Source organism: Falco punctatus, assembly GCF_963210335.1.
Source record: "Falco punctatus genome assembly, chromosome: 1".
In the NCBI taxonomy this organism is placed as follows: domain Eukaryota; kingdom Metazoa; phylum Chordata; class Aves; order Falconiformes; family Falconidae; genus Falco; species Falco punctatus.
In genome coordinates this window covers 46,967,489-47,255,846 of record NC_137580.1, presented here as the reverse complement: position 1 = coordinate 47,255,846, position 288,358 = coordinate 46,967,489, and the positions used below count along the sequence as shown (strand labels likewise).

The window sequence follows — 288,358 nt, the reverse complement described above, 5'->3', positions numbered from 1 at the left end:
AACTCCTATGGTGACCAATTTTATAGCCTCTAATTACTGCATTTTTGAGTTTGTTTCAAGACAGGACATCAGCCTTGCTTGGAGAGCAAAGTAGGAAAACCTTGCCCAGCTGTACTCTTGAGAGGAGGTTTTCTCCATCACATTAGCTCCTCACATTCTGCTTTCTACTTTTTCTCTCACTTTTTTTCTCTTTAAAGGAATAAATTTGGAGTTAAGACTAAAGTGTCAGGGAAAATACTTCCATGTTTCTTTCCTGTAGGCAGCATTTGAAACGTGGCTGGTTTTCTGTGTCTGTCCGTCTCAAACTCATGTTACGAAAAGTGAAGGTTTTAGATGCAGTCTTGCTTTCAAATGCTGCCTCCTTGTAACTTTTGTCTTACACTGGAACAAGAACAAAGTAGTTTCTGCAGTAAAGAAAACAAAAATCAGGCTGGTGTAAAGTGTTGAAGGTTTAAGGTGTTCTTGGGAAGCAACTTTTTGGGAGTGCTTACTAAAAATAAAAGTAGAGAGCTAGCCTCAGTCACTGAAAGGAGGATCCCACAGGTGCAGCTCTGTGGTGGGGACCCAGGATCTGGCTCAGCAGGAGCAGCTGAGCCCTGGCCAGGCTGAAGGGAGAAGCTGAGGAGGAGCCAGCCCAAGGGATACAGCCCGAAGGGGTTGGTTTTTTTTCCCCCACTGTTTTGCTAAAATCAAATGCCAGGGGGAACATGAGGTCTTGTCTTTACCTTCTATATTGAGGGTATTTTCAAGCAGCTTGGAGAAAAATCCAGTCAAGCACATTGGGTGTGTTAACTTCTATGTTGCCACCCAGTGTTAACAGAAGTCCTAGTTCTTGGCAGGTGGAGGGAGACAGAAAGAGGCTGTTGTCTTTTTGCTATTGATTGTCTTTTTAATCTATTTTCTGCGTGCTTGCTGTAGTAAGAAAAAGTGTTCACTTTTTAAAATCTCAAATTCCCATTCATACAACAAATAATTTTCATAATATGGTCTAATTGCATAGTGTGAATAAATGCCCTATCATTAAATAATATTAGTTTGGTTTTAAACAGAAGAATCGTTAACCCTAAATCAAGGCATTACAAAAGCGCTTCCTCTGAGTACCAACAGCTCAGAAGCCATTGAGAATACCAGCGCGGTCTGATAAAACCCTCTCTGCCTGGCATGCCACTCCTGGAGGCTTTCCAGTGCCCTCCCAAGCTTCAGATGTTGTCACGGCGTTAGCTGCCAGAGGAAATTGCATCTTGCCAAATCGTATCTTCATTGCTGCTCTGTGTGCTGCTGGGGTTCAGCACTGATGGTCTCTGAGCCTCTGCAGGGTTGCTTTTATTTGTGATCTTTATAAAATGGTTTAAGCACCTGGCAAAAAGGAAGATGTAGCTGAATGAGGGAAGGTGTTGAGCTAGCATACTGCTAAACCCAACGTTTCTGTGTATTTTGCTCTGAGGGAAAAGCTGTGGAAAGGACTAAGGGACTGGAATCTTCAGCATTGTAATCTATTGAATGTATCAAAGAGAAGACTAATTGCCCACACAGTTGACTACCCTGTAAATGCCTACACCGGGTGCACAAATCTGATAAGCAGGGCTCCTCTGCCTAGCTGGCGGGTGTCTAATGGGAACCAGCGGCCAAAAACTGAGCCAACTTGAACAAATCCACCTCAGAAAGAAGATGCCAGTTCTCATGTGGGTAATGAGCTGTTGAAAGAGAGAACTAACAGTTGTGGTTACTTATGATAATTTTTAACATTACATCAGGGCCATCCTACAGGCACAGCAGTGTGGCCACCTGTGTTGGTACTAAGGCAGAAATGAATGCTCAGTGGGGCTGCCCTGTGCCAGAGGTCAGGGGCGGTGCTGGTCATGGTGGTCTCAAGTTTCTAAATCAATTCAGGAATTACCAAGAAGAGGGATTTTTCATGGGCTGACATGCGGGAGAGATGCAGCAGCCCAGGCAAAGCCACTTGGCACTCCCCGTCTCCCCATTTCACTCTGGAGTTAATACTGTGTTGGGGCTGGAGTCATACTGGCATGGGACCGTTATAAGCAGTAGGGAAAGAAAGGTAATGGGTCAAACACAAGGAAGAAGGAAGCAGGGGGAAATACATTGCCATTTGGGAGCCCAGCATCAAAACGAGAGGAAGGAAAATCCTCAACCACAAAAATCTCCCTATGTGCAATTCACAATCAGCTAAATAACTGAAATCCTCAGTTTGCCAGCAGCAGTTCTGCCCTTGTGAGCTGGCTGTGATTTCCTGCAGTGCTCATCAATGCTGCTGTGATGCTGAAAGCATCACCCCTGCAGAAGACCAAGCTGGGCTGTGGGTGCCGTCAGCATGCGATGCGTGGGAACCAAGTAGGGTTGGGTGTATAAAATCGCTGCTCTCCCAGACCCAGACTACAGTTAAAGAAGAAATAATCCTTCCACTTCGTTTTTCTTTAAAACTGCTGAGTGCAACTCCGCTGCTCAGCTGAGCCAGCCCTTGTAGCTGGGCCTTGGGTGATGGAGGCAGCAAGCTGGGATTTGAGGAGCTGGTGAGTTGTGTTCCTGCTCCTCGTGAACTTTAGGTTGGTCATTTTGGGGTACAGGTACAGTCTTTGCAGCCCCTTCTAGGAGTGCTGCATCAGACTTCAAAATCCTATCTGTGCCTTGGTTCCTGTGCCACAGGGCAAGAAGCTTGTTTGCCTTGAGGAGCTGGGCATGGAACACGGTGGCCAGCCCTGCACAGACATTGATTGCGGTGAGGTACAACAGAAGATGTAATTAAGCGTCCTACTCTAAAGGGATTTATTCACTTTCTAGAGATGTGTCTGGTGGGAAGGGAAAAGCTTGTGGGAAATGTCTATGCTGCTGTACAAGAAGGGTGTTATGCCATGTAAATTGAGGCGTGTGGTGGCTCTGAGCTCTAGCTCAAAAATCACAGCTCCTCCTGGTTCTGTGGCAGTGATCAGTCTGTGTAAGTTCCCTTTGCCTTTGGCAGGCTGCTTTTATTTTAAAAGTGATCTCTGGCTTTCATTTGGCTTGATAAAACTTCCCAGGTCTCCTGGACACATCAAGCATAGGCACCAGTGGTCAAGGTGGACCTCTGAAGGCTAAATTTTGCTGTTGTCTGTAGAGGAATGAAGGCAGTGGGGTGATTAACATTGATAACATGCAGCAGTGGCCTTGCCTCCAGGGCAGTGGGGTGATTGACATGGATGATGTGCAGCTGTGACTGGTTCCTGCTAAGTAGTTAAATAGCTCTAAGGGGTATGAAAGAGGAGCTCCGGATGAAGAGAGACCCAGAAGAAGCAGAGGGAGGGGAGAGAGTGCCCTGGATGTAGGAGAGATGAGGAGAGGCCCGGGAGAAGCAGGGAGTAGAAGGGGGCCCAGATGAGGAGAGGCTGGCTGGAAGAGGAGCCTGGAGAAGAGAGAATACTGATGCAGCAGAGAGAAGGAGCAGGGTGGACTGACCTGAAGAGGCTGAAGAAACAGCACGGACAGTAGATAAACTTCTGAAACCTTGTGGGGGATTGGTGGCTGTGCTGTGGCAAGGTGTGGGAACTACTTATTGAAGTTAACCTGGTATGGGATGGTAAAAACCTTGTTGTAGCCGGCTAGTTTTGACAGTGCTGTGACACTAGTCTCCATCGCTCCCATCTGGGTCTACAGCTCCAACTCGGCAGGTATTTACTGACATCGTGGGGTGGCTCAGCTCATGAGGGTGCTGAGCACTGGCTCACTGGTGAGGTGTCAGAATGCCCGAAAGAGCAGAGGACACCTAAAATCTGCTCCCAGGGACTGGCTGGGGAGCTGAGCCACCATGCTGGGCTGGAAGGTGTGGGTCACAGCTGCAGCCTTGATGACAATATTTGTGTCTGGACATCAGTTTCTTCTCTGGGTAAATTTGCAGAGATTAATTTGTTTTGCTGAGATGGTAATGAAGCAGTTAATTGCACTTAGTAATAGCTGGCTCTGCCTGGCTGCTCAAAGCATCTTACAGGCTTGCTGCACAGATCCTGGGCTGTGTAAGCACATCCAGGCTATCTCCCGCTTCCCAGGCTGCCTGGATTTCCTGGATGCCTTGTTGGCTTGTTTTATTCATTCCAAACACACATTTTATCTCCACGTTTCGCCAGCTCTTAGTGCTAAATGTTGCTTGCACTGATTCGCAGCATAAGAGGTGTCTGTGCCAGCACAAGCTCCTCCTGAGGATGCCCAGGCACTGGAGCTGCTGGCACAGCACCACTGGGGTGGCCCCGGACCCGCAGGAGCTGGTGGTTGCGCTGCCAAGTCAGCGTGTTATTGCTGCTGCGTATGTTTCTTGCTGCAGCTTCTCGCTCTCCTCCAGTGTTTTGGGTGCGCGGAGCCCCTGCCTTGTGATGCAGTCTGCCATGTGCTGGAACATTTCCCTTCCTTTCCAACCCCACCGATAACTCATTGTCCCCCTGTTCTGCTGGGGTGTGACCTGCTGCTCTGGCATTGAATCACACAGCTACAAGGCTGGGGTTTGATTGTTTTGGTTTTTTGGTTGTTTTGGTGGGTTTTTTTTTTTTTTTTTGGGGGGGGGGGGGAGGGGCGATGCAAGGTAGTTTCTCCACTGGGGCCTTTGAACTTTTTTTAAGGTTTGGCCTGGTGTCCTAAAGTCATCTTCCCACCAAAAAAAAAACAACCCTGTTGCATATTCAAAATGCAGCAGAGCTATTTTTTCCAAGTCTTCCTGCCAAATCATAATTTCTCCTCTAATGGCCCAGTAGCTCGGGGTGGGGAGAAGACAGTGCTCTCACCTACAAGCCTGCTTTACCTCCTGTCCCAGCGCTGGGCTTTGGCTGGGCTGGGTCAATCATACTTCTAGGTCAAGGGCTGGAGCTGTGTGGGAGCTGATTTGCAGGGGGTGAGTACCGGGTCCTTCCCTTCTCTGCTTAACTTCTGTGTGGTAAAGCTGGTGCTGGGCCAGGTGCACGTGCTTCCAGCTGCCGGGGAAGCTGCAGCCCCGCGGGGCCCTGCTCACTGCTCGAGTGTGAAGTTCAAGCCCTTTTTCAATGCTCTGTGAGCCCAGCGGGGACCACCAGCTGCAGTGTGAAGCTGCTGAGCCTTCTATGGAGGGAGCCACTTCCACGGGTGGGATGAAAGCAGCAATTCAGGTTTTTACTTCTAGCTTCCGTGGGCCAAAATGCAGCTGACACTGCCCTTGCCACCACATGGCTCTGGCCCGGGGCTCTGTCTGTCAGCCCCGGGGACGGAGGTGGCAGGTTTGGCCCTGTAAAGAGCTGCCTCTGGTGCTGCGGGCAGGCAGGCAGTGGGTAGGAGGCAGCAGGAGCTGGCAGCAGCCCGGGTCGGGCAGGGGGACGGGAAGCGGGCAGGGGCTGGCAGAGACAGATCGGCGGCGGGCAGGGGCGGGCAGGCGCAGGCTCGGTGTGACACCGTGCGGCCGCCGGGCGCAGTGCCGGGGCGCGGGCCGCCGGCTGCGGGAGGGCCGTGCTTCTGCCCGCGGGGGGCAGGGTGCCGTTCCTGCAATACTACAGCTTCCAGGCTTTTACAGTCCCGTTAACCTCCAGTCTTATTTTAAAAAAAAAAAAAAAAAAAAAATATATATATATATATATATATATCCATTTTTGCTGCCAGGCGTGTTCAGCCACCCGGGCTGTGCCGGCGTCCCCTCCTGCCGGCGGCTGGCTCGGCGGCTCGTCGCTCCAGGCGACAGCGCGGGGCGGCGGGACGGGCCTGAGGCCGCTCCGCTCCCCTCCCGCGGGCCGGCCGGCCTTCCGCGGCCCCGCCCGGCGGGCAGAAGGGCCTGCGCTTCGCTCGCCCGGCCACGAGCACTTGGTCTCGGCCTTTTCCCTTCACCGTTCTCTCTCCGCGCTTGCCGGCTGCCTGCCTTGGCCCTTCGGGGAGCGGGCCCACGAGCAGCAGGGGAAGGCCTTGGGCATGGCGCCGACCCCTGCCCATGCACAGAGCCCCGCATGCCGGTGGCACCAGGAGCTGAAAGGCTGGCACTCCTCAGAAGATAACGGTGTTTTAAGGCTTCCTCCTTTGTTCATTTACGCCAACGAGTATTTACCAAAACACCCAGGTCCCCAGCCCGGGGCGCCCTGCTGTGCCAGGTGGCACCGGGCTCCTGTCCCCACAGTGCCCGTGGGGCTGCGGCGCTGGCAGCAAAGCCCTGGTGCGGGCAGAGGCGGCGAAGCAGGGCCAGGCTGCAGGGCTGCCGCTCCCACCGGCCACCACCGCAGCTCTTCCTTCTCCTCCGCTTGCAAAGCGCACCGTTAACTTGGCTTAAGACCTCCCTGCCGGTTTGCAAACTTGGAGAAATATTGTTTTCTTGCAGAGATGAGTTCTCCTTGCCAAGAAGGTTTTAATAACTCACCGTGAAATTTATAGCGTTTAAATTTAAACCACACGTGGGAAAGTAGAGTTGTAACAGTTTAATCCAATTTAACCTTGAGCGATCTGTTCTGTGGTGCTCAGGCAGACAGTTCACACCACAAGTGAAATTCCTCTGTGGGGTGGCAGACAGCAGCTCTCTCATCGGGTCTGTGTCCTTTCCGAAGCGCAGAGGACCAGGGTTGGCCAACTATGTCCCTTTGGTCAGACTGGTTTGTCTTTCTGCTGGTCTCTTCCTGTGAAATAGCCAAAGTCTGGTGCAGCTTGGAGCATACCCCTAGGAGTCTTGCTCTAGCTGTCGTATGTCCCAGTTGCATGTTGCCTCCTTTCCTGTCCTATCACAAGAGGCAGGCACCTTTCATGGGTGATCACAGAAACGTATCTCTCTGGGGAGGCAATCTCCTGGGGATCTCCCCGATAACCTCCGAGGAGATGAGGGAGTAAGGTCACAATGCCAAGTAAATGCTATGGATCATTAAAAACCAAAGGGAAAAACAAACACTACACTACAGCACAAAGAAAAGAGTGGGGTTGCTTATGAGCAGTGTTAAAGACTGAACGATGTTTAACGAGTTGTTCAAGTGTCCCTCAGCAGCCAGCAAGCCAGTGTCATTGGTGAGGCAAAACAACACAAGCTAAGAAGCTCTGACCTGCAGGGTACCATCACATCTATGAATAAACGATCCCTTGATCGTGGTAGGGACTGTGGTAGGACTATGGAGCTCACTGTAGCCAGTGGTGGTGGAAAACTGTGTTATAAAACTCAGATGCTGCCTTATGGCGAGTGTATACTTGTGAGTGCAAAGCTCAGGAGACCACTGCCACTGGTATCTCTAGAATAACAGAGCATTAAAGTTTTACACCCTTTGGCTCTGCAGCCATCCACGGTTGGGGAGAGTCAGCTGCATCGCCGTTCCCAAGCAGCTCTGCCACTGAATGGTTCAATGTAGTGATGCTGAGCTGAGGAGCCTCCAGGTCTTGAGATCCCCTGCCTTTCAGGGTTTTGTCAGCTTGCTTGTATGCTTTGGTGCTCACCTAGGCAGCTCTGTTGGACAATCAGAAGCTCCTGTACTGTGGAAATGGTGACTTGCTATTGTGTCTCAAAGAAATTAAGGCAACAGTTGTTCTGATGGGCTGCTCTCCTCTCCAAAGCACCTAGGTCATACCCCTTGGTTCACGGAAATGCAATGGTTACAAATCACGATTAGCATGCATTCAACAGCTAAATGTTGAAAGTTTTATTTCCATTGACCTGTTTTGTTTTTTGTAGTAAAGTCAGGTTGGGATCAACACTGTTCAAGTGCAGAGACCTGAAAGACCAAACATACTTTCATAGCACAAGTGAGACACAGAATTGGCAAAAGCTTGTTGAGTGGGGATGTAAAATGGTTGCTGATGTGTGGATCCTCCCCCTGGGGAGGATGCACTGACTGCATACAGAGGTGTGTTGGTGGCCTAAACCTGGGAAGGTTGAAGTTCTTGCATGGTGTCCAGCTAAGGCAAGGAAATTCAAGGGTAAGTACTCATGGTTGTAAAACACATTTACATGTTGCATCCATCCACAGCGGTTATGGTTCTTCTAGTAACAAGAACTATCTTGCTTAGCTGTCCATAGCAAGCTATGTCTGTTGGAAATGGGCAGATCTGATGATTTTCCGGGTTGGCCAGGTGGAGAATAGAAATGTAGGCTAGATCTGTCATGGCTGATTTTGAGGTTGGAGGAACTGTGTGAATGGTAATGCTGTTTCTGATCCAGCTGAACCAGCTGTGTTTGATGTGTTTCTGCACAGCTATCCTTGGTGCTGCTCTTTTTGGAGGTACCCCAGCGAAAAACAGGTAACAGCAAATTCTACTTTTTAGATGTTTTTTCCTTTCCCTGGGGCTTGTGCATTTAACAGAAGATCATCACATAACTGGCTTTGGTGAGATTTGCTTGTTTGCTTTTTATGGAGTAAGTGAACTTAGTAGCCAAATATTCTTTAGACGTGTTGGATGTGACATGGTGAGACCAGAAATGGGTTTCATCTTGCATTCCCTGCCAGGCAGTTTCCCAGGGAGGCTGACTGCTGCCTGTGCAGCTTAGGTCGGAAACTTTGGGGTGGTGGGAAAAAAAATAATCCCCAAACCGGATTCCCTTCCAGCTTGCCAGGTGTGCCAGGCGCCTCAGCTGACTCACCAAGGCGGAGGTTTCCAGAATGACTAATGACTGAGCAGGCATTGATTTTTGCCCGTCTGATGGGATGTGTCTTACAAAGTCTCCAGTTTCCAGACTGGGTGGGGTGCTTGCCCTTTGAAAATCAGATCCATGTATTGTGTATTGAGTTGGCTGCCCCAAAAAAGAAACTGTAACCTTGAGATCAGGTAAGTGTGTCAGTAGTAGGCTTCAGGCTGCCAACAGGAAGGTGCTGAGGCAGCTACTAAAGCTGCCCTCGCGTGCTCCCATGCTTCACCGTTGACGTGAGTAGGGCCTGAATTACAAACTAGATTTTTTAAAGCCTCATGTTCTGATGTAAAGGGTTAATATACTCTTTAAAATGGAGTTTGTTTCCTCCCATCCCCCGCCAAGGGTAATATTTGTTCTCCTTTTGCCACCTTTCTGCTCTTGAAGAACACGTAAAATTGCCTCATGCTTAGGCCTGGCCGCTCAATGAGGCTTGAAGTTGTTCTTGATCAGTAGCTCCATGTCAGCTCCACAGGAGACTGGAGCAGACCCTAAGGCTATTGTGAAAACAAGAGCATTGCAACATTATGTTATTTCTCATCATGGCTGTGACTGTTTACTCCTGAACTAGTGTCACAGAAGAAATACAGAAGTTAATTGGATGTCTTCTGATGCAGAATGCGCTGTTGAGCACCCACCTGGTTGACAGGAGTGGCATCATACCTGATCCAAGATGAGGTCTTCAACTGGTGTAGGATTGGGGAAAGCCCAGGTCTGGCTTGTAAATCTGCTAAGCAAATCTGCTGCCCTGCATGATGATCTCCCCTAAGGAGCACACACTGGGCGTGAGGAGAGGCGGCTTTGCATTATTTTTGGCCTTTCTTATATTCTGCTTCGTTATTCTCTGAAATTGATTGTATGCCACAGTGTGCGTGTAGTTTCCCTGCTCTTTGGTGGCAGCCATCAGCAAAGAGGCATCACGCCATCCCTGTTCTCTGCCGTTTCACAGGGCATGGCAGTGCTGGGCTGCCGTGGACCTGGTGGATGCTGTCCTAGGAGATGCGCCGGGAGGCAGGTGGTTTTCCAGCCCCATCTGGGGATGTGTGTCCTGCTTGTGAGGTGGGTCAGTGGGGCTGGGTGCTGCTCCTCGTTTAACCCTCCTTGGGGCATCCAGGAGCAGCTTCTTGGCCCTAAAACATGGGACTGTCTCCCTGTGGAGAAGAAACAGGGCCTGCTACTGTAGCCCAAGAAAAGGGTCTTTCCACTCCTCTGGACTCATAGTCACCCTGTAACCAGCTGTCCATTGGATTCCAGGGTCAAGTCCTTTTTGAGTGTTTTAAGACTAATTTTTCCTGGGTAGGGACAGCAGGGAGAGTTTGGCACAGTCACTGTGGACTGATGATACCAAAGGCATCTAAGTAGCCTCGATAAATATAACCGTGATCAAACCAAGCAGTGTTTTGTGGTCTGTGCCCTACACCGGCTACAAACACATTGCTCATCAAGCTCACTTTTTCCTAGGAATAAAACTCCAGTCTCAGGCAACGGAGGATGGAGAGAGCATTAGGCTTTTAAGAAGCAGACTTCAGACACTGCATCCTCAATTTTTCTGCCATTTAGAATGTTTCCCTAAGGTTTTACCACACATAAATGAAATGATAATTACAGTATTTTAATCCAATTAGCTCCCTTCATGATCTGGCAGGTGCAAATTGGAGATGGATCAAACTTCTTCTTACTGTGGATTATGCCTAGAGCCTCCTTAAAGCTGTTGTCTGGCCCTGTGTGTACATGCTGTACAACGTGTGTTACGGGGGAGACTGCAGCGAGGTCCTAAATTATGTATAGCATATGAATTATTGCTGAAATGCATCACTAAGACTTCACTCATCGAACGTTTCCAGATCCATGTGAGCAGCATGGGAAAAGCAAAGAATTTGCTTGCAGCATGGGCAAGGTTTTCATTTGCATGGATTTAAATGGTGTGTGTCACTGACAGAGTCACAGGTCACCCAGAGTTAACTTAATACATGCCCTTATATCTTGGAGGGAATGTATTTTTCAAGCTTTCATCTGATTAGCATGGAAATTACACTGGGACGTCTCTTTAAAATGGGTGCAGAGTTGAAAAAAGAGATAATCTTGATGTGCTATTTAAAAAAAAAAAAAAAAAAAGAGTCTTTGAAGGCCAGTGCAGCTGCCCTTCCACAGGCAAATCTCCAGCTCACATCTGGGAGAGCATCCCCTCTTCCTCCCACCCACTGAAACCAAGCAGCGAGCCCACCCTCTGCAAGGACAACATGAGGGGGCCACCTCTGCAGCCAGAAGAATGAAGGTGGAGGTGGCCTAAGCCAGCAGCATCCTATGGAGGACAGTTTCACGCTGCTTTGCCTAACACCTGTGGATATGGCTAAGCCACAAATGGTGGGAAACTGCCTGTTAAACCCCCAGCTCCAGACAGTGTGCATAACAGTAGGGTTTTCCTCTCCCAGTGCTGTCCTGATGTGGCCGTACTGCCTCAGGGACCCCCACAGCCCATGGAAAGGATGAAGAAATTGTCTCTTGACAAAACCCGTGTGACAAAACTCAATGGGGCCATTTTGACAATGTTATATCACCCATCTCTCAACCTGAGGCAGGAACAAAATGACACCTTTTCTTTTACTGTTTTGTTTTCATTTATTTTATGGAAGAGACTTTTGATGAGGAATGACTAAACCTCCAAATCAGCCAAGTTATATGGTTCAACTGTCCCTTGAACATATGGGTCTGTACTGGCCGGGCACCCACCTTTTACCACATGGATGCAATAAAGGATAACTTTGTTATCTTTGGCCTATTTTGAGTGGAGAAATATTTGTTTTGCCATTTAGCTTCTGATTTCCCCTTGGAGAACTGCTGTCAGCCTGCACCAAAAGAAAGCTCGTATGGCATTTGGAAATCTTCACTTCTTTGAAAAGGACTCAGTAAATATATGTCAGAATGAGGTTTCTTTCGATAGTTGCTGTTCAAATCCCTGCATGCTGACTGTATTACACACCCTTTATGTTGCTGTACAGCCATAATCTCCCATCTTCAGGACAGGTGGAAAGGGAATTTCAAGCTGCGTCTCCTTCAGTGTTAGCACTGAGACCCTGACTGCAAAGGCACCGCTTGCCCGTGAAGGAGGAGGAACCAGTCCCAGTGAGATTCTGAAGCTGAGCTGTGAGGGGTGAGCCACAAATCACATGAAATAATAATAAAAAAAAGGTACTAAATATTTTAAAACAAACTGGAGAAAGTGTTGTTTGCACATTAACAGTCTGTGAACATAAGGTGGTAAAATCCTGCCGGCAGTGGTTTAATCTGCTGTCAGGTGTAGAGACGCAGCTGCTTGGTGTGAGAGGGACTGCAGCGGCGTGGAGGCGAGCGGGGAAGAGGTGTGTGTTTGAACAAGAGCTGTACCATTAACATGAGCAGTGGAAATGCTGCAGAAACCCTGGGACAGACAGGAAGGACTGTGCCTTAAAGGCTCTATATAAGTTTATTGCTCAGCAGAACTGTGCACGTAGGAATGTATATTGAGGGGGGAGCGAAGTACCAGCTGGAAAAGATGTTCTGGGGGGCAAAGTGCACCCTTTCATGCTCTGTGGTGCAATATGGTTCTACCTTTTATTTCCAGGGGATGGAGGAATGCTGTCACCTCGAGTCGGGACTGAGACGGGGGTAGTCTGTTATCTGGTTTGACCTTGTGACTTGACGTCCTCTGCTTCAGCTGAAGTTCCCCTGTCTAATGTGGGGGTCAGACTGGCCACTGCTCTGACCATCCAGAGATGAGGTGCAAAGTGGGGATGTCAAGAAGCAATTGTGGCTGAGAAGGTCTTTGCTTCTGCGGGAAGAGTTGCGGTGGTGAATGATCAGATAAAGATTTAGGTTTGCAGTCCTAAACCACCCCATGAGGTTGGTCGGTTTGAGTTCAGCTCCTTATCTCCACGTGAATTTTTTATCACAAAAGCACAGACCACAAGCAGCAGAATCCTTGGCAAACTGAGGAAACCCATCCAGGAGAGAAGGAAAATTTCCCATGGTTGGTGAAACCAGAGTCAACAGAAAACTAGGAGCAAGGCAAGGGGCAAGGGAGATGAAAGGTAAGATTGCCTCTAGGTAAGGCCAGTAAAATAGTCAGATTTGAGTCCCATAACCAGTTTAGTGAATTTTTACTTGATGGCTGCCTAAAAACTCATGTCCTTCCTAATTTTAATTTGAAAATGAAAATGAGGCAGATCTGGAAAAAGCTCTTTTTTTTTTTTTTTTTTCCTCTCTGTTTATCACAGTGGTCTATCCCAGGCCTCCTGCTGGGAGGGCCTCCTACCTTCCTGCTGTGCCAGGCTATGAGGAGGTGGATTAAAAAAGCCTCTCCTTTGGGAATAGGTCCTTGTCGAGTCATGCCAGCTGTGAGGTTTGAGGGAAACCTTTTACTCATCCAATGTTTTGAGAGTGTGGAATAAATCTGTTCTTTGGGCAAAGAGAGAAAGAAGTGGCTGCTCCTTTGTTTGCCAGGCGATGGCTTGCAATGGCTCTGCTCATTTGGGGCATCTCCTTACAGACAGTGGCTGAAATGTCACTTGTGGAGTAAGGCACAGCACGTAAGGTGTGACTGTATCGGGGTCCATCTTCCCCATGTTGCACCTGAAACAGAAGTGGATGCCAAAATGGTGGTGTTTCCAGGGACCATGGAGATCCCACAGTCACGCTTGCCTTTTCCCCACATCAGTTACTTAGGAAAGAAAAATAAACCCTCGGAGCCATTTCTGTGGGAGCAGCCCTTTGATAGAGGCAGCTGCACAGGGGGCATCTCCCAGTGATGCCCTCTGAACACGAGAGGCTGGTGGTGACTGTTGGCACGTGAACATTTGAAGGGCTTCTCATTCCTGTCACAGACCTGTGTTCTCCTGGGAGGCTGCTCCTTTCCTTGCCCCTCCTTACTGCTGCTGAACTGTGCTTCCAGGTATCACAGAAGGACCAGGACACGGCTGTGGTCACAGAGGTGGAGAAAACACCCCAGCCACTACACCAGGTGAGGTGGCAGGAGTAGTAAGCCCCACGACAACTCCCTTCCGCCTTCTTGCTCTGCTACTTTGCTACCCTGAACATCATGCAACAAGCCAGAGCTGCTCTGTGTATGGTAAAACTAATCCTCCCCCAGGCTGGGCAGAGAGCGCTACCTCTGTGCTGACGGGGCAAATTTCTTGGTCGCATCTTTCGTTTCTGCCTCGTCTCTGAGTTCTCGGGAAATCTGAGCAGATCGGTGTTTGTGAGGCCGCTTCCTGCGGCGCGCCCCGCCTGACGTTGGCCAGCGTGGGCTCTGACGCAGCCCCGGCAGCCCTCTCGCAACCCCTGGCACCGCAGGCTGATGCCAAGACTTCTGCAAGGCTCACGCTGAAAAAAGAAACCAGACTCTGGTACCGACCAGAGAAAAGTCGGTTAAGGATGAGGGGTTTTGTGAGGTGCCTGTGGTCACTGGATGGGGAAGGTGGAAGTGCTCTAGGTCCTTGTTCATTTAACAGTGTCACGTTAGTGGGGAGAGGGGGGTTAGGGTCCCACCTGGACCTGGGCCTTGGAAAGAAAAGTCCTGAGAATGCTTTGGCTGAGTTTGGGCAGCAAGTAACCAACGTGCTCCCTGACTAAAGCCTTAAACCCAGAGGGGCCTCTGGCACAGGGCTTCTGCTTAACTGGGCTGCCAGAATTGCCATCTCCTGACTGCGTGACATGGCTGCACAAATGTCCTGCGTGACCGGTCAGACATCTCTGGAGCCCGCAGTCCATCTCACCTCGCAGGCGCTTCCTTCCCTCCACTGTGTAGGGAAACTGGGGTGCCTCCAGGTGGCAGCCCTGTCCACTCAAAAAGAGGGGTTTGGTTTTCCCTTGAGATGACAAGGAGACATCGGTAGTGGAATTAACTTGGGATTTAGTCCACCTTAGCAGCATGTTGGTGTGATGATGCTGTATGTGCTAGTAGTGATACTCCCTGCTTTCATACAATGGTCCAGCACCTGTAGGACTTGTACCAAACCAGAAGATGTGGGGTCTGCCAGCCCACGGACAGGGTGGGCAGACTGACCCCCCAGCCTCTGCGGCAGCCTTGGTCCTGCCCGGGACCTGCTGGCAAGAATCATGGGGGCGGAAGAACGAGCATGAAACCAAGCACAGGCTTTAGTGATTGTAGCAATTCATTGACTGGTTACAGACAGGAACCTGGAAATATAATGTAAAAATATATGTAACTAAAAAAAAACAACAACAAACCATTGAGAAGTAAAAACTGTGGTGGTCTATAGAAGCGATCGCTGCCACTGGCAAACAGCCTTCTGGACCTGGCTGGTAAGGTCAAAGTCTTCTGTGCTTGGGGCATACCTAGCAGCTATTGGGGAGAGAGGTGGAAAGCTCAGGCTTCAGCCAGCTCTGCACCACCAGGATTTAGGTGGTTGGGCACCACAAGCAGGTTCTTGGTGAGAAGTCAGATATCTACGGGTAGCAGCTGAGAGGCTCTTTGCAAAACCTGAGCTTGATCCCCTTGATCCAATCAATAACACCTTGAAGGACTTCTTAAAGGAGTTTAAAATAGCAATAAGTTGACAGCAGTAATGAAATTTGGGTGTTCCCAATATTTACAGCTCAGTTTCTAGTCCCCAAAAAAGGATCAAAATCCAAATGTTTTAAGGATCTATCTAGCTCATTGCTCACAGGTGCTTTATGGTATTGAAACATGCCCTGTTTTCTGACCAGAAAGAAGACTTGTAGGTTGATCATGCAGAATTTGAAGTTTTGCTTTAATGCAGTGAAAAAGCAACACAAAGAGCTGGTGTCTGAATTCTGGTTAGTCTAATGATAGAAGTCCCTTTTATTCATGCTTTTAATTAAGGATGAGGTTTTGTTTCTGAATTAAAGATGAGGTTTTGTTTCTGTCACAATGCACAGAATTATTTCTAAATTGTATTTGAGGCTTCTAGCAGAAGAGGTTAACTAACACTGTGAACTCATCCACCCAGGGGAGCTCTGAATTAATATGGTGTTTGAGTGGGGAGATCAAAGCACTGATACCAGATGAAATGCTATTAACAGTTTTGCACAAGCAAAAATCTTCCAGAAATTTCAGTGCAAGACATTGGAACTGAGCAATGGCTGTGGATGGGGGAAAGGTGGCTCCATCCCAGTGCTAGCTTTATTTGATGGTCAAAGCAAAGGCTGACGGGAACAAACCATTCACCGGTTGTGGATGTATTGGCCATGGTCAAGTATGTAATGTATCATCGGAGAAGTTGCACGGCAGGAGCAGAGGCAGCATGCTGTGCTGTCTTCTCCCAGATTCCCTGATGAAGACAAATGCTGAAATGTGTTGCTGTAGTTTGGATGTTTCAGCTTCCCAGCTTGTACTACAAGCCTCCTGCTTATTTTCCCACATTGTATCCCACTAAACAGTTCAGGAAGCTGCTCTACCCAGTGGTCGTTGGTGGAGTTTTTTCCCCTCTTTCTAACTAGAAAGCCACCCATCTGGCAATGTTCCCTTCCGTTTGACAGTTCTGCTGTTGATAGTAAAAGTCAAATTCTTTAAATAAGCTGAATTTGATTGCCATCCTTTCATCCCTTGTTGCTTTGCTAAAAAAAAAAAAAAAAAAAAAAAAGAAGTGTTCCAGATAGAGACTCTGCATTTTTTTCAAAGCCTGCATATCTATCTTACGCCAATATTTTCCTAACTCCACAACTGAGATCAAATCAACAATTTATAAAGGTAGGCTTAGGCCAGTAATTAAGCAAGAACTCTAGGAAAGAATTAAGTGGGATCTACAGCATTGACCTGTCCTTTTTCAAATGCCAAGTTTATATACGTGACCATGCATTTCAAATGGGTCAAGAGAGCTTGGTTGTAAGTACCCAACACATTGTTGTGAATTAATATTTAATCAAATGTACAACATAGGGCCGAATATTAAAGCTTATCTTTGATTTTTACTTTAATGATTTTCTTGGGTTTCTAAAACCCTCTGAAAATACTTCAGAGTATTTTCATATTTTATGTTATGTAATTATATAATATTTTAAAGAAACTAGATTTCATAAGTTTTACTCATATGATATGTTTCTTAGCTGTGATTAAAGCTACTGAGAATGTAAATCTACAAAGGGAAATCTAAGCATGACCTCATCAGCATAAAGTATGTGGGAGACTAATTTAGTTACATCCCTATTAGTAATGACAAATCAAATTGTTCCTCCTGTTAAATCACTAATATAGCAAGGTTTTGCAACTCAGCACATAGCACGCACAATAAATCAGTTCAGGCTGTACACAAATACTGATGACTGCTTTATATCTGGGTTAGTTTCTGGTTCCAAACTACTTCAGTGCAGTTCAGTTGAGCCATCCTAGTTCCCTTAATACCTGGAAAGAAAAAAACCAAAGTTAATCTCTACTCCCATGTACCGTTTATTAAGCTCTCAACATCTATAAGCCTGTAGCTGATTGCTTAGCAACCTCTTTGGGAGGCCCGGCTCACCTGATGCGCTATCGGCCGCTCTGCCGTTGCAGGGGAAGGGGGTGGACGAAATGAGGTCAGGCAGTGTAAGCTTACCCCGCGCCGAGGGCGTTCGCTCCGCTCCATAATGAAATTAATCAAGGTCGTTTAATTTGATCCTGTTTTATTGTTATAACATGAACCTATAATTTGAGGTAGCTCAGAGAGGCACAGTCTTATCTGTAATTATACCTTTATAATTACATTTATATTTTAAAGTAAACATTTTCATGTATTGCCGTAAATAGACTGTGTATGATAAAGAATAATGTTCTCTCATGCTGCTTTTCAGCCAGAGCTGCCTTACTGAAAACACGGGCTGTAAATGGGATGGGGGAGCGATTGAATTCAGTCCGTTGTGTGCTGTTTGGTTGGGTTTCATGAGAGTGTTTTATGTATCTTACGTCTTAAGGATAAAACTGAGCTTAAACCCCTATGCAGGCCCATAATCAAAGGCTAGGACAATTGAAAGAGACAAAGAACAACTGCTGTTTAGTCACGTTAACTTTTAAAAATTGCAAAGCCAAGGCAAAGAGCTTGTCTTCAGCTGGCAAAGCTCTAGGAGTTCGTGGCGGCTGAAAAACCACGTGCTGGAGACACCTCCAGACAGATGGCTGTGACAGCGGCGAGCAAGCAGCGAGGGACCAGCCCTGCCGATCCTGCAGGTGATGGTGAGGAAAAATTGCATTGCTTGTTCTGTGTTTAGCATCTCACTTGGTGAGACCACGATGCGGGTATGAAAGCACCTTTTGTCTGCACAGCCAATTTGGCTGCCTCCATTCCCCCCTGGGCTCTGCTCACCAGCTGTCTCTGCGGCATGCATATGAGCTCCCTCCTGTCTCCGCTCTGGAGCAAACCAACTGGTTTATCCCAAGAAGAAACCTTGACATAACTGACGGTGCTTTTTTCCAGGGCTGCCCAGACAGAAGAACCTGTGAGGAGCTGGACCAGACTTTACTCTGGACAGTCCTCCAACCATCCCAGGAGATCTCATGCCCACCAACCTCCATGCTCTGCTGCAGAACCCAAAACACCTTCAAATCCTGCTGCAAAAACATGATGCTGGCAGGCTGCCACCCAATCCTTTCATTGTTTGGAGAATTTCTAACTTAAAAAAAAAAAAAAGGAAAAAGAAAAAAAAAAAAAAAAGGTCCTTGATAAAATAATTATTGACCAAGGGTCCGTGGGGCTCTGTAGGGAGCTCAGAGGAGACCCAGGCCAAGTGCTACACAGCATGAAGGTAACCATTGCCCTTCAGAGAGTGCTGGTCCTTAGCGGTGTGGACACATGCCAGCCCATAGCAATGAGTTAATGGTGCCTCCCAGGCATTTTCCTAAGCGGCAGCGAACAGCAGCCTTTGCCAAGTAGCCAGCACTCAGCATTTCCTTTCTTCTCCCTGAGATATTTCTGGACTTTGCAAACCTCTTCTTCCCTGTGGCTCGGTGCTCCAGCAGAAGAGCGGTGAGGACTCTGGAGCTGTACAAGTGGGTGCCGCAGAGGCAGGTGATGCAGCAGGTCCACGAGGACAGGTCTGCAGAGGCAGAACAAGGGCACCAAGCGTGGGGAGCCCGGAAGGAGGGAAACAACAAGCCTGTGCAGGAACCAGAAAAATACAGTGACGTTACTGGAAGAAAACAGCTCGGACATGAATCCCAACCCTACTCCATTTTGAAGGGAATCTCCTGAAACGTAAGAAAACTAGAATTTATGCTGAACAGTTGAAAAGAAAAAGTTGAAATGTTTTTAGCGTGGTAAAAACTGAATTCAGAGATTTAGTGAGAAAGGGGGAGTGAAAGGGTCCTGAGTTCTTTACTTACCAATAACCTTAATGCAGCTACCAGCAATATCTTGAATATATGTCCCTCTCCGCAAACTAGTGCCAAAACTGGGCGCTAAACTCTGAAGGGCACAGTTGACACCGCCCTCAGGTACCTCTGGCTTAGCTCTCAGCAAATAGACATTTTCCATTTCTCATCTATATTTACTTCATATTATATATATAATATATTTGTAACTAAGCATCTGTCTATACTTGGCTTGTTCCCCTCTCTATTTAAACATGTACCTGAGAAGACTCATGAACAATTTGCAGTGAAGCCAATCATCTGTCACCAGCAATAAAAGCATTGATAGAAAATGTTCCAGTACATCCCTGCAAAATGAATATGTGAACACAGATTTGTAAAAGACGGACTAGAATTGAATGACAAAGGACCCGACAGGTGCTGCATGAACAAGCCACACAAGAACCTCAAGGCCCAGCCATCAGGTCAGTGTGCCTTCTTTTAGCTTGCCACAGCATTTAGAAGTGACACGGTATTTTTGCAACTTTTATTTTTCAGTTTCTCATTTGTGATGGTTTTATATGAGACCACTGCTATAAAAATACTTGCTCACCTCCAGATAAGAAAAGAAATTGGCTTCTCAAGATGTTTCAATTTGAGCACCCAAAACCAATGGTCATGCCTGAAAATTTTGTCTCCTTCACTTTCTGTGTTGTCCCAGGATCCTTCAGAGCAGATATCCCCCCTCCAAAAAGTTGTGTAAACACATACAGCCAAGTGATGGGTAACTGGACTCAATCAGAAGAAACTGGAAGGGCTGGAAAAGCTTTTTGTGCCTTGTTTCATACAAAGTCTGGGCTGGTTGGGGTGATATCAGTGGCTTCACTGGCACCACCTCCCAAACTGAAACCCATGGTTTCCTGGTCACTCTTACTCTTCTTCAGCACCTCTGGTAACAACGCATCAGCAGCAACCTTGGCTGTTTGAACAGAAGTCTCCTGTCTGCAGTCTGTTATTAAATTCTCTTATGTCTTTATTAGATATCAGATGTGATGAAAGAAGGTGATGTCTCCAGTGAAATCTTGCATGAGGTGTGGAGATGGGATGCTAATGGACTGGGGAAGACAGAAAGTCTATGAGTATAATGATCTACTAACACCCCTGTGAGAGTATTAAGATCCAGATCTCTTTTTTGGTTGTTGGTTTTTTTCCTCCCCAGTGGAAAAGGCACTTGGGCAGTATATAGAACAAAGTACTTATCTCTTCCCCACTCAGTAGTGCTCCTTCCTCTTTTAAGGATGTTTTGGTGTCTTTGCTTTTTATTATTTTGCCATTCTGCGATCTCGATTCCTTTTATGTCACCTATTGGTACAACCGATGAGTCCTTCTTTCCATGTGACAGCTTCATTTCTGAGAAAAATGGCAAAATGACTGCAGAATCAGCATTTTAAGAAATAGTTGATTAAACAGGAGAGGGAAAGAAGGATCCAGACTGCAGGACTAAACCCTGAGGAGCTGGTGCCAGGCAACACCATGGGGGCCTGCCCGAGGCAGGAGGAGGCAAACCCAGGGTAAAGAAATAAATAGGTTACAACATTGCACTGCATTGCATTTGTATGCCTTAATTTTAAAAATGTTAAAACAGAGGTAGGGTTGAAAGAATGTTTTTTTGAATTATTTAAGGGCATGTGCTTAAAAGCTCAGAAAATGCAGAGATATGGTTAAATCTATATGGTCAGGAATGTTGTGTCTACATTAACCTCAGCCCCTATCCCTCCTGGCATGTCCTGGATGCATGCACACGTCCTGCTCCTTCCTCCTTCCCAACAGGCTTCTTGTGAAGGTCTGCAGATGTATTTATGATACCAGTAGTGTTCATAAAGGCCAGTTTTCATGCCAGAAACTCTCCTTTCTTTCACCATGGCCACAGGCTCCCCCCATGCCATTGGAGCTCACACCAGGTAGGTCCTGCCCCCCCCCCCCCCCTTTGCTCTGGGGCTGCTGAGGCCAAGTCCCAGGAACACCACGGCTGTGCTTGGGAGCACAGGGTGAGAGCAGCCGCCTGGGAGAAGGGCCATTCACGTGGGCTTCTCCTTAATGAACCCTTGCAGTTTGCAGTATGGCCCGAAAGATGCCTTTTCAATTGGGATGAACATTAGGCAATGTCCCTCATTCTTAGAAGTCTGGGATGTATTTGAGGATTAAAGTGAATTAAAACACCCTGGAAGTTTAAACTGGGTTTTTCTTTTATTAAATAGCCAGGGAACCAAAGGGGAAGAAAAAAAAAAAAAAAAAAGACTTCTTAAAGATCTCTTTAAACTCATTTTTAGCTGTAAATGGAAATTTGTGGCTTTTTCTAACCCGGAATGCATTCTGCACTGCAATGCTGCAGCCCAGGGAAGGATGTGCTCTGCTCTGTGTTCTATATATGATAGAAAAAGGATCTTCCCCTTCAGTGCAAATCCCAGCCAAAGCTACATGGGACGAGGACAACTGGTTCTGCAAGAGAAGTCCATGTACTCCAGGATCGTGGCTCACACCCATCTTGTCACACTTTCAGGTCTGGCTCCAGTTTGCTCTCCATAAGCAGCTTTCCCCTGCGTCTCTCTGGGTGGATGCACACGCTCACAGTGCCGTTGGATGCTGCGCACACACCCCCCCCTCCCCCTCTTTGGGAAAGCAAACTGAAGTGCAGTTTGCTCTCAGAATACATCTACATTGCAGCTGTTATTAGCTGGCGCTCGGGCTCTTCTGAGCTCAGCGGTCAGAGGCAGCTGCTCGTTAACTGCACAGAAACCTGTGCCTTTACGAGGAAGGTGTGTTGTCGTTGGCCGGGTGGGCTGTGTTTCTTGGATTGCCTCAAAACTAGTTTTCTGCTTTAACAGACTTGAGTGGCTGGTGATCTTAACATTTTCTCTAATTGCTGTTTAACTTCAGAGCTCTTTTAATGTGTGTAGCAGTAGTACTTAAAAATAAAATATTATACCAGAATTTAAATAATTAAAAAAAAAAAAATGATCCCAAGCCTTTACACATATAGGGAGAGACTTTAACAGGTGCGGAGGTTTTTAGGCACTGGGTTTAAAACAGCATAAGCACAGAAACAACAAAATTGGCCATAAGGGCAAGAAAGGTGGTGTCCTGCGACCCAGAAAGCAAGCAGTCTGTGCAAATTTCTTTTTAATGGATTTCTTAAGGTGTTGAAGGAGACTTGTTGGTTAATCTAACCTAAATCTAAGTTTAATTCCTGGTTTGCTACAGCTTATGATGATGATCAGGAGCTGATGTAGGATTGCTGGAAATGGATAAAGTGCTAGTAAACCCCATGACGATTTAGCTTTGATTTGCCTAAGCGCAGGATCAGTGCGTTGACTGCTGAGCTGCAATTAGGACCTGGCTCTCTTCTTGCTGGAACCGGCGTCAGGGTAAATCTCTGATTCAGCACAGTATTTTGGCACAAGCCGAGCACTAAATGCACAGGCAGGACAGTAAAGCCTCTTACTCCTTTGTAGCCCACTCTCGCTGCCCGGAGCTCTGTGCACACCTCTCCACAGCTGTCCCTTATGTATGAGGCTTTGCTCTCCTGCCTTCAGACCTATGAAGAGCTGGGAGATGCAGGAGGGGTGGCAGACCTGCGGAAAGCCCGGTCCTCCCTCCTGTCCCAAAAACGAGAGGGAGCACCTCCAATGGAGATGACTGATGTTATAACCCCACAGCAGAACCGCAGGCAGGCACCTTTTCATAGCCTGCCCAGGCTGCAGGTAAGACAATGACCAAAATTGTCCAGATAACATCCAACTGGAAATGTAAGGTTTTGGCTTAAAGAAACTGTACGCCCAGAAAGTCTGCTGGGGAACAAAAAAGCCCAAGAAACTACAAAAAAAACGTAGGCGCTCCACAGTGACATAATTGTGTGACTTAGCAACACGGCTCCCATGGGGAATAAGTAACGCATCCAAGCAAACCAGTCATTTATTGCTGCAAACCCTGGCATGGGCACAGAGAGACCTGCACTCCTGCAAACAACCCCTCAGCAGGGGCAGCTCTGCAAATCTTGTCATCTTCTAGGAAATCAGTCTTGTGTCACGTTCAAAAACCCTTCCTTATTCCTGATGCCACAAGTCAGTGGAGGCCAGAGGATGAATGGGGCATTGCATCCCCAGGGGTCTGTGTCTGCTGGGGCTAAGCTGAGCTGTGATCCTGCCCTTCGGGGAAGCGGAGGAGCTCGGATCCGTCTCAGCCTGGCTTACATCTTTTTGCACTACCAAATACATGTATTCAAATTTTCCGTGCTCAGATGTCTACAAAATAATACAACACCCCTCCTCTGCTCGGGTTGTCTTTTATAAGCACTCAAGAACAGCGTAAACAACTACCCCATGCTTACCATGAATCATGCCACAACCGTTCCCCTGCAGCAATACAGATAAGCGCTCCTGCTGCAAGCCCTGAACACAAATTTATCAGCCAAGTTTCTCTCCGTTGGCACGACCCTTTTGTGATATCACACATGAGCCAAATTAGTATTCTTGGGATGGCAGGAAGTGCTTTTTTCTCCAAGTATTTCCGCGAGCAGCCAGGCTCTGGTGGTGCGACCGACCCCACAGAGCCCTGAGCACAAGGAACAGCTTTTCCTGATCTCCTTCATCTGTGGCTTGGCTGAAGGCTGGGGTGGGCAATTGCAGGCATGCTATGCCTTTTTTTTTTTTTTTTTTTTTTTCTCTCTTTTTTTTTTTTTTTTTCTCTGGAAGAGTTGATTTGGGATCTTGCTTCTGTGTTTCAGGGTCTCCACACGCCCTTCCCTTTCTGGCCATCAGCTGCCAGCAGGGCTGCAGGAGCTGTCTGAGACACGGACTCCTTCAACAATGGAGCAAAATGATTTTTTCGTAAGTGAAGGCCTACCATATAAAGTGAGACTTACCTCAGCTGCTGAGTTCCCTTGTGTTTTGGCTGGCTTTTAAATGTCTTGGGATGTGTATCTTTATTTGCAAATAATTTTCACTGAGAAATGACTGAGGGCCTCTGGATACAGCTGTTCTCTAAAATCAATGACACTTTTGAGCCATCAACGCCTCCATCCCAACTGTAACTCAGCTGTCCTGTAGCAGTTAAATGTAACCAGGAATTAAAATACTGGGTTTGGGGGGTTTTGTGTGTTTTGGCTTCTTTTGGGTTGTGGTTTTTTTTTTTTAAATTCTCACTGTGAAGCACTGAGATTTTATGTCTTTCTATCTTTGAGTTCAAACTAATGCCAAGGGAATCATTCAGTGAATGCTACTAAATATTTGTTCAGGATGGGAACCTCCAGCACTGCTTCAACTGAAAGATTTTCTTCTGTGCAGTCTTGACTGACAGAGTTGTCCTCTCCTTTTGTAAAAAGCATATTTTCATGCTGTTGTTTCAACAAGACTTGAAGGTTTTGCATGCCTGGGGCCATTGTGTAGCTGCTGGAGCTCTGCTCTACTGGCAAACTTTCTTCGCTTACAGGTTATTAATACTTTCTTCATTAGCATTTTAACATTGCAAAATGAAAACCGCATACATCAGTGATGGACATTGGAGATAAGTTTGTTAATGTAAAGCATCATCAGTCATGACAATGAGCAGGTAGCAAATGTCTGCTCTCTGCTCCACCCCCAAGCAGTTGCAGGTGGTCCAGCTGTTCGTCAGCCTGGTTTGTAAAGTACCAGGTAGTGGTATCAGCCCAAAAAGTCTTTCATCGTAACATTTAAGATCCTTTCTCAGGTGTGTCTACTCTTTGTCACCCAACACCCTCCCCTGATTTGTGTGTGTCTGTAAAAGTGTTAATAAGGCAGCTCATACGAAGATGCCCACAGCTTTAAACATATTTAACTGCCCTTGAGATGCTAGCCTCATTCTAGGGGGGAATCACCTTCTTTTCCGCTTTCTCTTGTCTGTATTTACTCTGTGTGGGCTCACCAAAACCTGTTAGCAGGAGCCATCATCTCAGGAACAAGGGCATGGGAGTGGACACATACCTACAGCTGAACATCTGGCAGAACCTCTGGTGCCAGCTGTGCTGGCTCCCAGGTCCTTCCACCACTGGCCAAGCCTTACACCGCCAGTCCCGTTGTGCAAGGGATGCGGGAACTTGAAGGGGAACAAACTGGAGGTAAACGCCTTGCAGATGTGAAGCAGAGCAATCGGAGCAAATCTTCATGGGGCTGCATCTGTTGGTACCACAGGCCAGCATGAGCAAGTGTTTCCATTTCTCTGCTGGTGTGTCTGATGTTCAGATCTATCTTATGCAGCGCAATGTCTGCGGCACTGGAGCAAGTATCCACACCTTTCAGCAGAGGGTGTCTAATTAAGCTCGTGAACACTAATTGCTTAGGCTGAGCGTGGATGGTAAGACACCCTTTTGCTTGGGAACCATAGAAAAGTTACACGCTAGGGCTGTGCAAGCTGAGAAATGTGTAAATAGAACAGATAAATTATCCTCTAAGTTACAAATGGGCTCAGAAGTAGAGCTCCGGCCAACCTTTGCATTAGATGGGAACAGCTGCATACACCAAAGCCTCCAGATTTCCATAGAAACTTGGATCAGCCATAGATTATCTTCATTTTGTAAATGTTTTAATTATTATACTATGATACTGTTCTGTAGGGATTGCAATGCTGAAGCCAAGGCTCCGTGGAAGCCACATTTTAAAAGCAGTTTCCCTAGACCATATTTTAAGGAAAGCAATGCTGCTTTAGGATTAAGACTTATGGTTTCTGATAGATTTTCTTTTTTTTTTTTTTTTTCCATGCTACTGCATGCACTCTTTTAAATAAATAAACTCCCACTGAGCTTGTTACTCCAGTGGGACTGGATTGAACTTCCCAGGCATGCATGAATTATAAAGTCAGATATATGTTCCTGCGGAGAGGAGAATTACTTGCAGAAACCATCTACTGATGCACGTAGCCTGCCTCAGTCACTTGAAAAATAAAACCCTGGGTGCGTGCGGGTGCAAAGAGCCAGTGCTGCACCCGGACGGGAACCAGCCCTGCATTGCCCCACAGAGATGTGTCACTCCCCGGGTGTTGCAACCCCTCCGCGTTGCGGCCGGGGAGATGGCCCTGCAGATTGCGAAGGGGTTGACAGGATGTGGCTTCTGCCTGCGCGGCAGCTGCACCGGCGCCGATGTTTGTAAGATCAGGTACCGCCGTGGAAGCGGAGTCCGGCAGGCGGCCCCGGGAGATCTGGTTAGATCAAAGGCTTTCCCACGGTGAGGGCTCCCGGCACGGTGGCAGCGGTGAGCGTGTCACCGGTTCCTCCCCTCCGCCCTGGGGTCTGTGCGCACCCCAGCACCAGTGGGCTGGAGAGGTCGTCTTCGCCTTAGCTTTTGCAACAGCAGCCTGAGGATCCAAGCTGCAGGCGTTGCCGTTGCTTGATGCCGTAAGGTGTATGCGGGTCGTCCCGGTGTGGTGCAGACACAGGTGTGAAGGTGCCCGTGCGGCTGGGAGCATGCCCCCAGTCTGCCCTGCCTGCGGAGAGGGGCTGGTTGGCTCCAGCAGTGGGTGCCACCACCAGCACTGCCCTGCTGGTGCTCTGCCCCTGCCGGGCTCCTCTCCTTGCCCTTTCCCTGCCTATCTCCCAGGGATGCAAGGTCCTGAGAATCAAACCTACCCCTGTGCTAGAGAATATGCCCCTTAAATAACATATCTGCCTGGGACAGAGTCAGTCCAGTCTCTCAGACAAGGTGAAGCTTCCCCCGCGCCCCCCCCCCCCCCCCCCCCCCCATGGGGGATAATTTTGCTTGCCTTTCCCTGCGGAGCAGGTGGGCAAGGGGGACCTGAGCACCAAACGCCCAAGCCTGCTGCTTCTGACAGGTTTTGAGCCAACCACAAGTCTGTGGTTCTTCGTGTGCTTTCTCTATAAAATGTTGTGTTTTGCTGTCCTGCGTTATAAGGAGCAGAGATGCTGGCAGGTGGGGGATGGTGCAGCCAAGTGGTCACATCCATATTTCTGCAAGAAGGTATTTGCCCAAGCTCAGCAAACTGTGAATCAGAGTACAGCTCCTAACAAAACAGAAATCCTCCTAGCCCGTGCTTTGTTAGTCATTGATTGAGGCAGTGTGATGAAATACTTGGCCCTTCTCGCTCTGATAAGCGCTTTATTTTTAGACTACCTTTTAGCATCGCTTCAGCAGCTGGTCCTGCAGGCTGGGCTGTCGCCTCCGGCTCTCAATGCACACGCAGACCCTGCTGTCGGCACGTGCTGGACTGTTGCTGAGCCCTTCCAGCTCCTAATTTACACTCTGGGAGAAGATGTCGCTGTAAAACATTTGCTTTGTCTTGCCTTTGTCTCCCTCTCACCTTTTGCTGCCGTGCTGTATCTTGCCATGACTTTTTGCAGAAACAATTTTCTGGTCAGCTCCCCAAAAAGCATCCTACATCTTCGCTTTTCTCCAGTTCCTTCCACCAAACTGAGTATTTTAGGGGCACTTGAGGGTAATTTGTTAAGACAAGAAAATGCCTGGCAGGATACTGTTCTGTGCAGAGGCAGCCGCGTGTGCAGCACCCTACGGCTCTGCCTGCGATGACAGAAACCAGCCGGCTGCGTGTGCCTGCTGACAGGGCTCTGGGTGAATGCTTAGGTGTCCACTCTGGGTATCCCAGGCGATCCCAGTGTGTCCCAGCCGAAGCCCACGTCAGCATACGGGGGCCGACCGTTCCTGAAAGCTGCCACCAGCACGAGCAGCTGCAGATCCTTAGCTTCTCCAGCTTGGGATGCTTTGGAGCTTTTCTGGTGGCAGCGCAGTAACAGCACCAGGGATGGGAAAATTTGGGACTGGTATTTTTCTGCTTGGACATGCCGATGTGTTGAGAAATTAACTCTCTTGTAGAAATGGTTTGAATTGGACAAAATTACATTTAAATAGGAAAAACTGGTAACAAGCAATTTCAGTTTCTATTTTGGAATGGCTTGATTCAATGTCTTTCAGTCTTATAGAAAAAGATAGCATATGATTTTAAAGGCCTATATCAGATTTCATAGGCACCAAACACTTTGATGTACCTGAAGTTAAACAATTTTGGAATTGCATTCCATGGCAAATTCATTACCTGCTTTTGAGTGGAAAACAAATTCCAAACCGGCAGATTTTTCCCATAAAACAAAAAAAACTTACACCTGTCTCCTTTCCAGCTCTCCATTCAGAACAAAATATGTAGCTCTGTTCCCTGCAGGAACACAGAGCTACATTTATGACCAGGTTCGTCCTTTTTGCCCTACGTCTCAGGCTGCTGGATTTACATGTGGGATTTCTCAGACATGCCAGGTTGACCAGCCACGTGCTGGGCAGATGCGTTTCACTGGGGCGGTAAATCAGAGGGGTCCAGGACCCAGCAGATTTCCTGAGCCTGTTCCCATCTCCCACCCTTTCCCAGTGGCACAGCAGTCCCTGTACCTTTGCTGCCTCGTGATTTCTGCTGGCAGTTTGGAGTGTTTCAAGGTCTGCACCAGCCTGTGAAAGCCCCTTGGCAGCAGAAAAGGTCCTTAAAGTCCAGCCAGACAAACTTTCCCAACAGAAAAAAAGAAGTTTCCCTGGGGCGATAACTTAAAGGCATTCAGGCACAGCAACTTCATTAAGCACAGGTGAGGAGAGTAAGTCTACCTTGTACAACACTCACGTTTTCTCCCAAGAGCTTTTCTGTCTTCCCCTGCTATAGCTGGTCTTCCTCCACCCTCTTCTTCACCAGTAATTAGATGTCAGACTACAAAGGTGCTCGTGGAAGGACTCTCAGCTGCCTCGCTGCATCCCGCATGCACTGGGGATCATGCTCATCATCATTATTATTGTTATTATTAGTACAGTAGCATCTAGAGAGCTCAGGCATTGTGGCAGGCATTGTGCAGACGTGTAGGAAAATGTCAGTCCCTATGGATATGCAATCGAAAGCAAGATTCAACAAGAGGGAGGCAAAATTAGAAGGAAGGGTTGGTGCAAGGGATGGGCAGCCAAACCGACCACTGCTGCTCGCTCTTTGAAGCGTTGGATAAGGTCGATAAATGGAAATGGTGCTCCATAAAAAGTCATTAAATGTTTTAAAATTTTAGGCTAGTTATAGCCTTTATTTATTTACTTTTCTCAGCGGTACAATTTTGAAAGGCTTTGAAGTCTGGTTTTCTGAAATCGCTTGGGCAACCAAAGTCCCAGAGACTTTCAGGGCGATGGGAACTCCTGGATCCCTTTGCTGCTGTAAGAAGCATCACAGTGTTTCCTCCTTTACATAAAGATTTCTGAATACTGCAGCTGGGGACAAACTTTTAAAATTAAGATATGTATGGGTGGAGAGAATGAGGGTGATGCATCTAAAAAAAATCCCAAAACTTTATCTAAAATTTTCAATTTATATGGCATTTATGACTTTTTTCAAAGGTGATGCTGCTAAGCTCTTTATAGACCAGTAAAATGAGAGTTTATGTGAAAATGATTTTGACACTTTAGATATTCTAACAAAACATTTCAGCCTATATAGGCCTCTGCTTAGTTTGTGTGTTTATAGGTATTTTTTGGGGAAAAAAATAGCTGCTTTTAGCAGTTTGTGAATCTCTAAGGACAATGTTCACTAACACAGCTTCTGTAATCAGCCACGATGGCCCTGCGATCAGCATCATTCTGCAGTGTCGGTGTGCCAGAAATCCCCGTCAGTGTCCAGGAGGGATGACTAGGAGGGGTTACCGCATGTTGAGCTGCAACTGAACAAGAGCTGAGGTATTTCCTCAGCATGATCTGTAATTCTTACAGAAATCAAAGCTAATGTGTGGACAGGTGGAAAAAACCCAAACCCTACATGTCTTTGGAAAAATCACCAGAGTGTTCAGGGCCTGTATTGGAGAGTTGTTTTTCAAGGAGCCTTAATGTGGTCCTTTTTTGACAGCAGGAGATGTTCGTACACATCCTCTTCAAGCGCTGATGTCCGAAATCTGCCCATCAAAGATGCAGTGCTGTCAAATCACAGGAAGCGGCAATAAGTTGATCTCGGTAGGTGGATATTTTCCATGCAACTAAAAGTACGACATAGGAGCTTTGCAGAACTGCAATCCTGAAAAAGCTTGACTGCTCCCATTCAGAGGCAATAAATAAGAAATTTTTATTTTGTCTTTACCACTGATAAAGGGCTCGTGTGCCCCAAGGGAGAAGGAGCAGAGGGAGAAGCACTTGAAAATCTGGCTTCAGTAAATTGTTCCTTAAATTCAGTGAGTCATGATTTTCTTTTGGTGCATGTGGCGCTTTGTGTATAAACTCCAGCCCAGTCAGAAAAATATCTCTCAGTTATTCGTGAGAGCTAGTAATGGTTTCCCAAGGATTAGTTCCTCCTAAAAGATACTGCCTGCATTCCTTTGGAAGATGCCCTCCCACAGGCCCTCTCTTACAGTGCTGCACTAAAAATAGTGCTCAGAGCTTCGTTGCGACAGCTCCATGTTGCAATTTTTATGGTTAGGTAGGTGAAATGACTTGAATTCAGCCAGCTCCATTCACTTAAATTTGCATGATAATGTCGTTAATTATCCATGTATTTCAAACCCAATAATGATTTCACAAAAAGATAAGACAGGGTCCTGTTTTTCTTTCCTTATATTTTAAAAATGCGCATAGAATTTGCATAATTAAAATGCTTTTTTTTTTTTTTCCCCCTCCTCCCCTGGAATGGAGATTCATATCTATTGCAGGTTGAAGTGCAAGCTTGTCTGCGTGCTGGGATGCTGTCCTCCAGCTGCTCGCTCGGCATGTGTGCTCCAGCAGATGTGACTCACCGTATCTTGCTGCCACACTGGTGACTGAAGGAAGCTGCTGGGAATGTAACTCCGATCCAGGTTAATCATCACTGCAAAAGGCTGTGCAAAATGAGCTGCTGCCCGGCTCCTCTGTCACTTTGCTGCAGGGTGGCATTGGTGGTTGGGACGGGCAGCAGATCGCTGCCTGGAGAGCAGATCTTTTTTTTTACCTCTGCGCAGATAAACCAGCTGATGGCAAATGGCGCTTCCTCATGGGCTGCCACTGTCAGCAAATTCGGTCGGTCTTTGTGGCACATTTAGTCCTTACCTTTCCTGTGGTCTGTGTGGATGCAGAGGCTGGGGCAGGCTGGAGCTCCTGGGTGGGAGCAAGTGCCCTCGACAGGGATAGGGCAGGTAGCACTGGGTGTCCCTCAGCCACTGCGGATGTTCAGCCCTTGCCTAACCACACGCCCCTGGAGCAAGGCACTGCCTTAGAGAGCCCCAAAACCCTTCCTGGCCCAAAGGAATAATGAACACTGGGGATATTTTTCCACCCACCTTTTCTTACATCTCTTTTTAGCGCATCAGCCCACAGCTTCAGAAAACGTAAAGCACTCTGTCTTTTCTGGGTGAGAAAAGAAGCACCTTTTTTCCATTTTAAAAATGGCCTTGTGGAAATGGCGTTGTGCCCCTGCTTCTCGGTGGCATGGCTTGGTCTGAAGTGCGCTGCTTGTTCCTGCTCCAAAAACCAGACAAGATGACCAAGGACAGAGGAGCGCTCCCTCTGCCTGTGCAGGAGCAGGCCAGTGCCTAGTCTGGATGCCAGGTAGATGGTTAATGAGATTATGGCACTGGGGAACTGAAACTATTTCCTTTGAAAAGGCAAAAGATCAGCTCTGTTGCTCCCTTTCCACTGTTGACTTTGTTTGTTTTGCATAAATGGTTACTTGGCTGGCATGTGGTTGAGTAAAAAAAAGGTCTCTTGGCCCTTCGAGATGAGGAAAGACATCCAATGTTGAAAGGAGGTTGTGAGGGGATTCAAGAGGTGTCCTCCCCCCGGGAGAGGGAAAGGATGCTCCTGTGGGGACCTGAGTAGTGCCCAGCACTCCTGACGTACCTGAGACAGACAAAGCTGCATGTCTGCTAGTACTTGAACCAATGTTAATTAAAGCATTTTAATGAGGATGTTTTGAGAACTGCATGTTAGTCTGTGCATGCCCTTCGTGAAATATTAAACATCTCTGCCCTTTCAGCAGCGTCCTCCTCCCCAGAAGGTCTTCCTGCAAATGGGGTTTGACACTCCTGATAATTTCACAGCTAAAGAAACCTGGAGAAATAATCTTCTACAAAAATCTTAATGTGATCTTTGATGTTGCAGTCAAAGAAGCACATGCCAGAAAATGTTTTGCTTTCTTCAGTTCATCCTCTGGTAGTGTTTGTTGTTATTTTCCCGTCAGGCATGACAACAAGCAGCTGATTAACTCATTAGCCAAGAGCATCAAAGTGCAGGGTGAGAGCATGAAATCTGCTCCTGTGTCCTCCAGCCGCTCCTTGCAGCTCGGTGGTTTCTGCAAGGCCTGTCTGAGGCACAAAAAGTTCTCTCAGTTACTCACGGGCAGAAGCGTGCCCTGTCTTTCTTGAGTTCCGTCTCCACGCTCAGGGACCATAGCTGTGTCAGAGCATCTCAGCCTCCGTCCAAGAGGACGACCCAAGCTCCAGCCCATGCGTTCATCATCTAGTGGTCAAAGGTAGCCCCACAGAATGCTGCACACCCCCCAACCCGTCCCTGAAAAACATTCTACACCCTATGCCAGGAGCTCATCAGGGCCACATTGCGTGGAGGGTCCCCTATGGAGAACCACAGCCATGGGACAGTGAGGGAAAGTGCCACATGGTGATGCTCCAGGTTAAGAGACCAAACATCACTTGGTGGGCAGGTGATGTAGAGAGCACACATGCAGTTTTTCAAAACTGCTCCTAACTATGCAGCTCTCTGGAGCTGCAGGAGCAACTGGTAATGTTGAGTTTCTCTTGCAGGTCCAGGTCATGCGGAATCATACTCAAGGCAGTAGTTTGCACCTGAGTGCTGCAGCTTTGTGTTGAAAGCCACCACGGTATTTGCTCCCCTAAGTGGTGTGCTCCATCTCAGTGTGGCTATTGCCCTGCCTTAAAAAGACCAGCAATGCCCCAGATCTTGCTGGTGGAGGGTAAGGTGAACTGTCTGTCATCTGTGTACACCTGCAGCCCTTCAGAAGCAAAGGATCAGCAGTTTGCTGCACTCATGGTAAAATCTTGCAGACCCAAGTATGTCTACGCAAGCCCTGCAAGCGTGGCACAGGAGCACAGCGAGCCCATGGCCTCCCAGAGCACTCCTGCACAGCAGACACGGGAGAGATCACCAGCAGGACCCACCAGGTACCTGACGTGTCTTGTTTTCTACCTCCTCTCACTCCCACTCCAAGGTTATGGCCTCCCATCCTCTCTCCTCTTCACTTCCAACGCAAACTTCCTTTTACACCCCACCAGCTTCTGCCTCCTCCTTGCTTGCACACCTTGGCCCAGCACCTGTCCCCCAGATGTTCGGAGCCCAACAGGACCAAGCCAGCTCTGCCCAGGGGCCTCACCACACTCTGCCAAAGCCTTCTTGGCTTTAGGAGCCTCCTAGAACTTCCAGCACCCATTAGGCATGGAGCGTCCACCCCACCCACAACCACCATGGTTTGTCTGGCTTCCTGAACACCTCTTCTGGCAGGAATCACCACAGCCCAGTGGGGCTTGAACGGCGCCCAACACCATCCTGCAGCTGGATGTCTGGGACATGGGAGCCTCCTGAGCTGAAGAACGGCCAGGATTTATTGGCAAGGCTGGGTTCAGGTCCCTTATGTGTGGCACTGTCACAAAGGGAAAGGACCAGATCTTGCAACTGCAGAGCTAAACGGGACTCACAGCTTAGCACCGTGGTTTTCTCCTCGAGCAAAGGTCTTTGCAAGGACAATGCTCACATTGGCAGCGCTGGGGGATGGAAGCTGTTCCTGGAGAACTCATCAGCAAGGTTGATGGGTTGGCAGTGTAACCAAAGGCAAAATGAAAAAGAGGAGCGTGGCAGGATTAAAGCGTTCTTACATGGCTGAATCCCCTGAGTCCCAGCCCTGGCAGCAGTGCCACTGCTGAGCTCCTGGTTCTCCAGTGATGCCCTCGCTCCCGCAGCCTAGCCGTCCTGTGGCTTATTTAGCACCAAGCGAAAAATCCAACACTGAGGCCCTTTATTTTGCAAGTCTGCAACACCAACACGCCTCTTTGCAAAGACCAGTGTGCACTTGCACACCCACCACGGGCTTCATCAGCACCTGAAACCCTTCCCTGACATGGTGCTCCACAGGAGGCATAAGGAGATTTAATCCCACATGAAGTGACGCAAGGAAATTGTTATATTTTTTTCCCCTTTACATAAGGAGCTGCCACAGTGCTCCTGAGAAATAGATATCCAACGGCAAGCCGCAGGCAGTGTCAGATGACAGATACATGTTTAAATAATGTCTTTATTCCAGTTCAGCTGAAAAAATAACTATTCAATTTGGGTCTTAAGCCAAGAAGTACCTTTGTTTCTGAGTGCTCATTGATTGAAACATCTTGTGCTTTCAGCTGGGTTCTAATAAAGACATTGCGTTACCCTTCACACACAGTATTCAAATAATATCTTTATTTGGGAGGACAGAGGAATTTAGAGAGTGACCTTAATGTTTCTTGAGATTTGAAGAATTTCACCCAGCCTAGAGAAACTCCTAAACTCAGGGATTTCTGCTAGAACAGGAAGTTTCTCCCGCATTGTTATCCAGCAAAACGAGGTCTGGATTATATTTAGCCCCATTCATTCAGCACAATGAAAAGTAAGACTCCAGCCAATTTCTTTAAGCAAGTTTATTAATAAGTGGTAGCTGTTTGGTGGCTGGTCATTCTAGGTGGCTGGGGAAGAGGATATATGCCGCACAACCTCCCTCCCTCTGGACGAGGTTCCCCACAGATTGGACCACTTGAAGCACTTTATAACCTCTGTGGGTACCTGTGCACGCCTGGCAGCCTGGACATTGTCCCAGGTACAGCTCCCAGCCCCGTCCCACTCGTTCCTGCTTGCTGGCCCCTGCTTCACTGGAGCTGCAAACAAACCATCAGGGACAGTTTAGCAGCTTTTAAACTGGAGTTAATCTTCCAGGAGCTCCTAACTAGAGCCTCCAGGTGGCTCTGTGTAGGACTATTAACAGTGCAGCTGCTGAGCGAGGAAGCCCCGCTCGCTGCAGGTACTGCAGTAACGGAGAGACCCAGCGAATGGGAGCGCACAAAGGTCAGGAGCTTGGGTCAGTGAGGGCACCTACAGCCTGGCTGTAAATTCTGGCTTCATCCGTTGCTTTCTGTCTATCCAAAGACAAATCGCTTGGGGTACATCTCGGCTGAGGGCTAGAAAACAGAACTTCAGGTAGTTTTATGCACGAGAAACTTCATGACCCCATAACTTCACCTCAAAGTATCTGTAGCATGTTTAGGATGTGCTGAGCTCAAAATATCTCCTGCCTGTGCCCAACTAATTTAGACTATGTCACTTGAAGTTTGGGCTTGCCCTAAAGGGCTGAGGTCCTTACCACCTGCTTCCATTTGTAGTCATCAAGGGGAGAGGTCTGGAGCTGAGTGTCCCTGCAACATCTGCAGCAGTGGGATATACTCCCCTTGAGGCCCCAAACAAAATTCAGGCAATACGATGTCTTGGCTTTGCTTGGACCGGAAAAATTAGTTGCTTTCCTCCTACAGGGAGCGATAGTGGAGGCGACCTCTGTGCTTCTGTGAAAGTACAGCAATATGTGGCTGTCCTCTCTCAATCTAGGAGCCATGGTAGCATGCCTTCACAGGCTATGGGTGCAAGGGAAGAAAGGACCCAGGAAGCAGCGCGTGGCAACCACAAAACAATGCAGCTGGAAGTCAAATGTAGAAGAAGGAGTGGTATCAGTCTAACTTCTCCCTAAAAACCGTAGATGTCCACGTAGAAGAAAGAAAAATTCTCTGGTACTCTGGAAACCAAACACGAGTCCTGGGAAGGTGGTGGTCAGCGTGGTCTTGGGTTCTTTACTGAAACAGCTGGAGCAGTTCGTTCCCTCGGTGCCCACCTCACCTTCTTCAGCACCCATCACATCAGCATCATGGCACTGAGACTTCTCAAAGCTCAGCAGTTTTCACAGTTCAGCCTGAAAACTCAGGCACTGCTGTGAGCCATGTTTCAGCCAGATTTGGAAGATCTCGGCCAAAAATACTGCAAATGGACTTAACTATCTCTAAGGACGGCTGAGACTGTGTGCCATCAGAGCACGGCGTCTTCAAAATGGGTACAAGGTAGATAGGTAAGGCCACCTAAGCCAGCCAAAAGCAAGTTATAAAAGTACTAAAACATTAAGCCACAGAATTTCTTCGAATTCTAGCAATTTTTATGTATGTGTATGGTTGGCGTTGCTCTGTTATTCCTGCCAAGCACTCAATTAGCACTTGAGTTAATAAGATGTTTTAATGGCTGTTAAATTAATCTCTGACAGTAAACCGAAATCTCTGAAATTAAACCCTGACAATGCTTTCCAGTGTTTTCCCAGGGAAAGATATTCTTTCAGCCCAATTCCTATGTTATCTTTGTCACTAATTATTTGTGTTTATTCTCTTTACTACGCTTATTTGATTTCATTTGAACTTAGATGCAGCGATAGGGGATGTAATTTGGCATTTTCCTCTAATGTGCTGAACAGATGAGGATTAGACCTCTGTGGCTATGAGAAAATGAGTCCTCATAAGCATTTGTTCAAACAGAAATCACGGAGACTTTTTGACGACTGTCATACCCCCTTTGATTTGCTATTCATCAGTGCTTTTCTGAGTGTGTTCACAGAAACCTTTGCCAAAATGAAAATATCGCCAAGAGAGGTGAAAACATGGAGCAGCCCAGGAATATCTGGGAAATGTTTGGACTGACCTGCGCCACAGCTGTTTTCTTCTGATGGTCTGACAGTAATCCAGGCAGGAAAAAACCAATATTTTGGGTGTTAGCTCATCAGTCACTCGAAACAGCTAGTGTACTATAAATAGAAGGAAAATGTCAAGTAAAAGCAATATGCAATATGTCCAAAACCCAGGGTTTTAGATTGTTTTGACCTGAAAAAATCAAAAGAACAAAAGAAAACCCGTGATCTGTGGGCAGTTCACAGTTCTCCCCTGGCTGGGGCATGGAGGGTGACGGTCTCCTGCCCAGGCTGGGAGCAGGGTTGGTGCATGGTCGGGTTCTTGTAGGTCTTGGTCTGAGGTATCTCCCTGGCTTCGTTCAAACTGATGCTTCTGCTGTGAGTGGAATAGCCTAGGGCTGGAGCTGTGCTGACAGAAATGAAAAGCTTTCATAAAATTATGTCATGCGCTGAATGTGCCAGCTTGTCGTGTAATAATAGCTAAAACTTTCTGTAATTAAAACAAGTAGCTAGCTATGGTGTCTGACTATGATCAAAGCTCTTTTGTCTGCTTGGACAGTTGGCACGTGAAAGATTTTGGCTTACATGGAAAATACTGTTGCGGTTTTCCTCTTGGTTTGCAATGGCAAGAAACATACCATCTCGGATTATCCCTAAACTGAAAGAAAACAGTAACGGGAAACTGAGAAGCAGAATGTGCATGACGTAAAATGTCTACGATTTCTGGCAGAAGCAGCCCCCGTGCCCAGCCATCATGCCTTCAGAGCGGCTGACCCGCTGCTGCAATGCAAATGGTTGAATCACGCCATTTTACATTGCTGCGGAGATGGGAATAAAGCTCTTCAGAACATTCCCAAATGTCCTGCATTGCCTTTTTAAAATAAGAATTGCTTTCGCATAACAAATATTTGTCTGAATTGCGACCAACCAGTCGTCTCCCCATTAGATTTTTTTCTCATTATTTGGATTGTGATTGTTTTGAGACATTTTATGGAAAAAAGCCACCTTTCTGCTCACAAGAGAAACCTACATTATTTTCCCATATTCATGTCTGGTTTTCCTATTACAAAATAAAGGGCCTGGTGAGTAAATATAAACTGCTTCTGTTCTCAAATTCCTCTTCATCTCAAAAAAAACCTGAACTAATCCAGTATTCTGTTGGCATCTCTGGAAACATCTACTTCTGCTTAGAAGTCTTTGGGAGGATAAATATGAAGAAGTTTTGAAAAAAAATAGATGGGAACTGATTGGCTGAGGAGCATCAGCCAATAATATAACCTTTAAAATATTACATTAGGCAAAAAAAAAAAAAATCATCTGAGGGAAGTGGCCAGCGGTGTATGGCTGAGCATTGGGATTTTTTCATCCCTCCTCCTGAAGTTCTGAGGCATACTGTGGGAAGATTTGCTTCTTCCACATCATGTGTCCAATCATGCCTTTTTTGTGTTTCCTGTAATTTCAAGTTATGTCTTGTGAACTTGGTGGGCACAGGCTGAATATTGCCCCAAACTGTGTTTGGTGTGGGTCATCTTCTGTTCTTGGGCACAGCTGACAAAACGGGTTCTACCTTCAAGTGTCACTCTGCATGCAAGAGTGCCTCCCCTCTGTCGCCTCTGACCAGAGATTTTTCTACCTTTGCAGCTTATCAGAGACAACAGGCAATCTTTTTTCCTCCTGATTTGGATATCTGGCTAATGAACTGATCATCTTGGGCCACCTCTGTGTCAGAGGGCAGAACTTCACTGTGAATGGTCTGAGTCCACCTCTTCAGCCTGTGTGGTCCTTGAAGCAACTCCAACTCCATGGCTGGCGCTTTTGGACCCGGAGCAGATTGCAGAGCATGCAGGACCCACTCACCCCTGGAGGTTTAGCAACATCTACTGGCAAATCCTGCTGATGTCTGTGAGGATCTCCAGCGGTTTGCATCTTGGTGATGCCCCTTGTTAGACTGCACCTTCTCCGCTTGTCATCTTGGTTCCATATAGTACTGTCTATAGAGCAACCCACCCTTATCTCCCCTTGGGCGCGTGACAGTTGCTTTTCTGGTGTATGAGCAGATGCTTCCCAAGCACGGAGACAGCCAACCAGGATGCTAGTAAGATGTGCCCACATGGGCATTTCAGTAGCACAAGATCTTTGGTCATTACAGAAGCAAACCTTCATCTCTAACTTGACAAACCACAGCACCGTGCAGGCTGCAGGCAAAGGTGTCATTAACATATCCAGGGACATGGCCTCCAGGTGACGACAGACAGCATTACCAGCGTCTGCAACAGCAACAAGCAATGTGCTGTGACATTCCCCCATCCCTGGCAGGAAGCTGCTGACCTACGGAGCTTTCCTATTAGATTAATTTACACACAGCTCACCTTCAGCAAGTGCTTTTAATTGACACCCTGACTGATCTGCCTCCCAGGGAAGATGAGCACTGGCATCTCGTAGACTGGTTTCTTGGACTGGAGATATTTGGAAAGAAACACATTTACTGCAGATGGCAGCGCAGAAAAGTCCAGCCTGCCGTCCTCTAAAAGGAAGGTGTCAAAGGCTGTGGCTGGAGCTGTTTCTGCTTCTGCACTTGGTCTGATTGCCTGAAAGTGGCCACCTTGGTCCTGTGACTGGGATTTCCACTGCCTGTTTCAAAGAGCTCTGTGGAATGCCACCTCCCTTTGCTGCTGTCCCTGTGCAGATCTCTGTATCCAAGCTTGTCTGCAGCTGCTTATGGCATTCGCACAAGGCAGCTCTCACCATTAGGACATGCCTGCTCCTCTCTGCAAAGGAACTTTTCACTGCCAGCAGAAAGGGACAAGAAACGTTTACCTGGCACAAAACATTTGACTTTTGGTTGGTGATCTTATATGTTACAGGTGAAAGACTTCAGTCTCTGCTGCAGCTCAGTTAGGGTCTGTATGCAGCCTCGAATAGATGGAGCATTGATGTCTTTACATTCCTCCAACGGAGATCTCACAAATGGTGATGGTTGTTATCCTTCTGTCTCCGGTACAGACAGGAGGGAAGGGTCCCTCACCAAAATCCCCATCATGCTGGTGGTGTTTGTCTACTCACTGTGCTAATGGGCATGTCGACTATACACATACCTCCAACCTTGCCTACCATAACCAGCCTCTCTTTTTGCATATGCAGACTTCTGTTGAGTTCTCTTGAGTCCTCAGGGATTCATTCCACTTAATGAAAACACAAAAGATTTGTGTTACTACTACTGTAGTTTGAAGTGTTTCTCAATATTGTATCATCTCACATCAGGATATGGTTAAGTAGAAGATGGAAGCTGTATTTTGAGCTGGACTGTAACTTGCATGGTTGCACAAGGTACAGGAATCCACTGTGCAGCTTAGCACCTTCTCAAGCTGAGAAACTCTAAAGCAGAAAGGTTCCCTGAAAACCAAAAGCTTAAAAAATGCTGCTATTTTGCACCATTTAAATTCTTAGGTGATGTGAGCGTAGTGCGGTTAGGGTGACGCAGTTCTAGTGGGCAGGACTAGGAAAATGGTATCTTCTGTGATGGTAACTGAATTTTTTCTGATATTGCTTTCTATATTGATTGATGCTTACCTTTCTTCCTGGAATGCAGCACATAGATATTTTTTTTTTCATTCATGCTTGTGTGTATGTATAAATGCAGACATAGACAAGTACATATGCATGTGTTTGTTGCATGTACACACACACATGGCCTGGGGGACCTGCCTATGTCTGCAGAAATTCAATTTGAAATCTCAACTCTGCTTACATTAATTTTAACTTTTAATGCTGATTAATGGATGTTTCACAGCAGAAGAATGATCTCAGCTCCAGCTCAAGGCATCAAGGACCATCAGCACTGTCCTCTGAGCACTTGGCTTTTCATGTGTCTCTTCTGCTTGGAAAAAAAGAACGGAAAATCTCAAAGCTGAGAGAAATAAAGGTATCAGACCCTACTGCAGAGGGGGGCAGACAGCACCCCCAAAATGAAAAAACTTTGTCTACAACCAGAAGACTGCGTGGAGGCAGGTGAGCCACAGCTACATGCCATTTCTTGAAAGACACCGGTCCAAACCCCCAAGGACTCAAGAAGCAGTAAGTACTCCCGGAAAGGGAAAGGCATTCAGGTATTTATTGGTTTTCAGAAATGTTTTTATTATTTGTTGGACTTTATGAGCATAAAGCAAAGGTGACTTTAAGAAGTTCCTCTGCAAAACCTTCATGTACATTGATTCGTCACACAAGAGTTCCTAGAGGGTGAAACTGGAAGAGTCCAGAGGTTTGAAAGCACTGTGGCTCAGGTGGAGCTGCTCGTAACATCCACAGCCTAAGAGTTAGATGGACCTGTTAAAAAGGACCCTGTAAATAAAGATTTCTAAAACGAGTAACATTACTTTTAAAGAAAACCAGATGTATAACATTAGAAGTATATGCATTTTTAAAAAGCTTAATCTTTAAACCTCAAAAGCATACTCCCATGGGAGTCACTAAAGTGATTGCAATATAAAACCCCCAGATAAAATAATAAAAATGAAGAATTCCTGCAGGGAGGGATCCTGAGGTGCTTTGCAACTGTAAAGTGGTACAGAAAAGACTAATAATTATCAGTTTGCTGTGAACCTTGAAACCCCTGCAGTGAGGAATGGGGTAGGTTTCCCAGATGTACATGAATTACTGCTGGTTTGATATTTCCCTCCTCCTGGGTGTGCATAGTTTGATAATCTTCTACCAGCTTTTCCAGCAAATCCTTCCTTTGCTACATATGTAATTCAGTCTCTCCTGCTCCTCAGCTGAACCTGGTCCTACTTGCCTGCAAAATGACTAAGTCCTGCAGGTGGCTCAGAAGGCATTAGCTATGCTTCAAGGGTTTCTTTTTCAAAACTTTTGATTAAAATACATATAGTTTACCCAGATAAAATGATGGGGCGGTGGCATAAGGACCTGTAACAAACATGTCAGCAAATGCTAGGCAGGTGTTGTGGTCCACGTTACCTCCTTATAGAAGAATCGGAGTGAAGGTGACGGGTCATGTCTTTCTACCTCTGACTTCCACAGCCAGCTGTACTGTGGCATCTCTCCAGCTTCTGGCAAAACATCTCCCACCCAGACAATTGTGAATATGTTTCATGTGGTCAGAAAGTACTGGAGAGACAGGCCAGAAATTCACCCTGTTATGCTAAACCCAACAAATAAGAAATTATCTGCATATAAATACAGTTTATGCTTTTCCACTTGAAAGGAAATCCCCTTATCAGCTCAGTCTCAGACGAAAACAACCAGGGACACTGTGAGCCGAGCCAAGTGCCCTTGCTGAGAGGAATCAGTGGCCTTCCCTGGCAACCGAATCCATGCCTCTGTGGCCCTTTGGGGAGGCAGTTTTACCATATTGTGTAAAATAAGTTGCCAGACAGAGCTGTTGAAGGGGAAAGTGGAGTGTGGAGATAGCACATGGCTGGTTTGCTCAGTCAGATACTGGGAACTGATGCAAAAGCAGGGAAGGAGATGTGAGGTTGGAACAGATTTGTTGGGTCAAATGCCATTTTTTTTTTTCCTTTTTAAGTATACTGTAGGCCTGCTGCTACTGAAATCAATGAAAATGTTGCTATTAAATGTCAAGAATATAAGAATCATTGAAAACTTTTCCTCATTGCCTGAATCTTCAAATTGTAGTCCTTCTTCCATTCTCCCTTTCTATGTATTTTCATCTCAAAATGCACTGAGTAAGACTGATGATGTCCTTCTTATACAGGTGAACACTATGCAGGTACAGGTGGGATAAAGCACTTTATTTAAAAAAACAAAACAAAACCAAACCACCCCAAAGTTCCCTGCTGCAGTAACACAAGGCTGTCTTAAAAATGAAAAAAGCAACCCAAACCCAAACATAAAGACCTCCAAAACCAGTTTCAAGGATTAAAAGGATGGCATGAAGCCCTGGTTAAACCCAGTGCTCAGAAATTCAGCACGACCACATACAGAAGTAGCTCTCTGTGTGTTCATCAAGAAGCACAGCCACCCCTTTAAATCATCCTAGGTCACCTCCAGGAAAGACACATTTTTCCATGTTTTCTGATGGCAAAAAAGGTGGTTTTCACCCCGGAAGATCAATGACGTGGCTGATACAGATAGAATTCAGCAACACCCACCAGTGGTCTCTATGCATGTCTCATACAGGGCTTGAAATGTAAATTTTGTCTGCAGCCAGCGTGGTCTGACAGACTCAGTATAAGATCAGAAAGTGGGAGCTGCTCTCCTGGAGCTGTCCTGCACCACTAAGCCACCTCCTTCTCGCCAAGGCTGTGCTCTCTGAGGGCTGAGCAAGCGCAGGCAAAGAACAAGACTTACGCAGATTCCCACTGGCCCCATCAGGACGGTTTTTACAAGCCACCATGGCGAGCTGCTCTGCCCCTCTGGGGTGACTCCCATGCTTCAGAGCGATGCCAAGGACCCTGCGCTGGGAGCCCAGCCCTGCACCGAGAGCTGCTGAGCAGGGAAAGAGCAGCAACTAAACAGGACTGGAAGGAAAAATGCGCTGATAGCATGTTCAAATTTCCCTTGAGCTGCTGCCTACAGCTGAGCTATAAGCAGCATCAATCGAGCACAAACGTGCCTTTCCCAAGCAAGGGGAGCTGGGTGCCAGCTCCCCATGGGACTCCAGTGGGAGCCACGGCCCAGCAGCATCACCCGCCCTGAGCACTGACCTGCCTCCAGGTAAGAACAAGGCTCGCACGGCATTTTCACCATCCCTGGTGCCTGCCAAATCCTCTGGGCTGGCAGAGCATCGCTCTCCCACCCCAATCCTTCCCCAACGACCGGAATTAATTTCCCCCAGTTGCAGGGGCCCGAAGAAACAATTTTTATATCTGGTTTCTGCTGAAACAGAATTGTTTTCCTGATGGCATGAGGTCGGTGAAAGTTCTCCAGCTGTGTCGCAGAGGTTTTTTTCCACAAAAGTGGGGGTGTTAACCGTGGTGGTATGGCACAGCTCCAGCTCAGCGCCCACTGCTCGGCATTCCCCCTGCTCCGGCAGCCGGGCAGAGCATCCCGCACTGTTTGAACAGCTGCCCTTCCATTTGGGAGGGGGCTGCCCTTCAGTCCTGGGAGAAGAGCTCATCTTCGGGATAGTTTGCATAACAATTAGCATTTGTCAGCTGAGATACGCCTGGTGAAAGAACATTATTTATATTTTTGGGGCTGGAATATTTCTTGAACCACAAAAGCTAAGCTGAGGTGGGGACCAAGCCTGAAGGTGGGCTGATTTCATACGGCAGGTTGAGGAGTTGCTTTTGCATTCAGCTCAGAGGTAGACAAGCAGAGCTGCCGTGCAAGGGGGGATTCTTTAGCTCATAGAGATTTAATTCAGTTGTTCCAATGAAATAAATACATCCGCCTTAAACAATTGAAAGAGGTATTTACTGCCTGTGGTTTAACAACTGTATTAAGTCAAAGGGACCAGTCGACTAGAGCCTTATAATTCTTTTCAAAAGAGAGGATGAGAGAAAAGAATGAGACAACAATGCAGTATTTATAATAAAGATGAAATGAGTGGAACTCAGTGGCGCCAGCAGCCCCGGAGCTCCTGCTGCTTGGGTTAATGCATTTTGCATTAGCACGTCTGGATATCTGGCACTGGAAGGTCCCGAAAATGCTTTTACAAAATAGTGGCATTCTTACGGCAGCAGCATTTCTTCCAAGCACCACCGCTGACTGGTGCAGCTGGGCTGGGCAGCCCCTGCAGCTGGGTGAATCACCAGGAAGGTTTCAGGTGACTTGAGACCTATTTTCCGCTTGCCTTCTCACAGCCGGGCTGCTTTTTGCTCTGCTCACCTCTGCATGTTGACAAGTGATTGCACCAAAAGGGCTGATACTCTCACAAGGCACCTGCTCAAGTGTGGGGGGGTATGGGGCGGGGGGGGGGGGGGGGGGGGGCTGGGGGCTTGGCCCACAAAAGCAGCATCCCTGCCTTCTCAGGTTGTACTGGGGGGCTACTGGGCAGCTAGACATCATGGTGAGCACGCAAACACAAAATTACAGCTGTAAGTAGTTTTGCTTTGCATTGGTTAAGTGAATAACATCTCCGTTACAAGAACCCCTAGATCTGTATCCTATACTACTCCGTTACTCCAACAGTTAATCTTATATTTGCTTCGGAAGCAATACAAAATCCTCAAAGGAATTAATAGCCAGCAACTGCATGTCACTAGAACAATTTATTCTTCATTCTTTCCCCCAACAGACTGGACAGATACATGTCTCTCATTTCTTCCTGAAACCTGGATTTGAAAAACTTTGGGTTGCTGCATCTTCCCCTAACCTGGCAGAAGGGCAACATTAGCAGTAATGAGCAAAGCACAGCAGCACCCCAGGACAAACTCAGGGACAGGTGGAAAGACCACCTGGGTGTAGTGTCATCACAAGCAGATGGCAAGTGGTACCTCCTTTTTAATAACTATGATGATAGAAAGGGGAAATTCAACACTTCAGGGTTTTCTTTTGGTTTTGATATATACAAAAATTTCTTGTCCTAAGAAATAAGTGATACCAGAAACTATTTCAATAATTCTTAAAATATGGATCTTGGATTTTTGTTATTCCTTCTGCCTAAGCTTCTCTCACACAAGGTTATCTCTGCACAGAAGCAGCACATTGGTCTGGTGCTAGAGGCTGCCAAAAAGTGTGGGAACAAGTCAATGAGGAGCGAGACGGGGAAAACAAAATAAATTTATGAAGCAGTTTTCCTGATGCTCAAGTACAGCTAAGAACAGGAGTTCTTCCTTCCAAAAATAAAGTTAATCTCAGCCGCTGACCCCCAAGTGCTAGAGCAGCGGGACTGGGGTAGCAGCTACAAGCTCTGGCACCCCAATCCCAGCCCGTACTGAACCTCATTTTCATGGACACATTACTTTTGGCTTGATTTTTCAGCAAACTCTTTTGTTCTCAGTAGGACATGTTGGCACTTCACTCTACAAAATCTACTCTTAGTATCTTGATTTCATATATGGAAAATACTTATTAGCCCCATAGGATGTGGGCAGGGTTGTTTAGTTATCATAGCACAGTGCCTAGAAGCCATTCAGTGGTGGTAAGCCCAAGCCAAGCTGTTTTTCTCTGCTCACCCGCTCACACACTGAAGGAGAATGAGCATGTTGACTTCACCCAAACTGGAAGGTGAAAAGACATTAACACCTGCCTATCTTTTAAGACAACCCTGATGAGACGTGTCTTGCAATGAGTTCCTTAAACAAAGACAGGCAGAAACCTTCTGAGAGAATGACAGCACCACGACAGAAGCCTGGAGATGATAAATTAGTGAAAGTGTCTTCAAATACCACAGGTGGCAATAGCTCAACACCTGGGATATCAAGCAAAAGGGTAAGTGTCCAAAGCGGGCAGAGATCCCAGGTTGTGACACCCCACATTTAGGCTGTTGAGGCTGGTCGGGATACAGCTTGGATCTGGAGGTGAGGTCTGGACTGAGGTTTTGACTTTACTTGCTGCTAGTCAGAAACGTTCCCCAAGGCAAATGTAACTGAGTAACCTCCTGGTCAGGTTTCCAGTTCGTCTTTGAGTCTTGATTGGCGTCTGGCAGGAATGTGAAGTATTTAGCAGCAGGGAGTGTCCTGCTTCCAGGAGGATGTGCCACTGGCCTCGCTCCACGGGTTCCCTGGGGACGGGCTGAGCTTTAACGAAAAGCTGTTCTAAATCCTGCAGACTATTTTAGAGGAAGATTGGACACCCTGGGACTGCAGGAGGTGAACATCAGGGCAAAGTTCTCCACTTCTTCATACAGAACAGCCAAAATGTTGACTCTGAAATTGATGCTAAAGAAAGCAGCTCTTGGAGCCTGTTCTGGGGTCTCAGGAAGCAGGACAGCCCCTCGTGATCCTGCCGTAACACAGCCTCGGCACAGCTTTCTAGTGGGATGCATTTCAATGGTGTTTTCCAGCATCAGTGCTTTTTTGCCATCTCCCCATCTCCTGCGTTACTACTTCTTTGCCTTCTTTCTAGTGCAACCACTGCCTCAGAGAGTCTGAGCTGGGATGGAGAAATGGCCATGGAGGCACACGGTCCGTGACAGGTTATTCTGATTGATGCCACTTGGTGCTGTCACACAGGGCTTTGAAAATAACGCGTCCCAGTGCAGCCACGTTTATTTTGCTGACTGCTGTTCTCTGAAGCCTGGAACAGCTTAAGGCTTGGTACGTAGCCTCCTCCCCTTGGGACAGTGTATCCTGATATTGCTAAAAGGCCTTTCGACAACATGCATTATTATCCTTCCTGTGGGGGATGCTGGCGGCAAATGGTCAGTCACTGGTCCAGGCTGAGTAGATGTGGCAACAGGCTGTGCTGCGGAAGTTTTAGTTTCCCACCTTTGCTGTTCATGGTTACTGGGTGAGCTGGGGGCAGCTGGTTTCCCTTCCAGGCCGTACCAGGAGCAGCAACAACAGATCTGGGAGTGAAAGTTCTGGAGTGTCACTTGCTGTCCCCTCAGCTTGAAGAACAGTAACTCATTCCTTCAGTAAAAAAACAATCGCAAATAGCCCCTTATGATTAAATTGGCCTTGAGATGGGACAGCAGGAAACCCAGTGGTGTGATGGATCTGTCACTGTCCCCAGAAGTGACCCATGTGGATCCCACCAGGGAATGGACATTGTGCAGGAAGGGAAATCTCTGACGTGTAGCTCTCCCTGGAGGTTAGAGAATCGCCCAAGGAAGCGTTTTGAAGAAAGCCTAGAAGAGTAGGAGCAGTGGGAATGCTGCATGGGTGGGATGCTGGGGATGGGGCACAGGGAGTGAAAGGGAAAGGTGCAAGATGGCCTCGTGCAGATGTGTGCTCCTACAAAGGAGACCCAAAACGGGGCTCCTGCCTCCCCCTACTTGCTGCACAACACGACTGTAAACAGCTGTACCCCAGGAGCAGGGCGCTGCCGTGCTCTCAGGGTGTTCCCAGCCAAGCGGCCACTTTGTGAAGCTTTGGCAAGCCAGCAGATCCTGTGTCCTGACTCCTGAGCGGGGAGGCAGGGACTCTGTCCTTCAGAGTGCACTGTACATGGTGTGAACCGACCATCAGAGGACACACACGGTTGTGGGTAGGTGTCGGCTGTGAGGGCAGCCCCAGCTTGGGGTTTCCCTGCTTTGGGATAGGTCACTGCATTGCCTGATTTGTCTCTTTTTATGTTTTTGCACGTATTTTCATCACTATGTGCTTTGCTAATGCAGTCACGTGTAAAAAACAGGCAGGATATACTACATAAAAACAGGAAAGATCTTTAATCTTAGGGTCATGAGAATGGCACTTGCTCTAGCAAAGCTACTTGTCCAGTTGCTTTACTTCTAACATACTTGTTTTCAGTGCTGACAGAGCTTCAAGCCTCTGGATTTCAGCAGTGTCTCCAGCTATGAAGTTTTAGGTGACTGATGGGTCAAAGTAGGTCTTAGGGGACTGCAGTGAACCAACAAATGATGCCATCGCAGAAGAGCTTGGGATGTGCTCTTTCTCTCTTTCCATCCATTTCTCCTTTTGTCTTGAAATATGTTCAAGAGTCCCTTAATCAAATTGGTGTTTTTTGGTTCATTGCTCAATTTTGTTCAGCTAGTGAATATTAATTCCCCTATTGGGTGAAATAATTGGAATAATGCAAATAGATCCAAATAACAGCTGCAAACTAAATGATGCTTTAAGCACTTTATAATAAACAGAGCAAAATAAAATTAATACATTCATTTTAACACCTGAATTCATTGTATAAGCAGAATTAAGAGGCTGAAGACCAGAAGGAATGTTAAAAGTCACAATGATTCTAAATCTTGGGTCATGCAATTTGAACTTTGCTATTGGAAAACTGTTGCACACGTATGCTGTGCTTTAAAAATGACACTGATGACCCCGCAAGAACACTCAATGGATCAACTTCCCAAAATTACCTGGTAAAGTCTGTGATCAAAATATATCACTTCAGGGAGTGACTACAAGGCACAGACATCACTTACGGAAGTCTCCAAACCTCTTTAATGGTGCCTAGCCTTTACAAGTGCTTTTACTTCTAATTTACAGGATAGGAACACACTTGCACAGGGTTGCTTACCCCACTTTGTCCAAGGACCAAGCCAGCTTGCATTTGGCACGAACAGGGAATGGGTGCGGGAGAGGAATAACATCTACACCCTGCTCTGCTGCCTGCTAACTGCCCGCTCTCACCAAACTCCAAGAATGCCACTTTGCAGTGTCAGACCACATGGAGCTTTTCTAAAGTTGCATTGCAGGTGAGGAGCAGAAACCCCTTGTTTCAGACTGCTGCATTATCGGAAAACTTCTAGAGTTTCTCAGGCATTCACTGCGGTCCCACAATCTGTCTGACCAAGGAAGAATGACTCGCAAAGAGATCGGGTTTTATCCAGCGCCAGGTATGCTGATAACCCTCCTGAATCAGTCGCCAATCTCTGCCTGGTAAAAGCACTGCCCGTGGTATTTTTACGAAAGCTATTTTTAAACGACAGTGTGATATTTTGTTTTCTTTCACTCGTTTGTCAACTGGCTGTGCCACGCATCTGCTCTGACAAGAAAATTCCAGTTATTCTTCTCCAGCCCATTCCAGCTGGGATGGAGGCAGGGCTGGAGAAAGCACTGGCTGCAGGCAGGGTGAGCCCAGCAGGGAGCAGTGACCCTGCGAACCTCTGCCTGTCGGGGTCCCCCGTGTCAGGCTGTGGGAAAAGCCTTCCAAGTTTCTGCTGATTCTGGTGTTGATGCCGCTTTGGGCTGGTTTTCACAATTTGGGTTGTGCTATGTTTAGTTGGGCTGCTGCTTGCATGAATGTTTGGATTTTGCTGGTTTCGGGTTTTTTTTTCACCTGAATTGCATTAGATTTTCAAGGAATTACATTTTGAGATCTAGGTTCTGAACAGTCTCAAAGCATGAGCATCTAAAAATTGAAAATTAAACCCTGAAATGTCCAAAAGGTGTCATGCGTGGACAATTCACGTTTCATTTCATCAGTTTTCCCAGATGGAGATGTAACTGATTCCACCCCTTGATTCAAGTGCCTGGAAATTGTTGCATGTTCCATAATGGGCTTTACATTTTGTTTCTCTCAATAATGCATTACAGAGTGACACTGGTCACTTTCCATCCCCTGGGGGTTTCTTCTGGAGAAAGGGTATATAAAATGCCTGCTGGAATTTTGCTGATTCCCAAGCCCTCCACCCATAAGCACTGTTGGATCACAGTTGTCCCACAGTTTTATATCAGGATTGTCTAGCCCATCAAATCCAGACACAAATGGCTCACAGCAGATAAAACCCTACTGAGAAATATGGATTGTCTATGTGTGCACAGTTATTGGATATAAAACATGCCTAATTAAATCCTGGGAAATTGCATCCTCTGGTTTTAAGTCCTCTGTCTGTACATGGGCCCAAGATTTCTGGTTTTACGCCTCTGAGTAATGTCAGGATTCATTCCAACACCTTCTCTTAGATATAGTATGCACAATACTGCCTCCCTGCAGGGCTAATCCCACAGACTACAACAAAATCACTGCTCAGGTAGCTCGGATACCTTTCCATCTCAGAAATGGTGCCAGACCCCGTCTCAGGCGAGGTGCCAGTCTCTGGGGTCAGTCCTAGGAGCAGAACTAGATCTTTACCAAAATTTTCTGCCCTGATCCAGCAGGTCCAGCAGCTGGAGCAAGAGGGGGAATTTCATCCCTGCTTAGCCTGAGCTCTGCCAATTCCCACCAGTTATCAAGGCTGTTCTTTTAATCACAGAATCCAGTAGAACTGGATTGAAACCAACACACTTACTTTCCCATCAAGAATCTGACAGATATTCTAAAATCTCTTAAATTTTCTAGTTTCTAATCCAAAAGCCATTGGGAAGAACAGCTATAGTTTGATGGGGTAGATTTCAAAGACCCTAATAATTTCTTCTGCCTTTGGTTAAGATCCCTGAGGAAATAATAACAGAAGCAGTAAAAATACGTCCTTTATTCATCGTGGCTTTACGTCAGGAGATTACTGCTCTAATCATTAACTAGCCTGCTGCATTATCTATGAAAATTGCTCTGTAATATTTATGAAATGTGACCTTTGTTGATTCAATGTTACAAAGTGTTGGATTCATTCTGTTTGCAAGTGGAACAGACTTCCAAATCACTCTGCAATTAGTACAGTTTGATCTAACCAGCCTATCTCTGCATGGGGTAGCCTTCCACTGAAGCAGCAGGATCGCTGTCAGAAATGAAATGTATTTTCCATACCGCTGAAAGTAAGGCTGTAACACCTGCTTGCACTACATTATCTTTGGCAAAGGTAATTGCTGAATGAATATTCCCAGTAAGGGAAAACAGTAGCCAGACTTAGAAAGCTTTTTTAATGAGAAATATTTCAATTAAAAAAAAAAAAAGTACACGGCCAAAAATGTTTGCTATTTGTAATATTGTAAGAGGAAAGCAAAAGGCAATGGAACGATCTCAGGCCGAAATGGGCGCTGTTAGCCACTCTGCAATAGATACAGGTACAGCAAGTGACAACAGGAAGATTCATGAGCCCAGCGGAGTCGAGATGCTCTGGTGGACAATTCTGTAAGTCACTCCCAACGCCACCATCAGGAGGGGATGGTAAGTCCCTCCCCACCTAAAAACCCCATCTCTGTGATCAACCTCATGCTACCATGAATTTCCAGTTCTCACAGCCATATAGGACAAGCTGTACCACTTCAGTGTATGTGGTATTTTGGAGGAGCAAAGTTTCATTGGAGCGACAAATGTGCCGGACGAGCATCACGCAGTGAAGCCATGTGGCACCACTCAGTGGCAGATCACTAGGACTGTGTAGTATCCCTAGAATTAATATCATATTTTTCCATTCCCTGAGCTCTACATGGTCAGTGTCAGCACTCCATTTTCATCACAGGGTAACTGACACTCAATCCAGCTGGGACTGCCTCACGTGACACACCACATCGTGACACACCACATCGTGACACACCACATCGTGACACACCACATCGTGACACACCACATCGTGACACACCACGTCGTGAGCAAACTGAGCAGCTTCTTGCCCCTGTGTTTAATCCCTGAGCTTGTTCACTAGTGATGGACAAAATTAGCATTTGGTTTGATGAGCCAGGTTAAGCCCTGATGAAACCCCTGCATACACTCGTAAAAGATCCCAGCTTGGCCCCGTGTATATCTGTTTTTTGTCCCTCTAGCATGACATCCAACTGTGTTTTCCTTTGCAGGAAACAAACATCCTCTTGGATCAAGCAGGGACTGGAAAGCCACAGAGGCACCACCCGCACGTTCTGCTCCCTGCGTGGGATGGAGAGGGAGGCTGGGGCCGAGCTGGGACTGGGCAGGCAGCAGGTCCTCATCCAGGACAAACTGGTGCGGCCACCCCGCAGGCAGCACGGCTCTGCCAGGCCAAGGGTACTTCTCAGGAGGAAGGTATTCGGGTCCTCACCATGGTCCTGCCTTTCAAACTGCTATTTTAGCCCTTTTTTCCCCCCACATATGAAATGGAAACCGTACTAACCTACAGGACCCAAGCAGTCTGATGTAATGGCAGCAGCACAGGCAGCAGAGAGAAAGTCCTGCCCATGCTCCGCTGCCAGAATCAGTCTTCCATGGTTTATGATTTTGTCCCCAAATTCAAAGCTGCTTGCAAGCCTGGCCAACAGTGCCTGATGAACCTCTCCTTTCCCCGTGACCTTGACGATGTGCTCGCAAACAAAGGAGCTGCTAAGGAAACGAATGCGGGCTGTGCCTGTGAATGACAAGGGTTTCTTGGCATCTGGCCGAAAATTGTGGCACTTTTTCCCAGAACTCACCAGAATTGGGGAATCCTCCTTCCTCCATGTCACACACATGGGAAAGGTAAAAATACAGACGTTTGAGCAATTAAAGAGCAAAAGAGAAACTAAAGACATGTACAGGCTTTTGTGTTATGGGAATTGGGGAAAAAAGAGGCTCCATAAGCACTGTTACCATGAGCTGCAGCATTGCCTGCTAGCAGCGGTGGGGAGAAGGACCCTGTGACAGGCTCCACTCGCCACCAGCCCACCCCACCCTGCAGGTGTGTTTCTTTGGATGCCTTTTCCATTCCCCAAAATGTGGAAGGGATTATCTGACGTGCTGTGAACCAACTGGCAAGGAGGAGAATATTTGCAAGCAAACATGTGAAACCAGGAGGAAGAGGAAAGAGCAGCTGCTCTGGTGGGATGAGCTCAGCCCCTCCAGGTGTCCCAGGAACACAAACACGTGCCCTGCCAGCCATGGCGAAAGCAGTGGGATGGGCAGTGACTGCTGCACTCAGAAGCAGGGCAGCAACAGCACGGGCATAGCTGCCCTCCAGCTTCTTGCTGAGGGTCAGTTACACACATTTACTGCAGTTGCAAGTGCCTGCACTGGTGCAGACTGGGTGAAGTCTTTGGAGGTCTGGTTATCCCACAGGTCTGAGGCAGGCACAGATCCATGGAAAAAGGAAGGCTGAAAGAGAAGAAGTGGTCTGGGCAAAAACATGTCTAGAAATCCCCTGGCTCTTGCTGGAAAGCAGTGCTGGAGCCAGGTTCCTCTGTGCTGAGCTGAGCAAGTTCCTTTCTGCAGCAGCTCAATACAATGTTTTCTCTTTTCAGGATCATGGATTGCTTCATCAAACAAAAGGTTTTCCCGCTACTGTGTCCTTCCTCAAACATGAGGCTCGCTCTACTGTGTGCTGCTCCCCTCTTCTAGCAAACGCACAGAAAAGTAAGTGTGCTGTGAGAGCACAAAATCACAGAATCACAAAAAGGTCAGGGTTGGAAGGCACCTCTGGAGATCATCTAATCCAACCCTCTGCTAAAGCAGGTTTTCCTACAGCAGGTTGCACAGAGTCATGTCCGGGCGGCTTTTGAATGTTTCCAGAGAAGGAGAATCCACAGCCTCCCTGGGCAGCCTGCTCCAGTGCTCTGTCACCCTTTCAGAGGAAAGACCTTTTTCCTCATACTCAAATGGAACTTCCCCTGTTGCAGTTTGTGCTCATTGCCCCTTGTCCTGTCGCTGGGCACCACTGAAAAGAGCCTGGCCCCAGCCTCTTGACACTCGCCCTTAAGGTATTTGTAGACATCGGTAAGATCCTCTCTCGGTCTCCTCCAGGCTAAACAGCCCCAGCTCCTTCAGCCCTTCCTCATCAGGGAGACGCTCCAGTCCCCTCATCATCTTTGTAGCCTCCACTGGACCCTCTCCAGTAGTTCCCTGTCTGTCTTGAACTGGGAAGCCCAGCACTGGACACAGCACTGCAGAGGCGGCCTCACCAGGGCAGAGTAGATGGAGAGAATCACCTCCCTGGACCTGCTGGCCACATTTCTTCTAATGCCTCCCAGGAAATGCACCCAGTACCATGCATCTTTGTAATGTCTATGAGATCTCAGCATCTGCAGTGTGAAATCCCCATTCAGTTTCAGGTCTTCTCTTTGGCTTTTTTTCCAACCACTTCAGCATTTTTGAGCTTCTGAAGGTTTACAAGTTTCTACTTTTTTGCATAATTAGGAAATTGAGAGCTATTGTTTATCTACTTGTTTCCTATGCAACACAAAGGGACTGAGAGATTGCTGGTGGAGGTGTATGTGTGGGGGGGGTGTGTGGAAGCTGGGGTGGGTGTAGGTAAGGCTGCCCAGAAAGTACAAGGGTGACTGTGCAGTATTACAAGGAGAGATTTCCCTGGGGTCCCGCTGGTGTAAGGAGAAGACCACAGCCACCTTTGTCTATGACTTCTGGAAAGTACCCCTCACACCCAAAGAGGTGTGCTGCACCTTGTTGTCACCGTAGCTCTCGCGCTGTGGTTCCACAGACGTGGCAGCCCTCCTCTCTCTAAAGGGCACTGCAGTGCTTGCTGACCACTTTCTCTTCCTCACCAATGTCAGCAGCATTTTCAAATCCCTTCCTGCATTGCAATGTTTGCCACAGAAGTGTTTTGTTGACTGGGAGGTGTTTTGAACAGCTGTGACAAGGAAGGGGCATGGTAGGTGTGAGTGACAGTGGTGAGTTTGGTGCTCCCCATCAAGGCTGGTCTTTCCCATTCAGCTTCGGTCCTACCTGGGCTGGAACTGCTGAGCTGGGGAAATGGCAAGCAGGTGGAAGGCATGCTGTAATTCAGCAGCGCTCATTTTTGCAACCCTCATTCCAGCTGTCAGAAGGCGGCAAAGTTCCTGTATGAAAATGTTTTCAGTTGAATATATCATAAAAAGTAATAATAGATATTTCAAGATGTAAACAGTAGCTCTTTTCCTCCAGAAAATAAAAACAAAAATCACAATTACAGCCTTTGCGTGTCACGTAGCTGTTTACTAACATGTAACATAACTCTAGGGATCAAAAGTGGGGGAAAGAAATTAGATTAAAGGAAATGTGTTTTGTGGTTTTTTTAACCTAAAGTGTTCTCCATAAAACTATTATGCTGAGAGGATGACTAATGTAAGCAGTGTGTGTATTGAAGTGTGTCACGAACACTTTTTATGCTTTCTGAAAACACAAAGAGAAACCCCAGGAGAGAATTAATTTACAAATCTGATTAAGCATAGTGCCTAAGTGGCAAAAAGCATCATACAATAAATAGTAGACTCCACAGGTAAGCAAAGCTTTTAAAAAATAAACATACTCTACAAAGAGCCCAGATATGTGCATTTTGCATAATTTAATGTGTTTGACTAGATGTCAAAGGTACAGACAATGAAAGCAGAGGTCATGCAGAGGTATTACCTTTGACCTCTTCATTAAGCCATCATACTGCCTGTCAAGTGTAAAGCATCTATCTTAATTTGGGAAGCGAAGGCAAGCCTGTGAACAGAAGAATGAGTCATAAAATAGGGGGGTTCTACCTGATGTCAAGATAGACTTACAGTTTTGTCTTCAGCCAGTCACAGTGGAATGAGTTGGGGTGGACCAAGAACCTGCCATCTCCCGGGAATTTTCTCCCCCACCAGACACAACCGATTCCCCCACTGCTGACCCACACAGTAGGGCCAAAGCACCCCAGTGCCAACACTTTCCCCTTGGGTGCAAGATCTGCTGCTTTGCGCAAGGTCCTGCCCCAGCCTTCTTTGGGCACCGGTCCCAGCTACCCGAGTCTCGACAAAAGCTACCTTTGGTATGGGTTGTGTCAGCCTTCATTCTTTCCTATTTATAGAGTCGTTTCTGATAGCATTTCGGAAGTAAGCAATACTGTTGCTCAGCATTCAGAGTTTACCTGTCTTCAGGGACTTTCTGAGTTCATGGGAGTCCGGATGTTAATTACAATCCCTTCCAGCTGTAGATCAGAGGTGCCTTCAAACTACAGATAGATGTTCATTAGAAGTTAACGCTTTAAGTCTCATCAGTGCACCTCTGAACATTACAGCTGTCTTTTTTATGTACAGAATTATACTTCCACTAATGTCACCCTCCAGGATAACTGCCAATATACGTAACACTTTTAAACAACCCTCATCATTTAATTCAAAAACGGAAAGGTGACAGGGTGACTTGGTATGACTTAGACATTCCCACGTGCACGAGTGAGTGGTGAAATGCCCTGTCCTAGTGCTGTCATGGCAGTCACCTGATATGGGTCTACCTTCCACCATCCTTAACACATCTGAATGGGAAGCAAAAGTGAAAATCATGCTTGTGTTACATTGGTCCCTGTGGGGAGAAGGAGAACCATTTTGTGGTGAAAGCCCTGAAATAGACTCAAGTTACTATAGGTATCTCATTACTTCTGGTAGTGAGATCTGGGATTTCTCTATGTTTCTACTTCCCTCTGGATAGGGAAGATTTAGTCATAACAATTTTCTCATACCTTTGTCTGCTTTTTTCATGTTGACTGTAAGGTCTTCGCATTAAAAAAAAAAAAAAAAAAAAAAAGCTCTCTCCCTGTGTGTAGATCATCTAGACTAGTGGGGTCTCCTATAGATACCAAGAGCCCAGCAACAATGAAGAAGAGATGAAGAGCTGCCAGTGTCCTGACAAGTTAGAAAAAGGGGAATTCATTAAGTAATGCCCTGAAACTTCTTTTCTGTGGGCTGGTAAAACATACACTCACTTACACAATGCAGACATTGTCAGCAAAGCAGGAAGTTTGTGTCCTCAGCACTGAGTCTCTGTGCCGTAACTGCAGGGAGTCCCACACCTTGGACGTGGCTCAGGCAGAGAATCTGTGTCACACGAAAGGAGAGGAATGGAAACAGCATGAAACCATCGGCAACAAAGGAAGGCGAACAAAAACAGGACAGACAGGATCAGAGACACAGAGCCAAGTACAAGGCAAAAAACCAGACCTGTGGAAAGCTGGAAGGAAAACAAATAAACCAAGTCAAATTCTCCATCCCGCCCCCCAGCTTCTTCCACCTCACTTGTACCTTGTTACTGGAATTTTCTCCCAGTGCTAAAATTGGTGCATCAACATGAAGGACGTGGCACCCCACATGACACTTGCATGATAAACATCTGCCTGAGGATGAAGATTGCCCTTTGTAATTTTTGCATTTTGCAGACACCACACTTAGCAGACAACACATTTAGCAAACACGGTGCTGTGTATGTCCCACAAGGCTGGGTCCTAACCACTATGTGCTACAGCATCTTAGATTCTGGTCTCCAGACAGAGCAACCTGAGTGATTTTTTTTTTTTTTTTTTTATATGCAAGGCTGCTTTCAGCAAGTTGTGCCTTTTGACACCATTCCTTTTCCCCTCCAGACCATCACAGAAGTGTTTTGGGGTTCTTGAACAAAGATCTACCCTTTGCTGGAATTCAATGCCTCAAGCAAAGCACCAAAATCAACACTCAGCTTGAAGATTTAGCTGGGAAGTATTAATGGGAAGCACCACACACGATCATTGTCGGCTAGACCTACGCAGCCTCCCACACATGATCCATGAAAAAAGTATTCGCTAAATCAATATCATCCACACAGCGATATCTAGAGTCTGCCAACACTTACATACTCATTAGCATGATTGATTTCCCATTATCTAATTAATTACTGTAGATTTCACATTTTTACTTTACCTCCTTTGCCATTTGTTCAAGAGCAGCAAATGGCCTGTCACCACAAGGTGACGGCACTGAATTTGTCTTTGTCCTGTACCTTGCATCTTCCCCCACATTGGTGCAAAACTCCAATAGGCACTGGCAAGGGAGGTCCGGGAGGTCTCTGGGTACTCCATCCCCTGCCCAAGGCTGAAGCCAACCCTCTCACAGGTTTCTCGTGCTGGAGGTGCCAAAGGCTCCCCAGGTAACACAGCCCAGTCCTCACTGTCAGAATACCAGACGAGGTGATTGTCCCCCTGCACCTGGCACTGGTGAGGCCGCACCTGGAATCCTGGGTTCAGTTTTGGACCCCTCACTGCAAGAGGGACATTGAGGTGCCGGAGCATGTCCAGAGACAGGCAGCGGGGCTGGGGCAGGGGCTGGGGAACCAGGCTGATGGGGGGTGGCTGGGGGAACTGGGCAGGGGAAGGTGTTAGTCCGGAGAGGAGGAGACTTAAGGAGGACCTTATTGCTCTCTACAGCTACCTGGCAGAAGGCTGTAGGCAGGTGGGGGTCGGTCTCTTCTTTGAGATAACAAGCAATAGGACAAGAGGAAATGGCCTCAAATTGCGCCAGGGGAGGTTTAGATTGGATATTGGGACACATTTCTTTGCTGCAAGGGTGGTCAAGCATTGGAACAGGCTGCCCAGGGAGGTGGTGGAGTCACCATCCCTGGAGGTGTTTAAAAAACACATCGATGTGGTGCTTAGGGACATGGTATAGTGGTGGGCTTGGCAGTCCTGCATTAACAGTTGGACTTGATGATCTCAAAGGTCTTTTCCAACCGAAATGATTCTATGGTTCTACGATTCTAACATTTTGCTGATATCTGTCCTCCCTGCTGCAATTAAAATGCGTTGCTTCTTCCTCTCTTGGATGCTGAAAGCCAACAATTTCCTGCTTGCACTAGCTTTTTTTTGCATAAGGAAGAGAGCTTGTTACAGTCATTCTGCCTGATTCTTCACTCGGTTTCCATACTTATACCAGTAAAAGGGAGTGGAAATTGTACTTGCTTTATGTGGAATAACAGACTGTGTAAGACAGTGTGAAATCAAGCCCATAATTTTTTATTCTAAACCATACGTTACAGATACAGTTCCTCTAGAGTGCTCATTTAACATTCAGTTTCATTTCTCCATAGGAGTAATTAGCTTGCAATAAGGAAAATCATTTAATTAGGCCCACAACTGATTAGAGCCTGGTGCATAACCCATCAAAATAAAGAAGATACAAATTGATTTCAACATGTTTTGGGTCAGACCCAATCTTCTGAAGCAAATAGAGAGATAAGACAGCATCTGCTGGCTATTCACCTGCCAAGCCGTTGCGCTGATCTCTAATTTTAGGTCCTGCAGGCAACTGTCCAGGTTATTTACCTCCTGGGCTGTTTTGATCTTCTCTCAAACATGTGTATTGATGTACGAGCTCTCTTATCTCTGCCATGATAATACTGGCCCAACTATACTAGCAGTATGAGGTTCAGGATCAATACTGATTCCTTCCTCATTCAACTGAACAGCATTTTATTTACCTGATTACTAATATCTATTAGTGGCCTGAACTGGCAAATCTTGACTAAGCAGTCTAAAATGCGTGAGTTGGTCATGCTACAGAAATACAGAGTATTATCATTGCTGTACAATATGGGATGCACATATGATCTTCCCGTCACAGATTCACTTGGATCCATCACAGCTAACACGAGTAGAATCCTACGGCTGGTAGTAGATTTGCCTCAGACACATTAGGCATTAATTTTTCCCTACTGAAAACAGAACTCAACAATTTTCTTACATACTTACTGTAGGCCTATAAATGTGTTGTAGATACCCATTTTGATAAACCAAAGTCTATTCTCCCTTATATGTACGCACATAGCTTGGCTTCTAGAGAATGGCTGTATGAAAAGACATCAGGAGTCCACCTCTAATTTCCATCTCATCTCAAAATCTGATTTACAAAATCAGCTTGCAAGTCAGTTGATTTGGATGTCTAAGCACCCGGGTGAGCAATCTTCCATGCTTAAATTTGTAACTATAACTTTCTCTTTCTTGGTTCCTCATCTGTAATAAATATTGTATAAATTAATGGCTGCTAACTACTCCATTGGCCTCTACCATTGGACGCATGAACTTATTCTTCCACATCTAGATGGATTTTCAGACCAAAGAGCAATACAAATTCCTTGGAGCTTCTTCCTATAAACTCAGCAGACACGATTCACAGATACAGAAGAAGGTAAGCTGGGTAAGAAAACGTTAATTTTTTATGTTCAGAGGATAGGTGCCATTGAGACTGTGTTACCACTGACTGATTTTATTCATAAAGCCCCCAGCTGCCTCCCTGTCCTCTTAAAGTGGACATTCTATTTGCCAAAGGCAGACTGGTTTCAATTCCGTTTGCTAGCACGTGTGCACAGCCCTGCTTTGTTTCTCTCTCTGTCCTGGACTGCAATGGTGGTGCTAAGCATCAAAGCAGCTTAGAAGATGATCACAGCAAGATAGAATATGCTTTTAATGCTATATGATGTGCTTATAGCAAAGTTACCCAACAGGAAGACCTGACTGCAAATTTTATTGGACAAAGGAGAAATGTTTAATTTATCAGCTCATTCAAGCAGTGACCCCAGGCAGATGCCTATGCCCCACGAAAGCACGCTAACACAAAGTGGGTCTGAGTCATGGTTTCTTCAAAGCCTCTTTGCACTGCACTACTCTATGTATTTTGTGGAAGCTTAATGCAATACAAATGTACACAAGGTCCCTTTCCTACACCAAGGGAATGTAATGAGGCCATGACATGTCTGAGATTCAGATGAAAAATCTTATAATAAATCCTTCCTCTGCAGTGTATCATAATGACAAACATGCCAGACTGGGGACTGGGACACCTACTTATTCTCCCAGCTCTTCTCCTGCCTTTGCTGAGTGACACTGGTCAGTTGTTTCCCCTAAGTCTCGTTTCTTTTTTGTCTTCTAAAAATGAAAGCAGTGATACCATTGCCTTTTGTAAAGTGCTTTGAGCATGGCAGCATCAGAAAAGATTTTTTGGACGATGCTATCCAAAATTGCCAGGCATACGACAGGTGAAATAGAGTTGAGGCAGAGCAGGATGATGGAGAAAATCAGCGTCTCCCAAGCTTTTCAATCCATGCCTCACTTGAACCAGTTGAGAATAATTTCATGCCTGATCACAGAAATGGCTGCAGGGCCTGGCGGCAGGGTACTGCACGTCTTGCTGATCGGGCAGCGCTGGCGAAGAGGGACATTCAAGATCTCTGCAGCCAAACTCTCAAGGACGTTAAGATACAAATGTCGTCTTTCATAATACAGCAATTAACAAGAAATGAACATTACAAGGGACTGGCATTCGGTTTGGAGTACTATTTTTTTTCAGATTTGACTTTGAAGCAAGTCTGTTCCATAGCATTCCATAAACCCTCACTAAATCCCAAACAAAACCAGGAGAAATTCAATTGATTTTGTGAAAGCCAGTGATTGAAACAGTGCAGTAAACAACTGGTGTGCTAGTATCACATCGAAAGCCCACCAGCCCAAATGTGTGGGTGTCACTCAGGTCCATAGGACCCCACAGTATCTATACCGTTTCTTTGTTGTCATGGTCCTTGGACAAACTACCCTCTGAGCCTACACTGAGGGGCGTGACAGGTTGAGGACCAATCCAGAAGGCACACTGGATGAGGCTACATAGACCTGACTCCTCCACACTAGAGTCCCTCAACATTGTAGCAGCAACTACTTAACCCCAATACTCCATATACCTTCCTGTCACATAATCTCAGCTTCAAGCTCTGAAAGCAGCTCTCTGACAGGCTGCCACACGTCTTCAGGCCCTTGGAACTTAAAAAGCCCACCCCAGCTAAGAGCAAGCTACACATAAAATAAAGTGATGACAAAAAGCCACATATACACCAGTAGCAGGCCAAAGGAGACACAGGGCCAAGCAGCTGCACTGATATCTGCCATCTGAGATCAGGGATGGAGAATGGGTTTTGGTCCTACTTTATTTGGCAGGGCAGATAGAATCAGAGTGTCTGAAACTGGGCTTGGGCACTGACAAAATTGTTACTTCTGAAACTTCTTTCTGTTCAACTTTCAGGTGTTTTGGTTTCTGCATCTAGGAAACAGAGTTAATTATCTGAATCACAGGTGAGATGAGAAATTAAATGGGATTTGAGATGTTGAGACAGAGCTGAAACTCGTCAGTGCCAGCTCTGAGTGCAGATCCCCTCCTATGTGGGAAGACAACTAACTCTTTGCTAATTACCCCAAGCCTTGCAACAACCAAGGAAACAGGGGGGTGGACTCCAAGGAACAGTGAAGAAGGTTATTTCTGGACATAGTGATAAGACACAGTAAGGAATTTTAAAAGATGGAAGAAAGAAACATGTAGTAGCTGCAATGAGCCAAATCTGAAAAGCATGAAAAGCATGGAAGGCCTAATTATTTCTTTAAGGCTGTATGTGGGGAATAGTGAATGAAGTTCCTTGAATTATGGATCCTCAACTTTAGAGCTCTGCCCTCACCACAGCTCAGGGCAGTCAGCAGTTCTGGTCTCACTGATCTCACATGCCATGTCATGCCACAGGAGAGATTTTTGAAAAGAAAGGCGTTTTAACATTTAAAAACGTAAACACTACCAATCACAAAGTGCAGGCAGTGAAGAAACGGCAAACATTTCAGGTTTTGGGGTGTGGCTGCTGATGGTTCTCCCTTCTGCTTCTAAATATAAAGTTTTTCAAATTTTGCGATAAAGTGACAGCTACCCCTTATCACTGAAGGCCAGCTGTTTCTTTAGCACTCAGCTGCTCCTGCTGCTTGCTCATAGAAATAGAAAATAGCTATTTAGAGACACAAATCTGCAAAGCCTTTGAGCACATGTATATCTTAAAGCCTGTCCTTCAGTTCTCAAAGTAATTTGGTTGATCTTCTTTCACACCCATTTTATACCTCTGCACACACGCTGACACCACCAAAGCTAGTCCTCCCGGTTCACTACCATCAATAAACACAGATTTAAAGTTTTTATTGTGCCTCCGGAGAAGGATCCAGTTGAATTCACTCTAGGAGAAATAATCTTGGTAAAACTACTTGGCACTCTCTAACACATCATTGCACACTGTACAGAAAGCTCCTTTGATGCCACTGCAGGTAAATGTGTGTCAGCACTTGTTTGGTGTGAGCCAACCCATATACCTACCTAAATGCATGTGGATTTACTCCAGATTTCATCTGCAGGGGCTCTGTGGGGTTGGGGGGGTGTGGTGTGTGGGGAGGTGCATGTATTTACACACACGCTTATAGTTCAAGAAAATTATTAGTTTATGACTCCTGAGGCTGAAAGCCGCCATGAACAGAATCAGATGGCTTTTTTGATTGCACTGGTCCCTGTTTTGCAGACATTAACAGCGCTGCATGAAACCTACTCACGCACACAGTCCAGCTGGCTTCAGTGGCCCTTGTCTTCCCAAAGTATCCCTTCCATGCAAGGAAGCGTGGAAGCACAGGGCCCTGGAAAGTGACAATATCAATGTGAAAATGTGCTTGATCACCTTAAAACAACTGTCTTCAAAATACTTCTGTCCACATTTAAAAGCAGAAAGAGGAATCACATTGAGTCTGATGGCTTTTACCCCAGGAGTGGTTAGAGGTGCTGGGTTTGGGTCCCAAGGAGTGCAGGGGCGGGTGAGGGCAGCTTCAGCCCAGCAGTCAGATTGGACCCAGAGCCTAGGAGTGTCTGGTGAAGGCAGCACTTGGTGGGGTGCGCAGCACGGGCTACGCACCCTGACAAAGCACTGCCCCTGCACAGCGCTGTGCTTGTTTGGAATCATGTGTTTCTAGAGGCAAACAGTGTGTGTTCATGCTGTGGTGGGGAGGAGTGGAAAAACCTTCAGGCCTTCAGAGCCTCAGTAAATCCATACCTGAAGCCTGGCCTTTCATACAACCATATCCCATTTTCACCCAGGTTCATTTATACACCTAGCACGTTCATCTTCCTTTCTGGACACATGACTGATTCCACAGCGCATGTACAAAATGATTTAAGATACATTTAAACATATATACAAAGAAATGTAGGTGCTCTGAAAAGCTGAGGTACTGCTAGATTGCTGTGGCTACAGTAGAGAGCAACGGTGACTTACTTATCTGCACATCTCTGCATTTTTTTTACTATGTGCCCTATGCATGTGGTCAGGCAAAGGGAACCTTCTTTCCTGTGTGGACAACACAGACCTATGCATATATGGTTGCATGCTATTTCATAACAGAAAGTGATGTCAAAGTGTCTAAACCTACTTCCAGTTAAGTCAACAGCAAAACTGTCATAGATTTCAATGGGTTTACAGTGAAAGCTCTGTTGTCTCACCCACATGCAGCAGAATTTCAACAGTTCAAGCAGCAAGTGGAAAATGTTACAGTAATCTTTTCACTGTTGCAATCTATGCACCAAATTCTCTTCTGCCTTGCAATTCATGGAGTCAGACTTTTTCCAAACCAATACAAAATTCTCTTAAGTTACAATCACAATGCTCCTTTCTTCATAGCCTTGTATTTTGTCTTATCCCTGATGCCTGGACCAAATGGCAGTAAAATGCAATCTGTGTTTCAGCAATGTTCAAGAGCCAGATTACACTTGCGTATCTGAGGCAACAGAATACAGACTAATAAATTATCAGGTGTGACGTATACGTAGTTTTACCACAATCCTCTAAGAAGAGTAAAGCATAATCCTTATTTCAATCTGAACTGCCATTATTCTCTTTAAAGGAAACTGTAGCCGACATCTTTTGCCAAGGAACAAACACACAGGACAATATTCTGCAGCCCTCCTAAACACTGAACAGCTCTTACACAAATAGTTCAATTAAAATCAATGGAACCACTCGTGTGCTTAAGTGCTATTCTGCAGGACTGATTACAGGCTTCAGCATTTTTGGCCTGAAGATGTACCTACCAACGTGTGATCACAGCACAGCTTAAAATGTGCCTATTATAAAAGTACTTGCTCATGTTAAAACCAACCAGTTTTAGGCAACAGCTGTGCAGCAGCTATCTGAGATAAGGATGCGAAGTTAGCAGCACAAATAGGATGGTGCGGACAGGAAAGGTGCTGAGCTTCTTCCTGTTCAGCCTGTATGCCAGGAGCCAGGCTATTCTGGTAGATGGCTTCTGTGTATCCAGATGACGAAAGGCAGCTGAATATGCTGGCAAGGGTTGGGAAGCTGGCAGTAACTCTGACTGCACTTCTGAGAGCTTTCCACCGTTTCTTTTTTCAGCAGGTTTGACTATTGTGTAGAGTTCAGCAATTCTTTTAAATCTCTCCATGTTTTTACAGTACTGCCGTCTTCCTCTCCTGCCTGCACACTCGAAGGGGTCACAGATGTATGTGCCAGACACATTTTTACAGCATCACTGGCATCCCATTTGTATTGCCTTTTTCATTCCGATTCGTGTCTTGCCATACTTTCCACTATGATAGCAGTCGTCTTTCCCTTCAGTTGCAGCCATATGCCAGCATTCCTCTGCCTTACAGCCCTGATGGCAAGGAGAAACGCAACTGAAATCCGCTCGGAACGTGAGCTCGCTGCAGGAAACTCCTCACGCATGGGCGGTGCATGGCGACGCCCAAGGGCCCTTCATTTGGTGACACCCGGGGCGCAGGTGGCATGTTTTGCCCTCAACACCTGCCAGCCCCCCTGGCCAGCGCCACGGAGGCATCTCCTCAGCACCCGCTGCCCCGCTTACTCGCCTGCCTTGCGGCGGGACCTGGGGCTACCAGGGCTCCCCACGGCGCGGAGCGAGCAGCGCGCCCCTGTTTACAGCCCAAGCACTAACTGTGCGAGACCCGCCCGACGCTGAGGGGACAGTGGGCGCTGCGGCGCGGGCCAGCGGCTGGCACGGCTCAAGGCCGCTTCCTCACCAGCGAGGGGGCGGCGGCGACGGCGGCGGAGCCCGGCCGGCACCCCCTCGGCCCGCCGCTGTTCGGTGAAGCAGGCCCGCGACCCCCCGGCCGCCCCCCCCGCCCCCGCGCACATGCGCAGCCGGGCCGGTAGGAGCGGGGCTCCGCCCGCCTTCAGCCCCGGCCGCGGGAGGGACCCTGGGAGGGGGGAGGCACTGCCAGCGGCCCTGCCCGGCGCGGAGAGGCTGCTTGTCTGACCCGGGCCGGCACCGAAGGGCAGGGGCAGCGCCCTGCGGCCGGGGGCACGCCAGGCCGGGCAGCGGCTCGGCGGGGCCCTGGGCGGGCGGCTCCCGCCGCGCCGAGGGGGCGCGGCTACGGCGGCACCGGGTCCCTTCAGAGCTCGGCGCTGCCCGGGCCCGGCTCCGGCCCTGCCGCCTGAGGGACTTCCAAGCCCCCGGTCATAAGGCACTTCGCTCAACCTACATTTGACACACAGGCCCCCCGCCCCCGCCTCTTCCCCCCCCCATTTTTTTTTTTTTTTTTTTCGGGCGTTTCTCCCTGTCCCGCGAGCGGCGCCGCTGGCTGCAGGTTCGTCGCTAACGTCAGCGACACCCCCGGCACCGGCCGCCGCGCCCCCCAGCCCTGCCCGCGTTCGGCGCACGGCGGCGTGTGAGCGCAGGGGCGGGGCCGCGGGGGCGGGGCAGTCCGAGGCCCCGCCCCTCGCCTGCCTCTTCCTCACGGCAACGCCGTGCCTGCTCCCGCCCATTGGCTCCCCCTCCCTGCCTCCTCGCCTCCCGCCTCACGGCACGCGCGTCCGACCCCATTGGCTCCTTCCCCGTCCTCATTTGCATGGCATTCCGCGCACCAATCGATGGCCCCTACCTGCTTAACATGCAAGGAGCCGGCCACTCAGCGAGCTCGGGGGCCGGGCCACCACGTGCTGTTGCTAAGCTTCGGCTTCTAAATTGTTACTATAGTGGCCAGCCAATCGGAGGTCGAGATGGGGATCTGTCAACATTCCCTGCCCCAGCCAGAGGAAAAGGGGGGGTGGTCTGGCTGCCGGTTGGCCCGGCTGCTTCCCTTCGTCCTGCCCCCGCGCCTAATCGACATTTCCTATTGGTGGCGAGGGCTGCCCGTCGCCTGTGTGTCAAATGTAGGTTGAGCGAAGTGCCTTATAACCGGGGGCTTGGAAGTCCCCCGCGCGTGAACTCGGCGCGGTGCGCGACGCGGGGCGACTGGGGGCTCTGGGCACGGCACGGCACGGCACGGCACAGGCAGCCATGGAATTGAACTCTCTGTTAATTCTCCTGGAAGCGGCCGAGTACTTGGAGAGAAGAGACCGAGGTACTGGGCGCAGGCGGGCAGTCAGTCACTCACCCGCAGGCGCTCCCAGCCGCTCTCGGCCTTTGTTGTGTGTCAGCGGCGGGCGGCCCGGGCCGGGGGAACCAGCCCCGGGCCGGGGGACCAGCCCCGGGCCCTCACCTGCCCGGGCGCCGCGGGACTGGCCCGGGCTTCGCCAGAGGCACCGCGCTGGGGGAGGAACAGTGCTCTTCTCTTGGCTTTTAATTTTTCTTGTTTTTTTTTTTTTTTAAAAAAAAAAGGGTTATTTTTTTTGGTGAAGCTCTGGATGGGGCTGGTGCGTGTGCGGCAGCGCTCAGGATCCCTCACACTTTTCTGTGTGTGGCAGTCGTTAATTGTATGGCAGTGCTCCCCTCCCCCCCGCGCAGCGTGACAAGGGTTTGCATGATCCGCCTCGTTTTTAATGTGCACTCCGATAATCCTCCTAATTTCGGCATTTTTTTTTCTTTTTTTGGTTTACCGAGTTGTTCTATTATTTACTTTTTTTTTGTCTCGCTTCTTTAAGAGATGCCAGAATAAAATCCAAACAAATCAACCGGAAAAAATTCTGTTCTTTACCCTAGTGTTCCTGCAAAGGAGGAAAAAAATGCATGGAAAAAATATATTGCCACTAATGCTGACTTTGTCCCTAGAAGCAGAACATGGCTATGCATCAGTGTTACCCTTCGATAGTGACTATTCCAGAAAGAAAACAAAGGCAGGCACCATGGCCAGAAAATCCCAGAATAACAGGTAATAGACGCACCGCTTTTTCAGAATGAATTGGCAGCTTTTCCAATGTGTCTAGTTTATGTGCAGTGCATACATTTATTAAAAATAATAACTAATCCAGTGTCTTAGTTTCCCCCATCCCGGTAGTCGCCATTTTTTCCCTGGATGGGCTTGGCTCTGTTTTGATCTCTCATATAAACACTGCCACGCGTACACCATCTCCTTAGTACTCACTGCACTTCTAAACCATCCGCCCTCATCGCTCCTTCTGCTCCACGCTCACCGGCAGCGGCTTCTACTGCAGATCTTAACACCATAATCGCCACCCAGACTTCTCTTTGCATGGCACTAATTTCCCCCCCTGGCATTTATTTATAAACCACAGGCAGCGAACCGACCGCCTCCCCCATCGCAGCCGGAGCAGATGCAGCCTCCGGTTGCAGCGTGGTGCCGGGCTCTCGGGAGGGGAGTGTGTGCAGGGTGGTGGGGGGAGAGCCACCCGCGCACTAGAACTTATGTAGGTATTGAGTGAGAAGGTGCTGGAGTGAACTTGACCTCGCCAGGGCTTCTGCTGCACCGCCGGGTCTCCAGCCTGCCCACCCGCCTGCCGCATGCGGATCCGTCAAAGTGCATGACTCGGTTGTTATTTATCGCAATTATCGTCTGCCTGTTTGTCACAGTAGTGGTGGTTTTGTTGTTTTCCCCACAGCCGCTACCTGTGCTGCGATGGCATGAGCGGAGGGCTGCTGTGCGCAGGCTCTCTGCAGCTTTGTTTGCTGCTCGGGCAGCGGCTGTGTACGTGCAGGAGGCTGTCTTACAGGGACAGTGCCGGCCCCTGCCTGGGAGCTCCTCCAGTCTGGTGCTGTGCCTGCTCTGCTTTGCTCTTCCAGGGCTGCTCCGGAGGGGACCGAGGACCGTGCCCAGCTGGGCCTGCTTTGCCCTGGGGTGGCAATGCTCTCCCCAGCACAGGCTCCACTTTGCACGGTTGTGCTGGATGGTGTCTCCTGTAGAATAGCCTAAAATGAACTCGGTTCGCACGTGACTTGTTTTCCAAACGAGCAGTGAGTCTCAGCAGGCCCGCTCCGCTTCCACTCCTCCAGCGGGCATCCCGCATGGCAGCGGGCAGCTGGGTCTGCTGGCTCTGGGGAGGTGTGGGGCAGGCAGCCAGCAGCTGCTCGTGGGGCACCGGAGGTGCAAACTGAAATCAAAAGCTGACGAGCTGCCTCCTTGAGAAAAACACAAACTGGTGAGTGCCCTGCTCGCGCCTACCGTGGCCGAGCAGTGTGTCTTGGAAGATTAACTGAGGGGGAGCGACTTGTTCCCCTATGCTCCTGCTCCGAGCAAGGCAACCATTTTTGGGGGTATTAATTGCAGTACTACATTTCTTGTAGTTGAATTCTTTGTCTCATGTTGGAGCATAGAGGAGACGTCAGTTCATTTTAAAAAAGAAAGTCATCAGGAACGGGAGGCGTGTCTTGTTTCCTGAGACACTTTGCTCCTGAAGATTTTTAATTATATTCTTACAAAGTATGCTCGCTGCCTTTAAAGAAAATACACAGTTAACCGAAGCAGGTCTCCTAGGATTTCCAGCTGTAGACTGCTCCTTGAATTGTACAGATTTTTTCTTTTCTGTCTTCTTGCATTCAAGAAATCTGTGTTACTTACAGAGCTATTATTCCATCGTTTCTGTTCTTAGGTCTCTTGTCATCCGCTGCAAAATAGTTACTTGTCTGAACCGTAAGCTGCTTTCAGGAGTTTTTAGGAGGGGATTTGTAATCTATCAAATACAGCAGAATTAAAAGATTTCTGCTTACAGATTTGCTAGCATTATGAAAGCTGAGGCATACATGTCTACTTGCAGTTACTTTCCTGCTTTTTTTTGACCATAGATTTATATTTACCTGTTCAGTCCTTCACTCTGATTCTCCCTCTGTACCAGTGGCAGCCTTCAAAAATGCCATCCTGCGGTATGCAATGTGTGTGTTTACTTACACTTTCTATTCTTCTAGCTGCAGTGATTAGATGAGGGATGGGTCATTTCTGTTACAAGACTGAACAATACTTGTCAAGAAATGGTTTCAAGTGTGGCCACCACCGAGGACGGTGGTTTGCCTGGTTGAGCACAGACACTGGGCTGGCTCACTGGTGTGGCAAACAGGCGCGTTGCTTTAATGCAGCACCCTGTTATTTCAGGGACGGAGGTACGGCAGCAGGGTTGTGTGGGCACCCCTGTACCCACGTCTGGCAATCGCTGCTCAGGTTTGCCAGTGAGCTTAGATTTGAGGGGGAGAAATTATCCTTAGATCTGAACTTAAGCCTAAAATGCAGGAGGTACACTGGCATCACTGTTTTATTATTCTTTGGAGCTTGCAGAGGCTATAGGGCCAGAGCACCAGACTAGAGTCTGAATTTTTGGTAATACAGTTAAATCTTCTAAGCAACTCAAAGATTAACAGAGGGAGACGACTGGCCAAAGTTCAGAGGATCTGGAGTCGTCGTGGGTGATGCGAACCACTGGGCAAAGTGTTTGTATCGTTCCACTTTAACCACGTTCCAGACATGCTGGGTTTGGAGCATTGGATGCAGGCAGGCACAGTTGCGTACATGTCTGTATTTTATGCCTCATTATTGCATTGCGTTTTTTTACATCTAAAAATATATACTTAAGATTGGAAGAGTAGGAAAGGAGCAGGTAATCGCATGTTTCAAAACTGCAGGGGCTTTGTTGTTTTCACTATGTATTTTTGTATCCTGCTGCTTGCAGCATCTGATCAGATTAAAAGATATATGTATGGTTTTTGGGTTTTTTTTCCTGCTTTGTGAGCTATACATATAGAAAAGCATGAAAAACATCTTCCTCCTCATTCCTGGAAAATCAGAAAAGAGGGGAGGAGGAGAAAAGCTGTCAGATGTGAGGAAACCTGGTGTGCTGTACCCTTCTTCTTTGTTCTGCATTTTCTCCCCCATGTTGCCTGCCTGAGGGGAAGGAAGAGCATCCCCTGTGTGGTACAGGTGTGCTGACCACAGCCTGGGGGACCGGGCAGGGATGGCTTACAACTGCCCTGTTGTTCAGCAAGGGCGCTGATGGACACCTCCTTCCTCTGCTGAGGGGGTGGTGGTGGTGTTCACGTAAGACGTTTTATCTTGAGACCTCCATCCTCTCGTTGAGGGCTGGCGAGGCCCAGACCAGCAGGAGAAGAAGGGGAAGGAAGGCTGCCTGCCCTTTGGACAGGATGCTCAGGTCTGGGCTAAAAGTTTGATGTCCTTCCGACTGTGATTGAGAAGTAATTTTGGGTTCATGCAGGGAAAACACCAGCAGAATTGCATTTAATTAACAAAAATCTGTAAGACTACTCTCCACCGCAGGAATTTAACATTTTTGCTTTGTCCAGTGATAGCTTTGGATCAAAATTGGAAGTGGTCATTAGCAGTTTGTTGCTAAACAGTTTTCTCGGGATTATTGGTAGCAATCAGACATGATTTTGAGCCATTTCTTTTTCACTTCTACATTGCAATTACTTGATTTTATGGGGTTTCTTCTCATTCAGTTCCCTGTGATGTGCCTTTTCCCAAAACAAACCACACACAAACCAAACTGCTTTGTTTTCTCTTTCTGGTTTGCCATTCGTACCATGTCCTCAGCTGAGATTCAGACTTGTTCCCTTCCAGTAGTTTGGACTAAAATCCTCCAGCAAATGAAACTGGATTCTTGTTTTGCAAAGAGGACAGGAGATTGGAGAAAGGCACAATATTGTAATTAGGGGGGAGGTAAGCCTAGGTCACATATTGTTACACAAATACATGCCAGGTACTTGACCACAGTGTGGTAAACATCTGTTCACAGAGCACTGGCTCTAGTTCCTAAAGCAGTGCCATGCAGTCTAGTAATTCTTGTTACTGTGTAGTTGGAATTAAAGAAAAGGCATAAAACAAACAGCTGGATTTAGTGCAGTTGTGCCTTGGAGATGTTAATAACAAGTATTCAGAAGTCCCCCTAAATTTACCCTAAGTTTGATCCAAGGAAATGGATAGGTAACGTGTGTGCGATGTGCTGGGGAGGAATACGATGCAGATCTGAAATTTGGTGACGTCTGCACACAAGGCAAGGCACTCTGACAGAAAACCATGCTAGCCTGCAGATAACTGGGCTTGCTTCTGCCCTGCCTGTGATGACGCTCCCCAGGTGTGGGGTGGCTTGAGCTGTGTGTGGGAGTGAGGTTCATGTCCACCCGTGCACGGAGGAGCTCAGGCAGCCGCTGTGCCACAACAGGGTCAGAAATACAGTAAAATGAAAACTAAAATCTCAGTGTGAGATACCAGTCTACTGAGGTCACGGTTAAATTTACTTGCAGAGAAAGGAATTGGACCTCGGTGGTGCAGTGTGTTTGGGCTGTTAATTTAGAGCTGGTTTGTTGAAGGAGGGGGAGCAAAATAAATGCTAGTTTATAAATATATCTTCTGTATCTATTAATTAATATTTTTGCTCATGTGATAAATAGGCTTGTACTTTGTACTGTGTTCTGGTGAAGGGTTATATCTAGAAAAAGATGAAAGCTGCATTTGATGTTTCAAATAAAAACAGAACTTAATGTCTGAATTACTCTATTGATGTTGGCTCATGGTGAGGGTCAACCTGTGACCCTCAGAGTGAGCCCCTTGCTCTCTGCAGATGTTATTCTGTGCGCACACAAAGCAGCTTAGGGATCAGAGTTTGATTTTTATTTTGTTTTTCCTTTTTTATTTTGGGTTTTTGTTGTTGTTGTGTTGGGTTTTGGTGGGAGGCCGAGATTAAAGCCCTGCAAACCAGACTGTACAGACATGGCTCCTCTGCTTTTTTGCCTGGCTTTCTGAATTTGGTAAGATTCCTTTCAGTTTGCTTTCCTAAAGCTGATGGCAGAGGGACAGCAACTGATATCACTGCACTTGTTTTTAAAACTGATGCATTTTAGTCCTGATAGAATAGATCTCACCAACTGGTCTGTCACCCCTGAGGAACTGCAGTAAGTCTGCGATGCCTGGGAGTTGCGGTGCTCGTGCAACTGAGGAAAACAAACCGCCACCGTAATAGAATTGTGTTTGGACCTCACTACTGCAAACGTGTGGCAGTGCAAACTTGAATGAGGTGCTGGAGCCAGAGCTTTGCATCGAGGCTGTGCCAGTATGCCTGGTTCCCAGATCCCATATGAATCTGCAGGGCCGGTTAAATTTTGCTGTGAGGAGAATGCAAAAATAATTTCTAATGGATTAATTCCATACAGGCTCTTTCTTTGACAGGCTGTAAGCGGTGCGTCTGGTTTAAAACAAATGGAAAATACCCCAGTGGCCCAGGAGCAGGGAATACTGGGCAGGATGCGTCCTTATGCTCAGGTTTAGTGTTGCACGACCCCTCATCTCTGGTGATTTGGGTGGTAGGCTGTAATATTTTCAGGTGCATCCCACGGCAGGTTATATATGTCGACAGGGAATTCCCTGGAAGTGAATCGTGATCCTTCCAGCAAAAAGCTGCATAGCAGTCGCATCCAGACAAGGCTGCAGGTGTATCAGTTGCATGCTCTTACATACCAGCACACTTGGGAGTGGGAACTGGATGCAGGCACTTAACGTGTAGCACCTTGTAAAACTTCTTGCTCTGTTTGTTCTTACTCTTCCAGCCTGGACAAAAGTTGAAGTGCAGGCAGCGTAGTTCGCACGTGGCCCTCCAAGTGACATACGACCTGAGGTGGAGTTGTGTCCTCTGCACATGGGTTGTACAGTACCCTGCTGGCCCTGCCTGCACCAGAAAGCCCTGCCGTGGGCAGAGTGCTTGCCACTGTTGTAAGCACTTCGTTGACTAGCCTGCTTTGCTCCCTGTAGCGCTCGGCAGCTGGTAGTGTACTGGGGACTCATGGTCCAGACCTGGCTCCTGTTAGCATCGAGGAAGAAATTTCAGCAGCATCTGAGCTGTCTTATGCCCGTGCTTTTGTCAGGAGCTGTGCGGGTTTCCTGCTGACGAGATGCACCACCTGGTGGGGCAAACAGATGGAGGAGTTGGGGAAGGTGTCTTAATAATGGAACGGGCTGTGCACCATGCATACAGTGAAATCTCAACCCCGTACACCTGTGCGCAGTTCCTGCTGGCTCACCCATTAACTGGTAGAAAGTGGACTTTGAGGGGCTTGTCTTTTCTGTGTTAGTCTTATTATCTCAGTTAGCACCTGTCCTAATTGCTTAGGTGTGTCTGCTGAACGTTGCATCAACCAAATGCTCAAATCCAATAGCTAGAATTCTTGTTTAGGGGAGTGAGGGTGGTGGAACGGTACAGCTCTGGGGATATGCTGTTGGAAGTGCCACAGTTTGCAAGCCAACGTCTGCATTTGCTTGGCTCCTCCCCCTTCTTTCAAATGTTCTTTTGACAATGTATTCACAAGGAAAATTTAACTGCTACTTCATAGCCGGTGAACTTCTCAGCCTTTGCTAAATGGGTATTAGGGCTGTCTCAGGTCAACAATGTGGTCTAAGCAGCAGCGTTCCTGATCTCCTCCTGAATCTATGATTTTGCTCATGTTTTTTTGTTGTTGCCTTTTTTACCTTTATTTTTATCTGAACCTTTTTATTGACACCTTTCCTTCATCACTGCTACCCCCAAACCCCCCACACTTTGCTTGATACAGAACCCAATATAGTGAACTTAAGGAAGACTTCTGGTGTTTAGCTTCTCTTGCAGCTTTTGAAGGGCTCCACAGACTATTTGTCTGAAAACGACTGTTGTACATCTGTCTTTTTTATATAAATATATACATCCATATATCTTCTTAGTCTTGGCCTACATCTTCTCTCTTACTGAAGTAATAAGCCCATTTTGAAACAGAAGTAGTGCTTGGGATACTGGTTTGTGTGTAGGCCAGTTCTTACAGGGTTTTTTCCTCACTTTAGATTGCATGAAGAGCAGAAGGGGATGGATATTCTTGCAATATACTGTGCTGTAGACAGTGAAGGAAAGAATAAACGACAGAGAGAGGTTAATCTCTTCTGAAAACAAACCCAGCAAAAAACCTAACCTAGCATCATGCTTGTAGTAGGGTATTTAACTTGCTTTGTAGATGGAGCAACTGTCAGGTAAATGTCAAAATTCTCGGTTTTGGTTCCTGGATAGGGCTTGATAGTTGAGGCGTTAGTCAGTGTCCCCGCATCTCCTGAAATGTGTGGCGGGTGCCAGTGTTTGCATACTGCAGGTGTCGATGAGGCTTTTGTGTCCCTAAGAGCTCTGCAAAGAGGCACACGTTTACCCCTGCAGCATTTGGTAGCTGGCATAACCGGGGCAGGCATCTGTGCCCCTCCAGAGCTGGTCTGGCAGGACATATCCCAGGCCAACACCAGGGTCACCCTTCATGAACCAGAGGTGCCTCCTAGGTGTGCTGCATGCAGGATGTCCTTCTACACACTGCATCCTCTCTTAACCCAGCAAAATACTCTGTGCAGGCTGAATTTCTTGACCAGTACTTCTGCTGGTGCAGTGGTCACCACGCATGAGCTCCGCTGCAGCAGGCAGCTCGGAACCGGCCAGTTGCAGCGATCCTGTTCATCTTTGGGTATGCTTGCTAAAAACGTCAGGGAGGCCATGCCGTAGGGATGAATCTAGACCAGCCTGTGTTTCCTCTCTCTTCTGGAGTGCCCTGCAAACAGTGTCTTTGTGTCTTTGACAGGCCTGTTGGGCGTGTTTAGGGAGAATCTTTCCCTCCTGAACTTACTTTTTGTGTGTGTTTTTGTAAATGTTGGCGAATTTGGCATAGTGTTTGTCCCTTTTTATGAACGTTGGTGTGGATAAATGTTCGTGGAGAAGAAGTTTGATCTCTTTCTGTGTGTGTAGGAGTAGAAAATAAAAACAGTATCTCCTAATTATGGTCAAATGGCAAAGGCAGTAAATCACAGCAAATCCAGCCCACCCTGACCTATCCATGTAGCACAGAATATGTGTAAAACACTTCCAGTGTTGCTGCATTGGTCAGGAGCACTTACATGGCACTGTAGGAATACATACCTTACCTGATTGTGGCTTACTTAGATTTAACATTTTTTTAAAAAAATAAAGAATTCATAGGCTCTTCAGAAAAAGATACCAGGTAATGCTTGACATAGTTGATGTCTAGGTAACAATGCTGGGATGCTTTCCAGTGAAAGTGGATTAGCATCAGTGCTGAACCTTGTAAGCATCTGAGTTTTCCTCCAGAGGGGCAGTTTGCTTAATTCCTTGTGGGATCAGGAGCTGCATTGTCCTGTAATAAATTGCTTGCGGGTTTGTTCATTGGATATTTCTTTGCATGGAGCTTTGCTTTCTTTTTCCCCTCTCTATGGCTGGAGAGATGCTTTCATCATCAACGCCTAGGTATGCTGCAGCAGCGTGCAGCTGCATGCGCATGTGTGGCAGAGGCAGAGCAGCTTGCCACCAGGCAGGTTGTGCATTTGTGGAAGCCTTTCTCACCGTGTGATGTCTGCTCACTCAACAGACTCTGCACCTGTACCTCCACAAAGCTGTCCTGGTCAGCACATCATGCCCGGATGTGAGCAGGGGTTGCAGCATGTTGTAGAACTGCTTTGACATAATCTGCCAGCCGTAAAACCTGCCACTGCCTTTGTATCTTTTGATCCTTACGGGCTGGACGTGTTTTCAGTGGGACAAAACTGAAAGTCCAGGAAGTTGCTGGTTTTGAAATGGCAACAATAACTTCATTTTAGGAATGTTTTTTATCTGAGCTGTATAAATAAATAAAATCAATATTTCCAGCTGAATCAATTAAAAAAAAATAATCCTCCGAGAAGTTAGGGCTGCCTTCTAATGGCAAAAAGCCTGAGGCATCAGTTGAGGGGAAAAAAAATACCTCGAATCCTAGTAGACTGGAGAGAATAGCATACTGATGTGGTCAGTTCAGGGACTGTGATTTTTTTTTTTAATATTTATTTTTTCTGTTTGTAGACTCAGAAGAATTAGGGGGATTCCTCTTTTTTGCCATTAAGATGCAACAGCAACCGCAGTGGTTAGCTGCTGATTTTTCTTTCTGCTTCTTCGTGGGCTTGAAAGCTGGCTTTTTGGGTGCTTTTTATTCTTACCTTTAGACTTCTTTTTAGATCTTCTAACACTTTCTGCCCCCTCATAATTTTTCTTCACAGATAAAAATCTTGTGGGCTGTTTTTATTACTAACCTGCTCAGTTTTTATGTCCAATTCTGTCTCTGAATCTACTGAACGCTAATAAATGCAAATTTATTATAATTACACCCCCCCAAACTCATGGTTTACTCATGGAAATTAAGTTGATACCTTGAAGTAACTAAGGGATGTAGAAGTGAACCAATTTAACAGTAAAGCTGTTTTATAATCCTTATAAATACATGATTCAGAGAGCTCTTTTGCAACTTATGCAGGTGTTGGGTTTAAAATATTCTAAATGTTGGTTTATTTATGCTTTTCTCTAATATTTCTTTTCTCTTTTTAATAGGTCATCACACAACGAACTAGAAAAACATAGGTAAGTCTTCAGAAAAAAGCAAATCAAAAGATGTATGGCTGACAGAATTATAGTGCTTATTGAAGAATATTTTGTTGAAATTGTTTCGATTCTGCACTGAATAGTTTATTAAGTGGGGGCGTTTATCGACTCTAATATGTATAATATTATTTGACTTGTTTTCTATTGTTTGGTATGCTGTTTTTGAAACACCTCTGATAATTAGCTTTGGACTGATTAATGCTGTAACTGGTTAACCGTACTGTTACTAATAAAGAATCTGATCGCAGCAACTGTTTGCTAGACGTGTTAAATGCTGTAAGTACAGTTAAAGTATTCTGTGATTAAGGTGGATGATTTTGGGGAGCTATATGTCACACAGGGTTATTCTATGGGATTTTTTAAGTATGCCTAAAGTGCAGTTCATTGTCATCATGCATTTAAGTACCTATAGATACCTTTTTCCCCTCCGTCTGCTTCTTGCTGGTACGTGTCCAGAGAGCTGTGTGTGAGCTAGAAATGACCAGCTCCTGAGCTGCGGCTCTGGTTCTGTGTATCCAGTGCTGTGAAAAGCTGTACTTACTTACCAAGGACATTCATTAGACCCTGAAGATCCGATTTTTAAAGAACTCATGTTTGCACAGTTTTGGAGGCAGTGTTTACTACCTATTGTATCTTCTCAGAGTTTGTTTGCAGGTGGGCTTTTTAGCTGTAGGAAGTCTCCTGGGGCACGTGGCTCTGAAGGTGCACAGAGAGAGCTGCTGAGTGCGAAAGGTGCCCGTCTTCGCACTGACTGTTGGTTCCCCAGCTGAGCCGCGCTGTGGCACCCTCACTGCGGGAGGGCTGCCTTTCATTTATCGTTCAGGCAGCAGGATAAACTCTCTTTCGGGTAGTTTTTTGTTCTTTTTCATGCAGCTTGTGGTCTTTTGGGTTTCATGCATCCAGAGAAAGCAAGGGGTGTATGTGTGAATATGACCTAAACCTATTTGCATGCTTCTAAATACATGAAACATGACTGATGGCACAACAAGATTGGACTAACGGTGGGGTGGGGTGGGGGTGGGGGTTCTGTGTTGTTCTGTGGCCACAGTTACGTAGCAGCTAGACCATCACTTCCCTTGCATGCCTACATGCTTTCCTGTAGTTTAATTGTAATATGAGTAAACTATTGCTCTGCCTAATAGCCACGTGGTCATTCTAGAGATGAGAGGAACTGGGGAAGGCTCAAGCTCACAAACACAGGCCTGGCCTGCAGAATGCAGTACATTGGCTAAGGCACTGAAATCAGCTGGCAGAAGTTCTGCTGACAGAGTCTTCAGGAAAATAACTTCATGCAAAATTCTGTCCTTTGGTCACACTTCTTTAAAAGTAAAAAAAAAAAAACATCTTTGGCCCCAACTGTGTTCTTTCTCACTCTCATTTTTTTTCCATCCTCTTTCTAGATACTGTTCCATTTCTTGCTTTTCCCCTGCTCCATCATTACTGACTTGTCATCCAAACTGCATATTTCCCATTTTTTTTTTCTTCCAGTTGTTTTTGTAACATGAGCATGGAGTTGCCTCTTCTTCCCTCTGCTCTGCCTTAAAAGGTTCAAGCACCACAGTAAATGAGGTACAGCAGCATTCACAGCAGATGCAGGGGCAGAAGAAGGATCTATTAGTTGTTCAGTCTGTTCTCACTTTCAGTTCTGTGTTGTATCTTTGTAGTAGCTGGACCATATAGATTTGCCTTGCTACTTTTTCTTTCTCTGCCATCTCAAAGTCAAAATAGGTGAACTGCAAGGTATGTCTTGTGATTATACAGCTAATATTTCTAACTGCTGCTGCTTGTTGTACCTCCTACACTTAGACTATACTTGAAGCCTCATTTCTGTTATTCCTGGTGGGAACCTGTGAATTAGTGCAAGATCCTTGTATGTGCAAATGGGTGTTCACAAAAGCTGATGAGGTGTGTACAATTCTAGCTACCTAATGTATTGGTGCAAAGGACTTTTGTAATTGTAATTTTTTTTAACAGCCTCCTCCTCCAGCATTGTGGGTGTATGAGCTGATAATACCAATCATACTGTTTCACTCTGTTTTCCTAAGATTGCATTAAAATCCCATCGAGCCTCTTGCAGAGTTTAATGGAAGATTCACAGCCGTAGTGTGTCTCTGTAGCATCTGGTACTTGCAGCAGAGCCTGTCCTCTTACCCTGGCGCAGGCCTGCCCTGCCGGCTGTGAAGCACTGGATGTTGATTTTGGAGGTGTATCCTTTTCAGGACCACGCCTTTGACTCACCACTGCCATGATGCTTCTGGCTGAGACACAACTTGGTTATCTCACAGGAGCCTGTCGAGGAGGAAGAGAGGAGATGGCTGCTCATATCATTCTTCTTGCCCAGTCCCTCACGTGGTGTCTGTGGGCTGGACTGAGCGCTGAAGGGCAGGGAAATGGCTTCCTCATTTACAGGGCCTTTGTGTGCTGGGTGAGGGTGGCCAGAGCTGCCACTAACCAGAAAGCCACGGTAGCTGTGTGCTGGTACACAGTGCTGTTCAGGTTCTGCATTGGTGTTGCACGTAAAGAGGTTTTATCTCTGGTTCTGACGTCAGTGAGAATGGCAGTGGCTGATCTCACTGTGTGTGCAGACTTGGCCGTTTGGCACCACTACTTCAGTTTGCATTTTCTACTGCTGGGTCTCTTTTCTGTATGCTCTTGAGAGGATGCTCAGAGGAGGACAAATGGAAGCAGAGACGTAATTCCAACAAAAACTCTCGTTACATGATAGAATTCAGACTACAATTATGGTAAAATGTTTGTCAGCAATTCAGACATAAAATTCCTTTTCCTTTGCTTTAAGTCTCCCTAAAATAGCCTGCTCAGAACTTCAGTGTGTGTTCATTGTAGTGAAACTCTGTAAGGACTCATCCCTCTAACAAGCAGTCCTGTTTTGGTCCTCTGTAATTAAGCTTTGCATATCAGAACCATGAAACAAGAAACCACCTAAATAAAAAGTAGGAAGGCAGGAAATCTATCCTAAGGGCTGATAAGGTTTTAGAAGGTATTTTAATTGCAGACAGGTCAGTCAGAATGGCGCTCAGATGTGAGTAGTTTATAATGGCAAATATATACATGCATATTCACGTATATATTTTTTTGTTATTATATCCAGCCAGACCGTTACATCAGTAGGCTTTTGGAGAGCAATGTAAACAGCGAGTACATTGGTAGTCATGACTTTTTGCAAGGCATTTTTTAAATCAACCTAACCTGACAGCTGTACAGAGGAATTCAACTTCCATAGTGTAAAGAACCCCAAGAATCCATGAGACACTCCAGCTTCTTAAAAGGACACTCAAGCTTCTTAAAAAGCATAATCTAATTTATTTGCATCAATTTATGCTAGTTCTGCATTACAATGTGAAAAACAAGGTATATACCCCATGAAGATTGTACTGAGATCTTCATACTACTCTGTGAAGGCAGTGAGTTGTCTGCCCTCTGCTATTCATGTGTGGACTTGTCCCCCCAGCATGCACAGGACTGTGGGAGGAAGTGACACCTCCCTGCCTTGGTCCATCCTTCCTTGTCGGAAGCAGATGGAGCCCTGACGAGGGATGCTGGCACTGACCTGTCAGGGCTCCTTCGGTAGCAAAGTCATTTCGCTCCTGCCTGGTCGTGTGGAGCTCTGCTGCAGGAGGAGTTCAAGATCTTGTCCTTTCTGTGGCAAAGCCTTTGAAAATAGCTCGTGAAACTTACTGAATTTAAAGAATAGCTTTTAAGAATTAGCGAGGAAATTAATAAAAGCATCCCTCCAAATCGGCGAGCCACGTGCTGCTGTCCCTGAACTGGAACCTCGTGAGCTGAACCAGCTGCCTTGGCTGGGTGACCATGGTACAGCTTGATCTAGATGGACAGTTATCTTCTGCCTCTGTCAAACCATTTGTATTATTCTTTGTGGGGGTTTCCTGGGTTTTTTTCATCAAGAAGGTGGAAGGGGCAGATCAGCAGTGGTGAAAGTTCTCCTGCCTGCATTCCACAGAATAGTAAACTCCTGGCAAGCAGTCCGAGTATAATTAGAATGAGGAAGCTCTTGAATGTCTTCAGGCAGGATGGGCTGGTGATATGGAGCATGGTAGTGCTCAGCACTGCAGCATCTGACTTGCAGGTGTTCTCCTGCTTGGGGGAATTGACAGATCTCATCCAAAGTCCCCAGTCGTAGGTTTGACAAAAGCTGGCGAGCTGAGCCGGGTGGAGTTTAAAGTTTATATAAGCTGTGAGAGACTGCATAGATGGATGTCTTGAAATTCTCTCTGTGGCTCTTCATGTTAGCAAATTGCAGGGTTAATGAAAAGCATGTAATTGCCAGTTGCTGATAAACTTGGAAGTTTTGAAACAGAACTGAAAGGTCATTGAAATAACAGCATACCAAAACAATGCTTAATGTTTATTTTTATTATGGGCTGCCTTTTCAAAATCGCGAATTACCATTGTGGTTAGTACTGTTATGCAGCATAAAAATGCACTGCATTGATCCATCACGTTAAATGGCTACGGTGCCGCCTGTAGCCGAGGAAACCCCAACTGGTGCTGGAGGTAATAGACTTCCAGGGAAGGATCACCCAGTATGTGTCTCGCTGCTGCGCTTCCATCACAAGTCTAACCCAGCCTGGTTGCACACCGCTGCTGCCGGGTCCTGCTTCCTGCAGGTGCAGGAGGGCGGGGAGGGAGAGGCTTGCTTCTGCAGCCAGTTCATTTTCCTGACCCAGCTCACTGTCACAGGCATACCCTAATGCCAGCACAGGGAGAGGGTGGGATTGCTTCTTTGAGTGATGGTATTAATTTACAGTACAGAGCAGTACAGTTCACTTCTTGGTCAGTTTAATGTTTCTCCTAAGCATCCAGTTTTGGCTGCTGTTGTCTGGAGAGTGCTGCGCTGGATGGGTCTTACTGACTTGGTACAGATCTCCTTGTTATAATGGGTCTATAAAAACTGCTGTCATTTCCAGGACTTGTCCAGATTATACATCAACCGTCCACATAAAGTGACTCCTGCATTAGTGATGGGAACCACCTCGTCTTACTAGCGGAATTTAACTGCCATATTATGTCTGTTTCTTCTGGTTTTCCCATCAAGTAAGGAACTTTTTATACCATCTGATTGATGTGGTTTATTGCAATTCCAGTGAATTGCAATAAACACACCTTTGCACTGCTTAAGCAAGGTGATGTCTTTAAGAGTCTGACTTGCCATTTATGAACTGACAGGCACTGTGGTTTAGGCGTCTGCTCCGCCCCGCTAGCTATGACTGCCTCTTTGAGGGTGCCACCTGTAGTGGTCAGGCAAACAGTGTTGCCTTGGCCAGTGCAAGGCTTAGTCTCAAGACAAACCCCCTTTTGCCTGAAATTTAACCTCGGGTTTCTGACAAAGAAGCAAAGTATATGGTGGCATTTGTTTCTTAAATTGGTGTAGTAAGGTTGGGTTTTTTTGTGGAGCTTCTTTAACAAAGTCTGTAAAGAACTGGACCCATAGAACTGAAAATTTAGTCCTGTGCTTTTGTTGATATGTCCTATGTTTCTGAGTCTAATGAACCCGTGGAATTAAAATAATTAGGTTTAAAACTTTGTGCTGAAATGCTATTCTTTCCTCACCTTTTCCCCACCTCTAGGCAGTCAGCAAGTGACCAGACCTGTGGCTTGTCCTGTATTACATGCTGCAATAGCTGCTATAAACGCCCATGCACTGAACTGCTGTCTTTACAGTGCACACAGCAGCTCACCTTATGATGCACTCCCGACAGAAGTGTCTTCCCACCTAGACTGCTGGTTCGGAAAGGAGGGATAGATTAAGCAGACGAAGCTTGGAAGTTAATCTGCTGGGGAAGTTATTTTCCCGGTGTCAGAGATGTACACATCCTTGTGCTTAGGACAAAGCTTTTATTTGGCAATGAAAAATGGACTGAAATACAGTCTTCGACTAGATTTTAATGTCCTTTTTCCTGCTGAAGTCGGCTTTGAACTGTGGAGTCTTAAGTGCAGTCCTGGGTCTGGGCTCCAGAAAGCCGTGTGCTTCCTGGCCAGCCAAACAGGCAGCAGAAAGCAGATGGGCGAGAAACCAAGCGCATGCGTTTTTTCCACTTGAATTTGTTCATCCCTCTCTCCAAACAAAAGTTCATTGTGTGTCGGCCTCTAATGGACTATGTGAAAGGTGGTTTATGTTCTCAGCATCTGCGAATTGACCTGGCCAGTTCTTACCTGCTGTGGTAGAGTGGGCTGGTCTTATACAGAATGCAGATAGATGGGCTTCCAGGTATTTTCAGACTGTATAGACAACAGTTAGAGGCTAATTTGCTGCAAATAGTGGAAGGGATGCCTGATGGTGACAGCTGTCTTGATCAGAGGAGGAAAAGATTTGTTGAATTAGGTATTGAAAAAAAACGATGTTTTCCTTTTAAGCTTGCTTAGCTACATTTAGGCAAGTGAGCTGGAACTTGATTTTTTTGGTTTTTTAAAGGTATTTAGGCAGCTAATGGGCTTCTAAGAAGTTGGCCTATGCAATGAGTTTTATGTAACACAAGGGGAATCCTTGGCTGAATCCCAACCAGTCAAGCCTGTGGAAGCCCACAGACGGAAACTGGGTATACAGAAGTGGTACCCGCCATGGTTTGAAGAGGTGGCAAGTGCACCTGAAAGCCAGCAGTGCAGCTCCAGCTGTTCAAGGCAAGGTTGGCTCTGCACTCAGGATTCCCACAAATCATAGAACCATCTGCAGGAGGCAGGATTATTTTCTCCCAAGTGTGTCATGAGCACAAAATGACCCAGTGTCCCTGGTTGGAGTAGACACTAAGGGATCAACTTAGGCTGGAGGAGATGGCTTTTTCTGTCTTCCTCCTCTCCCTGCCTTCATGCTGTATTGGCATCTCTAGTTCTATTTTCAGCGCTGCTTTCTGTGGGCTGCTAACCCCATTGGAGTATTGGATATACCGTGGCCTGATCCCAAATTCAAAAGGTCTCTTTCTGGATGGAACAATGTGTACTTTCCTGTTACAGCTCATGCTGCTTTCCCCTCGTGGTCTCTGTCAACGGACACTTGTGCTTAGATTTACTACACAGAATTCCTCTGCAGGTCAAGTAATGTTTAATCTGTTTTTTCCCCTCGGTACCTATGGTGGTTTAGCATGTGGCAGGCTGTGGGCACAATTCTGCATCCCGCTCAGGGGATTTCAGTACAAGTTCCACATGCCTACTTGCAAGCTGAACCCCACACCCCATCCGGACAGCTACAGAGGATGCAGTTGAGGTTCCAGAAACTGTACTGAGCATGAACTTTTTTAGCTAGTGGATCATAAATGTGAAAAACCATAATGCTGTTCCTTCACAGCAGTTTAATTTGGGCCTTTTTTGAGAAGAAAGAAAAAAAAAAAACCAACACAAAAAACCCCCAAATAAATAAACTGCAAACGAAAACTCCATGCATGTGATCCAGTTAAAACTGACTTTTCTTGTCCTAAAGAACTGTGCAATTCGCAAGAATGGCTAAGATAGCCGCTGCCCACCGCCCCGATGTTTGGAAGGAGAGGGTTGACTTGGGACTTCCATAGGGTGCTGTGTTTTGGAATGGATACTGAAACGTGTATACTGCATTATGTACCATTCTGCTAGAATAGAGCAGAGTGACAGGACTTGTCAGAGGACACCAAGTGGCTAGTATTTTTAATTCTAGTTTATGTTATGCAATTTTTTTTTAAATACAAATTAGTGCAACTAATTGTGTAGTATGTGGAGGTTGGCATAGCCAACACAAAAGAGGTGTGGGCTTGAATGTATGTATATGAGGTCATCTGTTGCAATGCTCCTAACTTGAAAACTAATAACTACATGCCCTACATTAAGAAAGTCTATGTTGGATTCTACCTTATAGCAAGGAGCAGAAGATTTGAGGAACAAAGACTACATCTGAACATGGTAAAGCATCTCTAAAAGGTTGGAGAGCTACTTGCAAGTCATCTCCTCCTAACTGCCACCTTGGGATTAATGCCTAACAAATTGATCTGCATTTCTTTCATTGAAATTTTAATTCAGGTAACTAAGTGAAGGTACAAGGTGCTAAGTAAGTGGCCTGCCTGGCGTGTAATCGCTGCCAGAACTCAGCAGCTCCTGTTGAAGTTAGGACTAACATCAGTGTTTGCAAATACCGGCTGCACAGACATTCATGTGTCTTACCACATTAGCTGGTATTTACAAAACATAAAGGTAGCAAACCCTGTAATTCCCCCAAGAAAGCTGACTTAATCCCAGTTGGTAAGCACTGTTACGTTGACTGCTGAAATGAACAGCATGGGTGGAGCAAATAATTTCTGCTAGGGAAATTTGGGAGCTTGTTGTGTGTGTTTACAGGCCAGAAGCAGTTACTGGGTCTAACAGGTATTTGAAATAGACTGTCAGGTGTCTTGGTTCCCACTGCCTGGCTTTACATACTCACAGAGCAAGTGGGCCCAAGCTTGTGGCTCTTCCTTCCATTGCCACATAACCTCAGGACACTACACTTAAGAAATCTGGGCTGAGTTTCGTGGGAAGAAAGAAGGAGGAAAGGGGGGAGAATTTTGAAAAGCTGTTCCATACCTCTACCCTCCCAAAATGGATCATTTTCAGGTTCTGCTCGACTGCACCCTGTCTGGCGCAGAGACAACCAGCTTTGTACTCTTCAATGGAAAGGGAAATAGGACGGAAATTAAATTATAAACAAGGCACTATCTGTGCTGTGGCAAGCTAAATCTAAACTTTGAGGCAGGACTGTCAGACAGCTGCAACTCTCCATGGTCCCGTGATGCCAAATTTTGTCACTGTTTGAGCAGGAAATATTACATAAGTGTTGTTCAGCTTTTAATTCATATGAAAGTAAGAGTACCCATTATAGCCTTGGAAAAGACCATCTTTAATTACAGTCAGTGCATTTAATCCTTCCCCTGAACTTGTTTATATATACACCTCATCCTGTCTTTTATATCCACCTCTAATTACAAAGTTTCAGTGATGGAGTTGGAGACGTACAGCAAGGCATTTGGGGATGTGTATTCTTAATTACTTCAGGGTGATTTATTTTATTCTTTCCCTTTGGTGTTCCACTTGGGATCTGAACCAGCCTTTGGTTGGCTGGAACTGGCACTGCTGTTGTCCCAGGACCCCCCAGCTGTCTCATTGGAGGACATCTCGGGTATCTACAGTGGTAAAAGACAGTAACACCCACCACCTCCTTCCCCTAAAAAGCCAATTCACTTAACTTTGTGCTTGCTCAAGCTGCCACCATTAGCTACTCCCTCTTAAGATGGCCACGAAGCTTGGTAGGTACAGGTGCTGAGGAAGTACTAGCAAAAGCAAAACTGCAAGTAAGACATAGCACTGAACAGCCCCTTCCGATACTTAATTTCCCAGTCAGAGCTTAAAACTTCCTACTTCTGAGAATATGAAAGTGATTGTTGAAGCGCTGAACTGGAGATACAGTTGCATTAATTCTGATGAGGTTGTAGAACTGTGGTGTGAATTGCTGCTGTTCTAGTGTCTCGTGCATGTGGGAATGTGGAGTCCCTGCAGCATTTGTCAGGCTAGTTAAATTGGATGCTTCATATTTACTTGGCATTTGGATATAGAGGTACAACAGCGAATGAAACCAGTCTCAGGTATCCAGTACTGCAGATGTTAATGCCTCACACTCTTCATTTAACTTTTTGCAGGAAAAGGCTGCTTAATTCCAGCTGTCTGCTGTCCCAAGGCCTCACATTCAGTGTGTGATGGCAATGCATGTTTTTAATTTAGCTAAAATAATTCAGCTTGACTTGCCTCTCCTTTAATTTGGCATTGTACAGTGGTGAAAAAAAAATAAAATCTTGAACACATTTCTCCCTTTGTTTGACATATGTATAAAATAACTAGGTCTATAGGGAGGTTTAAAATTAGGCAGAAGAAGCTCACTAGGTCTTGTACTGCGCTCCCTTCACTTAGTGCTTTGCTACAGCTCAACATCTCTAGCCTTCTCTAAGCATTGTAGTCTCAACCCCCCTCACCCACCCCCACCCCTCCTTTTTTTTTTAAAGATCCTTCCTGTTGGCAGCTGTCCTGAGACACGATGTTCTTGCATAGCATTTTGATGTGGGGAAACAGTCTGATAATTAAAGCCGGTTTCAAGCCATGAGTTGATTTGTAAGCAGCGACTTGCTCTGGGGTGTTGTCAGTCGATAAATGTGTAGCTTGCATGTGCAGAGCTGCGCTGCACCTTGTGCCTTAAGCACCACGGGAGAGGGACATGTATGCTCCCGGGAGCCACTTGTGGGGGAGACCGACCGCATCCTCTTCATCCACCTTCTGGTGAACAGTTGATTTGTGGAAAAATATAGTCACCATCCTGTTCCTGTCTATGTGTAAACCCAGTGCAAACCTGTTGTTACCCAGCTTTTTCTTGTTTAAATAAATGCAGTTCTCTTAGACCTACACTCTACAGTCCTCGACAAATTATTTGAAAGAGCACCTTGAAAGGTGGCGAATAAAAACACACCTATTGCAGAATTGTAGACGGATGTTGTGGGTTTGGATTTGTTGTGTAAATTTGCTTTGCGGTGGTCCACCGCCAGCAAGGACCAAAGTGTTACCGCACTCATTCTTGGGGTTTCAGTGGGGAGCGTGTGGAAGTAGTGTGTACGGCCATGTAACTTCAAGTGGGAATTAAAACCGCTTGATACTGTAACAGCATGATCTTGCAATGACACTTTTCTTATCTAATTGGGTCTGACACTATTTGGAGGTAACAGACAAACTTAAAATTTTAAGTCTCCCTGCAGTGTAATCTAAGAAACTTGAATGCCAGTAAGACAGATGGGTTTGAAAGGTCTAATTTAGGAGGACTGCTAAGTAGCAATATGTGCATTTTAACATGCGAAACAAATGGGTGGAAGGCTGGATGAAAGAAGTATTAAATAAGTTTATTAAAAGCATGGCTGATTATTTTTTTGCGGATGCTGTTTTCAAGTGTGTGCAATGGTATTTCCATCATTTGTGTGTTTCCCTACAAGGCATTGTTGTTTATGTGCCTATGTTGGGTAGGTACTGTGTGATGCTGAGCTTGGGATAGTAGGTGGTACCTCTCTTGCTATTGCTTAAAAGTATTTGAGAGGTTAAAAGACAATCAGTAGATAACAGGCCTAAAAACAGAAGACACCTGAAACAGAAAATCTTTTTCTGTAGGTGTAAGAATTGTTCGTATTTATCTGACATTAGCTTTGAAGATTTAAAATACAGAAAAATGTTCTTCATAGATGAGCAGAACCTAAAGGCTGAAATGCTAAAATATAGGTTGGAATTTCTTTTTTTTTTTTTTGTGCAGGAGAAAAGAAATCCATACAATGGGAAAAATGTACTGCAGCTGTTTCCATAATGTTTGGTTTCTGTTGCCTCAGATTTTTGCAAAGTTAGAGATTTTATTGCCTCTGGCCAAAGAATGGAGGATCCTATACATGTAAATTTGAGATGGTCACCATCCAGGAAAGACAAATGGTATCCAGCTGCCATTATGTTTGCTTGTGATGCTTCTGGGAATCCCTGTACAGCTTGTAAATTCCTATTGATGTTTCCTGTGAAGCACATCTCAAATTTCTGCGTGTTGCTGTTACTTATGGGCAAGACTCGAGACGATGAAGGACTGTTAAACCTTTTGTGGCTGCTCTTCAAATAAGAGCAGCTTAAGATGGTGGGATGGCTGAAGGCTGGGGAAAGCAGTGAGGACAAGCCTGGCTGCAGGGAGAAGTCTAGAAAAAAATGAGAGGGGATGAGGGTGGTCACGTGGGTCCTGCAGCTCTTAATACTGTGGAGCCAGAGGCTACGTTCCCCAGCAGTTAAAACAGGTACCAGTCAGAGCTGGTGGTGTCCCACCTGCCCCAGAGTCCTCGCTGACACGGTCCTGCCTGTGCATTGCCTTGCGTGAGCACTCCTCTGCGTGCCTGCCACGAGCCCATGAAGGAAAAAACTGGTTGGAAACAGAGCCCTGTATTGTGGTTTAGTCGTCTTGCTGGGTTGGTCTGCAGGCAGCTTAAGGCACATGGATGAGCATGTGGTGGGGTGGCAGTGGCTGTGGGGACACCTGTGTCACACCTCACGTGCCACTCTTGACAGCTCGTGCTCACTCTCTGTGGCAGGAGGAGAACCTGAGTGGGTGAAGGTCAAGGAACAATAAGGCAACAGCCGCTAACTGTGCCATAGGGATTTTGTTTCTTCTGCTGGCCAGTGTCAAATGTTACTCTGGGACCCTCGTCAGTCTGCCTGCTTCTGCTGTCAGATACATGCCTGAAGGGACAGCACGTGGGCAGTCTGGCCAGCCACCAGCCGCTGAGGCTCTGGTCGGGTCTCTCTGTGCTGGTGTTCTCTGGGTCGCTTTACAGGGTCATTCTACCCCAAAGCGAGCCTCAGGAGTTGCTGTCATTTGCCTGTCTTTGCTGCCCCTGGCTTACAGCAGTAAATGGACCACCACAGCTCACCCTCCAGTGGGAACTGGAGTACGAGGAGCATCAGAGTTGGCTTGTAGTCATTTTGAGAGATGAAGAGACATTGATGTAGCCCAGAGCTTGTAATTTAGGACAAACAGCTGTGATCGCACTCAGCAGGGAGCTACTGGAGTGATGGAGAAATGAGGGAGAGGGAAAGAGGGCAACGTGGGCAGCAAGGTCTGCCAGGCATCCTCTCTGAGAGTCAGCAGCTTCCCTCTCACAGACGAGCCAGGTGAATACCTGTCTGCAGCTTGCATCCCAGCTGGCTTTCTGCACGCTGCTGCCAAGAGCTAAAGCTGGCCAAAAATGCATACATTTGTGGCACTTATGTTTACTGAACATGTAGGAATAAGTTCTGGTTTCATGCATATGTTTTAAAATGTGAGCAGGACGCAACTTTTGGAAAGTAAAAAGGTAAAGTGTGAAGTCTTGACTCAGCAAGTGGGCTGAAGTGGTACTAAGTGAAAGTAAATAAAATGCATTGTGAATGCTGGCTGCAGTGTGCGTTAATATGTAGTGAAATAGAGAAATATTTTTCAGAGTGATAAAATGCACAGAACGTTGAAATGGTAAGCTGTGTAACAGGAAGCAGAGTTTTTCCTCTGTCTTACTTGAGCATTAGGACCAGCACCAGGATATTTCTGAGCAGTATTCCCATGAAAAGTTGCAGATGACTAAGTTCATAGCAGCACTGGCTCTTTGAAAGCTAGTGATGGTAAGGTACGCTTGCAGCCGTTGCCTTCGCAGGCAGTTGATATCTTGTGTTTGCATACTTCAGAGGTACACCAAGACTACCAGCTAGCTCCCTGGCTGCTAAAGCTTTCTGGCTGGTTTCAGTTTGGCCAAACAGATGTACAAAAATATTCACACTGAAAATACATATAGAGGATGAAACTCCTAGTTAATTCTAAAATAAATAAAGCAGGCCGTTTGCACTGATTGTAGGGCTGTTGCATTTAATTCACTAACAATCACTGCAGTTAGGCACTCATAGCTTTATCTGCCTGTTAGTTGCCACGGCCTTCCCAGGCTTTGCCGATGAAGACATGTGGAACAACCCTTGGATGAATCTTCACCTGCAGCACAAACTTCAGGCTTTTGTTTTCAATATGGAAGAAAAATAGCATTATTGCAGAACACTGTTTTGCTTATCTTTTCTGGGATAATAAATAGCCAAGAGGTTTGCTGTAAGGGCGCTACTGGATTTTCTGATTTTGACTCTGAGGCACTCAGCTGTGAGCAAGCATTTCACACATCTCATAGCGACTGGCACACTGGGTGCCTTGCTATGGTACAGTGCTTTAATACTAAGAGGTTTTCTTTCCTTTTCAATAAAGCAAATTTGTTGTGTAGTTGAAATAGATTGTGCAGCTCAAGTATGAGCTAGAGCCTCTTTTGGGGAAAAAAAACCCCAAACCTATTTGAGGTATCCTTTGTAGAGCAGAAAGTATTTAAAGTGTTTCTGCCTGAAATAAATATGAAAGAGACAGGATTTTATACTTCAGTGGAGTGTTGTTAGCTTCCATTGTATTTAATATTTTGCTGAAGATGTGCTAAATTTTGTCCAGACCACTAATATATAGGCTTCTTCAGAACCATTTTTAGATGATAGAATTTCTATGGTTTCTTAAGATGGAAGTTTATATATAATCTCCTTAAATGCTTTTATAAACAAATGTGTTTTAATTGGTACAGAATCATCTCTGGTAGCTTATAAAAAGTATTGTAGAGCTGTAAATACATCATTCCTGACAGTTCAAGAAAACTGTTAGCTTTAGGAGGAGTAAGGAGTATGCTTGAGTACCAATTACTACTAAGCAGAGCGAGGTATAGAATTACATGTTTACCTGCATTATATGTATGGCCATGATATCCAGGAATATACCAAATAACATGAACATATTTAATTTTCAGTACCATTAAAGCCATTTGCAGTAAAATTATGTCATCACTCAAGAGTGTGACTGTGCACAAAATAAAAAGAGCTGAAGTCCTTAAGAGATCTTGCCTTGCTGTGTCAGGCTCTGCTAAGAAAGGGTGGATGCTGGAGTCAGAAGGCAGGGAGTGTTCCTCTCTATGATTTTATCTTGGTTGCAGGTGAATCCTGAAGTTGCAATGGGGAAGTTTTTACTGCTGGCCTGCATTTCTTAAAAACTTGGAAATATCGATATGATTATGAATAATGATGCTGTCTGTGTGCATCCTGACCTGTGGATGGCACAAGGGATCCAGAGCTTCTGTGTTTGCTGGTTATCTCGGTCTCAAACTTGAGTGCTGCCTGTACGCAGGTATTTGCATTTCATAAATAAAACTGTGAAGACTCTTCCTGTAAAGACATGCACATCTTACAATTGCAGTTAGCTTACTAGTGTATTTTACACTGAATTTCATGTCTGGTAGGGAGGTGGAATCACCTTTCTCTAGGGAGAAAACACAACCACTAGTTCACTGCAGGGGTCTCTGAGCCAGAGTTGTGGGCTTGGCGTGGACTGCCTTGGTTCACAACGTGCCAGGAGAACAACTGACTCCAGAAATGCATTTTTGGTGCAGAGGTTCTTCTCTGACTCTATCCTATTTACATTATTAAGCCAGATTACACAGTCATTGTGCAACAACGAAAAAATTTGTAATTTCTCTGGATTTAAACCTTTGTGTATTAACTTCATTGCACAGTACCAGGACCAGGACAGGTTTGAATGTGGAAAAACAATGTGAAACATGAGAGAAGGAATCTGAAATCCTTTGGAAATTCTGTGCAGTTTGTAATAATATGTCTTCTAGATTCATTTAAAATAGGTTTATGTTCTTTGAAGTGGGGGGTTGTTTGTATTAAATTTGTACTGAAATGGCCTTGTGATAGGGTCTGAGTCTGTCTTGCTTTTTGAACTGGAATGGTTAATGTACAGAAATGACACATTTTTCATTTTCGCATCTATTTCAAATATATCTGTGGTTCTCACTAGTATGGCTTGTAATGATTGCATTTTCAATGTCATTTGAGTGTTTGATCTATAGTGTCATTTTCTTTTCAGAACATCACCAAGCAAGTATATTTAGCAATTGACTTGAGAGTATGTCAACCTCCTGTACACAGAGCTAGTTTAGTAAACTAAATTTGGGACATCTGAAGTACAGACACATGTTCAGCCATGCAAGCGTTTTGAGCATTAAAGCATCTTGCAGAAAGCACAGTTAGGGCCTTCTTGTGAGGCAAGCACTGTTCCATGCCCTTGCATGCTTCAGTGATGCACTATAGTGTGACAGGTATGTTGGGCTGTGGGTGTTGAAGCAACACCACCCTGTCTAACCCAGCCAACTTATGCTGGAGCCAGGATGAAGGGAAACTCAGAGCATGCAGTATGGGAGTATGGACATTTAGTGGCTTTTTGTCCATTTCCTAGCCTTCCAGATTGTTGCCACCTATCAGCTGGAAATGCTGCAGCTCTAAGATGCCCCCCAGTTAGCGGGGACAGCTCCGTGTCTTAACTGGGCAATATGCTAGCAGGAGGGAGCGGGTGTGGACCAGACAGAGCTGTTCTGGGACTTCCCACAGAATGACAAACTGATGGTAAGAGTTGCTCCTTCCCTTCTACAGCCAGCTGTGGGTCAACAGGGAATGGGTATACGTGAGAGAGTTGTCATTCTAATTTGGGGAGGCTGTGGACTGAGACCTTGAGGACGTGCAAGGTGAACACTTGTCATGAGTTTGACTAGTGAGTGCTATGCTCTTGCCCTTGATTGATGAGGAACGCAAGAGCATGGCCCTTTTGATGCTTTCTCAAGGGGTCTCTGGCAGTCAGCACCACCATGTCAACAGCAGGAACTGTTAAGTTTTCAGGTGCAGCTTCAAGGAAATGCCTACCCCATGCTACCTACCATAAACAGGCTCTAGGCAGCATTGTCTGCATCGGTTGCCCAGCCAGGATGGCAGGATTGACAAGTACATTTATCACATGAACACGATGCTGTCACTCTGTACCGTGAGTGTCTGTGGCCATTTAATTTTGCCAAGGCCTGGCTGAGGCATGCCATGCTGAGAAGGAAGCAGCTTGTTTTGATGTGCGTTTTGCCTTTCCAGCTGACTTTGAGCAGATCAGTGGCCTCCAAATAAAGTCTCTAGATTTATACTTGAATGATTGAGGAAACACACCTTTGCTGCTGTCAAAAACCTGTGCAACTACTGCCTGAACAACTGTCTGCTGTCTGAGTAGCTGCAGGCCATTTCTGTCTGCTGTGCTGGACCTATAAAAGCCCTGGAGAGGCCCTGTGGAAAGACTGCAAGTGTATCGGGTCACTCCACAAGCCTACCAGCACTTTATCAATCAGACTGGTACAGATGTAAGTTGCACGGTTGAGGGTGTTTTCCTGTTAGATGAATGGGAGCAGTCCAGTGAGTTGGATGCTACGGCTTTGCAAGCAATCTTTGATTTATATGTTCATAGAAATGTTGATTGGAGGGGCCTCTGAATGTCTATGGCTTTGTCTGGGTAAGAAAAACCTCTGAGGACTGCACTTCTGCAGCCTTTCTGGGCAACCTATTCTGGTTGTGTACCACTGCCCTAGCAAAAAATTTGTTTCCTAATGTCTACCCTGACCCTCCCAGTGCACAGCCATTGCCTCTCGTTACATTATCTGGCCCTACTGAGAAGTATTTTGTTCCCATTGCAAGCGCCCATCAAGTAGTTGTAGGAATTTCTTGGAATTGTTGCAGTCTCCTTGGAATGAGGATTATCCAGTGTGAACAATAGGCTTTTTTGTTTCTTTTTTCTTTTTTTTTCTTTTTTCTTCTTCTTCTCTGCATCTTAGTATTCCATTTCTTGGTGTGCTAAAATTGATTTGCATTTGGGACTTTATACATACAGGGGAGTATATTGATTGTTATTTAATAAACTCATTTAACACAATTTTGAAATTGGTTAGAGTCAAAGATCTTAATTTACGTTTGCATGGCAGCCTTTTTTTGGGAAGTGGTGAACCATAGCTCTTCTGGCCAGCATTGCTCCTGCCTTTTCATAGCCAAGCACTAGTGCAAACTAGAGTCTGAGGACTGAAGGCAGTAAGTAGTCTTCAAATGGACTTCTGATGGCTGTCCTTGTAGTATGGGGAAATTCTTAACACCACTGTTGTGCTGCTTTGTCCCTCCTAGTTCTGGGGCTCCAGGGTTCATTTTGCTACCAGTCCTGAAATACCCAATATTGCCCATAATGGCTTACATGGATTCAAAACCAGTTCAAGGCAATTCCAGCTGGTACCCATTGCGTTAGTTGTCAGCAGGTTGCTTTGTCCTTTATGTGAACGTGATGAATCACCTGACTGCTCCTAGACATGGCCACTGCTGCGGAACACTGACCAAGTCTGTGGGTTAGTAATTCATTTTTATTAAGCATTAGAAGAGCTATAATGCAGATTTATAGGGCCCTGTTGTGAGCTCACTTATGGAGAAACACTGAAGTCTTGAACATCTGAAACCTTTTTATCATCAGACACAAAGGAAGACGTAAATCAGAAGCAGGTCACCCATGCACCTCTTCCCATGCATGGGGCTGTACCCAAAACAGAGGCTTGAGGATTCAGATTTTTGGATGGCTGTTTTTTTAGATCCTTACTTTCCCTGATAAATTCAGTGCCAGTGATGAGGGTGATATTTCTGTGCATCTGCATGAGGTGAGAAAGGTGTCTGCTTCTGTAGGCAGTGGTGTCCTGGCCTGACACCATGCTTTGTGTGGGCGGAGGTGCAACCGTCGGGTTTTGAAGCTGGAGCAGAGCGTAATTACCCAACTTCAACCGGATTTTATGCAGAGAGATCATTACCCCGTTGCTCTGAGATGAAGCTGCTGCCTCATTTTTTGGTTTGGTTTTTTTTTTAGCTTATTTTTTAGGTAGAATTCAAGGCGTTAGCTGCAAAACAGAAAGCAGCTCCGGCTGTGATTACCTCTGTGAGTGCCTTTCCCTCCTCCAGTGGTCACACTCAGCCGAGGAAAAGTGAAAGCTGTCAGGTCCTTGCAGAAAAAGATAGAAATTAGTGCTGGCAGAGTCTGTACACGACAGCATATCTGCTGTGAAGTTTGAGTCCCTTGTTCCTGCTGGTGTGATCTGTTAACATAACATGCCTGAAATGTTTTCTTACATTCTTTACAGTTTTTTCTAAGATGTGCAAAATGAAAAATGTGGAGATACTTACTCCAATACCACAGGAATTATGGTGGGCAGGTTTTCCTTTTTTTTGCATTCACAATCTATGCCATTGATTACATTGTTGTGTTATAATATATGAATTAGCCACATAAACGTGCCTGCATTTATGTAAAGTTCTACATAAAGCTTATGCTTTAAAATCTGTAATGGGTTCATAGCTGCTGAGTAATTAAATGAAAGAAAAAGTCCCTTTACAAAAATAAAAGGTAATGTTAGAGCAGGTCTTTTAGCAAGTGTTTTATTACTTTTAGTGCTATAAATAGTGCCGAGAATGCCTTAAAGCATATTTTTGTAATATTTAGCTTTTTAAAATTCTTCTCATTGGCCAGTTAAAACAGTCTTCTTGGTTTTAGTCCCATGTTCTTCATGGCATTCTGTAAAGTCCTCCTTTACGTGGCTGGCAGGTAACATAAAAGAATTAGTGCTTTTAAAAGGCATGCAGGTGTGCCCTCTGGATCTTGGTAATATTTCTGTTAACTTCCCAGTTGATGGTAAGGAAATGCACTAAATCCTTGCTTTCTCCCTGTGGTAAGCAGACTTTCTTCAAATAGTAATAAGAGGCAGACAAGTTGAGTACGTAGTCTGGTTTCATTAATGTTTTCCAGGATTACAATTAAGTAGATCTCAGATCAACGGTTATGTATATTCCTTATCAGACTTTTAATAGCTCCAAGAATATTGATTGTTCCATTTCAATGTATTTAATTCTCGATTTACTACTTGGATACTATTCTTGTCCTCTTCCTTGCCTCATCCTCCTTTATCTTCAGTCTCCACTTTCTTGTCAGCTGTCTAAATACAGTTGCATCCAAATTGTGCTGAGTGACGCAGATGACTGCATGTCTGTTTAGAGGCCATTTAAAAAACAAACAAAAACCCCTTTAATGTAGTCCCTGAAGCAAGTTTTTTTTTTATTTTAGACACAAAACCAGCCAAGTAGTTGTTTGACATTACAGACACAGAAATAAAAATTTGCCTGATTAGGATTTCTGTATAAATACCAGTGGTCCCTTATTCTGGTATTTCACTATTTTAAAGATCAATGTCCCAGTTTACACATTTTTAATTTACACATTTACCCAATTACCCAGCCACAGGGGTGCTCTGCGATCTGATGGGGCTATTTCTGTGAACACTTACTCAGTCTTTGTTGCTGCTGTTTAAATAAAACCATTTAGATGGTTTAGAGCCTTGTACTGGAAAACAAACCCCAGGCCTAAACAAAAAATCTGTCATCAGTTTTCTCCTGAGAATCACATTTTCACCAATATTCCTTTTTCCCTACGTGACCTGAAGAAAGAATTAGCAGTTTTATAGAAATACTCTTTGATTTCCTACCTCATATGTTGCTCATTTATAGGCAGCCAGAATGAAATGTGTGAGTGTGTAGTCATTACTGTGCTGTATTTAAACTAGATTTTATTTTGCTTTGGAATTTTTCTCCATTAATTCTTAGGTTTTCACATTGCACTAATCATCCCAATTACACATGTGTAATTTGTCATTTGGTGCATATTAAATTCTCTTCAGCTGCATTTCAAACACTGATGCTGAACTCTGGATCTGAACTGGTTGTTCAAAACTAAGTTCATTCTTGACCTGAAGCGTTAAATTTCCTGCAAAGTTTGTTTCCTTCATGCAGCATCGAGCAGATTTGAAAAAGATGATTATTCATCTCACACTTGTGATCCGCTTCACTTATGGTTAGTCCTTTGTGGGGGATGTTGGCATGCTCCAGGTCATTGCTTTGTTCAATCTCTTAACAGGCTGGCAGGAAGGACAGTATTAGAGCTGTTGCTCATGTAAGTGCTTCTGCATCCATTTCTATCTCATTGCAAAACTGTATGGATTCATGTTCAAGAATTGTGCATTAAACCCAGGAAAAAATGTCTTTTGGATTTAACTGTAGAAACACACGCACACACTGTTCCTTGGTTTGCCACTGCCTGTTTTTTGATAGTTGAAGCAAGTGTTTCCTGGACAGTACTGCCAGCTCCTTTCTCAAAGACAAAGTTTGGAAACAAAGTATCTGTAGAAATACCGCTCTGTTTATCCTCTTTTTGCTGATAGATTTGATTAGTCATTGGCAGAGGAGAGATGGCTGAGAGCAGCAGTAGTGATACTTGAGTAACAGAGAAAGCAGGACCCAATATGGCTGAAGTATTTTCTCTTGTGTGTTTATAATAGAGGTTATGGTGGCTGTACAGTGAGAGGAGGAAGGAATGTCTCCTTCTCGGGGGGCACTGTGGGTCAGTAGGTGGGAGGAGAAGGGGCATCAGAGCCTCCCTGTTGCAATGTATTGATAAAACCACGGCTGGAAGCAGCTCTGAGCTGTGCAGAGCTGCATGAATGCCCTCACCATGTGTAGTAGGAGTGTGTCCTACTGCATCAGGCAGGGATAATGGGGGAGAAGGGAATCAGGGTGTGCAGCCTCCCTGCTCCACCCCCCAAGCTCTGTCTCAGCCTGCAAAAATCAGTGGCTTTCAGTGAAGTCCCAGTTTTTCTTCCTTACCCAGCCATAGATGCAGCCTTGCCTGGATTTCTCAGATCTCTGAGCGCGCTCCCCCTTCGTTAAGATGGGACTAACCAGACTGAGCAAACTGCTTTGAAATATAGGTATGAAACTACCATTTGAATGTGCCAAGCAACATTACTGCATTTCAAGTGACCTTTCGGTCTGAAACTTTGCCAAAGGGAGGGAAAGGAAGCCACCGTTGAATCAAGTTCTGCACAGAGATCCTGCAAACAGATGGTATTTGCATATAGGATATGCTGTGCGGGTGCAACTTTACTACAACGCTGTTTGTTTTTAATAATTTCAGGCGGGCTAAACTCCGGCTATATTTGGAACAGCTAAAACAGCTTGTGCCTCTTGGGCCGGACAGCACCAGACACACCACTCTAAGTCTGTTGAAAAGAGCTAAGATGCATATCAAGGTAAGAACATTTATCCATATTTTTATTTCTTTTAACACAGAATCTTCCAGAATGTCTATCCATAGAGAGGAAACTAATTTTCACACAAAATCCATATCCATATGTACAATCTTCTGGATATATATTGGCCTTTATTAACTGCAAGCATTTCAGCTGCAGTAGCAAGGTTTTATGTTTTTCAATTTACCCTGCAGTCTCAGATACATACAATGGTGATTTTGTGATTTTTGCTTAGTCACTAATGGCTTATATTGTATTTTTAAAAAAATGTGTATCAAAGCTGGTCTTTGTGAATATATTTGTTTTTTAAGGACTGAGGAAAGTAGGATTGTACTTGCATTGATTTCAGTGTAAAAAGCCAGATCCATTAATGAATGAAAAAACTGATGGAGTCAAAGAGATTATAGCTACTAGTAAGCCCCATCCCACATCTTGATAGCCAGATGCTGGAGCATTTGTCAGTCGTTTAAAAGAAACCAAAAAAGAAATGCAGTTTCCTGTTAGTTGCTGCTCCCCTTGCACGTTTCATGGGTGTAACAAATTTAAAACAAAAACCAACCCAATATCTTGCTTGTGATCCAGCAGCAGTGCCAGTTATACGTTTGCACAGGTAATTCAAATGAAATTGTTCCTCGGGCTTCCTCTCTCCTAAGACACCTTCACTCTCATTTTCACTGTCATCGTTTTCAGGGGAACAGGGTTATATGCAGAAATAAGGCAAACAGGTACTGAAATCAGCTGCTGTGTCCAGGACTGTAATTGATGCATCTGGCATTCTTGCAGTGTTATAGGAAAACAGGTCAAGAAGAGAGTCAGGAGGGGTTGGACACTGCCAGCAATCTTGTAGTATTTTGGGTAACAGCCTGCTGTACAGCATTAAGATTGACAGCAGTTGCAGAAGAGGGTGTAATTCATACAGAGAATTAAAGATTAATTTAAGCAAAACCATTCTTGTGAACAAGTTTACTGAGCTATTTCCTCAGCTCTTACAAGCACATTTACCCCAGCTGGGCAACCCCTGTTTTTACCATTTGAGATTTTGGCCTCTTGTTTATAATTCGGGCTAACATGCGTGAAAGGCACTGCATGTGTTTTTTGTCTTGGGCCGCCCCCCTATCGTGGGCTTATGCATACAAATTGAAAAGCTGTTTTTACAAGTGGCAAGTGTGAGAGATTAGCCATGTAGTTACCATTTCAACTCCTGATGAAAAAGGCTAGGAACACATTCTTTCCAAGTCCGTTGTGCACAGTACCAGGTACTTGTTTTCTGACAACTGGAACTGAAGTTTAACTTTCTTTGTAAGATTTTAGCTGAGCCTACCCTAACTGGGTTGCCACTTAATTGCTCTCCTTTGTCAGGTCAGCTACCTCCCCACTGCACTGGCAGAGCACGTCAGTGTCTGTCTGCGATTTCTAATACAGTCATTACTTTTGAACTTTTCACACACACAGACACACCAACCCACCCCCACACACACCCCTCACACCCCCACAGACACCACCACCATCCCCACCCCCCCCCACCCCCACCCCCTCCACCCCACACCCCATATATTGAAACTTGCCCCTAACATTTTGCACGGTTTCGACTCTCCTGGATATGAATCACTGAGTTCACTCCTAAAATAGTTGTTAAGAGTTTGGGATTGCAGCCAGGAAAATACAGGAAAAGGAAATCTGATCAATTGGCCACATTTGGTTTGTTGTGTACATGGATGTACCAACCCCTTTTCTTATTACAACATTGTGTATCCACATGATGCATATCTACGTAGCATATTGCCTGGGAGGGGGCTTAATATGAGGTTGCAGAGTTAGATTTCATTCAGCCAGGAAACTTCCCAGTTCAATAGTGTCAGTTATTTTTTCAAAGATAAATACTTCTGCTTTCAGGCTTGCATTGGAACAGCAAAATCTCTGAAATTGTTTTGCCTTGTGGTTTGCTGTGCACTGTCCCACCCCACTCTCCTCAGGAAACCAAGCATAGATTCATTCAGAAGGCAGGAATTGCCAGCAGCTGCGTTCACTCCCTGCACATCTCCCAAATCTCAGTGGTTGTGTAAACACAGCTCACAGAGAAATTCGGTCTGTCTTATAAGTGCTTTTACGGCTACAACCTGTAATTTACTTCATCAGTTAGGTAATTTTTTAAAATATTGTAAGGTGTTTTGATTTGTGTGTCCTTCCTGCTTTTGATCCCATCATACTCATTACACTTTCTTCCCTAATTGTATAGTAATTTTTTTTTTAATGGCTATCAGTGATTTCAAAGAGGGTTTGGTTGAAATGTCTAAAGATACTATTTCTGTTACTGCATTTGGACCAACAGTGCAGCACATTTTACCAGGTGTGAAGTATTTGTTCTATTTCCAAAATTTTCCTTCTTTTATTCAAGCAGAGGGGAGATATTAGGTAGATCTTCCACAGGCAGCTTGCTGCGAAGTTTTGGATTAATACCACTGATGTTGAAGGAGGTTATCACAGAATTATCATATTTGCTCTGTGAAAATTGAAGGAAAAAATGCAAGAATGAAGAGAATTGTTAGTAAATTCCTCCTACTATATGTAATCAATACTGCTTATTGCTAATGAAGCTTTTTAAATGCTAAAAGTTTCCATGGCCTATAGTAGAAGGGAGAGCATTCAGGAGGCTCGCAGTGGTCCTTTATGGTGATGTCTCTTATTCCACCTAAGGAGGCGTTACGTTCTAACTGCAACCTGAGCTGCACGCTAGTTACCAAAAATGATGCCAGTTTTGCCTGACAAAATGATTTAAATATTCCCCACAACCAAGGCAACAATAATTCCATCTTGGCTGAGGAATGTCTGCTAGTGGCAAGAGAGTCTCTGAGGGATTTCCCCCCTCCCCCTCCCCTGTATCCATGTATCTTCTTGTGAAACAAATTCAGCTATGGCCTAGCTGGCTTAAATTGCACTGACCTCTATAAAATGGTAACAAAAAAAATCATAATTTAAAATGTAATTTTAATTTTAAATTAGTTACATAAATTGCTTTCAAATTACTGTTTATGAGAAGATCTTGTTACTTATGGTTTTAGTAAGCATTTAGTAAGAATTGTCAGCTTACTATTTTTCTCTCCCTTTAAGAAATTGGAAGAACAGGACCGAAAAGCTCTAAATATTAAAGAACAACTACAGCGGGAACACCGCTACCTCAAACGCAGATTGGAGCAGCTATCTGTGCAGGGCATGGAGCGTATCCGCACTGACAGTATGGGATCAACAATATCCACTGACTCTGAACAAGGTAACTGAATAAGGGCTTCCCAAAGGGAGTTGCAGGAGCAGGAAGGAAAAGGGAAGTAGGGAATCAAGAAGACATTATTTAAAACTAAAATCAAGCTTTCAGCAAAACCCAGACAAAATTGTTCCATTATGTGATTTGCAGAATAAAAACCTACTACATCTTTTCTACAGACTTTGAAAAATGTTTTTTCTAATCTATTTTGAAGTTGTTAATACTGCACGTATTTTTAAAGCTATTTATACTGCGTGTGTTTTTGCCAGTTTTTTAAACAATTACCATTTAATGTTCTGAATTTTTAGTGTAATTATTGGTAAGGCTGGAATAATATTTTCTTCTTGGAAAAAAGAGATCTTATTGGTCTTAATTCATTTGTATGAATAAATTAATTCCACATCATTTATTGTGAAATTTTAAAATATTTTCTGTGTAACAATCACCGAGTGTTCTCTACATTTGGTTCTCATTTAAGACAGAGCTCTTCAAGCTGCCTGTCACCATTTCTTATTTTCTCATTTGAAGTTTTTCTGTGCCTGAACACTAGCACAGGCTGACTTATTCGGGGCCTGTGGCAGATGAGTTGTTGGTCACGGTGCAGTTACTGGTGGACAGATGGCCACACCACAGTCACTACTAGCTGACACCTGTATAGGTTGGAATTACTATGAACAGTGCTGCAGTACTATGGCCTTTGAGAGTCGGTTTTGTTTTAGTTTTTTTTTAAATCAGTGTCGATGCACAGGTTGGAACAGTTCTGGGACAGCATTTGGTATTGATGTCATGTAGTATATTTATGTGGATGAGGACAGAAGGGATTTTAATTCTCAGGTGGACAAGGTGATCCCTTCCTCAGGAATTACTGTTCTAGTTCCTTTGGTTTTTTTAATTACAGCAAATGAAATAAGATTCAGGTTTCACCCGAACATTGATTGACACTGGTCCATGATTACTTGCTACAATCGCTCTCTTTCTGAAAATGTGCCTTCTTATGTTTTCTTTAGAAGTAGACATTGAAGGAATGGAGTTTACTCCAGGTGAAATGGACAGTATTGGAAGTGCCAGTGATGCTGAAGACCACTACAGTTTGCAAAGCGGTTCAAGTGATGGAGGTTACACACATTCCCGCAGACTGAATGCCAGGCTCTCATAGTGCCTGAGTTACCCGTTCAACTCAGGACCATCTGACTGAAGCACTTATATATGAATATTCCAGAGGTGTCAACTGCCACTCTTCCGGGAAACCCCAACCACAGTACTCTGACATGGAGGTTTCTTACCCACGGTTCCCTGCACTGTAACCACAATATTAGATATTGTAAATCATGGGTATGCTGCAGAGAACTGTGGTTAGGTACAGTTGTGACTTAAAGCTAGCTTAATGTAGCCATACTGCAAATTAAAGAAAATAAATTATGTCATTCCATTCAAAAAGTATTAAATTCAAACTGTTGGAAGCACGGCGTAAGGGAGTTTGACAGTTATTTTGATTTTGCAGAAACCATTTTCAAACATGGAAGTATAAATGTAATCTACAATGTATTAGGGATTCAGAGATACAAAAGCCTGAAACTACTTTTTGTGGTACTTTTTTCATGGAAAAAAACCAAACCCAAAATATCTTGAACGCTGTATAGCGGGCTTTACAGAGTAAATTCTTTCAGCAGTTGTTTGGGTGAAGCAGGCAGATAAATCTTCAAATCTCAGATGATCTTTAGAAAAGGTCATATTTACAAGTCACTACTGTACTTCAAAACGGGGGAAAAGCCAGCTCTAATAATGACTTCATGTGGGATGATCTCAACTTTCTTTTGCTTTTTTGTATTCAGTATCCAACCAGCAGCAAATCATTCTATCCATGTTAATGGGAGTAGTAGAAAGCAACACTGTAAGTTTAACCTGTTATCGTGGAATGGATGACATTTGAAGCATTTCAGTTGTTTTTTTGGGTTGTTTTTTTTCATTTCTTTGTCTGAAGAATACAGAACTCAAGTGATCCAGTTTGTGATAGTTAATCTTTCCTTGCAAGGAAATGAAATCTCTGTTCGCTTGTATTTTTTTTTCTTTTCTTCTATTTACACATGTCAATACATTTTTATGGAAGGCATGGCTTAAAATTACAGTATTCAGCTAGAAGTTAATTAATTTTTTTTCTTTTGCACACTATAATTGCATTTTCTATTCTTAAAAAAAGTGCAAAAAAATTAAAATGTATGCTGTAAAACAGCAAAGTTTATTTAGTACTCATCAAGCTGTTCAGAACATATTTACCCAAATTGTAGCAATACTATGAAGATGTATTTTAATACAACTTCTGCTTAGTGAAGTCATTAGAGCTTGGCTTGCCGGGTAAGAAAAAAATGGACCAGTCTTTGCATTATCTGTTTAAAGAAGGTCTTTTAAAAAAAAAAAAAAAGAAAAAAAAAAAAAGAAAAAAAAAAGAAAAAAAAAAGAAAAAAGCTATAAACACTTTTAGGGAAGTGATTTTAGCAAGTGTAGTCTATATTTCCTGTAAGAGATTTTGTATTATATTTTCCTAAATGTTCTCATTTACTTGTATAGGGAGGGGAATGGTACAGACCCAGACCAGAGTCTCAGGGACTCTTCACCTTTGTCATATTGTGCCTTGGTGACCATTTATGTATGCCTCTCCTTTTCATTGTTTAAAGGACAACTAAGCTTTGTTTCAAGGCCCTCTGTTCAAATGGTCAGTTGTCCACCTTCTTATGGATGAAGCAGAGAGGTGTATTTATATCTTCACCCTCTCACAACAGATTCAGTGTGGCTTTAAGTAAAATCGTAAAATTAGGTTTTGGTGCGAGGGTTAATTGTCTTTATATGAGCCCTCCCTTGGATTCTTCAGCACCCAAATCTATATTTTGTTAGCTTATAAAGTCAGAGTCTCTGTGAGACCAGTGCTCAGTGGCTAGGGAAACACAAATGTACTGTGTAAGGCTATGGGATGTCCAAGTGTGGTGCCATTTTTAGCATTCAGATACAAGACCTCATGACAGACTGACCATAGTGATCAAAAACAAAGATTCAGTTGTTCTTTCAACATCTGACATACATGTCCTCCCTTTGGCTCTTACAACACGGAGTAGAAATATGAATACATTTTGTGGCAGCTTACAGATCCTTGTTTGCACTCTCGCTTACTGCTTGGAACTTGCCAACAAGGAAAACGTACACATTTAATTTACATAACCTAATGGATGGCCACTCCTACTTTGGCTCTGGGGAGGGGCCTAAGGTTATAAACTCTGGCAGCTGAATAAGAAAATAATTAACCTTTTCTGTGATGCAGGTTTTGGTATTACATGCTATACACCTTGCATATTACTAAAATCCTCATTGTTGGGGAAAGCACACAGCAATATACTCATTGTGTGTAGCTGACAAGCAGCAGAAATTACTAGCTCCTTTGGTGCATATGTAACTAATTTCCAAATCGTGGAAAAAAAATAAGAGTTTACTTTAACACACGACTGTTAACAGGAAAAAAAAAAAAAAGCGGCTAGTATATTGTTGCTGTTCATTTATTATATAATGAACACATTCGTGAATTGTAAAGTGTTTCCTTTCATGACAAGCAGCTCTTGCACAGAACCTCGTAATGAAAAGAGATTTGAAACTTACAGAAGGAAAAACGAGATTTTAAATTGAACATTATTGTACCTTAGGTCGACCTGAAATTTTCCTTTTAAAGATGAATGTGCTAACTTAATGAGTTCTTCCACGCTGGGTATCCATGGCTTTGTAGATCTTATATTTTCAATAAAAATTACTCGAATAATCTTGAGTGGAAATGAAAAGGGTTTATTTGTTTTTACTTTTTCAGTTATTATGGCTGGGGGCTGTTATGCCAGTAAAGAAAAATGACACTGTGCTGCCTGTGTCATTCTCCCTCAAGTGCAGCCCAGGTTCAGGTGGTGTTTCCAGGCACAGCTCACTTCTCTGCAGCATGGACAGAAGCAGCCCAGCCCAGCCGAAGGCCATGGCACAACTGTTTCAAGTGTGGCTTTGGCGGCTGCTTCGGGTGGCCACCTGTCCCCTGAGCAGTGCTGCAGTCCAGTCCTGCCCTGGGCAGCCCCCAGTGACAGCTGGGGCTCTGACATTCCTTTAGGGACATGACTAATCTGCTACTGAGCAGCCACTGCAGTGCTACCTGTGGCCATAGCACCTCGGGATGCAAATGGTGGTCTATTTTTATTAATTTTTTTAAGCTGCGCATTTGTGCATGTGCTCTGTGTGTGTGCATGCATGCATGCATCTGTGTGTGCGTGTGCAGCTCTTTCTCTGCAATCACAACATGACTGCAAAAAGCATACTGCTTGCTGCAAGATTAAATGCTACCACTGCCTTGGCAGCTCTGCCATTTTGTGTTGTGGCTGTGCTTTTAGCAGGTGAGGAGATCGCACTGCACAGTTAATCTATTTTTCTCTGCAATTGCCACATAGGAAAAGAAGGAGTAGGCACAAGATTACAGGGCTGCTAGGTCTTTTCCTCTGTGGAAAAGGCTCTGGAGAGATGAAGTCATCAAGAAGTTCTTTTTATGGAGACACAGAGGTTTGGCCTGTTTCCTGAGGGGAGAAGAAAGGCAGGGCTTTCCCTTGCAGCATGCAGGTGTCTGCAGCATACACGCCTCTTCGTTGCTCCTGGGTTAGCTCTTCCTCTAGCTCCATGAGTGCACTGTGTCATCACAGGAAACAGCCACAAAAAACAGCCTAAAATGGTTAGCTTTTTCTGCAGATTCTCCACCGCAATTAGGAGGATGAATCCTCCCTCACACCCATCCTTTCTCTGCCCGACTGATACCCCGCAGCCCATTGCAGCTGATTGATTTCTCCTCTGAAAAGAGCAGGGTTTGGCCAGCAGAAACAACACATTGCTAACCAGAGACCAGATCCTGTATTGTCTTGTACAAAAACCAAACTCGGTTCTGAGTAAGTTTTACCAGATTAAAGCAAAAATAAAAAGGCTGCCCAAAATCAAAGAGGACAGTTTTTCATCTGTTGTTTATAGACGAGTTTCTATCCCAATTTTTTAGTGTGCGATTTGGGGAGGAACAAAAAAAATGTAATACAACTTGCATCTAACTTGAAGAATTAAGACTTTTTTTCTGACCTTAAAACGGTGTTAATTTTTTTGACGTGGATGACTATGGGTTCAGCTATACCCCACACAGCCTAACGTCATTTTGAATTTAAAAAGAAAGTTACTTCTGCTGATCTACAAATAAATTACTGTGATAAATACCAGTGCTCTGAGCATCCGACTACACTCTGCATAATCCATTTCAGTGGGTGAACTTAAATGCCAGAAGAAGAGAACTTGGAAAATGGAAAGAGGTGAAGTTGTGTGTGCGTGAGCTCTGCCTGCAGACCTGCTCCCGTTGCGAGCCCTGGGGCATGTACTTACGCTTTTCTTGGAGGTATTTACAGCAGTCTCTTCTATGTGACAAGAGATTCTTTCACCATTTTACCAACTTTATAGCAGACTGGTAATGAGCGGTGAAAGTTTTCATCCTTGCAATCAAAGAAACACGTTTTTGAAGAGCAGCACATCATCACAGCTTTTAATCAAGTAATATTAATTTTATACACTGCATTTTATGATGGTGTTGATAAAGGAACATCTGCAAAACATTACTATTTCAGCAATCTTTTAATTTTTTTTAACAATCAGAGGCCATTGGTTGTGTGTGGTAAGAGCCAGTAACAGCACTGATGCCTAATCCACTAACTTGCACTTTCCAGAATTGGTGGAAGGAGAATTAAATCCCTTTAGATACTCTTTAAGGAAAAGCTGTACTCCCTACAAATACTAATGGGGCAAACACATCAGAAATCAATTTCACCAGCAATTAAATGAGCCAGTTTGCTTAAGTGACTGACTAAATGCACTGTTGTTAATTGGTAGCTGCAAAAGAAACATCCAAGTGTGTTGCGTAACCTAGAATTAAAATGCAGGGGATATATGAAACAGAAAAGATCAGAAACCATTTGGTCACCTTGGCTGTTCTTTCTACCGAAAGTATTGTAAAGCAACCCCAGCAAAGGATTCCTGCGGAGGCACATCCAGCCAGAGACTCACCCATGGGCAAGTGAAGGCGCTCCAATTGCAGAGTTTCTTCCTTCCGTTTTGCACCAGAGGCGTAAAATGTGGTCACACACAATTTATGTCATTGAAAGGGTCTGTGCAATCTGGATTTCTAAGTGATGAAATTTTGGTGCACATGAAGCACTGACAGAGAGCCTTCTGCTGTTTACCGGTCAAATTGTTACCTGAAGGTGTTCGCGAGCAGGTTCTGTGCCAGAGCCAATGGGTCCCAGAGCCAAAGGAATGGTTTGTAGTCTGTGAGATGTATTATACTGTACAGATTCATTTGTACGCACGTACATGGTGCTTGCTACATTCTGTAGCACACAGAGTATTGTGTTGTATCATTATCTCATCATAATACAAATACAGATTTTTATACCATTTTGTTGTGGTTTACATTTTTTTTTAATTTTTCATCATTTGGTTTTTGTGTATAGCATTTCTTTTTTGCAGATCTTTACGTACAGGCTTAATGACTATTTCATAAGGAGGTCATTGAGGTTTAGCAATTCAAATTAATAGTCTGGTATGAAGGCTGGAGTGCTATTTAAACCTAAGTTCTTTTACATATGTTGGCCCAATGCAACCCCAGTTGTCTCTAACCATAGGTGCTGTATAAATTTCCACTATTACATTTCTGAAAACAAACCAACCTGTAAAACAAAGTGCAAATTGAAATGCATTAACGTCTGTTCTAAGTAATTATACTTGAAATCATTCCAGCTCTGTACAAGACAGGAAAAAAAATCATTAAAAGGCAGCCTCCAAGTTTTGTGTGTGTATTTTGTCAAATACAAAATTCAGATCAGAAGTGATGTACAGCCAGACAAAAATGAGCATTTTCGTTTGGGAGAGATGAGAGGAGGGACAGAACTGAAATGCTTTTGCAAATTGCATTGTTATACTCAACCCTAGTGTGTGACATCCACTGGGTTTTGTTTCAGTTTGTCATGCACATTGCACTTAAATACAGTGATGTCTTAAAAATATAGAAATAACTGAAATCATAGCTCATCAATATGTTTATATTTGATTCAAATATGCTGAGCTGCTGAATCAGTAAAAATATTCACGCACAAAGTAATCTATTTTTTATCACAGCTTTCTTTGAAATTACTACTATCAGAGAATAAGTATAAAATACAGTCCAGCACATTACTAACTTACTATAAATTAATTAATCTCCGAAAGGAAAAAAGCTGTAATAAACTTCTAGCAGTGCTATATTTTGGGACAGCATTTAGTACAAGAAAGAACTGCATGGGGTAACAGAATTATGACAAATGTGGCAGCATTATTTTTGTAAATCCTGTACAGTTCATGACCTGTACAGCTTCTTTTACATTTGTAATGTCTTATGATTTGTTTATAAGAAAAGTAAGTTTCATCATTTTGCTCATGATAGATGTTTCAAATTTAATATTAAAAGTTCAGAAGCTTGCCTTGCCTATCAGGATGAAAATGTTTTGTCAAAGCCTACTGAAATGGAAAAGAGCCTTAAATTATAACCAGATTCATGATGATATAACTATCAGCTTGCTCTAAAAGAGGTAGTTTAAAGTGGTTTCAACGGCAAAGTTCTCAGTTATTATTGCAGAAACTGTGAATTACCCGGTGTTTTTAAGGACTGTGTCATGGCAAAAAAGGTACGATTATGGTGCGGCAGACAGGGGAGGAATGGCGGGCTGGCACTGCTGCTGCCAGAAGAGCTGGGTTTGGAAGAGGAGGGATTGCTGCTGGTACGAGGCCAATTTCCTCTCACCTGCTGTGATTTTACACGCCTCAGTCTGAGGACACAGCTCTGTAAAAGCCCCAGAAAGCTTGCTCTCCTGTGTCAGTGCTGTGCAAAGGAAACACTGCCCCACTGGGGAGGAGCTGGCTGGAGCCTGACTGGAGAGAGGGAGCAGAGCAAAGAAGCAGGAGGGAGCAAGCTGGTGCTCTGCAGTCCCTGCTGAGGCTCCTGCTGAGTCCTGGTGTACATTCCCACACAAAGGTTCCGTTTCTAATGAACAAAACTCATTTGCAGACAGCCCAGCTGATCTGCCCCACCCAAAGTTTTAATCCAAAATAGGGTCAGAAGAGTAAACAATTTTCTAGGAAAAAAAAAAAAAAAGCACCTTGTGCATCATATATCTAAATATACTAGGGGTGTTAGCCCAAACATGTAGGAGCTTCTTTTGTATTTACGGCATTGAATCCAACAAAGCTGAAGAAAACTAATCACTTTGACCTGCTTTTCTGGGAATACAAGGTCTCAGAATGAAATCTACCATTCCTCTAGAGAGAAGATATATGTGCTTGGGAGAGAAAGCAAGCTGGTGCCAAATTCCTGTCTTCTGACTTTGTTTTATAAAAGTTCACATGGCACTTCAAAAGCTGTGCGTAATTCAGAAGATAAATTTGTTTAAAGCAATCAATTACCTTTTAGGACAAGGTGTTTCCAAAGAGTGGTTGCTACTCTAGCAGTCTGCAGCAGGGACCTTAACATCCTGCTGCTGCTAGCAGATGTGCAGTATGATGCAAAATGAAAAAGCTTCTATACACTTACATTTCATCAGCTAAAAACTTACTTCTGTGTCTCCTCTGTGGTTTTTTTTTTTTTCCACACAACAAAACAGAACAAAACCAAATCCTAAAGCAGTAATAAACAAACCATTTTTATAAGTTTTTAATCTGACAGATGCATCCCAGTGGGAGGGTTTATACTGGCCAGCTGCAATGCCTATATGGTGGCAACTGCACTGCTTGACTATGTTCTACAGCCTTGGCTAATGGGTAACCGATAGCTTCTCTCTGAGGTATCAGGCACAACAATGTCATATTTTGCAGTGGAACAAATGCAACATAGCATCGATGGAATAGTGCAGAGCTTGCAGACATCCTTCCAGAAATGTCTATGTCTTAATCTGGGGGAATCCACCATAAAATGGCTTGTAAAGGCAATATGCTATCCAAGCAACCCCTCCAGTTCTCGGACACAGATGCAAAACAACTGCTCCTAGAATGGGGAAAAAAAGGGTAAGGTAAGCCTTTAATTATATTTTGACTAAACATGACCAAGAAAAAAATGAATCAGAGAAAAACAATCTTGACCCGTAAGAGGCTACAAAAGCAAACACTAAAGCACGTGGGGCTCTGGTTGGGTGGGGAAAGGGGCTGTAAGAAATTTTGAAGATGTATTTGTAGCATGTTTGTAGGGCAAGGCTGTTGTTTCATCTCTGCCCTAAAAGCTGATCAATTTTCTAACAAATGAAAATTTGTTTCCCATTAGAGGCTTGTTCTTTCAAAATGAGAATTTTAAGTGCATAATGTTCTGACCTAAAATATTTCAATTCTAGCCTGAATTCCTATGCCAGCGGGGATTATGAGATCATGCTGTCTGTCAGCTCCTCTTTTGTCCATCTGTTCCCCTCCTCCTTTCCTTGATAACTTTTGAATCTTCTGGCTAATTTTCACCAAATTTGTCAAAGCAGAGATGGGATGGAGGCTGCAACAATAATCTGTGGGGAAAACTTTCACGAAAATTCCATGTCCTGGTTGAAAGAGAAATAAATTATTTTCTGCACTGAACGTGCCCAAAGGCTGGCCCAGTTGAGCTCTTCACTGTTTTCGAGAGGTGGCTACTGTCCAGCATGTATATAGCTCCAAACCAGCTACAGAATGAGCATATAGTCCTGCTTGCCCTGCCACGCAGATGGAGATGTAGGTTTTGTGAAGGGCCACGAGGGAGGAGGGATCTCATATGCATGTGAGTTCAGAAGGAGGGAGAGAAACTGGTCACACAGGGAACTGGAGGCATTAGTTGCTGCAGTCCAGATAGACAATTTGATAGACAAAAGATAGACAATCTTTTATCAGTCGTGTCTTCTTTCATCTAGGATGTGGACTTCAGTAGCTGAGCTGAATTGATCTCAGGACAGCAGAATTTTAGAAAGTTTTCTAGGTGTTTAAGATTCACTTTTACTCAGTCATTTTTTAAATGAGCAACACTGATATTTCTGTAATGGAAAAAAAAAATTACTGTGAAGCATAACCCTCCAAAATACTATTGTAGGACAAGCTGATTTTAGTGCAAGTAACTGACTGAACTGAAATGGCATAGTCTTATGAAATAAGCTAGTGAATGCTTTTGTTCCTTCCCCATCGGAAAAGATGCAATGCACTCTTATCTGCAAGAGGATTTGAAAACTTCAGCTAGCCTAAATTGCAGCTGCATATCAGGCTGTAATCTGATGGGGAGGAATTCAACACTACAGTTCTTTTTACCCATGAGAACTGACTGTCAGGTCAGGGTTTAATTTAAAAGTCTTGCACAGACCACATTATACCAGAAATCAACATGCTGCACTTTGCAGGCGATACAGGTGCTGATTTTGATCTAGAAAACCTCATGCAAGACAGTCTTAGCTCTGCTCAGCTGCAAGGTTGCTCATTTCCCTGTGTTGATTAATTTCAACAATTTCATTAAGTGAGATTAGAAAACTGCACATTTCGGACATGTAGTGGGAGGGCTCAGCCACCCACATACTGACTGGGTCAATGCCTCATCAGGGTGAAATGGAGAGATAACATTTCTGGATGCAATGAATGATTTCTTTCTGGAATGACTGGCCTTAGGAACCACAAGAAAAAAACTCCACTCGGAACTTAGTCTTCAGCAGTGCAAAGGACCTAATTCAAGAGCTATTACTGGCTGAGCTGCTCCATAGTAGTAACCATAATATAATTAAGCTTAACACTGTAAGAAGACAGCAAGACAAATAAAGCAAATGGATACTCAATTTTAAGAAAATGACCTATGCAAAAATGGGGGAAAATGCCAGAAAACCCTAAATGAGCAGTTCAAAAGCAAGAAGCCTACAAACACTCAGAAGACTTAAAAAAATACTGTACTAGAAGCCCAGGTAAAACGTCTGCCACAAACAGAAAACAGTGGCCCAAACCTCCCCCTACACGACTCAATGAGAAAGTTAAGGAGGCTATTGCAAGGCAAGTAGGGGAGCCCAGAAAAATGTGGCACGCAAAATGTAAACAGGAAATGAAGATGGCTAAACCCGAAGAGTGGCTGGTAAAGAACGCTCAAACTGTTAAGTGAAAAATTTACATGATGCTCGACTCAGAAGCAGACCTCACAATGCACAGGAGGTCCTGCAGTCATTACTGAGAGCTTTCTGATGGCTGCCTGGGCAGCAGCAGCCAAAAATCCAAGAAAACAGGGAGCATTGTTAAGGAAGAGTATTGGAAACATGGGTTTTGTAGAAAACCTTGGTGCACCCACACCTTGGGGACTGCATGCAGTGTTGTCTCTGCACCTCAAGCAAGGCACAGTGATGTTGTAAAAAGTTCAGATGGAATAATGGAGAGAATGGAGCCCTTGTTTTGCAGAGGCCCGGTTTTGGAACTCTCCAAACTGGACAGGACAAAGCTGAAAGGAAATGTGCTGGTGGTTTCCGAATTGCTGTGAAGGCCATAGATAAGGTAAACGCACAAGTGGCATTCACCAAATCCCGCAATGCTAAAGCCAGGAGTCATCTGACGGGACTGAGAGGGTTAAAAGGCAATTAAGGAAGTGCTTTTTTTAAGCAGCAGGTATCAGTGTTCTGGAATTTGTTGTGGAGTTTTGTGGGGTATCTGCGGGTTCTGAAAGGCGTTAGACCAATTACGTCCGCGAACAAATACTAGAAGACTACGCAGGGATGGATCACCAATACAGCAACCCAACCGCGGACACAGAGGTGGTACCAGTGGCCTCCATTAGCCACGTCTCTCAGCTTTGCGCAGGCTGGTGGCCACGCAGGTCTGCGGCCCGGTTTTGGTCAGAGGCGAGTAAGGTCCAACCGCAGCGAGGCCTCCTCCATCCCCTCCCTCCCACATGCTGAGCGCACCAGGCCCCAGGCCCAGGACAGGCTGCGGCTGAGGGGCACGGGGCGGGGCGGGGCGCGGGGCGCTGGGCGCGGGGCGGGGGGCGGGGCGGGCAGCCTGAGGCCGGCGCCCTGAGGAGCACAGTTGCCCAGCCGCCGCTTGCCCGCCCACGTGACGTCACTGGTAAGCGGGCCGACACCGCCCAATCCCCGCGCGGGAGGCGCGCGCAGGCGCACGCGGCGGCTGGGCGTGGCGCTCCGGCCGGTGCGCAAGGGAGGCCGCGCGAGAGTAGCGCGTGGCGGGCGTTTCGAGCGGTTGGCTCGGGGGCGCGGCCCGCGCGCTCCCTCAGTCTTCCCGCCATTTTCTGCGCCCCTCCCCCCTCCCCTCCGTGCAGTCGCTGAGGCAGGAGCGCTCTGGTGAGTAGCGGGCGGTGTGGGGTCGGGGCTCGCTCGCACCGGGAGGGGGACAGCCGCCGCCGCACCTCTTCTCCCCTCCGGCTCCTCACCCTGCCCTGTTCTGCTCCGGGACGGCTCTTAGCCGAGATCTCCTTGGGATTGTAGGGCGGCAGCTGCCCCAGAGCTGGGACCGGGCCGGCGGGCGTTTGGGCTCCTCGGCGCGGGGAGAAAGCTTCTGGAGGCCCCACTCCTGCAGGCTGGTCTGGCTGTGGCGGTGGGGCGTCCCATGCTGGGGACGGGGATCGTGGGTGGCTTCCTCAGAGGTCCGAAGATACTCTTTGTGGCGTTTGGCGGCTTGAGCGGCAATGTCAGCGGGCCTTAATGGTCTGCATACGCAGCGCTATGTGCGCGCCTATTTATTTATTTATTTTAACGACAGCCCCTTTTTAGCATGGAAGGCAGAGGGCAGTTGGAAGACTGACTAGTGATGTGAAACTTAAGCAACAAATTATTTCTTAGATAATTTGGAACTCTTAAGCTATATAAAATACAGAATTTTAGAAGAATGCATTTACTTGTTAAACATTCATGCCCTCCAGGCTGTCTGGCAAACCGGGGTTTTCTGGTGGAATGTATGCTCTAGAAACAAAGTATTAAGTAATACCAGACTGGTGGAAAAAACCCCAAACCAACCCTGGATATTACCAGAGTATTGCAGACAAGGTCTCCTGACTTTCTTGATAATTTATCCTATTATTTGCTGTCTGTTGCTCTCACTTTAGGATCCCGAAACTGACTGTTGGTTTGCTGTTTCCCAGCAAACAAACAAATTCCTTTTTTATTGTAACTTTTAAGTCGTGACTGTTGTCAAAGAGCGTTTACACTGATCTTAATTTTTTATAATTGGTCATAACCCCGCATTATTATGTTGACATGTTTTTATGTCAGAGGATTTCTTGTTCCATTTTCAAAGGAAACTTTGAAATGAAGGTTTAGGAGACAAGATTCTGCTTGCTGTTGAAGTAAAAAGCCCTAACTTTGTAAGCTTGAAGTGCAGTGTGACATCACTGTAGTTTCCTTTTCAGGACAAGCTGAAATTTCCTCGCATTTTGGAAGAGGTAAAATGATTGTGAGTGGGTTTTTTTATTTCACGTGAGTAAAACTATATAAGTAAATCACTTTTTCAGGCTAGTGAATTACTCAGTATTTACACCTGTTGCTTTTAAATTGGTGGTAGTATTCTATTTTAATAGTAAATTTATGTGAATTAAGCAAAACCATAAAGAGATTGCAAAGATCAGGGATTTTATTTGATGTAAAAATACGAGTCCTGATTTGATGAACAAAATATATCGAGGTATCCCTGAAATAAAAACGGGTTTCTAGTGTTTGAATAGCCACTCTAATCCAGAATAGCATGCTGTTTTCTGTTGTGATCTGACACTTCCTTTTTCCTGTACAGTTTTTTTATTAAAATACTGAATGCTCATTTTAAATAACAAAAAAATTACAACTGGAATAATACCTCAAATTTTTTCATGCATTTGGATCTTTTCTGATTACAAAACTATTTGAATCATGAGCTGTGGAAATGATTTTGTGAAAACTCTTAAGAAAATTGGATATCCAAAAGCTGATGAGCTTAATGGAGATGATTTTGACTGGCTGTTTGAGTCTTTGGAAAGCAGGTTGTTTCTGGAGTGGTTTTGTGGAAATGTAAATGAGCAGTATGTGGTATCTGAAAAAGAACTGCAAGATTTTGATAATCTTCTTGAGTCTGGCAAGCCCATTTTGGAAGGAAGTGCACTGGATGAAGCCCTTAGTACCCTGAAGCCCATAGATTCAAAGGACAGTAGTCAAGAGGAAGAGGAGGAGGAACTGAAGAAATTGGAGGATGAGCTTCAAACTCTTCAGAAGTTAAAAAACCTTCAAATACATCGGCATAATAAGCTCCAAATGATGATTTCTGCAAACAGCCATGTGTTAGAAACATTAACAAGCAAAGAGAAAGAAGTACATAAAGATTTGAAAGAGGGACTGGAAGCGTTTAATGCAGCAAATAGTAAGCTTAATAATGAACTGATCTCTCTTATGGATGCAGCTAAGAAACTAGCTTCCTTCTTCACAGCTTCATATTCAGAACAAGGGTCAGATCTGCATCCAGTGTTTTTTTCCCAACTTTCTTTGGACAAGTATTTGTCTCGGGAAGAACAAAGCACTGCAGCACTTTCCTCTTACCTTGGTAAGAGTGGTGGTTTATGTATATCTGAATGGGTTGAAAATTCACATGAAGGCAGCTTTCGGCTTGTAGATACAAGCAAACAAGTCGCTTGTGATGACAGTAATGAAGTTTGTGAAGAGAGTGAAGAGATTGCCAGGCTACAGACAGCGTATATTTGTGCTCAACATCAGCTAATTCGGATGCAGTCTGAAGAGGAGAGTGTGAGTTCAGCTATAAAATGTGCAGAGAACATGCTGCAGTCCTTAAACAAGGTAAGCTGCAAAAGGTGGTAGAAAGTAGTGAAGTTTTAATCAGGCAGGCGTGTTCAACTAGATCTAGTAAAAGGAATTGCTGAGTTACTGTTACTTCAACTGTTTTTACATAGGGAAACGGCACTTTTATGAAGTTTTAGTCTTGCCCACAAAACTGTTGTGTAATAGCTCCAGTTTCTATAGTTAGAAATTCTCAAGTATGCTAGAGTACTTTTAATTCTAGTTTCCAGAATTGCTGCCTTTATAACCCTAGAATTTGTTAGTACCTTTCTAGTTTAACTTTGAAACTTCAAATTATAACTGACTCTCAGTTGTTTGTACAACGAACAAAAGCATAACTTTGGTTGAAATTTTGTGGTATTGAGGAGCTAATATGATAAATGTATTCCTGTTTATATTCAGTGGCATAAACTGAAAAGTTTCAGTTCACTGATTCCCTAGAAGCTCAAGTATTTGTACCAAATAAATGAGTCTGGTATTTGAAACCCCAGAAATCTCTCAACAAGTGAGTGATGGGCAGATATAGCTACTGTCATTTAAGAATGTGACAGAATTTTAACAGAAGGGAAAATATTAGCCTAGGCCAATCGTGGACTAACTTGAGGCATTATGTCAGTTTGTATATTCTCATTTATGAATGCCTACCGAATAGGACTTGATTGATTAGTCATTTGAAGAAGATTGATTCTGATAGCAGTGTTGATAGACATCCAACTGAATATAAGAAATTATATTTGTGTGTGAGATTTCAGTTAGGCATGCTTGAAACCTGGGTGCTGAGTAAAATACAGCTCTTCTGTTTTTAACACAATAAATTGTTTCCTGTCCCTGCAATAGAATGGAATTACTATTTACTGAAATACATTTATTTGGTATCTACTTTGTAAATCTGTTTGCCTTATGTTGTAAAGTTCTGGAAAACTGCTTGTGAAGTTTTCATTTAGTTTTGTAGATAGAAAAGATGTTGTGATTTTAATGTAATGTAAGTACATGAATCTTGTGTGAACTGAAAAAAAAGTGTTAGGGAAGTTGTTTGGAGGGAGCCATGAAGAAATTTGACAAACGTTTTGTTTTATGCAGGATGTTGGAAAGCAAGAAAACTTTGCAGCCAGAATATCTAGTTTCAATGATGAAATTTCAAGAATTAAACAAGATATAACTCGGATAAGCAATGAAGAGCTGGTTCCCCTTGTGAAAGAGAATGCACAACTTCTGATCACACCAGTGGTGAAAGGATACTTGGATCATCAGATTGCTCAGCAGGGCTGTTATGCGTCAAGACAAGATGAAATATGCAGGCATTTGGTAAGACAGAAAGCATCATTTGAACTTATTGAGCTAGCCTATGAAATGGAGTTGAAGAAACATAAAGAGATTTGCTGTCAAGTTGAGAGTTTGGTAGAATCTCTGAAACAGAGCAGTAATGAGTTGCAGCAGAGACTACATCTGATAACTGAGCCAACTCAACACGCAAAGCCAAGAAACATTATTAGTTCAAAGGATGGTTTCTCTTGCAGGTAAGTGTTATAGTCACTATTGAACTTTGACTTAAATTGACATAATATGGGGGGGCTAAAGGCTTAGGCAAGCTAAGCCTTTTCTGTTGCTGGGTTCTTACTTACTTCCTGTAACTAGTTAGTAGTTTGAATTCTCAAGAACTGAGGTCAAGATATGAGACTTGCCTCTTGCTTGCTCGTTGAAATTCTTTTCAGGTTTGCCTGAGTAAAAACTCAGTTCAATTACCAGTCTTGTCAACATTGCTGAAGCATTACTGAGCAATGTCCAGAATGTAAGGTATATTTAAAGCAGTGCCTGTCTGACGTGGTGCCCTGATCTAGGACCTCTTGACAGTAATTGTGGAAGTATAGATGTAGAGATCTGTTGACAACAATGATTTCCCAGATGATGTGCATGGCCTCATCAGCTTAGCTTGCGAAACCCCCGTGTGGTAGAAGAGAGGAATGACTCCTTCAATACATGAAATTTCTAGCTCATTTTTACTGCTTGATTTGCCATGTGGCTTAAGTGTCCTGTCACCCTTGTAGGACTCTGGTTTTTCACCTTCTATTAGGCTTCTATCACCTTCTAATTAAGGCTCACTGTAGCTCAGGTGATACAGTAGGAATGTGTGCTGTGTTGCTGTCACTTCAAGACTTTAACACTTAATACAATATACCTCATCAAAAAGTTTAATGTCAGACTTTTCCTCCTTTAAAAAACACTTAAGCACCATTTTAATATTACTAAGTGATAAGGCCTTGCGCAGTGAATAACTGCAAGATTTAGGCAGCATTAATTTTGCTCCCATTGTGTGTTTGCATTGACAACATAACATGTTTATTATTAAGTCTCCAAATCACTGTTGGCTGGCTAGTTTTTCACTTTTTTTCTTAAAAAGGGGAGGGAAGTTGAAAGAGTTATAAATCCTAAAGGGTCTGTAAGCAGAAGACACTTGAAAGAAACTTGGTTACTTTTGAAATAGAGCTTCTGCTCTTATTAAAGCTAATCTGATTCAATATTGGGGCTCAACTCCTGAAGATTTTAATATGCAAAAGTGGTAGCAGCAATTGAGCAAGGTTATCTGTAATCATATTTGAACTATTCCTGATGCAGTGTGAGGGTACAGTTTGATATAGCAAGTATTGCTATTTTGCATGACTTGTAACTATTGGAGAATTTCTTAGCAGTCTCTTCAAAGATAAGAAATGGGAAATACTCCAGTAAGCTTGCAAATGTGATAAAGATTGCTCTTCTTGTTGGCCACTGAAGTCTTGCTGTTTTTCAGCACTTAAAAAAAATTGTATCTTTGCAGTTATTGAAGTGTTGGAAAATAGTTGGCAAAAACACACTGTCAGCTTCTATTTGCATTCATTGTGTACTTACTAACTGTTACTTTGGTATTTAATTGCTGTTAATTTAATATTGAAATATTTTGGAATCCTATTAATCTTGTATTAGCTATATATAGATAGCATCAGGAAATCTGTGAGATACAGCAGTAAAAGTACTCAGAAGACTAGTAAAGGCAGTACTGCTCAGACTTCTCAACATGAAATCTTCTCTTGCCTAATGACAGGAGTGCTTAGGAAACTTAAAAATGCTTCTGTGTCTAACTTCTTTTGTTACAGGCTGTATCAGCTTCTGGAAGGAGAAAATAAAAAACAGCAATTGTTTGAGACGTATGAAAGCCTGGAGCAGATGGCTCAGAAGTTAAAGCAGGACTGTGCTACAGTACAAGATCAGCTAGCAGCATCTTCTCAAGAACAGTCTCTTCTTTTGTCCAGACTAAAAAGTGATGTAGAAACCCTTCATGGTGCTCTGTATCATGGAGAAAATCAGATACAGTTCGGTAGTCGGGTAAGCCCTTTAGATCTAGTTATTCAAAGTGTTACATTAATGTGTGCCATATTCTTTTACTGAGAAATGTACGAAAGCTGTTGACACCCAGACTAGCTCCCACGTCAGCCACAAATTTATTAGCATAATGGCGATGGGCACAGTATTTACATTGTTCTTAACAAATGTTGGATGTTGTGAATGGTGGCAGCTAATAATTTTTTCTTTCCAAGCAAATTGTTGTGTGTAACTTTATCTCTTTCAAAGGTGTATACAATCATATATTGCTAGTACGTTTATGGTGTGGGAAATATATTGTCTGGTTATGGTGTCACTGAAAAACTCATTTAATTTTGTCTTTATTTCAGACAAGCTTTTCCCCCATTACCTTGTATGGTTTTGCCCCTTAAAAAGGCTGGCCATGTGTGGCTCATTTGGACAAAATAATACAGAATTTTGAAGGACAGTTGTAGGGTAGTCCTGCTACAGAGCTCCCAGGTGTTGGATTTAGAGCCTGTTCTAAATGGGAATAGGGGTTGTTAAATGCAACTTGTTCTGTTTTTTAAATAATTGTAGATGGCTCAAAAGTAGATTGAGGGAAGTCTTTTATATATAATATATATTATATAGTCTTTTATATATAATATATATAATATTTCCTTGGTTAAATACATAAAAATATACTTAACACTTCCATCTGTCAATTGAATTTGCAACATATAGAACAGTTTTTAATAAAAAATGAAACTTTGTAATAGGAACAGTACGTATTTAGGGATTACATATTATTTAATCAGTCCAAATACTTTTAATCAATAGAAAGTTATTTCCTAAAACATAGTGACTTCTCTTTCTGTTGCTTCAGTATTCTCAATAAAAGTAATTGCTTTAGTAAGGAGATAATGTGCAAATAGATGACTAGCCTGCTTACAGTGAACCGTGATAAGAATGACAGTTGGGAAAATTGTAGCTGGTAATCAATGATTTAATTTTAAAATAGAATTAGCTTTTGTGTTTTTTTTTGGTTACCTTTTAAGATTTGACTAGCTATGGAGACCTGTAATTGATTGAAAATGTCATTCAACCACCTATGTAGTTGAGGGCCAGATTCTTAGGGTCTTAACTTGTCTGGTAAACTAGTAAACAAGTAAATGAAGTCATATTTTCATAACTTGATGCGAGTACTGTTACGTGGAGCTCAAAAATTACATTAATTGAATGGAATCCCTTATCACCTGCGTTTCTAGTTTTTGTGATTTACTTTTCACTTAAAGTGAAAATGGCTTCCAAAAGCAAAAAAGTTTTTTTTATTTCTAGTTCCACTAGTATATTAACATCATAAAAGTAATAATGTTTTGTCTTGTTTTTTTTTGTTAGGAACTTACTGAGCAGTTTAATCAACTGGAAGTTGATTTAAATAAACTAAGTCAACTCCTTGTGGATCTGATGGCCAATGTGAAGTCAAAGAGAAACTTTTTAGAGTCCAATAAGCTGCATCAGATGGAGAGAGACTTGTATATGTATTTTTTCAAAGATGAAGACCACTTGAAGGAACTGGTGGAGAAGCTTGAGCAGCAGTCTAAGGCTAAAGCCAGTGGTCTCGAAGATTAGTTTTACCACCAGTGGAGTTCTTAATGTTTAAACTTCAATGTACTCTTAAAGGAAAACATATTTATGTAAACTCCCTACAAGTTTATGGAATAAGTATTAGCTTATCAAGGGTAACATTTATCTATCATTGCAATGTATGTTTAACTGCCACAGTTACCAGGTTTGGATTGTGTGTTGCTTTTATGGCTTTTGGCATCTGCCCACCAAGTTCAAATCTCAGAACTGTCTTAAGTTCTTTGCTCTGAAGTAATACCTAGGTTATTTGAGTGAGTTACATTCAGGCTGCTCTTTTAGCCTGTATGTTGATTTCCACTGCACACAGCATAGCACAGAAAGGAACATTTCATACCCTTGATACAAGTTTTCTTGCGTGCTGAGAACCTTTGATATGTGAGCTGAAAAATAGATGTGGAGAAGATGTTTGAATGTGAATGTAGTGTGCTCTTTCTGAAGAGGAGAGTTCTCCAAGGCAGATACTCTGTGACTGCTTCCCTTACAGTTCTTAGAAGATCTGGTTTTGTTAGAAATATGTTGCAATATGTACCAGAATCTGTTTCAAGTACCAAGACCATCTGTTTGTAGACCATTCTGATCTTCTCCATTTAAACCAGTCCATACATAAAATGTCCATCCATAATTTTGGATTTACCTTTTGGACTTCTGAGTTTGTTCTATAATTTATGATAGGCATTGCAATTCAGAGTCCTGAGGCTTTTGTACTTACACTTTCATGTGCATTGTTAGCTTGTTTATCAAATCTTTATATAGCTTCCTAATACACCAATGGACCTAAATAGGCTTTTATGGTATGATAACTTCCGTTCTTTTATATTTTGATGGGATCAGCTGCTCTTGCTTCCAAGCATTGTAGATATTGATGAAGGCTAGTAAATTAACTTCAATAACAGTAGTCTTAAAACTATTTTGATGGCAGGCTTAACTTTTATGTGAGTATAACTTTAAATTGTTTTAAATATTTTTTCTAACTTACTGGTTTGGATGTCTTTATATCTGGATTTCATGCTGTTTAACTCTGTACATTGTGTTTATTATTAAATGCCAAACACTAAATTCAGTTCAATGTTGTCAGTATTTATGGTGAATCTGTGTGTGGGTTTTAGGCCTATTCTCATGTGTACTGCCTTGTTTGTATCTCATTTACTAGGTTCTCATTTTGACTGCCCCTGAGGCTTTTAGACTGCTACCTCCCATCCTGAGAAGTTGGAGTATTTTTGCTCTGTGTAGGAAAGAAGTGTTGCTGTTATTTATATATACATATATAAAAATATATAATTATATTAGGAGAAGTTATGCAGGGGAAAAGATTATACTTCTGACTTCCGGAATGTCAGGGGAAAGAAAGCCATTCTGCCTCTCTCTCCCTTTTGCATGCTTACTATAAAATTTGAGTGAGATAGATACGGGCAGTACTAATGCAACCTGATGGATGTTCCTCCTTGAATCTGGATACAAATATTTGTACTTGTGAGAATTCAGATTTGCAATCTGCCTATGGTCTTGAGCTAAGAAAAATATTTCCACGTAAGCAGAGGAAATGTTGTTTGCTTGATGGTTATAATTGACAGTCTGCTTCTGTGCTGGATTTAGTGGGAGAAGACCAGAGTAACAGGACTCCAGTTATAAATTGTGTAGGAATATTTTGCTGAACAGCAGTTTCAGTAGAGCAATTGACTTGTACAGCTTGAATGCTTTTAAGTATTTTGAAAATGTTGGATATTTATCTTATGTTTGTGGTAAGTTTTATGCATTGTTCTTGTCTAACTGTAAAGATAAGTCATCGGTATGGACACTGTTGTTTCTAATTCTCCCATATGTGTTGTATTTAGGGACTTTCTCAAGTATTTGTGTGTGTTATGGAATATGGCTACATGCCAACTGGAAAAGCAACTGTTTTTCAAAAAGTAATAAGATTTAGAACAGTAATAAGTGCAATCAAACCTTGTAGAGCCTTTAGATGTTGTTGACCAGTTTCTTAAATTGACAAATAGTAACTATTTTAAAGTTACTAATATTTAATAGTAATTGAGCACATCAATTATACAAAGTTTAAAAAGTAGGTCTGTTGTGTTGTTTCAGAAATCATGTCACTAATGTTTCTATGTCATGATAGTAATACTGTTACTTTCATCTTGTGTTGGCTGTATTTTGGCAGTTACATGTAAGTTGGTTTTTTTCTTGATAAAATCTGAGCATTAATAACAATAAATATATGCATATGCTAGATACTTCCCCCATCCTCAACATCTTTAAATTAGTCAGTATTTCAGACAAATGACAACTACTGTTTTATTTATCAGATTTTTTAATTAGAATTTAGCTGTACTTAGTAGAACTGCTTAATTTTTTATCATACTATTAGAACAATTTCAAGTAAGGTTTTGTAAATTATTACAATTTGCTCATTTTTATTTACAACATGTAACTGATAGATGTGTCAGGGAGGAGGTGTTATTTCAATTGAGGAGAATACATGGCTGAATGTTCACTATATTTTGTCTTTAATTTCAACAGAGTGTAGACTGTTCTGTGGCCCTGATATAATGCATAGTTTGCATGTGTTCTGTGTTTAGGTTTAGTCTTAAAAATGGAACGGTGCACATCATACATAGGATGTGAGATTTCTAAAGTGCCTTTATCTGATACTGCTCAGAGGATTATGGCGGCTTTACAGTCTGTTCCTGTAGAAGTTCAGAGTAGCAGAAAAAATAACCAGAGTGAGTAAATCTTAGCTAATTTAAGTGTTTCTATTTTCAGTTGAAAAATTGAAACCCAAACAAATAAAACAATGACAAACCTGTAGTCCCTATTTAAAAGGAAAAAATGTGAGAGTTCAGATTTCCAGGATTAGAAAAGGAATTAAACTTTAACTGTGACATTTGCTGGGAGTTTTCTGATTAAATAATGTTATGTGAGTGCAAGAATCTAGAGTATTGCCACTACCCTCAATTTTGTTGGGTTTTTTTTCCCCTCTTCCTGTTATGTGGTATAAAAGTAGATAAGAATGCCAAACTGTTAGTTAATACTGTAAATTAAATGTATACATTAACTTTACCCTGGAATAGATACTTAAAGATCATTAGGGGTACTGGGAACTTGCCAGAAGGCCTGTGAACTTTCCAGACTCATGTCTGTCCTTTAAACACATGTTTGGTACAATGCACTCCTTGTTAAATTCTAGGGGAAGAGTGAACAAATTCCTGCTGGTAGAGAAAATTAGATAATGTTAAAAGTGCCTTAGCAAATCTTTGACTTGGCCAAATCTTACTTGGAATGTTGTGGATACTATGGAGGTTTTGCAAATGGAATTTTTATTCTCAAATCTGTGCATTTCATAGTCTGCCAGTCTTGTATCTCTGTAAAGAAGTAGATAGGAAGTTAGGTTTGCTGAATTTTGGTGTGGTGGGTTTTTTTTGTTGTTTTTTGTTGTTGGGTTTTTTTCCTCTCCTGAGAACTAGATCCTGGAACGTTAGCTGATTGATGGATTTAAATCTAGCATTTGTTCTTGTGGAGGTGGTGTTGCAGCCTCAATTTTATGTAAATAACAGTTCAGGCTCTTCTTTCAACAGTAAAGTATTGGATCCATGAAGCCTGGTGGTGCAGCAGTGAAGAGGGTAGTAATTAATTGCTGTCTAAATCAGTGATAAACATTTGAAGAAATATGCAGTGCCATTTTAAAATTAATCCACATTTGGACCAAAATCCAGATTATTATAAAGAAAATCAGATTTCTGTTCTGCCTAATTTTAATTGCCATGCTGCTTCTCTTGCTACCTTGTCATTCCCTTCCTTAATTTTTCCTGTGTGATGTTTTTTGCCTTAGACTGGGGAACTCTATGTACTGTGATATCTGTATCATATTATGTTATCTACTCTTAATCCATTCACTCTCTGTCAAGATGTAAAAATTACGTAGTCTGTTTAAAAAAAAAAAAAATACACCACCAGCACCCCACCCCCACCCCCCACCCCCCCATGAAAATGTCTGGTATCTTTAGCCAAATTAACTTGCTGTTGTCTTCGTAGTGCTGCTAAGTCTGTATTCACTGGGGAGTCAGAATGGTATAAGCATTTAGTGGCAGCAAATCGCATGACTAGCTTTTCTTGCTCTTGTTTTCCATGTAGTAATTAATCACAATTGTTTCTAGTGTAGGCTTAAGAACAAATTTATTCGAATTCTTTTTAGGAAACTGCCTGTATATGTAGCTTTAGCTGATCAGTGTGGATCTGGAGAAAAGGAAAAGTTTGCCTCCCTTAAAAAAACCAAAACCTGACATGTCTGGTCTGTTTCAAACTATTAAACTCTATTTTGTGGATAATTCTTCAAAGATTAAATTTTACTTACAGGAAAAACTGTGTCTTTAGAAGGTAAATATTGGGTTCAAATAGGGCAAATATCTGCAATGTTGAACTAGTGGGTGAAATTCTGTGGTTATCTTGGCAGTAGGGCTTGTAATGGTTCCATGTGCCCTTGAGTTTGAAGGCAAGGATGGGTTTCTACTGCCATCTGGTGGTACGAGGTTGCATAGCTTTTTGGATACTTGTCACACTGAATATTGTGTGCTGAAGGAGAGAAGTAAAATCCTCATAATTTCCTCTGGAGGGTGAATTTGTCAAGGAAAAGTAGCTGTGACACAATTAAAAATACTGAATTTTTTGAATAATGAAGTAAAAGTGCTCAGTTACTATCTCTCCTAAATTTATAATCTTGTTGTAGGAAGTGTCAAGAAAACCAAACCTAAAATGTTTGAAGCTAAAAATACCGCTATGCGATATTTGCTATTTTAACAGCTCAGATTAGAAGTCTGAGCTGGAGATAAATAACTGGTTATACACATATAGTAACATGAAACTGCATGTAAATTTGGTTTCTTCTGAAGGCTAAGCTTGTTACTCTTTGAAAATGTTTTTTTTTTTAGTATTTTAAGTTACAGGATGCTGGTTTGCCTCGACAAATTTTATTTTTTTTTTTAACTTTCAGTAAATAGAAATGGATCACCTCATGCTTTGTTTGACATTAGTCGTAAGTATAAGCACATTAGATTCAGAAATTTGCTGGTAATGCAAATTTCATAGCTGAAAACATCAGTGGAATATTGTGCTTGGTATGGACCAGGAGTTAGGAGGGGGCAAAACCATATTTTGCTCATGAGGTGTCTCTTTCCTGGACAGGAAAAAAATCTAGAGATAAAGGGATCCTAACTAACTGCAAACTCTGGAGAGACCTGCACTTCAGTGGAGTTTTCTTTTTTCCCTGTTCCTCTTCCTGTCAATACTCGGTTTGTAATTGCTGCTAGCCTGTTGCCCCTTGTGCTTTTATCCCAGTCTGTACTTTCTTCTCTTCTTTTTGGGGCTGCTGGGCAGTGTTGAGGGCAGAAAAGAGAAAGTCTGTCATAACAGTTTGATTTAGCGTGGTACAAAGTGCTGAGGTGCATTTACAAAGCCTTCCTTAAACTACAGCATCTGTCTGCTTTCAGAGCTGTAGGCTGAGTATCACTGGTAGTTCAGTGGTGGGCCCAGGCTAACAGTGGTGCTGTGGCCCAAGGCTCGGTCTTAGACCCAGCACTGATAGCCATCCTGCTTCTTGGGGTGCTAGTTGTTACCTTTCTGTCAATTTAATAAGTCTGAATTCTTCTTGCTCTCTGTTCTTGTCTGATCTTGTAATACCTGTTCTATCACAAGATGAACAATGTGAAAAAATTATCCTCTGTCGATGAAGCATGATCAGTTCTCTGTAGGGTGTGATGTGCTAAAGATGTATATGCATATAGTGTTTTACTGAAGAAAATTATTGTGGAAAAATGCTGCCTAGTTCCAAGAAAACAGTTGAACTATGTGACGTGCATAGAGTGATTTTTGCTTTTTATTTTTTTTCCTCATTTTTTTTCCTTGCCTATGCCCCCACCTTTACTTTGGCCAAGATGGGATGTGTTTTCTTGAAAGAAAGACAAATGCATATTTATGGTATTATAGTAATGCCCGTTCAGAATACTGTGGAAAATGTCTGCTTTGTCACGAATTTGAATTAATTTTTCCTTAATGGGGACAGAGCATGCTTTGCATATGCATATTGAGGAACCTACAGGGCCATTTTAAGCATGAATGATACTAATTTGAGGAAAATGGTTTTCATGGAAAATTTTATTGCAAGTATTTTGGGTTTGGTAAAAGTGTCTAATGTAACCCTGTATATAACCTAAGTTTTATGCAGTGCTCTCAGATTAATTTGTAGTGTAAAATGTTTCCTGTTCTTTTTTTAAAGGTGTAGAGAAGTCCAAGGAAAATCAACTAGGTCATAAGGATGCACATCTGAAAAATGAAAAGGCAAGCATATTGAAGACTACTAAAAGCAGTCTTTTTATAGCAGTTTTGAAGTTGTTATAGATTGCCTGTTTCATAACAAGCTTTATTACAGTATACTGCATACACTCATAGTTCAGGTAACTTCCCTGTGTCTTATTTTGCACTTGGCATCTATTTACCTTGAGAATCTTGGCCGCACTTCTCTTATCCTTTTTATGGGAAGTTAGTCTCTTGTGGCAGATCGATCAGAAATAAATGAGGTTGCCACGTTTAGATAGCAAAGTTTAAAAATGTTCTCAGACCTCTGTCGCTGAACAGTCACTAGGACATAATCATAAAGTGAGCTCATTCATATGAAAAATTACTTTGTATTTGGAAGTTTAATTTTAGGCTTAACGATCTCTCTGAATTTCTGGTTTTGTTGTGATTTTAAATGTGAGTGCGAGTGAGTGCCAGTGCAAGAATGGGAATGGGTAACTGCGGCAGCCCCAACTTGGGCTGTGATTGTAACATCCATTGAGTTGATCAATGAGTTGCAGGTACTGCAAGTGTACTCCTATCACAGCTGCAAATTTCATAGCCTTCCTTACTCTGGTGCATGTGGCACACTTCGGCCAGTCCATTCAGCTTGCTGAAGATGCAGAAAACTGGTTTCTTTTGTGGGGTGGGATAGTTTCCTACAGTTGGCTCATACATAGATGGGAAGCTGTGGGTGCACATGAATAGCAGTGGAACCCCTTTTTGTGATGATGTGCTAATTTTGACTACATCTAGTCATTTCCTATATCCACACAAATTATGAAGCTGCATCCTGGGAGTTGTTTTCTCTACTTCCAGCCATGTAATTATTTCTAATAGAAGATCGCTTCTTCCTGGAAGGTGCTGCTTCTCTCTGTGGTTAATTGTAGTTTCAGCTGTATTATTCTGACTTGGTAATTAAATTGCTTTGTTCTTATTTTTGAACTTTTAAAAGATAATTGCTTATTCTTGATTCTCTAATTACTGATGTCCTAATTCAAATTTTGCAGTGTTAAACAATAAAGCTATTTGCAGTTTGACTGGAGAATACGCTTGAGTGAATATAGTTGTCTTTCTACAGCTCTTAAACATTTTGTCCTTCTGTGATATTATTTTCCACTTATGGTAACTTTTTATAGTGTCAACTTTTTGATTAGCATTGCCTCATTGCAATTAATTTGTCTTTGTTTGGAACAATCACTATTCTTTTTTGTAGTAGCAAAAGCTTAATTCACTCCCTTTTTCTGTTTACTTAGAACCTGTTAATTGTACTTTTGCTGTAGAGTTGATCCTGTGAAGTATGATCTCAAGTAAATTACTGGCTTTGCTATTCTGGCTTCCTCTGTCACTACAGGTTGAATAGAGATGGCCAATATCCTTTGATCAGTGAAAACTGTTGTCTTATGGAATGGATGGGAGCCCTGCACAGCAGTAACTTGTGGTTCTTTTGAAATGAGAACTCCATAGTTTTTAGAATGGTAGTTACAACAGACATAATGAAGGAGACTGGCTGTGCTACAAGAGCTATGAGAGGCTTCAGTTACTTTTCAGTGGAGTGGGTGAATTTGACAGTTACGCATGATGCTGAGGCTAAAAATCTGGAGACAGCTGCTTTGTGGAAATGTTAGAGAACTCGGAAGAGAAATTGTTTTTTATTTGGTTCTGTGTGGGATCGGGTTCAAAATCTTCCTGCTGAAAGATGCTCTGAAAGGGACTGAAATCTTTCTGAGGCATTAGAAGGTACATAAGTCACTGCAGGAATGCTTCATTTCAGAAAAGGAAATTATGTAAAGATGAAGGAGCTTTTAAAAGTAAATACATGGAATTTCCCCTCCAAAACTGAAGCATTTGTAGGTAGTGTAGGGATTTATTCAAAACAGAATATTGGAGACTTAACCACAGATTTTAATATTTGTTTTAAGTGACAGTATGAAGATGACTACTAAAAAATGTCATTATGCAAAAAGCTGAACTTACCAGATTTTGTATTTTTATAGTTGCCTCATTTGAGTAAGTTAAATGTAAGTATACAATAGTATAGTCCAAATAAACTTACAGTGATGCTTGCAAATGCATCACTAATAATACCTCATTTTTTCTAATGCCTCAGGAGTCAAAAGCTTGCCAGCTCCTATAAGACCTGTTGATCAAGGCATAAGAGGCATATTGAGGGAAGATAAACTCTGTATATCCGAAAATATCTCAACATATATTTACCTTGGGGAATCTTGTAAAGGTTGCCAGTTGCCATTCCAGAGTCCTTGTTTACAAAATCATGTCTCTCAGCTGAAGAGCTTGTAGAAGAAACTAGCAAAATAAACAGTAAGAAAATACTAGGGTCCATAGCATATCAAGAGAATTCCTGAAGCAAATCAAGGATCAAGGAATAGAATTTTAATGTTACCATGCAACTTCTTGCTTAATGCTATTTAATGGCATACCTCTGAAAAGGGATCCTGGGGACTATCTGGAGTAAGAAAGCTGTTCTGGGCATAGTGGATTAAACGGAGCAGAATATAATACTCATAGACCTGATAATACTACTTCAGTGCAACTTCCATTATTTTTCTGTTATATCTTACAGTCTTGTAATTTGTTTGAAGGCATTTGTGGAGATCCAGTTGACACAGTGCACTCGAATTTCCAAAGCAGTCATTATGGTCCCTTGCCAAAAGTTCTTTAATAAACTAAGCTGTCATTGAAAAAGCTCTGAATATTGAAGCTAAAGATGGAAGGGAATTGTCATTCCACTCTTCACATAAAGGCTACTAATAACCTAGTCACAGTAGAAGACAGGCTACTGAACTAGATGTGTCTTACAGTTGTTCATTTGCCGTTTTGAATATTGGACTAATATCCAAAATCATCACTGCTTTTTAAATATAATATAATCAATACAAATCAACAAAATAATCTACTGATGAATAATTGAATTTTGTTTCATGCAATGTGGTTCCCCTAAACTGTTTTGTTAGCATCAGCATTTTTTATAGGATATCACTTCCTTCAAAGCTTATCTAAATTAACTCTTGTATGTTTATTTTTATTTCTGCTAATAAGCTGAAAAATTGGTTCACTAAAAAAATTCCATTTTTTCCAGGAGATTCATGATTCCACAATTGTCTTGTTAAAAACATCTGCCAACCCTGAAAAATGTACTGCTGGTCAGGTAGTCAGGACAGTACATGCCAGTGAAAGTCTTTGCTGTCAAGATACCAAAATTATGCGCTATTACCGGGATTTAGACTTAACAACACGGGGATATCAAGAAAGAAATCTTTCAGGAGAAGCAAAAAACCTGAAACACGGTGAAAAGAAGATAGCTACTCCCCTTAAAAGAAAGCAAGATGTGCCTAAATATTCTTCAGAGAAAGCAAGAAGATTACCTATAAAGACCTACACTTCTTCAGATGAAAGAAGATACAACACTAATTCTGGACAAACAGAGTCTTCTAAAAATTGTCCTTGTGATATCAGGAATTTGGGATATGAAGAAAAAAGAGAATTGCTTGCAACTATAGAACAGGCAGTGGCTTTTGTAACTACTATGATATTTCATGATGGTTCTTCACAGCTTAACTCAGAGCAGGTTAGTGAATGATGTCTTTTGTTTAGAGTCAGTTTTGTAGAACCATTTGAACTGTGCATATGATTGAAACATAAACCATGTTCATTAGGAGCCTAGGATCTGGACAAATTTTGTGTGTTATTGCTTACCAGAATATAAATGTAAAATGAGATAAACCTTAATACTTCTGACTACATTTTATTTTTCATTACCAAGTAAAACTTAAAAAAAGAAACTGCTTGGGCTAAACAGGCATTTGTATACTTTGAGTGAGATTGTTTGAATTAGAATATTTTTTTCCTGCTTTTTACTGTGTCTGTCACAATGAAATTTTGTTTCAAGGCTGAAACATTTGCATGCTCCTCTACTGTGTCAATGATGTATGCAATAACTCGAGTATACATAATAGGTTTCATATTGTAAAATATTTGGGAAATATTTTTGTATTTTATATTTTTTATAGGGTTGCATAAAATCTGTCACAAGAAACACTATTGTAATTATACTTAACAGGTCTTAACCTCATCAGTAAAAGGGGTTGTTGTCTTAGTGAAGAATCGGACTGCTCACCCTTGCCCTCCCAGTTACTCTTCAACTGATTATACTTGGAATGCTGCTAATGAAAATGATAGATTAATTTATTTACAAATTGAACGGTCATCTCTTTGGGAACAAGAACAACAGGCTCAAAAGAAATTTGCTTGGTGAGAGCATATAGGAAAAAATACTGGTTTGCTTTACATAGGCTTTTAGCAATGGTGATGTTGGTTACTTGGCACAGGATTAATCTCCTTACATGTCAAGTTTGTTGAATTTCATATTAGCTGTGTTAGTTGTGTGTCAAGCCTGGGCTAATATAAACCAAATAAGAATAGACTATTCCTTTGGGCTCAGCATATTGCTAACTGCAGCCCTATAGAACTAGGCTGGGATTCTGGTAGGAGCTGTTTACATTCACCTAGAAATCCTTTATGAACAGAACACCTTATATATAGCAACAAACCTCATGTTTCATCCAGATTTATCTTTTTTGTATCTTATCTTCTGTTTCCTGAGCTGCATTTCTTATCTAGTACATTTTTGATGGATGTCGTTACAGTAAACATCCTTTTTGAGCTTAGCAGATACTTTCAATTTTTTGAGCATAATAGACTTTTTTTAGTGGCTTTTGAGATCCTTAATGAAGTTTTCCTAATGTTCAGTAATAATGTTACAAAGAAATTGCAAGATATTTTTTTTAAGTAAATGCTTTATGTATCTGTTTAATAGTTGGACTAAATTTTAAACTTCCAGTTAGTATAACCAAAATCCATTTTTATTTGTCACTATTAACTTTGAAATAGTATCTGATAAAATAAGAATTGAATCTGATTCTTAGGTATAATAGTCACATAAAGCTTCATTAGAATATTTTATGACTTTCAGTAGTAACTGCTTTATTGTAAACTGCTGAATTTGGGTTATTAAATTACAGAGCATTCGTTTTCAAGATGTTGAACTTGGTTGTTAGGTGCATCTCTGCCACTTCCACTGTGACTGGAAACAAATCACTTCACTTACCTGTACTTCTCCAGCTATAATATTGGAGTTATATGACAGCTAGTTTAATAACTTGTTAGTATGAATTTAAGTTGGTCTGAATCGATACTAGTATCAATAAAGCATATACGTATGAACAGTAAAAAATTGGTAATAAACAAGTTGAGTAAGTGGGGTGGCATTTAGGTGAAATGTATAGGTAATTATTTGTTGTAAGAATGGTACAGTTGTTTAATAGTGGATCTACACTGTATACAATAATACCTTATGATTGCTACAGTTTCTAGTATGTCCAAAAACTTGGCACTGTGGTTTCTACAGATAAACTTGAAAGCTCTGTAAGAAAACAGTTTTTCTATATTGCCCAAAATAGACCTTATTAAAAAATGACACAATTAGTAAATCTATATATAAATATATATAATTGGTTAAATCTCTTTAAAATAGCAAGGATGTGGGAACTATAGACACTTGCAAAAGGAGTGGAAAAATGAGTGTAAAGATGAAACATTCTAGATATAAATAACATTAGCACTAGGCAATGATGGCGATTTAGTTTGTCTAGTATTTTTTAAATCGTGGTTTTACAATACTAAATTAATTCAGAAGCCTCTGTGATCTTATTTGGGTGTATTAAAGGGGTGCCAGTTGCTGTTTCGGATTAAGATTGGATTCAATTTTGAGTGTCAAATCAAAATTTGTTTTCTTTATGAATGCATGATAAGGCATACCTGCTAAGATGTTTTATTTATTATAGAATGAAGCTTCAGGTGTTACTGAATCGAGAATTTAATATTCAAATACAGTATTCTGTTCTTAGAGGAATAAAGACATGTCTTGTGTTAACTGTTTAGTATTGGGTGCTAGTTAAATGTATAATGTAAATAATTCACTATACCTAGTAGCAATATAGTCTGTGTCAATGAACTACTTCTGTGCAGGCAAGTGTTGTTTCAAATGCTACATTGCAAAGTTCCAATTATTTGCTTCAATGCAAAAGATTTCCTGAGGACTCTACTTCAAGTTTATGGTAATGAAATTAGCTGGAAACAAGGTAATTAATCTAATCTATGATCCAATCCTATAATATCTGGCTTTTGATGTTTCTGTTAAAACCACTAGGTGTACAAGTAACTAGATTGGTGATTAAGAATTTTAGCACCATGGGAAAGACTACTGTTCGTGGGGGAGGCTGTGGCCAGAGGCTTGGCATGTCAAGATGATGTATTTCTTCTCAGAGTAGGAATCGAATAATTGAATAATTTAAGGATAGCTTCCAGTGGAAACAAAAGCTCTCAACGTAGTCATGACTATAGCTTAAAAAGTCAAACTGCTGCATGTTTCATGTTCCCTAGAAAAACTTTCTCTGCTCAAGAGGAGAGGCTAAAATAAATACCAGAGGTGCTCATAGTTGTCAGAATTAGGAATTACTTGAATGAGTCCTTGTTTTTTTTGATGGGAACAAGTAAGACGCTTTTGTAGGGGTGTAAAAGCAACTACAAGCGGAAGATATAAGATGTAAATACCATCTTTTGGGTTTTTTTTCTTCATTCTGTGTATCGTACTACTCCAAAATAAGTGTGATCTTTCAGGAAGGACTCCCTCTATGGAGAATCTTCAGCTTGTACTCAGCATCTGAAAAGTTTCATCAGTAAATCACAGTAAACCGATGATGATTTAGAATCTGGTGTGAAGATCTAGACAAAAGACACGTAGTCGTGGGAGTGGGAAGGGGGGGAAGAAATGTGATGGTACAGGCACTAGTGACAGTTTTATTTTCCTGTACACACAAGAAATACTAGGTTAGATCCTAACTGATGCATAGGATTTGCATTTGAAGTTTGTAGTGTCCACAAGAATTCTTGTCTAGTTGTATGGTTTGGGGTTTTTTTTAAGCTTTGGAAGTTAATGCTTCTTCACCTATTATTTCTGTATTGTAAAAAATAAAGAAATAAAACCCCAAAACAACCCCAAAAAACCCAAAAGCAAACAAAACCCACCCCAAAAGCAACATAAAACCTCTACTGTTTTAAAGGTAAAAATCTCATCGTTGTAAATCAAGCAAACACTGAAATTTCTCTATGTCAATATTGACTGCAAACAGTTGAATGATTGCGGTCATTCTGAAACTAGTGTACTAACCATTGGCATACATACATTAGCCATGACTAGGTATGGTATGCTTTGCCATTGAGATTCACTAATTTATCGAAGTAGAAGGACAGGATTTGAGTACCGTGTCAGTCTTGAGGAAAGTATGTTTTTATCAGCGCAGACTCCTTACTTACCCGAGCTTGATCCTGGCTTTGCTTCACTCCCTTCAGCTTTGTTCTGTCTCGGGTTTCCTCCTCCTCACCTTGCACATGTCTTCCTTTCTCCAAGACTGAATTGGTGGTGATGACTACCCTCACCTTTGGTGAAAATTGTACTTAGGAAGGAAGGAATGGATGGATGGTTGGGGAGTTTGATTCTTTATCCTTTTGCAGTTGGAGACTGTCTTGTGCTCATTGTAAATGGAGATATGAGAAAAGGATCTTTGAGGTATCTCAGAGACTACTTGGTAACAGGATTCTGTTCTTCCGCGTATCCTTTGTAAGGTGGTGGTAGAAAATTCGGTGCTCTTTTCATGCAGTCTTCTCTTAGGCTTGTGAATGTCTGCCTAGTGAGGTGATGGAACCTTCCTGCAGCCTCTCGGCATTTTCCAACAGCCATCAGCTGTGGAGTGTTGCTGCCCATCAGTGAGGCCGAGTTGCTTAGTTTGCCTCTTTACTATGCATCATTTGAGTTCACAGCAAATCTGTCTGTTATAGTTGTCGGAGTTTCATTTAATTCCTGTAGGGATTACTTCCTGTTCAAAAAGCAGTGGAAATACCATGGACACATCCAAAGTTTTGTGAGTGAATGCAGAGTTTGACATACTTTACGAAGCTGCATGATTCCAGGGCTGAGACTGTCCTGATCACAGAAGGACTTAGTGCTACTGTCGGGAGGGTATCCTTGAGACAATTTCCAAGGCTGTTCCTTAGCATCTGTTAGCTTTTGAGGTGAACAGCTGTTTGTATTCAGAGTATGTCAGGATAGCGAGCTACATGAAATCTTGGTATGAGACTATGCAGATGAATGGCCACTCCAGCAGAGCTCAGGTTGATTCAGGGGCAGGATGTCTCCTTCCCTAACACTTGCTGAGCAGCCACGTGAAGTTCTTTTCAGCAACAGTTATGTCAGTGGAGGTGAACAAGCCTGGTTGTCTTTAGAATAGTCCTGCAGCTGTAACTTGCATTATGGATGTTAAAGTTTGCTTCCAGGTAACTGAATCTGTAAGGTTGTGTAGCATGGAGTTCTCTATAAATGCACCTGTCAGCTGTCATTTGAACTTGGGGGATACTGAAGAGGCTACTTAGACTATCTTTGAATAGATTACAAAGCATTCTAGTTACTAGTGTTTCTCTTTTCTTCTTTGTAATACTACAGTACTCATGTTGAGATTGTAGTTAAAATGGAAATGAAACTGCACTAGGCTTGCTCTATCCAATGTATGTGAACATGAGAGAAAGTGCAGTGTAAACACATATGATCCTATAGGACAAAAGGCTCAGATTTTTGGAAACAATGCATTGTGCATTGATATGTGAATTCATATATACATTAAAGATCTTAGAAGTCTGATTGCTAGGAAGTAAATCTTGTCTCCTCTGACCCCAAACAGCAATTTTGTGACTATCAATCAAGTTAACAGCAACAACAAAATGGTACCAGAGGGAGACACTCTTAAGAAAAACTTTCAGTTTGTAATTTTTCAGCAGTAAGAGAGGCTTTTACAGTCAGTCTTAAGAACCAAAGGTTTACTTGCATTTTAAAACTTGAAAAAAAACAAACCCACAAAAACCCCCTCTTCAAAAATTTTCAGTATTGAACTTACTCCTATGTAGTCATGATACTATTTGTTACAGCTCCAAATTCAGTATTTTAACACTTTTGTAGTTTAAATGCTTGTCTGTTTGATGTGTATGTAAGGAAAGGCAACGCTTTAGAGGTATTTTTCAGTATGGGAGGTAATTTCAATGTTTTTATTCAGAAATAACTTATTTTTGTAGTTGCTGGTAGTGTCGTGTTAGATCCAAGGATTGCAGCATGGCTGATAAACCCCAGCGACACAGTTCCCTCTTTTGAATGTTTACTACAGAAGTATTTTGAAAAGCCTTTTTCTATGGAAACAGTAAATACAGATATGGGCACTTTGAGAAATGCATCAGTAAGTAGTTTGTTTTAAATTGTTTGCGGTTGGGTTAAAAGGGGGAGGAAATGATGAAAGAATTGCTTTTACTTACAAAATACTGCAAGAAAAAAAAAAAGAGAAAATGCTTTTCTGAAGGAAGAAAGTTACTACATTAATATTGTTGGAAATCTAATTTTAAAGAGAGGAGAAGGGGAAGGTTCACTGCATTCTTCCAAGATGGGGTCATATTCTCCAGGAACAGCTGTAAAATTCTCCTTTAAAAGTGGTCAGTAACAATATTAATGTATAATCTGATTATTTTTTTCCACTTCCCTGCTTTTCAGTTTTCCTTTCCAAAACGTTTAATGTCTTATTCTCTAACTCCTGTGAACTTGTAGCCTGTATTTAGTTAGTTGTTATTAACAATTTTGCTGAATTTCATAGCTGGTAAAGGCACACATCATAGGCTGAGGTGTTCCTAGGGAGTCAAATGTGAACCTTCAAGCATGTGTTTGAAAAATCTGTAAATTGTTATTCTCAATAAGAGAATGCATGATGAACTTATCGAGAAGTTATTCCAAGCCCTATAGAAATGTCTTACTGTTTGTTGAAACTTATTTACTGAATGTTATGAAATGTTGATATTTGTATTTTGGGCCGTGGTGATCTACTCTGGGCACATTAGCCTTCAGAGGTTGTTTAAATGATAAAAATAATGTGTAGCAGCCTAAATGGTGGTTTGGTGATTTGTGGTTTGGTTTTTTATTAATTAAGAAACCACCTACTTTTCAGAGACCTTGCTTGTTCAGGCACAAGTATTGTAATGTAGGGCTTCTAGGATACAAATCCACAGATGTCAAGTGGTCTTAGAGCAGAGTCAGTTTACTTCAAAACACTAGCCATAAACTGCAGTTGTTCAGATGCTATAGCCTTTGTGGGTTAAGCTACTAGTGCAGGCAGAGGACAGGCAAAGAGGCAGAAGCAATAAACTTGGTTATTTTTATCTGTGATATCCCTTCCTGTGAGTCAGTATCCTTAATCTTGTCTCTTTCCTTAGCTTGACTCAGTCTTTTGTTCTTTCTGTCACATCTATTCTTAGTTAACATTTCTCAACTTTGTCATCATGATTCCCAGCTCTGAGTTAAATACCAGAGTTTTATTTCCTTCCTGCCCTACTTCAGGTCTAGTTTGTTTCCTTGCCCCAAACATCTCCTAGTCTTTATGCTGACTTGTTCACCCAAGTCCCAGTTAATGTGTCCCTCTAACATCCTGTGATTATTCCACACTCCCACCCCTGATTCCTTATGCAATTACGTTATTCCCTGGACTCTCCCACTTTCTTTTCAGCTTCTTTGTTTGCTCAGTGGCTCCCAGTTCTTCCTGTGAATCCTAGCTCTTTGCCAGGTTTGTCTCTTCAGCCTTCTTGCTCTGACTTTGCTGGTAGAAGTTGTCTTTACTCCCAGAGAGATCCACTTGTGTCCCACTACTCTATTTAAGCTCTCTGTTGTATTGTGCTGGTCTTGTATACCTGGCATAGTACTTGAAACGACTGTTGTTTTATTCTGTAGCCTGCTGTTCACCCACACACCTCTCTAGCACAAAATATGTGCTACTTGCTGCTTGTCTGTATATTTGATGCTGTGCCAAAAGGCTCAGTAAAAGGAGTCATAGTCCATATACCTTGAAACCTTTCCTGAAACAGGTTCTAAACATCCCACTGCTCTTGTAATGGCTTCATTTGATGATAAGGAATCTTGGGGTCAATTGAAGCCTGTCATTGGGCTTACTTCCACCTCCAGAATAGGGTCAAGTAAGCTCTCTGTTGCTGGAAGCATAGTATTTAACAGACAGCTTGTTGGTTCCAGAACCAGTGGACATGGACAGTGTTTCCTGGAGACAGGTTGATGATTTTTCACTGGCCTGCTTCAATTAATCTGTCTGGTATAGAGAGAAGTCCTCACTGATAGAACTAGACTGTTACAAAACAAGGATCACCGCCAGTGGATCTGGGTGTTTCACCTTTGAAGAGAGCCCTCTGCATCCTGCCTTCAAGTAGCTACTGTTTCCTCAGTCTTGCAGTGTTCAAGTCTGCTGTAGGCCCAGGGGAAGCCTGTACAGTAGGTGTCCGTATTGTCTACTCACCACACAAGTAGTGCTGAAGTTGTATAGGCTAATAGCCCTTGAGCAGATGGAGAACCCGTGTGGGCTGTCAGTGGAATTCATTACCCCATTTTAACTCTTCTGCTGCTGGGATATACTTCCCACTAACAGATATCAGCTTATATAGAATCTGTACAGTTCTATCTGCTGTTATCTTGAGTCATATGGTCATTTCAAGATAAAAACAACTATGGTCCAAGCTTTAAGTAGCTAGTGCCCCTATGTTTTGTGGTATGTTGTAGGAAAACGTGTCTGTAGCAAAGATTACCCTAAACCTCAGGTAAATCTGTTTTTAGCATGTAACAGAACTTCTTGTAACTAATAGGTGTCTCCCACACTTCTGTTATGCTCAGCACTTGTCTTAAAAATTAGTTGCATCAATATGATAAAGTTCCTGTGAAGGTTCTTCCTCAGCTGTGTACCAGAATGCATGCCTCTGTAGCAATGCTGTGTTATAGTTTATCTTAATACACACTAATTTTCAGTCAGTTCTGGTTCTGTTGTGTTTGTGCAGCCACAACTAATTTGAATTCCTTCTGCATTCTGTTTGGATCAAATAATGGATGAAACACTGCTCTTGTCAGTCTGCATCTGCTGTAATGCTTTGGTTCCAGACTTGTTTTTCATCGATTAATGGGACTGTTTTGCAAACAGTAGGCCAAAATTGTGACTTTTGTGTGCAAAACTTATTTTTGTACACTGCGGGATGGATTATGTTTACCTGTTGATTTACAGCTGACTCTTGCACTGCGAGGGCACAGGATCAAGTGTTTAGATGTACTGGTGTCTCAGTCTGTGCATATCCTCATTCCCTAGAAACATAACCAGGAGATTTTAAGAATCATCCTGAAGACAAGGAGGAGATAATGGCATCTAGCTCAGGGAGCAATTATTGCAAAAGACCCTGTTCGGATAGAAAAAGGTGTCCAGAGATACCTTCTCACCGACTCTAAAGAGAACTTACTTCCCTGAAGAGAGGAAGATGCTTTCGTATCCATTAATTTTTATATGAATTTAGTTGTTTTTTTCTTTTAGATAAGTCCTTAATTCTGAGATCTATTTAGACTATATAGACTCTCCTTTAGGAAGGTTTTTGAAGATCTTCCAAATACTTTGATTATTCTTACCTGCTTTTGCTTCAAAAGAACTATTCTTCTAGCTGGACAGATTAAAAGCCCTGGAGGCCCATAGTATTATGACACCAGGCCTGTTCTTAAGAAAATATTCTTGGAAACAATCTCAGTGGCAATCTTTCTGTTTTAGTCCATCATTCATCCAGTATAGTGGAGTGATATCAAATCTAGTTACATTGCATATATTCTTTGAGATGATAAAATCTTAATTTTTTTCTTTACAAAATACTGGATGGTTCATTCAAATGGAAGCATTGTCTTCATTTTCTATGCAATCTTAGAGGAGTGTAAATCTGATAACAAGTACATATGTCTCTTTTTTTTCCCTTCTCGTCACAAAAAGACCAAAGGAAAGATCCTGAATATATCAAATAAAACCCATGAAACTGTGAAATAAGTAGCAAAGTCAAGTCTGGTAGCAAAATTTCTGAGATGTTGCTCTGGTAAGGAAAACACTTTCTAGCTCAGTTTGATTGGAGAAAGCAGAATATATTTCTTCTGGAGCAGAGGTTTTTTTTGCCCAACTGTAGGTATTTCATGAGAGCAGTAAGGTAAGAAACCTGTAGAATAGTTGCAATCTGTATAACAAGAACTTTTGCAGCTCATAGCATGAGAGTTCTTCTTAGTGTTCCATCAGCCCCAAGATACGAATGCAAATAATAAACTGAACATAGAATAATTAGGATACCTTTAATATACGCATAGGGTAAATGACAAACATGAAGACTGATGGCTTAAAAGATGCCCAAGGAACCCTCTCAGTGCTTTTCCAATTGAGACGCTTTCCAAGTGATTTCATGGCCCTTTGGTTTCCTGTCAATATATTTTTTTTTTTCTAAAAACTTTTTAAGTTCTTCTAGACAGAAAGAGAATTCATTTGGGAAGCAGATTTTAAATTTATTTTCACCCCTGCCTATGTGCATTAATTTAGCAGAAATGATCTTGGAATACCCTTTTCACCAAGTATTGAGCCAAATCGAGGTCAGTCTTTAGCAATGTGACTATTGAGGAAGAAACAGTGTTACCAGATTATCTTCTAAACTCTTTAGAGTTCTGTTGGCCTCAAAATTGATTTATGCTCTAATGATGAGTCCTCCATGTAGTGTACGTTACACTCATGTTGTCAAACATAAAATAGTAAGCTTCTACTAAAAAGTTCTACATGCTGATCTTTTTTTTTTTTTTTAATATTTTTTTGTTTTCCAAACTGTCATGGACAGGAATCTGCAGTCAGCACTGCACTGTGTCTGGGAGAATTGTCTTGCATTCTGGGTTTCTGTACTTGCTCAAAATTCTGTAGTCTTACGGGTTTTCCCTGTCAGACTCCTTTTCTCGGTCTTTCCTTTCGGGGATTTTTGGTTTTCTTCCAGTTTCCTTCCTTTCTAGTACAGCTCTGGTTTTATATAATAATCTTTCTTGGAATTCTTAACTACCCTTATTAAAATAATGCCTTATGTATAGTGAATCTTACATCTACCTTTTTTGGCTAGTCAGATGCTGAGCTCAGGGTATGGAACTCTACCAAGGATCTCACTAAATTGAGTGCTAATTGAGCATAAATTGAAAGTTATGTGTGCAGAGTAGTTTCAATTTACAAAGAGATCTTTGAGTCATTGTTACCAGCTTTATGTTGGTTCAGTATGCAGCAGCAGCCAAAAAGCTAACAAAATGTAGGCACCATAAAGAAAGGTATTGAGATGAAGAAAAGGAACATGATTTTTTTTTACCAATGAAAACCTTGGTGTACCCATATCTTGAAGACTGCGCAGTTCTGGTCTCTGCATTTCAAGGAAGGCACAGTGGGCTTCTAAAAGGTCAGAGGATGGAACATCCTTTATTAGGAAGATGTGATAAAAATTGTGGTTATTTAAAGTGGAGATGGAAAGACTGAGGGGTACTGTGCTAGCAGTTTCCTAAATTATGATGAAGACGGTGGATAAAGTGAATGCAGTGGTACTACTTGGCAAATCCTGCAGCTGTAACTGCAAGTTGAAGAAACTAGGAGGAGATGGGGTTAAAGACACGATGAGCAATGAAGTCTGCAATCTAGAGATAAACAAAAAATATTAAATACATTTTTGAAGCAATCAAAATGCGGACTGTCTCTTAGAGATGCTAGTCTAACTTCATGAAAAAATGTAGTCTGCAGATTAAGCAGGTTCCATTAAGCCAATTGTTCTATACCTAGTGTACATGAAAACAATATATATATGGTTCTCTTTATAAAAACTGTTATGATCCCCTCCTCCAACTTAGTAGTCTAAACTAAATAAGCTTAATTTATTTCTTTGTAGGTCATGTTTTCTAAATTTACTATTACTTTTTGTTCTCTTCTTTAGCTTATCTGGCATTTCTTAATGTCTGTCTTAAAGTATTGTGGCCAAGATACCCCAGTATTTCAGCTATATCCTCAGAAGTATTTATCAACACAGAGTAAATGCCTCTTTACACAAAGAACCATTAGTTAAAGTTCACTGTTTTACACAGAAAATGAGGAACTATGATAACATGATGCTTAGTTCCATGTAACCTATTTTACTACCTCCAGCACAGACCAGGGTGTGATTCTTGGGGAGGATTATACAAACAGGCAAGTGCAAGTCCTCTAGAATGCTGTCCTAGGTTCTATGGTTTGTGACCCAGGAATTTTGCGGGACAATGCTAGTATTTTTGCACTTAATGGCTTGGATGTAAATTTATTCCATAATTTTGATTCTATGGTCATTGTTGATGATATAGGCTACAAGAAAGAAAATGTCTGCAGCATTTTTCTCATTCCCGCCTTTCCTCACAGGAATTTAGTAAAGAAAAGCAGCACTTTGTTTACATTTTGTGTATCAGCCTGATAAATTTCATTGGTTAACATTAAGTTTATTTTTAGTGATCATGTTCTCGGAGCTAACAATCATATTCTTAGTGTCTGTATACACTTCAAAATGGTCTTCTAGCCAACTGAAGGAGGTGGCATGGCTCTATACAGAACACCTATGGAACAGAAGGGAAGGAAGTGAATAGTTCAGGCACAGAAGAGCGGTAGTACTGATAAGAGAAAGAAAATTGCAAGCAATTTTTCCTTACTTTACAAATAGCAATAGAATTCTGACGTCAATGTAAAAGGCAGCATAGTGATACTATTTCCCCATACTTGATCTGTGCAAAAGATAAATAAAAGAATAGGTAAACCTTGAATATTCATGATCTGTACTGTTCATTAATTGTGTTTGTCAGAGATTTAAGAACGTTACTAAAATGTTAAATATAACAAGAGACATACAGAAAAATGGTTTTATCCCTTTTTTAAAATAAATAGTATTCTAAATATTTTCACGTTGGCACTAAAATTATTTTTTAAATTTTTTTTTATAGCAGTATCAAAACTTAGGTGTGAACTTGGAGAAGCTTTATAATGTAATGATGGATCTTGCTCATGACTTGCAGGTAAAATACAAGTAGTAGTTACTCAGATACAACTTCAGAGGTATTACCATTAATTAAAGAGAGTTAATGATGTGCTGCTCATTCAAATCAGAATCTTTTCTTGAGTTAAATAGAAGGCTTCAGTCCATACTGGTTTACAGTGCTGGTCAACATTTAAAATAAAGTTGCCCATCAAATTTGCCATTTTTTCCTGGACAAAATGGTTAGTCTCTAAGTTGATCTTTAGAAGAAACTTTCCTTTGCTACAGTTAACTGTTAACTAAGAACAGGCTTTGTTTAGAATATTGTGACTTTTCTTTTTGTATTTTAAACCTATATGAAACAGTCTAAAAAGTGTTAATAGAGTTAAAACAGACCATAGCTGGGTTTTTTTTTATACGTTCCTTTGGTACAAAAGCTCTCAGCATATCTTTTGCTCTAGATTGTATTAGCTGCATGCTGGTCAAAAACTGTAACAGGCATCCTAGAGAGGTTGTTGATGCCCCAAGCCTCTCAGCGTTTGAAGCATTTGGGCAATGTCATTAATAATATGCTTGTAACTTTTGGTCAGCCCTGGAGTGGTCAGGCAGTTGGACTAGATGATTGTTGTAGGTCCCTTCCAACTGAACTATTTCATTCTATTTTAGCCCTTATTGCAGTTCAGAATGAATCTCAAGAAGTCTTTTACTGTTTTTTTGCATGTGTTTGTTTTCTCCCTGTAGTCATATACCTGAAAAGTGTTAGAATTTAGGGATATGCTCAGGTTCTGGTGAAAGGTACATCACTGAATTCTAGGCGGTTTCCTTGAGATTGATGGTAGTAAGTGTGGGACTTAAACCATCAGTTGATGGAGCCATGTTAATCTGGATATCTAAGTGGCCCAGCAGTATGATGAAACAGTCTGTGAAGGAAGGCAATAGGAAGCATCAAAGGCACAGAAACTGAGAGCCAGCCTACAGGAAGTGTTTAGGCAAGTGTTGCTGTCTGATTGCTTCAGTGGTTAGAGAAAAAAAGGCTTCCTGTTCTTTGTAAGTAAATTGGGTGCATAACCCTATCATCTTTTAGTCTTTTCCTGATGAAAACAAAGTTATGAATTCTGAATGGCTGTTTAATTGTTCAGGTGAGTAAAGAAGAAGGGATAACTATGTTCTGTTATAATGGAGCTTGTTCCAAAAAATGAACCTTTTAGAAAAACGGGGTATGTATATTTCTTTATTACTATACCTGTACAAAATGATTACTATTAGAAAATGCATTATGATTCCCCACAAAATGAAGTGATAATGGGCTACAGTATTTAGATACTACAATTCACACTAAATAGTATTTCCTTCCATGAGCAGTGTTGTCATATAAAAAGGGGTTATACAGAAAGTGAAATACTGCTTACTGGAAAACAGATCCACATAATGACACCACTATATGTTTTAAGATTAAAATTGGCTGATACTGAAGAATTTATTTGTATCTTGCTTTACAGGTTCAAGGTTTGTGGAAATTATTTTGCACATTAGAACTTCCACTTATCAAAATTCTGGCAGGTATGAAAGTTCAGTTCAAAATACAAATCTTTACTTTTTTCACACAGCTGCTGCCTATGCTCAAGTAGAATGTTGTGTTATTTTAGCCTCATAACAGCAGCACTGAGTTTGAGTTTCCATCTTATAAATTAAGAAGCATGTAAGATCAAAATTATCAATTTTAAGTGTTCTCAGTATATAATTGTATTTACAGTAATGGAAACACACAAAATACACGTGAACAAACAAGAACTGAAAAAAACATCAGAGATTCTGGCGGTAAATGTCTTTATTTTTTCTTTTGGAGATTGTATAGCATCATCTTTCTGTTTTTACGGAGGGTAACTGATTAAAAAGAAGAGGAATATTTTTGTTTTGTCATGTTCTACATGACAGTTCGGGGCTTCTAGTATTTTTATTGTTATAACTAATGTTATTTACATTATTAGGGTACTTCCATGTTTATTCAGGCAAGCAAAAAGGAGGCATTTGCTTCAATTATTCTTGTCCCAGAACTGAGATTGCTTTGCAAAATGCTCAAGTCCTTTTGTGTTATGTGTTGGAGCGTAAAAATTGTAATGACTCTTTTGAACCTACAGTTACCAGTAACCATCTTCCTGAGAAGAGATAGATATTTCTATCTCTTTGTCAATAAAACAGTCTTTACAACTTACATGTTCTGAGAGTTCCAAGTTTGCCATTTCCCCATGGATAAAAATAGTTACAGGAGAATCCTATTTTGTAGCATAAAATCTAAGTAGATAATCATAGCGGTCTGACAGATTACTGATTTACCAGAATAATTTGCATAGTTGTGTTTCTTACACATCTCTATAGTCTTCAGTAATCTAAATTATTTTCCCACAATTCTGGTACTTTCTTCTACAGTAAATTCCTTTCCCAGATCATGAAGAAATGTAGACTAAAGAAATATATATATATAAGCAGTCTACTAAACAAAATGTTCATAGCCATCAATGATTAGATGTTATCAAGTACCCTGTTTTTAAGTAGAAGTTCAATATACTCTTTAACCTAGGAAGTAGCAGATGTTGAAGAAAATAATAATGTAAACAGAATAATTCTGATGTACTAATTTATAGTTGCGACTCAAAGAGCTTGAACAGGAAGCCCATCAAGTTGCTGGAGAACAATTCCTTTTGACGAGCAGTTATCAACTCAGACAGGTAATATTTATACTATTATTATGCAAGTTGTAAGTTCTGTAAATTGTGATTGATGCAGAAGAATTATAAAGCTTATAAAATTGTCTTTACAACTTCAGAATCCTTTTGATATTATGTTATTTTCTGATTTTAGTGGACACATCCATTTTTCATAAATCTAGCAAAGTTTGATAATCTGTATTTGAATGTGTTTACATGAATTATGCATTTGATTTTAGCAAATACACTTTTTTCAATAGCTCAAAAATAAAGATTTGATCTTTTCATTTCTGTGTTAGTCCTCTTTACTACAGTATGTTCTAATTTCCTTGAAGTCTGTTTTCTAGACTTAAGTTCAGTCACCAAATAATTTTCCTTTTTGTTTCAGCACTTGAAACACTGGAACATTTCTCTTATGTTTGTCTTACTGTAGGTACTATTTGAAAAGTTAAAACTGCATGCACTGTGTGAGAAAGTTTACAGAACTGAAGTACAACAACTTGTGTCCACTTCAGAAGTCGTGGTGAGATGGGGAGGGGTTTTAAGAGTCTGAATGATTTAGCAAAACTCCCAAGTTATGTTCCAATGAAATTATCATTTGTCTAAAGTTTTTTTAACCATCTTGATTTATTTTTGTATTGTACTAATCACACTACTTTTACTTAAGCCAGAAATGAAAGTTGCACTCCATGATGGGGAAAACCAAACTTTAGCTATAAACAAGGGTTAAAAACTTTAGTAACCAGCATGCATGTATGACCATCCTCCTCACAGGAGAGAGACTTTCTTTACTGGTCAGGTTTTGCTAGCTCAGTATGACTGACTGATTGGGTGAAAGAGACCACTGGTGAAAAAGAACATTAATGTAAAATCTGCTATTGAAGGAAATAACAACCCAGACTTTCTCTTTGCTGTCAGGAGATTTGGGCTAAAACCATGTTGTCATCTTTTTATGGACCCTTAACTCATTCATTCATTCATTCATTCATTCATTCACGTTAAGTAAAGAGGTCTGCAGGCAATTATTTGATACCTGTGGTTTGAATTGGGAGTTGTCACTTTCTTTGCGTGGTCTTGTTTACTTGTTGTGGGCATGAATTTTCTTCTGGCTTTTTAATTTTTTTTCTCTTTTTTTTTTTTTTTTTTTTTTCCCCCTCCCTCTGTGGAAGTGCTTGTCCTCAGTAAGAGCAGTTGCATTTGGAGTCATATTTGCAAGACCTTGACAGAGTCTTGTTCCCCTAGAGCAGTAATGACCAAACAGTTTAGATATTTTGGTATGCCTGTACAAGAGATCAAATGTATCTTCAGATTTAGTGCAATAAATATTGCACATATGAGGCTTCTCCAGTTCTTTCTTCTGTTAGTGTAGGAGCAAATAAAGCCGTTCATGTGTGATCCCACGCAAGTGGAGAAACCTGCCAAAAACATTTGTCTAAAAATGAAGTCAAGACCAGACTGCAGACTTCTTGGTAACTTGAGGCAAATGTGGTTGCCCCTTCCTTTTCATAGAAATTTAGATTGGAAAAGACCTTTAATATCAAGTTTAAGTGTTAAACAAGCACTGCCAAGTCTACCGCTAAACCATGTCCCTAAGTGCTACATCTACATGTCTTTTAAACACCTCCAGGGATGGATGGTGATTCTATCACTTCCCTGGGCAGCCTGTTCCAATGCTTGACCCCCCTTTCAGAGAAGAAATTGTTCCTATTGTCCTTCTAAGCCTCCCCTGGCACAACTTGAGGCCATTTTTTTATGTCCTGTCACTTGTTATCTGGGAGAAGAGACCAACCCCACCTGCCTACAGCCTCCTGTCAGGCACCTGTAGAGAGCAATAAGGTTCCCCCTCGAGTCTCCTCCTCTCCAGGCTAAAAAACTTCAGCTCCCTCAGTCACTCCTCATCATTGTTCTCTAGACCATTCACCAGCTTCATTGTCCTTTGGACAAGGTCCAGCACCTCAATGTCTTTCTCGTAGTGAAGGGCCCAAATCTGAACACAGGCTTTGAGGTGTGGCCTCACCAGTGCCCAGTGCAGGGGGACAGTCACTGCCCTGGTCCTGGTGGCCACGCTATTTCTGATACCAGCCAGGATGCTGTTGGCCTTCCTGGCCACCTGGGCACATTGTTGGCTCATGTTCAGCTGGCTGTTGACCAGCACTCCCAGGTCCTTCTCCTTCAGGCAGCTTCCCAGCCACTCTTCCCCAAGCCTGCAGCACTGCAAGGGGTTGTTGTGACCCAAGGGCAGAACCCAGCACTGAGCCTTATTGAACTTCATACAATTGGCCTTGGCCCATCAGTCCAGCCTGTCTGGACCCTTCTGCAGAGCCTCCTGCCCTCAAGCAGATCAACACTCCCGCCCAACTTGGTGTCATCTGCAGACTTACTGAGAGTGCACTTGATCCCCTTGTCCAGATCACTAATAGATCATTTTGTTAAGACAATAGAAATGGAATTCCTTCTTAGAAGAGAAGCCTCTGTGCAGCTGCACCTGTTTCTGACTTAGTGCTGAAACTGCATTGTTCTAGTTTACATTGAAGTTAAAGAACTCATTGGTGAGAATTAACGCCCTGTGGCAGGCAGAAAGGTAATACTTGTTTCTCATGTATTAAAGAGGACATTCAGCTTTTGGGCCAAGTGTCTGAACTACCATATGCGATTTCTGAGGCAATGCCAACAGATAACTATAAAACCCACACACTACTCAAGGAGAAGGGGGTTTCGTAGATCAAGTATGTAATCTCGGAGAGGGACAGAGTGCCTTGGGAGATGTGAGGGATCCATGAAATAGAATGCATGTCATCATTTTGTGGGAACATAAGATTTGTTGCTGTAATCAAAGTGATGCTTTTATCTAGTCCAGTACCCTCTTTAACAACTGCTGAGATGTGGTTAAAGGTAAGGTGAAATCTTCCAATAGATAAATACTAGATAATTAGTTGTAATATGATGTTTTTCCCTGGTAGCAAGAAAAAACCATATGCTTTTAAATTTCCATTTTGGTACAGTTGCATCTTTTTTTTTTTTTTTTTTTTTTTTACCCTGAACTGTTGAAGTTCCAAATATTTTTGTTGTATTTATACATATCCCCTCTCTAGTAATTTCATTCTCTTTCTTAAAAATTTTATGGCAATTTGCAATCAAGGTAATCAGAAATATGCTTTATCTTACTGCTTTTGGATTTGACAGTTTCAAGGTTGTTTTCAAGGTCTCCTGGAACTTGTATTAGGGGATCAATACGATAAATTATCTTGTTGGATTTTGTGTGTTTATGTATAAATATGTATATGTGTATATATGTATTGTTTTGTATACTTTTATCATGTTCTCTCTTGCACTGTTGCTGTCTAGCACAAAAAATAAACAAAGGTCCATAAGTAATGCCCCACACCCATGTCCCCAGTGTTTTTGAAGTTGTTGTGGAAAAGTTTTTATGTCTGCATGTCTTTTTGTCCCTGTCTGGGACAGGAAGGGAAATGAAATGGGAAGGGGTAATCTCCAGTCCTCCTGATGAAGACAAGAAAGAATGAAGGTTTCCTTTGGCTTAGGGTGAGATTGCTTGAAGGACATTATTCATTAGTCTGTATTCTGTCCATTCAGCTTGGCAAGAAAATGTCTTCCTCCAAAATTTATTCTGTTAAGTTTTATTATTTAATAATATTAACAGAAAAGTATACTAGTGATTCACATTATTTATTTTTCAGCTGAATAAGTTGCAAGAGCTTCATCCTTTGCCAAAGATAGTTTTAGAATACCGTCAGGTGAGCTGATGCTTTTCGCATAGTGTAGTTGTATTGACACAAAATTAGCAAGAAAGATAACATATTCACAGCTAAATAAATAAGGAAGTTGGCTTTAATGTAAGTTCATTCAAATATTCAGTTAAATTTTGAAGTTGTAGGTATTCTTAAGAATTTTTAAATTTAATGTTTGTACTTCTGCTTTGCACTGTGTTAAATTATATCTAGCAAACAACTCTTGCAAAAACAATTGGAAAACTTCACTGTTAAATTTGCCTAGTGCTATAAAGCACACTATTAGGACAAAACATTTATTTTTTTGAGTTCTGAAGTGAAGGAGATGACTTATAGGTTTTTTTAGGTGACGAGCCTCTTGAAAATCCAAAGCAACCTAGTTAGTTTGCTCTCACACTTAATGTTTGGGTTGTCAGTGGATGAATTTCCAAGATTTAGGAAAAAAAAAAAAAGTGTTAGGGTGGTTGGTAGGTTCTTTTTCTGTGCATGTGTGGCTTTTTTGTGTAGTTTATTGACCTGCGGATATAAGATGTAGAAGAATAAATTCCCATAGTTCATTTACTAGCATCTGCAAAGACCTGGCTTTAGGGTATAACTGAGCACTCTACCTAATTTATGCTATTAGGTCAAGCTATTAGTGAGTATACATCCGTTATTTACTGAGATAAAACTGTCTTTTAAAAGAAGTGTACAAGTTAACATGCATTTGGAAATTAAGATCTTTAATTTGAAAAATATCTTGGTTTTTATAAACAAGCATTTATCTAAACTTTAATGTAATTTAGGTTCATAAGATGAAATCAACTTATGTGGATGGACTACAAACATGCATGAGAAAGGTAGAAGTATAAAAAGTATACTGTAAGGTACTGTATTTCAAGTAAATCAAAAGTGTGAAATGATTGCAGTGTTTACAGATTAAGAATTTTTGTATATGTAAAATGATAAAGTATTTCTTATTTTGTAGTCCTGATTACAGTAAGTTATTTTTCTTGTTGTTTACTTTAAATAAAACTTAACTGTGTGTTTCATCCTTTTCTTTTTGGGAATTTTTACTTTACTTTGACTACAGGGATTTATTTCCTCTACATGGAATCAGACAGGAACTGTGACTGGCAGGCTTTCAGCCAAAAATCCAGTAAGTGAGGCTATTAGAAGATTTACGTTTTAGTTAGAATTAAAAAATAATATTATTTATATAAAATATGTAATATTTTTAACACATGAAATGTTTATTTTTACTTAAGTCTAGCAGTTGCCATATTGTTTGTAAATGGTGGATAGAAAAAGCTTATTAAATGTGTGTTTCACTCTAAAACATTTTTTTATTAATACTTTGTTATTGTGGATCAGAATTTAATATTATCTGAAATTTAAAATTACCTGGATTTTGAGCCACATGGTCTCTCTAGACTTTCACTGAATACTTCTTTGTAATAAATTCCTGGTGTTTGTGAACTATTCCTTGTTAAGGGATTGGTAAACCCTAGAAGGCACCCTGGGGATTATGGGGGGGAAAAAAAAAAGCTCTTCTGAAATTTGGCTTCAGGCCTCATAGTAGTGAAGGGCTAAGCTGGCTATGCTGTTACTTTGGAAGTCTTGCCAGATGCTTATATAGTTGTGACACTTGGGTTCTTTCTGCTTCCTTGCTTGTCTTTGGCTATGATGATCTTGATGTACATGCTTGTGTCTGGAATGTGATTTATTTGACTTTCTGGACTGCTAGATGCTTGGGATTTTTTTTTCTTTCTCTTTTTTTTTTTTTTGGTAAAGTGGTCTTTTTAAGGGCATATTTGAATATATTTTATTTTATTTGGAGCTTAGGAAGCATGACTTGGCTGTAGGGACTGGTGAGGCCTTTTGTGTTCCAGTTCTGTCACAGCCCATAGCTGTGTGGATGAGCGTGCAGAACCTGGTGTGGGAGGAGACAGCTGCAGACTGCTTCAAGGGCTCTAATCAAGTCATGAGCAGGGGAATAACAGTAGACAAGTAGTGACTACCTACCTGCAGAAATGTTCTGTTTGGTTTAATCATGGTCTTTCTCAACAAAGACCTGACCACTGGCCCTCTGGGAGAGGGGGAATAGATGCAGAAGTGGGACTTGGCTCATGAAGGCTAGAGGGAATCCACAAGGCCACTGTCCTTTTAACTTGTGCCCAAAAGTATTGTCAGTTCTTATCTGTGCAGCTTTGAGTACCGCTTAACTGTCTAGGCAGGTACTAGCCTTAAGCTTTGTGGGTACAAGTGGTATTAGAATCTTTGGGCAGTCTTGGGAGAAAGACCATGGTCTTCTACAGCTCTTACCTAGGAGTAGAGATGTTAGATGTAACATTTATGTTTGACTACTTTGCATGCGTGGGCTCATGTGGCTCCTTGCAGGTCCTGACTGGTATGGTGACTTTTGGAGTCCTGGCAGAAACTTGTCCTGAGAGGTTCTCATCCTCACAATAATAGTGACTTCTTTAGCTCTTCTTTTGCTTGTGTTCACAGTTCAGGTTTCATTTCTATCTTCCTACCTTCATGGTACATATTTCTATACAGTTTGTCATCAAACAATTTATAGGAAGTGCTTGTACATTTTCCTGAGTAAAATCCAGTGTCTAGGATTCTGAATTAACAGTGGAATGGAGGAGTGTTATGCTGCTTTTGCTTCTCATGCACCCAGATGGGGGAAAGTGATGGGAGAGAACAGAAAAGATGATCATGAAGGTCAGTTTGCTAAATGTTCTGATGTGATGCAAAGGCGTTTACAAGAACAGGCAGCTGTCATGAACAACCACATACAATACAAGGTGACCTTTGGCCCATCATGCTAATAATGACACAAAATCTACTTTTCTTAAGGGTTGTTTTTCTCCAAAATAATGCTGCTAAGGTTAGCATGCAGGGTTGCCTAAGGCTGGGTTTTCCTTATAAGGAAAAACATTGGCATAGCTTTTTTGTGTGAAATGTTTATGGAACTTATACCATCTGTTTCTGAATCATTTATTGATATAGAAGATACATTGCAGTACCCAGTCACTCTAGTAAGTGTTAAAGGATTGTGAAGATCCTTGCCAGAAATCATAAATATTGTAGATATTTTTGCAGTTACTATGATGTTATGTCAAATTTCAGCTGAATATTTGCTGAGGTAGTTTATTTTTAACCATGTTTTAAAATGCCTTAAAGGGGTGATTAAAGCAAAAGACAAGTGTAAATCAGATAAAGTGAGAATTCAAATAGAAAAAAAAAATCCCCTTTGCTGCAGTGGTTGTGGGAGATGGAGTTCCAAACAAAGGTTTCTTTATCTTTCTTTTTTTTTTTTGTGAAGGTAATGGATCTGTCAAGGTAATGGATCTGTCTGTCCTTTTTCCTTTAAGGCCTTAAATGGAGTCCAGGAGGGATTTACTCATAGGTTTAAGGAGAAATGACCGGACATTAGGTACAGAGCAGGATTTCTTTTTCAGATAAACTCTCCTGTGATCTTTCAGACAAATTCACATCTGATGTATGGATGATGTGTATTTTTGGCTTTATGTGGGTTTCTTTCTATAGATAAGCTTATTCACATGAATTTTTATGACTTATGCATTGCAGCAGCTTAGAGGGGGCTTCTTGATACAACTTTACTTCAGTGGCTCTCCATGTATTCATCTATTTTAGGTTAACTGTGCACTCAGTCTCATTTAGTTTCTTCTTCTATAATGTGTGCTGCATAGTTAATGCATTTTTCACGTTTAACAAAGTGTTATTTATATTGTAGTCTCCTGCTATAGCATTTTAACAAACTATTTTCTACTCCATGAGAACCTGTGTATCTGAGTCCTAAAAGTAAATATAAATGCTAAAATTCTTCAGTCAAATTATTTTGTAATATACCCACAGTAAGTCATGAGTGAGGTGGAAAAGCATAAAGCCAATTAAGGTCAAGCCTCTTTGAGAATGAACAGAGGGAAGTCCTAACTCAAGATATAAAGATTGCATATAATTGGATGTTATAATTTGTTATAATCAGTGCTAGAATCAGATATTCTGTATTAAGGTTTCTTTCCTCCAGGCTTCTGCAGCAGAAAGAACTGAAATGCTACTAATGAGTTTACACTTCTGTACTTCAGAAGATGTTTTTATCGTTAAACTAAAAAGCATAAAGTAGTGGGCTTCAGGGGGCATTTCCTTCCTTTTAGTTAGAACAAGTTATGCTGAAGATAAATAAACTTTGTACCTTCCCAGACCAACTGAAAAATAAATAAATAAAAAAAATTCCTATTTCTCCCCAGGAGAAATGCTTTTACTAGCTTACCCAAAAAGGCAAAGAAATAAAATAATTTAACCCGTCAATCAAAGCAGTACGTTAACCTTTAATTTGGAAAGCAGGAATGCAATTTAAAAGGGAAACTAATTGGGGCATGTTCAATGTTAATGTGTTCAAAGAAGGACCGTAAAGAACCTGAACTATTTAACATACCTCAGTCTCTCCAACAAATATAAGTAATGTTTTCTGATAGTGAATGCATGATAGAGAATTGCATGCTTATTTATTAGAAAATGGGTGTTCCTAATAGTGTTTGAAATATGAATAATAAATTACCCATCTGGTATTCATTCTAATGGGGGAGAGAATCTCTTGAAGTAGAGACCCCTCCAAGCAATTGCCATCAAAAATCAGTCTGTTAATTAACTTAGCAAACCAGTTTTTCTGATTATCCACACTGTATCTCTATTACTTCCCTTCTGAGCTGTCTTCTGGAGTGAATGGACTACTTACCTATGAGATAAAACTCAAATGTGGTTTTGGAATAGTTTTGGGATTCTCTATGGACAGTGTGGATGAGATGCTGCCTGTTTGTCTCCCTTTTCATAACACTATCCCAATGGGGTTTACATCCTTAGCATCCCCACATGTGCACACCAAACAAGGTGGACTGTCAGAATCATGCTATTAAAACTGTTGTGATAGCTCTATAATTTCAGGCATTTTGTCCCAGGCATCATTAAGGCTATAGGGTGATCTGTGATACTGCCAGTACTCTTTCTGAAAGTTTGTACTCTATAGTCACAATAGGATTCCAGTACAAACAGGGTGTTCTACAAGGTATTTCAATAGTGATGAGCTGCTGTGCATATTTGAAGTGTCCTGTTTTTTCCCTGTCCCTTTCCTTCAAAGCTTTTAGAAGGCTTTGGCAGAGCTGATGCAACGTAAGGAGCCAGACACCGAGTCTGGGAGCAAAGATGTGATTGCATCTTCCTTTTTTTTTTTTGCAGAAATGAACCAATGCCTTGGCTGCTTTTGAAACTGCACTGTTAGCAATGTAATTTTCGTAAGCTTGTTTTCGTACACTGTCTGCTGAAATGAATGTTGACTTAAAATAGATGGTACGGGTCTTAACGTTTGCATTGATTTTACATGTGTGTGTTCTATGTTTTTTTTTTAAAGTATGTTAATTGGAAAGCACTGGGGATAGAGACAAGTCAGACAGGTTCATATATAGGAGACAGGTTCATATATAGGAGACAGGTTCATATATAGGAGACAGGTTCATATATAGGAGACTTTCGACGAGAATTTTTAATGTCATCCAGGCTAACAAAATCATTTTTAGCTAATTACGCTGTGATGTTGGCTTCACTAAAATAATGGTGTGTTGTCTTAACAGAGATTACAATGTTTATGCATTTTCTCAGACCTTTGCATCAAAGCCGTTAGTGTCATATTTTCTAGTCAGTAAAACCAACTATAACTAAGATGAGTCAATATGCTCTTAGAGAAAGTCAGAGTGTGCATGCTGTTTGTTATGGTTAGTCTGTGTTCTCTGAGTGTCTCTTGCATTCAGAATGCATTTTTGTGCCATGTTTCTTTTCAGTATATTTATTCCAATACTCTTGAGTCATGTGCCAATTTTGACTGTACTAATAGCACTGAAGTATCTCATTTTTATGAGTATTTATAGAGTTTTGATGTTTTTACAATCTCTTGGTTTTGCTTTATTTTTTTTAGAAATATTTTACTGAAGGCTTTAGCATTTAAAGAAACTGTTTACAACATTGGAGACAGAATTCTCTATTTCCTCTCTTTCTTCCTTACTCATCACTGTTTTTGTTTTATGATAGGGAAAATTTACTTAAATGAGTGAATGAGCATGTTGACAAGACTTTAGTTCAATTTCATTCATGATGAAAATTTACACAACTTTAACATTACAATGTGATGTTCTTAGTTACTGGTGTGACAACTACAGTGTAAGTCACTGTTAGCTGTATCATAACACCCGTGTCTGATCCTCCAGAACAACATCTTGTTCATGCAATATCCAAATGCAGAAATAAGGTTTCTGCATCAGAGACCTTTGTTCTCTTAGCATCTTGGGTACATATAGTGTCCTTTTCTATGATATATGCATGTCTTTGGTATTCTCTGTACTAATGCTCCTGATTTGTATAAATTCTTGAATCTCATGGTATGTGTGGTGTATCCTATACAAGGACTATATTTTATAGCATAATATTTTCCATTTAGCTCAATAAAGCTTGGAGGATCACCTAGGCTGTAATTCTGTACTAACAAGAGCAGTTCAATCATGTATATAACTCTACGCTTCTCTTCTATTTGGGATTATCTTTGTATGTATAATTGTCTGTGTGCTATTTAAAGAAAGATAATGTGTGGCTAGTATAAATCTGCTTCTACACAGTAATCAACATAAAAATACTTGCATTTTATTTATATGTAGGGTAAGATAGGGATTCTGTTATTATTTCTTCTGCAAACTAAACATAAGCACAGGAATATATAGATTAATTAAAATTAACAGCTCAAAAATGAAAGATTCTATACAAGTTAGAATAGTATCAGCTAAAGTATTTTTAGCACATTATGAAATATTGACTGCGGAGGCTGAATTCCTCCTTCACTCTCCTTCAGCTTCTGGCAAAAAGCTCCTCAGAGGAGCTTAGACTTGTAGAAATGGGAGGGAAAAAAGTTCCTGTAAAATTTTCCTGTGTTAGAAGATAGCACTGCATACTTCCAGTTGTTTCATTAAAATTCAAAGATACTATGTTTCAATACACTATGTATAAGTTAAATTGTCAGTACTTGAATGCCCACTTGAATGCTGTCAAGTGGGCTATAAGGTAGTTGGTTATATTTTATCCTTTGAATGGCCTTTGCCAGCAATGTTTGGGAAATACTGCAGGTAGAAGCCAAAACTATATACTTATCATGTTTTGGAAATCCATGCTGGAACACAGCTAGTGCTACTTCCAGTTTGTTTTTTGTCTAATATGAATGTGACTGAAGCACACAGCTAACAAGAAATGAAATTAGCGTCATTTTTGCTCAAAACAAGTTGTTGTTTTTTTAGCTGGGTAGGTTTCACTATCTTACAGATTAAAAGGTGTTTTAAAGTGAAGTAACTATAGTAATATCTATTATTAAAGTATCCTGTTAAAGAAATTAATCTATACACTGTGTTGTGTCTTTTTACAAAGTCCACAGAATTTTAGAGTAGTTTAAGAGCAATGTTAGCATGGTATTTTGGTTACAAGAAGCAAGTGATGCTATTCACTTGTCTTTCACAGTCTTTATTCTTCCACTGTTTATCCTTACAAATTTCAACTCCTGGCTGAGGACTTTTTCCTTATGGTTAAGATCGGCATATGTTAGCATCCCCTGATGTCTCTGTGTGGTCACAGTTATTGTGCCTCTGTACTGAAGAATTTAATAGAGCCCATGTCCTACAGAGTTCGTTTTCACTGTCCTCATCCATAAGACGGTTGCTCAGCTTGAATCTTCAGCAATGTGCAGAAATGCATCTAGATCTTTATATTAAATATATACACACCTATTTATTATGAAGGTGTCTGTTGATACCTCTTGCGAGTTGATTAATATTCTAGAAATTTTGCTTGAATTTTTTATTCTTCATATGAAGTATTCTATTAATCCGATTTTTAGATGTACGCTTTTAGGAAATACTCAAAGCTTGGAGACATATGTTCTAAGAGAACACACAGATTATGTCTTGTCTTGCAAGCTCTCCGAAGTGAGAGGTGTTAGCATATTCCTCTAATGGCTGAATTCCTTTTTGCAAGGACAAAATATAGTTGAATTCTGATCTCAGCATAGGTTTTGTTATGTTTTAACATAATACAAGTATTTCTATAGTTTATTTTGCTATAGTGTTCTACTATACTTTGTTCTCCCATTCTGTATCTCAGTCAGCAAAAATTACTTAAAAAAAATCTGACAAGACAAAAAATGGAGGAGACAGAAATGAAGAATGATAAAAAAAGATTGAATAAGAATAGGTGAAGATCAAAAGTTATTACAGCAAAAGAGACTTCTTATCTTGGGTGGTCCAGTTTTCAGACAATACTGATTTTCAAAAGCTTTGTCGTTGGCATCCCAAAGAATTTCAGGGAAATTATGTCTGTAGCTCTATATCCCTATTACATTCAGCTTTCTCCGGTGACAGTTCTTTTTTGCTGTGTCAATGAATGAAAGATTTGCCATTTCTTTATTTTCTCAGCATCCTTTCAGAAAACCTCAGGAAACTTTAGCCAGAGTTTTGAAGATGGATGCACTCTGTCAGATTTGGAGCAACAACAAATAACATTGGTTTGTATAATGGTCACTGAAGATAGAATAGGACAGAGGTCATCTTGCTGACTCCCACATGGCCTTGTTGTCCTTAGTTCTCCCATACTAACATGATCATCTGCTGGCTGTGCCTCTTAGGATCTTGTAGTTAAGGTCCACTTCTATCAAATCAAGAATTGTCCTTTCCTCACTGTGATCATGAAAGAGACATTGGTTATTTAGTTTTCCTTTAACTCCCTCAATTAGCCTCCTGTTCACACTTTTTGTAGCCTTTTAAGAGGAATTCCCTGATAACATATGCTCAGTAAATTCCTCAGTATGTGAAACTATCTTGTTTGAGATGCTAAATTTTACCCTTTCTTAAAACAATTGTTATATCTTTTCTTTAGAAAGTAAATTCCTCCAGCCTGGAAATCTTGTAATTTTTCCTGTGTTTGAAGGTCTAGTATCTGTACTTTTTGGGCAATATTCCCTTGACAGTGTTTACTTTAAAGCTATAATATACAGCTAATATACAACTAGTACAATATTTACTAGCTCCAACTGCCACTCAGAGCGTTGTCATCTCTATGCCTTAACGTTTTTTCACCAAAACCAAATCGTATCTTCTTGGAGTTCATCCCAGAGTTTAATAGCCTCCCATACTAATGAGCATTAGTTTAACAAAGCTTATGTTTTGAGTATAATTTTCTTTAAGAAAAATGAAATGAAATAAGTAATTTAAATTTAGTCAATTATATAGGGAAACAAAAGAAGTCTTTGTCTCTTTGAAAGATGTGTAGAGCTGTGTATATACAAACTTCCTTGCTGTGTGAAGGTTAGTAATCTGTCAGTATTTACTCAAGCATCTGGGCTAAACCCACAGTTTGACAAAATAATATATCACAGAAAATGTCAAAATCAGTAAGTTAAAGACAGTATTTTTATTATTTTCAAAATCACTCATTGATTCCTTTGTCATGTGCTTCTAAAATATTATTTATTACCGGAGGTCATTGCTAGGTCTAAATTTCAAAGAATATAGCAGAAAGAGGATTAATCATAGGAAATCGAATGCACTATTCTTATGGCCAACTCTCTAAAGTAAGAAGTCAATGTTTTTGGTTGCCCTTTTCTTCTTTGCTTGTATTCACTTTGAAAGCTGCTTAAGCTTGTGGGAACACGATGAATACCGCTAAGTCTCCCACTTGACTGACCTCTAAATCCCTGATAATTTTGTGCTGCTGGATAAGGGAAAAGGGGAGTGCATTACCTTTGAATGGTTGTTTGCTGCTGAAAAACAGTAACTAGTGCAAAAATGAAGAAATCCTTCACCAGAAGTCTGTATGTTTCTGTGTTTTTGAACACAGAAAACAGATCTCTCATTTTTAACTAGCCACTAGGTGGCAATTGCAGACAAGTCAAGATTTTCTTAGGAATGCCTGTACTCATACATACCAGGCTGGTATTGCTATGGTGACCCTGTTCATTTTTATTTTCGCTGTTTATTAAGCTACTTGCTAAATTTTAAAAATTAGATCTTCATAATGTCTTGAAATTCTGTTTTATAGAAGTCACAGAAAATAACTGTTTATTCCTTTACAACAAAAAATGAATGCTGCTATTGACAATAATTAAATATGGCAATTTTCCAAAAGAGAAATCATGAAGGGTTGGGGTTTTTTAATTTTTTTTTTTTTGCTGTGTAATTTGCTCTGAGTTGCCACTAACTTTGGAGGTGCCAGACAAATTGAGTAAATTTGTTATTGTGCATGCCCTCAGGACTCTGAAATCTTGTTCTGCGTTGCAAGAAGACTGTTTTGGGCAGTGTGCAGTTTTCCTTGCCATTTCTCCAGCACTTTTGGCCTTTAACAGAGGAGCAAGCAGAGTGCTGATGGTTAAGGAAGTAGCTCACTGAACCTGTGCTTATATTTCTCTTAAATTAACTGAGCTATGAGAGCATAATTTATCAGTAGGTGTCATCCCATGTAAAGCAAGAGAAGACAACTGATAAAGAAGGAAAAGGAGTGAGAAAATTTTGAAGTAAATAGAAAGAAATCCACTACAAGAATAAAAAGTAAAAAATAAGTGGAGTTATATAATATAACTCAACTTATTATTTTTTTTTCAAAGAAGTCTAGTCTGTAAGACCAAAGTATTACTTCTGCTCCAAAAGTAATAAAATGCTAGTCATCAGACAGATGTCATGAACTTAAAAGCTTATGTTGTGTTTTGTTGTGTAGAGCTGAGCTCTTGTTCAGAAAGAGCAGTCTGGCCTAATTTTTTTCATAAACTTTCTGGAGAAGATACCAAAAGAAACGCCAGACACTTTTGGATTTGCAATGCTTCAGTTTTTCCTGGAGTGCTACATTTCATGAAATAAACTAGAATTTCACTGCTCTGAACTTTTTTCAAACAGAAGAGAAATATTTGTGTTTTTATCCAGTATTGGGAAATTATTAATTTCCAGGAAATAGTCTTGCTTACAAGAAATGCAGCTATTTTTTGCTTTTTTCTGGCATTGGTAGCCACAGTAAAACAATGTTTAATTCCTCAATTGTCTTTATTTTGCTCTTGTGTTTGGCACTGTGCCTCACTGTAACAGCAGGTGGATTAGCTGCCACATCAAAAGATACATACATTGCAACTTTACCTGGTCTAGCTGCTTCCTTATATCTGCTCAGTCTAACTCCTTGGCTGTTTTTGCTCTTCCCTTGTGACACATCTATACTATATATATTTATAAGTGGTTACTCTTACGTTAGTAGTAAGTTTTGTCTCTGTTATTTTTAAGTAAGTCATTAGATCAGTGCAGGAATTAATCGGAATCAGTTGGCTATAGAGGAGTCTGAAGCTACCTCCATGCATTCTCATTTATTTCAGGAACTTAACTGTTGATTTTTCCCTATTCCCCTCCCTGCAGTTTGTAGGTCTTAAGACAGCCATATATTGTAGGTATTTAGAAATGCAGATCTGAGCAGTTCGTAGATCAATGAGCCATTTTCTAGAAAAAAAAGAATCTACGTATGGCTATAGATGTGTTTGTATACCTATATAAACATCTATTTCTAGGGAGTTACCAGGGTTGACTGAGGTTATTTGCTCAGAAAATAGCAACTTATGCTACTGAAAATGTATGTAGAGAGGGAGAGGTATGAGTTAACTGAATCGATATAAATAACTGAAAGGGGAATTTAACAGGAAATATGATCAATGATTTGACTTGACACAGAGTAAGAAATAATTAAAATGCACCACCAGCCTCTGTGATTAGGTGGTCCAACTATACTGACTTCAAAAGTAATTTAGCCAATATATATCTGAATGCTGTAATCCTTTGAGAGGACCAAAATAATGTGCTGTTTTTTAACCGAGGAAGGAATGAAAAATCAATTGCGAATGTAGATGTAGAATGGAAAGCTCAACAGAAAATACATCTGACTAAAATAAACTCATCAAGCTGGGAATTACATATTTTTGTTGGATTTTGATTAGGTTTTGTTTTCATTGATAATTCTGCTCCTCTTTGATACAATGACTTTCCCTATGGATTAGAGCATCCTTTTTGCAAAGCTTGAATGCTTCATGAGAAAGCTGTGTTTGTGAGGCTGTAACAGAGACATTGAGCCCATCAATTCTGAGTCTCCTTGCCAAAGTGAAGTCTGTCATTGTTTCTCAATGGCTCTGTATACAGAGGCTAATGGTGCAGGCAAGAATCTACACTGTCTCCACCTGAAACAACAGACTAAAAGTAGAACAACTTTCAATAGAAATATTTTCAGAACCAAGAAAACAGATTTCTAACCTTTGCTAAAACACTGGACTAAGGGATGCATCAGGATCACCAGTCAGGATGGATTATAGTGGCAAAAAAATCAAATTATGGAGGTAGGAGGAAAGAAATCAGCAGTCTCTTTTTTCAGCATGTATTGTTTTAATCTAGTGTTCCTACTGAGATTATTTTTTTCCTGCCATGCCTATGCCTCCCTACTTTTCCAGCACAATGTTTTCTGAAGAGTTTAGCTAAAAAACCAGTGATCCAACAACCATCCAGATGCTGGGGAAATGTGTCAAGTACCTGAAATTCTAAAATAGATGATGAATTGATGGAGTGCTACATCCCTGTGGGGCAGGTCCAGTGCCAAAGAAAGGTGTCAGCTTTGGACACCCAGGAAAAAGACAGTCAGTCTGAATTTATCACACCCAAAGTGACTTCAGTGCAGATAAGATTCAGTGCTTTCTTTTTAAGTTTGATAACTATATTTCAGAATTTAATATTTAATGATTTAATGCTGGGGGGTGTGGGGGTGGTGGGACAAGGAGGTTGTAGGCATGTAGGGGTCGGTGTCTTCTCCCAGATAACAAGTGACAGCACGAGAGAAAACTGCCTCAAGTCGTGCCAGGGAAGGTTTAGGTTAGATATTAGGAAAAATTTATTCACCGAAAGGATTATCGAGCATTGAAAAAGGCTGCCCAGGGAAGTGGTGGAGTCACCATCCCTGGAGGTGTTTAAAAGATGTGTAAATGTCACCCTTAGAGACGTGGTTTAGTGGTGGACTTGGCAGTCCTGGATTAGCAGTTGGACTCAATGATCCTAAAGGTATTTTCCAACCTAAATAATTCTATGATTCTATGGAAAACATTTTTAAAAACGGAAATTTCCATTTATACAATCAACTAGTTCTCATTAATTGTGTTGCAGGTTTGCCAAAATTATTTATGCATCTTAGGTGTACATTTTTGCATGCATTTTCCATCATCAAGATAATACAATCTTTTTTCTGATGGTCTGCATAAGACATGATGCACTAACTGACTACAGTTTCTGCAAAGTATTTGTTTCTGCCTTTAATCTTTGAATTTTTGTGTTATGCTACAAGTGTAGCTACATATATATGTTAAATATTTTTTAAAAATATGTATTTTGATTAGATTGCTTTGGAATGAAACCAGAATCTGTCTTTGTCTTTCCACTGCCTCATACCATTGAAGGCTTCAATTCTGTCTCAGCCAGAAACCATGTGGAGTAGAGAGAGTGAGATGGATTGACACTGGGATATATAAATTAATCAATTACAGTAATGTTATAAAACCAGAATCATAGAATCATAAGACAGGTGAGGTTGGACAGGACCACTGGAGAGTATCTAGCCCAACCCCTCCCTGCTCAAAGCAGGGTCCACTAGAGCGGTTTTTTTTGGGACCAGCAGGTCAAGAGAGGTGATGCTTGCACTCTGCTCATAATGCCTGACACTGGTGACACTTTTCCTGACACAGCCCAGGATGCTGTTGGCCTTCCTAGGTACAAAGGCTCACTGCTGGTTCATGTTCAATTTTTTTTTTTCTTTCCACCAGAATTCACAGATCGTTTTCTGCAAAGCTGCTTTCCAGACTGTAAACTCTGTGAGAACCTGATCGGCCATTTCTCCAGAGCTGAGGTTTCTCTGAATTGCAGAGCAGCCCTCTGATGTATCAACAACTCCTCTCAGTTTTGGATTGTATGCCATCTTGCTGAGGTTGCGCTCAGTCCTGTTATCCAGGTCATTAATGGAAGTGTTGAGCAGTATTGGCCACTGGGGTACTCGGTGAGTGCCTGCCCTCCAGCTGGTCTTTGTGCCATTCGTCAAAGCCCTTTGAACCTGGCAGTTCAGCCAGTTTTCAGTCCACCTCACTGTCCACTTATCTAGCTTGTACTTCATCAGCTTGTCTATGAGGCTTTTAAGAGAGATTGTTTTGAAAGCCTTGCTGAAGTCAAGGTAAACAACATCTGCTGCTCTCCCTTCATCCACTGAGCTAGTTGCTTCATTGCGAAAGGCTATTGTTGGTTAAGCGTGATTTCCCCTTTGTAAATCCATGCTGACTACCCCAGATCATCTTTTGACTTTAATGTGTTTGCAAATGTTTTCCAGGATTATTTGCTCCATCACCTTCCCAGGAATTGAGGAGAGGCTGATTGGCCTGTAGTTTTCTGTATCCTCTTCCTGGAAGAAAGGAGTGACACTTGCTTTCTTCCAGCACTCAGGAACCTGCCCTGGTCATCACAGCCTTTCAAACATAATTGAAACTGGGATGTTGACTTCATCTGTCCTTTTGTCCATTGGAGCCTCTGGAAATGAATTTTGGATTATGGTGTTGTTTTTTTAACCAATGCTAGTGTTTTCCTGTTAATCATCTACTAGAATAGCTTGACTTTTTTTTTTTTTTTCCCCTGCCTTACTCAGAAACAATGAAGAGAAGTATTAATAGTTAACTTTCACATCCAGCTCTTTCATCATGTTCTTTCAAGTATATTCCTTCTTGTCTGTTTGAGCATAATTGTTCAGAGAGAGCATTTGTTTCTTTACAACTTCTAATAAAATGTGGATGCCCTTTTCTAATGGTAAAGGATAACAGTCACATCTCAGATTGGATCTGTGAAGGTTTTGCAGAAAAATATTTGAAATAAATACAGAAAAGCAAAAACACAGGCTGTATCGTGTAGTCCAAGGTAGTAATAATCATTGACCAAAGTTACATCAGTCTTCCACTTTTGATACATAAAATTGTCACTTAATTTGTAACTCAAGCACATGAAAGCTTTCCATTTGGAAGACTTTTCTGAGATTGTCTCCTTATTTCTCCATCCTTTGAAATATATAAAGTAAATTTATCTCATAAAATTTGATAATCTAAATCTTAGAGAACATCTCCAGGGGAATCTTAGGTCAACCCATTCAACTCATTCTAAGTATGTGTCATATACAGATGGGAATCTCCAGTGGGTAGTTAAATCTGTCTTTGTCTACTGACTATGGAGGGATTCTAGACAGCTAGTTTAGACCAACGGCTAGCCTGAAGACATCTAAAATTAGATGAGTGGAATCTATTAAGCTATTCCAATAGCTTAAAGATGAGCATTACCACTTGCATGTTTCTTGAGTTACTTTGCTGATGATTTATTCAAATTATGAGTTGTTAACTAATTTACAAGTGAAAGTACATTTTGCACTTGTAATTACTTACTAGTGTTTTTCAGAATTATTAGTAACACTTCTAAAATTGCATTAAAAGCAGACTTTCTGCATATGCTGTCAGTGAAATCAAGACAGCAATATAATGATTTATTTTTACCATTCTGGATAGATTTGGAAAAAAAAAATTATTTCACTTTGTTTCAGGATTTTGAAGCAAATGAGTTAAGGAACAATAATCAGTGAGAGTATCTACAAACAACTCTTTAACCTGTGCTGGAGGGTATCTTATTAAGTACATCTCAATACCAATATAGAGCTCAAGAAGTCCATAGGATGATCTCTACCATTAAAATTATTCAAGTCAGAATTAAAATACTGTGATTTTGTTTTTAAATGTGTAAGATTAGGCTCCCACATTCATGTCCAGGTACATAATAAAGGACTTAGTTCTCTGAACTTCTGAGGATCTGCTAGCTTCCTGGCCACTTAAACCGCTTATTATTCATATGAACAAGCAGTCATCCTCCTCAACTTGTTATCGCTAGAAATTGATAATTATCAATAGAAATTTTAGTTTTGTGCACAGGTTAAATAACCACTTATTTCAAAATATGGTTAATAGCATTACAATAAGCATTGCCACAACTGTATTTTTAAATGTTTCTAGAAACTGAAGAATAAAATATTAAAGATGGCAAGTGCTTCTTCTGGGTCAGACTTTGCATTGATGCATTGAGAGAAGTGTTCCTAGTTTACCCACGGTGTGAAAATAATATGTATTTTATGTGGTAGTTTCCTATCTCTTTGTGTGTGGTGTTGTGGTGGGCATTCACCTTTAATACATTTAATTGTAGATCTTTAAGTGTAATACTAAGACTAGAAACTATAATGTTCTGTTTTGGAGGTCTTGTTCTTTTACTTTTGCTTTAAATTTAAATAGCTTTTGCAGTATGATTACATTCCTCTTAAGTTTAATATAACAATTTTGAGTTTAAAATTACATAGAAAATGATCATTCTGATTTGGAAATTATATAGCACTATTTCCATCTCGTGAAGTCACAGCATTATATAATAGTAGTATGTTCATCTAATTCCTTAACCACTTGCAAAGTAATTGTGTGGAATTATGAAAATTGAGCTTGATACACATGACAAGAATTGTCTTGTCATGTGTTATCTCTCTAGATGAAGAGACGTAAAATAACACAAGGAAGCTATCCCATGTCATTTCTCATTCTTTACTGGAGGTGTATGAACTCAGATCTTTAAAGAAAAATCTTTTATTCCTAGTCCTGCATGTTTGTTGATAAACTTAGTTCTCACTTTTAATTTTGACTGATGTGCTGTAGTTAAGAAAGAGCTCCTTCTTTATTTTAGCATGTGTTTAAAAAAAGTGGGAATAGATATTTGAAAAATGTCTAGAGGCTGAAGAAGAATTTGTTGCCGTAGCTGAAGGCAGGGTTCACATGCGTTCTTTTCTTGAAAGTAATGCACCATATCTAAAAAATAAGAATAAAATTATTTTTATTGGGTTATTAATTATGTTCTATTGTGCATCTAGAGATTAGGATTTGGAAAGGTTGCCAGTGAGAAATTGTTCTTACAAGCTTCCAGTTTTCAAGGAAGAGCAAATATTCAAAAGTACCTATAGATACAGATGTATGAAGATTCTTTTGAAAGGCAAAGTGGTTAATCTTATTTATTATATGGGGAAAAACTTACTGGCTTTAGTATCACTAATTTTCTTCTGCTGCTACATAAATGTGTTTTCATAGACTTTAAATTACTAAGCATTTTTTTTTTCTTATTTGTAGAACATTCAAGGTATCTCTAAACATCCAGTTAGAATTAAAAGGAAACAGTACGTAAAAGGTAAAGTGTGTTTTTACTAACAGGAAAAGGCAATTTTATCTAATTATTTTACTGAGTTGTATTTTAAAGCAGACCAATAGCTCCAGCATTAAAGAATAAAATAGATTATTGATAATTAGTTTTACATTCTCATTTAAACCAGTTGCTTTTTGCTGGGCATTCCTGCAAAAAAATTTGCTCGTTCAGCACTGATCTAAATAGTCAAAAACTTTCAGATTTTTTTCTTTCCCTCTACTATCTCACTGTTCCTTTTTCCAGATGAAATTACACATCTTAACTCCATTAAATATCCTAGGGACAAATTTGTGTGCATTCTGCTTGTAAGGATTTGCCTGAGATAGATGTTAAAGCTGGGTCATTTTAATCAAACTCACAACTGAACACCAATACTTGGTCAGATGTGTTGTTTTGGTAACAGAAGTGGCTTTAAGGCAGATGATTTAGAGAGAACCAAGGTAAACGTAGAAAAGTGTGACCCAAGTGATGAAAAGTGAAACCCACAACAGTAGACTCAAATACAAGGGAGACATTTGCCCACATAAGCTCTCCTTCTTGAACACCTACAGCCGTAGTTGGGAAACGCTGCTCATCTGTTGCACTTGCTTTTCAGATAAGGGCAGGCTTGCCTTTTCACAGCTATTCACTCCCTACATTTGAAATAATACAGATCATAAAACAGGAGTCTGTGGAAGACAATGTAAAACTTCAACAGCAGTTTTATCTACCTGATATTTTATAAAGTGTTTTTTTTTTAAGTTTTAAATAAAATGCATGAGCAGTGGCTGAGTAAACCTGAGCTGCAATTTGCAACTGTGGCACATAGGTCTTCATGGGAGCAGTCCAATCAGTTTTGTCCATGATCTTATAATATGTGCTTCTTAAAAATATATTTCTACGTTTTTAATTCCTGTATCAAGACATATGGTTTTTTCCCCACTTTTATGCTGATCAGATTAATTCTGTTGTATTTCAAGCCACCATATCTTTCTATTCCAAGACAAGTGGCGTTCCCAGGATGCACTGAGTTTCTAATACCATGTCAATGTACATTATTGCTTTGTGATATTACAGGGGATTTCTGTCATTAGAATTTGGATGCCTGTATCAACTGTATGTCCTCAATATTGTATTCCCCTACCACCTGTAAGTCAGAATTTGGTTATTACCACAATGCTGTGGTACATTCAAAGATAAGAAAAAATATTTTTTTAGTTTGTCTCTATAGACCCTCCCTTATCTGAATGCCTTCTTTATTAAGTGATCTGTGAATAATGTTAGTTATTGAAGATATTTGTTAGCTAGTGCTTTGGGAAGAGTTTGGTTTTGAAAGAGGAGGAGAAATGGTACTGCAAGGATGGCAGAGATAAAAATGCTGTACATCACTGATAAAGGAAAATAATTGTGGTTCTGGTAGTTGCTCTACTAGGTTGCTTACATTAAGATTTGTGTGGTTTTAGTTGTGTGTTAGGTATGTTATTTACAACCTCCTATGGTTTTTAACCCAATATTTTTTGGATTGGGGTTTGGGACTTAAATGTCTGTCTCCTTTCTAGGGAAAGAAGAGGAAATAGTAACTATTTCCCCAAGAACATTGTTTGTTTCGAAAAAGGGATATACATTACTAGCAGCAGGTAAGATAGTATGTATTATGGTTCTCATACATATTAATGTTCACAGTTCTGTCCTCTCTTTTTCCCTTCTCCTTTGGATGACATATTTTACAAGGCTGTCAAATCCTGTAGTATCAATTCATATTGTTATATTATGTATACTCCTTAGTGTGCTTTGGAAATGGGTGATATGTAAGCCTTGTCAGTAGAAACAAAGAGCTAATAAGATTAATTTGACACTTGAAGATAATGAAGGAATCAGACACCTTGTGATCTGTGGCTGGAATGTAACTCCTTCAGTATAAGCTTTTTTACAGGCATCTGGTTTTTTTGAGCACGAGGAAATGACTGAACAGTCTGGGCTTGCATTTTAATTTGTGATAGTTTAGTTAAAATGCAGGTGTGTGTGTTTATTTTAGAGCAATAGATTTATTTTAACACTGTTTTCTAGATTTTTCCCATATTGAGTTAAGGATCCTTGCTGACTTATCATCTGAACCAGAACTTTTGAAACTGTTCCAAGAACCTGAAACCACTGATATCTTTTCCACACTGGCTTCTCAGTGGTAAATGTTGCTTTTTTAATTTTATATAGTAATTAGACAATATAATAAGAATAAATTAAACTATTGTATTACTGTGTAGTGATAACAAAAGACAGTATTTTGCTACGCTGTCTATTGTTAATGCTGTTTTAACACTGTAGGTTAGAATTCCTTTCTGACATTCTGAGCCTTTTCTTCTCTGCAGTGGTAATTACCATATGTCAAAATGTTGCAATCCAGTTGACCAGTATGAGCTTTGTGACTAAAGCTGGAGCGATAATGTATTCTGAACAGTGCATGCTGATAACTTTCTCACTGTATTATTGTTCACCAATTCTTTTTAAAAATGTAGAGCAGCAGTTAAATAGGTTATCCACCTGAAAAATTGCAGAGCAACTTTTCTCAGTAAAAGTTAAAGGCATTTTTGAAACCCACTTGGCTATCCAGTAGATGTACTGGAATCAAATTACATATATACAAGAAACAGGGAGTCCAGAGCTCATGGGATTCCTTTGAACTCATAGGGTTTAGTGCTTCCATCTTCTGATGGATGATGTGATACTTGGTAAAAGTGGTACTTCAGTAATTAAAAACAGTATTTCTTATCTCCATTCCCATATTATTATTTACTTATCTCTTTGGTATGCAGATCAAAAGATCAAAGAGGTGGAATGTTAGTTACTTAGCTGTTTGAAGGTATTTTTTTATTCCTCTTTGTACTGTGGTGATGCCTAAAAATCTTTATTGAGACTGGGACTCCCATTGTACTCAAAAGTGCACGAGCATTCAGTAAGTGACAGGATATATGTCAAGAAGATTACAGTTTGAACAGCTAGGACAGAAAAGATTGAATAAAATGCTGTAACACATAAGGAGATTGAGTGGAATGATGTCATGTAATGTAAAGCAATTTTCATATTTTCTTTGTTCCTCTCTCTCTTTTAATCTTTTGTATCTGTTTTTTGTCAACAGATTGTTAGCTGAAAATGAAAGCAAAAATAGATATGATGAATTCATCAGTCCTGATCTAGCTCAATTACTATCCTACAGTTTCTAAATTTTTGCAGGCATAGCTTTTGCAGCTGCAGTATTTCCTACTCACTGCAGTATTTGTTAATATACTCTGAAGTAGTATAAAGAAACAATGGAGGTCAAATTGTAATTTTCCTGTTACCAATAACTGAATTGGTGTTTGTGGCGTTTGCATTCTGGGAGAACACAACACAAGGTCACAAACATAGGTATGGAAAGATCATCTTTCACTTTAGAGTCTCTTAGAAGATTCTATTGATATTGTAGTCAATTCTTAGCTCTAACATGATATCACTAGGACCTTGTGATGGAGTGAAATCCTTAATTTAGTTTGGAGGTATATTGCAAATGTATGCATGAAGATGAGTCAAATTTTGTCTCAACTCTGGGCAAGGCTCCAGAAATACCATTCTATTCAGCAACCTCACAGCTCTTGGCAGCTGTCAACCTCTTACAGTTGCTACACAGTAACTTTAAATTTAATTAAATATTACAGGCAAATGTTTTTGTCAGTCAGAAGTGTCATGTGTGTCTACAAAATCATTACATAATGATTCTGCTGACTCTTAAGCTTTGGGAAAGCTAATGCTTGGAAGTAACTTTCTATTGATTCTATGATATGACTTATTAATTACAGAAATACAAAGAGTATGTTAAATCTCATCTGTTCTTGGACATCTGTAATATATCTAAAGAGATTCATTTTGCCTGTTGTTGATGTCCCCTGTGTAATAAGGTCAATTGCACATTAGAAGTGTTGGCTTCTCACCATTGGATACAAAATAGGTCTGGGGTGGCCAGCTTGTATGTAGACATCTGTGTACCTGATCAGTTCCTAGTGAATTCACCTTGGCTTTGGAATTTTGTCCCTAATTTATTTAGCGCCAAAGAGAAAACATAAAATCACAACCTTCACAGATACTTTCCCATTCCAGATACTTATTCATCTCTCATAGTCCACTATTGATAAATAAAATCTTTAGGGCAAACAGTTAGTTCTTTGACCTTATTGTAGTTGGTTACATCCTGTTGGTATTAAAACAAGCTATGAGAAGGAGGAGCAAAATAAACAACAAACCTTTTATTTCCTCTTGGTCTCCTGATTTTCTCTGGGTCTTAATCTAAAATTTGTATAAGTGATACAGCAAATGTACCAAGGATTACCAAATGTTTTATTCTGGTTTAAGGTATTGCACGTTGTTGGTATTTGTAAATCTTTTCTAGCACATTTTGTACAATTGGAAAACCATGACAAAAAAGTCTTTTTCTCTAAGAGATCAATAAAGAATTAATTACGTTCTGAAGTTCCCTCCAGAAGAAAAAAAGTAAATTAATGTCAGTGTCTGATAGCATTCCAACTTCTGAATGCATGTCAGTTGTTCTTTTAGCAGGTTTTCTGCATGTAGAAATCCTTAGACTAATGAATATTAAATCATAAATAAAGAATATTATTGGACAAAAATCTGAGCCACACCCCAGAGTCCACCCAAGTTTTATACCAGTTTATTCACTTTCTTATTTTCTAAGCTTCACGGCTTCTCCACTAAAACATACCTTCATTTCTTAGCTGTCCTTCAGGCTAAAACTTTGTCTGAAATCCAGCCTTTTGAAACACCTTTACAGGATTTTAATAGCATTTGTCAACATACACATGGTGGGCAGTTTCTGTGAAGAGGTTAGCTGTATGAGCTTCTGATTGAATTAAATTACCTTATGTATAAAAGCTTTCCTTTCATAATTTGGTTAGGCACGCTGTACTGTGATTCAGTCTCTCTGGAACCTTAGAGATGCATCTCTCTTGGAAAACTATTGGATCCATATTTCTATTAAACATCATTCTTATGGAATCTTTACACTGGTCAACAGTGTAGTGTAGTGATGCATAAGTACATGTCAACCCAAACTATGTCTATACATATTACAGCAAAAGGCTGAATGGAGGTACTAAATTTCATTCTAAAATTCAGACTCATGCAACACCATACCCAACACAATAAACCTAGCTAAGAGGCAAGACTGAGCTGTAATATTGTACTTCTATGGCTAGTTCACGGAGATGGCTCATTTCAGAAGTGACACAGCCTCCACCAGTCTGGGCTTCCCTGTGCTATGCTGAACTGCTTGCTGTAGAGACTGTAGTTACTGCTTGCTGTAGATAGCTTTAGTATTGTGTGTTCTCTTTGACAGAACTGTCTTGAAATTGCTATTCAATTAAACCTCTCGGAAGCTGGTGTTAACTAGTCACTTAATGTGAGTTTCTGGGTAATGTCATGCTTGGTCTTGTGTTTTATCTTTAAAGTGCTTTTTTCACACAAGAATGAAGTTCATGGAATAAAAGTGGTGACTGTTGGCCACTTTGCAATACATTTGCAATAGCTTCTATTGGCTGTTCTTGTCAGTGAAAAGTCCAAGGTCATCTCTGCCTTGTGCACCCAATATATTTTCTAGTCTTGGAACACAGTTACCCCAGCTAAAATTAAGATGCCGTAAATAAATTTTAATTTTCACTTGGATATGCTTAGAACTACTTCTACTCTTATTCTATTCTGTTTGTAGTAATGATCATAAGCTGTTAAATAAGCATTATCTTACAGCAAGTACTGTGTTATGACCTATGAATAGTAAGCCTTAAATGACAGGTCGACACGTGTTATTACAAGAACATCAAGAGTGCGTTACATTAATGACCTGCTTGCTACTGAGCACATAGTAAACTTCCAAGGCTCGTCTAAACTTTTGAAAATTTATGATGTAATGGATTCCAGCTACCTGCAAGATCACCTTGTGTTATATTGTCTTGATGTCCATGACAGTTACAGTCCTTTGAAAGCCAAGTCATCATCCCAGTGCTGAAGATGATGAGAAGCATTCAAGTGACAACAAATCTCAGAATGACATTGCTCTCACTTCTTTAATTTATCTTTTACACAATAAATGAAAAGTAATTGTATTTAAAAGGCTGTTGATGGGCATATCTTAACGTTGCTTTTAAAGACAGAGGCTGAAAAAATAATTTTATGGTCTTTTAGGTAGTCTGCAACTTCCTTCTTAATTAGAGGTGCAGTGACTACAATCTCTTTTGAACTGTTAATTTCTCACCCTTCTCAGTAGGCTGTTATTCCTCTGCCATAGTATATACTGATATTAACCATATTGGGTTAAAATCCAGGAAAAGTATCTTGATTTAGCTAAGGACTTAAGCACACCATAAATACATGATTTCATCTTACGTGACTGATGCCTGCTTTCCTGCCTGAGTGCTTTTTTGAATTGGGATACTACTGCTTCAGAGTTCCTATGACTCAAGCACTAAGCTATACTTAAAATATTTGGGTAAGTCCTTTCCCCTGCTTCTTTAGAATTTGCTCTAGAGAACTGGAGATCCATGGTAGTGATGAGTTCAGCTGCATGCAGCAGACCACAGCGATACCCTCCCTCAAGGATCCCGAGGGCAGCCTAGCTGTACAAATGCAACTATATTATTTATGGCTTTGGAACTAGCTTAGTAATTTTTATCTTGAAGATGATGTCACTGTGTTCCAATGTTTAATACAGACATCTCTGATACCTGCAAATTATATTTACTTCTTACATTTTAGGTTCCTGAACCTGAAATAGAACACAAAACTCAACATTGGGTTGCCAGGCTCCATGTATAGTCCCAAAGTATGCATCTCAAAGGGTGAAAGAGGCTATATGCTAACCGCAGAGCCATCTAGAAGAAGTTAATGAGAAATTCTAATCACAAAAGTTTGCATTCTGAACTCCTCTCATAAAGCTAGAACAGAATGACAAGGACTGTCCAAAGTTCATATCTGAAGATGACTGCTAGATAGGTAGTGTTCTTTGAAAAAAGTGAGCAAGATTCACTTTTTCCAAGTGGCTGGCTTTTATAAAAGAGCTAGGTGCTTGGACACCTCAGTTCAACTTCTTAAACCTTAACGAGTATCCAACTGTACATCTCCTCCCAGGAAAATATAAAGCAAGATTAGACTTTGTATGTTGCCACTGAGATTCTGTTCAGCAAATGCTGTAAACTTGAAATAATTTGATTTGTTTCATTGAGAGAAAACATGGTTTAGGAAAAACATTTTAAGTGTCTTCAAATATGTAAAAGATTATTGCAGAGAGCTTGGTAGAGAGTGAACTAAGCATAATGAATGGGCTTACATTGTTGTAAGAGGTGTTTCAGTTAAATCTTTTGAATACTAAAAGCAGATAAGAATGGAGATGGGTTACCTGTGCAGGCTGTGAGATTTCCATCACTGGAAGGAATGAGACAATTAGACAAGTATTTTCAAGGATAGCTAAGGTGACTTCTCAGGCTCTCACAACCATATTTTTATGACACTATGATTTTATTGCAAATTGCTCAGAGCGTTCAGTTCAAAAAGGGATTTCTTTATTTCAGTCCCATTTGTGGGATTACTTGTTTTTTTACTTAGTGATTGTTTAATTCTGTTTGGTAGTAGTAGTTAAAGGAACAAAAGTCAAAGATTTATCACTCTCACTAAATAGAGTACCCTAAATAAATAGTGAGTATTTTCATGTTTACTTTCCTTATGAACACATGAATTATGCCTTTGTTGGTTTTTTGAGGTGGCTTGGCATTTTGTGGGGGTTTTTTTGTTTGGTTGGGTGTGTGTGTGTGTGGCATTTTGGGTTTTTTTCGCACAGTAGTCCTGTTTCTGTGTGATCGTGGAGGATGCCAAACCTAATTTCTGGCCTTGTAATTAGAGCATGCTTTAATTGCATGTCACTGAGAGGCAGAGTTGTGGAGGCAAATCCCATCAGGTGAAGAGAGAACTGAGTTGCAGTTCCTCAGCAGCCAGGCAACTGTTCCAGGGTGGTACCTCCTCCACCTTGTACTAAGAAAAAGCCAACAAAAACAAACCTGATAGCCAGAAGCTATTAATGCAAATAATGATGTAATGAGATTACACTTCCTAGGTTGGGTCCTCCAGGAATCACAGAGGAGGTCAGGTGGGCTCACAGTCGGTCTGGGATGAGCATGTGCACAACGTACAGTTTTGAGAGCCTGTTGAACTGTCAGGAGGGAAGAGTTCCCTGAGGTACCTAGAGAATTCAGGAACATCCAGGATTAAGGGGCCACTTAGTGAAGTGAAAGGGCTTGGTTTGGAGTTTTGGATATAGGCATCCGCATTCATTTAATGAATTTTGTCTAGGCCTTACAGTTCTTTATGGAATTGGCAGTATAGATTTGTGAGAGATTGTCTTCCTCAGAGACTGTGTAATGGAGAACTGGTCGAAAATAAATGTAGGGTTACTCCTCTGAGGTGAGCATAATCACAGTGGCAAAGTCACTTAATTTAAGTGGGTAGATTGAGCTTCAGGTGCCTGCTTTTTGTTTTAGTCTGTAGAAAATTATTACTGGGTTATGCTTTTATCTAGTGAGTGATTCGTAAGGCATACATTGGCAAGCACCAACAAAGTATTACAGATATGTTTGCAGCATCTAATCTTCTTGGTTTCTATTTAGATGTTTGTCATAAATGTTGTAGTAGATTTATAAAAAACATTTAGCTCTTTCTAAATTATAACTATGAAATAAGATATTCAAACATGTAGACTATAGATCCTTATAAACCAAGAGGTTCAGAGGAAGAGACCCTATAAGCAGATTAGTCAGAAATGGATTGAAGTGAAAATCCAGTGCTTTATATCTAGAAATTTAGGTATGGGAATACCCAGGTGATTTGTAGTCTCTAGGAACAATATTAGCATACGAAACACAGAACATTCTCTTGAACACATTGTCTCTCTGAGATTAAATCAGTGCAATCTTAATCTAGAAACATTATTAAATGGTGTCTTTTCAAGGTAAATATACCTTTTCTGTAGATGATATTTACTATTTGAGAAGGGGAGAAATTCAGAAGGGTCTTTAGTAAATTGTTTACAGTGTGATATGATTGAGAGCATAATCTATTACTACTATAAACCTGTGTATTTTCGTTTCTGTGAGAGCAGAAAGATAACTGTCCCTGTGCACAAACTTCCATGCAGTGATAAATTACATGGGTGTTTTCTGTCATGTATTCTGTGTCATGGGTTGTCTGTTGAGCCAGTGTAATGAAAACCACGCTGGTCTGTGCCTCAGGAAAATCCCTTTATAGATAAGACTTGGACAGTTGTGACTTAGTATTTTAGCTCTTGTACTATGTAACTTTTCAGTTTGGAAATCGTAGTATATGAATCAGAACACAAAAATGTTTGCTGATATGCAATCACTTTTCCTTATATTCTGCAGCTAAAGAATAAGAGTGTAGAGAAATTTTAATAATCCTTAATAAAAAAATACTTAGGTAGTACTGTGTAGTGGAGGAATATCTCTAATGCTGTTCAATATGCAGAAGTGTATTAAATGATAATTATCTGAATAATCTGATAACTGCTGCCATTCCAGTATGAAAACAGGTATTATCTTTAAACTACTAATTTCTACCTCTAAACTGTAATTTAACCTGTACACATTAACTGCTGATGGTGAATTAAAGTAACAAGGTAATTAGTGGATAATCTTTAAGGGTGATATTTACTCTGATTATACCAATGAAGGGATGATTTGTGACAGTTGTGTATGACGCTTACACCCAAGGCTATGCTTGAAAGAAGGCTGGAGAATTTGATAGTAGTCTAGTTGCTCCTGTTTCACTTTGAGATCTGAGTTTTGTAAAATCCATACCACAAAATATTCCCTTCTCTCTCATCTATCATGTTTCCTCATGTTCATGCTGTTAGTGCCTTCTTTTGTGTGATGGTGAACAGCATGAATATATGTCCTTCTTTCAGGTATTGAATTTATCTTCTTGTAAGTACTGGACATAATAATTGTACACCCGAGTCTGTGTGGCTTTCAGAGACTTAAAAAAAATGCTGCAGAATAAGAGGACTTATCTTGTTATTTCTTTGTAGCAATGGCAGTTGATGTCTAAAACAAGGAAGTGTGTAGCTATCACAGAATTCCAAAGGTTTTGTAAATTCTTTACCATAAATAATATTGAAAAACATTCAATTTTTATAGTGTGTGCTTGGTTGGCTGATGCTTGAAGACATGGAAGGGTCTTCAGCTTACACTATCCTTGCCAGAATCAGAGGAACTTGAACACTTGATTTCCAATAATCTTGGGAACTACAAGCTGTTTATAAAATGTACTGACCAATAAAGTCCATCTTTCCTCAGCTGATGTGTGTATGTGGGATCATGGTAATACTGTTGTGAACCAGTTTGGTAAGAGACAGACATGCTAATTTTGGAAATTGCTCAAGAAAGAGCCTAGAGAGAAACAAAGCACAAAACTACTTGGGATTACCGTATTGGATGGACAAAAGCTTATTGGTTTGGTTTGGTTTTTTTCTTCTTGGAAAAAAAAAAAAAGTTCAACCAGATTTGAATAAAAAGACTACAGTGCAGAAAGGTTTGTTTTGTTCTTTGCAGACTGTCTTCCTCCAGGAAGTGAAGAAATTTTATTTCTTTACTGCCTGCCGAGCAGGGGACTCAAGGAACTGATTGTATCTAATAATGGCAAGGTGAGCCAAACTGTTGCACGCTGGTAGTTGGTCCAGCAGGAACTATGACAAAATAGGGGCGCTTTTTTTTTTTTTTTTTTTCCAGGCACTTGGCAATTCAGGATATTTCCTGCCAATAGCGCTCTCTCTTAATATCTCACTGAGTTCTGAAGAACACAGGAAATAATCAAAGGTATTTTGGATATTCCTGAAGTAAACCAAAATAAGTCCTCATGGGCTGGATTATACAAAAAGATAGTGTACTGGGTCTGTTTGAAAAAGAAAAGGACAAGTATGCACAAATGCTTGTTGATAGGCTGACTAAATACATATGCACTTGCCCATACCTGTTTTATACAACCTTGCTTCTGATACATTCTTTGTATGAAATAGATTAAAGATTCATCCTCAGCGGAACACTTTTTTTAATTCATGTAAATGTATGGTATATCAGACACTGAATTCAGTTAAGCTGCCTGCTCCCTTAAATAGCAAGAGCAAAGGCCAGTAAGTCACGAATGAGAGAGATTTTTGAGAAACAAAACCCACATCTGTAGCTAAACTTTTCTTAAACACTTATGAATATTGTGCTTCTGTATTAATTTTATGAAAATAATATCAACAAGCTCTTGAAAGAGTCATTATTAATCAAGAGATGTTACCTGGGTGTTTACTAGGTGATTAAGGAATAATGAAATAATGATGCTTATCCAGGTGGACTTCTACCAAGGACACAGGAAGAGCTTTGGCCCCATTAGCAAACCCGTGTTTACAAGGTGCAGCCACAGGGTTACACAGCTCCCTTTCCCCCGGTTAGAGCTCTCTTAGTTTTCTTCATTGTCTAAATAACGAGATACACCAGCTTAGGACTCTTAGATCTTCAGCTTTGTCTAAAGACTTTTGTAGCTAGTCCAGGCTGTTCATGCACTTCTAATCAGATATTAGAACATGTAGTCTGTTGGATTCATTTCTCCCTTTTATGAGCTTAGTGTCAAGTCTAAAATTAATTTGGATTAACTCATTTCACTTCATACATTGCAAAATAATGAAATCTTTGGGTTTTGGAGTTGCAGTGAAGAAGAGACATTCCATGCCATTGAGCACATATAAGATCATGAAACTGTTTTGCAGGATTAAGATAAATTACAAACATGCCTACTCTTCACCATGGAGTACTTAGGGTTACTTCCAGAATCCTGCCTTTGAAGAGAGTGGAGAAAAGTTTTCATGTTTATTATCTGGCAGTCCCCTTAAATAAGTGTAACTGAGTATCCCTACTGGAGTCTCCGTTCAGGAGTATGTGACTGTTGTGATCTTTCAGCTCTGAAGCCTGGCTATGTGACTCGGCCAGTATTGCTTTGCTGTAAATCTAGAGATCCTAAAATCAGTGCTACCTGCCAGATGTCTCACTAAGGGTTAACATAACTTTTCTTTCATTATCATTGGATTACCTGGTTTTGTGGTACTGTTACCATTTTTAGTTACAAGGCTTCTGCTTATTTTTCTTTTGTAAAATAGATTCTGAAGAAATAATCTTTGCAGTATTTTCAACTGAACAAATTTTAGTACTTATCCGTTGTCTCATTGTTTATGTATTGTTTCTGTTCTGATCAATATCTAAAATATCTCTCATTTTGTATCTTGTATCATTTTTTTTTTTATTCAGACTATTGCTGATAAAAAGTGAGGAATCAAGAATTTGTTTCATATATGCAGTTCAGAGAGAGAGACAATTTCAGTTTGAATGGGAAGGCACACTCTTCCAAATCAAGTCACATTAGGGACAGGTATTCTGTGGCAGAAAGTCTAATCGGGCAGATACTACTCATTAGCAATCTGGTGTTTAATAATAGCTTATTTGGTAAAATAGTTGTGAATAAGGCTGTACCACTTGCAGCTCCTGCCGCTGTATCACTGCAGATTTCTTAGGAATCTTGAGAATTTTTTTAAACCAATGAGGTGCTATAGTATAAGCTTGAATTCCTGTGAGAATAAATGTGGTCTCTTGTGGTAGGAAAAGATGCTGACAAGGTGACAGCAGTTATTAAGAAACAGAGAAGCATTCAGAAGAGCTCTAAGAAAAAGGCAGAATCTCTCACACTGCTGGTTAGGGCTTTATGTTTGGCAAGAGTATGCCTGGTCTTTCACAGGAGTGTAAGACTAAAAGGACCTTTTTGGTCATAACATTGTTTAAGGTGACAATGTCATAAATTCCCTTTCATAAATTGGTAGTGTCTCAGCTTAGAACTACTTTTAACCTACATACTGCTGTTGAAGAGCTGTTGAATTCCCCATTCCTCTTTTGGCTTGAAAACTCCTTCTACTTTCTACCTTATATTTATTTCTACAGTTTATATACTGTATTTATTATTCTTGCCAATGTTGCCCATTAGCTTTATTAGCTCTCCTCGCCCCCCAGTGTTTGCTTTGTATAAATGCTTCAGGAAGGCAATCCACGGTGTTCTCAGCTCTCATTCTTTAAGGAAACAAAACAAACTTTCTTAGGATATTTGTCATCAACATGTATTAATGAACTAGTATTAGGAGAAGCTAGTTATGACTACATGGAATTCCACATACATTAATCTGTATTTCTTCTTGGCAAGGAAAAGAAGCCTCTGTGGCACTGAGGGGCTTTTTTCACTAGACTGCTGTATTTACCAAAACTAGCTTTTTCAGCTACCTCTGAAGTCTCTTCACCAGAGCACAGTCTCAGGAATACTTGTATCATGGGCCAGAAATGTAACGTAATTTTGGAACAGCCATGAAACTGGGCTAGCAGAATGATGGATGAAACAGAGAAAGATGACTTGAGAGGCTACCTTCATTCTAATAAACGTAGTGTCAAGGATGTTTGTAGTTGCTGGCACTCAAAAACGGGCTTGGTAAATTTGTCCCTATCATAGTCATGGCTCTGGAACAAACAGTTCCTGGGCACAGTTCCTGAATTATCATGGGCCAGGGATCATTTCCACCACTCTGCTGGATAGAGCACCATGTTTGGATAGTAAGAGAGGTTTGAAGTATGCATATGTGGTAGTGTTTTCCAGTTAGCCCCAGTGCTGCAGAATATTTATGGGCAGGTTTAATTTCTTAATATTGACATAGTCAGTGTCTCCTTTCACATGGTTGATTTTTTTTTTTTTTTTCCTCTATTCAATATTCTGGTAGCCTACCACCACCAAATTAATGTTTCTTGAACATAGTAACCAAATTATTCTAACTACCCCAGATAAATCTCACCAGTATATGGTACAGCAGTACTGATTTCATCCTGTCATTGGAAACAGCTCACCTGACATGTCCTAAAATTTTGTGTTTTTTTTCCACAGCCGGACTGCACTGTTTCCTAGTTGTTCCATGATCAATTATTACATCTTTTCTCTGTTTCTAATTCCTTATTCCCTACTTTATACAAAATTTCTATACTTTAATAATTCTTATTTGCAAATATAATAGCTTGCAGAAAAGCAATAGTGCCTATTATTATTTAGACTATCTGAAAGGGTTTATTTCTCAAGCTGTGCAGCATGTAGGAGTAGATTCACAATTACTAGAGTCTGGAGGGGGGAAATGGTGTCAGGATGCTGTGTAATTTTTCTCCCCTTTGCTGTGTTGAAGAAGAGTTTGTTGTGAAATAGCTTGGAAGACAAGCTCTAAGATCTCTGTATATTGCATTACTGTTTCTCATTTCTGTCCTATTATTATACTCACTTTGGGATTAGACAGTCCCATATCTGCTTGAAAACATCATGAAGTCAGATGTAATTGTATCCTCAGATTGTGTCTCCAGTTTTGGTGTAGGAGTCTTTAGCCTAGTATGTCATTAATGGTAAAGTTCATTACTTAAGTTTCTGTAAGGCTAACAGATAAAATCGTTGTTCTGAAGAAGCATCATTATGTAAATCAGTCTTGTTTGCATTAGGCAAAAAGGACTCATTCTACATTAAGATTTTCATCCCTCTCAATAAGCAACACTTGTGAAATACGTCTGTTTCATAATGAATGCTTGTAGTAACTGTTACATTTTTGCATAATAAAAGAATTGTACTGAAGGGTACTCCTCAGAAGATTCTGACAGGAAACTCTTGAAAATTGTGGCATTTGCAAATATAATGTGCATGATAGCTGTGATAATTTTTGTTTTGCCTTTGGAATAACTTTGTTTGGTAGCTCTGTCTCCTCAAGTGAAGGTTTAAATATATATGTATATATATTTGATTTTTTCTGTGGAGATATAGAAGACAGATTGAGGTTTTTGGCTTGTATTTAATTATTGCAGTATATTTTTTCAAAGAGCATTCATGTCTTGGCTTAATTAGCTATTGCTTTCTCTACCTATTCCCTTGTCCCATACTTCACCCCTAAAAGAATAACTATTATAAATGCTGAAATTTAGTAAAAGGGAGGATGTTCAGTTTGCCTTCTCAGAACCAGAGTTTTAAAACATTTTAAGCTCAGAGTTCAACACCTTATGGGTGTTGGTGTGGAATCTGTTAACAGTTTTACTTTTGCGGCAAAGCAATTTCTATCTGTTTTGAAAGCTCACTTGCAATAGTTGATATTAATGAAATTTAACACTTGTCTTACTTTGCACTGTGACAGACTGTCTGTATGGCAGCTTATGGAAATTTCACCTTGTAGTTTACAGTCCCTTGGAGAAGTACAGCTGTGACATTTGTTTAGACAAGCAGATAATAAGGCAGAGGGAATAAAGTCTTCAGGAAGCATAATGGCTTTTGTTTTCAGAAGAACTAAACAATAGCTTTAAATAAACTGGGTTGTTAACTACAAGTTTAAGCAGTCAGCTTCATTTTGTCACTGGAAGCTTATTTTTACTGCGCATTAAATAGTTTCTTAGCATTCTAGTATAAATGAAAAGTAAAGTTTTAGAATTGTCACTACCGCAACTAACACAAAAACTAGTAAAAAAGCAAGCTCTGAGGAGGTTGGACAGTCTTCAATTGTTTTGTGGTGTTGTCTGATAAGATTTGGCTTTGCTAATTTCATGAAGAGGCTTTCTTGTTTTTCAAAAGCTATCTCCAAATAGTCATCTCCTTCTAGAGTGACTTTGATAAAATGCTACATTTTATGAAGCACACTCCAGAGCCTTAGTAAAATATTTCCATTTATTTCATTTAACCCAATTAACTTTCAACGTCAAGCTAAATCTTGATGAAATCAAGAATGCAAAGGCAATTCATTCTTCACTTTTACTTTTGCCTTTTGTTCACTGTAATCGTAGGCATAATAGAAATTTAAGCTGCAAGAGATGTTTTTAGTGAAGACTGAAAGAGATGGGATATGAAGTATCACATTCCTCTCTGCAGAACCCATTTGGCCAAGACCCTCATATGTAGCATGACTGATTTCTTCCTCTTTTGGTTGCCCTACCAAGATATTTAAAAATCTGCTTATTTTTTTTCTGAACTATGTGGATGCAGTTTGATGTAGTGTGACGTCTCCTCCCTTCTTCCCCCGCTTGTTCTTCCTGAGCAAACGGTACGTTGTTGTTAACAGTACTATAGCTCCATGTTTTGTTCCATGTAATATCTGAGATGGCAGTTACATCATCTTTTGATCATATATGAAGAACTCTGTTTCCTTCTGTTTCACTTTTATAGTATATATCTAAAGGCTGCTCTGAAGGTCCATCTATTTCTTTATAACGTTACGAGACTTCTAACAGATTCAAGATGGGTATTTATTTGATACTCTGCTACAGCTACCTGTATTATCTCCCAAAGTGGCTTCTTTTCCTTCTTAACTGTTTGAAGCCTCTTAGAGAAAAGCTTGAAAAATATAAGTGGCAAGTGAAGAAAGAACTCTAAGTGCAGTAATTTGCATTTGATCACTGGCATCAATGTTTTATACAAATGGCCTCTGACAAATTTATGTGATGCCAGTTTGTATAGACCCCTTAATCTGATTACATTTATTTGTTCTTTCAGTGATGGTGCTCATCACTGTTGATGTTCATACTGGCATCTGAAGCTGTGAGTTACTTACCCTGACTTCCTTTTATTCTGTGCTTGTAGACCTGAAGACCGTCTCGTAAATTAATTCTTTCAGCAATCACAAGTATCACTTGTCTGTGTAATTCATTATGTAAGAGAGAATAGAAATGTGAGAAGAAAACCTTTTTTTGTTCCTGCAGGAGTGAAGGAGTGAAACGATGAAGGCTGCAGGATTGAATGTGCTCTTTCAAGCACCTTCATCAATGTCAGGGACTTTCTGTTCTGACAGATGTCCAGAATTGTGCATTTTTAAAGAAAAATCTCTAAATTACCTTTTTTGTCAAGAGCACTGAAAATAGATGCTAGCTAATTTATGTCTTCAATAGCCAGTATGTGGGACATCAACATGCAGGTAAATATCTTAATAAAGATAATGCATCACTGTACTCCCAAACAAATCTTTCAACCAGTTGTTACTGATGATAGCTATAATTTATGACATGACTTTGTTGCAATTATCTGGTTCCTCGCTCCTTTAAACAGGAGTAGTAAAATCAACAGAAGACTTTTGGCCCACAGAGCAAGCTGCAAAGATGTGTCTTTATCTTCTGTAAAATACATGAAAGCTCTTTAAAAGGAGGTTGAGGACTAATGAAATAAATCTTCATGCAATAGACTATAGAGGCTACTCAAATTATTTTATGATTAATCACTGGAAGGACTTTTAAAATCCTAAAGTGCTTCTGGAGTCCTGCAAAAGAGTTCACAGGGGTTATAACGCTTTTCCTGGTGCTAAATAGGTATAAAACAGTTTAAACTGCAATGTGGTAAGGTGGCAGGCATACAAAGAGGGGAAAGACGCAGTGACTAAAATGTTGCAGAGCTGGTTGTAGTACAGGAGGGATGACATCAAGCTGACAGTGCTGTAGTCTTTCATTCAAAGAAGTTGAACACAACTAAAAGCTTTTATGAAAACCTCTAACTAAATAAAACACAAATTTAAACTCCACAAGTGGGAAGTTGTGACCCTCTACCCTCAGTGTTTAAGCACACGACCCCTATATTTACATGGGAGATCCATGCCAGAGACTCTCCAACGTGTGCAGTGGCCACTGGAAGACAGCTGTGCCTTTCCTGATGCCAGAGTGATTACCCTTTAGATAAGGAGAAGATGCCTAGTTTGTTGATTGATTTATTGGTGCATATCCTTGGGTGAGGAGTTTTTGTATTGTTCTGTAACCTTTTATCTCACTTCATCAAACCAGGTTACAATAAAAATGTGAATACAAGCATTAGATGTAACATCTGATTCAGACGAGAAGTGTTTAGAAGTGACATAGATAAAAAAAGAATAAAATGACTTTATATATACTTAGGTTACATCAGAAACATCTATCTTTGTTAGCTGTTTCACCTGCTGTTTCCCTTCTGACAAGATGTTAGCCTGTATTTCAGAATCAGGCTGCATCAGAAAGATGCTTCTTTCCTTTTCTGAGAAAAGTATCTTAACTTTATTTCCACTCTTCTAGGCAGCCTAGACAAATTCTATTTTTCATTCTGATGGTTCTGTGCTCTTCTTATGAGGAAGACAATCCAGCTACTTTTTGTTTAGAACATAGTTGTATAAATGCCTCAGTTATAGAAGGCATATATACATGGTTTTCACTGGACATTCTGTACAAACCATACATTAAAACTGTACATGATAAAAATAGCTAGATGATTTGTAATTGCATGTACCTTATGCCTGGCTCTTGACTGACATGTGAGGCAAAACTAGCGATCCGTTTTGGTGTGACAGTGGCTTCAGGAAAACTGTTTCCCATCCTCTTCCTTTTCTGTATTTTGTAACAGAGATTAGCCAGGAAAAAGTTGTTCCAAGATTGTTTCCACATGTTAACTTAAAAATGTCTGAGACGGCTTATGCCTGAGCCTTGTCAGCATTTTCCTTTAGTCATGGACTAGCAGCTTTCAAAATATTGCTTATTCTTATGCATTGCGTTAACAGTGAACGGACTGGGTTATGTGTAGCCAGTCTGTTATGTATGTTTAGGATGCTCACATACATTGTGGTATATATTCCGCTTGCCTTAGGTATAATAAGGCCAATGTAATTGAAAAAGTAAGCTTTCAAAATTTACCTCCTACATGATCTATCCCGTGATGATACCTCTGTAAAACTGAGCTTTTCTAAAGCTTGCAGTTGTCACTAATGACGTAAATTGTACCAGTTTCGTATGCCAACACAAAGTTCCAGGCACAAACTTACAAAATATACAACCCTCATCTGCTATTTAATAGCAAGAGGTGATTAAAAATGAGAGATTTGTATAGTTCACTGATGAAATTAAAAATGGCTGTAAAAAGTCAGATGAACGAATGTGTGTTCACTCATATATTCACTCATTTATTGGACATTAATGACCATGTATAAAATGAATTTAATGGCACTCCATCTCGTTTCCCACATCAACAACTCACAGCTAGGACTTGGATTAATTGGCAGATGCAGGAAAGCAGCCAAGAGATTTGTGGCTATTACGACTGAGCTTAGCTTGGCTGTAATGTAATGCAGATCAAGGCAACGCATGTCTGCCAGATATTGTTTGAAAGTTTGTTCTGCCTTTTCCGGTACATAAACAGACGACTTCCGTCACCATACATTTCCCAGAAATGTCTTATCGCATTCTTTTAAAACTAATTTCCTTCCATTTCTCCAAATCTACCTGTTCTCAAAGTTTTATTGTGGCATTGCTCAAACTTTATGCCCTGTGGCCGCTTTGATTTTTTTGTGTTTGTATACTTTATGCTGTGTGTGCTCATTCTGTTCACTAAAATTGGCATTAATTCTTTCTTTTTATTATTCTGTACAGGTTAAAAATATGTCCATCCAGATCTCTACTCTGTATTAAATGTGTAATTCTAGTTAAGCTTTTTAAAATTACAAATACGATTGCTGTTCTTTCTTGGGTATAAAGAAACTTGGTATTCATATGTTTTAAGGACTTAAGACTTAATTCAGCAGGAACTCTTTGAGGTGTCCATTAGACCCCAGTAATATATGAAAACATATAGTGATTTTTTTAGAAATTGCAGAAAATATTCAAGATATTATCTCTGTAAAATTAATAAGTTCCATGCACCCGTTAAGTTTCATATCTGCACTGTATGTTTCTTACTAATAACTTGATGTTATCCTTCTTCACTGTTTTGCTAGTAATTTTTTCTCCTTTTTTTTCACTCAAAGAATTAGGCAGCTATTCCCTTCCAGACATACAGCCCAGTTTTTAGTAGAACCACCTCTTTGAAGAGTTTGTATATCTCTACTCTCACTATGTTTGTTAGATTTTCTACAGTTTTCAGCTGTAAGTTGTTCTGCTGTCCTGATGGACCTTTTCAGGTTGTTTAGCTCTGCAAACTCTTCCAAGAATAATGAGATCTATTAACCTGAACATGTTTTTTGGCACTGAAGTCTGTTCTTTATTCCACCTAATATATATGTATCAAAGTACTATAAAGCAAAGTACTTGTAAAGCAGTACTAAATGAAGAAAGATGAAGGACAAACAGATCAGCTATGTGGAAATAAACTGAGACAAGTATGCAGGCAAGGACAGGAATGTAGGAGGTGAAATACTGCACATTTGGAGATGCAGATCAGGAGGAATTTGAAGATGATGATGATAATACTGATTACAAACTTGAACAAATAGTGTATTTGAGAGAGAGTAATGAAAAGGACGTGATAAAATGGAAAAATAGGTTTCATGCTAGAACTAATAACTGCATATATATTTCCTGCACGACTTCAGAAATTGTGCTATTTCCACAACAAAACCTGCACCAAATTCTTTCTTCTCTTGAGTTTTATTTTCTGCATCAATTTCTATTACATTGCATTAATGTTCTTCCTGTCCCTCCAGGCGTACATGCAGTACTGGGTGAGCTGAAGTCTGCATCCGTGTCACTGCTGGGGCCCAGCAGCTAAGGCTTTTATGCCCAGTCATCTTCCTTTTCAGATTCAAGTTTATTCAAAAACAATCCATCGCCACTATAGATCTGTTTTACATTATACTACAATTCAACGCTCAGCATTTTTTCTTACACAAGTAAACAGATGACAAGGTCTCCTTTTCAATATCATGGTATTCCATGATGAGTCCAAAGCCAAAATGAAAGTTTTAACTTCAAATAGGTTCTCACAGTACCCATTAAAGCAAATAAATTACCACAAATATAAATTTGCTTGTAGAAGAAACAGGCTGAAGAAGAAAGTCCACTGGGCATTTGTAATGTAGCTGCTGTGTTTCTAAGAATTAGAAGCCCCCAGAAAAGCCCCCACCATTTTGTTATCCAAAGGAATAAATAGTCTTCACCTCACACTGCAGGGATGCCACCACTCTATTACAGAAGGAATTAAGCATCCTAAGTAGAAACCAATCATTGTCAATACAAACAGAAAAAAAAACACATTTTCATTATTAGAAAAAAAAGGGATAATTTTGATTAATGACTTGTTTGCTCAAGCACTTTTGATTTATATGGCAATTTCATACTTTATTATTCTGGATTCTTAAACGTGGTACATAAATTTACAAATGTACAGAGTGCTAGGTGTAATGCCTCTCTGCCAAGTCCTCCCATTTCCCACTCTGACACACTAGGAGGTGTTGACTGACTACTTTGGTTTTAGCATTATATTACAAAATATTTTACATAAAACTCTGAAATTTTAATTGATTCTCTTGTATTTCATGACTAACCAAAGATCAGGAAATGCTAAGTGACTGTCGTGATTGCCATGATCGCATGATGCATGTACATCTGCACCAATAACTGTGTAACACAAGGTTTTGTTGTGATTGCTTACAATGGAAACATAGGATCCTCCTCTTGACACTGCCTATCGTGATTACAGCAATAAGTCTTTTTCTGTTTTTCCCAGTCAGATCTTTCAAGTGGGAGCTCGGATAATGCAAAATCATCCTTAGAATCCTAGCAGTGGGTCTCACTGTGCACGTAATCAAGTTCTAGCGTCCTCTTTCACTGTTAAAGCTTCTCTCAAACCACCAGTCCCTCCCAGCAACACTCTCGTTTTGTGTCTTCCTCAGTACCATGATCTGATGAGTAGGGGTGTTCCTCTACAAATCTCCATGACTTCTTACCCACTGTTTTCTTTCTACTATAGCCCTTCTTTTTCAGGGAAGTGAGCAGCTAACATACCCCCTGCTGACTCCTTCCCTCTCAGTTATCTCTAGCCTCAGACTTAAGTAACTCTGCAAATAAACTCTTACTGTATTCCTATCTCTTGCCTTCTCCAGGTCTCTAGTTCGAATTATGCAGTATTAGGAAAGCAGTATTACATTTTTGTATTATTTCCCTAGTTTCAGCATTTTCAGTCTTGATTCTTTGTCTCAGAAAGGTCCTTAGGTAAGATCTACTCTCTTATCAGATTCTATTTTCCCTCCTGGTTGTGGATAGATGCTTTCTCAAGTTTATATGTAACTTTTTGCCAGGTTCTACAGGAAATTCCTGTGGACTTTCTGCCAGAGGTTGCTTCAGGAAATCCTTAATGATGTCTAGTTTCCTAATTCTGCTCTTATTAGCTTTGATTGCCACTTTGTCCTCTTACTCAGGTACATTTGGGAGTCCCAACCTACTTTATTCAAAAGAGCTGTGAACTTTTGACCATAACTACGAAGGTAAATTATAAGTGTCTCCAACTACCAACATGGTTGACTTAAGTGGGAATAGTCTTTGTTACAGCTGGAAAACATGATGTATTAGATTATCCGGTTCTTCATCTTTCTCAGCCTAAAATGAGCAGTGGAAAGTCCATTTTATCTATGAGCAATTAGTAGCATTCAAAGGAACAACGCGTGCTTCTCCAAACTGAAGACTTTTTGCTCAGTGAAGGTTTGCAATCATATTCACTTTTATTTTTTCTCTTCAAAAAATCTGTACTGCTGTAAGGATTTGCTTAAATCTGATTGCACTCTTTATCTACCTGTTTATCATTCAGAGGGCCTAATTATACCAGCACTGTGCATAGGCTTGACTAAAACCAATGTATGGGCCAAGCAAAAATTTGTGGCTCTGCTGGTTTTCTAGGTGTGTGAATATCACAATAATGGTGGAAGACTCTTCTTTGAGAAGATACACAGAAATATGCCATTTTCTTAAAGGTTGTCAGCTAAAACTTCCACAACAAAGCATCTTTCATGGCAAAAAACTTTCATAACAAAGCATAGCAAACTTTACTTTTAAAAATGTAAACAAATCATCATGAGCAGACTCATGAGGAGACATTAACAAATGGTGCATATGTCAGCAAGTGTCTCTGATAAAGATGAATTGCTATGTTGTGTAAAATTTGTGTAGGTATTTGTTTTCAGAGCATGAGTAGATAATCTAGATTCTCCCCAATGCACTTCCATTTAAACCAAAGAATCAAAAATCTTCAGTGTTTTCAGTTGTTGGTAACGTCAGTATTCTTTTTGAAGCTTTGGGTAAGGAGAACCATAGGTGGCATGTACCCAGTTGCAGAGTCCTAGCTTTTGATTTGCAGATTGCTAGATCTATTAGCCCTTTCATAGGACTGTTTTACATCAGCTGGTGAGTGAATGGAAACTGGGAAGGATGATACTTTGCTGGTAGTAAATTGGCTACACTCTCTAGTTAAGAAACAGCTAGTGCTGCTGTTTTATGAAGCATCTTCATCGTGGAGCTGTGTAAGACATATGGAGAGATTCAGTGCATGCTTTTATCAGTCATCATTCCTGATAAAAGGTTGGATATTCCTGTTAGTGAAGCCCTGATACAACCTTTGTTTAAATAAGCTTTAGGTCAGACTTATGCTTTGAGTCTCTATATATGTCATGTCTTGAAGAAATGCTGTTGCTGGAAAGATTTAATTTTTCTCATGGGTCAGTACTGAATTCTCTTCAACCTAAAGAACTAAATAATAAGGTAGTAGGATTTTTCGTAGCCAAGAATTTGATTGAAAAGAAAGGGAAAGGAGAAGATGAAGACTAAAATAAAGAGTTTAATTTACTATGGGCTATCACTACTAAAATTTATAAAGAAGTTTTGTATTCCTGGATGAAGACAACATCCCTTCTTCCCTTCTAAGTGCTTCTGCTCGTATCTTACAAGTCTGTAGTTATTAAATGGCTACTGACTTTAAATACATTTTCTGAGGGGATAAAAAGTTATACATTTCAGTTAAAACTAATTTGATTTTTGTTTGCTTGTTTAGGAAGGGGATTCCAAGTGAAGAAGTGAAACACACTGACAGAGAGCAAGCAAAGCGTATAGTTTACTCAGTGGTTTATGGAGCAGGTAGGCATTTTTAGAAAAAGCACAGTTATAGTAGATTCTCACTTTATACATAACATAAATAGACTGAACTTCTAAAGATTAATGAAAGTTTGTCAGAGTATTGCATTTTTATTTTCATCAAGCATTATGAAATGATCTACTCAGTATCAAAATTATCAAATTAATGCAGCCACATTGCCATATACAAAGATTACTCTGATTTTGTATTTATTTCCTGCTGTGTAACTGAAGCATTTGTTTTTAGCTAAAATGAGTTTAATTTTGAGTGGACTTTGGATTCTGCCAGTATGTAGACAGAGGTGAGAATAACTGCAATAAAATTATAAAGAACTCCAGTATTGTTTCAAAACACACTTATAGAATCACAGAATGACTGAGGTTGGAAGGCACCTCTGGAGGTCATCAGATCCAGCCCCCCTGCTCAAGCAGGGATGTCTAGAGCTGGTTGCCCAGGACTGTGTCCAGATGGCTTTTGAATGTCTTCAAAATGGAGACTCCACAACCTCCCTGGGCAACCTGTGCCAGTGCTCAGTCATGCTCACAGTATGAAAGTGTTAGATCTTAGCGTTTGCTGCTGTTTCTTCACAACTGCAGAAAACATGCAAAAAAATCCACATTGTCACTCATTCTAAGTCCTGCCTTGATTTGTCTAGGACCAAGGCAATCTGCATATTTTCTAAAACTGCCTTTCGTTTCTTAAATGATGCCAAATTCTTCTTATGCTTCCTGTGTGTTTAGAATTACCTTTTCTGGGAAGACAGATACGTATCATCAGCCTACAAGCTCTTGTGAATTCGTTTTAGTGAACAACCAGCTAAACTTCATGTAGGTCTTCTGGAGAAGTCCAAAAGCTCTAGAGAAGATGAGTACTTGGAGAACTCATTTAGCATATCAAAGCCCTAGGTTGCAGGCTTTATTTAACTTGGAAGCACTTAAAACTATGTCATGGATTCCTGGGTACAAATGCTTTCTAAACCATCTCTTGCAGTTGGTCATCGATTGTCCAAAACCAACACCAAAGGCAGAGTTGGCCAAGGCCATTCAATTTCTTGTTCAGGGCATTCAACCAGGAAGGGGAGAAAAACACTCCAGTTTCAGCTTTCCAGAATACCTATTTTATGTATAGTGGTGAGTGTAGCTTATACACACACAAAAGAATAAATACATATATATACATGTACATTTTTACATTAAGCTGTATTGCATTTTAAACATCTGTGTTGCAAATTTGTATTAAAAAAGTCCAGGACTAGCTCTCTGCAATGTAAATTCAGATCTTCCCATGCTGAGACTGGAATCAAATCTCTCATTTCCAGCCTGTTTTCATCACTAGATTATTTCACCAAATGCAGGCACTAGCACCCCTTGCCCGTTGGCCCATGCCAATATTACACATTTCCTATCTGTTCCCTCCTCTCCGGGTGGAACAGGCAGATATCTGACGTTCTCAGACTGAATCACCACCGGATTAGTGTCCTGTAGTTCTGTATATAGTCAGCGTAGAAAAGGAAATGCCTGTTACAGGGGCTAGAGCCTATGTCTGTCTAGCCTTGCTGTAGAGGATTATTGGCGCTCCCTCACTTGCTCTGTAGCAGGCACTAAATATTTCAGTGCAGCAGTGCTTGATTTAAATATCTTCATTTGCTTGTTTTTGCTTTGTCTCTGTCTTTCGCAAATGAGGTTATTTGAAGCACCTGAAAGATAATAAGATGCTTCAGTTCATTAACAGTGTGATCAGATTCTAATTAAGACATAGCATGGAGCAATATCATAAAACTATTCAGATTGAAACTGGGCTGACATAAAATAATTGTTAGATATCTGAAACTGATGGACTAAATTCCACCCACCGTTCGTCTCCCTTCAAAAGATGGCTAACTTTTCATTAAGGAGACATTTTGATAGAAGTGAAGAGTATGAATAATACTTATTTCACTTCTGGGACTGGAAAATACAGAAGCATTCCCTGAGGAGCTTGCCGGTATTAAGCTTATAGGAGTTAATGAAAATCTTGTAGTAAATAGTAATCTTTTTTTCTTTTTGTTTTCTTGGCTTTAGGTTACACCTGATTCATATTTTGAAGGACTTTTTCTATAATCCTGGAGGGTAGAAAATAGTATATAGTTAGCTAAGAGTTGGTATTTTAATAAATACACCAAATATTGAGAGGAATGACAGTATTGCAGTCTTTTGCTTGGTTTGGAGCAATTCACTTCACTTGCTACTGCCTCAGTCATCTTGTAAAACTAAAGAACAGACAACTTAAACATCTGTAAAGTAAGAAATTCCATTCAGTGGCAGTATATTCAAGCCCTGAATTGACACAGAGGGATGTCAAAGTGTTTAAATGAAAAGCAGAGAAACTAATGGTATTTTCAGTTTTGAAAGATGATATTACAGAATGGAGAACACTAAAACTCATAGGCTGCTGCTAACAATTCCCCTGGCATGGATAACTCAAGGAGAGTGCTCAGGGAGGCTTTAGTCCGCTCCTGAGCATTGCTTTGCATGGCCTATGCTCCTGCATTGTGGAACGTGATCTGACACCATTCCATGGCTGTACTTTTCCCCCTCATTTTGCTTCCCAGGAACTGCATTTCCTTGGAAACTTTCAGACTTCTTTGTTGATATTGCGGCTTAATTTTCCTACCATTTTATGCAATACTTTGTCCTGTATATCAGTAGTTCTTTAAATGGATAACATGGACAAACTTAGATGTTGCAGTTCTCTAAGGAAGCCACAGCAGTTTCCTAGCCTTTAACAGTATGTGCTTTAGCAGATAGATTTGTCATTTGGTGACCCAGGAAGAAAACCCAAATTAATTAGATGTCAAATGAAAGTACAGGTCTGTAATAGCTCAGCAAGAGTCATTGTGGATGTCTTGTGAATTTCTTCTTCTAGCACCTTGTCCAGAGTTGTGCAGCTCAATGCAGATCCTGGCACGACTGAGAAAAAAATGCTACAGAGTAGTTCTGAAATGCACATCAGACTGACAGTGATGGCATTTAGGTGGCTGAAATCTCCCTTTCAAAAATGCTAGATAATTTTTCTTGACAGTATTACTGTGACAATAACTATTCTATGCCTTTGGTGCCTTTAGATATTGCTTCTTGGTTTATGTTATTTGCAGGCACAGGGCTGGTTTTGTGTGGCTGTGCAGCTGACATAAATATATCTTTTTCAAACCTCATATGACTAATGTTGATATAAGTTTTATTTTTACTGGATCCGTTTGATTTATAAATGTGTTTAAACTTCAGCTCAGCTTATATTTTGACACTCCAGAAAACTCTCTTCAGCTTCTTTCTACCTTATCTTTAAAATTATCTTAGATCCAACATAATATATGTTGTGTACTGATATCCTATCTAAAAGCTGTTACTTCTTTCTCTCTGTTGAAACACTTTTTCTGTTTTTTTTTTTTTTTTATTATTTTTTCCAACGCTTTTATCTCACAACTTGGACCCAGATTTTTACAGACATTGAGGAGCCTAAGATTGTTTGAAATCTGTGGGGCTCAGACTCCTTAACGGCCTTTCTAAAATCAGGCTACTTGGGCTGATTACTTCAGCAGTTAGGTTTTGCTGTGACTTCTACACCAAATCCAAAGCTTCTAGCTAAACTCAACCAGCTCCATCTCCATCCTTTTTTAGATCTTCATTCTTTTAGATCTTTGTGTTTGTTTAAAATGATTTTCAAATTCTTTATCTGCTCCTCAAAGTTTGCAGATTTCAGCACTGAACTAGTAATATGATACTTAAAACAACAAAGTTATTCTGTGAGCAAAAGAGATTTCAACCCCATTATAGGTACAAATTATAACTAGGAATTTCTTAATTACTTCTTATTAAATATATTCTTAATCCAGTAACTTTGGTAAAACATTCAAGCTCAAAGTTAAACATTTGCTTTGTTAAAATATGATTATAGTATATCAGATAGAGATAAGTAAATTTGACTAATTCCACTAATTGTGAATCTAACAGTGCTGTTGTATGTAGTGGATTTCTGTACTGCTTTATTGCATAATAAAGATAATTTCTTTACCACCAGGTAAAGAACGTCTTGCTGACTGCTTGGGAATTACTCCCCTTCAAGCCAGTCAATTTATAGAGAGTTTTATGCAAAAATACAAGAAATTACATGAATTTACAAAGAAAACCATTGAACAATGCCGAAAAAAAGGTAATACAAAGTCTGCAAGAATATTTTTGTTTACTGGTCAGCACTGCGTGACAGTGGTGAAGACAAAGACTCAGCTTGACTCAAATTCTGATAGTTATAGGACAAGACAAAAGACCAAATATAATTTCTTGGTGAATTAGATTTTTTTGTTGTTTTTTAACCCTAAGAGAAGCTAGTTAAATCTGTCTGCCTTTTCTCAGAAAGATGCTAACAGAGTAAGACGTTTGTTCTCAGAGTGAACCCTACTTAATGTCAAGTTATACTGCATCATTTTGACATATAATGTACTCCAACACAAAAAAGCCCAGGGAATCTTTTACTTAATAAATATTGTACATGGCTGCTGGACCATGGAAGTTCAGCCATTTAGTCAAAGAGCCAATTTACAGAGCCGATTTTTTAAGCTGTGTTTTTTCTTTGCATCAGTCAGAATGTATGTTCTCGAAGTTCAGGTGGTATCTGTGATGACAGATGTATGCAGAGTGCTTCTTGGATTCAGCAGCTGCAAACTCTTCTTGCATCAAATTTGTTGTTAGTCTACATATTCATTTACATTTAGTGAATCCTAGGAGTGCAGTAATTTGAGGAGAGAAAATGGAGCTGTTTGAAATATTGTCTTTTAAAGGCTAATTAGCAGAACTGTCAAAATAGCTTTCTTTTGTTTCTTAATAAGGTATACAGTACTAAGACATTTTGTAGAAATAAATAGTAAATTTGCAATATAATATTACCCATCATTGTATGGATGAGTGTCATGATAGAAACATCCAATCACGAAAATTAATAGTATTCCTTTTTTGTACTTTGTAGGGCTTAAAAATCTACCAGAAGCATGAACTGGCATTGTATCACACAATTGCATTCCTTTGTTCATTAATATTACTAAAGAAAAGTTAAATTCTTTAAAATCTATTTTTAGCTGTAATTAAGCCTCACATTGCATATCTAGTAAAATATTACACATTTATTGTGCATTTCTGATCTATTTAAAATAACGTAGCCTTCTTTTCTTAAAGATGAATGAATTTCAGTAACCAGACCTCTGTTATCAAAAATCTGGTTTATGAGTTTAGTAGACAAGAGTGTCATAACTATTGTCCTTGATTGTCATTGAAACACACTTGTCTAATTAGTACTCACTGCTCCTCTCTCATCTATTAACCATTTATTTTAACTGTTAGCAGTAGAGGAACAATCTGTTTTGATTGTACAAGCTCAAAAACTCTGCAGCAGGTCAACATGTTAATCTACCTTAGATTCCAACTTTCCAATAAAAACATTCCAACCTAGTGAGCTCATTATAAGGTAACTTTACTTATCTGAAGTTCAAAGGTGAGCAGCACCCACCTGTTCACAACACCATGACAAATATCATTGAAGTGTTATAAATGTTGTTTTATTTAGGTGTTGTAAACGCCTGATACTCCATGTAGACATGATAAGCATATATCATATGATAAGTACATGTATCATAACAAAAAAAGATATTTTTGTTAGTGTATTAATATATGTGTTATTTTATTGTTGCAGTTTTTTGATGACATTATCAACATATTTAAAAGATTATATTGAGACCTCATTCAAATATGTATTTGCAGATTAATCTTTGAACACAGAAGCATCCTTTGCCACTATTATATGAAAGATGGTATTTGTTTGGGGAATCTAATCATCTATCAGTATTGCAAGGGTGATTCTGTTGTGGAGACACCCCACAGGAATAAGGAAATTACAGTAAAACTGTCTCTCCCTAAGAATCTATTGTTTTAAGATTCCCATCTCTAGATACTTCATGGAAAATCTCAGTTAAATTGGAAAAACTGATTTGCCAAATAATATCCTAACCTCCAGATAATTCAGTGCCTTGTTTCTAAACTGGTACTTCTGGCTCCTGGAATTACAATAAATCACAGAAAGCTGTATTAATTCAGCAGAACCATCTTCATCCTCTGCACATAAGTGTGTATGTGTTGCCCATAGTAAGGTCATAACTTTGTGGCTCAAGAGCCTCCTTACCACATGTGCTTGAATATCCTGGTTGCCAAAGAGGAGGTGAAACTCTATGACATTTTCGACTTCCGTGGTATCTAATGAAAATTCATGGATAGTCAAGGTGATCAGAAGTATAAGGAAAGATTTTGTAAAGATTTATTTTTAACATGGATGATTTTTCATTTTTCTTAAAATAAGAAAAGAAGTTTAGTTTTGAAGATAAGCTTAGATGAAGTTTTGTGTGTGTTATTTTGACAAGAGGATCCTCACATCTCTTTTTCTCTCTCAACTCCTCTCACTTGCCCTTCGAAATAGTTGTTTTGGCAAAATACATCATTAGGCCTAACATAAAGCTTTAACTGTGTTTTCGTGTGCTTCTTTTAAACTAAAAAAGCCCACCACACTAGAGTTAAGGAAGTTTGCCTGTGAAAGGAACATGAAAATACCACATAAAGAAAATGGAAAAAGAAAGATATCACTTTGGAGGGTTTCCCCAAAACTATTTGATAATTTTGGGAAATATTCATTAATGATTTAATTACTCTACAAATTGATTTTTCTCTGCTATTCCCAAGCAAACTATTCATTGCATGGAAAGCTCTAATTATGGCTACTAATAGATAGCTAATTCTGCTAGGTATTTATAGTTGGATCTCCCACAGAGAGAGAGTTTGATGGTGTATCATTAGACATTCCTAATGAAAATACAGCTTTAATGAACAGAAGTTTTCCTTGTGTAACATATACCAATTCTCTGAATGAAATAATTCTTAGATCAAATATACAATAAACATTTAAGGTTTAAATAAGAGAAGCTCTGACTATTTTCAGAAGGCAAAATATTAAATTGACTCAGGCAGCGTATCATTACAAAAATTATCATTACAAAACCTACAAATATTATTTTAAAAGGAATTTCTGAAATGTAATGCTAATCACTCTAAGAATGCTAATTTCTATTTAAATCCTACAAGGTTATGTGGTTTCCATAATGGGACGTAAAAGACCACTGGCTAATATCAACGCACAGGATTACAAACTACGTACTCAAGCGGAGAGGCAGGCTGTCAATTTTGTTGTTCAAGGTAAAAACCTGCCTGCCTACCTTCCTACATACCTCCCTATCTCTTTATCTGTCCTTGGCTTGGATTTAGTGGACAACAATTCTGATAATCTCAGAAGTGTGAATATTACAGTAGTCTACTAGAGTAGACAACTAAGGCATGAATTCTACTGTGGAAGAGAAGTTTAAATGATGTATTCTGTCTGCCTTTGAAATTGCCGGTAAACAGTATAATAGTATAACAATATCAATGTTCTAATACACTCTAGTGCTCTGTGGTAGTTAAATAATAGGTATAGATACAAACTACGTATAGAGGGAATATCTAGAATTTAGTGCTTCAGATGTATTGTTGTCTTAAAAAAATTTCCTTTCTGGCTCTGATAGTTTTTTACTCCAGAAGGGTTTCTGTGATTATGCTGCTTACAGATTCTAACTTTTATTTTGCCAGATACCTTTAGTTTAAAAAATATACATTACAAGAATCATGCATTGTTACAATTTGTTTTGAAACCCAACTCATTCTTTGTAATGAACATTCAAACTTAATTCTGTGGAGGGCAAAAAAAGTGTTTTTCACAGGAAAACATTGCAAATTTGCCATATAAGTTGGAAATGTAAAAATCAGTATAAAGTGCTCAAATATTTGTTAATCTGATGAATTTAGCCACTTAAAGAAAAAAATACAAACTGAGCTGGCAGTCCAAGACTGAGATCTCTCCTACCAAACTACTCCTTGGAAGAATTGTTTTTTTTTTATTTGGTGATGCTGACAGGGTTGTCTTTAAGTTATATTGGAAGCATACAATTTACAGGCAAGTAAAAAGTGCTTTCTAGATGTGATGGCATGCTTTTTATAAAGTGTTTTGAATTTTCCTTTTGAAAGGATCATGCGTTTTTTCTCCTCCCCCCCCCCAATATTATTCATTTTAATGTTTCATTTTTAAAATGACTTAAGTATTCATGTCATGTTTGACATTCCTTATAATTAGCAACTGCATTTAAGTACTGTCTCTGCAAGGAGATGTACAGATCTAGAATTCTAATATATACCCTGTTGTTTGAATAGTAGTTGTGCTCAAGTGATGGCTGCCTTGCTGTAGAAGACACCCAACTGTAGAATTTTAAAACATGCTTATAGAACCTGCAGCAAAGCTTGCATATTTGTAACACTGGGCATGCCTGTAAAACCTTATTCAGAGACTTGTGTTCAGTTTACCTGGGTTTCCATCGAGCTGGCCAGCAGCCCTCTCCAGCAGAAGGCACAATGCTTGAGCTAATATAGCGAGTCCTGCTGCGTGGACAGTGTAGCATTAATAAAGCTACACAGCCTTCTGAGCAGCACTTGCTTATGTCCATCTGTCCAAAGAGCTTGGAGCTGAGGCAAAGCTATCACAGGACTGTCTACAAAACACTCGCTTCTGTGTAACTACAATAAAAAGATTATCATATTTCATTGTAGGTTCAAATAATACTGGAGGACAAATCTGATGAAAAATAGTGTCTTTTGAAAATTATTCAAAACATGTAATATTAGAAGGTGTGATGAAGCAAGGATTAAAAACATTCAAATATTCAATATTCCCAAATATTATTAAAAAAATCATTCTGGACTACAATAATTTTTTAATTTCAGGATTTCAGCTATGAGATAATATTTTAAGACCATAAAAACTTTGTGAATTATGCTAAAACATTTCATCAGAGTTAGTGTAGGAAACTGCATTTAATATGTGTTTTATAATGATATTTAATAGTCTAATTTAAGCAGTTTGCATTTTTGTTATGGTAGCAGCAACTGATAGCAGAAGACCTCTTCTAATGCATGACAATATTGGGAGGAACTTAGAGTTCCAGCTTCAACTTACTACAGCTGGATTTCCCACAGTTCTTTCATAGGGTTTTTTCTCTTTTTGAATATTTCCTAGTTCAATAGTCTTTACCAGTGTACAGCATAATATTTTTCAATTATAATTCAGCTCCACCTAACTGCATACAGCAAGCCATTTATTTCAATATTTATTATTGATTTATAATTGTGGCAAAATCAACCAGGAGGATATAGTTATTTTCTTTTAAAATATTTTAAATAGCATATATCTAAAAATCATATCTCAGAAAAAATCTATTTTGATAGTTCTTTTGTATTTTATGAGTTTACATTGTTTCATTAAGAATATGTGTAGGACATATGTATTGTGATGAACTGAATGCTTAAGTGTATTATTTTTTTTCTCACAGTCACTAAGAAGATATTTACCTGACCTTTGCTGAAACATCCTTTCTTTTTATATCAGTGTGTCTTTTTTTGTGTTGTGTTGAATCACTTTGACACATCATTCGAACAGGAAGACAAGATAGGTATTTGAGGCTAAACCTGCAATTAAGCATAGCCATCTCAATAATCAGCTGTGGATCTGCACTTGATGTAGTTAATGGGTAAAACAGAGTCTGTCTGGGATTCAGAGGAGGCAGTTTGTCATAGAAAACCATGGAGAAAGAAGAGATGTTAAGTCCATCTCCTCAGTCTCTTAGTCAAAGGGGTCAGTTGTGTCCTGGGGTTTATCAAGCACAGCCTAGTTAGCTGGTCAGTGGAGGTGAACGTCCCACTCTACACTGCATCTTGAGTTCTGTGTGCAGTTTTGGGTGCCTCAATGTAAGAAGGACATCAAACCATTAGATTGTGTCCAGAGGAGAGCAACCAAGATAGTGAAAGGTCTCCAGAGCAAGCCTTATTGAGGAATGGCTGAGGTCACTTGGTTTGTTCAGCTTGGAGAAGAGAAGGCTGAGGGGTGACCTCATCACTGTCTCCAACTTCCTGAAGTGGGGCAGCAGAGCGGGAGCTGCTGATCTGTCTGGTGGTCAGCGATGGGACACAAGGAAATGGAATGAAGGTGCATCAGGGGAAGTTCAGGTTGGACATCAGGAAAAAGTTCTTCACTGAGGGGCTGGTCAGTCACTGGAACAAGTTCCTCAGGGAAGTGGTCACGGCACCAAGCCTGTCAGAGTTCAAGGAGCACCTGGGTGATGGTCTTGGTCATATGGTTTAGCTTTAGGTAGTCTTGTGAAGAGCTGGAAATTGGACTTGATGATTCTTATGGGTCCTTTCCAACTTGACATACTGTATCTCCAGAGTACCCTTACCATTTGCCTACCTGGCTGTTCTTTATCCCTACTCTGGAAGCTGAACCATTTGGAAGAAAGAATTCAAAATTCACGGAGTTAGGGGGTGTGAAAAAGAAGATACCTATGGTCTAGTACATTTGGAGTATCTGATTGGCCAAGAATTATGGCTTCCAATCCTTAATTAAAGGATTGATGCTGTATTTTATGTGATAAATCTTATGTAAAATGTATTAAACCCCTGTTGCATGGTTCAGAACAGACCCCTTCAGCAGACTGCAGGCCTGGAGAATCATTCTGCTTGCTGATCACCAGAAGTGCATAATCCATTATGTAACATGACACTGTTTTATGCACCACTGCTCTTAACACTGTAATGTGATGAATATACATTGCATACACATGGAAATATGAAAAAGCATAAAATTAAGTTTCCAAATAGAAATGTAGCACTGAAACAATGTTCTAACCCTGTGTGACATTAAATTTTAATTGATTTATGGGTACATTTTAATTCCAATTTAGAGTCAAATGATTTTTTTTATAAAAAGCAACTTTTCAGCTCATGGCCATGACTGAGAAATTCACCTTTAGTTAACACATAATTTCATATTACTATTTTCTGGTTTTTATTAATATGTAATTATTTAGTTTGTTATTTATTAATCTTATGATCTGTTTCACATATTACATGAATTGAATCTGCTAGTTTTGCAAATTCTTACAATTTAGAATCTTCAGATGTTTTTCATTCCTATGCCATAGTTCCAAGAAAAAATTTTCCTTTTGCATGCTTTAAATTGAAAACAGATCACTTTCTTTTGCAGGATCTGCAGCTGATCTTTGTAAAATGGCTATGGTGGAGATTTTTACCTCTGTTGTCATTTCACCAACTTTAACAGCCAGGTTAGTAATAAAGGACTGCAAAGCTGTTTGATTTTAAATCAGATTATTTGAAATGAATGTGTTTCTGGCATTTCCAGCAGCTGTACAAATATCATGTATGCCTCTGAATCATATAACAGGCAAGGGCTTGTGGGATGGTTTTATACATTCAAAGCTATATCTTTGTGCTTAAATGGTTGGATCTGTAAATCCATCCCAAGGCGATGAAGTGCCCTGGGGCCATTTAAACTCAGTCAGATCTAGTTCAGTGGTAGTTTCTCATCTTTGAAATCAAGCCCACTGATCGTATCCTTCCTGTATTTTGAGCGTATTGTACAATGGGAATTGAACATTCAATGGGTTGGGAAAAAAAACAGGAATCAGGAAACCAGTGCTCAAGCAAAAAAAATGAACATTTTTTATTCTTGTATAGATGGCTTTCCTTCGCTAAAATAAAGCTAGGTCATCATGATTTTCTTCTGTTGTAATGGCTCATAATTGGTAGGAGATCACAGCATGTCCCTGAGATTTTTACACCCCTAGCAGAAATAATGAAGTCTACTTTTCCTGTAATAAAGGGTGGAGGGGATGATGCAGAATCAATGAGCATTATTATTTGCTGCAATACAAAGATACTTTGAAGGCAAACATGCAGCAAAATCCCCAAACAAATGGATTCTCATCTTTTGTAATGCTGTAGAAAACAGTCTAGTAGGACGTGAATTTTTGCAGTAGTTCAGATAAAATCTGAGATAGCAGGTAGTGCAGAACATCAGTGTTTCTGTTGTCATCCAGAAGGGGAAATCATAAAAACTTAGCTGTAGCAATCATGTATTAAGGACTTCAGTTTGAGTTTAGGTCAGTACAAAGTAACAGGGTTTGATCTTCCAAACATACTTTGCCATTATCACCAATATCTAACGCTGTAAATACTCTCTGTGTGTTTGTGTGTGTATCGTTTACACACAGCAATGCTGTCTTATTTGATTAATGTTTCACAATGTAATTTCTAATTAGAAATATAAATCGTGTGTGTTGAATTCAAAGGTAGAGCCACTCCTATGCCAAAAATAAAACTTGTTCTAAGTAACACTCTTAAGTGTTCCTGCTACTTTTTGAGCAAAATACTGTTGAACTATTACCAAAAAAAAAAAAAAATAGAAGTGGCCCACTAATATAAATCTGAAATGGGAAATAGTTATTTGGTGGAGATACTGCAGATTACTGCAGATAATGCATTTAGACAATGATACATTATGTATTAAATGTTGGATGACGTACTATAACATATTGCATTGTACATTTTGGAACAGATTCTCTGGGCCAATTTTAATTCTTTCTGCTGCCTGAGTTGTATGAAGAGACTAGAATCTGACAGCTGTGGCCTGGTTGAAAATTTCTGTAGCAGATGTAACTTTGAGATAGATTAGCAATAGAGCAGCAGCTTTCCGGTACAAGCAACCAACCAACAGTCTTTAATGGAGGAGGCAAGTGAAGATGGTGAGAGGACAGAGAACATACTCCCTTCTGCAGTTTGTACCTAGCACACAGTTCTTTAGGTTCAATAACTAGCTGTTTGTTGTAATTCTTAACAAGCCAAAGTTTTTTGCAACTAATGCCATGTCTGATAAAACTCATGAATATTTTCTTCTCTGAACAGAAAAATTTACTTGAGTTGTTCAGTTTCAAAACTATTTCTTTTAAAGAATTAGTGTCACCAGATGGCTAAAGAGGTAACAGACATGGGGAAGTATTGAAGTTTTACATGTTGAATTTCCTTGTGTTATGAAAGCATAGGGGAATGGCTACAGCAGACATACAGAGAATAGTATTAATGCCTGTCTTTCTTACTCCTATCATAAATGTCACAGCTGGGAAAGACCAAGACTGCAAGAGCATCTAAAAGAGACAGACTGTTTTAAACTGGAATTTTGAACTCCTGCCAGCCATTAACAACTGGATGGCTTTGCTAAAGGAGAGCCTTTTAATAGTCACTAATGTCTCCTTGCTGTAATATTTAGTAGGTACTTACAAGCCAGGCTTGTCAGAAAAGCATAATCAATGCCTTTATATATTCTGTGAACGCTCACCTGATTGGACAGTGGCATTTGAAAGCATCACTGTGGTCTTGCCAAAAGAGTACGGGACTGAAACTTGAAAATTTGTGTTTCCACTTGTCTGCCACGTGACATTCAGTTAGTTATTTTTTCAGTGGTATTTTTCTTGATTTTTGTATCAGTCAAGTCAGGATAATGATCCTAACATCCTTTGAAAAGCGCTTTGAAAAATATTGTTAAAAGGAAGTGTGTACATAATTGGTGCTGTTGTTGTAACCGTAGGAATGCACAGTAACTCTTCCAAAATGAGAAATATCATCAACCTTTTCTTAATATCAGATCACATTCATTCCAAAGACAGCACACTACTAACTTTTCGTCTATGTTCATCCCCTTGTAAGTATTTTTTTCCCCTATTAGAACTTCTAATTTTGGAAACAGGGTTTTCACTTTGAACAGCATATCAAAGAGAAGTATCTTTTATATGTGCCTTAGAAGTGATTATGAACCCCACATTTACACTGGGAGACAGTATCCTATCAGGCATCACCAAGTAGTGGCTAATGCTCAACATTTTGTCTTCCTTACCTTGGAAATGAAATAAAAAAGTACAGTAAATTCTTAAAGGTTTTAGTTTGCAGGTATGTTTGCAGACTTCGCTGACAACACTGCATTAATTTTTCATTCACTGTAAGCTCTTCAGCTATGAGTAAGCTCTGACCCAACAGTATGAAGCTTCATTTTTGTAGGACTAGTAGTTGGTAGATTTTCAATTATTATTTTCAGTTATTGTCTTCACTTGTGACACTGCATTTGGAAGTCAGGGAAAGGTGATCAGGTTACATTTTCATGATGCTTCATCAGAGGCCCTCTTGATGAAACAGTGTCTTCCACTGTGACTGAACAATGGCTGTTCTGTCAACTAGCAGTCTCATTTTTCTCTTTCTGTTTCTTCATCTTTTAATTCAAATGCCAGCCTAGCAATTTATGTTGTTGATAATAAAGAAAGAGTCAATCAGTCACTTGGAAATAATTTTACAGAAATAGGGAAAAGTAGCATTAAATGCAATACATATGATAAGGAACTGATGGTAATATGGGTTAGCTACTGGCTTCAGTGCATCTCTGCATTTTGTGTTGCACTGATGAGTAATCAAAATGATCTCTTCAGACTTCTTCCATATTACCTAGGTCTTTGCTGAGACGCTGTTTTGCTGCTGGTGGCCAAGCTGCTTACTGAAAATGTGCTGCTGACATAAATTATTCAAGTGCCAGCTTTTACCTGTCTGATACAATTCACAGAACCTCCACAAAATGTTTCCTGCAGGCAGATGATAGTGAAGAAACTTCTGAAGTGAGATCAAGGCATACAGTAACAGCTGAAAGAAAGATTTATGGAACTGAGGAAAATGGAAAGGTACTCAGTGAATTCAGAGGGACAGTTGTAGTTACTTTTAGTGTTTAAAACATCGTTGCAATGGCAGATGCATGGAAACTTGGTGAGAAAGAAGAGCGCTGGCCAATTGTGGAAGAATTGCTGCCTGTAGCAATTCTTGTAAAAATTATCACTTTGTAAGCTGAAATGCACTGCTGTTACCCCAAGTCTACCTGGTGCTACACAGACTTCTCAGAAAGTCATTAAAGATTATAATATCCCAACAACACACAAATTCAACAAGTCTACAGAACCATTGCGTAATTTCATGTGATTCCAGCAATTCTCCTTTCTCACCAATTTATTGTTCCTTCAACACTGGACCTGTGCCACCAACACACAGCTTTACTTCTCAGTATGTCCGGAGCCTAGTTAAAGAGACAGGTTCAGCAACAGGCCAGATAAAAATGAATGATCTGAAAAGGAGGAGCCACCAGCAAATACAAGGGAAAGGCATGATCTTATTTTCTTGGTCCTAGCTGCTTTTCAATAGCAGCGGATGGTGGAGGTTTTGTATGTCTTCCTCAAGGAACAAACACTTTAATCGACCTAATGATTTTCTGAGTTGGTGAACTGTAAATGCAGCTTGCTTTTACACAGATAGCTAAATTAGTGACAAACAGCCCTAATTGTCCCAGAAACAAGCACTGTGTTATGTGACCTGGATTTTTTTCAGATACAAATCATGTGATAAATCACAAATGATTTGTTTGTTGGAAGTGTCTTTGATTTTAGTTAGGCACAAGAACCTAGAGGCGTTTTTATAAGGTGTATAGGGATTCAAGCATTAGTACTTCACTGATTGTTTATCATTTCTCAGATTCATACAAAAGGACATACTAATAAAACCAACTTCTTGATTACGTTATAGGTTCAACTAAATACATTCAGTAAATCGCTTAGTGCTGCTACTATTTGTGATGATTTTCTTTAATTCTGGGCATAAATCTTGTGTCCCTTTATCTGTTTCTTCAGAAATTAGAGAACTGGGTTTACTCATGTTTCTTCTGTAGCAGTTATTCAGGATTTTCAAGTAAACGCTTATTGTTCTGGTACTCTGCCCACAGTTCCCAGTATATGTTTGCAGATCTGCCCTAAGGGGTTAACTCCAGCAAGCTTGTCAACTTTTATCCTTAGCCTAATACTGGAAGAAATAGAATCACAAGGAAAAGATAAAAGCTTTGGATTCTGCTTGAGAGGAGAATAAGGGTTTTTTTCACAGACATCTGCTTTTGTTTCAGTAGCAAGGAAACATCCTCGATTATACTGCTGTGTCAGAAATGATGGTGAGCTCTCCACAGCTGCTGTCCCAGCCCCAGTACATAGCTCTTTGCTTCCCAAAGTGGCCAAATCACATTGTATTTCTAATTGTGCCCCAACTTAGCAAAATCATTACTTTCCTCAAACAGTTCAAAGTAGTATTTAGCATGTATCCACAAGATGGTGAACTGTTACCTGAACACTACACGCATAGTGAGCCAGAAGAAGTCAGAATGATTTATTCTTTATAGAAAGAGCTAAATATATTTAATATGCTTAAATATCACAGCCAAAAAGGACATTCAGAGGTAGCAGGGTTTTTTTCAGTGTTTATGTGGGTTGTTCAACACAAATAAATAATTTTCATTTATAAAAACCTTTTGTAGGTCATCTTTTAGATTGGTGTGGTTTAAAACATTCTGGGTATATGCAAAAATTCAATTCTCTTTAATTAACCATCTGTTCGGCTTCCTGCTCTTTATGATGTAGCTGCTGAGAAAACAAATTTCACAAGTTAGCTGGATTTTTATGGTTAAAATGTCAAAATATCTTGGTCTTCATTATGGAAACACTGAAAGAGGTAGCTTAAAGTTAGTGCAGGTAACATCTATGCAGGTGTGATATATCTTAAGCTATAGCTTTTATACTACTGCATTCAAAATCTTTATAGATGCAGCTTCAAAAGAAACTTGAAAAATCTACAAAATATTTCAAAATTATCTTAACCTTGTTCTTTAATTACATGACAACTTAATAGGCATTCTTTCTACTGGAATCTGTGTCCTTTTGGGGGAAACTGTCATGCAATTAAATAACATGTAGTATTAGTAGTATCAGAAAAAAATTAGTACGGTTTCAGTGGAGGGAACATAGAGATTTCTAAGAAGGATCGGCTCCAACATCCATCTGGCCCGTTGTTGCTGAGTGTGGCCCACAGCAGATGCTTCAGGAGGAAGGTGCAAGATTTGTAGTAGGATAGTCTGTCTGTCTGCAGATTTTCATCTTGCTCTGATTGTGGGGACAAGTCTGAGTTCTGAAGCAGATTTAAAAGTCTCCCCAAAAATCATTGCGTGTCGTAATTTCTAAATGTTCTTGAAATCTATACAAGTGTTTCTTACATGATCAACCATTCTGGCTTTTTTTGGCAATGTGTTTCATTATATTCCTTTAAAACCAATATTTTGTTTCATTAAATATAAACTTATTAAGTGTGAATTTCTCAAGTCATGAAGTTCTTTATTTCAATTACAGAGAATAAAACGTCTTTCCATTTGTTTAAGGGTTTTTTTTTCATATTCCCCCATTTATCTGATTTCAAAATATCTTATTCTTTTAAACCTTTTTTTTTTTAACTATTTAACAGCTTTTATGCTCTTTTGGGATTTTTTTTAAACATCATTATATACAAAGCTTTTATCAGGTACCCCCATCTGCTATTTTGAAGTCTCCTATTATGTATTTAGAGGTTTCAGATTCAAAATGAAAAAACCTTGATGTCACTAGTTGGATGATTATTTTATTGATCATTGATTGATTTGATTATATCAAAAAAGAGGATAACATAGGATGACAGACAAGGGTATTAATATTTGATATATAAAATCTGATACTGTTATATCCAAAAATGGTATTAATTTCAGTGATCAGGGACATCCTGCTTTATTAAAAAAGAAGAGAACTATGTGTGAATAGAAAATGACTGATTTTTAAAGTATTTCTAAATGTTTATTGTGCTACCAAGTGATCATTAATACCGTTTTTAAAGTAGTGAGCTTTTAGTAATTTTTTAATGTTTATACATTTTTATTGTATCTATGTAAAAACCTAACTATGAACATTCTTATGTTCTTAAGTAATGCATTATGGGATTTATTTTTTAAGTTTAACTAGAATTTTTACTCAAACAAATAAGCTATGATGTATTTCAACTAACTCCTCTTTTTTACTCCTTCTCCAAAGACAGTCCTTTGGCTTTAGGAAATCTCTTGTTCAGTTATGATTTAATTCTCAGCTTGTCTTCAAATCAGAAATAAAAAGTGTAATTTTTCATGGAAATTTCACACTTGCGTACACTAGCTCAGAATCAGACAACCTGATGGTGCCACATCATTTTTTTTCTGAAGACGTAGAGCCTAACCAACAGGAAGCATCGTAAATTATTTCAGTCCGGGCTCTCAGCCTGGTTCTTAGAAAAATTTGCCCTTATTTCCTTATAGAATCATAGAATCAATTGGGTTGGAAAAGACCCTTAAGATCATTGACTCCAACTGTATTATACATGACAATTGGACCCTCTTATTTAAAACTTTCCCGGTTACCCAATTTTAAATTTTATTTTCTGTTCAAACTTTTAAACAAGCCAACTTAATGTAATATGTGAGTTCCTCTCAGATATTCTTTAAGCAATAGACTTAGCACCTTGCATGTATGGCTTAGCCTGTGTCATTCCCTTCCTTCATGCTGCCTGTGCTGTTAGACCTCCCATGGGAATGTTAGGGACTGTGCTGAGGGAATTGAGTACAGACAGCAATGGAGATTGAGTTTTGAGGGGTCTGGAATGGGCATGCGGTGGGTCTGGATTGCCAGCTGCCAAACAGTGGAATAAACTCACTGGCAGTTAGTCTGTAGGAATTCATTGGTGGTCTATATTTTGTATAATCTTCATGCAGGCCAGTCTGGAAAACTAGACCATGTTATGGTTTAAATGTGTTGTTAACAACAGTAAAAATTTCCCCAATGATACAAAAATATATCACAAAAATATAAAGAGGGCTGTTCTCCGTGTAACTTCAGGTATTAGGAGGTGGTACCTCCACAAAGTCAGTGCATAGAGTTGGGGTATTCCAGATGTCAATTCAGAAGATCTAAGTCAGAGCCTAGCTTAGTCCCTTGACTATAGAAGGAGCATGAATTTAATTAGTTTGAGCATCTCTTGGCACATTGTAATGGCCTGAAACACTGCACATGGCTGTTAAAAAACAGCTTCTGAGAAAAACTACTATGATGATCTTGTTTGGGTTTTTTTCCTATCCTACGCTGGCCACTTCTATGGGATATTCCTACAACTGAGTCTGCAGCATGTCATGCCGCTGCACTCTCATTTGCAGTTCAGACAAAATGTTCTTTCCTTTAATGGTAAAGAAATGCAGTTGTTCAACAATAAGGTAATAGCTGTTTTGTTGAAGTCAGTTCAATAGTGTACTTACTTCTCGGCAACACATTTGAAGTAGTCACAGAAAAACTTGCAATTCTGTACTTTAGAACAGAGAAGTTCAGATCTGGAATACATTGCTTTACAGTAGCAAACAAAATCCTCATTCGTTCTTATATTAGACAAACTGGCCTGGTACTAAGAATAAATAAATATAAGAGGCAATATGGCCTTATAAATAGAATACTATGAAAAAAAATCTCTTGATGGTAGTTTAATTTGGTTTGGCATATCTAAGTCAGTAATATAATTATGATGTAGTAGTAACTGGATGGATCCATTGAAGTTTAGTCTCTGTGTTGCTTCACAGGAAACTGGAAGAATGATGAATGTAGTGTTGAAGAGAATAAAAAATATTTTTGTTTTAAAATTCTACAGTGCAGCATAATAGTTTAAGAAGGATATTGTGTGCTGGACATTCTAAACTGCTGTCAAAAGCCATGTTCAGACTAGCAATCACAGAAATACTTCTCCATTTGAAGGTGCAGGTTGTAACAGTATCTCCTTTCCACACCACAGTCATACTCAGGCGCAGGACATGTTTCTCAGGAAAAGAAATCATGTGTGTACTCAAAAAATTATGGCTAATCAGCAGGCAATCAAGAAAATAGTTAATAAAATCTCAGCTTGTAAATCAAAAGCATTCTTATCATCTGTAGAACAACAAAAATACTAGTCTGTTCCTGGTTTACAGTTTCTAATTAGTTTACCATACCTTTTAGCAAGAGAACATGAGAGGAGCTTGCTATTTCGGTATTCCTTTAAAGTGAAGATGATTCTATTAAGCACAAGTATAGGATTTTTTTCAAACTTCTTTCACTTATAGTGTGCAATGAGTGGGTGGGTGCGTGTACTGGAATGGTGAGAGCTATGAATTTTGAATGTATAAATTGCTTTGATTTTTTCCTTCATCTGTATTAATGTCAAATTGAATACTTCCTTCTGTGAAACAGCAATTTGCATGTAAGTGTGATTACTTTAACAACCCTGAAAAAATACAGGTGGCATTGTACTGTAAACCTGTAAAAGTAGAACCCATTAAGTGATGTGAAATGGATAAGAAAAAGTTATAAGAGGTCATAAAACAATATCTAACTTGTTTGATGAACATTAAGGAGGAGAGCGTATATACTATTGCATTTCTCATCATCAAGTTAGGAAATCATGTTCAATATTAATTAAAACTTAGGTAAGGTCTTTATGTGTTAGAAATACTTATTTCTTAGATCTAGCATCTCTGAGGTAATTACTATCCCCGTTTTCTAACTGCATGTGCATTGCTTAGCAGGAGAGTAGCAGAACTAGACAAAGAGCCAGCAATGATAATTTCTAATTCTGTATTTTAGCAGATTTAGAATATTGTCCTGCACTTCAAATTAATCACTAGATGTTTAAGGTGGGGTAGATGTAATTCTGCAACTCTGTGCAATTCCTCAGTTAATGGGCAATATAACCGAGCTGGTAGGCTGCGCTGTTCAGGATGGTAAGCACTGAGAAACAGGGTCCTTTAGCACAGATGGAGAACCAAGCTAAAATAGCTGTGCTGCTTTCAGTAGATGAACCGGAACATGTGGAGTTGTGTCAAGTCTACTGGGCTGTCCAGACAGAATTTTTTATTTCAGTTCACACTGCTTCCACAGGTTTTCTGACTTATATAAGGTAGTGCTGACCTCTGGTCCAACCCTGCTCCTCCTGAAGTTGGTTTTACTTTTAGCATGGAGATGTGATCAGTTAATCAAATGCTGAGTGATTTTGAAAATCCAGTTCTTTTTCCTCCATTCCTAGATCCTGATAAATTTATGATAAAATTTTTTATGTATATTGTAAGTTCTTCTAAGAAAGGACTTTTCCTTACCAAATATTCAGAATATATGGTGCTGTAATCCTGATTGAAGGCATAAGACTCTATTCTATTACAAATAATAACCAGTCTATAACATTTTTATTGCATTGATTTAATCAATGCTATTATTTTCACTTACTTGATTGGTTCACAGCATATTCATATTTAATGATCACAGTTCTTTCTGATTTATATCTTTTTACATGTCATTTCAAAGATTATGAGGAATCTCTTGCTTTAATTAATTTACTTGCATTGGAAATTATAACTTCTCCTGTAACTGTATTCTCTTGCTACAGATAAACCTGGTCTTTTCATCTTTTTTTTTTTTTTTTTTGTATCCTGTGCCCCAATTTCCTATTAGAAATATGTTGATCTGTTTCACTCTGCTTCTGACTGTGTTGTAAGTGACTAATAATTTAAGATCTATTATTAGAGCTCACCACACTGTTAGTCAATGTCACATTGTAATTTAAGGCAGTGTGAAATTATCTTAGGATATTTTCCTGAAAGCTGTGGAAAGTTGTAAGTAGTAACCATGTTGATGTTTCAGCCATTTGTAAAGAATTATTTATTTGAATAACTGCTAGGTATTAAGAAAAGGCTACAATGGGAATTTAATTTAAATTTTATATACAAATTGCGAAGCAATTTGGAAATAGGTGGTACAGTTTCATGACAGACAATAAGAGGTAATAAAATTAACCTAGTAGGAATACAGTCTAATCAGATATGCAGTATTTTTCCTTCTTGAGTGAGACCTACACTCAGGGATTGTATGTGCTAAATTATATCTATTCTGCTGTGGACTTGATTCAATCAAATTTATTATTTCCATTGTGTAAGTACTTTTCACCCAAACCAACAGTTCAGGGTGCTGTTCCTGTAAGCACTGAACAATTAAGTCACAGTCCATGTGCAAGAGACCTATCAATATAGAGCTAATATAGACAAAAAGAAAAACAAAGCAGAAGTATAAATTAATTACAAAACAGCTCTAACTGAAGAGCTCAGGTATATGTTGTTGCATGGCTTTCAAGATGTTACTGCTTTTAACTATACACTCTGTCCTTATGAAGGCAACTGTCCTGATAACAGAGGGAACAGATCAGGTTGTGTATCTGTGCCTACATTTTAATTCTTTGACCCATTTGTTTGTCAGCATGAGGACACCCTACTTTGCACTAAGTGAAAGGATTATTTCCTGGAAAGGACTGAAGTCACTGGCCAACTAGGAGTTAACATTGGTATACCAGTGAGCCAAGTACTCTTACTATTGACTATTGCATTAGTAAAACCGCACATTTGCAACCACATTTTTTCCAACTGAACTTGAAAAAACCAAGCTATATTGACAAATCAAAGTCTGTCTCTATAATTTCTTGCAGTTTGCTGCAAATTACGTTGGTTTTAAGTAATACCTTGTTACCTCATTAAATGCCTGAATGACATTTGTAAGCTAGCAAGCACAGTTTGGGTTTACAACCATTGCCTTTATGTTTTCAGAATATGTGGAGTGGCAATCCTTTTAACTCTATTGATTATTTTCTCATTTTTGTAGGATGTTTATTTTCACTTCAACGTATCCATTGTGCATATGACAATTAGTTGGTGATATGAATGGAAAGCACTGTTAGAAATTTCTTGCAAGTTATCTAAAATGTCTGAACATTTTCAGGTTAATTGCCCAGATTCATGATGAGTTGTTGTTTGAAGTAGAAGATTCTCAAGTTCAGGAATTTTCAGGTAAATACAATCTCTCTTGCTCTTTCTCCCCCACACCTTTTTCTCTCCCTATAACCTGTAATTTTTCAGATGATAAAGAATTAAGGTAACAAGAAGTAGCACATTGATTCTCATGATTAAAAAAATGTATACTAAGCAGATTTTTCTGAATGTTTTCCTCCACTGACTCTTACGTAGATAAAACATGATATACCCCTCATCTGGAGTTCATCAACATGATTATTTGTGTTTAGTTTTCTTATCAAGAAAACTATTCCCTCATGTAATATATGAATCCTGTAAAGCTAAATAATAATACTTTCTCCAGCGTTTCAGAGGGTTTTAGAAGGAAATAAACCAGCTTAAAAAGAATGGCTTGGAAAGTAACTTCCTAAATACTTATTAGTGGGGCCTGTTACATAAAGAAGTGTGAAATTCTTAATGTAAGAATGTAACATCCTGTAATTTCTAAGTTAGTTTACTGCTTTTTTTATATTAAAAGAACTTTATGATCGAACTTTCAAGGTTAAGGGTTAGTAAAAGTTCCTGCCTACATTTTTATCCTCTCATCTGGCTTACTTCCAGGCATTATTTCCTAAGCCAGAGTTTGTCTCAGCATCTGGTACAAATTTAGCTAGCAAACGAGGGTGCATAGGAAGCTGTTAGGTCTCTTCTCCAATAAGTAGTGGATTTATTGCTGTAGGTACCAAATGTTTATTCACAAACTTTGGTCTAGTTTGAAGCCCAACAATGCCTTTGGCTAAAACAATTAGCATGCTGTCACGAATATTTTAAGTGAACCAATACAAGAAATATCTTCCATTATAAACTAAGCATCTAAGAAAAAATTAATCGCACCTTCCTGTGTTGCATTCATTTAAACAGTACATTTTGCCATATTAGTCTCATTTCATCACTGATCCCTCTTGTGGGTATTAGTTCATAATGAGAACATTAAACCTCCATCTAATCAAAACAAAGAACCTGAGAAATATTTAAGTTCAATATATTAGGGGCATTATAATGAATTAGGTTAATATATTAACATTTGAACTCTAAAACAGGAGTTCAAATCTGGTTTAAATTAAAAAAAACCTGTACAATTTATGAGAGATTGCAGTATCTACTCAGAAAAGGCCAATGTCTAAAAGTGCCAATTTCAGAGTTAGTAGCATGTTGAATAAGATCTATAAGACAGCATAGAAGACTCTTTATTATCTTATTTTAAATCAATTTGCATTAAGTATAGAGCTAATGTTATACCCAAAAGATAAAAATTATTCATGGTTGCTTACACATACAGAAAATCACAGATGCTGCCCTCATTGGGTCAAATTCTGATCTCTGCCACTAGTTTGAATTTGTAGTAAATTCAACAGAATCAATACTTTGCCAGTATAATGGAAAAAAACTCTAGCCATTGTGTGAATAACAGCAATAAATTATCCCACTATAAAAACATGATGACTAGAGGCTTTTTTCAGAAAACACAAAAAGAGTCCAGTTGAAATACTCAAATGTGTCTGCTCTACACACCACTATAATTAGGTGGCATACCTCCATGTCTAGCTGCAGTGTGCAGAAAAAACATAACTGTAAATTCCTTCTTCTGCTTCAAAGCTATCACCATGTAATTGAAGTTGCTAAGATGACCTTTAGGAAATGGACCTGGGCAGTCTAGAGGTCTGAAAAATCTTGGAAATTGTCTTTGCACTTAACATAGACCGCCAGGCTTGAGTGTTCAAGATGGAATTCCACTTTCAATCTGCTGACTGAAGATTGATTTTTAGGTTTGTCTCTACTTTGCCCTAAGACGCAAAGAAAAAAAGAAAATTCTGCATTACAGTAACTTTCAGATACACTCACCTCAGAAGAGTGATACCACTTTTCTTAACACTAACTTAACAGTCTTTTTCTTAACACTAAAGACCAACCCAAGACATTAATTTCCTTCTTGATTTCTTCATTCATTTATTTCCTTCCCCTTTATTCATCACTGGTGAGGTGAAACCTGGAGTACTGCATCCAGTTCTGGGCTCCCCAGTATAAGAGAGACATGAACAGACCGGAGAAAGTCCAATGAAGGGCCACAAAGGTGATGAAGGGACTGGGGCATTTCTTCTATGAAGAAAGGCTGCGGACTGGGACTGTTCAGCCTGGAGACAAGAAGGCTAGGGGGGATCTTATTAAGGTATATACATACCTGAAGGAAGGGGGCATAGAGGACAGAGCCAGGATCTTTCCAGTGGTGCCCAGTGACAGGACCATAGGCAACGGGCACAACTGAAACACAGGAGGTTCCTTCTTTTCCTTATGAGTGTGATTGAGCACTGGCACAGGTTGCCCAAAGGGTTTGGAGAGTCTCTGTCCTTGGAGATACGCAAAAGCTGTCTGGACACGGTCCTGGGCAACTGGTTCTAGGTGGCCCTTCTTAAGCAGTGAGGTTGGGCCAGATGACCTCCAGAGGTCCCTTCCAACCTCAGCCATCCTGTGATTCTGTGTTTTGTAAACGGTTCTGCTACTGGCCACAGAACTAATCCAGGTTGTCTTAAAAGTGACTGAATCTTGCTCTTTCTTCAGTGTCATTAACGAGGATTTTGCTTGATCTGAATAGGCAGAGAAAGGGTGCATCTGCACTAGCATGTAACTTCCAGTCAGAAGGATGATGATGAAGCAGATCTCCCTATTGTCCCCAGTCCATGGTGTGAACAGTTTTGGTTCACATCACAGAGCAGTCTGAGAGCGGTTGACCTAGATTCCTTTCAGATGAAACTAAATAGGAAGACTCCTTTCTCCTAGTCTTTTCCAATTATTTCAGGAGCTGCTAACTGAGGTAACAGATTAGGTATGTGAGTTTTAAACCAAAGGAGTGTCAGTAGGATGTATGCTCCTAATTCACTTCAGTGCTTTGAAATGCCAAATATGTTTTCTATCCCTTTATCCAAAGTTTTTTTTTTAGGTCCTTACTCTTCTTACCTTCATTTGCCAATATTCTTTAGCTGTCAGCTTTGTCTTTACATATCTAATGAGCTTTTGTCCATTCACAAACTTTAAATTACAGAATCTGCTGACTTGCAGTTTCCAGCCTGCAGCTTAATGATCCAGAAAGAAATCTCAGTTGTACGCTCACAAAGCTTGGTAAAGATGTGGACTTAAAGCTAAGGAGTAGTATTTGATGGCTTTAATGGACTACAGTTCAGTGCTGTGTTAGTCTCTTGCATTTAGTGTGATCCAACAAGCAATGGCCTACTATTCTGATACTGCATTCTGATTCTGGTCATGCTTCTGGTCTACTTTTTCAGGAAAGCAACAACAAATACATGTGTCTCAGTTTTCTTATTTGCAGAATGGATATGAAATCTTAAAATAGATTTATAAATGAAGAAAATAAAAGTAAATAGATTATTTCAATTAGATTGCAGCACAGAACATAAGCTTCTCAGCAGCATTTCCCTTATGGAAGTGTCTGTTTTGTATTGTTTTACAACATTAAAATGTCTATTTGCTTCCAAGACTCTCTGGAGTGGAGGCTGAGAATTGTCGCAAGGCAATCATAATGCTGGTGCTTTCTCTATTCCTGCTTAGGACTTCCTAAGCCACAATAAGAATTTTCAGCACTTTTCAGTATACAGAAATCCAATTTATAGTGCATCTAATGATCTGTGCCCAACAGATGATTTTGAATCTTTTAAATTTGATGAACAAGGGGCAAGCAATAAGATGTTCTTTTTTTCTAATATCTACTTTTGCACAAAGTACTGCATATAACTTAAGCTACACATTATCTTAGTTTCAGAATACCTTCTTCAAACAGAATCCATCATCCACAGTTTTATAGTATGCATACAGTTCACTCTGCATGGACAAGGCAAAACATCATTTATTTATAACAAGGCTCTGAATGTCCAAGCTTTGACATTTTTTGGAACACAGTAAAGCATGTACTACTCTAAATTGTGTGATTTTCAACAAAAACGTGGCATATTATTTGCCTCTATTCTCTGTTTAGGGCAAGAACAAGACAGCAAAAGAGCGTTTTACAAATCCTCATTTTCTGTTAGAGGATGCCTGGAAAGATCAAAACAAAACATTTGGCAGAAATTGGTTCAATTTTGGCAGAAGACTGTCAGCTTTACCATCAATAATCTGCTTGGTTTCTAGCCAGCTTGCCTGTCTGGTTTCCTCACATTCTGAGCTCTCCGGCAGCCCAGGAAGCAGAAAGGCAGATGATATTTTGGGAATGCCAAAAACTGGCCTCTTGGATCTGAGAGGGCTCAGCATCTCTTGAGTTCTGAAGTCTGTGTAATCAGGTAGACAGACTGTCCCCAGATCAAACTGTGAGTCTGTCTAGGGACACTGGAAGAGTGCTCAGGAATTGCTGCAGAATCCAATTTTTCATTTTCTGGAGGCTATTTCTGAGACTACCTCTCTACGCTCTAGTTAAAACGCCTCTTTGCCCTTGGATTATTGTGAATGTATTACTGCTAAAAGGGGGAGCACACTTTGAGGTAAAGAAATGCAGATGATGCAGGTGGTTTTGTTTTTGTTTTGTTTTGTTTTTTTTTTACAGTACAGAGATACTTATAGTAACAACTGCAAGATTTGGCTTCTGATGTGTATTCCATATATACCTGGTCAATTTGAAAGGTGAACTTTGCCAGTGATGATTACTGTGCGTTGTTCCCTGTCACTGTGCTTGCTTGATTGCATCCATTAGTGGGAAAATTAAATGAAAGATACGTGGTACTTGAAATAACATATTTTGTAGAAATATGTGCATTCACTACTTTGTATTCAATTTCACAGTGCATTAAGGCAATTTTTAAAGGTGTTTTTTTCTAACTCATTTATAATCATACATTATTGATGGAATTAAAGAAGTTAGTTTCTGCACCTGTTTTTACATTTGCCACATATGTAAAACATATAGTTTTAAACTATTCTTCTGGTATTTTACCAGATATAAAATATTTCAGCTGAAATACTTTAAATGTAAGAACACTAAAAGAAGCAGTCTAAGAAAAAAAATTGAAAAAACTAAGCCTAATTATTTTGATATGAAGATCAGTTAAGATTATGACTACCTAAAGAACAGTATCTTAGATTTTTTAAAAATCTGTCAATATGAATTTCACTCATATACAAATTTTTGACTTATGTACAAATTCCATGAAATTTCATTTTGTTCTGCTACAATTTCCCACTTAACGGGTACTGAGGCAGTTGCATAAAAAAGTGCACATGTTCAAAAGGGGACTCAAGTAACAGAAGAACAAAAGAATGAACTAGTCATCACAAGTTAGTGACATTTTCTGTCCTCTGAGCTGCCTTTTTCTAACTTGAAAAACACTGGTGCATAAACTAAAGATGCCTCCAGATAGCTTTCCATTTGCAAAAATCCCTATTCCATAGATCATATGTCTGGCCAGCTTTGACATGCTTCTGGAGTCATAATTTCATAGGTGAGTGAGCTTGAAAAATGTCTTCAGTTCAATAGGGATAAATAAGCTTTTGTTCCACAGCAGGCATGCATGTCTTTTCTTTGTTCCTACTCACAACACTTTCAATACGCATATTTATTCTGGCCAGTCTCAAGAAAATCTAATATATGTTAAAACATATGTTAAAATTTCAGCTCCTTTATGATCTCTTCACTTCGCTGTCACTAGTTTTATTTTATACATAGTATTTTAACATGACATACTTAGCACTTACAAAGCATTCCAGGATGAGTATAATCAACAAATCTCATAATTGCTGACTATGGATTTTGAGACAGAAGTTGCAAAGGTTGGGAGAACAGCATTTTACAGATTGCGGTATATGGCTGGCTGCAAAGGAACATTTGACAATTAATAATTTATGTGCCCTAGATTTACTAGATTCTTGACTGAACAGAAATAATCATTATCCCCAAAGCCTCCAATATAAATCTTAGAAAAAAAGCAAAAAATTAAGAGTGGTAGAGACAGATCTCTCTAAACATTGTGGTCACTTCTGTTAGTGACCACACTGTGTAATGTATATGAGATAAAGAAGATACAGTTGTGTATGTCTGGATTGTTTATTTTGAGCCTTGAGAAAGACATTTTCAAGGTGATGTGAGAGAGTAGCAGGAGAATCAGATATTATATACATAGGTCTGAAAGGAACCTCTCCTGCAATTACATACCACCATGGCATATGGTCTCTTTTATAAATGATCATCTCCATACAAAAAATTATTCCACTGGGAGACTGTTCCAGAGTTTCATCTCTCCGAAATCTAGAACTTTAAATTTCCAGCCAAAAATGTATTCAACCAACTTACCTATTTATTTTTGTGCAAAGACTGTTATTTAATTTAAATGCTTCCTTCTTCACTGTGTACTGTCTTAGCAGACTACTGAACAGGAATGGTATTCTAGCTTTTCTTGATATTTCTGTTATCATATATTTATTATTTCATTCAAAATCTGTTGTAAAGTAGATGTAGGCAAATCTTTTGGATACTTGCAAAGGTGTGATTTCAAAAGGCTGAAATGCAGGCAAAACAGCTTCAGATTTCTTGAAATGAATGGCTTTATTATGCCACTGGCTAAACAGTGGGAAGAGATGGAGAAGTCAGGGTGAGAAAGAGAACATGGAACTGAACTGACACAGGAAAAAGCAATGTACAAAATGGAGCAAACCCATAGAGAGATTTTTAATGGGTTGTCAAAATGAATGAGGAACCATTAAGTTTGTTCACTGATGTGGCCACTTTAATATGAGCTTTTTAAAATTAAGAGTAGTTAAGAATGCAGCAGAATTCTGATTGTGCCAGATGCCTTAAAGTGAAAACTGTGTGAACCAACAGAGACAAGTGTTGCAATCATTGCTGCCACCATGAATCCCCTTTTAGGGATGAAAGTTATATGGGAGAGAACTGGTCAAGTTCAGTGGTCTAGAGAACCAGGGGGAAACTGGTCTAACTCAGTGCATATGCAGACAGCATCCTTTATCATACCGCTCACAGCTTTCAATCCATAAGTAGATGCTGCTAACTCATGTTCCATCTTTTGTTGTCTATTGGAGCTCTTTTTGTCAAAAAGATTTATTCCTTCTGTTGCCCTGATACTCTATTGCTGTTTATTTGTCTAACAGCTCAAAAAATAGTAAATTGTACAGAGCTGAGTGTGCCCTTCCTAAGTGCCTTGGTGCGACATACAGAGCTGAGTGATTCTGCATGAGAAGTGAAGAATCCAGATGTTAACGCTCTCACAAAAGCTTTGTGCGGTCGTAGCCTGGTAGGGAGCTTACCGATGGAAAAAATGTTTACCCAGGGACTGACTGGCAATCCACTTAGCCTTCTGAAGGCATGCCACCTGGTTGGAATGCCCTGACGTCTGCTGCATTGCTGACCTCCTGGAGCTGGCAGCTTGTTTAAATTCAGAGTGGGCTTCTCAAGACGGAGACAGTCCAACATTTCTCTATTAATAGCTATGTCGACTTGGACTGGATTTTACATGGATAATTACTTGGGTCAGCGCTTCCCCTTTCACAGTCTGTGGTTGCAGTTTTTGTTTCTGCTTTCCAAAACTGATGTTACGTTCTACACTGGACCATAAACTACCTCAAATCCAACATGAAGCAAATACATAGGTATAGCTGTACACAGATGTGTCAACAAATGTCTCAGTTTCCTCAGCTTTGACACTTCAGCCACTGATGTTTTGTGTTACTGCATAATTTGGACTTCATGGACAATCTTATGACAGCTCATTAGCATGGAAGTCAGAGTGAGCCAGCATGGTCTGAGCACCCCACTTCTGTTCAGGCAGGAGCTAGCTATCCTTAACATCATCAAGCCAGCCTCAGCGTCACAGATGTAACACAAAATATTGCAGACTACTTTTCATTGCTGGCATCATTAGAAAAGGTTTTGGCAGCAGCGGGAGCAGCAACCATACACAGCTGCTTAAGAGTTCTTGTCGCTCCTTTGCATCTAACATCAGCTGCAAAAGAACTGTGATGTGCATTGAGGGATAACTTCAAAGAAACCTTCCAAGTAATCATGGGGGTTTCGGTCTAGCAGTTACCACCACATATTGCATAGTTCTCAGTTCTGTGGGGCACATGATGACATGTATTATTTAGTCAACCGTTCTGTCAGAGCTGTGGAAATTGCTTTATAACTTTTGTTCTCAGGCTGCCGGGTATTCCTATTTCACTTTCGCTAGCCAAAAGTTACTTCTTTTTTTAGATGCTATTTATCCATTGATTCTCTTTTTGATTTTTATTAGAACAATATTGTGTTGCGGTAGCGATCTTTGTCAAGCAAAACACTAATTGGCATGACCAAGGATGACACATATGATCCCAAATGATTGATTTGGAATAATTATAGATGCATTTTCACAGTAATAGTGAGCATAGTGTTATGACATGATGAGTTGTTAAGTTACATAAATCATAATGAAGTTTAATTATTTGGATTCTTGATAGCTCCACTATCCCACAGGGAGGAGTTTTTTACATTTGGTTCTGATCCTTTTACTTTGAAAAGTAATATTTTAGACAGTTCAGACTTCTAGTATTTTTTTTCTAGCTTTTTTTTTTTTAGATTAAGTTTTATGGCTGCACAAGAAAATTGAAATACATAAAATGTAACCAAACATATAGTTATAAGTACTGAACTTGAAAGCTGAAAATTAGAGCACTCAGACATGCTGTACCTCTATTTAGAACACATTAGTGCTGTATTTATGGGATATGTAAGTTAAATACTTCTTTGAATTTCACCCTACACCCTAAAAATCAATTTAAAATAAGAAATTGAATCTTCCACAAGACATTAAATTTAACTTTAAAAGAATCTCAAAAAATATTATTTTTTTTTAATATAGAAATGTGGGTATTATATAACAGAATATAAAGTATGTAAATTTTTTTCCTCTATAAAAATTCTAACATGGAAAACAAAGCTGAAGGTTTCCAAATTTACCTACCTTACAGCACTGGTAAAAAGAACAATGGAATCCCTGCAGCAAACCACAGCCTTGGAAGTGCCGCTAAAGGTAGGGACAATTCTGAATTTCCATTACCATCTTAGGCATACTTAGCTTTGTATGTTATCTTCATATTAAGAATCTAGAGAACTATTTTCCCTTTCACTTCAATCGTTTCATTTTCATATTTGCTGGTAATTGCTTTTTTAAACTATTATAAAAATTCTAAAAGAAAATAACTGGAAAAAACTCTCAGCTTCCATTTTGCAAAGTGTGATTGTTGTCTACTCCTTGTCTTAGCAATGTAGTATGGTAATTTAAAAATCTATTTTGTTCATTGCCATGAAATTTCAGTTGGGTGTGGTAGAGTGAGAAATATCTGCCTTTAAAGACTTTCTAAATGTGCCAAGCATTCATTACTACTGAAAATTATTGCAAAAGACCTTTCTTCAGTAATTTTCACTTAGAAAACTGGGGTTTTAACATTTTTTTGTGGATGCCTAATGCCTAAAGCAGACAAAATCATTGGCCACTGTTTAAAGTATAGGACATCATCTACCAGAACATTTGTAAAAACTGAGTAGATAGCTACACAGCTAACATATCTATCTAGTTATTGGACCTCATTGTAATTATTTTGTAAAATAATTACATTTTTCTCTCTACAAGACTGGTACTCTTTACCCTAGCCTACTGCTCAGTTTTTGTTGTTTAATAAAAAATTATAGTTCCTGGGAATCCCTAAACTTATGGTTTCCAGTTTCCTGAGAAATGGAGTGCTTGCTGTTGCCAGACCAGTCATTCAGCAGTATTACTGAACAAAATTTAGAGGCAGAAAAAAGTTGATGCAGTTTGGTTTGGAAACGTACACGCTTGCACTAATGGAAACGGTTGAAAAAGAAAAGTACGAGATAAGTTCTTGCTTATATTTCTTCCTCCAGATGTTCTATATCTATTTCAGCATCTCGGCCACTGTGTGAGGCTTTCTCTGGAGGTCTTACATATTTCTGGGTCCCTACGGAGCGCATCTTTCCCAAAAAAGTGAGGCTAATGAGGGGTATCTGAGATCAAAATTACTCTTTTTCCTTTCCACACTGGAATCCCCCCCTCACTGTTCACTTAACCCGTGTAAGAACTTGTACTCCTGTTTAACAGATTTGGCCAAGTGAAACCTTTTGGCCATACTGGGATTATACGTTTCTTGCACTGATACTCCCAAGCTTTTAAACCGCATTTTTATAAGTTGCTTACATTATACACCTGTGCTTGCCTAGCTTCTTTTGTTACAAACTCCTTGAAAAAAGAAGTGAGACTGTTATTCAAGGTGTACTGTATCTAAATATTTTTAATGACAGTATCGGACACCTGGTAATCACGCTGCTGTAACATTCATTAAAATAATCAGATATGGTATTACTGACGGTATATAAAGTGAATAGCAACACTATAGTCCTTCCTTGATAGTTCTAGAAGACTTTTTGGTGACTTTGTCAGAGGCAACATTGTTTATACTTTGCCTGAGGAAGTCATTGCCACAAAATAAAATATGAACAATTTAATAGGTTTCTAAGAAAGACAAATGTTTGCATCGTTAATGAGTGTTCATAGTTACATGGGCAGAATATCATTTTAGTGTTATGTATTTCAGACTAACCATGAACTGGCAGAAAGTTTCAATGTCCTGTGGACAGAATGGGACACCATCTTAAAACACAGTTTCTTTCACCTCTCTTTGTCTACTGTCACACCCTGACAAATTTATCTCAATGCATTAGCAAATGGATTCAATGTGGCATTCCTATAAGAACAGTAATTCTCTGTTAAACAACAGCTACCTTTTAACAGGTGAAAAGAAACACGTTCTTGGACAATAGGTAGCTGTCTGGGGTTTTCAAAGATTAGGACTTTCTAATAGGCACTAGAAGTATTTGGAGATAAGTGTTTCATTACCCTTGCTTTGGTTTCCTTTTCCTGAGCAAATTGCTGCAGGAGTCATGACATACTTTTACTCCTACTGTAGATGTATCCTAAGGACACTCTAAGTGAATAGATCATGAATGTATTGATGGCAGAGGCCAGACAGAAAACATAAAGTACCAACAGCTTGATCTCAGGGAAGAAATTGAGAGGGATTTTTAAAAAAAAAAACAAAAAAAATCTGCATTTCTGTTCATGTTGTTTACCCTTCTATACAGTAAGAAAATGTCTTTAAGGATTAGAAGTGTTGAAGATGAAAAGATTTTTGTGAAGTGCTCCTGCTCTCCTTCAGCACACTTGCTTCAGCTAAATATGTATTATGTGCTCTGTTAATATGAATATTATTTTTTAACATGGAGGAAAAATGTCACTAAAGTAGAGCACACACACAATCTTAATGGGAGAGATTTCTTTTTCTTCTTTGAGGAGAAGGTTGCTTTATCTTTGAAGTAGCTTCTTTTCCAAAATAGAGTCCTTGCTAATGAGGCAGCTTTCATGTCAGAACATCTACTGTGTAACAGAGCACCAGTAACTGCAAAACAAACTGAAATAAAACCAAAGCAACAACAAAAACACCCCAGAATTGGAAAAGTGGATGATAAAAAAACCCTAGTACCTTTATGCATTACTAACAAGGTTGCTGATTGTAAACACTCTTGATTTTGTAGGTCTTTTGAGAAGTGTAGTAAGATGAATTTTACTTTAGCATGTTCCTTGCAATTCAGTAACATGTATTTGCAATTTCAAAACTGAAGTTTAGTCTTCATTGTTAAGGTATTTTAATTAAAATTGTAATGATAATTAAGTATTAATAGATATGAGGGAAATTTCATTTTGGATAGGCATGTAGTCTAAAGCAGTATCAACATCCAAATGGAAAAGCAAAAATAGTAATCTTACTATATGTGATGTATTTGTTTGTTTAATTTTTTTTTTTTTTTCTGACAGGTTCCGTTGAAAGTGATTCTTACCACAGGGAAATCATGGGGGTGTATGACAGAATTGCAGGAGATGTAGAGCAGTCATCGGGGATGTTATTCAGTACCCATACACCTCATTGGCCTATGCTGATTCCTCACTGAATCACTAGGCAACAGCGCTGCTGGATCTTTCATAAGCACCTAATACTCTGCATGTGAATTTTTTTACTTCATTTTGTCTGTAGCCCTAGGCAACAGCAGTGAGATAAAACTGGTTTTTACCAGTTCATTGTGTTTCCTTTAGCCAAGGTAACCAGCAGGGAGCTGCTTTTGTTCAGAGCTAAATTACTACATGTAAGAAATGAAGCAAGACAATATTAACCCTTTGGGAACATGACAAATATATTTGAGTTAGATGGATGTTTAGACTTTAATGTTAAATATTTTCTGAAGAGCTTGTGTAAAAATACTTCTAATCTGGCACTATTTGAGCTGTACCAGCAAGTGCTTAACTGTTGTGTTTGGCTTATTTTATATTTTGTGAGTAGAAGGCTCAGTTTGCATCACATATTAATTGTTATGTTCCACAGACTTAAAAAAAGTTCTTTGGAAATGAAGAGGCTCCAACTTAATTTATATTTAGGATTTTGGAGCAAAACAGGTAAACAAAACTGGGTGCCTAAATGCATGAAAAATAAACAGATTGTTGTAAATGCAATTAATTTTAAATTCAGTTTATACACTGTAGCCTTAGCGTACTTTAGAGGAAGTAGTACAGATTTGCCTAATCTATTATTTTTATTACTGATGTAATGCTAAATATTGTTAAGATAAATTTGGGGATTCAGCCTTATACTTTTTAGTATTCAGGTTTCTACTTTAATGTTTGGATTTGTTACTGATATACAGGTTTTCTGTAGAATTTATTCTTTAAATGAGTTTGTTTCATAACATTACTGGTTGCCAAATTCTGCCTCGATGCTTGTGGAATATGAGACTGTCCTCCAAAAAAGTCTACTTGTTATTTAGAAGCTGAAGTCAGGCACAAAACTTTTAAGCAGTGTTCAGTATCTTTCAGCATGAGACCTCAAATTATCAAAGTAATATAATTTAAATTTTAAAAGTCTATTGTTACAGAGATTTTGCAGCAGTTTAAAGTTGTATCATTAAACAATTCTACATTGCACTTAAAAGCACTGAACTATTAAACATTGTTTTTCTTCTGTGGCATATTAATAACATGTAACCTGCCAGCTCAAATGAGCCAGTCAGTTCTTAAAATTAGTTCTTAGCAGTGGTCATGCAAGCAAAGTCAGAACCTTCTACATATTAATTGGTAGTCAGCTGTTCAGTTGGGGGAGAGTCCAGCCTGCATGGCTGTGACACTGCACCAGGTCATGCGAGCAGAGGGTCTGATTCCACCTTTCCAACAGAGAAGAGATTGTACAAATTTTCTTCTGCTTTTTGCCATTTTCAAGCCTTCTGTGTTTGCAGTGGCATTGAATAAGTGTGAAATGTTCTACTCTCTCATCTGTTTCACTCCTCTTGAGGACCTGCTGTTTTCAGGGGGCCTGTACTAATTAAGCCTTGCTTCTCTAAGGCTACATTGCTAACCTTTCTACTATATGAAAGAAATCAACATTTCTGTACATTTCCCAGCTGATTTCAACTTTGTGTATGTTTCTTTGGATGCAGATAGAGAAGCGTATTTTTTCAAGGCCTGAGCAATACTAGGCATACCCTTCAGCCTACCAAAAACCAGAGACACACTTAAGGACATGGAGAATCTCGATCATGTCCAATGAATTGACTTCTGTTCAAATACGAAGCTACAGAAATGCAGAGGTCACCATACAGAACAAATTTTCAAACACAGCCCTTCACAGAAGACTGCCAGTCACAGTTCCCCAGACGCATGCACTTTGTATAGATCGTCATACAGTAGGCAAAGTTAATATTTTGTTCTCCTTGTGTTGCAGAGAAGGACTGCGAGCTCCTCTGGGCACCAGGTTTACGCCTTCTACTTTTACAACTTTTCTTTCTGGTTTTAAATTTACAAAGAGTCAGCTAACAAAAGGATGAGAACCAAGCAATAAGGGCATCGCTTTATCACATGTGACTGAGGGCTCATTCTGCATACACTGGTGTGAGAGCAAAAGGCAAACTGGCATAATTTTTAAGGATTGGTGATGACCAAGATCTCAAGACTTGGTGCAGTTTGTGTCCCCACAACTTACAGGATGAGTACCATGAATTCAGGTTATCTTTCTAGTGCTACAGATTCTTCAGTAAAGAAAATGTGTTTTCTTCTAATTGCAGCCTGTCAGTGAATTACTGTATATAGATTTCTGGCATAGCTAGGTGAGGACCAGAGCTCTTTGTGTACGTACAACCAGTATCTGCTGTACTATGAATTGCAAATACTGGGACATGTTCTCTAATCTTTAGGTTCTGTTCTGCTTGGATAGCCAGGTGAGTATCTAGTCTTCTCTCTCTGCCCTGTGCTACTGTGTTAAGGTATAGATTCCGTGGATTATTAGATTTCTCAGACCTCTCTGAAATGCTTTGGCTTCAAAGTTCCTTAGTTTTTAACTCGTAAGATCCCAGATAATGAGAAGAATGCTGTGTCTTTGGGACAATTTCTTTTACTTCGCAATCCATTCCCACTGCCTTCCCAATATAGGTTTTGGGAACTGTTGGATTTTTTGAATTGTGGAATTGCAGAAGTAAGTATCTCTTTAGCATGGCAGTAATTTCCTTGAACAAGCTGGCTGAGATAAGGTAGTGTTTGCAATTTGTTTCCCAACAAGGTCCTCTGGACAAGGCATCAGTTTTACCACACTTGTGTGCTGATCTATATATAACTATAAAATGAAGGCAGTGCAGTTTTTCCAAACCCTAGACAAGCTACCCTGCAGCATGCCTGAATCTAAAGAGCCTTTATGGAAAAGCAAGGCCAGTCCTGACCACAAATTTCCTCTGAAATAAATACAGGTGAAAGTATTATGTATTTGAGGACTGCCAGGAATTCCTTTTGGGTGGCACAATAATTTCACACCAGAGGACTCAAGACCCTTATTATAATAAATGACCACCTTTTCAGGTTATTTTGGTTCTGCATGAAAAGGACTGTAAAACATGGATAGGCTGGAGCAGGAGCAATCATAAGAGCCCTTTTCAGTCCTTAAAAGTCTCAATTTGATCTCTAAAATTATTCCCTTTTTTCTTACAACCTATGAAGAGGTACTGGGAGAGCAAGAAACAGATCTTCTCTTTCAAGTGCAGAACCCTACAAAAGTACTGATACAACGAGTGTGGGAGATCACAGGATAGATGGGGAGAGGGGAATAGCTGGGTCTCCTTAGTTTCAGTTATCTTTTGTGGGCAGAAATTTCATTAATTGATTCTATGAACACAGTAATAACCCCTTTTGAACTGATTTGTGTCTTTGGGTTTTATTTCAGTTGTGTCTTTGGTGGCCTGAATCTTCCCTTAGAGCATCTATAAATCTTTTCATTTCCCATGTGGCATAGTAGGGAAGGAATACTATTTGAAAACACTTTAACTTGGTGTCTGTGAGAAGTGCAAGAGCACAGCTATTTTCTGGCACTTGCATGGGCATAGCATGGCCAATACATACCTGCTCAGGACTTGGATCTTTCAATGTCCACATACCACCATGGAATGGCAGGACTCTGATCTTGAATGTTGATCCAACTTGATAATAACCATAGTTCAAATACTGGTCTCAGATTTGATGTAAGCAAGACATTTTAAATGTGAGGAGAGAAAAAAACCTCTCTCAGTTTTTGAAAACAGAGTAGATTGAGAGAATGAATCTGCTAGAGCATCCAGGACATCATTTGTTCTTGATAATGATCAAGAAAAAGCCCTTAAAAGTAAACTCATTTCATTTTTGGGAGTTGACAGAACCTGTTCCTGTCATTTTCTTATTTAATCTGATTTGAAAAGAGGCCAAAGAATGGGTTGAAGGTTGCATTATGCCTTCCTGATACATTTCCTCAGTGGCCTAAAACATCTCTTCTCACTTCGCCATTAGAAGATCAGACTGGAAAAATCCTCGAGTAACCTGGTCTTGACCTCATAGCCCACCTTACCTCCTGAGGTCCCATCCAGCCTGAATTTTCCTATGATCCCGTGTCATTCTTCAGCTGAACAACAGCAGTCATCTGGTTGAAAGACAAAGCAGAAATGCCTTTCAAATATTCTGCTGAACTGCATTAAAGTATACAGTGCCATACCAGAAGAAGCCCCAGAAATGTTTTGGGATTTCATTCCTCCTTCCCACCTGTGTTGCCTCATTCTCTGCCAGCATTTACTATATTCCCTGGCTCGCGGGCTCACTTTTGGCTGGCACGCTTCCTTTTGGTCTTAGCAGGTTGTCAGAAACATTCAAGGCATGGAAAGGAATCAGTTCTTATTTCTGCCGTTCTGCAATAGTTTTAGTGGGCAGGTTGTCTCTGGGATTTAAAATAAGTTTCAGTCATGTCCTGTCTTTGCCTTCCAGGGAAACTTCCCCAGCCTGATTGGCTCATCTCTACTGAAACCAGCAGCCTACACTCAGCGGGTTCTCTTGAGACATCTTTGAAGTGCGCTTCTACCACCCATTTTTTGTAAGACCCTTTCATGTTACCAAATGTGTCTTTATTACTCACTGTAAGTCCAGGCAATTTGTTATCCTCTCTGCTTGTGTTTTGAATTCTGGAGGTCCAGCTTCCAGCCAATGTTTACATATTTTTGGTGCATTTTCCCACGTCACCTTTTCCATTCAAGGCTAATTAGTTGGATAGTTTTTAGATCCTTTCTTCCTCAGCTCTTGCTGTCTACCCTGATTATTTAATCCATATCCAACCTTTTCCCTGTACTTCACAGATACTGTTATTACTGATAGTAAAACTCCCACTATTAATTGTCCACAAGTTAAAAAAAAAAGTTGGTTATCTTACTATCTCTAACTCTCAACTTGCTTCCTTCTACCATTAGGCACGGCATTTATGCATTTATGGCATTTTGGAGACTTTTCTGGCAAACTGTATTTTTACTGTAGTTGTTCATTTCAGGATCCATTTTTTCATGGTAGAAAAATTTACTGCGGAAATTCTCTCTTCCCCCCCCCCCCCCCCCCCCTTCATTTTTTGGCAGATTCATCTGCTGTGCGCACTGAATTTCTCACTTCTAATTATTCAAAAGTGTCATGCATCAGATTACAATCCCATTTCCAATTTTTGTGTTAAGTAGAGAGCTATACTTACAGGCTCCAGAGAATCAGCCTCCATCCTCCCCATACGTGGCTGCTGCCTGTTAACATTGCATTTCTGTACAGAATTGGCTGAGGCAAAATTAAATATCTCCCTGGATTACCTTGGCCTCTTTGCACTGATCCATTAGTCCACATCCAGCTGAGACCCAAAATTAGTTAACTGCTGATTTATCCTAAATGTCTTGTTGGTATCTGGTTAGGTGAAGAAGACAAGTCTTCTCAGGACTTCTGCCAGAATTTTTTTTCCCTCTCTATTTAACTCTAAGCTGTGCCCCAAAGCCAGCTCAGACTGACGATTGACTCCAAAATGCATGTGAAGGACACCTATAAGAACTTGATTTCTTCACAATGAATAAATTCTGCAGCAGTTTAAAAGCTGGGCCACCCTACTTGCCTGCCAGCAATTCCAGTCTTTATTTATCTTCCCGTCCATTCATTTGAACTGTGATGTTAAATTAAATAAGCTTCCCAGGAAGGTTTTCCTTTAAATATAATGAGCTTTTGTAACACATGAGCTGGGAGAAGTCAACATCTTCCCTTGGGGCCCCTGTAGGTCACAGATTATGTTAAAAAAGTGTTGTAAATGTTGGGCTTTAGTCAAATTCTCTGGCCATGTTGTGCTGCTTCTGATACTATGGCTTGCGATAGATTTGATTTTTCTTTTGAAGCTGAATTTTTTTAGTCCTTTCACTTCTCATATGTGACCTAAACCTTAACCTTCTCCTGGCATTCTCCGTATCCCTTAACACCTTCCATTTTCTGGTAATCAGGTTTGTAGTCACTTCTTTAATTTGTCTTATCCCTCCAGTCTGGGCCATTAATTCTTCAGACATTTATAACTGCACAATAGAACAAATATTTATCTGATAATGAGTCATCTCTTTCTTTTCTGGGAGCTTCTGAGTCTTGTTTATATTGCTTTTGTAGAATTTAAATCTTGCTTTAAATCCTTCTGGCCAACAGGTTTATAATTCAAAAGGATTTTAACACAGTGGAGTAATAGTATGAAATGAATAAAAAGAAGTGATTCAGTGACGGTGAGTGCAAAGCTTCACACATACGCAAAACCAATTAGCTACCTGAATGTAGGCAACATATTTCCCAAAATATAGGGAACAGCTAGTTAGGTATCAATTTCAGCAAAAGACCTGGGGATTTGTAGTTGTTTGCATAGCGATTAAGAATAGTATAATCAATCCCTCTGCTCACTTCAGCCCCATCAAGGGCTCAGCTGAATGCTCTGCCCTATTTTCTGAGCTACATTTCAGAAAAGATGTGGAGCAACAGGAATCCATAGGAGAGCAACAAGAATGATCAGAGCTATACACAATATCACCTATGAGGAAAGACTAAAAAGAATTTAAGTCATTTAACCTTGAGAAGACTGAGGAAAGATCTAAAAGTCATCCAGTATGAAATGGGCTGTCATAAAGATGGTAATAAACTGCTCTACAGGTCCCTTGGAGATAGAATGAGAAGATAGGGGCTTACATTTCAGCAAGGTATAACTAGGGAAGATGTTAGGCAAGCCTTTCAATGGAATGCTAGTAATAATTAAGCATCAATGGACTTGAATAGAGCTTTTGGATCTTTATTACTGTATATTTACATTTCTAGAACAGCATAGACAAATCTGTGTCACAATATACTTATGATTAGTTGATCCTGCTTCAGGACAGGGACACTGGCTGAGCAGCCCACTGGGATCCTTTCCAACTCTAGTTCTGGCTTCTGGGGTTAAGGCCTCGGGAGCAGTACACATAGCACCAGGAAAGGTGCCATTTGATCTTCAATGTCACCAGCAAATGGGACCCTCAGTTTAGATCTCTAATGCAAAATGATGGTGCTTCCAGTACATTACTTGTTCTGGACAGGCTCTGTACTAAGTAAACAGAAATCTAGCTCCCTGCCATACCCATCTCTGAAGATGGCCTTGCTTTGAGCTGGCGATTGGAGTAGGTGACCACCAGAGAGCCTTACCAACCTCAGTTAGTCTGTGAGTGTTAAGTAACCACCAGTAGCAGGCCTGCAGCACCCGGCTTTCCTGCTGAGTTATTCCCAGCTAGAAACCAGCCTGGTCCAGCTCTGCAGTCTACCTGAGTGGGTGTCAGGTTCTAATTTGCATCAGGGAAAGAATCCGCAATTCAGTTTTTTAATCGCTGGAGTTTTACCGAGACAGAGAAACTGGAGTTTTCTGATGGAGTCTGTTTCAACCAGTGCAGATGGATTTTTCTTCATAGACTAAAATTATGGCTAAGGGTTTTCTTCTGACCCACCATTGGCCTTCTTGTTGTTTTGATCAAGCAAAAAGTAAAAATAGTAGTGTTCAAGATCTCCAGACCTCTTTTTGCTTTTTCCCCTTCCTCCCTGCACATCTCCCTACTTGCCAGTGACTGTTCATTGCCAGTTCCTTATGGATAACGTGTTACAGGAATGACTGCAGCAATGTGTTGCTGAGCAGACTTTATTGGGACTTTGGAAATGGGTTACATCGCGATCAAAAAGCTTTTGGACAGGATGGGTGGTCACTGGATGAGGACTGGTGAGAGGAGTCCCTTCCACAAGTCTCAAGGAGGCATCTTCAGCTGGGTAAGGTGAAACTCTCAGAGACAGTCGCCGTTGAAACTTTTACCTGTGTCTTTTGTATGTGACTTGCTGTTCAGCTGGTTGAGGTTTTGACATGTTCCCTTACCCAGTGTCACCTTTTTTATACATAACATCATAAACTATATGGTTGTTTAAATACAACCAAGTACAAATTAGGGTTTTTTCCCTAGAAACAAGTTACAAGGTCAGCAAGTCATAAAGACAGAAAAAGCACTATTCCTGGGTTGATTTGCAGACAATTTCTTAAGACTGGGCAGGGAGCAAAGTTTGCGATCATCAGTCTTCCATTAGAAATTGCTGGGCTTCTTTCAACACTGGGCAGCACCTTGATGTCTTAAAATATTATTTCCATGTATCCCAATATGTTTAAGGTACATGATTATGACTTTAGAGGTTATTTTTTCCCCCTGCTTCACTTTTGAGAAAAACATGCCTCTGCAACCTGCAAGCTCAAATTACAAAATGGGCATAAAGGCTCATAGCACCAAATACAACACGTGGTGCATCTAGTAGAACTCATAACATCACTGTGAGGCATCTGCATGTTGGGTTTTTTCTCTTCTCAGCCAGAAACAATGAACTTTTGCTGTCTGAAGACCCTATTCAGAACTATTGCTGTCACTTCATTTGGGAGCTTGGAAATAGCAAAACTACATACCTGTGACTTAGTCAAAGGTGAGCATGAGGATGGATCCTTTGAAAAACCATCAGGACCTGACAGGCACAATCTGAAATGTATTAGCTTTTGCTTTCTTTCTGTGCAATACAGTGCACTTTACACTTTCAGTTGGCCAAAAGCTGCATTTGTGTCTCCCGCCCCAGACCCAGCGCTCCCATTTTCTGCTCATGCATTTGGTGTGTTCATCCTTGCCACGCACGGAGCTATTCCAGTTGTAAATGACCCACTGAGCTGGTCAATTTATCTTTGCTTATCTAGAAGTCTAGCTTGGGTCAAATGAATGAATGACCCCTCTTTTTATCAGCTGTTAATAACAGGATTACTGAGCATTACTCAGTCTGGCAGGAGTAGCAGGAGCTGGTAGACTGTTAGTGTAATGCAGTATTTTTGGGATCAGATATGCACTCAGCACTCCATAAAATGCCTAAGACCTATCCCATGTTTGCCAGCCCTCTGAATACCTAGGGGGCCTGCACAAAAATTCTGCACAGGGAAGTGTGATTGATTCTGCCCCTCTGGGATTTAAGTGCTGCCTTCTGGGATTCACCTCCTTAGGACTGATTTTCACAGCTTTTCGTTCTAACACTGAGGAGGCAGTTCCTTTGTTCAAAAGGCAGCCAGAGCAATGAGTGTTGCTGCTGCTCCTGTCCTTTTACCTACAAAGTGTAGGAAACCTTTCTCCCTGAAAGGCTTTCAACATCCATCATCCACAGGAGTGTGTGAACCACCAGATTACAGGATGTTCTGCTGAGGAGCTTTCTGTTCTCCCTCTTGGGGCTGGCCACTGTATATGAAGTAATCAATATTTGCCCTGCCAGAGAGAGCTCAGAAAAAAATAAAAGGAAGGAAAGAAAAAAAAAAAAAGGGGCGGGGGGAAAGGAAAGAAAAAAAAGAATAGAGCATGACTGTCCAGCCTCCAAGTTACTGTATCCCACAAAGAGCCTAGACTGTCTCCAGTCTGGGGAGTGCTTCATGCTTCACGGCTTTAAACATGTCATTGTATGTAATCAGAACAAAGCAGCATTAACTCTGTTGTGTAATTGCCCATAGGTACAACCAACTGAAACGCATGTCTTTTGGCCTTAAGCTGGAAGGCTTTTTCCTTTTAACATCACTCCTGCATTATGCATCCTCCATGTCCTTCCTCATGCTGCACAGAAATGGTACAGAGACAGGGGGCACTCTCCTGTCCCTGCTACTCCTCCGTCATCTTCCGACCCAAGAGTGAGCATTTAAGCTATTTTTGTGTGATCTTTTGGTCTTACAACTAAATTCTAACTTCCTTATATTTCACTTCTTTCAATAAATTATTTTAAGAGTAGGTGTTATTCACTCCCCATCCCATTCCACCTCCTGCTCATTTTTGCTCGTTGATGCTTCTGTACCTAACAGTTGCCAATGACATTTTGTATTTCTTAGCCCAAGGACATTCTTTCCCCAGCAACAGCAAAGTGTATACTTGGTTTTTATTTTCCAAATCTGCCAGCTTAAAGTATTGTCCTGTTTGTGATGCCGTTAAACACATTAGTAATAGTGAGGAAACTGTGGAATTTAAATCCTTTTACGGCCTACATGAACCTCACATTGTAGACTAAGTGTTTAATCCCTAGGTATTTCCTTTCCCTGCCTCGGAGAAATGGAGAAGCAAACCATCATGTTGCCTGGTTCATAAAGCTATTTGACTAAAAGTCAGTTTTTAAAATGCTTCTTGATATGCAGTTGAACAAAGTGGGTTCCCTTCCTCAAAGACAAATGACGTGAGAGCATCCAGCTGGTAAAACAGAGGCTAAAGGAAACCTCATGGAAAACCTCAACCCAGAAAGCATGAAAATGTTGTAAAGAAGTCTGTGTCTTTCTGCTTCCCACAATTAAGCAGCAGAAAGGTTTTGAACCCTTTGGTACTGATAACTTTGAACTTGGACATCAGTGCAGAGTTCCAAAGTCTCAAGCCTACTTTGTAGCTTTAGTGTCTGCAAGAGGTTTAGAGAAGAACCACAATGTACAATTTACAGCAGCCTTCCCAATGTGTATCTTGAAGTGCATCACGATTTCTTGCCTGATGTTGTTTGAAATTTCATCTCGGCCATCAGGTCTGTATATCACTACTTACTGCTTAAAGGTCAAGGCATTCCTGCTCACTGTGTATGTTGGGATAGACCTTGATTTTTCCTTACAGAGAACCAAGGTTTTCAGATCAATTCCTTGCGCAATGGTTGAGTGATCCTCTCATTCCATCAGGGTGTGTCACAGGACTGTGAAAATGCAGCCTCTGGGCAGTCAGGGCACAAGTATGAAGCTATTACCGAGGCAGGCTGTATCAAATAGGTTTTATGGGAAATGGTCTTGCATTTCTTGTTTCCCTTAAGACTCTGACATGCCTCATCTCTAAAGACTGGTTTTGGAGTCGCCTGCACTGAACACGACCTTTGACAGTCCATCCCACAGGACTTCAGTGCCAGAGCCAAACAGATTCTTCATCTGTAAACTCAGTGATGACTGGAAATTGAACCGACCCATTGGAAGACCTGGACCTGTAATAATTGGGATAGTTTTCAGGCAGAAGTCATAAATAGGTGTTATTAGACCGAGCAGGATGGATAAAATGCTTGGCATTTACAAGTATAGATGTCTAGCCCTGGTAGTACTCCCAGAAATAGTAAGTAGGAATTAAATGGCTTTCTTAAATGAAAACATTTTACCAGGAAAATAACACTGACAGGTATGTCACTTCCAAGAACCATGTCCCAGTAAACTAACCAAAAAGTTACTACGTTAAGTTTCAGTTCATGCTCATAACAAGAGCTCATTCTTAGTACAGGTTCAGTAGCTCAGTGGTGTTGCAACAGCAGGGAGCACAGGCTGCCAAAACCATTCCTGAAGGTACGTACTCCACTGAAGGTCCTGGAGGAAGCCCTGCACTGTGTTACTTCCCTGCTGTAACCCCTCCTTCAGATACATAGACCCAGAGGAGTCCCTTTAAAGCCTTGCTCCATGGGTATTCCTGAAGGAAAGGAGGAAAGACTGGCAAAGATGCTCTGGCCCATCTCTTGAAACGCATGCAATTGGCAGAGTTAGCCTCCCCATGAGTCAGGGAACTGCATTCTGAAGACTGCATTGCAGCAACAACCGTGGGTTTAGAGCATCTTGTTCAGAGCTAGATGCACTAGAGTGAAAGTGGCTTGAACTTGTCTTCATCAGCGCTACAACATGTAAATCATGCAACCTTTATTAAACTCATTAGCAGTAAAGTGAATGTAAACAGATGTGTGTAACAAGCTCTAATTTAGCGGAAGGGGAACAAAGAAACGATCTTGAGCATTGTTCCTTACCTTGACCTCATTCTTCGCCTAATATAGATTTTGTACAATAATATGCAACATTGCAAGCAATAGCTCTGCAGCCTCTGGCCAGCCACCCAAACGCTTACCGAATGAGCTTTATAGCCCACAATTAAACATGTATTAGTTTACACACAAGGAGTATTAGGCTATTGCATGTCGATGAAAAAAATATTTCTTCAGTTTAATTATACAACTTTTAAAAATAGTTTTCTAAGAATGAGTTTTCGAGTACAAGAAGGAAAATAAGCAGACTTAGATGTATTATTCTATATTAGCATGCTTGAAGTATGTTCAATTCACAGTTCTTACACAGCTGACATGGCCTTTTGTAGGGCCTGAGCTTCTATGCTGTTTTCCCTTAAGACTTCTTTATATCTGCGAAAAATACTGAAAATCTGTGCGGAAGCTCTGGTGACAAATCCTTTGACACTATGACATGATGAAGGAACAAACCATCTCAATGAATAATTTTGCAGTTTATTAGCATATTGAAGTGTTTCGATTAATTTTGCTTAAGTGAATGACAAAGGAACTGCTTTATCATGTACCCTGCTCATTTCACTATTATTTGTCCTGTTGAAATCTATCTTTAATTATGCATAGGCGGGGCACATTCCTAGGACCAGAGGTGTCATGACACTGATATTAATTAAAAGGCTACTGTAGAAATAGTAGATAATCATGTGATTGAGTTGTGCTTCTCAGACTTCCAGAGTCTAGGAATACAAACAATCCCTTAGGGGAAAAGGATATTTATTTTTTAGGCTACATAACTTGCAAGTGCTCAAGCTTTATGTGTGACTTGTTCACATTTGCTATGCAAACATAACATATAATAAACCTAAATGACTCAGCATGAGAGTAAGGGAGAAGGCAACAATATTGCTCGCCTCTCCAGCTTATTAGCTCTCCCAAAAGCAATGCACATAGTCTGTTGGGCTCACTTCAAGTCATCTAAACATAGGGTGCCTCAAATGATACTAGATCCTTATGTTTAGCCAGATGAATCCATGTCCATTGTATTTCTAGAGAGTATTACTGTTCATATCAAAGTCTCTTGTGTTTCTGTTAGAATGAAGGTTAAAAAACAGCATCTGCCTTCCCTAAATGCAGTATTTCTGCAAGTCACAGCGAGGGAATCTTGCCAGGATGCCCAAAGTCTCGAATACTGGTTTTAAACACTGTGCAGACCTGGAGCACGAAGGGGAATTGCAGTCCTCCTCCCAATGGCCAGACTGAAGGAGTCTGTGTGTGATAATCACAGGTATGATCTCACATTTAGGAGACTAATACTGCAATGATAATAAGTTCAGAGCTAGCATCAGTGAGAAACACCTCAGCCTTGTGAAAATTTAATAGCATATCAAGGACGTTTTTGCTGCAGTTTAATGTGCCCAAGTACCAGCTGTGAAAGTTTTTGCTGCCTGGGAACCAAAGTAGCACAACAGCTACTGAAAAATTGTTATATATTGCATTTGTAGAAATCAGTTTTCAGTTTGACTTCTTTCTTTTCTTTTTCTTTCTTTTTTTTCAAGGCTTTTTATTTTTTCATTTGCTTAACCCTTTCTTTCAGCCCCCCATCCTTTTCAGGACACTGACGTCCCACTTCATCATATTCTATTTCAGATAATGTTAACACAGCTTATTTTTTTCTTCTGTATAACACCTACAAAACTTAATGGGAATGGAGGTAGTGGTAGGTCAGTATAATTTTCCCTGTCATTTGAATCCCATTCCCCACACTTTGCAATGCAATCTCCAGTTGGGTTCTTTCTTGCAGTGGACTCAGTGGTGGATGTATAATAGTACAGTCGTAACTGAAAAAATTCTAGCTTTGTTATAGAAATACACATTTTTATGAGTTGTTAGATGAATTGACATAAATACACAGGCTAATAATAATGAAACGTCTGCTTTAGCCCTCATTCTTGCATTAGAGAATATTTTGAACAGAAAGCTAATCTTTGCAGTGTGAAGCAGAATCACATAAAATATAATGTGATTTTTGTTTCACCCTGTGGTTAACCTCAAAGTTATTTTAGGTGATGTTTTGCTGGATATACTGCACTAAAAGGAAAGGAATAACTGCTCCTCTGTCATGCATTTGTCTCTGTGTATATCCACGATGGGATTTGCCTGCAGTGTTAGCTGGAGAACGTTTGCCTTAGGGCATCCACAGTGGCAGACATAACCCTGCTCCCACAGCATATGCCATGCAATCAGCTTTAAGAGGCTTGGCACAGAGTCTCCTGATTTTGGTTCCTCTCACCCAGCTTCTAAGATGGAGGAAAAATTTAGCTATTTGTGCAGTTTTTACATGCAGCATGAGGCCATTTTTCAAAGCTGGGATCTTTTGTGAGACCAAAGCAGTCCAAACAGGACTAACTACCCTGCAAGCACCTCTTGGATTACTCAGCTCCTCTATATCCGGGGGGGGGGGGGGGGGGGGGGGGAAGGAAGGAAGGAAAGAAAGAAAGAAAGAAAGAAAAAGAAAGAAAAGAAAAGCCCTATCTGAGGAGAACATCCAATCCTAAATTAATTTTCTGGTGTGATCTCGGGTTTGAAAGCTTGACCTTCCCCTTTTAATGACTGCAGTAGCTCTGAGCCCTCCCAGCCTTTAAGAGCAGGAGGAGAAGCTCCTCACTTACGGGACATCAGAACAGTTGGTTCTCCACCTTACGTGCCAGGCAAAGGCCAAGAACAAGCATTTGTAACCATGTGCTCATCCCTCCCTCGAACACTCTTTGACACTGCTAGTGGGAACAGCCTTCCCTGGGATCCACTTGGTGGGTCCTGGTCCTCCCCTCAGTGCTCTGCCAAAATGTCTTCCCTAGTGCACAGTACTTAAAGGTTTTTCAGTGATCCACTGACTTCTAACTTTTTCTTCTGCTCCTTTATATGTTCCTGAAGAAGTCACAACCTGTAAGACTATCTACTTTTTCCTTTATTTTATTTACCTTTCTGCAAAGAAGAGAACACAAAAGATTAATGTTGGAAGCCCATCCATCATACAGACCGTTCTCTCCTATACTTGAGGAGCAAGGACTCTTCAGTTTAGAAGGATGTAGGAGCTTCTGTTTTTAGAAATAAGCCCACCAGTTGTAAACCGAAGTTGTTGCCAAACAACTGAATTAAAAAGATGATCCTGATTTTTTCAAACAATTAGTCTTTACCACAGCACCAAACTTTGACTCTTTAACAACCAGGAACATCGTTCACTGTTAAGGCATTAAGGCTTTAAGCTTTGGTGAACGAATACTACCAGTTACCTTTAAAGCCTCCATGAATGTTTGCTGAAAAAAATGATACTGCTTGTCCTTCAGCTGCCCTGAGTTCTCAGGCACAGTTAAGCTTTTCTACAGAGACGTCATGTTAGGATTTATCTCATCTTAGGTGTTTCTAGGATAGACATCTACTGCTGGGCTGGTCTAGACTCACCTTGGACTGGCCATTAATGGAAAGAAATGAGCACTTCTAGAGCATGATTCATCTGACCCTGCCTTTGACATCCATGTGAGAAGATTAATCTCTCTACAATGCTCATTCCTCTTCTGTTATAACTGACCTCAGGTGTTGAATTTACTTTACTGAGTTTGCAAATGCTTTCAAGCACAGAAAATAATGAAAATGTACCTCAAAGAAATTAATAGGTTAATTTCTTGACAAATTTTATAGGAAATTGTATTAGCACAAATGACCATAAATACAGTCCATCTTCCTCTCATACCAATAGCTGAAATTCAAACATTTTATACGTAATTGGCAGAGCTGATGATAGCTCTACAGATTTCACCTCATAGGAAGATCAACTGGAAAATTTTGGTGGCAAGAACTGCCAGGGCCTGAATGCGTCCTGACACTAACACGTAACAGCTGTGCCAGACTGTGGGCTGTGAGGACCTCAGGGAGTCAGGCAAACACCCTGCAGTGCCTTAGCTTGCTTGGTGAGGAGCCCATGTCAAAAGGAAGCTTTCTTTGAGGTCTTTGCTTCCCAGAGGAGTGTGGCCACACCTTGAGATGATGGGACAGTAAAAAGCTGGTTTGCTTTTCTTCTTTGGCCAGTAGTGCTGTAAGTAACTGCAATTAAAAAAGTTATTTGGGATGGGGCACCTTCACCCTTATTGGAATACATGAGTTTTCCCTATTTATTAAAATGGAAGAGGTGGCAATTGTGGTACTTAGAGTCATGTAACAGAGGCAGAATAGGGTGTTGTGAACCACGGTGACGCTTAAGGGAGCAGAGATAGCAATGCAGCAGCAAGCTCAGTGGAAGACTCCAAATAGGTGCAGGAACCTTCAGGCTGACTTCTACACGCCCTCAGCAGCACTCCAAGCAGACTCTGGCTACTGCTGGATTTAGCAGTGGCTCCTTTGGCTGAAGCCAACTAGACATGTGAGACCTTTCCGTGAGACTGGCAAGTGGTGGCAGGATGGCTTGTAAAGGGGAGCTGCTGATGGAGTAAAAACACAGCCTGGAGCAGTGAGGCTGAATGTCCTGCCATGTGACCAGACCACGTGTCCCACCATGGTGAGCACACTCTCCATATTAGCTGCTACAAGTGCATCGTATCCCAAACATAGCCTACTTGGCATACTTAGAAAAGCCCTAAGCCTGTACTAAAAGAAACACAGCCATGGGGCACGGTCATATAATCTTCCTTGCTGCTGGTCAGCCCTTGCTGCTGAGATAAGCATACGGAGGTCCAGTTTATGACTCCTGGTGAAGCCTAGATAACCCCTGCGGCTGTGGGGACACAGGGGAGACTGGAAGAAAGTCAGAGGCCCCCAGAGCTTGCCACAGCACTGTTTGCTCAGCCTACCTGATAGACAAAACCTAGCCAGCAGCCAGGAGCTGCCTGGGTGAGCAGTGGGCTTCTGGTGGACTGTGGTTGGGAAGCTATGGCTGGGGACCTAACAGCTCTGCCTCTTGGCAAAAGGTGGCCAGCATGGATGGGGTGGATGGTAGATAGGTGGACAGGTAGGTAGATAGAGATGGAATGTTTTGGTGGCTGTTTGCCCAAGTTAAATGCAGCTTTGTGGGATGGATGAGCTCAACTGTTAGACCTGGAGGCCTCCATCCTCTTGGGAGAGCACCAAGCCACAGAGGGGAGGCCATGGTTACAGCAGAGGGTTTATGTTGCTGGTTTGCTTTGGCTTTTTAGGAGGCATTAAGGTCTATATAGGTGGTGGGTGTGCTGGTGAGCCTGCAAGAAGGGAAGGGATCACGAGGTGCTGTCTCATCTAGAGCATGAGGCATGTGCCTGGGAACACAGGGCATGGGGGCAAAGTCCTTGTCTTTTTATCTGAAGCAAGCCACCGTGAAGGGAAAGAAAAGGAGCCCAGGACAGTGATGTGTGGCTTGTTTGTGGTGAGTTAGAGACCAATTAGCAGTTAATTGAGGCGCTTTAAGGCACACAGCACACCCACAATACACCTAAAAGCAGCAGCTTTTGTTGCTACTTTCCCCTTATTTCAGTAAAGCAGTTTTTGGGTGGGTTTTTTTGGGGGGGTAGCTATGGTATAAAGCTCGTGCACATGCGAGAACTGACAGCTGCTTCCCCTCAGACCCCCCCGAATCCCACACCCCATCACTATCGGTCCCAGAGGTGCATTATGTACTCTTCCTCTGGGTGAGATACTGCTATCGGGTGTCTGCACATCTGGATAAAGTAGACAAGTGATAGAAGCCGGATCCATATGGCAAATGCATTAACCTTACATTCCGGATCGCTGCCTGACTGCTCAGCCCGATAACCCAGCAGGTCCCAAAGCCTCAGCCTGCACCGCTGGGAAACGACAGCACCCAGTGCCCTTGCTGGGGAGCTGCTGGGGTGATCTCCAGAGCCAGTTTGCCAGGGGTTCTTGCCTGGGTGTCCCTGAGCTTCTGGCTGGCAGGGCTCCCCCGGCAGCATTTGTAATTGCCACCAAAAACTGATTTTCAGGAACAAACATCCCCAGAGGCTGTTTCAGCAGCAAACAGTTTATTCCAACTGTACCTTCTTGGGCCGAAGGCTGGAGCCTCCTTTCCCCTCTCCAAATCAGAGGCAAGTGCTTCCCTGCTCACCGAGATGCTCAGAAATGGCCTTGGGCAGGTCTGAACACACAAACGGTGGGGAACAGCCCATTTATGCTGTTTTTTACCTAAGGAAATGCACAAGGCTAGGGAAGAGAAAGGGGCTTGTGTGGCTTGGGGAACCCCCCACAGCTGCATCTCCACCACGAAACCATCCTCACCAACGCTCACTCTATAGCTTCATGTCCTTGGTGGCAGGAGAAGGACACCACATGGTTTTCTTTCATCCTCTGCTCCAAATGGGACATTTCTCAGGGCTATCTCCCATCTCAGGTGGGATTTTGGTAAATGGAGGCACATGGTCCTAGGTAGACCTGTGTGGCTGGCCAGGGCAGGGCAGGGTCCCATCGCAGGGCAGTGCCAGCAATGCAGTGCCTGGGCGCAGCTCCACGTTTGCTATGTGCAGCTCCAAGAAGGCCTTTTTACACTTCTGAACACGTTAGCATTAGCCAGCGAGCTGGAACAGCATGGAAATATAATCCAAGGACATGCATGACACACACATAAAGATATCCCTATTTATCAATGAAAACAGAACGAGTGGTGTTTGCTCGTGCTGAAGCGGGAGCTGGAAAAGATGCAGGCACTGTGTGCTGTGGTGTCAGTAACTTGACAGCAATACAGTTTAGGAAAAAACTGACATAAGTTTTAGATTTTATTCATTCGTACATTATTTACAGCAGTTGCTTTCATATTACAATTCTCTTTCATCTTTTCAGTTTTCACTTATAAAAAATTAACCAAATAAACCTTATATAACCAAATTTATCACAGCAGGTCTGGTTAATTTTCACAGTTACAGCGGCCATCAGGAACAGAACTTAAGTACCTACAAATCATTTGTCCAGAGCACCTCGCCTGACCCTGCCCGAGGACACCCTGCTGGCCCTCGAGAGCTGGCCGGCTCCCGGGGCTCTGCTGACGGACAATGGAAAGACCACGCTGCATCGGGATAACGCTTTGTAGGCTGGAGCTCAGCTGCCTAGAGCACACCAAGGGCCAACTCGCACACATCTTAACACATCCTGCCACGCTACAGAGGAACCGGCTTGTATTGATATGCCTTGACGGTATGCAAACAGCTTTCCAACAGAGCTGACTCCTGCTTCCCTCCGTGAGAAAATTGTATTAATGTATTCTATTTTTTGCTGTTGTTGAGCCCCAGTAGTGCAGCAGCAGAGTACGCTGGGGTACGAGGCTGCGGCAACGAGCATTTGCCTTCCTCTGTGTGACTCTGACAGCTCTTTCTTGTGTCTGTCTCTCCCACTAGGAACTGTATTTGCAATAACTCACCCTTAAAACTGCAGTGAAAAACCTGCGCTGTGTGAGGACTTACAACGCCAAAGAACAATTCAGGCGGAGGGATCCTACCTGGGCAAGTTCTCTGCCAAGGTGAATCCAGTCCCAGAGACCGATGGCCTTTCCCAGTACTTAATCGTGCTCCCCAGGTGCAACAGCAGCACTGATGCCAGTGTGTTCCTAACGGTATCACCTTCATTAACTGTCTCCCTGTGCTCCCTCCCACGTGCTCATTTGCTTTACAGTGGTAATTATTGCTGTTTTAAAATATGTTTGTTTTTCGTAGCCACTTCCCGTTACAAAGTACAGTACATACTATGCTGAACATAGAAAACACAAGGCTAATTTCACATTGGTCTTGTACAACGGTAAAGAGATGCAGAGTAAGAGGCTGTTCAAGGGAATCCAAGTTTCTATTTCGGCATGAGTCTAGCCTGTAACCCATGAACTAAAAAGCCACTGCCTTAAACATGAGCGGTTCTAGTAAGCAATTTAGCCCCAGTTTGGGTGGTTTGGTTTTTTTTTCAACTGACATTGGACAGTTTCCGAATACATACCACACATCTGCTTAACACTACCAAAAAAATATTTTTTTTCCTTTACCTTTACCGCATTTGTCTCAAGAAGTCTTAATTAATAAAATAACACAAGCACACAAACCGCTTAAAGCTAACGGCCCAGCACAATCGTAAGTACAACTCACAAAGCAACAGATGCTTTGTTAAACCTAATTACATTTTTAAAAAAGCAAATATACATATTACAAGTCAAAAGGACTAAGCTTTGGAGGAAAAGAAATTGAAAACAATGTTAGCTATATGTTCATTAAGCTTACATAGCAGTAGCTGCTCCTGCATTCAAACATGTTACTCGTAAATAAATTTACAGTTGCATTATATATTTGTTATGCTCTTGGTCTTAGCAAGTCTATCTTCTACTATTCAGATGTTAAAAGCATATTCTCATCCATAGCTGACCATGGTGTAGTACAAAGACAGCAGTGAACAACGATTTTAAACTGGTCAAACTCCAAATGCTGACTTAGAGCCTGTTGTTTTAAATGGTACTGAGTTTTAACTAAATGCTCTGTTGTTCACATTATGCTCTTATTTTATTTGCAATGAAAGGTACTCCAAATCACCATTAGGGCATCAGTTTTTTGGCGGGAGATAAGCGTAATCTTTGTGCATAGTCTCTATTACTGAGGGATGCAAGAGCGCACCATTTTTTTTCTCAAGATTCTATGTGGATCTATTTTGAGGGACAAAAAAAATAGAAAATTATCCTTTTGCATTTTAAAGCTTATTTAACAGTTTGCATCCCTTCATTTTCTTTACGTGGTACAGTATATTCCACTGCAAGACTCCAGTTAGCATGGAATTAAAACGCCTATATTAAGCTTTAAATAGAGTGCATACCAACAGCTTCACACTAGCGCTAATGAAACATGGGCTCAGAGCACATTGAAATGAGATTGTTAATTCAGAGGTAACTGGAGCTGGTTCCTACCTTTGTGTGTTTGGCAATTTGGAAATCCCTGCGGTCAGTCTCTATCCACTTGCACCTCAGCCAGCAAATCTGGCAAATTAAAAGGCAGCAGACCTGCATCATGGACAGACAAGGTTCAGCGAGCAACGGGCAGCAGCAAGGATTGTGACGAGGTTTTGTAAAACTGCAATTCCCTTGGGCATTCTGACCACAGAACTTTCTGTTCTCACAGTTGGCCACAGGAAGAAAGGGGCTTGATCCTCCCCCCAGGCACCGAGCGCTTTGCGTTCTGCTGCAGGGGTGCAGCACCGGGACCCCAACAGGCACATCCAAACCCCAACAGCCACCTGCCGGCCCTTAGTCCTGATTTTCCTACACTGGGACTATTAAATTCAGACATAAAGACCTAAAGTATCACCCTTATTTCCCATGGGGATGAATACAGGGGGGAAATGACCGTCCAGGTCCCAGCCCCAGGATGGACACCCTCAGGGTCATTTACCCCTTCCATTCGTTGAAGGGTGATGCTGAAACGAGTCAAGATGCGGAGCTGGCCCTTGGGATTTTAAGCATTTAGGTGCCTCAATCTTGCATGTATCAGAAGAACAACTTGTGCCCTGCGAGCTGTGATGCTGGCTTTGGGGGTGCAACTACCTCTGCAGCATTCCAAATGCTGGTCCTGCCCTGGTGCCCTGTGCCACCCCCATTGCACGCTGCCAGCCAGCTCAACCCTGCAGTGCTGCTGCGCCTCAGACCTGAAGAGCAAACTCACATCCTTACGGCCTCCTTATAACAACATTGAACCCATCTTGCTTCTGACAAACGTCTTTTAAAACAAGCCTGCTTCTCCCTGACGGGGTTGACTATGTTGCTAGCTCTCTTTCCACGACGGGCAGACTGAAATGCCCCACAGCCAAGGTACCCTGTGGCCACGCAACATTCCTCCTCGAGTGGGCAGTGCCCTGCAACGCTCCCCGGCTGCTCCCCAAGCCACATGTGCCGCGGAGGCAGGAGCAATGGGCCACACAGATGACAGCCCAGCTCCCGAGGCTTGGTCCTGTGTGTGGGTACAGCCTGCAGCATGCTCGGGGCGAGGTAAAGGCTTGCTCAGAAATATCGTCCCAATACTGCACGGTCACAGCGAGGTAAAGAACAGCTTTTGGCTGACAGCACCACCCCACGCTTTTCTGCATCTCACCGCAGAGATGAATTACAGCTGCCATTTCTAAGCATCTTGCAGGTGCTGTCTGCTTCACGGAGGGAAAACATGGCATGAATTTCCAACAAATACCAGTTCAAGGATTTCAAGTAAGATTAGAAACCACTTTGTTGGTTTGATTGCTCAGCATTATTGGCCTGGGTCCATGCAGGGGCCAAGCTTCCCACAGAGCTTATTGCCAAATATTACATGTGCTTGAGATGCCAGGTTGCTCAGAATGTGCAGGGTGTTCCCACTCACTCCAGAGGGAATGGCCCAGGCAGTGCCAGAAAGCTGGGATAGCCCCAAGGCTGTGGACTTTAGCCATGGCAATGCTAAGTTCCCCATTTTTTCCATTTTTTTTTTAAATTATTATTTTTGGACATCACACCTGGTGCCTTTTGCAGCAAGCAACGGCTCTGCTGCAGTCCCCTCCAAGCAGAGGGCACTCGAGCAGTGCCCACTGTACAGGGGTTAGCAGAAAAAGCCGCGATGCCAAGGAGAGCTGCCAGGTGAGAAAACTGCACTCTCAGTGCCATGGCATGGCATGCCATGCAAGGGCAGCGGGCTGCCGCAACTCACCTGCACAGCACAGTAAAAGCAGGCGCCTGGCACAGCTGGGGGAAGTTCCTCCACATCTCCAACATATCCTCCACCTAAATCTGAAGCAGTCTTACTAGCCATCCCATTGACCAGCTGAGGCTAGAACCCAAGAGATGCTCTGCTTTTCCCAGCACTCCAGCTAGAGGTGTCCTTGGAAGAAGAAAACACCAAAATAAAACAGGGGCATGCCCTTGCATCTCACCCTCATGTGAGTCTGTTGGAATTAAGACTCAACACTGGCAAGAGGATCTCAAGGAGTTTCTGGCAGCAGGTCCAGATCACAAGCTCTTCTGGTTAGGACCAAACCCACAATCATCTTGTGCCTCTCTGCACCCATCCAGCTGCTGAACTGAAGTGGGAAGAATCAGAGGTGATGCTCAAGCCCAGAAAAAGAGGGGTGACGATGGTCCTGATGCAGGGCTGTGCCAACTACAGCTATCTGATGCAGAAGCAGCAAGAAGTTCCCCAAGGGGGGCTGCAAAGCCAGTACTGGGAGGCACAAGCGATGCGCTGTGGGAGCTTTTCCACGCAGCGTTGTTTAAACCAATGCACCCTGAAACAGGCAGAGAAGACAGATGGATCCACCAAAGGCAGTTCAACCTCAACACATCACCCCCTGAGCTGCACCACGGTCTACCAGAACGCTGGCCCAGGCAGTGGGAGGCAGGCTGGATCCTGGGGGGCAGTGGGTAAACCCCATGTGGTCCTGAGCCCAGCAGCCATGGAGACCAGTGACCTTCTGGCTCCAGAGCTGAGCCTAAGCTATCATATTTAGGGAAACTTCCCATGAATGCAGATGAAACAACAATATCACTTGATGCTTTTAAGCCCAACCTTCTGTAATCCTATTCAGAGCAGCTCTGGGTGGGTGGGAAAGCAGCAATAATGCTGGAGGTCCTGGACCCGCGCCCCACTGCTACTACCGGGGATGCAGCTTTGGCAGACACGCAGGCTTCCCAATAAAAACCAGTGCTGAGATCAGTGGCATTTCACCTTCTGAGGAGAGCAAAACCCAGCCTATTTGGCAGCCAGCCCTTTCCTTCAGAAACGAGCTGTCCTGACTGGAGAGCTGGGAGCAACCAGCTGGATTTCTTCCAAAAAGCCTGGTCACAAAGCAACTGGCAGAAGCGTTAAGGGAATAAATTTGCTTGGCAGCTACTGGCCAAGCGGCAACAGCTCAATCCTTATCTGTGCATCTCTGGCATCTGGTGTGCCTGGGGAGGAATGCAGTCAGCACCCCCAAAGCTGTACCTTTCTAAAGCACCTCTTCTCCAGGCAACTCAACAGGTATTACGATCAGATACTGTAATATCATCAGTTAAGATTTACATGTTTTAAAAGAAAATACTGGTAACCTGATGGTACTTCTGTGTCTGTGGGATCTGGTGGGATTTATTCCAGGTTTGGCTTTTCTGACAGGATGTGGAGTTTTATTACAAAGGCACAGGTATCAAATAAAACCAGCAACATTCTTTTAATTAAATATCCCAATAAAAAAATTAATGCTCAATTTAGGCTTTACGTATTCCTCCCTTATTAAGAGACTAGTTTTGTTTTTTTCCCCCCTCTGGAAAGGTTTTAGTGCAGTGATTATATAGCAACAGAAAAATAAACTAAAAAAGGCACAAACTGTTTTGTTTTTTTTTTTCTTTCAACTTTTGCTAACACTTTATATTTGTCTATTTTACTTCGGTTAATAAATCACTGAATGCAGCAAGAAAATATTCTGCCAATTTCTGTACACTATACAAAAACCCCTACCAACAGTACATTATTTCAGCTTCAGGAGAAATGTACAGCATAGAAAGACTTCTAAAAATATAGTGCCCCATACAGAAATTTTGTTAATTAAACTCACGGTCTCTTGCTACAGTGCCCTTCACCATCCTCATTTCCCCCTTTATTGCTGGGACACACACTGGGACTCTGCCCCTCTGGCTCCACACAGGCTGGACCAAGCCCAAGCCCAGCACTGAAACACTGCCGGGGTTGTGCCAAATGGCTCCTTCATCCCCAGCACCAGTGCCCAGCCCACGGCCCCGGTGCGGATGGGGCGAGCCTCCTCCCCACTGCTCTCATTCAGCATCACTGGCTGCGCCTCAGTGCTGGGAAAGCTTTTGGCTGGAAAGGAAAGGGCAGCTCCCGGAACGAGCGAGATGCAGGCAGCACCCCACACGTGGGTCCATGCCGTCTGCCCCCCGGCCGCTCCATGGCTCCTCTCCGCCCCTGCACGCCCCACGCCGCCTCCCTTCTGGGGCTCTCCTGCTGATGCTTCCATTGTGTTTGCAAGTGCAAGCGTGGTTAACACATGCTCTACCCTTTCACCAAGTTCATCATGATAGGTGGCATTCCCCCCACCCTCCCCCTGCATAATACTTCATAAAATAGTAACTTTCCCCCCACCCCAGGAACTAAATTAAAGGGGTTTTCCCTTTAAATGTATTAACAGAGCTGAACCCCTCCACCCACCCCAAATGAAGTGCAGCCAGAAATGGTTTTCTGTATACTTCTGATACCACGCTTTAAAAATTAAAACCTACCGATCTTCTTTTCCCCCAAGATGTAATTCATGCAAAGTTGCTATTTGTTTAAGTAAGTTATAAAAGTTGATATCTCAGGCTAGAAGAAGCTGTAGTCTTGGTTATTCTTTAGTTGGCAGGCACTGTACATACATACTGGGTACAGACACATGCCGGATCTGCTTTGCATTGCTTTTTGCATTGTACAATTCACAAATCTGACATCATTAAAGCAGTTAATTACCTTTGATGGAAGGCTGCAGTGAGGCCATCTACATTTATCAAACAAGCAGCTGGTTAAGATAAGTACGCTCCCCCCCACCCCACCCCAGCGCTCCCCCAAATGCTATTATCTGTCACACGTTGCTTCTCTGAAGTGGTTAGATTTGGTGCGCACATTAATGTGCAAATGTGTTGCCATAGGAACTGCAGCCTCCATTACGCCTCAATGACACCATTCAGCAAAAGCCAAACCTAAAAATAATAACAACAACAACAACAAAAAAAACACCCTTAAAAATAAAATAAAAAAAAACAAAAAAAACCCCGAAAGGCAGCAAAGAGAGAGTCCAACGCACATGCGGAGTCTGGCCCAGGACTGCAGGTTACACGTGGCTACAGAACAGCGCAGGAGATATTTAGGTTTGATCTTAACTTCACGCTATGGTACAATGGGGCTCAGAGTTCAGCCGGTCCGTGTCTGTGCTGGCTTAGGAAGGAGGGGGGGGATGGAGCGGAGTCGTGGTTACCGGATGCGCCCAGGGTCTCTCAGACATTTGGCAAATGAGGCACATCCAAAAAAAGTGCAACACCAGTGCCGTGGTGGCAGTGCGATGTGTTTGAGTGCGTGCACGCGCTTTCCTCTTCATGCATTGTAGCAAGCGGGTTGGGTAGGGGGGTGGGCGGGGTTGCCCCCCCACCTTTTCTTGGAAAACTATTAACCAGTAAATAATGGTAAGACGAATGCATATTTTACTTACTGGTGCATGAAATACTGAAAACTGCATTCAAGTAATATTTCTGCACTATGATGAATGCATCACTACGTTATCTTACATTTGGAAATGGAGAAGACTATGTACACCAGAGCAGTGGCACTATTTTGCAGTTAAGTTTCTGTGCTTTACGGAGGTACCTGGGAAGGAGAGGCCGCCGCTCCGCTCCGCCCCACGGTCGCAGGACTCCCAGCACCACCACCTACAGCATGCGAGGAAGGAGCGCTGCTCGGCCGGACGATCGAGCTGCACGGAGCAAACCAAGAGATGACGTGAGGGAACAACAACTCAACCCAGAATTGGCAAATGAACAGTGATGAGAAAGAGAAGGGAAATTTATTATTTTTGAAGGGGGAGAAGGAGGGGAAAAAAATAATTTTGTGTGTGTGTGTTTGGTTGGGGTTTTTTATTCTTCCCGCAGCTGCAGGCGGTAGCGGTGGTAGCGGAGCTGGAAAAACATTCTCTCCAGTAAGGAGCGCGTCATCCCCGGCAGGGCATAATGTTCGACAACACCCACATGCTTGAACCCCAAGGACTCGTAGAGCTTGTGGGCTGCCATCTTCACGGCCGTGGTTCCCAACACAACAGAGGAGTAGTTGTTGAGCATGGCAAACTCCAGCACTTTGCGGCCCAGGGCTTTGGCAATCCCTTTGCCGCGGTAGTTGGAGTCGACGGACATGCGGCGCAGCTCCACTGTGTTGTCTTCCTCATTGCCCCGCGCTGCCACGATCCCCACCACGTTGCCATCCAGGACGGCGACCCAGAAGCAGGAGCCTGTGGGAGACAAAGCAGCACATGTAGCTGCTGGCCACCCCAGATGGGCAAAGCAGGCAAAGCACCCACTGACACACACACCGATGGCAGCCAGGCCTGGGGTCAGAAGTCACCTCTCGGTCACATGTGGGGACTAAAGGCCTCCACAAATAAGGACCAAACTTTCTTTTCCTTTGTGAAACTGTGAAAGGAAAGCTCTTTTCCCAAGGAAAACGCACAGGCAAGTCACTACAAACAAAACCAAGATTCCTAGGGACAAAGCATTACAAAGTGCATTTGGCTGCCATCACAGACAGGTAACAATTCTCAGCTCCCGCCGGCACACGATGGGCAACTGCTGACCCACATGCAGTCACGCTCCCCTGTCCTGCCACTACCTTCACTGCAGCAAGTCCTGGATCCCTCCCATCACAGCACAACCCACCTCTGGCCGCTTGCTGTGTCCCACCCTGCGACCCGGCGGCAGCACAGGCAGCCAGCCCCTTGTACGCCTTGCTGCCAAACTCCTCCCTCACTGGGACTCCTGCTTCCCAGAAGCTCTGGTCTCCAGCAAATGGCTTGTTGGCAGCCCCTTTCCCTGGTGCTGTGGCGAGAGGCAAGGAGCCAGCTTGAAACAGGACAGCAGTCCCCCTGCTGGGTCAGGGCAGGCTGAGCTGGGGGAGGTGGTGGAACCTCCCTAGGGCTGGGAAATCTGTGCCTTCTGTGGGCCAGACACCAAGCCATGGTCCCAACCTCTTGTTTTTAATGATGTTGCTTTGCAGATGTGATGCAAGAGCAGGCCTGACGGCTCAGGACTCCCAGTGGTTACTCCTGCCACCTGCTTCCCCGCCCGCAAGGACCTGATGTGAAAGGCTAAATAGGTGACCACCTGGCTTGTTTCTGACCTCTCCCCTGCGTGTCTGAACACTTAAGTGCATCCCCCTCTTTCGGACTTCAGGAACTCAGCACAGGACTTGCCTAAGACAGCTTCAAATAGAAAATCCAAACTGAGCAGCAAGATGCTGGTAGTGAGAAACTGGGACCATGAAAGCCAGCAGAGCACCAACAGAGGAAAACATACACACTCACCAAAAAGAGCATCTCCTGTTCAGAGCCAAAATCGGGCTCACCCACGCCTTTTCACCCACAGGCTGGGGTGCTCGTGGCCAGGTGCCCCTTGCTTTGGAGCTGCTGCTCCTCCTCTGTTGGTGAGTGCCAGGCAAGAGCATCTCATGAGCTGGAAACAGGGTGCTCAACCAACTCTGGTCAGAACTGCGTAGAGTTTCAGCAAGCAAAATGAGCCCATCTTTAACTGCACCCCAGCACCGGTCAGCAGGCACCCCGCTCCAGGAGTGAGGATGCAGCTTAATGAACAGACTGAGAACAAGTGGGCAGGGGGCTCGGCACTGCTGCTCTGCCACGGGGCAGAAGGCTCGGTAGGACAAATGCTGCCTTCAAGAGGCCAAAGCAAAACCCAATCTAATCAAAGCCCAGCAGCCTGAAGGGCACCCATTTGGGCTTGGGGTGAGCAAGCCGGTGTCGCAAGCGCTCCAACCACAGCCCCCGTTACGAAGCTCAAATAAAACCAGACCTCGCTGGAGAGAGGGACCAATGCCATCCCATCCCTCTGCTCATACTGGCCAACAAACATTAAAGCCAATGCGATTAGAAACTGCTGTAACTCTGGAGTGTTACAGCATCATTCGGCCCCACCAGCAAGGGAACTAAAAAAACCCCAACAAATAAATGAAACTCAAGTAACAAATTGCTCAGGTCTTAACTAAATACCTTTACAGAAAATCCTGATGAAGGGAAAGTGTCTTCACCTGAACTGAAAAGACCAGTGTTGTCAGCACAGAGCAACTGCAGCTTAGCTTGTATATTACTTAATTAACATCCAAGAAAGCCACTATTCAATTATAGCAGCTAATGAGGGGCACTGACAGGTCTCTGGCCAAGGAGGAAATGGCTGACTTTCAGTGCTCAGGAGGAACATGGCTTCATCCAGAGGAAGCGGATCCCATCACAGGAGAAAGCCCTGGTGTGGTGCAACCTCCTTCCCCAGTGCTAAGCAGAAGAAAACATGATTTGGGCAGCAGCTCCATCTTTAGCATCAGCCCTGCCAACCACCCCAACCCAAATGCATGGCACATCTCCACAAGGACCGGTGTAAAACAGCCTGGATGGGTGCTCAGGAGTGCATGACACCACCGCCCCTGCAAAATACCAAGGCATGAATGAATATGAATGAAATGAATAAGGCAATGCTGAGTCCTTCATTACTGGAGGACGGGACAGCATGGCGTGGCAGGAGGTACCTCCTGGGCTGCTGCCTGTAGGACAAATGCATCTTGCGTCTTGGCAAAGCCATCAGACAGCTGAAGTCTTCTGTGCTTCCCTGCGGCACAGCCCAGCTGCCGAGGAAGAGCTGGGTACAAATGAAGCGTGGGGAACCAGCTCAGGTTCAGCCCAGCACACCAGGCTCGTCCCCACCTTCAGAGCGATGTGCAGCTTCAGTGACATTCGCCTTTGTTCCCACCCTGAGCAAGTCATTATGCTGTCGTTATCTAGGTCAACAGCTAATTTTTAAAACACTGGGACCCATCTTGACCCATTTATCAGGAGCAGTTAAAGACATCTCTCCTCTGCTGCCGCGTTGACAGTACGGCTTGTTCCCCTGCATTCACTTGGATCTCAGAATGTAATTTATTCAGACATGACCACAGATGAAGACCTACACACGCTGAAAACCAGCAGCCGCCTTCCTTCCGAATACAAATCGTGGGACTGAGAGCTCGCTGTTCTGCAGCACCGTTTTTAAACTGCTCATCACGTGGCGGCTCTGCCCAGCCCACCCCTCCAGCCCATCCATCACGCCTCTGGCCGCATGGCAAGCACACCACAAAATCGGGGCTGCAGTGAGCCTCAGCTCCACGTGCACAGCCACCAATTTCAGCTCCCGTGGTGTAGTCCAAAAAGGGGGTTCATGAGTCCCCCCATGTCTGGGGAGCAGAGATGGGATGCTCCCCCGGGGGCACACGGTGCCATCCCTAGCACCCACCTAAGGCAGCCCCCAAAAGTGCCACAAAGCAGCCATCAACCAGAGCCCCCCGCACCACCACTGCAGCCCTCGCATCCAGCCCTACGCACAGTAACTCCTGGAGCTGCTTCTTCAGCAAGTCTGTCTTGTTCTCCTCAAACCAGAGGTAGCTGCCCGGGTTCCTCTTGGCCCAAGGTTACACGATTGCCTCCCTGATTGCTTCCCACTTTTATTCCTGATTTTCCCTTCTTAGCAAGCACCTCTCCTCTGTGCCCACCAAGACCAAGAAGCTGCTAAAGCTCACTCAGCAACACTTCCCACATTTGTAAAATGGCACGTTTCTAGTATTTTTGGGGTTTCTGCCTATTTAAAACCCAAACCTGGACATGCCTGCCACAGCAGAGCCCACAAGGCCCCTTCATACCCCCAGCCCCCTCCACCTGTCCTCCAGGATGGAGGTTGTACCCTCACCCCCATCCACCCTGACCGGGACTGGCCCGGTTGCAAGCATCATGATAGCAAACCCACACTCCTTGTTAGTTTTTACTTACAACTTTAAAGCTTAATTATAATGATTTTGAGTTCAACGTGAAAAGAAATAGTATCTGGCACATCTCCCAGTGTGTGTTGTGCATGCAACGCTTATAATTAGCAGCAGACAGGACACATCTGCTCAAACAATGCAAGCTGTATTCGGCCCTCGTTTACACCAGCACCATCAATCCCCCAGACTTTTACCCTGTTGCCCACCTTGTGCCTGCATCTGCTCCTGCTCTGAGGATCACTAGTGGCCAGATCCTTCAGCCTGCTAAAGACACCTCAAGCATCCAAAGGTGGCTACAAGCCCAGGAGCAGCTGTCACCCGTGGGGTTATCAAACCCCTCCTTCCAGGGAGCTGCATCCCATTCAGATGTGGATTTGCTACCAAAAGCTGTTTTGGAGTCCCATTACATGCTACTGACCTTGGGCTGAGACCTTCTCTCCTCTGGGCAAACCCTCCAGTTTCAGAGCAGGAACCCTGAAGGACTTCAGTTTGCTTTTTACCTAAACGCAACACGTTTTCAGCAATGCTAGCCACCTGCAGCTCCACACCATATCCATTCTTCCAGCAGGAAGCTCCAGAACTCTGGAGCAGGGTGGAAGCACCGTGTGAAAACCACCCCACGCTGCCACCCCCCAGGGATGTGGGGTTGTCTCTGCCCCATCTTTTCAGGGCTGAGAGGACTGACTCAGAGCCTGTCTTGTTTCTACACTTTTTCATACCTAGGATGAAATAAAATTAACTTCATCTCACCTGTCAGTAATGAGCAACAGCCTTGTTTGCAGCGCTATTAATAGCAGGAGCTGATGTTTTACTCTCACACCGCTATCTGAAAATAATCACCGCTGCAAAGATAAACACAAGCCCTGACGGCTACAACTCTCCTGTGGCACTGCCTGTCTCTGCCTTCACTCTCATCTGCCTCCATCTTCTGGGCTTCCCCTGTCAACTTATCACTGCAGTCATCCAAAGCCCTTCCAGTTCATTCCAGTTCTTCGTGGATGTCTTGCGTTTAACTACAACTGCCCCGTGAACACCGTTCTGGAGTACCGGAGATACTGGCTGCAGGCATTAGCTGTTTCCAGCCAAACATCCAGCCTCTTCGCAGCACCATCCCTGCAGAGTCTCGACTTCAGGAACTCACAGGCAAAAGCCATAATAAAGGAAGAGATTTTTTATGATGAGGACGGCGAGACACTGGAAGAGGTTGCTCAGAGAAGCTGTGGATGCCCCATCCCTGGAGGTGTTCAAGGCCAGGCTGGATGGGGCTTGGAGCAACCTGGTCTAGTGGAAGGTGTCCCTGCCCATGGCAGGGGGTTGGAGCTAGATGATCATTAAGGTCGCTTCCAACCCAAACCATTCTACAAAAACAACCCCACCTTGGGATGCACATATCTATGAAAAAGGCAAAAAAATGGCTGCGATGTGCATAACAGGGAAGATGATTTTGGGTTGCTCATGCTTCACAGGAAGGTCAGACATGGTTCCTCAGCTGATGGCACCCAGGGCCTGAAAGCACACATGATGACAGTGTCTTTCTACTCTAAATTTAAGGATGATTACCAGCTTTTGAAGACCAAAACACAACGTTCCTTCTAATCCGCCCACCCCTCTCAGTCAGCACAGGCTGCTCTCAGGCTCCACATGCCGCTGCTGGCCCCACACCCTGAGGACCTCCCCGGAGCGGTGGCACTGCGCTGGCCACTCATCCTCCACCCAAAGCACCCACCACTCCTGCCCAAGGAGGACATGCCATGCGATCCCCTGGCCATGCTTGCAAGCCTCCTCTCCCGCTCTCCTCCACCGTCATAAGCTGCACAGCTCTCCCCCACACAGCCAACAAGGATGGTGGGTGAAAATAAATTCATTTATTTTTGCTGAAAATTCTTCTACACCCTTTGGCAAATAAAAGGCCGGTGGGTGGATGGGTGGAAAGATTGGAGCCAAAAGCAATAGCAGAGTACTGCTAGGAGAGGTGGAAAATGAGACAGCAGCCTTCCGCACCAGCATGAGTCCTACATGATTGACTACAGCAGGTGCCCACAGCCTTCCCAAGTCCCGTAGTGCTCCAGGACCGCTACCCTGAAAACCAGAATTTAACAGTAGTGTGTTGCTCTGGAAAAACAAAGCTCTGTCTGCCAGGTACCTTTAAAATCCACTGTTTTCTAGTAAATTCCAGTATTTCCACAGGAGCAAGCAAATCTCTGCTACCCCAAAATGTCCAGAACTCACAGCTGGGTCCCCCCCAGTGCCAGCAGCCACACACTGCGGAGTGAGGGGCTGAGCCAGGTAAAACCTATCCCTGCTTCCCTGGGGCTGGAGAGAGGACAGAGCAGCTCCTGCAGCCACGGCTTGTGCCAGTTTTGCATGGGTGGGGTCACATCTCTGCAGGACAGAGTCTTCCTTGGAAGCTCAGCACTGGGCAAGCCAGCTTCTTCCCTCTTTTTTCAAGGGTGACACTGCTATCTCCCACAGCTGAGCTCCTGTTAACTCTTTGAGGGTTATTTGTGGAACATAATTTCCAGATAGGCATGCAACTTGTCAAGGCAACATCCCTTCAAGCACAGACTGTGATCTTCAGTTCTGCTTTAGCATGTCATAGCGATGCAAATGGGAGCAATTCCCCTCCCTGCTCAAAGCTGTCCCAGGTGATGTCCTCAGAGCATCATCCAGACGAGGAGACCAGCAGAGCTGCTCAGCAGCTACCACCACCACTGCTGGGAACCTGCCAGGCAAACGCCAGCTCCTCTGCATGCTTACAGCAGAGCTAGGAAAGCGTCTGATGGCTGGCCACCATGAGAAAAGGAAGCTGCTATTAAGAGAAACTCTGGCCAGGCCCCCAAAAATTAAAAATTAGGAACCTGCATCCTTGGCAGGGATGTGATGTGCAGGTGTCAGCTCTAGGAAGGGCGAGGGGGCTGCCCACAGGCTCGGTGTGTGTCTTCAAGGCTTTGCTGGGAGAAGCAGCACCCGCGTAAGGCACCCCTCCTGGATTTTCCCCCAGGCTGCCATGAAGAGACAAAAGGAGAAAAAAGATAATAAAAAAAACCCAAACCCAAACCAAAAAACCCAGAAGTCATCCCTGTGGTTCCCATAGAACAAGAGCTGCAATTGCCTGTGTCCCTTGCTCTTAAGATACCTACATAAAAGCTTGCTCAAGTGACAGGCTTGCTAATCCTAGAGACCCAAATGCCCCCAGACTCCTCCCTGCAATGATGCACGGCAGCACAGCCCGGTGCAACACCACCGCGCGGAAATACCAGGACAGAGAAAACGCACCACACTCTTAGGTCACGAAGCTTTAAAATATTTGCCCTTGAAGTCACTTGTCCAGCCTCCTGTGTGAAACCTTTGGTGTGGTTTTGGCGAGAGCAGCAGCCCTTTCTGCCAAGCCGGCGTGGTCTGAGCGAGGCAGTGCAGAGGGAACCTGGGGGCACCCCGTGCTGGACACAGTGCTGGGCAGTTACTACTTATTTATACATAACCGGCTAAAAAGCCCTGAAGTTCAGCGTCTCGCCTCAGCTCCTGCCAGCACTATTTATATACGTTGCTTTAAGCGAGACGGGCTTCGTGCGGCAGCAAGTGGCCAGAGCCCCCGCCCCGAAGCTGGCTGTGCCACGGCTGCCTGCTGCCGATGCCCTCACACCTCTGCCCTTTCATCCCGGCTGGGTTTGGAAGAGGAAGCAGAGGAACTCATCGCTTGAGGCAACGCTCCCTCCTCCTTCCCCTCCCCATCCTCAGCAAAACCCGCGGCACACCGGCCGAGTTACATCAACATCAAGGGAGAAAGGAGGCTTTTCTGGGGAGACAGCAGCTGCCGCGAGGGGAATGCTGCCGGCGGGAGGGGTCCGGGCCATAGCTATGGCACATCGCCTGCCGCCCGGCCGCAGCCACGGGCAGCTTGAGCACAGGGACTAACCAAGGACAGGCAACAGCTGGACCTGCTACTGACTGCAACTGCTCAGCTAGCCGGGCCGGGGAGGGATTTATTTCCGTGTTTATGAGGCACATTATTATCCTATTATCTCTCCTTACTTCCATCTTGAGTTTCTTTCCCTTCCATCTTTCTAGCTCCCCTTAGCTTCAAGCAGGGCTGTGTAACAGCTCTCACAGCTTCTGCTAATAATTCTGCACTTCAGTTAAAAGGCATTCCTGGAGGGCTGCTACAAAATAATGGCATTTCAGAGTAGTTTATGGCCATAGAAACCAGGTGAGATGCAAGAGACCCTGACTCTGACACTCCTGACACCCGTGAGCATCCCTTTCCACTAGACAAGGCCCAGGCACGGGGGAACGAAAAATGTCAGGGACACACAGGAATTATTCATGCATGAAATTAGAAATGGTGTGGGACCCCTTCTTTGCCATAAATAACTCCACATAACCTACCACTGCAGGATTCATTGCTCCATTATAAATAATTCCCTGCTGGAAGAGCACAGGGCAGCACATCTATATGCTGGGGGTGGGTGACACCCCCTGATTCATGGGGCGTCTGGGTAGCAGGCAACGAGATCACCTACACAGCATGAAAAGAGATGGATGATTTGGTCCTGAACAACCATCTCGGCTACTTCTCCATCTACCTTCTCTTCCATCCTTGCTAGCTTTCACCTTTGTTGTTGCTACTGAGGGCTGAAGCTACTTGCAACCGTCTCTAAGCTCAGACAAAGCCTCCAGAGCTGAAAGCAGTAGGAGGTCGGTGGGATGTGGCATCCAGCATTCAACCTGCCACTCTGCCACAGCGCGGTTCCACGAGCAATTGCTACCAGAAACACCATGACTATGACCCACAACAGCAATGGGTCTCAAACTGCCCCAGGAGATGGGAATTCAGAGGTGGCCTCTGCAGCTGATAAACCTGAGCATAAAACGGGACACAGGGGTGATGGTGGTTTGGACTGCAGGCAACAGCTGGCCTAAACTTCTGTGCAAAGCCAAAAGCATATTTGGATTCAGACTGTTATATGCCATAACGTGCCACCACTGATAAACCTGGAGCAGCAGCACATGCTGCACAGGTGATGGTCCCACCAGGAGGTTTTGCTACAACCCAGCTTTACCTTCGCCTGGGGTTGAAAAGGGTGGTGGGGTAGCAAGTTAGAGTACTAGTACAAGAACTGACTTTCTTCAGTGCCTGCTCCACACTTCCTGATGGAGCTGATACATCTTCAAAAGCACCCAGCTACTTTATCACTGGTATTCCGTTTTGGGGTGTCACATCCCCTGGAAAACCCCTAAGATGCTGACAGCTAGCTACAGTTTACTTTCACTCTAATATTTGGACCAGGGAAAAGCAAAACACATTCTGCAGCAACTGGACTTCAGAAAGTGGCCAGGTTTGGTCCTAAAGAGCATCTCCTGCTGTCACTGCTGGTGATGTAATCCAGCAGGCATTTCTAATCTTCTTAAAACCTTTGCTTTAAAGCTCACCCTGTTCCTCTGAAGCACCTATATGACAGCTCCTACCCATGTACCTTACTACTTTAAAGCTTTAGGAGGATGCAGCCAGGATGTCTGGATCAACACAAGCCGTTAGCGGCCGTACCCTGTGTCAGTACTTCACAGGTAGATTTTTCAAGCAGGCTTCAGTCCCGCGGGGCCCAGAGTGTCACCAGCACTAGGGGAGCTCAGCAAAGCCCCAGGAAGTGCTCAGCACATCTCAGGAACAGGTTTTGATGAGACAGCTGAAATCCAGGCAGTGCTGCAGACGGGGTAAAGACAGCCCTTCCAGCACATTTCAGAGGGTGCTATATTAAGAAGCGTAAGAGCAGGACTTTGGAATCTTGTATCTGGCTCTTTTTGCTGGCCGTGATGCACCTTGAAAAGCAAAGACTGTAATAAAGCCAACATATAACAACTGTTCAAGAAAAAGCTGCAAAAGCAGTTATGGGGGATTAGAAGTACCCTGGTTATCAGGGTGTATTTAGCCTGGTCCATCGCTCTGCTCTCCGCTATTGAAAAGGAGGACATGCTACAGAGAAAGGAGAGACAAAACCACCAGTGTAGCGATGGGGGTCTACCTGCTGGGTCATCAAGAGAAAGCACAGTTTGAGAAACCAGGCATTGTCTGTAGTTTTTGCATGTGAGCAATTGTTATCGATAAGCAAAGAATTAAATAGCTTAAAGGAGTGGATAAAGACTAGAATATGCGATTTTGGCCTGGCATTGTCCTCAGGACTAACTGGATGATGAGTCCCAGCTCAATGGAGCTGGCTCAGCAGAACAGACTGGGCTGCACAAATGGACAAAACCAGGAAAAAGTATTTAAAACACTTTCAGAGTAGGTATTCCCTATGCATCCAAAATCCACACTAAGCCTATCAACTGCAGTGTCAGACCTTAAGTAAACCAATGTTTTAGAATTTAGACTGGTTTTTAGTTAAAAATTTAAAGGAAAAAAAGAAATCAAGCCCCTTCTGCCAGCTTTGCTAGCCTGCATCCTCCCAGTAACTGCTCCAAAAGACTGATGTGACAATCAGCTGCTCGTTAGTTAAATTAGTTTACAAATTAAATGTGTTGCTGGTTGTGTTTTATGCCAGCTCCTTCAAAGGACATTGCTAAGGCTCAGTCTCCGTCTTCTACATCAATCTTTTGCTATATGGATTTATTGCTTTCAGAAAGGTACTGAATTTACATTACAGCACTTTCCACTTCTAAATACTGAAAAAACTGGAAAATCTAAAATTATTGGATCTTTTAGAATTCATTACTTGCTGGCTGACTTCTACTTCATATGCATTACTATAAAAAGCCACTGAGCAATAATCATCAAATGACTTCCCTTTAGCTTAGCAGTTGGCCTAGCCATAAATCATATGGGGAAAACTGATAGAATCGATCTTATTTTCGCCATCCATCATTGCTCGTCTGGCCTAAATTTAGGCAAGACTCCCTCTAGTTCAACAGAAGTGCCTGTATCTACACAGGTAGTGCACTAAATGCTTCACAGCAAAGAGAGAAACTAACGTTACATTTACTTTAGGTTAAAAAATAAATGCAATTCTGAGCTTTGCAAAGACTTCCAAGGAGTTTAATGCTGCTCTAACCGAGGTCAACCACTTTTAAGGCGATTCACCCTCTGGGAGAGCCCCTGTTCTGCAAAAGACCGTGTACGCCAAAAGCCTACACAGCTCATTGCAAAATTTAGCCAGGAATAAGGTAGGCAAAATGAATTGCACCCAAGATTTAGGTTCAAACTTAAGGTTATGGTATAACGATGCGTTAGGACAGAATAACCCATCTATGTGTGCAAGCTCTTTAAATCAGAGACAAAAACAAGGCTGAGAGGTGCCTGCCCTACCTTACCAGCCAGATCACCCACCTGTAGTGAAAAGGGGGGGGGATATCTAAAAACATTTACATATTTAAAACATGACAGATAAAGAAAAGCGAAACCAGCCAAGCAAAACATGCTCCCAAAATAGGACTACATTGCTTACATTACTTTTAGGGGCATCAAGGACAGCAGAGCTGGGAATAGGTTACCTCCGGCAGGTAACCAACTGCAATTTAAAGCATATAATCCCAATGCATAGATAGGATGGGGCTCCCTAAGTGCTGGAGCAGATGCTGACCAATTCGGCAGACACCCCCAAATCTGTGTCTGTAAGGCAGAGGAATGACAGAAAAGAGAACTGAATGTTGTGCCATTGCTAAGTCATGTAAAGGATGCACGTATTCAGACAAAACATGCTGCATGGCATGTTTCAGTGTTTCTGAACATTAGGGGGTTTTTCCCCTTAGCCCATTCCTGCTGCCTTCACAAGCCTCTGAATGAGGCCTTCACCGCCACGGCAGCTGACAAGCAATAGTGACGAGCAGCAGTTAGCAATATTTATGGTGCAGAAACACGGACCAGAAAGGTCTCACACCCCAGGGCAGCTCCTCTGCTTTCCTTCCTGGGGCGTACCAGGAACTGATGGACAGGGACTGCGTGTCATTAAATGTTGCATGGCAAGGAGAAGCTACCATGATACTCTCCTCACGCTAATGATAAATGCAACTCTGCTGCACTCAAAGCCTTTATTTCTGCAGATTCCTACCTTGTTGCTAACACAGTGAGTCAAACCTCCCTGACCTCTAGCTTTCTATTGTACTAATAATCTACAGAAGTGAAATAGCAGTCACAAGGAGTTATATTTTCTCCGAAACCACGGTGGAAAATTCATTACTTAACATGGAGGAAGACATCAGAAAAAAAAAAAAAAAAAAAAAGGTTCAGGGCACTGATTTGGTACAAACTACAGGCTGAAGTCAGATGGTACATGGCTTGATCTCCTTGAGTCTATTGCAAGCAATAAATAGTTCTTCCTATTTCTAGCACAGCAGATTGAAATGGTGCTGCACACATACCCTTCCCAGAGCTGAGGCAATCCAACAAGGATGCCAGTTCTAATCAGTTGGGACCAACCTACCCCACTGTATAACAGCACATGAATAGTCACCACCTGCCACACCAAGATGAGCCCGCAAAATCCATTGCAATGGATTGGGAAGAGCTCAGGAGGTAAGGAGTGAGGGTGGCAGTGAAGCACAGCTCACTACCTCTGTCTTCCCCAGACGCTCGCCAAGGGTGCTTCTTGCACTGCTCCTGGTGCCCACACTTCTCACCAGGACCAATTCTGTCTGAACTGTTAGTATGAACCCCCCAACCAAGAGGTCAAACCTATTCCCTTAACCTCTGTGCGAGGAGTAGATGACCAAACAACAGAGGGACTGAAATGATAGTAAAGCTGATAAGGAGAATCAGACTTGGGTCGACCAACCAAAGCCACAGCCTCTCTGCCCTGCTGTCATCGAGGCAGCCCAGTGCTGCTACAGAGATGCTCATTTTGGCATGGAAGGTGATGGGGGGAAGCAGTTTCCACTTGCAGCATGCCAAGAAACAAGGCCTTTCCCTTGGAAAAGGGGTATGCCATGCACTTCTGACATCCAAGTCTACATGGAGGTAGTGACAGAGCTAACGCTTCAGTTTACAGCAAATGCAACTCCTGACCCATCTAAAAAAATGAATAAGTAATTAGCAAACCTCTCTGGAAGCAAACCTTCCAAGTATTCCTCAAGTGCTTTTAACACCACCATGCTTCAAACACTGGAGGTCTGCCTCCAGCAATGGCTCTTAACCTGCAACACACCAACTAGCTCACCCTCTTCTGGAAGAGCAGGGAAGGAAGCGCTCACCCCACCACACCGGACTGGACCCTGAAACATTTTGCTGTGCTGCAGCAGGGCTGAAGCTGACCCATGAACAGCTTCAGGCACCTCCTGGGGCTTGCACCTTCCCACACCTCCAACCCAACCCTCAACCAACTGACATGGTAGGTGGTGACTCCAATGGTCAGGTACAGTCAGCAGACAGAGGTACCACTGCATTCCCATCCTGTTGTGCTTGTAAAGCCTGGCTGCAGGAGATGCTGAGCCCCTCCTAAGATGGTGTCTGGGGGTCCTCAGCCCTTCACAGGCAACTGGGCCATTGTGACAGCCAGGACTCCCAGGGACACTACTGCAATGGGTGCTCTCTCCTTAAAAATAAACACACGCTTTTTTCCAGCAGGAGAAGCCTGTGAAGGCAACCTACTGCTCTTCAGGCATCGTCTCCCTGTGGCCATCCCACTGCAGGCTCCCACTGTAAATTAACACCTTTCTTGCCTGCAGACCTCTTATTTTTCTAGATTTACTGTGAATGTTTAATCCTTGGTGGGTCATATTTATACCTAACTCAGCCAAACTAAGCCCTGGTGTAAGGCTGCTCCGGTGTGTCCCAGCTGTGAATGCCAATGCAAAGGGCTCCCTCCCGCCCACTCCGCTGGAGCCCAGTATGGCAAGGAGGGCAGACACTAGGTCAAGACTTCACTTCTTCTGCCATGTAAGTCATGAAAACAAAAGTCCTCTACAAAGCCTTGGTTTTGCCTCCTTCCACCCACCACGCTGCAGATCCCAGCAAAGCCTCCCAAGCAGCATGAGCCTCCATCACCACGCATCACCTCCATTCTAACTCCCAGCGAATCGGTGGCAATGCTCCGTGTAAAGCCAGAGCACTGCCATGGTGCAGAAAAACACACACCTGGATGCTCACTGTTGTTAAAACCGATCTGCTTCTACACCCCTCTTCCAGTACAGCAAGGCCAATGCACCTTGGGTGTAATTCTACTGAACTCCGGTACTCCAGACTGAAACCAGCACGTTTACTTAGTGTGGCAGCATAAGAAAATTCTACATCCATAAATACATGAACATCTGTTGGGCTGGGCACAGACAATGGACCTGTTGTGGATGATGCATTAACAGAAAATGAAAATTACATGTGTACATCTCCACATTTCTAAAATTAAAAAAAAAAAAAAAAAAAAAGCAACCAACCAACCCTTTGCCACATGTTCAGACTGCCACGCCAGACAAATCAGACCAAAAATAATACCTACAAAAGCCTAATCCTGTTATTCCCAGATCTCCTGTGATGATCATCTATCACCACCTTACACCCCACATCCACACGAGTGGGGTTCCTTTGAGCCCTAGCCTCAACACTAGTCACAAGAGCTGGGGATCTGAAAGAGATTTGCAAAATAAATCAGTGGAGTAAGCAGGTAATAGGCCCTGTCTCACTCCATCAGGGAGACACGTGGGAAATGAAGGGCAATCTGCTCAGGGCTAGTGAAAGCAGATACCTTTACGCCATGTACCCTCAGCATGTGGCACGCTCATTCACCAACTATCTGCAGGGAAAAGGGATCAGCTTATAAATACGAGCAGTACCAACAGCAACCAGAGCCAGGAGATGCAAATCCACATGAGCCTGTGTCAAAATGCCGTATTTTGAGGATCCATTGGATTTTTCCCACTACAAAGGCAACACCAAATAACACTAAATCTCCATGCAGCAGAAATACAATTAAGAGCAGGTTCACATCTACAACTCCTCCTTCCAATGCACCAGTTTTCCCTAAAACGTCGTAACTCATCTTGCAGGCAGCTGATGACACACACAGAGCAAACTCCAGGTTTACTCCATCACTGCATTTCCTATTTTTGTCACAAGTTTCCTGTAAATACCAAAAGAGCACTTGAATCCGTACTAAAGGATGCCCTTAAGTATAAACTCCCAACAAGATCAAGGGATTTAAACCCATGATTAAGTTGAAGCAAATGCTCCGTCGAATCTTTAAGACAAACTGTCCCAGAGTTCAGTCTCAGTGAACGTGGAGGCCCTGGGGTTCTGTGCTTGGTTGTTTTGGGTGGGTTTTTTGTTTGTTTGTTTTGTGTTGGAGGTTTTTTTTGTGGTTTTGTTGTTGTTTTTTTTTTAAGAATTTCAATGAAATCCTCTTTAGCTGAGTTATCCATGAAAAATGTTCCCACTTCTCAAGAAGGCTTGCAGATGCTTTGATCTTTTCAGACTACTGATGGCTCTAAAAAAGCTCTGTAAAACCTGATGATGGCTTATTCCCAAATGAAAATCACTGCCCAAGAGGTACAGCTTGATGTTATCCTCTGAACATTTGCAGGTTCTAAAATCACACCAGATGTATATTTTCATAGCCATGAAGTGGATCTAATTGACTTTACATGCTGCAAAAGCTTGAAAAGGTGTTTTACAAATGCCCCTTTTAAACAGTTTCAATTTAAAAAAAAAAATCTCTCATTAGATCCCTTTCCTACAGTAAGTTCCACCCCACCCCCTGCTTGCTTTCCCTCTTTTTTAACAAATTCCATCACTAACAATGTAATTCCAATAAGGAGGACTTTACCAAGATGCTCACTGCTGTTAAGTGGACAGCAGCCGTGTATCTGCCATGCTTTTATTGCTCTGTCTCTAACTAACCATCATCTAAAATTGCTTAGCACTTAGAAATGGCAGGTGCTCCAAACCAGGCTATTTTCAAAAGCTTTTCTTTGCGGTTCTACTATTTAACATTATTTTAAATTGAAAGACTACAGATTTAGGTCTTTCCTGGATTCCCACTAGAAGTGTTACACAGTGTTTCTGATGCTGTTATCTAGTTCCAGGGAGGATGAACAGATTTGGCACCTCCAAAAAAAGAACAAAAAGCCCTGATCTCAGCAAATGAAATGGGTTTTTTGCTGTACTCTGACAGCAATAATGATTTTATATATCCTATTAAAATGGGAAGAATGGGGTTTATGGGCAAAACCATAGCAGAAAAGATCAATAAGCCATGCCCAGATGCATCTGGGAGCGATGTGGGTCAGATGCTCTAAAGAAGGTGTAAGAAATCCTGTTGTTGGCAGTTCATTTGCCTTTAGGCAAAATGTTCTCTCCCCACCATTTGCCGACACATGGGTTTGTGCACTGACACACTCTGTTATTCTGAGTATTCTACCAAGAAAAAAAAATTATACTTGCACTCGCCATGCAAAATGTTGGAACAACAAACTAAGAAGGAGAAGAGAGTACTCAGAGAATGAAATTAAGCAAAGGGATATAAATCTAAAAGTGTAATGGGAGAAAGGGGAAGATCGGAGAGATACAAAAAGGGATGCTGGGTATGGGACCACCTTTCTTGGGAAATGTCAGAAGTGATGAATGAAGCAAGAACCAGACTCGAAAAACTCGAACAAGAGTTCAGCACAGGAATGGACAAGAGAGCCAAGCGGAATTCAAAGGATAAAAAAAAGCAAATATTGCAGTTTGACACAAGACTGGAAAAGTGGGATACAGAACTGCTGTGGCAAGGGACGGAAGATGGGGAAAAAATAATTCAAGGAACCACTGCGGGTTCCCAATAGTAGATGCTATTATCCCATAGCTGTTGAAATGAGTGTTGTATGTGAGGTGCACTGAGGAGCCATTCATGGCCAGACAGCTGGTCTATCACCCCCCATTTCAATTAGCAGCATTAGCACAGAGACCAAGAGCTCCAACTGTAAAAAGCAAATAAACTCGCATCTCAGATGTTGGTTTCCAAGTCAGGATTCAAGCACATTGGCAGGAGAAAGGAGGAGCAGCTTGTACAGCGGTGATCAAGGATAAATCTAGGCAAGTGGCTTATTAAAAATGCAGTTTTTGTCAATTCAAAACAATTTACACATTTGTCCTGAATTCACCAAAGATCTTCAGCTGGAAAAGAAAGTGCAGAGGAAAGCCAGGCTGGCACCAATCCTGCACACAGCTCATCCCCCCCGCGCGGCTGGCCGAGACACCTGCGCACAGCTCAGCCCTCCCCGGGATTGCAGGGGATGTCCTGGCTACTGGGGCTTCAGGGATGGTCTCCCTCAACACCACCTCTTCAACAACTACACCTGTATGTATGCATAGTATAAAATGCCTAAACATGTCATTTAAACAGGGCCTGGGATCCAGGCAATCCCACTGCTAGGTTTGCAGTATATCCCAGTATAGATTTCAGAGTCCCATCCAAAGAACAGAGGGATCTGCCTGGGAGGTAACTAACATTAACTCTATCATGGCTCTACCATAATCAGCATTTTTAAAATATAGTATACTTGGGTATGACCTTTGCTTCTTCAGGACACCTGTAACAGAACCAACAATTCCGTTCCAGGCTGAAAAAAGTATTACATTCACCAGTAAACATCGATTTTTTTGCTTCTTCATAGTGAAAACACAGAGAGGGAGTAGTAAATCAGCTTAATTCTGATCTAAACTATTCTCCCTTTTATTTTCCAGTTCCTGAACTGAAAAATCATTTTCTCATAAAAGCTCTGGGTTTTGAGTTTTGCCACTTGGATAATTCCTAGAAGCAGCACATGAATTTTAAGTGACTTGCAAGTTACCATTTCAAGCAGCGTGCTCTAACCTGCCACTACTGCCTTGTATTTTTCTATTGGCGCTTACAATGTTGCAAATCCAATTTTAAATAGCAGTATCTCATGTAGCCACTTAAAAATACACCTGTAAAACATGTTTCCTGTTACCTACTTTGAAAAGCCTCCTTTCACTCACAGCATCCCCATTTTAAAGCAGAATCCCAGCCTGACACTAAACTGTGGGAGTCCCAGGTCTAAACTTTAGAGTTATACTGCAAGAAATAAAATTTTCAATTCTTGAAAGAAACAGTCATCAAACAGTTATAGAAGACAATAAATGATACCGTATATGCTTTCATAAATAGTTAATTGATTGCTGGGGTCTAACGGGTCAATAGATGACTTGAAAGAATGGCTCCAAGCCATCTGTAACAGATACCACGGCTTGTACCTGGCTCTAACCAGACCTCTACGAACTAATTTTTGATGCACCCTTAATAAACGGCATGAGGCTTCTTGGTGCTTCCACTTAGCCTCTAGCAAAAAAAACAAAAACAAAAAAAATCCACCCAAAAAAAAAAAAAACAAAAAAACAAAACCAACCAAATAAAATAAAAAAAGCCAAAGCCCAAAACCTTATTATTTGGTTACAACTAATAGATGTGTAAACAGAAACTAGGTAAGACACACTGCTGTCCTTGGATTCCCTTTAAGATTGCTTTCATTAGCCACCTACCAGGAAAAAGAAACAATTTCTCGGCTTCCTGCGGGGGGTGGGGGAGGGCTGAATAAAAGGAAAAAAAAAAATATCTAGAAACACACTTTGAAGCTCCCTGTTCCGCTGATGTAGAAAGCAACAAAAAAGGCTCATACATCCGTCGGCTTCTCGCAGAACCAGATACTGGCAGTACACTGAGAAGTCTCTCTTTTTGCTTTAGACTGGAAGGATGTAGCATCAAACGTTGACTATTTGTAGCAGATCCTCAGCATAACATTATCAAAAAACAAGTGTGCACTCTGCAATACGCTGGCAAACAACGCTGCGAGCTCCCGGAGCCCGCAGCAGGCTCACGGCTGCCCTGAGCCCCACCAGCCATTCCCAGCCCGGGAAATTAAATATAACCTCCCTGAATAAAGATTTAAGCCTACAGAAGGAATTTCAGAAATCCGTTCTGAAATTTGAAGACATTTTGAATGGTTAGTCTTCCCAAAAATCAGGCCATGCATTTAAGCTTTTACATAAAACCTGCTTTTTCAATATATTTAGAGGTCTTAAGATAGAGCGCAATGCCTCATGGTAATTTCTAAAGTATGCGGGCCCCTGGTTGTGCACACTGGAAGGAACCAACCTGACCACAGACACTCTTGGATAATCCCAAGAGGCTGGATATAACGTGAAATATAATGAATAAATATAACAATGTGCTTGGGAATAACACTTTTCAGTTCACCATGTTCCTACATCCAAAATTCAGTGTCAAGAGGGGCTCAAAGCTTTGTACTTCTAAAACCCTTGCCACTAGTTAGATACCTGACACAGAGCCTAAATTTAGGCTATTATGAAAATCTTAACCTGAAACAGACTTTTGGGTAATTGTTTTAAATCTTGGCCATTGCTAAGAAAGTAAGAGAAGGCAGAAGAGCCACTGAAAACTCTTCATAAGAGTCACCAATTTGCGTTTAAACTTTTGGAGAGAATTCTGTAGTCCTGTTCAGGTTTATTCACTAAGATAAGTTGTGAGAAATTGCATGCAACCACGCCACAAAATATTCAACACCAGAGAAAACATTAAGAAAAATTACTCAAAGCCAGAAAAAAACCCAGAACACCTCTGACATTCCTGCCCCCTTCATGTTCTTAAGTCCCAGCACAACTTATGGTTGCTGGTCTTGAGAAGTTAACTGTGCCTAAAAAACTAATATTCAATTTACAGAATTTATTACTTCTTGTATTGGAGAATAATGAACAGCGCTTGCATGTACCAGGGTTTTTAAGTATCTGCAGGCAGAGCTTACATTCAGAAGCATCACATCCACCCAGTCATGGCTACAGCTCAAATACTGCTGCATTAATGGATGGTCATGTCAATAAGGGACTACCTTGACAAAGAATTTTTGAATGCATGGAGGAGAAAAGAAAGGGGGGGGCAAAAAAAAAAAAGTTATATACTGCTTTGCAAAATTTACTATAAAATCTATTTTCATCTAATTTTGCCATGGGATCGTGCCAAAGCTCGTGGATCTGAAGGGAAAGCTATTTTTGTCTTACAGATATGCACATTGAGGAATGGGTTTGTGCATATGTTCCTACTCCAGTGATAAATAAACAGGAGGGAGGCAGGGCTGCAGCGGCTTGCCCGTGAACGTGCTTATGCCATTTGCACGGGTGACACAGCCCTGGATCCACAGCCTACTCTGCTCATCAGAACTTCAGTTTTCCTGTGTGCCAGCCCTTGGCCGACAGCATTGCTCTTCTACTCTGCACTACCTGAATGCCCCAAAAGCACAAAAAAAAAGTCTGAATAATAAAGATTTTGTGGGGTTGAAAACCCTGCAGGCCCTCAGGTGGGCTGAGCAAAGCTGGCCCTTGTGGCTCAGCACCGCGAGGGACCTCAGCTGTGTCACCTCCGGATCTACCCGGTGCTTATCAGCAAGGCTGCAGGTCGGGCTGGGGCACAGCAGAGCTGCCTTCAGCCCACCCTTGCTGCCAACACTGGGGAAAGCCCTCAGTCAGCTCCGGGAACGTGGGCTGGAGGTTTAGAGCTCCGGTGCAAGCTGGTGCTGGCCCTGGCACTTGCTCACTGTGCCCATACTATGTGCTTGCAGGATGGACCTGCCTCCAGATGCAAAAACCAAGGCTCCTCCACAGCAAAACAAGGCAGGCACGCATGATGGAGTGCAAGCCATAGCAGGAGGGGGGTGGGGGGTGGGGGTGGGAGAGGCAAACTAACTTTAAAGACATTTTACAAATAAAACCAAAATATTTCAGTCCATTCCTAATGCTGGACAAAGCACACCCCTAACACTTGGAAACATTTTGCTTCCCAACAAACTTGGCACTAGAGATGAGAAATGCCAAACCCAGCAGTTCCAGTGCTGTTAAGCTGCAGAAACCCAAAAGCAACAATGGGAATTGCTAAACACCAGCATCCCCAACAGTCTCCCTCGCAGGAGCCCAGCCTCAGAAATGCTTTCAGACATAATACTTCCCCCTATAAAATACATCAAAAGTCTCTAATCCTAACCTTGTAGGATCTCCCTGATATGGAGAACAAATCCCTTGAAACACCCTCATTGAATTGCAGAGATGCCAGCACATGGAAGGGCTCAGGGGACAGACCCTCCACTGCCTGAGGACCAGACCTGACCTCAGTTCCCAGCAGCGGTGGGAGCAGAACTGGGAAACACCAAGGTGGAGATAAGGACACAGCCTCTCCCCTGGGTTTTCCAGGCCCACTCCACTGGACTGCCCTATGCGGTGCGTGAGCAGAGGCACATGCCGAAATCCCAATACACGACAGCTAGCTCAGGGGTTTGGCAGATACATGAGGTCAGGGCACTCCATAAGCCAGCAAGAAATGCTGAAGATAGGGATGCTTCAGATTCCAGCTGCCTCTTGGGCACTTTGAGTGGGGCAGGGCTCTCCGAAAACACATTCCTCCACTGGGAAGCAGCAGCCCTGAACCCTCTCCCAGCATCAGGTAACTAAGCCCTTTCTTTGCAAAGCAAGGGCTGCTCTATTCTTTCCAAACAATGTTATCATTTGGCAGCGGTGCTCCTGCTTATCTGGCAGCTTGAGCATTACCCAGAATGTGGAAGAGCTGGGCTCCTCTGCCCAGGGGCTCCGTGGTGGGGGGAGACACCCTCCATCTCACCCCGGCCCCCACCCCCACTGCCTTGGCTTGCAAAGGGTCTGGGCATGGCAAGGCAACCACAGCTCCCAGGCTGAGGACCTCCTCCCAAGATTTTCCCTGCACCCCAAAATTCACTGCTGCTCACCCCACACAGCCCCCCGGGGCTTAGCACCAGCTGAGCAGGGTTAGCAGGAGCCACACAACTCGCATCCAGCTGCTCACCTCTTTGCAAGCACCTAGGTTCAGCTCCTCTGGTGACAGCTCTGATGCCAGAGGGACAAAACTCCCTGCGAACGGGCCCAATCCAAGAGCACAACTAAAGTACCAGCTTGTTACCCAGACAAACATCTCACTGAAGGTGGTGAACACCTCGCAAGGAACAAGCGGCAAACAGGATCTCACCTCCTTACAACCCAGCTCTGGCCCCACCTCAGCTGGTGCCCTTCTGGCAGAAGGACATGACCCCAAAACCTCTGGCAAGAAGGGCGGGACATTCCTCCTTTGGGCTCAGCTGAGGAATGTGGCACCCAAGAGCAGCAGGAACTGAACCCTGATGAGCCACTCCCCCCACAGCCCCTCTGCCGTCGGGCCCTGTCCCCCAGCAAGCTGGGATATCACCGCAGGCTTTACATCTGCACCCTCACGCACCAGGGGACAAAGGGCAGCAGGGCATGGAGGCTCTGCTCCCCCCTGGGCTGAGGCAGGAGAGCAGAGGCCCGCGTCCCCTCCCAGCACGAGGCAAGCAGGGACACCCACCCGCCCAAGGAGCCAGAGCCGCAGATGCACAGCTGCTGCTGAAAACAGGTTAATGCGACCCAACACCTCCTGCAGCAACCACTTGAGCTTCGTCTGCTGCATTACGCAAGGCAGATGCCCTCAAGACTCCAGCAGATCCTACAGCAGCAGCTCTCTGGGTTGCCTGTCCGTGCTGTCTGTCCCGCCCTGCGGCACTGGCCATCGCAATGCAGCCAGCCACCTCGTCACTGGTGTCCCAAACCACTGGCAAATGCCAGCTCCCACTACCACCAGGTCTTTGCACCACCACAACACGTACACACGCCCCTCAGCAGACACTGCCAGGACAGCCAGCAGCGGGAGATAACACTTTAAACCACTGCAGAACGACACACTAGCTTGTCAGCCAAAGCCCTGGCTCCGCTCGTTTTGGAGAGCAGCAGTTTTGCACCAGAGGCAAGGAGTCCTGGTTTCCATCAGCTCTCCAGCGGAGACCCCAGCCTCGCAAGAATCTCTCTAACACACCACTGCAAGAAGCATACAACACAACCAACTGGGACAGAAGCTTGAAGAGACACTGTAAAACTGATTAGTTGTCAAAATCATCAGACTATAAAAGAAGCTCCAACTGTGCTCCTCTTATTTGCATAGATAAATGCAAGAGGCAGGGCTCTATTTAAAAATAATTTCCTAATTTCCTCTTTTTTGTTGTTGTTGTTTTGTTTACTAAAGCCTAAGTTACTCTGGTTGACAATTAAGCCCATTATCCAAGTCCTTTCTTTTCCACCACCCCAGTGCCTTTTTTCATAGCTATGAAGACGAAAGAAGAATTAAAAGAAGGAAGAAGAATACAAAAGAGAAAAATAAAAAGGAAAATTCCAGTAAGCGCTATTTTAAAATGAAAAATGCAAGTTTACAAAGAGCTCAGGAAGGTGTTTGAAGCATTCAAACTTCTGTTTTAAGACCCCAGCACAGGCCTCAACACAATTCCTTTGAAATCAACAGCAATTTCAAGCCACCCCACTGCGCACAAGCTCGAAGTTAAGTGCTGGCCCAAATGTTCTGCCAGATCCTTGATGTAAGTGTAGGAGGGCAAGAGAAAACAAAGTTAAATTTTGGCTAGTATGCTTCTGCAAAATCACTGTCAGCACATATTTTTCAGTTCATAGAAAACCCAGCAGAGGAAATTTAAAAGAATAACTAACTTGGAGGCGAGTGGTTCAGAAAAATTGCAGAAGAAAAAACGTAATACGATGTAACTCATGGGATTGTTCAACACTAATCATTAAGCTGGGTGCTTACAGTATCCCATTGCAAACCAGGTCCTTTTGGTTTGGTTTTAAAATTAAACCACAGGTTTTTGTGGATGCTTTGGCAAAACCACTGGGAATGACTTGTTTTAATGGTTAAAATATTCCCTCACTGTAGATGCCTGTCTTACTGGAGGCTATTTGCCGTAGAGGTTCTGTACTACGGTACCCCAACCATGGGTACCACAAGGAGCCCACTGCAAAGGACAGGCTTTTCATGCCTGGGTATCATGGATGCCAACAGCAAAACCTCAGCAAAGCCACAACCAACATCATGATCTGAGACCTTAAGACCTCATCCCAGTTCCACCTGTGCGTTTGTCACCCTAAGAAAACAAGAAATGCTCCCTTCCTCTATTTTCCATGTTGGAAAACAAATATTCAAGCAGGTAAACAAAAATTCTCCAAAGAAGGAGCAAGAAGTTGCCTGGTTGTACTCCCAACCAAAGCCAGGCCAACCTGCAGCAACATCAGGTTGGGGTTTATTAACTCGCCTAGTCAAGGTCTGACCATCTCCAGCCTCCCTGGGCCCCTGTTCCCTCAATCCGATTACCCTCACTACAACCGTTTCTTCTCTAACACCTCATTGAGAAAGCTCTCACTATTATCTCAGCTGGAGCAATACGCAGGACAAGCCCTTCTCCTTCCCACCGCAATCATTTCAGCCTGTGTGCTAATTTGCAAACTAGCCAAAAAAAAAAAAAAAAGACAAACTTGGGGCTGGAATTTGTTTTATTGTCATTTTTCTGTCCTTTGGGCAGGATGGGCAGCGCCGACGTGGCACATCACTGACATCACTGCCTTTTTCTGTATGTCCAGTCAGGCAACGCAGCTCAGACAGACAGCCCTCAAAGCACACAAAACTCCAGGCTTTTCCAAGATGAACAGTATAAATACTGTTATCTTACAGGGAAGAAATTTGGCAACTGTATTTTGGAGGGAAATGGGAGCAAAACACTGGATTCATGCCTCGTGCGCAGCTACACCAAATAGCACCACGCAGCTTCATGGCACATGGACAGGCATCACTGCTGGTGCCAGTCCTGACCCACGAATGTCCTTCTCCTCCCCAGTCCCCAAAGCCTCTTTGGTCTTTACCTAATTACAACTCCAGCCAACTTGCTTAACACCACTATCATCAAGAACCTTTAACAAGCACTGATGATCCCATAAATCTGCTTTTTATGGCATGGCAGAAGCCTAATTACACATGATTAAATTCTGTCAAAAATTAAAGCCCACACACTTGCTCTAAAATTGAAATCAGCCTTCTTAGGTACCAAATAAAAGCAATGCTAATGTTTCAAAGACATATTGGCAACACAGCTGAACCAGAGTACATTACTGACCCTAAACAAATCGAGGGCATTACTTTTCCTTTGAGTCCCTTTCCTTTATTTTCTATATATGTTTGTATTATGAATACAGGTGCTCTGATCTGTGCCCCGAATTGTGACAAGTCCCAAGCACTAATGAGCGATGCAGCTCAAACACCTATTAACTCCACATTACCTGTTCTTACTCTGTTGGAGTCCCCTGCTACTTTCTCCACCATAACACACTATTGTACCTCACTACAGAGCTTCAGAAATGTTTTTCTACAAGCCCTTTTATTTTTGTGACACCACCTTTAATTGAGCTTTTTTAATACAAGTCACACGTCACTTAATTTTTACAAAAACAATCACTGTAAATGAAACATACCCTGCATGTAAGATGGGACAAGATCTGTACAAGATCTGCATTATGATCGGAAATGAAATCTAAACCAAGCACATCTAAGATATTTGGGGATTTTCATTAAAGCATCATTTTAGCAAAATGTAAGTTGCACATTAGAAGCAAAGGAAAGTTTGTGGCTATAGTACTGCCTATGAGTCTCTAAAAGTGCCCAGGAAGAGGTTTGTCACACCTGGGGAACAGCAATGATACAGCGAAAACACAGTCATAAGGAAAAATAACAGAGCAGGTACCCCAAGAAGGCGGAACTAAGGTGGGATGCTGGCACTGCCTTGCTCTCCCAGCTCACCACTAGTACTATGCGACCACCAAAAGCAAACCTCAACCCCCAAGTGACTGCCCAGACATGCCCTTGCTCTGGTCCTCAACATGGATGTGTGCCTACAGAAAGGAAAATGGCACCTCACAAGTTCTAAAGGGACTTTTTTTTTTTAAGTAATTTTTTACAGCTTAACAAGCAAATATTATTAGATACCATATTTTTAATTACATGCATATACATAACAAATGAATTAATGCACATTATGTCAAACCCAGGCAGCATCCCTTTACATACCTGATCTGTGCCTCTTCCAAAACACTTGCATTAAGGAATGTTCTTCTTGAATAATACGGGAAAATGGGTGTAATTACTGAAAGGGGCTCCCCCATGCATTTGGGCTGAAAGGCCTTTCATCTCCCCCTCCTCCCGCTCCCAGAGCTAATATGAAGCGCAAGGAGCAAAGAAATGCTGAGCTCAAGAAGCAAGGGCTGGGGTGGACCTAGCCTGCAGTAACCCACATCACCCCGCCTGTGTCCCCAGCACCCACATCCCGGTCCCCAGGCTGGCTGCGGGGCCCAGGAGCGCTGCGCTCAGGGGGCAGAGGGAGGCTGTCCTGGGTGACTAGACATCTTGGGGTGGGGGGTGGAAGGAAAAAAAAACCCACAAAAAAAGAAAAAAAAACACCAAAACAAACCCAGAGACGGCTTTGTGCCTGGTGCGGCTAAAGAGCTGCATCCTGGTGACTTTTGAGCTTGCTCAGTGCTGCTGACAGGAGGAAAAGGCGCCAGAGACAGGGAGCAGCCATGTTCCCCAAGCAGGGCTGGGGGAAGGCTCCCTCCGGGGGATTCATACTCACCTGGCGGTTTCATGTAATATTGCTCAATATCGGACATGTCCGTATGCAGCGCACAATCGAGATAGTGGAGGATAACTTTTCTACTGAAGTAGTACCTCATGCCCATCAGAAAGATGGGCAAACAGCAGGTCAGCAGGAAGGACTTGGTCACAACAAAGCATATTACTATGGAGATAAGGAAGAGAAATAAACGATACCTGTCAGAAAAGAGAATTTAGTGTTGATTTCGGAATACAAACTCATTACTAAAAAAAGAAAAATTAAAACGAAAAAACAAACAACAAACAAGCACAGACAAAATATACATTTGCAGTACACACACAATTCATGCTCTCAAGATTATTGCATTAAGTGACGCCGCATCATGCCAAGATAACCCCTGAGAAGTTTATGGGGTGCCTGGAGAGAGCCTGGGGGGGGAGGGGGCGGGGGCCGCCATGCCATAGGGCTGGCGGGGACACCCCGGGTCCCCTTTGCTCCGGACGGTGAGGCCGAAGGTGGCCGGGGCGGAAGAGCCTCCGCAGCCATGTGTTTGTCACTGCGGCATCACTTGCCATCCTGATGCCGGGGGGGCTGCCAAAGGCCTGGGGGGCTTCTGCGGATGCCCCCGAGACTCCCACCGGCCACCACCACGGCCCCTGCTTCTCATAGCTGCCGGCAGCGACCCCCTGCGCCCCAACCGCCTGCTGGGGCGTCCCTCAACAGCACAGGGCCACGTGCTGTCCCCCCGGCTGGGGCACGGGGTGCAGCCTGCCTGCAGCCATCAAGGGCACGGGAGAGCAGCCCAAAGCTTGCTCGGGGCTGGGGGCACGGCTGCGAATGTGTGTGCGTCGGGGGGGGGGGGGGGGACGGACACGGACGCGTTATTAATAATTATTTGCACGGGGAGGGGGCACCTTGCAGGCGCTATTTCGGGCGCGCCGCTCTGGGAGGGGAGCGCCCCGCTCGGCCCTGCTGCAGGGGTCACCCCCTCCCCACGCCGGGGCGGGGGGCGCTCTGCTGGCGGGCCCAGTCGTCTCCAGGCAACGCCGGCACGCGGCGGCGCCCCCCCCCCCCCCCCCCCCGCGCCCGGCTGCGCGGGGGCGGTGCAGTGCGCCGTGCAAAAGCGCGCACCGGTCCCTTTTACCGCACCCCCCGCGCACCCTCCCCAGGCCTGGAATAACTAGAAGGGCGACTCTACCTTCACCCTCGCGCAACTTACGCGGCGAGGCCCCCCTCCACACCCTTAAAACCCGCGCAGGGTCGCGCATCCCCCAGCGGCACAAGCCCCCCCCCGCCCAGCCCGCCTGCCCCCGCCGCAGCGCTGCGGCTCCGCGGCCGCCCCTCACCGCGCGATGCTGCGGCGCTCCCCGGCCGCACCGCACCGCACCGCCGCAGCGCGCCCGGGCCGGCGGGTCCCCGGCTCCTCCCGCCTCTCCGACCATTTTGTGAAGACCCGGGGGGGGCGAGGAGAGGGGGGGATGAAAAAAAACCGCGACCCCCCTCCCCCAAAAGGGAGCAGATACTCACCCGCCAGCAGCCCGTAGAGCAGCTGAGTGAGGGGCTGCTGCTTCAGCCCCCTGAACGCCGTGTTGGGGATCCGCTCCATGATACCCTCGTAAAATATGCGGCGCACCACCTCCTGCTCGGAGGGGTGGAATTCGCGGATATAGACATTGTCGCGGCGGGGGTCCTCTTTTGGGGAGCTGAGGGGAGGCGGGGGGGAGGAAGGGGAGCCCGCCAAAGAGGGCCACATCTGGGAGGAAGAAACAATGATCGTGTCTTTTTTGGATCCCGGGATTGATTCATGATCTTCCGCCACAATCTTGGTCTCACAAACCATCTTGGGAGACAGACAATGCATGCAAACCGGCCGCGGGGAGGGGGCGGAGGAGAAAAACGGGATGGGGGGGTAGGTTGAAAAAAATAGAAATAAAAAAAAAAAAAAGAAAAGGGGAGGGGGAAGGAGCGGGGCGCGGAGCAGGGACGGAGACCCGCCAGGCAGCAGTGGCGGCGGCTGCGCGGGGCGCGGAACGGCGCGGCCGGGCGGGACGGGAGAAAGGAACTCCGCTGCATTTTGGAGAGGCATTTATAGGGCGGGGGGGGGCCGCGGGTCCCTGGGGTCCTAGCGCCCCCCGCATTGGCTGCGCGGGGTCGCCATGTGATCGGGGGGGGGGGCGGGACGCCTTCCCCCCCGCCCCCCCCCCTTCCCATCCCCTTCACCGCCCCTTGCAAATTACTACGGCGCGTCCCTGCGCGGGGGGGCGGCGGCTTCCTCCCGGGGGCTCGCACATCTCTACCCGCATACACCGGTGCATGGGGGGTGCGTGTCTGTCTGTCTGTCTGTCTTTATTTATTTATTTATAGCGCCAGCACCACGCGCTCAGCGGCTTTCTGGAACAGTCGCTGCGGGACGCGGGACCGCGGAGCCGCGGGTGGGGGGGCCCCGGCGTCGCTCGCCCCGCACCACACCGCGTCCCGGCGGGCTGCGGCGGGGCTGCTCCGGGGGCTGCTCTGTGGTGAGTCATTCACCGCGGCGGCCCGTCCCTGCGCAGCTCCTGCGCGGGGCGCGGATGGACGCGCCGGCCCTGCCACCCTGCGCGGTAGCGCTCTGGGGGGGGAGGCACTCCCGAGCCCAAATAAATCCCCTTCCCCATATCTCCCCCCCGCCCCCGGTCGGTAACTTTCTTTCCCTAGCCACGCCGCTGCGCGGTACGGCGAGCGCGGCCAGCCCCGCAGCCTCCGCGCCTCTCCGCCAGGCGGAGAGAAGAGGAGGGGTGGGGGAAGCAGGATGCGCAGGGAGAAGGACGGGCTCCTCCTCTTCGCAGGACCCGAAAAGCTTCGGCCTCTCCCGGTTGGAACCGGCCGGCATCTGCCCGAGGCATGCGCCGTGCATGGCCGGTGCGGGGACGGGGTGGAGGCGGAGGGATGCTGGGCGGCGAGCCCGACCCCCGCTTCCCGGCGACGGCCCCGCGCCTTGCGGGGTGCATCCCCCTGCCAGGTGACGCCCGTGCAGCCGCCCCTGCGGCGTGCGGCTGTGCCACCCCCACAAGCCTCACCTGTGCACCACCCACACACACAGACACACACACCACCACCCCCCGCAAGCTTCAGCTGTGCCTCCGACTGCAAGGTGCACCTGTGCACCCCCATGAAAGTTTCCTCTGTGTCTCTTCCTCCTGTGAGGTGCACGCATCCCCCACACACCCCCTGAGGAGGCACCCAGGCCTCTTTGAGTTACATCTCTGCAACCCCCTGTGAGGTGCACGTGCCCCTGTGAGATGCACCCCAGCACCCTCCGACAAGCTTCATCCCTGCATCCCCCCAGGAGGTGCTCCCATCCGTCGGTGAGCCCAGCCATGCCACTGGCACCCTGCAGGGTTTGCTGTCCCAGGAGCTCGTGGGGTATATTTCGGTCCTGGGGAGGATGCGCAGTGATGCCAAAGCTCGATTTCACTGTGATAATTTCATTGGGGTTTCATTGCTTCACTTTTCTACTAAAAGTTGTTCAGGAGTAAGAGATGGGAGAGGGGGATTAGGTAAGGCCTTGGACACCTTCCCACCCGGAGCAGTGCTGCCAGCACCCTGCAGGCTCGCGCTGCATCAGGCATCCCTGGTGAGAAGCTCCTCCTGGAGTGGCTATGGGACCTGGTCGTGGTCAAGCGCTGCAGCGTTGCCAGCCTGCTCGGCGGGGCAGGCACGCACGGCCCCACTAGCAGCAGACTCGAGCGCCCACGGAGTGCCCATTTCTAACGAGCATCATCTGCAACGGCAGCCAGAGCATCTCCCAGCTCGCACAGCCTGCGACTGCCTGAACTGGAGATTAGGCGCTAGTTCAGATTAGAACTGAATGTAGGATTATAAGAGACAGCCACGGTGCAGGTACGGTGGTGGCCTGGCTGCTCCATGGATGGGTTGGCCAAAAGAACATCTCCTGCTCTAGAGCAGAGCCTCCTGCAGGAAGATTTCCCCAATGAGGCATACGGCATTCCCGTGTCCCCCTGTCATGTCTTGCCTTGGCAAGGATCAGTTGGGTTCCTGCACTGGGGAGGTACCTGGCAGCCCCGTATTCACCAACGCAAAGGCAAAACGTCTGTGGATGGGGGAAGGGGGGAGAAAAAAAAAATCAGGGCAGTGTTTGCCTTTGAATTCTGAAAGCTTCAGGCCAAAGATAGGAGGCTGCTGTTTCAAAAATAAAATAATTCTTAGTTTCCATATGCCTGTGTTAAGCAGGCATTTATTTTTATTTGATCCTTTCCAGTTAGATGCGTTGATTATTTATGAAATAACTACAGTAATAAAATCAACCCATTCCTTAAAAAAAACCTACAACAACCCACTGCAGTTACATAACAGCCAAGGGAGCTCCCGATTCTAGTCCCAGGCTATGGACCTGAGTATTTGCAGATGAGTTATCTTTAGAAGGGCGCTAAATACTTGTTTACTGTTTATGCTGCCACATTTGAGCATCTCATGAACAGTAATTAATATCCCCTGTTCCCCTGAGAAAAGGGGTACCATCATCCTCCGCCACAGTGAGGGAACTGAGGCACAGAGGGACGCAGTGATTTATGCACCATCATGCAGTAACTCGAAGAAGACACAGGCACCAGACCAGATTTTCTAAGTCCTTCCTCACCGCCTGAATGCCAGACTGCCTTTCTTGTTGCAAAGCCAGGATTTCAGCTTTCCCTGTAAACGGGGGCAAAGGGGTGGCTCTGGGGCTGGTGTGCAGCAGGGAGGAGGGATGGGGAAGGAGCAAGCAGCTGTGACTGACCGAGCCAAATGTCAGTGAAAATCAAAGCCCTTGCTGAAATCAATTGCAAAAGCCAGTCAGGTTCGCAGACGGCAGATTTGGGCCCCTGGAATAAAAAGGATATTGTTAACAGGAGCTTGCTGGCAAGGCAACTGCTCTGCCAGGAGCTTACAGTCTTTAAGAACACAGTTGTCATCCCAAGTCACTGAGGATTTTGCTCTTGGGTTTACTCTCGCTCCTCCACGACCTGAGGGAAAAATCTCCCACATGCCATGACCGACCGCTGAACCTCGTGGATAAACTAATTTAATTAAGATGGACAGTTTAGAGTTTGAATGTCATGCCAGTGCTCTCCGCAGCTCTCACTGCTCAGTAAAGAAGGAGCTTGTATAGATGTTCGATCCTTTGGTATGGCTGGGAAAAAGTCCTGGGATAACCAGGGCAGATTGTGTGGCTCTGGGGGCTGAAGATATTTGAGTATTTCAATAAGAAACTTGCTTTGCCTTCAGCAGGTCTGCCTTAGGCTGACTTTGCTTTGGATTAGCACATCAAACCAGTAAGCCTCGGAAATGTCAGTATTTTATCCTTCCCAAAACTGCAACTGTCATCTGGGACTGGGGGGAGTCACTCCCCTGTACGGGTCATAGGACGCACCCAGCAAATGTACAACAGAATTACTGCTACCCCTGCTGGGGAGCTCCCACGCCGCTCTCGGTCAGCAATTTCAGGTTTTCTGTCCAGCCCTGGGCTTTGAATGACTTGAAGCTTCCAACTAATTCTGCTGTAACTCCTGAAGCAATGAGTTCGGTGTGATTGCAAATGAAAGCAAAGATTTTGGGATGAGCAGTTACTCCTGCAGAGCATCTGTACTTAAGGAGTAGGGAACACCAAGGCAGGTCCCCTGTAAGCACCCTTGAACCACTGCTCAGTATCTGCTGGGCAAGGAGAGGGGTGCTGCTGGGTCTGCCTGTCTTCTGCAAAAGCTACAAGCAGACACAATCCTTTGCTCATCAGGGTCTGTATCAATCAACCTGAGCAATAACTGTTTGACAGCAGAAGCTGCCCCAGGTTATATTAATGCAGCGATTACGGAACGGCTTATCCCAGCAGCACGAGGCTGGCTGGCATGGGCGGTTCCCACCCTGTCCTTGTAATGTCTCCATCAGCAAGCAAGCAAGCAAGCAAGGAAGGTATCTGGGTTTAAAGCTCTTCTCAACTACCTCCAGGTTCTCCTCCAGCCTGGACCTTGCTCATTTCAACTGGTTTTTCCATGCTTGACCTGAGATGCCCGGAGCGGGCTGAGCTCCCCCAGCCCCACCCGCTGTTCCGCCACAGCAGCCTCCCACCCTCCTGTTTTGCTGGGCTGGAAAAAAAGTGAAAGCTTCTCTGTTGACTGCAGATGTGCATGTGAATGGGAGACATTTGCCTAATAAATATCTTCCTAAAGGGGGATTAATCAGCGTCCCAGGATTTGCTCTCACTGCACTCGCTCTGACTGCAGCAGCCCTGCAGCAGCTTCTCTTAGGGCCATTTATTTCCCGCTGAGAGCATGTTGCTGCCCCCTTTCCTGACATACAGACCCCCGAGGCCGAGGATTCACAAATCTTCCTCAGGAGCCGTCACTGGCAGCGGCGCCCACGCCAGGGTGAGCAGCTGGCAGTAACCGTGCATGCATCCCAGTTTCCCCAGTCCTGCTGCTCACCATGACCCATTGCAGCGGCCATAGAGGCACCCTCCTTCCCTGGCTGGCTGGGTGCCATGAATAATAAGTCACTACAAAACCCGACGTTCTGAATTATTTCTGACTTGTAAAATTCCGTGCATTGGTAACTAGGGGCCAGAGGTGGAATCCACGGACAAACATAGACCTCTGTCAGGTGGACCTTGGCATCAGAGCTGGCTGCCCTCTGCTCCGGGCACGGCGAAGGGGGAAAACAAGCCTCTGCGGAGGCATGGAGCCTCCTGACCCAACGTGGACCTCTAAAATAGGTGGGATGAATCATGTGCTAAAAGTGGTTGGGTTTGTCTATAAAGGGAGTGAGTGCAGGGTGATTGGCTTGGCTGTGGAAGTCTCCTTGGGAGTTATCTAAAGATGACTCTCTTCCTACAGCTTTTTGGGGTTGAAAGAGTTTTGTGGGTTGTGAATGAAACACAAATGTTTCCCAAACAGTGTGCATACCCACAGCTGTCTTTATCCTCTTCCAAACGGGGATTTTGGAACTTGCATGTACATTTAATGTACAGTAACATCGATGGTGAAGAAACCCCACTCTAGATCACAGCAATATTGAAATCTGAGCTATGCAGCAGTTATTCAGAGATTTATTTAGAGCCTCTCAGTGCAATTGTGAGGTATACTTTCAAACAAGGAGAGGTTCTGTAGAGATTTAAAGCATCTTCAGTTAAGGAGTAGTATTTCCTGACACAGGGTGTGAAGGCTTGCAGAGACAACATGTCTTTCCTCCTGGTAGTATTATTGCTGCAAGCTTAGATTAAAAAAAAAATACTGAATTATTTTTTTTTGCCAGATTTTACCAGAGAGTTTTATTAGCTACAATTAGCTGTAGGGGACAGCGCTGGGTTCACAGGCCAAGGCTGTGTGATGCACGGGAGAGGCTGCGCGGGGGGTGTTTTGGGAGCATGGTGCCATGAAGGAGGGATCAGGACTACGTGTGGCATGAGAGCTCTTACACACGTGGGTATAACACAGGTGGTATGAGCCAGGAAATTGCTAATTTCTTGGGGTTTTCAGTGCAGGACTTTACACCTTGTTTGTAAATTAGCAACACCACTTTGGAAAAAATACCTGCCTCCACAGCCAGTTCCTTCTCTTGCTGTAAATAATCTCCAGCCACTCAATTTTTGGCTACCTGCTTGGGTCAACAGGGTAACACTACTACAAAATTTGCTGTATCATGAACACTCTGTCAATGTGTACCCATCTTTGCTAAGGAAGAAGAGAAGAACATGAGGTTAATGACTACTTTTGACATACAGCTATTTCGCTGGCATTTTTAACAGCAATCGTTTTAACTAACAATCACCAAAGTACAGCTGCAGCCTTATGATCTTCTAAGGAGGCTGATGGGACTTGGACAAGCAGCATCTTATTTACCCCTCTGCACAGCATGCACTGCAGCCTGACAGCAGGCAGGGAAAAGGAGTCTGTAAAGGACCCAGGGGAGATAAAAGGAGGAAAACAGCCAGAAAAGGGCAGCAAAGAACAGATGAGGATATTCTGTAGCAAGGAGAGGGAAATTAGATATCAAACCAACCACAGGTGGAAGAACCCCAAAATACCACTAATGAACGCCCTGGCCCAAGATGAGCTCTGCAATGCTAAGGCACGAAGAGATATGAAAAGGTTATTTGGGGATTTTTTTGGCTACATTTGGGAGTCGCTTCTGCTGCTGAGCAAAGGGAAGTCACATTTTTGGCTTGGCCTGCAAGACTTCGCTGTAACTGCTTACAAAAGGCAGCAAGTTCCCTGAACTCCTTCAGCAGCAATGTGCATGTTGCCTCAGGGATGGCAATATACGTCATCTCCTGTATGGGTTGGGCTCATGTCAGAGGTGATTTTACACTGGTTTTTCCAGCACTCTCAATCCAGGCTGGAATTTTCCTTTCCTTACATAATGCCTTTCAGCAAGGAGCTGAGGCGAATTTTCAGGTATTTCCAGTTTTCCTGCGATGCTGCAGGGTGTGTGCCCCAGGTCCCTTTCCCTTTGCACATGGGGTGGAGGATGCTCTCTGCAGACACCACAGAGACCTGGGCTCCTCCTGGAGAAGTAAAACCTATGGCAGAGAGAGGCATCTGCCTGATTCCCCCTTCGCTGTCTGAGGGGCCTCAAGCTCATAAAATCACCCTTCCCACAGCTCCTGACCATAGAATGGTTTGGGTTGGAAGGGACCTTCAAGATCATCTAGTTCCAACCCCCCTGCCATGGGCAGGGACACCTTCCACTAGACCCGGTTCCTCCAAGCCCCATCCAGCCTGGCCTTGAACACTGCCAGGGATGGGGCATCCACAGCTTCTCTGGGCAGCCTGGGCCAGTGTCTCACCATCCTCAGAGTGAAGAATTTCTTCCTTATA

General features: G+C 42.2%; 4 protein-coding genes and 4 long non-coding RNA genes across 15 annotated transcripts; 5 read left to right on the top strand and 3 right to left on the bottom strand.

The window, feature by feature from the left end:
- Window positions 1–15,456: 15,456 nt before the first annotated feature.
- On the top strand, window positions 15,457–26,572 carry LOC308073137. 4 transcript variants are annotated; one of them, XR_013931927.1, is made up of 3 exons: window positions 15,457–17,747; window positions 17,989–19,951; window positions 20,691–26,572. It is a non-coding gene; the product is annotated as an uncharacterized lncRNA (long non-coding RNA). The 4 variants fall into 4 exon arrangements; XR_013931928.1 differs by having other exon boundaries at window positions 17,989–20,821; window positions 21,253–26,572; XR_013931929.1 differs by having other exon boundaries at window positions 17,989–21,420; window positions 23,644–26,572.
- A 30-nt stretch (window positions 26,573–26,602) lies between these two features.
- On the bottom strand, window positions 26,603–54,742 carry LOC308073134. Its single transcript, XR_013931926.1, has 2 exons — window positions 54,630–54,742; window positions 26,603–40,916 (listed from the first exon to the last, which is right to left on the bottom strand). It is a non-coding gene; the product is annotated as an uncharacterized lncRNA (long non-coding RNA).
- On the top strand, window positions 29,756–54,854 carry LOC308073130. Its single transcript, XR_013931925.1, has 3 exons — window positions 29,756–29,857; window positions 30,530–53,303; window positions 53,691–54,854. It is a non-coding gene; the product is annotated as an uncharacterized lncRNA (long non-coding RNA).
- Window positions 54,855–66,675: 11,821 nt separating this feature from the next.
- MXD4 (MAX dimerization protein 4) lies at window positions 66,676–105,790 on the top strand. 3 transcript variants are annotated; one of them, XM_080410871.1, is made up of 6 exons: window positions 66,676–66,865; window positions 67,516–67,612; window positions 77,064–77,093; window positions 98,599–98,713; window positions 101,822–101,981; window positions 102,980–105,790. In XM_080410871.1, the coding sequence occupies exons 1-6, from the start codon at window positions 66,802–66,804 to the stop codon at window positions 103,126–103,128; spliced, it is 615 nt and encodes a 204-aa protein (XP_080266997.1). In that variant the 5' UTR covers window positions 66,676–66,801; the 3' UTR covers window positions 103,129–105,790. The 3 variants fall into 3 exon arrangements, with proteins under 3 accessions (XP_080266997.1, XP_080266995.1, XP_080266996.1); XM_080410869.1 differs by having other exon boundaries at window positions 67,444–67,612; XM_080410870.1 differs by having other exon boundaries at window positions 66,681–66,865; window positions 67,513–67,612.
- Window positions 104,550–114,059, bottom strand: LOC308073150. The gene is made up of 2 exons (XR_013931933.1): window positions 110,916–114,059; window positions 104,550–110,873 (listed from the first exon to the last, which is right to left on the bottom strand). It is a non-coding gene; the product is annotated as an uncharacterized lncRNA (long non-coding RNA).
- A 486-nt stretch (window positions 114,060–114,545) lies between these two features.
- HAUS3 (HAUS augmin like complex subunit 3) lies at window positions 114,546–122,852 on the top strand. Of its 2 annotated transcripts, XM_080410750.1 has the most exons (5): window positions 114,546–115,455; window positions 115,800–116,830; window positions 117,911–118,347; window positions 119,959–120,187; window positions 121,544–122,852. In XM_080410750.1, the coding sequence occupies exons 2-5, from the start codon at window positions 115,916–115,918 to the stop codon at window positions 121,775–121,777; spliced, it is 1,815 nt and encodes a 604-aa protein (XP_080266876.1). In that variant the 5' UTR covers window positions 114,546–115,455; window positions 115,800–115,915; the 3' UTR covers window positions 121,778–122,852. The 2 variants fall into 2 exon arrangements, with proteins under 2 accessions (XP_080266876.1, XP_080266875.1); XM_080410749.1 differs by having other exon boundaries at window positions 114,546–116,830.
- A 139-nt stretch (window positions 122,853–122,991) lies between these two features.
- Window positions 122,992–252,260, top strand: POLN (DNA polymerase nu). The gene is made up of 24 exons (XM_080410934.1): window positions 122,992–124,512; window positions 128,058–128,119; window positions 131,217–131,705; window positions 132,198–132,388; window positions 134,165–134,277; window positions 137,318–137,475; window positions 144,102–144,170; window positions 145,630–145,690; window positions 145,884–145,948; window positions 146,773–146,856; window positions 147,269–147,358; window positions 150,534–150,590; window positions 151,370–151,423; window positions 151,657–151,722; window positions 167,911–167,968; window positions 169,522–169,599; window positions 170,030–170,144; window positions 191,900–191,982; window positions 196,037–196,168; window positions 199,135–199,245; window positions 203,174–203,252; window positions 214,716–214,783; window positions 223,739–223,800; window positions 226,657–252,260. Exons 1-24 carry the CDS (start codon window positions 124,383–124,385, stop codon window positions 226,723–226,725), a joined length of 2,544 nt encoding a protein of 847 aa, XP_080267060.1. The 5' UTR covers window positions 122,992–124,382; the 3' UTR covers window positions 226,726–252,260.
- NAT8L (N-acetyltransferase 8 like) lies at window positions 231,545–286,782 on the bottom strand. 2 transcript variants are annotated; one of them, XM_080410850.1, is made up of 3 exons: window positions 280,859–286,782; window positions 279,531–279,727; window positions 231,545–253,485 (listed from the first exon to the last, which is right to left on the bottom strand). In XM_080410850.1, exons 1-3 carry the CDS (start codon window positions 281,596–281,598, stop codon window positions 253,118–253,120), a joined length of 1,305 nt encoding a protein of 434 aa, XP_080266976.1. In that variant the 5' UTR covers window positions 281,599–286,782; the 3' UTR covers window positions 231,545–253,117. The 2 variants fall into 2 exon arrangements, with proteins under 2 accessions (XP_080266976.1, XP_080266977.1); XM_080410851.1 differs by having other exon boundaries at window positions 279,531–279,695; window positions 281,040–286,782.
- Between the last annotated feature and the right edge of the window lie 1,576 nt (window positions 286,783–288,358).

What these genes read in the sequence shown, in the direction of transcription:
- MXD4 (XM_080410869.1), top strand. Translation starts at nt 66,802, where the DNA reads ATGGAATTGAACTCTCTGTTAATTCTCCTGGAAGCGGCCGAGTACTTG. An exon ending in AGAAAATCCCAGAATAACAG is followed by an intron (nt 67,613 to 77,063) that starts GTAATAGACGCA and finishes TCTTTTTAATAG; the next exon opens with GTCATCACACAACGAACTAG. An exon ending in AACGAACTAGAAAAACATAG is followed by an intron (nt 77,094 to 98,598) that starts GTAAGTCTTCAG and finishes TAATAATTTCAG; the next exon opens with GCGGGCTAAACTCCGGCTAT.
- HAUS3 (XM_080410750.1), top strand. Translation starts at nt 115,916, where the DNA reads ATGAGCTGTGGAAATGATTTTGTGAAAACTCTTAAGAAAATTGGATAT. An exon ending in TGCTGCAGTCCTTAAACAAG is followed by an intron (nt 116,831 to 117,910) that starts GTAAGCTGCAAA and finishes TGTTTTATGCAG; the next exon opens with GATGTTGGAAAGCAAGAAAA. An exon ending in AGATACAGTTCGGTAGTCGG is followed by an intron (nt 120,188 to 121,543) that starts GTAAGCCCTTTA and finishes TTTTTTTGTTAG; the next exon opens with GAACTTACTGAGCAGTTTAA.
- POLN (XM_080410934.1), top strand. Translation starts at nt 124,383, where the DNA reads ATGGAACGGTGCACATCATACATAGGATGTGAGATTTCTAAAGTGCCT. An exon ending in CTCAGTGGTTTATGGAGCAG is followed by an intron (nt 191,983 to 196,036) that starts GTAGGCATTTTT and finishes CTTTACCACCAG; the next exon opens with GTAAAGAACGTCTTGCTGAC. An exon ending in TCACCAACTTTAACAGCCAG is followed by an intron (nt 203,253 to 214,715) that starts GTTAGTAATAAA and finishes GAACATTTTCAG; the next exon opens with GTTAATTGCCCAGATTCATG.
- NAT8L (XM_080410850.1), bottom strand. Translation starts at nt 281,598, where the DNA reads ATGCCTCTCCAAAATGCAGCGGAGTTCCTTTCTCCCGTCCCGCCCGGC. An exon ending in GAGCGCCGCAGCATCGCGCG is followed by an intron (nt 279,728 to 280,858) that starts GTGAGGGGCGGC and finishes CTTTTCTGACAG; the next exon opens with GTATCGTTTATTTCTCTTCC. An exon ending in ATATTACATGAAACCGCCAG is followed by an intron (nt 253,486 to 279,530) that starts GTGAGTATGAAT and finishes TGTCTCCCACAG; the next exon opens with GCTCCTGCTTCTGGGTCGCC.